We start from the raw sequence: 288,358 nt of genomic DNA, 5'->3' as shown, positions 1-288,358 counted from the left end.
TCTGCTCTTAAAGGTTTGTCAAATGTCTGTTTATCTGTGACTAGGGCAGTCATGATTTCAGATTGGTTATCATGGTCAAAAGACAACACAATAATATAATTGTAACATTGATGGACAGGTACTTCATAAACTTCACTGGTAAACTTACTTGGATTTGAATAGATGTAATCATCCATTTCTAATGATGTTCAAAGTTGGTGCTTTGTGTGCGTCACCAGCCCTGTGATAGAATCTTCTATTTCACTTCTTCTGCGTGTTATTCTGCATTACATATTCTCAGCAAACATACACTGCAAATAATTCGGCACTTGCCAAGATTTTAATTCTTAGATTGAGACATGTTAGATAAATGACCTTGTTTTTAGAGTTATTTACTTATCTTTAATCTTTGTATGTATGGTTGAATCTTAAATTGATTATGAACATGTTTTTTTTGTCTCAATTAGTCTGGGAGTCTTAAATTGAGTGAATGACTGTTAAAATAAGCTTCATCGGTTGTCTCACCTAAAGTCTCATCAAAATAAAACTGGTTTCAAGATTGAGTAACAACTTCAAGTTGCTTGATTTAAGAATAACGCATAAGACATCTATTCAAGACACAGTTCAGCTTGTATCCTTTTGATTGCTCATTTTTCTGCTGTGCAAAATGTTAATATATTTGTTTTGGTTTGGGTCTAAAAACTGTTTTAAATGTCTTAAAGTATGCATCAACCCGAACCACTATTAACAGTGTTCTTGATGTTATATGTTGTTAATCCTGACATGTATTAAATGTTGCCAGTAATCCAGCTTGCCATTTTGGTTTCTGTTGAACCATTTAAGAGGTATATTCTAAGAATAAGAACTGGATTAAATATTTTAGTTTAAAATGGATTAGGGTTTATTTCAAGATGAGCCAGCTTATATCAAGAAACAGCATAATCATAGTTTTCTAATAGTGAGTCATTTTTTACTTAAATTGGTGTTGTTTATCTTGTCCCTAGGACTTCATTTGCTCAAATTAGGTATATAAAATAAATAAATGAAATTTTCTTTGCTTATATTCAGTATATTTCACTCATAACTGTGCTGTATGAAGTTTGTTTTCAAGTAGTTTGAGATACAACAAATCTGCATATTCTACTTATTTCAAACCTTTTTAATACTTTTAAGAGCCTGCTTATTTCTAGATTTAACAATCTCCTTTAAAGATTTCTTGTCAAGTAAAATTAACTCGCTGCATGGACAGATAATTTTACTAGTTTTAACAAATGTTCACCTTGAATTATGTTTTTTTACCCTATATTTAAGCTACCATTTTTTGCAGTGTAGTCTCTTTTATAAAATCCCCAAACTCCCAAACTTTGCAAGGAAACCTTTTTGGTACCTAGCGTTCATCTGTCGTCTCCTCCGACATGATTTGCGCTGCAGCAGTAGCCACGCGCACTGCCATAAAGTTGGTTGGTGGCAACCAGCATAAAGAACCACTACCACCCCCTACTATGAACCAATTTCAATGGTTTTACTGTTTTCTTATTTGTAGCACAATATCAATATTTAATTTTCTTTAAAGACAGTTATTATATTGTGACAGTCCTACCTGTGACGTGAGGTTTACACTGGCACTGTCCCGTGTCCTGGTTGCAACTTGGATCTCCTCCTGTTGAGCTGCTGACGATGCCTATGTCACTGCAGTTACAGCGCTCGCAGCCATCTGGATTTGAGGCTTTAAGACCATACCAACCAGGCCAACACTCTGCACACCAACGACCTGTTACTGCAGCCTTACACGGACACTGACCTCCAACCTGGAGGTGAGATCATAGAGAAAGAGAGGGAGATGCCAGAAAGGATTAAAAAAGGAAAAGCATTTATTTGACTTGACAACAAATTAATGAAGTAAAATCTTTATTTCAGCTTTGAGGGTTTCCCTCCTCATCAGCAATTATCTCCTTATCTTTGTGAGTACCTGGGCACACTCCATGGAGCCGTTCACTGTTCCAGCAGTGTGACAGTTGCAAAGCTGACATACATCAACTGAAGTGGGATCAGATTCCTCCAGCCTGAAAAACCCACTTTTACAAAGCTCACAGTTCTTACCTGAAAGAGAGAGATAGAAAGAGGGAGAGAGATAGAAAAAGAAAGAGAGAGAGAGAGAGAGAGAGAGAGAGAGAGAGAGAGAGAGAGAGAGAGAGAGAGAGAGAGAGAGAGGGGGGGGGGGGGGGGGGGGAAACGATAAGAGAAACATCTGAAAGCTTATGACATCTGTTTTGTAATTGTTTCAAAGTGCTCAAATATTACTGTTGATTAAAAGTTTTTTTCAGTTCTAATAAAATGAAAATTAATAACTAAAATGATATTAGAAAACTGCTGCTAAAAGTATACCCGAGGTGTTATGCATGCAGCTGTCACACACGCCTCCTCCTCCACGATAATGCTCATACGGTTGGTCATCAGCTTCAACATCGTAATGGCAAGAAAGGGCATGGCCATGACACTGGCAAAGCCTGCAGTTCATTGGCTGAAGCTGGTCACCTGACCTGAACGGTTTGTCATTGTAGAGGGGTGCACAATGCTGGCACTGTAGAAAATAGATGTATAGTGTTAATTAATACAAATGTACATTTTTATATTGGTAAAGTAAACAAGGGATGCATGATATATTTAAATCCAATAAATTATCAGTTGATGATGGGAATATTTATCATAATTATTATTCCGATGATACAATTTCATCTGATAAAAACAACCAATAAAAGTTGCTTTCATTTATTTATTAACAGGCCTACCCATTACAACATGGTATATGATCTGCCATTACACACAAAGAAGAAGAACAAGACAGCCGCAACAAGCTGACATGGAAATAAAGATGGTTTCTGCAGTCCGTATGTTTTTCACAAGTTCAGATTGTGCCTGGCAAAATGTGCTGCAAGAAGTTTGAGAGGAGAAAAAGTCCATAGTTTATGTACAACAAATACTTTAAGTCACCTGAAAAGTCACTATAGCAATGAAGATGAATTGACGGAATAAAAATCAGCAGTAGCTAACTGAAGCATCAAAAAATGGGAAGTGCCTGTTCAACAGGCATTTGATGAACACATTTTTTTTCCAGTAGCAGAAGACCAAGGACTTCTCCAGCTAACCACATGTCTGAGACAGTGTCCTGAACAAACACTACATAAATAATGGACGTAGTATCCATCACGTCACCCATCTGTTCCTGAGCGCTGTTTTGAAGCCAATCGGTGGCGGCAGCCATATTGGAAATGCTGAACTTAACCAAACTGCTGGCGAGCTAGAGTGAGGTAAAGAGGCGGGCTTTGAGCCTCCTAGCCAACAGCTACAGTGTTCCCGCCCGTCAGTCGAGTCAGTCATGTCCTTTAATGGGCAAAGCTCGTAATCTTAATATCTCTGAACTGACGGTTAGAAAAATACACTGTGTGTGCAGAGAAATAAGCTACATAGACCAAAACTGTTTTCTGAACCAGGCTGTACACGTATTTATTTATGAAAGATGGTCCTTTTTTGTATGTGGTTTCCGGTGTTTCTGCAGTCAGCCTCAAGCAGACGCTCGATGAATTGCAGTTTGTAACACTTCGGCATGGGCTTCCTATTTTGAGAACAGAGGTTCCCGCTTGGTCCTGATTCTGAGTTTGAATTGGTAAGTATAGTATATTAATATGTATGTATATTTTCTAACTTAGACTCATCCATTCTTACCCTAAAATGTACATCAACTTTAAATCTTGAAACTGAAAGATGTGAAATATGTCAGTAATCTTATCAGTATCAGCTATCAGAAGCAGGTTATTATCGGTATAGGCTCAAAAAAATGTACATCATGCAACACCACTGCATTGTAAACCAGCATGTGGGACAAAAAATAGCATTACAACTGACATTTACTATTAGAGTTAACTCAATGACTCTGCAGCTTCATGGCATCATAGCATTTTAGTCACTGTACATAATACCGAGTTATAATATCTAAGACTAATTAATGAAAAATGCAAGATGCACTCATGAAGGACCTACACAAACCACATTCTAGTAATAATAAAAGAAACATGACCCTCTATAAGAATTCAACATGCACATAGAAATGCACTGCTGATGGAACAAAAGCATTGTTTAAGAAAAGAAATCTGATATGAACCCAATAATTCATGCTGAGACATGTCTTACAAAATATGTCAGAAATTGCTAATTTACTGAAAATAATTGCACATGCGTGCATGGAAAACCTGTCCCATGACAATGAAACACTGGTTTTAATGGAACAGAGACAATGAGTGAGACAGAAAAGAGAATAAAAGAGGAGGAAATATAACCAGACAAAAATCAGTGGTCCGTGTAAGTCTTAATCTAAAGAGAGAAGAATAATACGCATTGCTGAATAGAAAACACAGAGGTATTCTCCACTATATAATAAAGAGCCAGTACATTTACACACACACTCACAGCATAGGGAAATCAGACTGCTAATGAGGAGTGACTTGCAATAGCCAGGACTCTCACACAGGCCCACTTTCATGTCAAAATAAACAGAGCAAGGTGTGTGTCGGTTGGAGGAGGGGGAAAAAGTGATATAAAAAATGCATTTTTCTGTAGCAGCGAGCAGCAGAGGCGAGAAGCAGCAAGTACAAGCCCTTTGATTTTGTTCAGCAGTCAGTACAAATTATGGGGGACAAGGGGGGCATCAAATGGCGGGATTAAAAATGTATTAAAAAACACAGGAGTTCCTCCCATGTGTGACACATGCAGACCTGCGCTGGGCCCATTATGTATGACACACAGAGGAGGGGGGGGTGGGGGAGAGAGAGGGGGGGAGAGAGTGGATGGGGCTGGTGGGGAAAGGCTCCTATTTTTGAGGGAGGATGAGGAGGTAGGTAAAACATGCAGAAAACTGATGTGAATAGAAAAAAAAATCCCTCAGTGTTTTGAAGATTAAAACTGGAGGGACAGAAAGGACAATCCATGAGCTAATGAGCAAGAGATCTGGGGCAAAAAGGCAGGCAAAGACAGTGAGGACAATAATTCACAGATAAAAGTAATGCAAGTGTGTGAGAAAAAAGATCTGATGTGTCCAGAAGATGTGTTCTAACAAGGCATGAGAGGAGAGATGTACAAACATATACAGAACGATTAGTGGTTGCCTAGCGGTCTAAGCGCCCCACGTACAGAGGCTACAGTCCTCGTCGCAGGGGTTGCCAGTTCGATACCTGGTCGGTCTAGCATTTCCTGCATGCCTTCCCCCACTCTCTACTCCCCACATTTCCTGTCTCTCTTCAGCTGTCCTATAAAATAAAGGGAAAAAGGCCAAAAAATATAACTTAAATGAAAAAATAAGAATGATTAGATGTCACAGTTTGACTTTTTTTTTGTGAAATGTACAGTTTTGTGCTCATCCATAGGATCCAACAAGTACTTCAAGTACAGAACACAGGAAGCTTGCATTCATCTTCTTCACTGCCTTTGCTAAGACATCACTACAGTTTCCTGTATGTTTTACAAAAATTTGGGGGGCATTGTTTGTGTACTTGTGAGCGTTTTTTGTGCATCTTTATTGCTTGCAAATAAATACAAAACAAGGACCTGCTCAGTAGTTCTACTTGGATCGGAGTATCTTTATAGGCCTCTGTTGGAATTTAATTTTGGCATTACCTCACACAGTCCTAATTTCTTTATATAATTTACACTATTTCTGTGTTTTTCGGTCTTCTGTACTCCGTTGACAAACACGATTAAATTCATCGAGAAATGTTAAAATCCATGGAGCAGAGTGGACAGTCTGCTTGATTAAAAGAAAGATTCAAGAAGACAAATACACCTGCTCTCCAAACAGCAATCAATATTTAAAGGGTTTGTATGTTTGTATATTTGCATGTGTGTGAGTGTGTGTGGTGGGGGGGGGGGGTTGTGAACACGTCCAGGGCGCAAGTCCCTGTTGGGTGATTATTAACAGGATCTAATGAAGCAGCAGGAGATCCTCTGAGGACACACACACACACGCACACACGCGCACACACACACACACACACACACACGCACACACACACACAGACACACACACACACACACACACAAGAAAAAAGGATAAAGTCTGAAAGACCCACAAGCACACACACACACATACATAGGAAAGTGTCTCAGGACATGTAATTCCACAGGATTGCAGCATGTTTGCATGTTCCTGTTTGTTCTGTGAGTCTCCTGTAGTCTGTCAGTCACGCTATTTGGCTTAAAGTCTATCTGATGTTACCCCTACAGTAACTACCTGCCTCTCTGTATGTCCACACTCCCTCCTCACTCTATCCACCTGTCTCTCTGGTTCCCCGCCTGTCTGTCTGCTGCTCTGTGCCCTAAAACGTTTCACATATCAAAGGTTCTTCTCTTTCTGCACTTTGAACAGCTCTCACCACATCTCACTCTTCAACTCGTCCGCTGGGGAGGAGTTAAAAAGTGAGATGTGGTAAGTTCTCCTCTGCCATCTCTCTTCTCTGCCTCTGTGTATCCTCCATCTTCCCACCCTTACTTCCTTTTTCTATCTCCCCTCTCTCTGAAAAACAAATCACTCTGTACATCTCTGCAGGCTTCCTACCTCTCCCCTTCCTCGCCCGCTTCCCCTGTCTCTGCCGTCCCCCAACTGCTTGTTCTCATAGCCACAGCGAGTATGTGAGCGGGAAATATTACCATACCAAATGAAAGGGAGAGGATTTTTTCTTCCATCTCTTTTCTTTTCATTCAACATTGCGTTACCTTCCCTCTCTCCCAGCCTGCTAATTAGTCGAGGGACCGGTGTTTGGGAGTTAAAAGGAAACGGCACACGTTCATTCTCTTCTTCATACAAAAGGTTTTGATGGCGCTCCATCATCTGCACACAGTTCCAGCAGCTAAAGAGGACAGCACATACTATAGATTGTGTGTACATCATTTTAATTCTGTTGCTTCTTTCTGCAAACGTCCAGCCGTCTGTAATAATATAATGATTCTGAGAAAACATTAGAAAAGTAAGTTAAAATCCCTGAAGAAAAAGTACAAAGTCTTCAGTCTTGACTTTTTAAACAACTGGACATTAAGTCATCAAGTACATATACAGAAGATGTAGCAGCTATAGTGGAAACTGTTTCCACTTTGTTTTAATTCAATGAAAATTGCTAATTAATCACTGAAAAACTTTTTATATAATTTGTATACAGGTGTTACTTTGGAAGTTTGTTTCAATGCATACAACGCCTGTGTGTGTTTGAGTGTGTGTGAGCTGTTTTGCAGAGTAAAGGATTACATCTTATTTTCACTCTGAATGTTTCCACAAAATCTGCTGAGTGTGGAGGCCACTCTAATGGATATGTGGACATTCAGATGGCCTGTCACAAGCATCTGTGTGTGCATGTGTGCTTGTGTGCATGTGTGCATGTGTGCGTGTGTGTGTATGTTCTAATCTGCTGGGGAAACTCATCTTATCCTAAATGCCATGACCAATTTCACGCTCTCACTGGAAAGGTCGTGCCACTGGTGTGTGTGTGTGTGTGTGTGTGTGTGTGTGTGTGTGTGTGTGTGTGTGTGTGTGTGTGTGTGTGTGTGTGTGTGTGTGTGTGTGTGTGTGTGTGTGTTAACCCGGTTAACCCCTGCATGGGGGAAAATCTGCTGTTGAAGCAAACTTTAGCCGCACAGATCCTGGAAAACTCTACTTAATGTCACAAGCCATCAATATCTATCACACAAATAGATTTTAACACAAAAACACACAAATAAATTGACAATATATACACACGCAACACAAGTACCTGTGTGTAATTCAATCCCTTGTCTTGTTTCAATACAGGACCTAGAGCTGGGCGATATTGAAAAATTATGTTATCACAATAAAATATCTAAAATCAGTCGATATCTATAACTATCACGATAAATATCAAATCATTATCTAATTTAAATTTAAAGGTAGATTTTTGGTCCTGAGTGAAAGTTGAAGAAACCAGACGGTCTGGTAGTTTGTATCTGGATAAAGTTTTCTGATAAACTTCTTGAATCCATCATCTCTGACGGTGCTAACAGGTAGCAAGATGTGTACGTTTTCTTCTGTGTCACTGTTGCTCGTTTCAGCTGTTTACATTCCACTCCAAACGTCTTTAAGCCTGCCTAACTCTCACTCTGTGATATGATTGGCTATTCAATACCATCTTCTTCTTCTGTCTAATGTTGGGTGGCAACAAGTGTTTAATGCTCATTAGCAACCCTCCCTTTCCAGTGGTTCTGGGGTGTAATTACCATAGACTGTATATAAAATGGTCGTCATCTTGTTCAGCTCAAAGTAAAGCCGCCATAAAAACTGCTCCCCCTAGTGGCTGGCTGCAGTATTGGTCAAAAACTCTGTCTCCCCCATTCATTTGAATGGGGCTGCGGTCAAACTTTAAAAACGAAATACACGTCGTACGAATGTTTCTCACATCCGTATGCTGTGGTGATATGTAGTTATTATTTGACTGCTTTGTGTTCAAGGCCTCTTTTTTCTGAAAAGTTTCTTTTTCGTTAGTTATTAGAGGTTAAAAACTGGGTTTTACATCCGGGTTTGCTTTGATTGACAGCTGCCGTAGAGAGAAACTCCATAGGACCTTGGGATGGGCGGAGCTTGTTACCGTGGAAACACAAATTCCCTACTGCGCAGACTCTGGCTGCAGAAAATGTACAAGATGTCTGCGTTCTGGAACGGGATATTTTGGCTTCAAAAACTCACAATGGGAAAAAGGTGGAGCGACGCTGTCCATTTTACATACAGTCTATGGGAATTACAGGTTTAAATATATCAATTTTTTTATTGATACAAAGAGTGATTCAAAGATTCAGAATGCTTCACTTTGAACTGTTGTCACAGTTCATATAAGAAACGTTAAACACAAACATTTAGATTTTTCAATGGTGTCAACATTGATTCGGATGAGCCTTTTGTCTGATCAAACTATCCCACATGCCTTTGAGTGAGGAGCAAAAACACTGGCTGGCATAAAAGCAAGGTGGTGTGGACTTTTTAGCTGCTCTCAGAGATTTATTGTCTAACACTGATATTAGACAACGTCTTATCCCCGAAAATGCACCTCTATACAGTCAAGACAATGTAGAACAGAAAATGAAAGCATGTTACATGATGTACAATACAATGCATGATATAGCTTCAAACATGACTGAGTCCATCAGCTGTGGAAAGATGTAAAGAGACAGAGTGACAGAATGAGAGATCAGGTCTGACACAGAGTGCACATAAGAAAGAATCAAAAGACCGAGTGAAAAAGTGGGAGAGTGTGTGAATGTGTGTTAAAGTGTATATGTGCACGAGCTAAAATGTGTGTCTTCCGAGGCCCCCGTTGATCATCTTGACACATGTCTGAGCATTTCTGTCACTTTAATGTCACTGTGGAAATTCTGCAGATTAGTACAACATCCGTCATGGCGCTAGGCCGATCCAAGTCAACAGAACGCATGCAATATTAAACGCTAATATTCCCCACAGCCTTTTATGCTCCAATATTACAGAGACAGAAGAAAGGTCCTGAATATTCACTCAGAGAGATGACATGGACAGGTTCAAGGGAAAAGTGCACACAGGCACATCACACACTCATGCACACACACGGATGATCACACAGAATGGACTCTCCATAGACAGACAGGTATTTCACACATTCCTTCAACCACTAATATCTAAAGCTTAATGTAAAGCTCCAGTAGAGATTGATTTACATGAAACATGACACACACACATATATCTACACTGCACTTTTTTCAATGCATGCCATTAAACAATGGTACTATCATATGTATGTTTGAAAGGGAAAAAACAGATCAAATGAAAAGAACGAGAAGATGTTGAGAAAAATGGAGGAAACATGAGAAACAGAAGCTAACAGAGATGAATTAAATACTTAGAAAACGAGGCAATACAGAGTGAGGGGGAGTGGAGGGAAATGAAGCCAAAGACAAACAGAGGGAGAAAGAGAGCTGATTAGAGATGCATGCTGAGGGAATGTCATTGTTCTAGTCGATTTGAGACATTATTTAAACGGAGACCCGGGAGAGAAAGAATGTGTGTGTGTGTGTGTGTGTGTGTGTGTGTGTGTGTGTGTGTGTGTGTGTGTATGTGTGTGTGTGTGTGTGTGTGTGTGTGTGTGTGTGTGTGTGTGTGTGTGTGTGTGTGTGTGTGTGTGTGTGTGTGTGTGTGTGTGTGTGTTTGAGAGTGATCAACAAAGAGAAGTGGATGGAGGTGGGATAGGGACCTAGACAGAGAAAGAGTGTATAAAAGAAATAGAGAGGGTTAAAGGAAAGAGACGGGATGAAATAATTTTTTCCAGCACCAAACTTGAAGATATCCTAAACCTGACAATGTATTATTATTTTGAGAGGGTGTGTGTTTGTGTTTGTGTGTGAGTGTGTTTGGTCGTGGAAACGCTTTCTGTGACAACTTTTATTATTGTCTGGAGTTCATTTGAGACAAAAACTAATAAATGCAAGTGTGTGTGTAGGAGGGTGTTTGTTATTTCAGTGAGAGAGTAAGAGAGACAACCAATTGAACAGCTGCTTGTTGACAGCTGTACTTCTCCACTGATGCCCTCTGTCGCCTCTGTCTGGAACAGAGGTACACACACACAGACACACACACACACACACAGACAGACACTAATACGAAGATGCGGGTGTATGAATGATACATAAGTAGTGAATAATGCAGGCTGTTCTGTGCTTCAGTGAGGTGGAGCAGTCATACTGAACTTTTCACTGCTCAACGACTAGAGGCTTTGTTGGGGTGATGCCCACTATTACCTGGCAAGTTGTATTAGCTTTGTTGCAAGCAAAGGTCTGGTCCTGAGGCAGTGGTTAACATCAAACTACACTCAAGTCAAATCCTAAGCCAGCATTCTGCAGCACACCAGTGAGTGAATAATGGCTGTGATATTATGCTTTTGGGTTATTTGGGGCTGCCACTGGTGATGCAAGAAGGTTCAAGTGGTAAATGTGACCAGAAACAAACTAAATCTAAATGAAGAGGATGCTTTGTCTCCAAAATAACCAAGACAATCATCGAGTCTTAGCTCAAATATAAACCATCATGCACTGATAAGGCGCAGTAACTTCTTGACTCCATTAATCAACATGAATTTTCAATTCAGCCCAATGTTTTTTTTTTCCTTTTCAGTTATATCATGTTGACACAAAAAGACACAATTAGGGATGCACGATGTTATCGGCACATTATCGTCATCGGCCGATTTTGGCTTTAAAATGAACTATCCGATATCTGCCGACATAATTAACCGATAAAATAATGGGCTGCTGCACACATGTTGGACTCATGTTTTAAGTTAAATTTGAATTTAAGCAGCAGTCTGTAAGGTACATGTAGCTGACTAATTTAGGCACATTTACTGTCAAAGAGTAAAACATTTTATTTAATTTGGGTTTAATTGCTGTACAGTTGCACTTTTCACATGTTCCCTGTGAACACAGGTTAGGTTTACTTACTATGTCAATTGTGAAATTGGCCAAATGTGCCCTGGTTGTGGGTATTGCTATGATTGTCTCAGGGAAAGCATCATCCAAGTTTTAAGTAGGATGTATCTTTTTGTTTTAATTTTGTTTGAAAGCAATCGTCATAAATAAATATGCTGTTTTAAGTATTTTTCTTATTTTGCACGAGAAATGAATATTTCATAACAAATGTGATAAGTGTGTCACCATAATACTGTACGCTAATTCCAATACAGAAGAGAATTGATGATCTCTGCAATTAGGTGTGTGGAAAAAATATCGTTATCGGTATCGGTAATCGGCTAAATAAGTTGTAAAATACCGGCATATCGGCAAAAAATCCAATATCGTGCATCCCTAGACACAATTATTAGATAGTTATTTCAGACAGCTTGGTCTTGGCCTTTCAAGTACACAGATATCTTCATCCAACAAACTAAGGAAAATGTAAAAAAGAAGTGGAGACTCTTAAATCTTCAAGTGACCCACTCTAAATCTTATGTCAAATGTCTGAGATATGGATCATTCTGTGGCAGACGTTATCACATATTCAGTTGTCATAAATCACACAACCCTTACAGGAGTCCGGTGCCAACAGGACTGATGTCAGCTGTCAGGTATTTGTAACTTAAACAGAGCACAATATAGTGCTATATTTAGCAGCCAGGCTGCACTGATGCCCATCCATTAACCAAAATGTATGTTGGAACTTCGTTTGCACAACATGTTTCCAAAAGGATAGCCATTTACACCATATACTCAATGTTTCATCAAATGAGACAAAACACCAGAATAAAGCAAGACAAAAATAAGAGAGGAATATTTTACAAAGGATGGGATCTAAAAAATGAGTTTGTGTCTGGGTGTGTGCAATGATTCACAGAGAAGTCCTCTCTGTGTCATTAAGAGGGAAACTGCTTAATTAAGACCATGAGGAGATTCTCTCCAGGGACTCCTCTCAGTGCTCAGTGTGTGTGTGTGTGTGTGTGTGTGTGTGTGTGTGTGTGTGTGTGTGTGTGTGTGTGTGTGTGTGTGTGTGTGTGTGTGTAATGTTGAATATCTGGATATACTACTGATATGGACTACTAGGAATTAAAATCATCAGAGAAAGCATACTGAACCATAGACTGTAGAAAACAAGGACAAAGGTTCAGTGATGACACCGGCTGGTTTTGAAAATACTGCATTTTGTGCATTGGAAATGCTGTCTCCACTTATTTCTACATTAGGAGGATGAGTAGAGGCCAGAGACTAGCTGCCTGGCAAACAGCTACAGTGTGTCCACCAGTCAGTCAAATTAGCCATGCCCTCAATTGTCTTTAATTATCTATAGCTCTAAGTAAAATCGAATGCACTTGAACAATTGTAACGTATAACAACATAAGGTATAAACCTGAAACATTTTTTGTACAAGGCTGCAAACATGTTTAAATATTCAATGTAGAAATGAGGATTTAACATGGGACCTAATTTGGTTACTTGATTTTTAGAGCCAGCCTCAAGTGGACACACCCAAAGAACTGCTTTTTCTTGCACTTCCACATTAGCTTCATTTTCAACACCAAGGGTTGCTGCTTGGTTTGAATAAGCAGAATTTAAGTGTAGCAACTTGATTCTCTAATAACCTAAAATTTGTTTTAAATTGCACTGTATTAGATATCACATAGGGGGGTTACCACCTTCTGAATGTTCACAGGGATGACAGCATATTGGTTTAAGAAGTTTTTGTAATGAGATGTTTGTTACTTACATTGTTTCCCTCTGTGTGGCTCTCAGGCAAACACATACAGTGGTAAGGCGTCATGCTGGTATCACAGCGGTCTGCATGGCCGTGACACTCACATCTGCCCAGAGAGGAAAAAGAAAGAGATAAACTTACTGGATTTTTTACTGAAATGAAAAAAATAAAGCAAATGTGAACAAAAAGAAGAGCAAGCAACTTTACAAAGGATTTCACTCCTTTAGAGTTTCTGAACCCAATCTCCACCCTCAAACATGGACTTAAAGGAAAGCCATTAGCATGTTCCCATTCATTATTTATACACAGCATCCTAAGAAATATCAAAGCAGCATAACAGGTAGCAAACAGCTCTCGCTATCACCTTTAAAACACATACAGTGCATTTCTGCATTAAAGAGAAAGGACCATCATTCTACAGTGACTACTGTTTATGACTGCAGACTCAATCTGCAGAGTGCTGTACATTTTGAACTTGACTGAAATTCTGTTGTTGAGGGGAGTAGGGGGGTGAGGGGGTGGACTTCAAATATTTGCTATTTTTAAAATTCTCAAAAAAAATGTGTTCAGTAAGATGTGACCCTACCTGAAGAGAAATATCAAAGACATGTTCAGTACTAGGTTTTGTTTTGAAGATAAAAAACAACAACTGAGGGATCTTTGTCAAAAATGTATGCTTATGTTACGTGTTTATCTACAAACATAAATCAAATATATAGTTGTTTTTTTTGTTTTGTTTTTTAAGTTATGTTTTTGGGCTCTTTTGCCTTTATTGATAGGACAGCTGAAGAGAGACAGGAAATGTGGGGAGTAAAAAGCGGGGGAAGACATGCAGCTATGGTTGACCGGTCGGGAGTCGGGAAGTCTATTTGATTTTTCAAGTTTGTGATTCTCAAGAAACAACTTTTAACTTTAAATATTTGTATGTAAAATCTGTACATTTTATGCCATAATATCGCTCAGTATGTGATGTAAGTGAGACTTGTTCTAACATACAGGACAAACAACACTAATGAGAGATGATATACACTAAGTCCCACATACTCGAGTTATGAGTGTACTCTCTCTTGCCAACAGGCCTATTTACATGTCTTATAAAGGATGTAGAGGAGTGATAGAGAGAAGGAAGAAGTATGAAAGAGAGGGGGGAGGTGGGGAGGGATGAGGAATGCACAGATGAGATTTCAGCAGCTCTAAATCTCTGTTTCTCCTACTTCACTGTAACAAGCTACTAATTAAAACAGCTTAGAGGGAGAGGGAGGGAGAGAAAGAGTTAGAGATGATTGCCTCCTGCATAATCCTATAATTACCACAGTCATAAAAAACAGTCACTCTGTCAGTCTAATGAAGAGATGTGTTCACAATTAGTCCCAGAAAGCTCAGTTGAAACTCAACAGTCTGTGTCAAAATATTTTTCTAGATGTTGAACTGTGCTCGCACATTTTAACAAATCAGCACTGAAAGGATCAAGTGTTCCTTTAACCAATTATGCATCCTAAATAGAAATTTGACAAGTTACAAGGGTAACGGTTTAACGATAATATAAGCCTTATGAAACCCACTGTGGTTCCACTACATTGATAAATGAAGTTAGGAACAAAAAGAAATGTGGAAAACTCAAATTTGGTGGTAGTAGCAAAAATGCAAGAATATCATTCTCATTATTTTGTCAAAGCTGTTCTATTTTGTGGCATGAATGTTTATTTCTTAGCTGTTAAAAACATACCACAAATGTACTTGTACAGACGGAATCATCATGTTTCTCCTCACCTGCCACTGATGGTGATCTCATTGATGGCGTAATATCTGTGTCGCTGGTTCACCCGGGATGCTCTGGTGTGGTATTGTCCTCTGAGGTGTATCCTGACCTGTGTGGCATGGACCATCTTCTGCAGGTCCGGTGTGTTGTAAAAGTCATTATAGCCTGGCCTTAGGTTTGGCTCTGGAGTTAGTAGGCTGAATGTGATGTTACCTCCTGAATAAGGCACTTCTCTGAAACACAGGGGGGGGGGGGGAGACTATTAAATATCTGTAGCCTTTTGTATTTTTACATAAAATAAATTGAATTGGAAAAGTTCAAGTAACGATCAGATAAAAATAAATTCAGAAAAAGAAAAAAAATAAGCAAGTAAACAACAGTTCAGACTCAAAATGACCTTTGAGGAATTGTTGGTCACATTGCACCTTGTAGACCTTTCCAATCTGTGGTAACAATCAGTTGTAATAAGTGGTTCAAGATGCACCTTCAGCGGTAAATCAGCCAGTCTGTTATTCTGGCCAACAGTGTGTTGATGATAGATCCAATAGGTGTGTAGGCTTCTTTCTCACCTGCACTGCAGCACTGAACTAAGGTAAGGTAAGGTAAACATACTTTATTAATCCCTATAGGGCAATTCAGTTTTTTCAGGTGTTTTCTTTTTTGAGCATGCTACACACATAGTTTGATATACATAGAATCATGCACAAACATGCTATGGACATGCACTTAGAAGACATGTCAGAGTGAGGAGGCTGCCATCAACCAGCGCCACCTGAGCAGTTAGGGTTCAGTGCCTTGCTCAAATGGACCAGCACATCGCCCACCAGCCACCAGTCCACCACTTGCCAAACTTTGTCCATAGTGGGACTTGAACCGGCAACCCTCTGGTCCCTATGGACTGAGATACTGCCGCCCAGACTGAGCTACTGCTGCCTAGACAATAAAAGAAAGATCTGCATATAAGAACACAAATGTCTAAACCAGTTATACGTACCACTAAACCTGCTCTACTCTGCAAACACCTTTGTGCAAAATCAGTGTAATTTGGCCGATGTGTGAATGGAGAGGGTCATTGTCCAGAGAGATAGAGGACCTGTTGATGAGTTTTAAGAATAACAGTGTAGAAGTTCAATTCAACAGTAAGCATCATTTACTGTCTTACTTATGGCTGAAGAAAAACAACAAATGAGAGTCATTTTATTGCTATCCATAGACAAACTTGCATCCAAATTCATTTCCAGTGGACTTGGATTGAAAATGAATCCACTTCAAAGGCTGTGAGTAACACTGTTTCTCAAAAATTGTTGGTAACTGTGGACAGGATGCAAAGGGATCACAAACAGCCCTCCTCCAGCAGGACTGTCATTGACTGGTATAAACACACCTGAAATGACGGAGGCGAGTTTAAATTTATCTTGCCCCACACTTGAGCAGGCTCAAAGGAGGCCACCTCTCTTGCGGGATTAAATAAATCATGAGAGATAAAGCACATTAATCTTAAAAGATCAAAAGCAGCGCTGTTTTTGATAAAATTATCAACCACTTATATCACAGAGTTTATCATTATGTTGCCAGTGTGAGGTTCAATCGCTCTCATGCCAATATGACTAACGTGTATAACTGTGCCAGGAAAGGTTGTGTGTGATATAATTTGTCAGTCAAGTAAAAAATATGCAATGACTACATCATCTGTGATCTATTCATACCTGTTCTATCTAGTGCCAACCAAGGCTTTGATACAGACTGCTATGCCAAGATTTAGTGCATGAGATTGTGTGTGTATGCTCAGAGTAAGTTCCAAGTCCAGTTTTCAATGCAGTGCCAATTCAGAGCCTGTTACCGGTCATGTGCCAAGTCAGCGCTGTAGGTGTTCAGCTTTATAAACCAAGTCACTAAAAGACTGCCAGAGAGAGAGTGTGTGTGTGTGTGTGTGTGTGTGTGTGTGTGTGTGTGTGTGTGTGTGTGTGTGTGTGTGTGTGTGTGTGTGTGTGTGTGTGTGTGTGAGTGATTGCCTTTGATTTCTTTGAATTGTGTTTTTTGTATGTTGGTGCATGCATGTGAGTATGTGCACAGACACATACACACACACATGCATGCATGCTAGAATAAATGCAGACTGGGGTGTTTTATGTGTGTTCATATACTTCTTAGTCTAGTCCTGCCAGTCATTTCTGTGTGATCTTGTAGATCTAAAGAGGCCATGACCACCCACAAGCAGGCAACTGAAACATGGGATACTGCCTTGGAGAGAAGGCCACCCCAAAACAAGCGGCAACCTCAGGCCGTGAGAATTGAAGCCTTGATTGAGGAACTGTTAAAAACTGCAGTTTCTCGAAATGTCAGCTTGAGGCTTGCTCAGGAAGTATCGGGAACCACATACACACCAATTCAAAAAATAAGATCATTACGGCAAAAATAAACATGTTTACAGCCTGGTACAAAAAACGAGTGTAGTCTGGATAGCTCATTTCTCAATCGGCACACACTGTACGTGGGGGGAATTTTTTCAGAACGCTAAAATTTCGAAGATATTACGATTACAAGTTTTCCATTATGAGGGGCACAGCTGACTTGATGGGCAGGCGGGAACACTGTAGCTGTTGGCGAGGATGCTCAAAGCCCGCCTCTTTACCTCACACTTCAGCATATCCAATATGGCTCCCACCAACGATTGTCTTCAAAACAGGGCTTCAGAAACAGATGAGTGACGTCACGGATACTACGTCCATTATTTATACAGTCTATGCCCAAAACTGAAAAAACAGGCAGGATTTTATTTTCTATTGTTCTATTTTTAGATGATTGAAGGCAGCGTCAAGATGCAAGACCATGTTGGACATTTTCATTCATAGTTTTTTCCAGCCCCACAAAAGCTTTAAGCAACCTGGAAGTCTCAAAAATTGTGTCGATGCCTTTAATCCTGTGGGAGTCTGGGATGATAAATATCGTGCGCAATGGTCACGTTATGTTCTGTTGAAATCTAACATTTTCTTTCATTCAAGCTTAAAACATTCAAAAAAATAACCACAATCAAGTCACTTATTAGGGTTTTCAAAGGTTTCAAAAGTCAAACCGTAAACTATCCTTCCCCTATTTCATCTGGTACCTGTTTGACCCATATTAAATTATTATAACTGGCTCAATGCTCTTTGGTGCTTTAACATTAAACCTACCTGGGCAGCTGCAGGCAGTTGATCGAGTCTGGTCTCAGTAAACGACCGTTGTTCTTCATTTCAAAGATGCTGCAGTTGCTGGCCATATATTGCCAGTCCAACCAAGGGTGTTCTGTGCTGGTCCCACTCTCGTTTTTTGTGAGGTCAAGCCTCCGTCGTTGGATTCGTACTGACTCAGGCAAGAGGCCACTAAACTGGACTATAACATAGAATACCTAGAAGGAAGAGAGAGAGAGAAAAGTCAGACAGATTAGAAAAAACAGATTTGCAATAAATGTAAACCTGTTCAATTTAATTCAAACTAAAGTAACAGGAAAGTAATGCATCCTCACATTGTGACTGTTTTAATGTTTCTCAGCTTCAAGCCATTTTCAAGGCAAAAATAAGAGCTGTAACTGCCTAGTATCCTGTTACATTAGTATAGTTATTTTCTAGCCCAAAAAAAATAATAATTATGTTTTGACACAAATTACATTTCAACGATAGGAGCAAATTGTAAAAAAAAAAAGGCAAGCTGACAATTAGTAATTAATTTAGGGGTTGTAGTTGAGAACAGATGCTCCTCATATAACCCATAGACATTTATTCACCCACACAAAATTAAACACATATACACAGTTTCTAGGACACATGGACCATGATGTCTGTGTGTAGGTGCGGGTGTGTGTGTTAAGTGTTATCTGCCCCACTACAGTGTGGGCTGGGACACTGGGTTACACAGCAGGGAGCGCATTAAGCCACCCTGCAAACCCACACAAACCCCCAACTTCAGAAAGTGTCTTTTATCTGAGGACTTGAGTTGAGCTACCACGTCAGGACAGCTCCCAAAATCCTGCCGACACACACACACACACACACACACACACACACACACACACACACACACACACACACACACACACACACACACACACACACACACACACACACACACACACACACACACACACACACACACACACACACACACACACACACACACACACACACACACACACTTCAGAGAGAAGAGGGACAAGTCTTTTAACAGCCCCCGTGTCCACAATGCCCAGACCCAGCAATCTCTCTCTCTCTCTCTCTCTCTTTCTCTCTCTCCTCTCTTCACCCTCGAAAGAGGATAAAACTACTGTCCACTGTACAAACATGTGCAAGCCCATAAATTCTGTACAGTGTTCTTTTCAATTTTACACTCCTAAAGGACAAAAGAGACTTGACTGTCAAACCCACCACGTTTCAGGGACAAATCATGTTGAATTCTAGTTTTGCATACACCAGGTTCTCCACTAAGGATCTGCACATTTAGTTGACTAAAAAAACAATACTCATAAATTCAATTATTTTGTAGGACTAGAATGCCGGTCAAATGTGGTGTGTAAACTGTAGCGCAGCCATCTGCCACTAGCACAGGCTGTAGCTTGATGGCTACAGCGATGTAAGGAATGACGGGTGGTTAGCAGGTAGTTGTTGGAAATATAATCCCGACCCGTAGCGGTCTTGTGTGTATTTTTTTGAAGCAGAAGCAAAATGTACCAGAACTATTTTCTGCGAATTGATTTGGCATGACGTGTGATCAGTTTGCTTATGGTGTTGTGAATATTGGTGAAAGTTAACAACCATTGTTAAGGGGTTGTCAAGGGGTTTACCAATCAGCATCAAGCATCTTTCACAACACGTAGATCAGGAAGAAAGCTGGGTAATAAAATGCTATAATGCTCTACTACCCTGGTCTAAACAAGCACAGATGACAGACAGGGTCTCCTACCACCGTTGGCCATATAATGATCCAGTAAATGAAGATAAGTTATAAATAGGCTGCGACTGATTTAACTTGCATAAAACCACTTGAACATAGCAATGTGTAACCAGCACAGGCATATGAATGGTAACTTGCAAAGATGACTAAAGGCTGGGGTTGCTAGCTCTGCTAACTTCTCTGTGACCCGGGTTGAGATGTGTTAAATAAATTGTGCTCAAATGTGACTGCTTTCTTAGTGTTTTTATACCTTTTCAAACTGGCAATCTGTATATTTATTATCAATCCACCTGTTTGTAATTGTTGTGACTAGGGATGTAAACAATTAATCGATTATTGATTAATTGTTTGTTAAGAAATTCCTCAAAACATGCAATTTTGTTTTCAATTTTCCGTCACGTGGTACGGACATCATCATCACATATTACACTCAGCTATCAGGGAGGTGTTTTCTGTTTAAAGCATGTTTCGATGTGAATCAGCTGTTACGCACAGCGGAGACGCTCCGCTGGCGGCTGCGGCTGTGATTTAGGTCTCCACGCCCCCTTTTTAGAGATGCTAACAATGACACAGACACAAATGTTGACAAATTTAAACAGGACATTTCCCCACCTTTGGTTACAAAGTCAACAGACTGTTGGGAATTGCTAGTATGTTATGTTTGCAGACAGGCAACATCAGAGCCGTCTGGGCTTTTCTGCCGCTAGACTGATTATAACCCGGTTGCGCTCCCGGCTGACTCCTGACTGACTACACATGTTGTTTTTCTCAATAAGAGCGAGTAGACAGAAAACTGGACACTGAGTCTGAAGTACTTTTCTGTTAGTATTATGAGCCTTCACTTTATAAGACTATGTCCGCTGAGAATAGTTTTATGAGCCTGATCGTTGATAATCAGTGTTAAACATGTAACTGAATTCAATACCGTCAGTTATATGCATTTTGTTGCTGTAGAAAATATAACTTAGGGGGAAAAAATGTATTTGGCCTTGTTTTTGACACAAGAATAATAATGTTTTTTATTAATGATTAATCGATAATTGATCGTTAACATTTCCAAAAATTGATCACGGAAAATACTTCAAATGTACATCCCTAGTTGTGACATAATAGATTATCTGCTTCTTTGCATGTTTGTTACCTGGTATTGTCCATTAACCAAGTCCACAGAAATAGTGAGTCCCTCATCCAGTTCCTGTGTAGTCATGATCTTAGAAAGCCATGTGGTGCCCATGTCCTGATCATTGATGTAGCTGATTGGGTGGGCATTAAGGTTGAGTCTTAAAACTCTGTCATTGGTTGTGTCTTCAACGCCACTGGGGATGCAGTATCTGTGTAAAGTGAAACATTAAGACTTGAGTTAAATTACATGTGTCAAATGAAAATGCAACAGAGGACTGTTTCTCTTCAAAAAAGTAACACTAGAGGCTTAAGAATGAGGGCTTTTACTGAACCTTTCAACTAATGGATGCACTCTGGGGTGACTGGGAGGACAGCGACACTCTGACTGGGCATGGAGCTCAGGGAGGACACCTGAGTACACCTCCACAATTTCCCTGCACAAACAAGAAACAGCAGATTAGTTTCAGTTTTAAAGTGGACCTGAGGTAAAAATAATGAAATAACATGAAATGGGAAAGAGATCACATGTTATTCAGTTATATGATGTATAAATTTAAAGCTGTTTCATGAACTTTATTTGACACAGAGTTGTATAGATATACTATAAAAAAATACGAAACACATTTAAAATCCAATATAAAAATTCAAAACTGTTGTCACAGTGTGAGTTGTGCGGTGATCAGGCTGATGAAAACTGACAGTGATCAAAAGAGCCATTTAAACGACTTAATATTAAGGATAAAATCTTAAAGCACCTGTTGATGGGGATTTGACTGAACAATTGCTGCAAAGTGTAAAATCAAAGGCATAATTCAAAAACTCAATCTTTCATGTTGTCCTATCCCAATCTTGATGAGAGTAACTTGTAAGCTCCAAGTCCTCGCTGAGTGCAGTACATCACTGGTAAGCAAAACACTAATTGCCTTGTATTGAATTCTCAAGAAAATCCTCTGGAAGCAGTATGGATCTGAAGATGCAACGATTAGCCTTCCCCTTCTTTCTTCTAAACTCCTTTCTCTTTATCGCTCCATACTGCTCTTCTTCCCTGTCACTTGAATCTATACAGTATCTCTGTATATTTGTTCTCATCTTTATCCCTTCCTCAAATCATTCTATTTATCTATTGCGATCATTTGCCCTTTTTATCATGTGTCAATCACAGTTCATCTGTCATAATATTCTTTTTTTTCCCCTTATCCATTCCTTACCTGTCTCCTGCTTTACTCCACCCAAACTCACCTGTTGGTCAGAGTGGCAGGATAAAATCTAAAGTCCTGCATCCTCCCAATGAACTGATTAGACCCTTGAGAGATGAGAAGAGAGGAGAAGAGAACATAAAGAAGGCGTTAATGGGTTTGTACTGAAGGCAGTGGGTGAGAGGATTTCACAGCATTTAGTAGATTATCTTATCAGTTTCTCAATACCAGCTAAGTGAGGCTGCTCAGAGACGCTAATAATGGCCAAGTTCATGATACAAAGCTGAACAGGATCTGCCATGGCTTTCACGAGAGAGCAGGAAGGCTTATAAGGACACAATTATTATCTTGGTTTGAGGCAAGGGTTAAAACAGGTCTGTGCGGGGCTAACCAGGTAACACGTACTAGCCTCTCTGATTTGTGTGCATCTTCTTTTTACACAGAGCTGACTCTTACTTTTGTAAACACAGCTTTACTGGTACTGAGTGTTTTTGACATTATTTAGACTATTTTTTGGCATGTTTTTGTTGTAAGATAAAATTATACAACCAAACATCTGCACATTTTATATTTAAGATGCAGGAAAAATATAAGTGGGACATTTGCTAACAAAAATAAACTCTGAATCAGTGTTTAATGCTGCTACACATGGATCATACGCTAAATTTATAATTTTCTTAAAGCTTTAATGAATGCACATGTTCATCTTATAATTCAAAATGTTTGATGCAACAGAATACACAACATATATTGAATATGACAAGACCCCAAAGTCACTTTATCAAGCAAACACTGTAGTACTTAAAAACATGTTGATGGATCCAGGACTGTAAACAACACCATCCAAAACATAACTGAACACATACAGGTCCCCAACATATCTCCTCACAGTCACTGTCAATGCTGGAAAGAACATAAGAGCACAAACAGATGTTGATGCAGGTCCAAAGACAGACGAAGTCTCTTAGTGTCCAACAAACTTCTGTCTAGTTTGACAACAACTCTTAGAAGACAGATAAACGTCTCTAAACATCGACAGAACCCCTGCCATGCCTGGGGTTCTGTCAAGCTTTGTCTGTAAAAATGTGTGCGTGTGTGTGTGTCTGTGAGAGAGAGTGTGTGTTAGAGGCTTTACTGTGTGCATTCCAAAAACACCCATCCTTACTTTAGAGAAAGAGAGTGTTCGAGTGTGTGTGTATATTTGCATTTGAGAGAGGCTTTGCCATGTTTGGCTCAACTACAATGCGAGCATGTGTGTGTTGGGGTTTTGGGGGGTGGCGGGATGTATCTGTGTGTAAAACAGAGAGAGAGTGAGAGAGTGTTATGGGATATAAGTGTGTTAGAACAGTGTGTGGTTGTGCAGCCTTAGGCTTTGGCTCAGGATTTCTTTAGCGTGTGGAAATGGGATTATGGCTTCCTCTGAAAAGCACTCTTTCTATTGTTACTAGGATGATGCAAGGTATAAGCCTTAATTCTCTCTTCTCTGTGTAGGTCTCTGTCTTCTCCCTCTGTGTTTCAGTTTCTGTCATCTGTGGTTCTTAGTTTCCTCTTCAGTGTTTTTGTGTTGTGAGAACTGATGACTGTTAATACAGGCAACTTTGAGTTTTGTGTGATTCCTGTCTCGTTTTTTCTCTCTGGTCCCACCACTCTTAAAACCAAATACTTAAAAGTTAAAAACATGTAGATTTTGATCTTTATTGATTTGGTGAGGCACATTGTCATGTTTCCAGTGCAGCCTGAAATACGTTTTCTACTGTGCCATAGCCAATTGCACTTGTGTCATGTTAGACAAGTACTTCCACGTAAAAACAGGGCCAGCGAGAGAACTCACTTTTTTTTCTGCTCATAACTTCCTGCAATAAACAAAACTGCCTCACTGTCAAAAGGACGCAAACAAGAACAAGAGTTGTTTTTCCGTTTAGATTGACTACTATCAACACTAACGCTTGTGGCATTTAAACTGTTTAAGTCATAGCAGCTTCACAGCAAGAGCCACACAATGCTTTAAATGTAAAGCAGCAGTAAATTAATAGTTGTATTAGCAGTACATAAGGCATTCACATTCTTGCAAGATGGAGAGAAGTATTAGTGAGGTTTATATCAGAGATGGAATCACAGTGTCTGGATTAGGCGACGCGTTGTTTCACGTGCATTTCATCCGTAATCTGTCTGTATAGCTTTCTCCATGCTCTTTGCATTACTGCGTGCCATCCCTGTCTGGACTTCCACCAGTGAAGATGAAAGCTTGTTGTCATTCTTCTATTTTCCTAACTGCGGTGGATTTGGGGAAATTTAGGGCCGCGGCCGAGTGGCTTAAGCAGTTCCGCATATGCTCCGCTCATTTCCCCAGGACTGGTTCACTAACTATCCCCAAACATTTCAGAGTTTAGCCAAACGGCTCCATCTGACACTTTTAGCCGTGCTCCTGCACTTCAGCATCCACTACTCCGGGCATCACATGGTCTTAATGCCCAGAACATGGAGACTATGAAGTGATAAAACTAATAAATGATACGAGTTTTGATTCTGAAGTATTTTGTAATTCAGTAATCGGAGACCATTTCAAATGAATAATTTTCAGACTCTGACGTTTTTATGTCTTTAGATTCGGAGTCAGACGTCTCAAATATGCAGGCTGTGAACAAGCGTGACGTGTCAACCAAAGGCTTAAGGTATTAATGATCAGCTGATTCTACAATTCACAACTACTTTTTGGAAAACGAACCAGTGCTATGATTATCAGCCACTTTCAGTTGATGGTGAAGTGTACAGAGTAGGAATGAATGAGGAATGACATGCAGCAAAGATCCAAAGGTTGGATTTGTACTCATGCTGTCGCCTTCAAGGAATATAGCCTCTGCACATTGGACGAGAGATTTAACCACTGAGCTAAACCAGCGCTCATCATCACACACTCTTAAAGGTTGATGGTTTTTGCCCTGCTTGCGACATATTCTTCCTGAACTTATCAGCAGTGTGATTTTAAGTTCGCCGAGTCTCCTCCTAAAACAGACATTGTTGTTTATCAATACATCTGATCAGTATACACATAATCAATCCACTGATCAGAATTCTACACACAGCTTTCAGGTTCAACAACCACACACACACTTTTTCTCTCCCCCAAGCCAATCACTTGTATTGATCACCACTGTTGTGATCTTCAGCTGATCAGATGCTACCTGCCGTGAACTAGGGATCAATGCCTGATAAACGAGAAGAAAAACACTCGTTTATCACCCTCCAGATGAACGGATATCATTTTTCTCTCAATTTCTCTCCTATTGACTCTGAGACAGCTCCCAGGCACCACCAATCAATCACAGATATGTAGTTGAAGAGGGATAAAGGCTGGGAGGAGAATAAAGGTGGAGCAGTCATTTGACACCATATTTAGATATACAGACAAGATAAACTAAGAGGTCATTTTTCTCCACATGGCTGAGAAACAGATGATTGTCCCTGTTTCTGAGGAGGATTGCAAGTGATTTAGATTTTTAACATTTTCAAACCATAACTACTGATAATATATTTAAACTGAACTCTGTTCTTTTTATGCATTTCATTCCAAAATATCATTTTAATCTAGTGTGACTGAGGAATTGGAGCATAAGAACACTGGATTTAATGCTTCTCTGAAACAATTGAACCTCTCACATGTGTGATATATTCATATGTTTACCATTTGAGCTGAGTCCCACCCACATGGCACCATCCTCACTGATGTCTGAGAGCCTGGCGGTCAGAGGTTGTGTGTCAAATGGTGTCCCATCCTCCTCAAGCCCGTCCAGGAATAGACTCACACGTCTGTCATGGACCTGGAAAATCAGTCAGAGTGAGTTATAAGTCTGCACTGACAACCATAGATGCAGGCTTTGTATTCAGTGAGTGTTTTTTTTTTTCAGCTTTAAACACAAGGTAACCTTTATCACCAGAAAAAAAGAGCACAACATCCTGATTCTCATTTAAAGAGCTGCTTGAGCCTTTGATCTGAGCGAGGTAGGCTAGGGCCGACAAAAAAGAGAACAAAGATGATCAGTTCATAAAACAGCATTCACATGAAGCATCATTGGTTACCATTAACAGCACCCCACTGGAGCCTATGTAAATGGAAGAGAGCGGCCTGAGTTGCAGATGCAGCAGCAAAGGCCAAGCAGCAGGTTTCTGCTGTAACACACCAAGTCTCAGAGCGAGTGGCAGCTGCTCTGTGTGTGCTTATGTGTATCTATCTACGGACGTGTACACACACACACACACACACACACACACACACACACACACACTATTGGTCTGTTCTGCATATCCATGCATGTGTGTACGTGTGTGTGTGTGTGTGTGTGTGTGTGTGTGTGTGTGTGTGTGTGTGTGTGTGTGTGTGTGTGTGTGTGTGTGTGTGTGTGACCATGTGTGTATGTGTGAATTATACATACAGCTAATCTTCCAGCTCATTTCCCCGGTAGCAGAAAGAGCCTCAGGCTAAACTGCCTCAGCCACAAATTAGCTTTCTGTTTGACCAAAAATCTCCTCTCCACTCCTTTTCCTCTCTCCTTTCCCGATCTGCTGCATGAATATTAAAAACTGCACAGCAGACAACATAGTCAAAGCAGGAGCAGCTCGCTTTCACATCAAACCCAGGCAAAAAGAAAAATACTTCCATAAGAGGGGCTCTCCCCCCTAAAACTTTAATGTGCCCTGTCCTACCCTCTCCCTTTAGCCCATCCCTAACTCCTGTGAAACACACTGTGGGACCACTGATAAACGTGACTCTCCCTGTCTTACTACAGTCCCCTACTCTTTCTTCATCTTTCCTGTCTTTCCTCTGCTCTCGTTCACCTTGATTTGTCCTTTCTCCTCCTCACGAGGTCATCTCCTTCACCTTTTTCACTGTTTTTGAGCTTCCTCACCTCATTTTCATCTGCTTCCTCTCTCTCCCCCTATTTTTCATAACCACCTTTACTTTCTCTTTCCTCTCAGCCGACAACTTCCCCTCTCATCTCCCTTCCTGTCTCTTTCCCTCATGTTTATCTTGCCCTGTCGCTCTCACTTGTTGTCAGCTCTTTAGGGAAGTTGAAAAGGTCTGAGGAGGGAAATAAGTCCAAGTCAAAAAACGCCTTTAGGGGATGAAGGCAGGCCCAGACAAGTGTCTGCCTCTCAGAGGATAGTTAAGACGCCCAGACAGACACTTTCATGATGGCTGATTGAAGACTGGCAAGCGCATGAGAGCAGAGGAGAGAGCGCAGGAGAGAATAGGAGTGAAAAAAAGGAAAGAGGAAAAAAAAGAGACAGGAGGAAGAAAAAGAAAAGTCAGAGAGCGGCTGTAAGAGAAGGAGCTTGAAGAAGGGCCCTCTTTAGGAATCTCTAAGCCAGAGCTGTGTGGCTCTTGGGGAGATGTGAGGCAGTTGTCAGGCCTGATGTAAATGAATCCTGAAGCGCTTCATCCTCCTTAGCCGCCACGCGCCCTTTTGAAAAGCAGCCAACTCCCCTTTGTTAGCTTTCACAAACACTTATTCTCCGTTTTTTCCTCTTTCCCCGTCCATCTGTATTTTTACCTCCTCCTTTCCTTTACCTCTCTTTGTCTCTTTCAGCCGATGTAACTTCACAGTGCTCTGAGAAGGAGGAAAAATGGATAAAGAGTTTGAGATTTCTTTTGCGCTGATAGCTAGTCTCATTTGGGCTGTGTCCACTAAGTCCAGAAAAAAGGAAACGGTTACTTTAAATGTTACCAATCCTCTTCCCTTTTTCCTAGAAGGAATGCATTTTGTGATTGCTTTAATTCAAGCACGTTAAGCTTCCTTTACTGCATGCATTTTCAGATACTGACTCAAACACAGCCAAGGATTTATCACCAGCTGTGGTTTTGTTCACACAATTAACACACAGATGTTCATCTTATCTGCAGTATATACTGTAACTGTCTAACTTAGATAATTACACCAAATGTCTGTGGATTTTTTAAATCAACTGTGATAAACTTTAATTTCATGTCAATCTTGGTTACCCTTGAGGACAAGCCACTGCCACTTATCTCATTGCTGAGTTGAGTAGTGTTTCATAGCAATACATTTAATTCAGTTGTATTCTAGTAGCAGAAAATATCAACTGTAAATCTTTACTTTGAAAGGCTCTTTCAGCAGCGTGCTGTTAATCACCTGGTCTGATATCAACTCTGAGGCAGTAATAACAGTCTTGAAAGGCATCATGGTTAATCGGAGTCTGTTTCATAGCCAGCTAAAAAAAATCTCACAGGAGCTTCAAGTGTATATGCCAAATAATAAGCTTACAAGATGAGCTACAGGACAGTGATTGGATGAAGATCTATGAATGTTGTTTTTCTCCCCGTCTTCTTTCCTGCAAACTCTTTAACATTAAGACTGAAGCTGAAACTGGAAGGAGAGATGGGTTCAGCCGGGTTCAGTCCTGGACCAGCTTGGATATTGAATCTAAAGCCTGCAGCACCTCACGTCCCTGCCAACATTCACAGCTCCATTAGTACCTGGCCTGATCTCGCACTGTTTTCTCCTGCCACATTCTTACAAGGCCAAGACTTAACAATTCAACAGGCACTAACAACATTTTTTAATTTAATTATATCATTAAAGCTGGGGTTGGTAGTCAGATTTAGATACACTTTTTGTTATACTGGTTAGAATGACCTTTCTGTCCCGATGGCAATCAATACATAATTTTTCTTAAAAAAGAGTGAAAAAAAGCCACTATCTACAGCCGGAGTAAACCTGGGAAAACACCAACCAATACCTGCCTTTGGGAGCCAAATTATGAAACCAATAAAATCCTGTCCTGCTGTTCTGCCCGCCTCCTGCGCGTACATTTCATGTTTGTTTGTGTTTTTAACTTTCACTATGATAATGTTTTGGTGTTTTCTTACCACCGAGTGAGACATGAGTTGACGTAGTGCAAAAAACACAAACGATGTGCTGAGGACCGGTTTTGAATCAGTCACCATCATATGGTCGTGAATCAGCAGCACTCATGCATGTGAGCGGGGGCGTCGTTTTGGAGGAGCTCCAAGGGGAGGGGGGGAGGGGTTAGACGGAGTCCTCGGGAAATGCTACATTCAAATTCATGCTAGTTTTCCGTGACTACCAACCCTAGCTTTAATCAGGTAACAGTATTTGTGCTGTGTCATTGCCCATATCAGCCTTACAAATGAAAGAGATTGTACCCTATTTGAGCCTTATTCTCAGGAAAGTTTCATTATCATTCTTTCCTTATTAAACAGTTTTCCTCAACTTTGTTCATAAAGGCCTCCGTGCTCTTAGGGAGTTCCAGGCACCTTTTTTCCCTGCACAAAACCCACCCCACTGGCAATGTTACCACCAAAGTCTCTCTAAAAGCCTGGGGAAACCCTGAGTGGGAAAGCTTTTAGTGATCTGTAGACTGGCATTTTGACTAAAGCTCTTCTCGATTTTCACACTCCTGCCAAGCCGTGGTTCGGTACACAGTGTGGACAGCAGTGTTTCTTCCAAGCTCACTCTTGAGCTGTGGTCCACAAAAGCAAAATGAATATAAAGTAGCCAGAGTTTGCACAAATAAAACAACAATCATACAGAAATAATGCCGGCCATTGCTAAAAAAATTAATCGCACTGTCATGGAAATCAAATGTTTGCATTACTGTTTGACTGTGGCTCTCTGAAATCAATAGCTGTGTACCCATAGACAAGCAAATGACTCATTGCCTGGAGTATCAGAGTAAAACCTTTTATAAGATATGTCCTCCCTCTCTGGATTATATCAAAAATCTCCCATCCCCTGACTGACTGTATCACTAATTAAAATGACTGTATTAAGTGAACACTACACTAGGTACTACCACACTCCATCGAGACGTCATAGAATGACACTGTTAAAGGACAACTTTTGTTGGAAATGTAAAACAGAGGTTGGAACTTTCCTCCACTGTATTTGAGAGTGTTCTCTGGTTGCACCTTTCTGGGGTAAAGCTGTTTGAGTTCTGAGCAGCTGGTTTGGTTCAAGGATCCCTTTGACCCCAGAGCTATGTCTTCTAAGTGATAAATCTCAAGTAAAGAATGTTTCAAAGAATGCTTTTTCTGTTATTATGGTTGGTTTGATCACTGCATCCAGAATTATTTTAAGACTCTAGAAAACTGACATGAGCCCAAGACTGAAAGACTGGGTAGATGCAATGATAGACGGCATCTTATGAATCCATACTACACAGATTAAAAGGAAATACAGAAGGTGGGACCACCACCTGGGACTGCTTTTGGACTTACATAAAAACTGACGAGATACTGTGCAGATACCAACAGTATCAGGATCTCCTGCATAGCTATAACTATTACTATTACACTGTATTATCCCAGTCATAACATACAATGGGCTTTGTATGTTATGAATGGATGTCCTGTCTGTATATGTATCCTTTATCCTATGTTTGTGATATTCTGTCTGGCCTGTGCAATGTATTCCAGTTGTTTGTATTTCTGTTCTGTTTTTTGTTTTCATTGTTTTTTTTTGTTACATTGAAAATGTAATTAAAAAAAATAATGACAAAAAGAGAGTGGTGTACACGTCACCCTTTAGATGAGAAGATGACCTATGTCTCTTATTGTTTATTCTCATCCAGTTTCTGTCCATTATTGTGTTTCAATTTATAAAAGCAAAATACAACATTCAAAAGAAAGTGAAACAATAAATCTAGCTCCATAAAATTAAACATGGTCCAGGCAAAGTACACAACAATTGTTCAAAATAGCCAGAAGTTATCCAAACATCTGACACACTGCAGATGGTGTCAGCCTAAAAAAAAATGAATGTATTCACATACGGAGAAGAGCTATGTAAGGGGAGGGTGACAGCTTGAGGTCAAAGAACATTAGAGGGATCTTAAATATGACTTAAACTTGAAACTAATCCAAGATACATATTTACTGCTGTCAGATTATTCCATAAACTGCTTAAGTAATGCATATATATCTCTGTATGAGCAGAATGTTATAGACTTAACCTGTGTGTGTGTGTGTGTGTGTGTGTGTGTGTGTGTGTGTGTGTGTGTGTGTGTGTGTGTGTGTGTGTGTGTGTGTGTGTGTGTAGTGGAATGCATTACCCTGGTGTACACACTGTCCCTGTTTGACCTTTCCCACAGAGGATACTGTTGCACCCTGTCGTCTTTACTGCTCTTACCCACCCAGTTCATCTTTTTCTGATCCCCACCTCTGCTCTACTCTCATAGTTGTATTTTCATTTACTGGAGGGAGAACATTTCAAACTAATACAGTATATCTTACAAGTGATTTGTGTAGCTCCTTTGTCTTCAAAGAGAAGACCAAAAACAGATCTCGTCAGCACAGTGTCCTCAAGACTATTCCCTCTCACTTCCCTTATGTTCAACCTAACAAATAAAAGAAATGCAGGACGGTCTTGGACATGGGTGCTGTTGGCCAAGGGATCTAAGCGTGCGTCCCATTTACAGAGGCTATAGCCCTCAGCAGAGGTCGCAGGTTTGATTCCAGCCTCGACATGCTGCCCAAAAATATAACTTAAAAAATAAATAAAAAGGAAGGCCTTTACGGAAAATAAAAAAAAATACTGAAAAAACAAAAGAGGAAAAAGTTAAGACATGGAAAGCAAAGGTAGGAAAGGGTTGAAGAAAGAAGGAAAGGCTGAAACTGATTCAACAATCTTTAATGGTCAGCTAAACTTATTTGTTAACATTACCACTGGTTAAAGCTAGGGTTGGTAGTCACAGAAAACTAGCATGAATTTGAGTGTAGCATTTCCTCAGGACTCCGTCTAACCCCTCCCCCCCTTTCCCTCGGAGCTCCTCCAAAACGACGCCCCTGATCCCATGCACGAACGCTGCTGATTCGCGACCATATGATGGTGACTGATTCAAAACTGGTCCTCAGCACATCGTTTGTGTTTTGCACTAAGTCAACTCATGTCTCACTCAGCAGTAAGAAAACACCAAAACATTATCATAGTGAAAGTTAAAAACAAACAAAGATGGCTTTTGTTAGTACTCGCAACTGTCATGCTAGCATTATCCAGTTGTACTGGTGACACGATATCAGGAGAAAAGCTATACTACATATAATACACATTTTCTGTAGGACTTACTAAATGCTGTTAATTGTTTTGCTTGTCAGAGCCCCCGTGTTGAGAGCTTTTTAGACTCTGATCTGGACTACAGTCCTGAGCAAAGCACCTCATCAGGTCAGAGGTGACAGGCCCGAGATCGAGCGAGAGAGGCAGTAAATAGAGTCAGGGGAAACAGAGGCAGGGGACAGGGAGTGCACACCAGGGAAATGTACGCGCAGGAGGCGGGCAGAACAGCAGGACGGGATTTGATTGGTTTCATAATTTGGCTCCTGATGGCAGGGATTGGTTGGAGTTTTCCCAGGTTTACTCCGGCTGTAGATAGCAGCTTTTTTCCGCTCTTTAAGAACACATTATGTATTGATTGCCATCGGGACATTAAGATCATTTTAACCAGTATAACAAAAGTGGATCTAAATCTGACTACCAACCCCAGCTTTAAATAGAAATCACTACTTCTGCAACACAGTGAGGTTTAACAGGCAAGGAGGATTTTCAGCAAAAGTGGCTGTATGAATCAAAATGAAAAATGTCCATGAACTGAAAAAAACAGATCAGGACAATTTTTCTAGCACTTCACACCAGCAAGCGGGATGAACCCAAAAATTAATCTTGACTAAAGTGAGTGACATGGAGTGTAGTTTGACTTTATGCATCGCTCACTCTCACTTCTGCATCTTCAGGCTTATTGTCACCTTCTCTCTCTCTCTCTCTCTCTCTCCCTCTCTTCTGCTATCTCTCTTCCCGTTTTTCAGCCTCGAAGCCTCACCCATCCTCCTCACCCCTCTCTCCCCTTACACACTTGCCCTTACCCACTGTGAACTGTGAGCAGCTCTGATGTACAGCCAATATTCTCTCTATCATATTAGCACGGCTGCAGTGTGTCAAGGAAGTGATAGGAAGAGGAGGAGAGGAGGTGAAGGAATAAAGAGAGAGAGAGAGAGAGAGAGAGAGAGAGAGAGAGAGAGAGAGAGAGAGAGAGAGGATGGAGAGGAGACACATTTGTTCTACTCATCTCAGCGCTAAAAGACACAATTACCTCTCACAGCATATTATCCATGTTTTATACCAGCCCAGGGCCCCATGCCTTTGCCTTGCCGCGCTCGCCCTGTGTAAGGCCCATATTTTAACACTAGCTATGACAGTTTATTTAAGAAAAGAAAATTGTCCCCAGGGAGATGGAGAGGGAGAGAGGGAGAGCAAGAGTGTGTGTGAGGAAAATGAGAGGGAAAGAGGGAAGGGCAAAGAAGGTGGAGGGAGAGAGACAATGAGAAGGGGGAGGGAGTGAGAGATGGATGAGGCAGAAAATGAGAGAGAAGAGAGGGAGAGAGGGGGGGGTCATTTAAAAAAAAAAGAAGGGGCAAAACATAAAGAGAGAAAAAGGGAGAGATGGGACATATATAAGGTGACACACCAAGCTTTTAATAAGGACCATAAGTCTCTAACATTTTTTTCCCTCTGAGACTTTCATGAGAGGATACAAGGATGGAAGAACACATATAGTACCACACAGCAAGAGCAGAGAAGCATACAGAAGTATGATGTGGTGACAAGGCTTCAGCTCTGTTTACACAAGCAACTGATATGCATCTTGTGTAACCACATTCAGAGGTGGTCTGGGATACATATGTGCACTTTCTTAATGCAGTGAGTAATGTCATGGGCCACATTGAAAATCCCTTCATCGGATAGACAGAAAATGTTCCTGACATTCTTACACGGTACCTTTCTGCTGTGTCTTGTTTGTTTCATTAATGCATTGTCATTTTCAGCAAGTCTAAACGTTTCTACATTACAGTGGGGTCTGCATGGAAAAATGAAAGGCTTCCTATTTTGCTGGATTATGCTGAACAGGGACAAAGTAAGAGGGCAAGAGAGCATCTGGACTAGGGTTGCAAAATTCCGGGAATTTTCAAAGTTGGAAACCTTCCATGAAAATAAATGGGAATAAACCAGGAATTTACTAAATTGAAGGTTGGCTCTCAATAGGGAACTTAAATATAGTTGGGGAAAATATATTTTAGCATAATCCTGACTAAAACAACCAGATTTCATGAAAGAAGATGCATTTTTATTTGCATGTTGAATGGGACTCTTTTGGACGGAGAGGGGCTCTTTTCATTTAACATTTTGAATGGGCCTTTTTTTGATTGCATTTTTTGTTCATTTTTGAATGGATTAGGTCGGGGGGATGAGTAATATTTAACTCAACATTCATGTTTTTGTTCTTCAATGAAAGAATTGATTGTTCAATAAAATATTTTACACTTGATAAAGTTCTACTTACAAATGAATCTGTTTTAATTGCATTATTTTGGATGGACGTCTGCTTATAACAAAGCAAATATTCATGTTTGGATATGATACCTTTCCATTAAATTATCAGTGGGTTGAAAAAACTTACAAAGAGAACAGAATAATGAAACATGGAGCAATCTGTCTGCCCGCCAATCTCTCTTTCTGCTGCCAGGATGTAATAGTGTGATTAGGAGTGATCCAATGTAACTCATTTCCTTGTAAATTTGAACAGAAATTTTTATTACTTATGGTATAGTCCAAAAATAAGAAAACACTCAGTAAGCAGTCTAAATAGAGCATCATTTCTCAACACAGGATCACAAAGTCTGTGGATAAACAAGGTGGTTTAACAGATGGTTACTTGCCAGTTTAACCAGATGCAGGCTACAACTAATTTAGATCAAAACACTGCCAAACCTTGCCACACTCTCAGATGCCATCTGATATCTATGCTTGTTTACATCCAGGTAGTATATTGTTATAGCATTATGGCAGTCGACACTAACCAGATCTACAGCCCCAGCTAGTGGCAGGTGGTTGGGCTACAACTTAGACAACACTTAACTGGTATTCCAGGCCTACAGTGATAAAATATTAATGATTGGTCTCATCGTCTTTCTGATTCCATGATTCTGATGCTTGTTAGTAAGGGTGAGAACACTAAATCATTTAGTCGACTAAACTCGCACATCCCTAGTTGTGATTCACTAAATGAACTGCATATAGAGCCAAGGAGTGAAATACGTCAAATCTGTAAACCTCTGTGTTGGAATCTTTGAAGATTATTTCATCAAAGGTAATGGCATTATCGAACAAATACAACAACTGTTGGCTCTAAACAAAGAACTGGATTAATGACAATTACAAGGAACGAGTATTTAACACAGATCAGACACAACATGGCAGTACAATCCAGTTGAGACTAAAGCATCATTGTACAGGGAAGTAGAGTAGGGTAGACTTTGATAAAAGTGGATATATGAACACTTAGAGTCCATGTGTCTGTTTTGTGAGAAGAAATTGATTTCCACTTAAACATCTTGAAATTAAAAATTGTGTTAGTCCAAGTAGTTTTATGTCAGGTCTGGTCAAACAAACATGTACTGGCCATTACAATTAATAACTGTCAGGTGGGAACATTAGTTTGATGTCCATGACTGAGTATTCTATATGTATGGAATTAAATTGTATTTAATATTTTAATGTCATGCAATGTCTTTTTGTGGCTGTTTAACATTACTGCATTCCTCTCTATAAATACAGACCAGACTGCACTCTGCCGTGAAAATAAATACGCTGAATATAAGGACAATAATTCCAAACCCACCACACATACTGTACATACACATGCTTTCTCTCTCACTTTATAATTGATGCCAGTCTTGTGCCCTTTCACCTTCTGTGCCAGCAGGCAGAGGGGCTACCATAGAGGTGTCCACTTCACCCCTACAGAACAACCTTGCCTCACCTTCACACACACACACACACACACACACACACACACACACACACACACACACACACACACACACACACACACACACACACACACACACACACACACACACACACACACACACACACACACACACACACACACACACACACACACACACACACTACTGTACATTTATGTGTGTGTATGTGTGATTGTCTAAGTGCACAATCATGCACTGCAACACAAACGGTATACTGATATGCACAAAAAGTTTCACACAAACTCATTTTCTTGAGCAGAAAGGAAAGCTCCTGGATATGAAAATGAGAGGATGGAGGTAAGTTTGCATGTATGTTTGAATGTGTGCAGAGCTGGGCGATATTGAAAAAGATGCTATCACGATATCATTTTTCATATCAGTTGATATCAATAATTATCATGATAAATATCAAATCATTATTTTATTTAAATTTGAACAACATGATTGGCTCTTCAGTGCCACCTTGTTCTTCTGTCTAATGTTGGGTGGCAACTAGCGTTTAAGGCACATTAGCAACCCCTCACTTTCCAATGGTTGGGGGATTTAACTACCGGTTTAAATATATACATTTTTTATCGAACATTTGTTTATATTGAGAAAAATTATATCATGATATTTATCATTATCGAATTATCATCCAGCTCTCCATTTGTGTCTCAAAATGTTGATTTTTGCCAGAAAGCAGAAAGCAAAGATGTATTATTCCTAGCGATAGCATTGAGTCCGATTTAAAAAATGAAACCATGTCTGCAGACACTTCAGGCAGCCTGGTCAGTGTGGCTGCTGTCGAGCAAAATACTTGTTAGATTTGAATATAACTTCTGTTATGATGTATTGAATAATGCAGTTTAATATTGCTTTTAACAGAAATATCAGTCACACTGCGAGATCTATAGCATAACCCCATGTATATTGTTAGTTAATAAATACATCTGAAACAAGTTGTATAATAGATTGTAGTTTGCTTGGAATTATAGAAGTTTATTGGCCCTTAAAAAACATATTTGCCAGCCCAAAAAAAAAAAAAAAAAAAAAATCTTGATTGTACTCTATTCTTTTAAAGTAACTTCTTATGTAATCATGTTCACTCAGCCACCAGCTGTACCTTCATGACTATAATCATTCATTTTTTTAAATTAGAGTTTACAGCGAGATAAAGCATTAATGTATATATATATAAATATTACTGTGGATAAACCTGCTCTATCCTCAATAAGGGTGTCTGTAGAAATGTGTAAAGTAATACATTCAAATAAAATCAAAGAGGAGTGAGGTCAACAAAAATGGAATGATCTGGCACCAGTTGGCCCAGGGGTTTAAGGGCAGAGGCTAGTGGAGGCTGTGGTCCTGTTCGCAGCGGTCACTGTTTCGACTCCCAGCCACAACCCTTCGCTGCTCGTCTTCGCCTTCTCTCCTTTGTCTTATTTCTAGTGTCTTATAAAACTTAATAAAGCCACATTCAGCTGACACGTCTAAATAAAGATCTTATTTCTAGAAAGTATAAGCCTAAAATAAGACCCAAGTTGCTTATCAGTAAAAAAATAAAATAAAATCAGAAAATGGGACGAACAAAGTTAATTGTCAAGTTTCTTTAAATATGAATGTCTTCATTCAAGAAACTGAAGAAGTAAGTTTCTTCCGATTCCAATGGCATATTTTTTTTTACACATTACAAGAAACTGAGAAACTCATCTTTGGCTTGCAGTATCTTGAAATAAGATGTTTATGTGGACTTGTCATGTAAAATTGGCTTCTATCAAGTTGAATAAGACATTTTTAATAGAAATAAAACAAAAACAAAGTTTAGATTTTTTGCAGTTAACCTGCACATTTATATTTATTAAAAAAAGAGAGACAAAGAAGGTTGTATCAGAGCAGTCTGTCCATACACAGACATGCAAACAGGCCAGAGTTCTGCGGTTTAATTGTGCGTGAAAACATTCATTACGCTTGTTATTGCATTCAGTAAAAGTTTGAGCAGCCGAAGTGTCTAAGAGCAGAATAGTGAAGCAGATGAGCTGTCAGGATCCAGACTACGAACAAATTGCAGATAAGACAGGAACAACTTTTTCACTCCACTGAATGAGTGAATGGATGGATGGATGGATGGATGGATGGACAAATGGATTGAATGTGTGTGTAATTGTTTGTAATCTGGATTTAACCATAACTCATTAAAATCATGGTCACTCACATCTTTCCTTTCCACTTGTGTCTCCTTTCTTTTGTTGTCTTCAACAACAGGAAGGACCCTTCTAAAATAACTAAACAAGCTGTTTCTGTGAGTGTACTCCTGTGTGCAAGTGAATCAATCACTAGTGTATTAATGTGTTTTCCAGCCAGTGAAAAAAAAGAGTATAAATATATGGGCTACACCTATGTGTTAAACATTTATGCTGCCTGGTTTGGTCCCGATGTGACTGGTTGTCCCTGCAACTGCCTCATCCGATAATGCTGATTTGCTCAGGCACCAACAGACGGACCCTCTGAGGGTCCTCCAGGCACACAGTCAATCACTTGTACTCCAAAAGATTGTTCTCCAAAGCTATTTTAATCCTGAACTCCCATCCTTCTATTCACTTTGTCTTTTTCAGTCTCTCTTTGTCACGTCTTTCTCTTCACCTCTTTCTTCGTCCTTACATTCACAGCTACAAAAGTACATCTACTCAGCTTTTTACATGTTTGCAGTTTCCTTCCTTTTCATGAAAAATGCAACAGCACAAAGAAAGACATTTAAATAAAGAGTCACAGATAAAAAACTGACTCAGAGTAGACTGTCAATATTATTTAAAGGCAGCACAAGGTTGTGCAAACCAATGCAACAACTTCCCCTATCTCCCTCACTTTGGTGGTTACAGAGAGAATGCATGCAGCTCATTATTCTCCCTTCTCATCCACTGTAAAACTCCAGTCCGGACCTTGGTATTGTCCTTGAGCAACCAGGGTACTGTGAGGCTCTTCAGATAAAGAAAACAAACTAAGAGAAAAAGTTATGTTAATAATACTAGAACAGTAGCCACCAGCACCGTAGTTGCACAGCCCTCTCTCTAACCCAAAGCACAAGCATGGATCATTTCCCACATACAACAGACAACAGATTGGTAAAAAAAAAAAAATCTGTAGAAATGTAAAGGACAGTGATTCCCACAGTACACTGACTTGGTATCATCACTTAAACACACTCAGCCCCCCTCCCCATCCATACTCCTCTCTCAGTCCCTCCCTCCCCCAGGCTACTTTTTCCTCCACTACTCTCGACATCGTTACCATAATCAGATAAGACAACTACCTAGGGAGCACCAGCATCCCTACAGCACCTTGCTCCTGGCACCATGTGTGTACATGTGTGCATGTGTGTGTGTCAGTGTGTGTGAATTGCTCCTGGCACTTGGAAGCCTGTATTCCTTTTGACTGTCTTTTTTGGTGTTTTGATCTTTTCAAACAGATGACTCAAGTGTGTATGTGTGTGTGTGTGTGTGTGTGTGTGTGTGTGTGTGTGTGTGTGTGTGTGTGTGTGTGTGTGTGTGTGTGAGTGTGTGAGTGTGTGAGTGTGTGTGTGAGTGTGTGTGAGTGTGTGTGAGTGTGTGTGAGAGAGAGATAGAGAGAGAGAGAGAGAGAGAGAGAGAGAGAGAGAGAGAGAGAGAGAGAGAGAGAGAGAGAGAGAGAGAGAGTGTGTGTGTGTACTGCATGTGTGTAATAAAGGTTTAAATTACCCAGCTCCTGCATAGGGTAATGTCTGTATTGTAGCTGACAAGTCTACTACAAATTACCGCTGAACTGCGAGTGTTTGAGTGTGTTTGAGTGATAGAGCAGGTAGATAAGTGAGTGTGCATGCATGAAAATGGGAGTATGCAAACGGTGTTTGAGTGTCAAGGATGATTATGTTATTCTTGTGAATGGTCAAAGCAGATCACATCAACAAACCATTAAAGGAAAGGCATTCTGATTCACAAGAATACACAAACACACACCTCCAAGCTACACCAACGCAACACTCTTTCAGCAAAATACCTACAAGCAATTCACTTTTTCTGTCTGCATCAACATTTATAAAAAGGCAAAGATGGTGAACATAGACATATATAAAAACATGATCCCTACAGGGCATACAGGTACTATATACACGCACATGTGTGCTAGCAATAGAGCCATCAGCAACACCACATTTAGACAACAATACACTGAGGTAACTGTACCAGACATCATCAACAATCAGACAGTAAACAAAACTTGGATTTTCTGGCTTCAAGCATCATTTTCATTTGAAGCCCTGCTTCCTTATCTACCCTTCTGGCCTCTAATCAAGCTTTTTAACAAACAGTAGTTCATAAATTCACCCTTTATCAAAGTGCATTTGGTGGCTCCACTCTCTGATAAAAAACCCTAGTGTTTATAGATATTTTTTTCAAACTGTTAACCAAGCCATTAGTCTATCTCGATAGTCTAAGATCAAGTTTGCAAAAACTTAAGTGGGGCACTGCTTTTTGCCACCTGTTCATTAAAGGAACTGAGCATCCCCCTTGGAATCAGGTAGCCTTTCGGAAAAGACTTCAGTCAACCCAAGACAGGGCCTGTGCTTAACGCAACCCAGCTTCTCTCTTTAAAAATAACTGAACTGTGTAACAGTGTTTGTTTTTGTCCTGTTTTTTATTTTTATTTTTTGTCTATTTGACTAACTGATTAAAATGTCTACCTTATCATTTATAACTATTCTGTGACTGTTTGTTCTGCATGTCCATTTCCGTGTGCTTTTATGTTCTGTGATGAGTGTTATACACTGGGAGAAAAATATGTCATTGTACAACCTACCCCTTTTGTTTAATACTGTTGATTTTTAATAGAAGAGCATTAAAACAAAGAAGACTTCACGGGCCGGCCTCTGGGGTTAATATTTTGAGAATCAAAAAAAATTTGTTGACATAGGAAATAAAAAAAAGTAGGGTGTATGGCAATTGGTCAAATTCCAATGAACTGTTCCACTTAAGATATCACAACTTTCTGTATTGACTGATTGGTGTAATGAGGACTTGGGTGCTTTGGTTATGTCATGTGAGTCTCTCCTGTATTAATCTTATTAGAAAGGTATAAGGATTATGCACACACAGTAATGCCTCTGCTTCCTATGTGTTAAGTTACTGTAGTTGGTAGAAAGTCTCCAGATAAGCTCATGTTAAAAAAACTGCTTGGTCGTGAATCATCTGGGAGCGATGTGTTGTAGCACACTGCAGGTACTGGGACTGTCAGTCGTCTTGTCATTATTTTGAGGCTGCCAGGCTGCTAGTGAAGACTCATGTGTGGATGTGGATGCATATCAATGCTGCTGTTACAGATAACACTTGCGACCTGCTTCTTTCGGCAATGTCAAACTGCTGTTTGATATGAATACAACCTCTAAATAACACTTAAACATATCAGAGAATGAGATCTCTAGATCTCAAAGTCTATGTTTTTAACAGATCAGAGATTTACAACAATACGAATTATTCTTTATTTCAAAAACCTCAAACGTCGGTTTCAAATATGGCCGTGGTGCTCAGGTAGAGAATTATCATCCTTCTCAAAGTAGTGAGTAACTAGAGCATTGATAGAAATGCAGTGTAGTCAAAGTATGATATTTTTCTTTCAAATGTAGGGGAGTATACGTAGTAAGTTCCCCAAATAAATAACACTCAAGTAAACTACACATACTCAAAATATGTCCTTAAAGCTAGGTTTGGTAGTCAGGGAAAACTAGCATGAATTTGAAAGTAGCATTTCCTCAGGACTCTGTCCTTCCTACAACCATGTCACAGACACGTATTGTGATACAGCCTGCCAGAGTGATCAAATTGTCTCCCTAGTAGCTCTAGTGTTATTTCATGCTGAAAGAGAAAGATTGTCCGGTAGAGCAGTCTGTAAAATGATACTCCTCAGCAGGCCAGGAACTCACACAAAAACACAGCTACACACACTCACAAAAACAGGTACCCCTCTCCAGACTGTCTTCACTGCGCTAGATGTCATTGTAGAACGATGAAAGCTAATAAAAACATTTTTGTGTATGACAGCCTTTTTGATGCCAGAGAACATTAGTACCACTAAGGTCAGCTGGTTCTACATTGAAAAAAAGACAGAAAGCACCAAACTAAAAATTTTATATGACAAACGTGCCTTTTTCCATATTTGTGTTCACCACTCCCTCGAAGGTTCTCTATAACAATACAAAAAAAATATGCAAATGCTATATATGAAATAGTCCAGCATGACTTATGGGATATATTAAATTCTACTGAATAGGTAATAAGTAATTAATCACCCCTACATTTGATAATAAAACCGATCGTACAGAGTTTCATAAGTATTTTTTCAGCATACTATGTTCAGAGAAAAACAAGCACAACTTAAAGAAGTTAAAACAATGTTTTCTTGTGGTTTACAATAGACACCAAAGTTAATGATGGAAAAATATTCACAGGCTTCAATAGATAATATGTGTAAAATTGCAAGGGTTCCAGGGGTTCGGCATATACGACATACACGTTTTTGAAATGTTGTTGTGTGTGTGTGTGTGTGTGTGTGTGTGTGTGTGTGTGTGTGTGTGTGTGTGTGTGTGTGTGTGTGTGTGTGTGTGTGTGTGTGTGTGTGTGTGTGTGTGTGTGTGTGTGTGTTTGTGTGTGTCTGATCAAATGAGTGTGCCCCTGGCCCCAGCAGCTGTGCCCAAACAGATGTTCTTCCCTATAATTACCACCAGCTCGAAGAGAGAAAAAGATTAAGATGGACTAAAAATGAAAGAGAAACACAAACAGAGAAGAGAAGGAGACAGTTTGTCTGCGATAAAGTGACGCTCTGTTTTCACAACCCTTATGACATCTTTGAAACACAAACCTGGTGATGCTTTAAAAGGTACAGTGGTTTAATTCAATGCATATTTACACCTAGAGATCCATACAATCTCATATTTGTGTCTCTCTCAAAGTGACACCATAGCAGATATGTCATTGTCAGAATCTTACAGTGTGGTGTCTTACCTGTAGAACAAGGTGTGTCCATTTTTCTGGTGTAAGCCTCCCCTCTGTTCTGAAGCTGACAGTCAGAGGAGTCTGACTGTTGGACTGACCATACCGCAGGATGACCGCCTGCTCGGACACTATCACAGAAAAGAACAACCTCTGCCTTGAGCTCTTCTCCAGCAGCACCCTGAGTGAAAAGAAAACACATAAACAAACCCAGTGAAAAACACAATTATTTCAGCGAGCAGTCCAGACAGACCATTTGAATATTTGGCTGATACAAGTAGTTTTAACTGAACTCAGAAAACAGAAGGAAGAGTGGACTCAAAAACCCATAGAGTCTTGCACCACTACACAGTCTCTCATTCTGACATTTACACATAGAATATCAATATTTTACATGACTGTTAGCTTTCAGCTGCTACATTGGTTGCAGACACCACGTGTCATATTAACCACCATCACTGACATTTTATGGGAAATTATGGCTTTTATGAACCCGGAGCCGCGTACCCTATAAATTAGATGGATGTATGCATGAGGACAAAAAGACCATATGTATGTATGGCTGCACATGCATGCAAGTCTGTGTGTCTCTGAGAGTAAGAATAAAAGATAGACTTCCAAGAAGAAAGTAAGCTTGTAACTTACAACAACTAAGCTGTTATTTTGGGGGGAAATGCTTCTGTCATAAGTGGAAAGGTTTGATAAATAAACCTAAGAGTATTCCCTTTTGGGAGGGGGGGGGGGGTTATGAGTTAGTTGGAAAAATCATTTTGGTCAATAAAAGATCAGAAATAAGATATTACAAAGCACAAGTTTTTATATTTGAGGAGTCTATTTTGAGAAAAAAAACACCCACTAAATTTAAAAGATAGGTTTCACACTGAAAGCTTTAGCAAAAAAAATTGGATGTTTATGTTTTAAGTTATATTTTTGGGGGTTTTTTTGCCTTTATTGATAGGACAGCTGGAGAGAGACAGGAAACGTGGGGAGGAGAGAGTGGGGGAAGACATGCAGCAAATGGTCACAACAGGGAGTCAAACCGGAAATGAGGACTATAGCCTCTGTATGTGGGGCGCTTAGTAGTGTTGTAGTCAAGACCACATTAACAAAGACCAAGACATGTCCGATACCAGAGTGCATCGAGACCAAGACAAGACCAAGACATTCAGGGATCGAGACCGAGTCATGACCAAGACCAAGGCAGGGCAAGACCGAGACAAGACCAAGACCATGTATATCAATGAAAAATCATCACGAGAGTTCACAAAATAATAGACTTCTGTTTATTTAAGTTAGCTTTGAATACTATTGACAGCAACAAACAAGGTTTGGTTTTGTCTTTGTTGCCTTTCTTTTGACTCCTTAAGTTTCTTTTTTCTCTTATCACAGTAATGACAGGGACACAGAGTGCATCAATGGTGGTCTCGACCGGTCTTGATATAAAATACAGAGCCCGCCCAGTCCGAGTGAAAATGCTTTTGTTTTCGAGACAAGACCGAGACCTAAAATAAGCGGTCTTGGTAAGACCGGTCTTGAGTACTACAACACTAGCGCTTAGACCACTAGACAAGCAGCACCTCAAATAATTGGATATTTGAGGAAAATACAAGTTGGAAATCATTAAGTTTTTTTTTTTCAAATAAAGCAAAACAACAATTAAGGTGTTTAATTAATCTCTCATTAATATGACATGTTTATGCACATACTAGAGGAAAAAGTCCAGTGCATGTAACATATACTTAAAATAAAGGTGTTGTCAAAATGAGCATCCTCAAATGAATGAAAATAACTTCATAACCAATGTGTGGAAGTGAAGCCATGTTGTAGTAAAAACTACACTTTGTAGGAACAGGTGGCAGGCTCTGTTCATTGTTCAGAGGAGGAGAGGGATCTGAAATCACAGAGAGGGGGAGAGACAAAGAGAGAGGGGCGAGGAGAGATGGACAGAGGTGAGGATAGAGACCTCCTTTCATCTGGCTGCTTTGATGGCAGCCATGATCGTCTCTACAACAAAAGACTGATAGCCAACGACAGCGACAGAAAAAGGGAGAGAGAGTAGGGGGGGAAAGATATTCCATTCAGCCCTACAGGTGTCATGTTCGGCAGACCAAGACAACAAGATTTGTCTGTCATCTGAATCCCCAGACACACAACCTCACAAACAAAATCACAGGATAAAATTTAAAGGAGTGAAGTGATCTCTGTGTCGGATTCTATTTCTCAGAGTTAAAGTTGACTGACAGCAACACTTAAAGTGAACATCCACTGAGTTACTGGAATACAGCCTGTGAAGTATTGCTGGAAGTCTTCCTTTAGTCCCGTCACCGCTGCAGTCATTTGAATCTTTTCAGCACATTGTGGAATATGTGAATGCTGACAGACTTTATAACATCAAAGTCCAGCAAAATTGAGAAACAACTTATTTTATATGGGCTTGTACAACTCGCAAAGATTTTTTTCCAGCAGGCTATTCCTTTAACTCACCATGCCAACCATATTAAAACTCTGTAGTACTTCCATTACCTTATTTTTCGAGCTAAGCATTGATTTTACTCATCAAAGTCTGTATACAAGTGTTCAAGAGTACCGCTGAATGCATGAAAAAGTTGTGAAAAGTCTTCTCAAGAAGAGACTGCATGGAGTTGGCTAAATTGACAAAGTTGTCTAGGGATGTACACAATTAATCGATTAGAGATTAATTGATTGTTAAGAAATTACTCAAAACGGGGCGCTGGTGGCCTAGCAGTCTAAGCGCCCCACATATAGAGGCTACAGTCCTCGTCGTAGGGGTCGCCGGTTCGATTCCCGGCCGGTCCACCATTTCCTGCATGTCTTCCCCCACTCTCTACTCCCCACATTTCCTGTCTCTCTCCACCTGTCCTATAAAATAAAGGCAAAAGGGCCAAAAATATAACTTAAAAAAAAAAAAAAAGAAATTACTCAAAACATGCATTTTTGTTTTCAATTTTCCGCCACGTGGAACAAACATCATGTGGCCTCATTTTACGTTAACCTTTCAGGGAGGTGTTTTAAGTTTAAAGCATGTTTTCATGTGAATCAGTTAAAGGTATTGAGCACAGCGGAGACGCTCAGCTGGCAGCTGCAGATGTGCGTCTGGTCTCCATGTGCGCTTTTTAAAAGAGGATCTATACACAACTGCTGCCAACAACAACGCAAAGGTTGACAACTTCAAACAGGACATTTCCCTACCTTTGGATACAAAGCCAACAGACTGGTGGGAATTGCTAGTACGCTATGTTTGCACACCAGCAACATCAGAGCCATCTGGGCCTTTTTGCCGCTGGACTGATTATAACCCGGTTGCGAATCCAAGTGTTTATTTTTCTCAATTAGAACGAATAAGCGGAAAACTGGACACTGAGTCTGACATACTTATCTATTGGTATTATGAGCCTTTACATTATATGACTATGCCCGCGGAGAATATTTGTATGAGCCTGATCGTTGATAATCAGTGTTAAACATGTACCCGTATTCAATACCATCAGTTATCTGCATTTTGTTTCTGTAGAAAATATAAGTTAAGGGGAAAAAAAACTGTTTTTGGCATGAAAATAATAATGGTTTTTTTTTATTGATTAATCGATAATTGATCTTTAACATTTCCAAAAATGGATCACAGAAAATACTTAAAATGTAAATCCCTAGTAGTGTCATTTATTCAGACTTGGTTGGGTTTTTAAGAACTGCTAGTGCATGTCCGACAGGCAGGCTTAATTGTACAAGTTTAAATGTTTCAGTTATGGCTAAATATGCAGAACGAAAGTAATTTTCTGTAGTGTTATCCCTTTATATTTCAATGTTTATATTTGCCAGTTGTTTACCTCACTATGCCTGTTGTTATTAGCCGAGTGACAGCGATTTAGTCAACTTTTAGTTTCATGACAGAGCCCCTGATGCTGTTAGAGCGTTCCACTTTAAGTGTGCTGTAGGCCGGAGGAGATAGGGTTGCAAACACGGCCAACTGATCTGTTTCTGTGTGTGCGTATACCTTGTGTGCGCTTGTGATTGTAAACTGATACGAGAGTGTGTAACTGTGCACCATCCAATGCCTGACTGAAACACGCCAGCACACTCTCGTCCCTTGTCTCTCACACACAACATGTCTAAGTAGGACATGACAGCAGGTGGTTGGCAACTTTTCCTGATCGTGATACTGACCTGACCAGACTTGACCTGGTTGCTCCTTGTAATTAGATCCTTATCACAGGGCTTTCACTTTGTTTTCAGTGCTTAAATCATATAATGTATCACATCAGAGCGGGCGTTTGACTGTATATGAATGTAGCAATTTTGGTTTTGATACTCAAAACATGTGCTGATGAGGCACATTCAGTGTTTGCCCTAAAATGGACTAGGCTGGTGAGAGAGACCTTGAATTATATGAAAAACATGAATGAGTGTGTCCTGAGAATACCGATTTCATACGTACACCTAAGTTTATGGAAATGGGACGTCATCTTCACCGATTCTTCACCATGGCTTTTCAGAGGTACAGTATGTTTGTGATATTTTTTATGATTATTTCTCATGATACTGCAATATCCCTGTATTCGTCTCATTTGCACTTTCAATATTTTACATCATGTTACGTTTTTTCAGAATGGTTTAACATAACATGCCTGATCAGTGAGTATGCATCTTAGAGCGAATGATGCCGTCTCAAAATTTTACTCAAAGACAAAAAAATATATTGCAGCATGGAGACATGCACGGTATACTCATGAAGAGTTTGCATCAACTTAAGAGTGTATCATAGACATATTTAGGGATGCACAGAAAATTCGGCCACCAAAAATTGGCCCAAAAGTGAATTTTCAGTTTTTGGAAAATGCATGGCCTAATCCCTACTAATTGGCATAATAATGTATTTCGGTGTTTCAGTTTTAGGCCTTGGTCACCTCATTTTCGGTTTTCGGTTTTGGTCAAACATTTTCATTGCGGTGCATCCCTAGACATATTTGATTATTTGGAGAGAAAGCATTGTCATAATTGTCAAAAGTTGTTATTGTTCCAGGTATGAATGTTGTACCAGTTCTTTTCAAGACTTTTGATTATATATTTGTATTGTTTATGGGTGTCGATTGAGCATTTTTACGACAGTGTAAACAAAATGAAAGTGTTCTGTCATTGCATTGGAAAAAAGAGTGAGGAAATTTTCTATGCCTCATAGTTACCAACTACTTATCATTTTTACCAGCATTCTGGCTCTAATATGAAACAATTCAGATGGATAAATGAGTAGAAAGTTATCCTCTGCCTCAGCAATACAGTCCTTGGAGATCTAGCACAATAGCTTTTTTTTTTTACTTCTCTCCAGCACTGGCAACCAATAGCCTGGGTCCACCAGATAGCTTGGTTGGTGCTTAAACATTGCTGTTGCTTTATGGATTATATAATGCATACAATACTTTATGTATTTTAATGAGGCAGAAAATGCTCCTTATATCAAAAAGGGACACATATCTCTCGCAACACAACTGACACACTATTATAATATCAAAGAAATGCTAAAAATTGAACTTACATTTCTCCAGTAGAGCTTGGCTTTATCCACAATGCCAGGGTGAGTGAACCCATTGTCCCCAGTTTCTGTGAGGGGGGAGAGACCAGACATCCATCCTGAGCTGGTTGAAACAGCACACTACTGGATCCGCTAGAAACCCCCTCAGAAACAGAAGGGTTTCCAAACTCTGTCCCAGGATGAGTGTCATTAGTGTCTTCAGTTACACAGGTACCCCTGGTGAAATAAAGTTCAGGTTAGACCATCTTTCCTCTCAAATAACCTGTTTTTTTCAATATCCCTATCTGAGTGTTGTAGTGCTGGAGTAGAGTTGCAGAGATGCTAAAGTTACCTTACTTAACTGTGCATTACACAACTGTTAGCAACTAACGATAATGTTAGCAACTAAAATGACTCAACTACTGGGTCCAAGATGTGTAGTTAGTTGAAATTCTGATTGCTGCAGGCGTTGTTGTGTTTATTAGACACCTGCAGTGATCCCGCAAAATCAGAATCTGTAAGTGTCTCCCCATAAAGAGAGCCCTGGTGTGTACAGTGTTATAACTTGTTTGAAAAATTTGTCTCCAGACAAAACGTTGTGACAAATTATATTGCCATCTAAAATATCTTACTAACATAACCATAAGTTTGGCCTACCTATGTGCAGGCAGTAGAAGTGGAGCATAGGGGGGTATGGAGGATCTATAGGGACAACCCTGGACACAGAAGGCCTGATAACAGTTCATCAGCTCAGTCTGGGAAGTCGGTGACTGACAGTAGCTGCTGCGCTCTGGAACCCCACAGGTGGAGCGAGCCGGGGACGTAGACACAGGTTTGAAGGCAGCAATGTTCTCCATTTGTGGGAAATTTCCCTGAGAAAGAAGATGGTTGAACAAAAATTATAAGAAGAATTGTAGGTCTGTTGAGCCAATGACAACTTACTGTGTATCATTTTGGCATTTTACCATTTAAAACCAATTCAAATAAATTTGTATTTTCAAAATGTCCACTAACTTATGAAAGAAAAGGGACCAAGAAAGTCTTTTGACACATATTTCATGTGGTCATGAATTCATGTGCAGCTTCAAAAAGGCTTTTTTTGAATTGAAGACCTGTTACCATGTGACAGAGGTTAAGTCTCTAGGGTAGATAGCAAAATTAACGATAGCTGAATTTCACTTCATGGGTTCAGTCGAGGGTTCCGCTATTCTTCCTGTTAGCAGGATGCCATACACATTGCCTTTTAACATGGCTTTGAACTGCTGTGTTCAATAGCAGTCTTAAAACATGCTAGAATAGGACAGTTGCCAGCTAATCATCATGAGCATTGATAACTCAGCGTCTGCCAGCTGCTCTCTCCTCTGGAGCGCCACTCTCTCATTTGAAAATGGTAACTTCTGGCTCCAGAAAGCCAACATCATGACATTTGACAAACCTATGGGCTGACAGCACAGTGACTACGTCCATTATTTGTAGAATTTCTAAAAAACTTCTTACAGCCTAATAGTATTACTTGCCTGGTAGACAACAGACCTTTTTTACAGAAGACATATTGGATTTCTTACTATCCAATATTTTCACAGCAGCTAAGAACAGAGGTGTTAATTACAACATAAGAAACTACCTCTGTCCATTAAGATGAGCGAGATCCACCGCACTGCTTTGTGCATGCTGGCTCCCTACCATAGCTCACAGAGACACTTCATGTAGCCTGTTAGTGAAAGTACTTTCACCTGTGCTTTTCCTTCTATGACAAGTAAAAATGTCTTCTGTGTGATACTGTGAACTTCAGTAAGTATGCAGTAAGTACTGCATACTTTGTTTGAAGGTAGTATGTAGTATGACTGCTCTGTTGGATCAGTTTTGCAGTATGCTGGGTCAGGCCTCACTGGATTTCCAGTTTCGGAAAGTGGAAGTAAACAATGGACAAGCTGACAGTGAAACTGCTTCTTTAGCATCCACTTATGATTCAAAAAATTAAGAAGTGAGATTTCTGCTCGAAAAATGTTATTCATTTTTTTATTACCCCGTAATCAGAAATCCAAAAGAAGTGGGTCAAACTATTCCTGCTGGAGGGAGTGTGGAGCAGTTTCTGCTGACTTAATACATGTTTTCTGGTCTTGTCCATTCCTTCAGCCTTTCTGGAGAGGTGTGGAACACTTCATCTCGGAGACTTTAGAAATATCATTTGAATCTTCCTTCATTTTTTTGTACCTCAGGAAAATACCTGAAGGCCTCAGAAAGAGAGACACATATCTTCTGGAGAGTTTCATGGCTGCAAGTAAGAAAGTTATTTAACACAAGGCTGCCTTCAGAAGAACCCTCCCACCATTAAACTACTTAAAAACTTTATTGACTCTGCAGTATGGAAAAAATGACTTTTGCTCTTTGCCTTCAAAAGGAGAAGGGTGAGATACTCTGGGAAAAATGGGATTGCTACAACCACAAAGACTCTTAACTTTTTCTCTTAAGAGTTTCACTTTATTTTTTACTGATTGTAATGTAATGTCCTAGTCCTCACTTTATCATGTAAACAAAAATAAAAATGAAAGTTAGAAAAAAAAAAAAATTAAAGTAGTTTATATGGAATAAATAATTTTTACAGCACCTAAAAACTGAGTGCCCCCTGTCAAAAAAGAAGTAAAAGCAAAACGTTAGTGCTGTGCATTGTGGGAAACAGTACATGGGAGAGACTGGTCCGATCCATACTGAGAAATTTTCCCAAATCAGTAAAACATCCAGGTAGTTTTGGCGTACTGCAGATTTTGCTCCTAATCACATACTACATACTGCATACTGAATTATGGCCAAATCAGTATGTACTGCTAGTATAGTAGGTGGTTTCGAAAACAGCCAGTGTCATAGTTAATGCCAGTATCAACACCTGGGATTTCTCTGCTTTCTATTAAGTCGAACTATTTGCTGTGAAAAAAAAAGACCTCTTGGCTTATATGGCTGTTCCTTAGGGTGCAATTTTAAAGAAGGCCCATTTGATTTATATGACTGAAAAAGAAAAGTGATTTTAGAATTGAAATATTTGGATATATATTGTCATGAAGGTAAATTCTCACGAGATGTTTTTACGACATCCTATTATCAGTCACTTCATCTTATCAATTGATTTGAAGGTTTTTGTTCTTTTTGTTTCTTTTACTTAATACATATTTTGTTTTACAAAAAAAGATCGAAAATGTCATGTTTTTAAGATGTATTGAAAAGTGTTGTAATGACAAGATATCTCAATAAAAAGAGAATTACAAAAACAAAAAAAATGACCTGTTGAATTGTGATTGGTGAGTCACATGAAGTGCATATTGCCTGGTTACAATTGCATTACAATGTTTGAAAGAGTCATAAGAAGTGGCCCTTGACAGCCTTTCTTACCTGTGATGAGGCTGGTGTTGCACACAGGCTAAAGAGCAGGAGATATATCCAAAGGAAGATGTCATGCTGCCTCATCCCTTTCATGTTTTTTCCTGTCTTTAGTTCTCCATCAGGGATGATTTTCAGGTGAAATGGCACATGAAAAACAGGACACTTTCCCCTCTGCCTGAGCGGTTTTCCCCTGTGCTTGATTTCTTCTTCTGTTTCTGCACTTGACACAGTACCAGAGGTATCTGTGTTGATCTGGTCCTTTTCTTTCACACGTTTTATCAAAGCTATTAGGTTTTCAATTTGGCATTTATTCCTGAAGTTACACTTCTCTTCGCTTCTTCCTCTTTTCATCTTCTCGTTGCTAACTCCTCTGCCCCGTGTTTGGCTCCTTTTAACTTCCTCTTCATCTGCTTCTCCTAAATTGTCCCTCTGCTCCATCCATCTCTGGCCTCTGATCCCTCCAGATTTTTTAACAGGGGTCTCTGAGGAGTCCAGCATGGTCTGGGGTTCTGGAATCTCAGACAGGGGTTCTAGAACATTCCTGGAGGCAGGGGGATGTTCAAGAACCTGGGTTTCTCTCCAAAGCTTTCCAGCAGCGCCTGAATAAGTGATGACTGTCATGGTTTCATGGTTCCAGGGTTACAGGGCCATTTTTTACCGGCCAGTGCCCCTGGGGTGAGGCTACGAAGCTTAGCTCTCTGTTACACTGTCTCTGTCACTCACACAAAACACCCCCCCACCACACACACACACACACACACTCAAACCACAACCAAAGCCTTCACATGATAGGTAGGATTTCACAATCTAGAGAGGGAAAAGAGAGAAGGAAAGAAACGTCGTCAGACCAGAATCCAACATGAGACAAATCTGAGGAGAGTAAAATGCCATGCAGGCTATTCCCTAGCCAAAGCCTACACTATCATGTACAGCTTGATGGAGGCACAGCTCAAGTGATACAGCTACATTGCTTTCCCGCTTTTCTTCATTTTCCATTGAATTAAACATGCCCTTTTTCCTCCTGCGTCTAGCCTCCAGGTTTGTATCCAACTGGAAGGGGTTTTGTACAAGTTTGCAGGAAATTGAGGCTTAGGCTAAAGCTCTCTTCATTACAATACTTATCAGCTTCAATTTTACATTTTGATACACAAAAAGGGGCCAGCCATTCATCTCTGGTGTTGAATTAGATCATTTTACTGCCGTTTGAATAATAGGAAAGCCAACAGTGTATAGTGTATAGCCAATGTTGCAGGACAATTTTTTAAATCTATGCAGATATTGTTACATGCTAAAATATGTGGTTGCTCCTCGTGGTTACCTGCGTAGTGGAGTCCTGATACAAAGCTCTGTCCCCATCACAAGTGCAGCGTCAGGGCACATTCAACTTGTTGCTCCTCCAGCCTGAGTCGGTCAAAACAAGCTACCTGTATTTCTCCATCGACACACCTGTCCTTCAGTGATAGTAGAAGCAGCTCCAGTGAGAAAAAGAGTCCTTTCAAAGTCTGACCTGTAGGGTTTCTCCTTCGTTCTAGTCCACACTTCGACAGAAACACTGAACTTGCTCCTCTTCTTTTCTCTCAGTCGTACCTCTCATTCAGAACATGCAGCACGCGCTGTAAGGAGATTACCGCGAGCTGCCATCTGGCCAGCAGCTCTCGAGGCGGCAAGAGACTCTGCACAAAGTAACGTGACACAACGCTACACAACGTTACACAACGTTACAGTAACGAAAACTTCAGAGCCCTGGGAGCCCATATCCGTTTTGCATCTGTTTCAGGATAGTGAAGATTGTCCGTGACAGCACGGCATTAATATGCGATTAAGATATATTAATTACCCCCTGCCCGGAGGTAGACTCCAGCTTTACCCCCCTCTACGTGGGATGCGTCTGTGTTTCAGACAAGTGGCTCTCAGAGGAAAGAGGAACGCTTCTGCCGTCACTAGGCAACCGTGATGTGCTTCGTCCAGGAGCGTGTGGGCAGGAAATCATTACATGGACTATTAGTCAAATTGTTTTCATTCTTAAATACTAAATACACAGGCTATATAAAAGTTTAAACATTATGTCACTGATGGCACTTTGATTTGGACGCAAATTTTAAGATGTATGCACGCTCTCTACTTTTAAGATGAGGCTTAAAACTTTTTGATAAAGCTTATAGTTATGCTGCTATAGGCTTGGACTGCTAGGGGAACTGGTGCACTGACACACTGGGAACCTATCTCACCCCCTTACCATCACTTACTTTAAAGCTGCTGTAGGAATGGTGTAAAAGAAACTGTACTGTTTTTCTGCTGGGTTTGCAGAAAAGATCATAATAGACATTAGTACTCATCTGTAAGTGAAATAATTTGACATCATGGCGAAATCTCTGCTTTTTCCTATGCCTTTGTATCAAGCAATATTATTATTCCCTTGTTCCCGTTATCATGGACCAATCAGAGCTACTCCCCCTACTACGTCGCCCTGATTGGCTTGGAAGCCACTACTTCCTCATAGATCCGCATAACAATCTTTTGTGGGCGGGGTTACGTGAGCAGAGAGGGGAGGGGGAGGTGAGTGAGAGGAAATCTGGTGGGGAGGGGTAGTGTTGACATTCAAAATCTCTCTCCGAAATGATGTTTATATCATGACTACCAACAGCAGCTTTAACTCTGCCTGTCCCATTAAAGTGACTAACCAAAGACCTTTCTGGAGTCCCTGAGCTCCATTGGTTCCTCTGAGCTGCCCTAGACGTTCTCCTGCTGTGGACGTTCCAGACTCCAGCTGATACAAACATGCTGGACTCCAGCGGCAACAGCTTCTAATACTGGTCTCATCACTATCACCGCTCCCTCTCTCTCTTATTCTCCTCTATCTGTCTTTCCAGACCCAACTCGGTCGAGGCAGATGGCTGTCTAACATGAGTCTGGTTTTGCTCAAAGTTTCTGCCTGTTAAAAGGAAGTTTTTCCTAGCAGCTGTAACTAGCTAAATATTGCGAGGTGCAATGCTCATGTTAAGGTGGGGTAAGACTGAGTCTTACCCTGTGTTTAAGATGGGTCTCGGTTCATTATTTGACATAGAGTATAGTCTAGACCTCCCATGTTTGTAAAAGTGTCTTGAGATAACGTTTGTCGTGATTTGGTGCTATACAAATAAAGATTGATTGATTGAATTAATGTCAAATCGTTATTCTCAAATTTCTGTCACTAAAGCCACTTTGTCAACCTTCCAAAAGAGTCAAACAAAGCAATAATTTACAAAAAAATATTAAATAACTGTTTTAACTTAGAAATGAATTATCTCTACATAATTTGCAGACAAGTTGTCAGAACTGATGTGGTAGTTACGAAGCATGCCCTTCTTTGTGTAGGCCTACTTTAAATTGGACGCTTGTAACTATTTACAGTAGATTACTTATGTGTGTCTGTGGTGAAGCTTCTTGTGCAAAAGTGACTAAACGAAATTGCTGCTAAAACTGCCCACTGGGTCACTGATGACACTAAAGACATAACGGAGTGCTGAGAAGGTAAGATGTAGAATCAATAATCAGGTTCAAATGTAGAAACTGCTTTATCTCTCCCCATACACCTGATTACTAAACTAAATGGTAGATTGAACTTGTTTTTAAGGTGAGGGGTCATTTCTTAGGCTTTCAGGACTGGGACTCATGCCTCATTAGAGATCTGACTTGCCCCTACCTTTTTCTTTTACTTCAAGTGTACTAAACAAGGAGTTTGAGGCAACTGTTCTAAATTACAATGTAATACTGTTTTCCTGAAAACCTGAGCCAGTTAAAAAGGCACAAATCCTCTAGTTTGTTTCATAAAGCTGAACATCCACTAACAAGATCTAAACAATCCCTTCAACACAACCATGCACACACACAAAAACACAAAGCAGAAGCGCTAGCTCTAGTATACAGTAGTTCAGACTTTCACTGTGTGCTAAAGAGCTCTGCATTTTAATTTTGTAAACATTCCAACCTTAAAAAAGAGCCTCTCTTATATTTTTCCCTGCCGACAAGTTTTTACGTTATCATACTAATCGCGTTTGAACAGCTGCAATTTGCTGTGGCTGAACAAAGGCATTCTAACTAGGTTTTAATTAAGTGTTCCTAATGACCTTAAGGAGATTAGAGGTTCGCCTTCTAATCAATACCAGGCAGAGAGGAGCAAAGGGAGGGGAGAGGAGGAGAGGGGAGGTGGCTAGGGGCTAGGGTAGTTGTAGGGAGGAAAGGGGTGGAGGAGGAAAAACAGGAGAACACAACATAGGGATGGAGAGAAGATGAAGTAGAAGGTGCTAGGAGGGGAATAAATTGAATGGAGAGCATAAAACAGAAAGCAGAGAGAGATGACTTGATACTTAAATATTTGCAAAAAGCTAATAACACTCTCTTCTTAATAATGCTCCTAATTGTATCCTCACATGACAGAATTATAAAAGTAAGTGATTATAGCAGACTTGTGAGAAGAGGAAAAGTACCCAGAAAAGAGTGTGGATCTTTTTTAGCATTCCTCATCATATTTTACTTCTTTCTTTTCCTCTGAGACTGTGAAAATGACATCACACCGCTGTGTCAGATAGGCTATGATTATCAAGAGCTTTGTTAGCCGAGAAGAGTTTCTCTTATCCTCTCCTCATAAGACATTTGCATAGATTTGCACAGAGTGTGTCCACATGACAGAGAATCTAGTCATACATTGATTGTACTAATTTATTCAGCCAGGCGCATTCAATTCCAGAGATTGAAGTGCTATCACACAAACGGGATTAAAACTGGATGACGATCGCGCAATTAATATTGTCTCATTTTCTAAATTACTTATGTATGACTTATATTTGGGTAAATTGTGTTTGCTGGTCTAATAACATTAAGGGTAATATGGTAAATGTAGGCTGTAAATGTATTGTCTCTCGGAGTCTGCTGAGCAGCATGAATATGTATGGAGACATCCGTGGCCTTGCTGCTGATTAGGAAAAGTGGAATAAATTGATGGTCGGGCTGTGTGTGTTTTTAGCAAAATACAATATTAGGATGTCCATATGGAAATTTTACACACAAAGAGACACATTGACACTCACACAAACCTATTTTGGGCCTGATGCACTCAAGGGAAGTGTTACCTCCTGAAAGTATGATTCTGACTTGGAGCTCATCGTTTGACTGCCTATGATTTTTGATTTATTTGCAAGTTTATCCGCATATCCACACATGCATAATAATATGTAAAGTTCCATTATTTTTTGTATTTTTATGCTCTTGTTTGTGTGCATACAAAGAAGATTTAACATGTCACTTGTGAAAACGAGGAGTCAAAAAAATGCACTGGGTATACTAAGACTCACCCAAACCAATTTGTTCTGACTTTCTTTCTATGATTTGGTGAACAAAAAAGGCTGATATGACTTTCATAGACCATTTTTTGTAAGTCGTATGTCTTAATGTCCACTTGTAAAGTGCTGTTCCCAGCAAAACTTGGCCACCGCACTTACTGTATAATAAAAACAAGGGGCCAAACAATCGCCAAATCCTGAAGCCCATTTAACAGAGCTGAGGATGCAGTACTCAATCAAAAATGTTCATTCATTTTGAGAGTGGGTAAAAATGGATTTGACAGTTTCTACCATGTGTCTTTGTAGTGGTTCAGATTTAATTTACAGCAGTAAATACGCATATACACCACAGTCTGCATTTCTGCTGTTCTGACAGAAAAGTACCTTGCTGTGTTGATGCAGAGTTTATAAATGCTATCTCTTCCATATTCCTCTGTCATTTGTGTCATCCTGCTGTCTGAACTCTATTTTGGTCACTTCTTTCCTGCGCTCATGCTCCTCTCCCATACATCCTTCTCTGCACAGGCTCTACTCGTTCTTCTCTTTATTCACTCTATCCTCTTCTCCTCTCCATGCCCTCGATCTCTCTCTCTGTCCTCCATCACCCTCTTCTCTGAATGTCCTCTTCTTTCTTGTCCTTGTTTTATGCAGCATTTTCTATTAATAGATATACAGTATATATATATAACAATCCAGGTTCATCATTCATCCTCTTCTTTCTAATGAAATGCACCAGAAACTAGATATAAAAACAATTTGGCTTTTCAGATTTTATACCCTTAAGTCATAAGGTCCATATTGTGTGTTTGTGCATGCATGTGTGTGTTTGTGTGTGTATGTTTTCTGCCCCCTATTGGGGCTGAGGCCAGTGACACCCTCAGGGCTGTGCAGTCCAATCCCCTCCATGCTGCGTTTCTATAGGATTGAATTAACCTCCTGCCTCTCTTGACAATGCACATACACATAATCATGCAGTCTCTCTCAGAGACACACAAATACACGCACATATACTCACTTTGTCTATGCCAATCACCTTTCCCCTGTCAAGGCTATGTGATTAGCTCGGGGCACCTCAGCAGCTATCATTTAGATTCACCTGCGGGAATCAACCTGCAAAATGCACAGAATTTGTTTATTTATTTAGCCTTAAAAAATGGTCACTGACTCCAGACACACAAACATTAATGTCATAAAAAAAATTCTAAATTTTACTGGTAGTAAAACTTGCTGCTGCATTTATAGATTATGTACCTACTTCATTCCAAACCTATTCTCAGAAAACGTTAGCAAGCCTGTACGGCACTTTTTTTTTTTTATCATTAACAAAGACTCAACATTATACCACCATAATCAAGCACTTGGCAAAATTTGATGACAGTTGCAAGTAAGAGCAGTCATTTAACAGGCAGAAACTTTGAACGGAACCAGACTCATGAGGAACAGCCATCTGCCGAGGGAAAGTTAAATAGAGATAAACTGATTACCTCCTTAAAAACAAACTTTCAACATTGTCACTGCCTAAATAATCTTAGTCTTGTCTGCCGCAATTCTGTATAAACTTAAAAAGGTTAATCTTGAAATGTTCTACTTGCAATAATGTGAACAATTACAACATGGCAATCCCTTTAAGAAGTGAGAAAGGAACACAGATAACGTTCAAAACTATAATTTAAAGAAAATGTTTAGTTAAGTTTAAGCTTATTTAGGTCTTCATTAAAAAAAATCCACAAAAAGTGAAAAACATCACAGCCCGTCTCTTTTTTTTCACATTTTTTTGTGTAAATATCAGGTAATTTTTTTACTATTGTCGTTTTAAAAGTCTAAGGAACATGCTTACTGTTCAGTGAAATAGGGCTTTAGTGGTCAAACACTTGCAAGGAACTCTTCATATCCGTCTCTTTAGGGCCTGAGCCCCCTAAGGGTCTGATCCTGAACTCGCCCCTGAGCATGACATCATTGTCAAATTGTAATTATCATTACATATTCCTTAGTACGTCAAACTGGAAATTACATGTTTAAAGTTTCCTCAACATCACTGAATGCTATTTTCCCACATTAACAGTATGCCAGTTGAAATACAGTGTGGTTAATACAAGTTGTGTTTAAAGTAAGGGGAACAAAAAGCACTTGTTTATAGAGTAACTAAAGTAAGAAGCAGGGTTTCACTGCCTGAGAGGGCAACACTGATGTACCCGTGTCCTGTGTCCTGAATCCAACAATCTAACCACGGTGAGGTACAAAGTTTAACCAACAGAGGTCAGCAGAAGTGGATTTTTATTAGGTTTAAAATTGTTCTTGGAAGATTTGAATTGATTGCCTTTAATTTAACACCATCTCAGTTAAAAACCCCACTGAACATTCAGTAGATGTTACCAGAATTTCCACGTCTTTACTTTAAAACAACAAACTGGCTTCTTTTCATCACTGGTATGTTTTGCACTTTTGGTAAACAGAACAGGTAGATGGAATACTCCAAAACTCCCATGGATGAAATGTTTTTAGTATTAAGTAGTGCATGTTGGGAGTTGTATGTGGCTAATGTTGCTGACTCTGCAGGAGTAGATTAAAAACAAAGGTTCACATAGTTTTGCCTGTTTTGTTTCCAAAACATGATACTGTTTGTGGTACAGCACTTTACCAAATTAAAGATTATATGTAGTTTTAACTTTTTACTGAACAAAACTTTTACAGACAGACAGAAAAATGTTTTGTGCCATTTTTTCAGTCACTCACCTTTTCTTTGTGTTCTCTTCATTGTGTTCACCTAAAAGAGTCCCAAGGCTACCTGAGCCCCTATTTGAAAGTTCCGGGTGATACCATGTGGTAAATGGAGTAGGGGTGTTTGTATTCTTAAATCAGCCACTTAGTTTTTAAGAGCAGCAGACTACTAACATAAGATTAGGATGGATGTAAATATTGCGTTTCTTGTGTTTGTGTCTTCTGCTGAGTCATGAGGAGGAACAGTTTTACTTTTGTCTTTGGTAGGGGTCCAGTTTGTTGTCTGTTGTAGGCTATTTAAAGCTGACAACTTCTGTCAAAGGTTGCTGCTACAAGTCTTGACCCATGGTCTATGGATCTTCAAGTAACCTTCATAACTGCACCTGATCACTGCCTTAACTATCCTGCTTTTAGAGTCCAGCTCACACAGCCATCCCACCATGCCTTTTGGATTTAAGATGTGGGTTAATCTTTTCAACATATTAAATGTTAAGTTTCACCTAAAACAGAAATTATAATGAATTACAACCAGAATTTAATGGATTTTTATTTTGGGGCATTTTAGCCTTTATTAGATAGGATAGCTGAAGACAGACAGGAATTGTGGGGAGTAGAGAGTGGAGGAAGACACACAGCAATGGTCAAGGCCGGGATACAAACCATATGACTGTATAAATAATGGACGTAGTATCCGTGACATCACCCATCTGTTCCTGAGTACTGTTTTGAAGCCAATCGACGGCGGCAGCCATATTGGAAATGCGGAACTCAACCAGGATAGTGTGACGTAAAGGGGCGGAGTTTGAGCCCCCTAGCCAACAGCTATGTGTTACCGACTGGGAGTCAAGTCAGTCATGTCCTTATTTGGGCAAAAAATCCAAATCTTAATATCTTCTGAACTGTCGCGTTAGAAATTCACCCCCCGTACAGTGTGTGCCGATAGAGAGATTAGCTACGTAGAGCATAGCTGTTTTTTGAACCAGGCTGTAAACATGTTTATAAATACTGCTAAGATCGTCTTTTTTGAATTGGTGTCTATGTGGTTTCCGGTGTTTCTGCAGCCAGCCTCAAGCGGATTCTCGATGAATTGCAGTTTATAACACTTCCACATGGGCATCATAGTTTGAGACCGGAGGTTGCCGCTTGATACAAACAAGCTAGGTGAGGACTATATTCGCTGTATTTGGGGCACAACTTAACCACTGATCTAATGCTGCTGTTTTATTTTTTATTTTCTTCCTTTCTTTTTTACCTTACAGGTATGTGTTATTAACAAACACTTTAGACCTGGTAAACTGTAATTGTTTTTTCTGGGAAAACATGGCGGCTGCTTATCAAACCTTCCAGCTATCTATTGGCCACCAGTGGGTGATTGTAAGTGCCACTAATTCACTGTCCAGTGACACATCAGACTATTTATTAAAGTACACTAACTTAATGAATGGCCCATAGAATGGAGAGTTAAAACATTTACTGTCCTAAGAGAGAGATAGAGAGTAATAGACAGAGAGAGAGGAGGGGAAGGGGGAAAGAGAGAGAATAAATGGCTCCTCATATATGGAGTTAAGACGTTAAAAGTGCAAATAGACAGCTGACCCTCTTACAGCTCGCACATGAGGCCCAGACGCAGACGGCACCCCCTCAGCCACTTTACACCCTGTGAGATATAGAGGGATGAGGGACAGAATGAGAAGAGAGAGCGGAAAGGATGGGGGACGCGATGACAGAAAGAAAATGGAAAGAGGCAAGAGATAGAGGTGAGGCAACTGAACACGGGTGATTTATAGTTACAGTGAATAAAATTTAAAAAAAGAGAATGATGAAAAAAGAGGGAAAGATCATAGAACAAATGAGAGAGAAAGACAATGTGTACAGAAAAGAGAAAAGGAGGGGAAATTGGTAAGAACACAGAACAAGTGAATCATTGCACTAATGAAGGTCTATAAATTACAAGTAGAGTGGCCAGCTAGTTAGCATGTAAGCTAAGCAGGCCATATGTAATATGATGGAGAGGATCACTGGAGCGGACAGGACAAGGAGAGAAGAGAGGAGTGTAAAGAAAAGACAAAGACAAACAAGGAGATAAAATATCTCTCGATCCCTCTGTCATACTGTCTGTTGCCCCCTCTTTTAAAGACAGTATCTGTTACATTTACAAGGCAAAAAAAGGATGGAAATGTGAGTTTATAACAATTATTTGATTGTTTATGTATAAAGTTTTTTTTCCTGTAATGTCTGTAATGTGAATAACTTACATTTCCACTTCCATGCCTACATTTCTTCTATAATTTTCTCCATCTTCGGCCAGATTCATGCTCTAGTTTGTTACACTGTGCCCTGGTTATTCTCCTTATCTGTCTGTATGTGTGTGTGTGTGTGTGTGTGTGTGTGCGTGTGCGTGTGCGTGTGTGTGTGTGTGTGTGTGTGTGTGTGTGTGTGTGTGTGTATATGTGTGTATGTGTGTGTGTGTGTCAGGGGAGCCAGATGCTGTGAAAGGCCATTACCACCGTGAGTCCATGTCACCAGGCCTGTGAAACCCGAGGGAACCCCACCACTGATACAAGGGGATACAGGGAAAACACACACACACACAAAACACACACACACACACACACACAGACACACAGACACACACACACCAAGCTTAGATAAATATAGATGTACAAATAGGGCTTACATATGACCTAATGTGGACCAAAAAAGTAAAATTATAAATCAAACACGCCAAAGGTAACACAATACACACACACACACAAAAACACAGACATACCAACAAACACACACACACACACACACACACACACACACACACACACACATACACACACACACACACACACACACACACACACACACACACACACACACACAAGGGGGGATAAATAGCCACAAAAACAGTCATCTGAAACACCATCAGTGTGAAGCGGCCACACATTAGCACTTTACAGGTCACAGCCCCTAAAAGTCATCCTCAGAGACTGACCCTGTTTGGTGCTGTAGTAGAGATAACATCCATACTTTGACTTAAAGCCATAAAGAGTGCTGGGGATATCCTGGAATTCACTATGAGGTCTGAATCAGCCTGTTTGTGCAACTGTGCAGTTATATATTTTTTAAATATCACATTTGTATAGATACAATTACAAAACCAACCCCTGTGATAAGAAGTGTGTTGCCATTGCTTCCTCTGAAATCTCTAAGGTGCCCTAAAACCAAACCTCATATTCATGTTAATGCCTTTACTTTAACTGAAGCCTCTTCCTTTGGTCCTTGTTTTGTTGCTCCTAAGGCTCATCTTGACATCTTCCTGATTCCCTGATTTCTAAAAATGTAGTGTCCACCCCAATACTGAAAAAGTTGGGACATTGTATAAATATTGATAAAAACATGGTTGATGGTTTGCAAAAAATGTAACTGAAAAGCTTAAATTTTTATGCAAAATATATGCAAATTTATAATTTGATGCTGGTAACATGTACAAAAAAGTTTGGACAGGGAAAACAAAATGCTAAGAAAGTTAAGTAACGCTAAAAAAGTACAAGTAAGTGACATTACTGGGTTTAAAACATGCAGCAAGCTCCGGTCTGAAAATATTAGTCCAAAGCGGAAGTGCTAAAAACTGCAGGTCACCGAGGATCAGCTTGAGGCTGGCTCCAGAAGTACTGGAAACCACATACACACCAATTTAAAAAAGACTATCTTTACAGCAGAAATAAACATGTTTACAGCCTTGTACAAAAGACGAGTGTAGTCTGGATAGCTCATTTCTCGATCGGCACACACTGTACCGGGGGTGAATTTTTTTCAAACACAGCAGTTTCAAAGATATTGAGATTACGAGTCTTCCAATGAGAGGCACAGCTGACTTGATTGAAAGGCGGGAACACTGAAGCTGTTGGCGAGGAGGCTCAAAGCCCGCCTCTTTACCTCACAATCGCTCAACAGCAGCAATATGGCTGCCACTGACGATTGGCCTCAAAACAGCGCTTCAGAAACTGCGTCATGGACCCTACATTCATATTTTATACAGTCTATGGTTTAAAACAACTATTCAGAACTTCATCTGGAAAGATAACTGGACCTCTAAGCTAAGAATTTAAAACTGTACCATGCAAAGAGGAAACCGTATAATCTGGAAACACTGGTGCATAGCCCATTTGAGATGGACCAAGGCTCAATTGAAAACTGTCCTGTGGTCTGACAATTCAAAATGACATTCTTTTTGGAAATCATGGACACTGCACCCTCTGCTTTAAAGAGAACAGAGACCATCCAGCTTGTCATTAGCGCACACTTCAAAAAGCCAGCATCCATGATTGTTATCAGGATGCAGAAGTAACCATGGCATGGCTAACTTACACATCTGGGGAGGCACCATTAATGCTGAACAACATATACTTGTTTTGGAGCAACATATGCTGCCATCCAGACAGTCTATTTCTTCAGGGAAGCACATTCCATATTTCAGGTAGACAATGCCAAACCACATTTTGTTTGAATTACATAAGCATGGCTCTGTAGTAGAAAAGGGCTGGGTGCTAAACTGTACCAGCAGTCCTGACAAGTCACCTATTGAAAACATTTGGCACATCATGAAATAGTAAAAATGAAAAAGGAGATCCCAAACTGCTGTGCAGCTGAAATCCTGTATGGAAAGTCTGGCTCATCAAAATGATGAACAATGACAGATCGGGGTTACAGCCTCATTTCTTAAGCTTTAATGCTGTGTCACTCATCGGTCAGTTGTGCTTAACAAAGGAAAACAAACCTGTGCTGAGTTTTATTTTTCTTAATGAAACACAAAAACATTGAGCTTTAATACGGAAGCATGAGAGGAAAAGTGAATAAAAACAGGGAAATAAGTCTGGGAGGAGATCACGAGAGAAAAGAAGCGATAACAGAGGAAGATAAAGGAATAAAAGATGCTCAAAGAGAGAGACAGAGAGATAGAAGGAGAGGTGTAGATGGAGCCAGAAGGTGGAGGAGGAGAAGAGAGGAGTTAAGTTGGCCATTAGCGATGCAGCGTGTGGAGCCCACTCTTACACGCGTTCCACAAGGTTAACGATAAGAGCCCCTCAGCATCTGAAATGCTCAAGTAGCTTTTATCGTATCATAATAATGAATCAAAGATAAAATAAAATAAATGAACTCCAAAAGGCAAGCAAGTAAAATAAAACGTATGTGTGGGTGACCAGGCAGCAACCCAAACAGAAAGAAGAGAGGAGAAAGAGAGAGAGAGATGAGTGGTTGAAAAGGAAGAAAATCTTGCTCTATTTTCTGCTAATATCTTCTTATGTCATCTGGTTGAAAAATATTTGCCTGCAGGTCAGGGCTCCCCCTGTTAGAAAAAGGCTTCTTAAAACGCTTCACGGCTCTCCGCTACATTAAATATCTGGCCTCTGCATCCCATTTACTGCTGCTGGCTATTAGAGGAGGGAGAGATGGAGAGAGAGAGAGGAAGAAATAGGGAAGTATTTGAGGGGATAAAGAAAAGGGGGGACATATAAAGGGAAAGAATGATGCTAAAAAAAAAAGGAAAACAAAGCAGGAGTAAACTATTAAATGGACTTCGAGCCACAGCCACAAAGAGCAAAGGTTAATATTGAAAACACAGCATGTAAACAGTAAGAGAAGAAAGAGAATATATAGATATTTTAAAAATATTATATAGCAGCATGTTGTACTGCAGTATGTCTGTAAGTGTGACTGTGTGTGTTTAATGCCTTTGGCAAGAGCAGGAGATCAAGCCATTCAGAATGGACAGTAGTTAGCCTCCTACTGCAACAAGCTGTTACCACTTCCTCCTTCTCCCCTCCCCCCCCCTCTCTTCCCCTTCAGCCCACTCTTTGTCATCCTTCACTGCTTCCCTTCCTTTTTTCATATACATAAAGACAGTAGTTGAAACACAGAACAACAGTGGGACACTAGCCTGAGACTCACCTATATGCCTATGTTGAAATGCTCTAGAATAAAAGATACATTTGCATTAAGCTAATCAATAAACATGATCCACACTGAAAACCTATGTATCCCTTAGCAAACCACTAATAAAGGGATAACATAAAGTGAAGTGAGAGTAAGAATCCTGACAGGGTGAGCAGGATCTGGGTGTAAGATAGGTCGTGTTTACCCAGAAGGGATTCTAACTCCCACCACCACCAGCTCACTATAAATGCTCTCACTTATAGCTATCAACACAAGACATGAACAGGTTGACTCAAAATACTGATTTAAAGAAGATCCATTGACTTCAAAATGATTGATCTATAAAGCTAAAATGAAACAGTCCCTACGATTCCAAAGTGAGTAATGCTTCTATAACAATGGATTCTTATATAAGACAGTTGACACACCTTTGAACATACAAATGATGTTTAAGTCACAACTTTTAACATTTTTTGCTGTCATCATTACTCCTTATTGTTTATGTTTCTTAACCCTCCTGTTATGTTGCGGGTCAAATTGACGGTTTTTAAATTTGAAAAATCCCCCCAAAAATTGTTAAAAGTATTTTTTCAGTTTGAAACTCCTTCTGCTTGGCTTAACAGGTGAAATGAACATATAACATAAAAATTGTTTATTTCTAGGGTGGTGCTGAGAGCTCACAGCACTGCAACTTAAGAAAACACGTGCAAAAAAACAAAACACAAGCAAATTAAGAAAACATGTTCATCAATTTGACAACACATGTGCAGCATTTAGAAAACACGCTGCCAAGACCACAACACAACACATTAGAAAAACACGCTGCAGAGACCACAACACAACACATTAGAAAAACACGCTGCAGAGACCACAACACAACACATTAGAAAAAAATATGGTTCTTAATAAACACTTACTTTTTTATCTCATTTTCCAACACCGCTGACGGTAAGAGAACCTTAATAGCGCTGTGACTCAAAATCTGCGTCAACAACAAGCATGTCCAGACATGTGCATCACTTTTAAGTGTCCTCTGGAAACACTTCCGTTGGTCTTTGCAGCGCGTTTTTCTAATGTGTTTGCTTTTTGCTTGTGTTTTGTCTTTTTGCATGTGTTTTCTTAAGTTGCAGTGCTGTGAGCTATCAGGGCCACCATACATTTCACATATTTGCAACCCCCACCCCTGCATGTTTATATTATATAGATACTGTTTGTGGGTCAAAGTTGTGGCTAAAAGGGGTCAGAACTGTCAAATACAAATTGTTTCTTTTCAATAGGTAATTTTCAAATGGTTAGTAATGGAGTTAATAATGAGATTAAAAAATGTTTATTGGGATTTTTTGGGGGTTCTGACACTTTTGGATAATTGACCCAGAAACATTATTGCTGTTCCTGAGAAACAAAAATAACAGGAGGGTTAATGTGATTTTTTTCCTGAATCTCACCATCTGGAAACAGAAACTATAGTTCTTTTTTTTTTTTTTTTTACCACAATGCTTATTCATTTAGAATGCTAACATTTTTGCCACAGTGTCAACAGGCAGAGGTGAAGAAAATCTTGTGGCACACTTCACTTTCACTTTGCATGGATTGATTTGATATGACAAGTGTGATCAGGCTGTCCCCGGTGATGCTTCCAATGTTGACAATCAATCACTATTGTTATATTGTTTTGACTAATCAGAATTAACACAGCCAAGTAATAAAATGCAACAATAATCTGAAATGGAGTGATCAAATGTATCATATTTAGAGCAATTCTTGGTCCTCTTTATTGTGCAAACAGTTAAGAGTTTTCTTTAAATCAAGTTTGGTGTTGGCACAAAGTTATAAGTGATGTTTAAGTGTTGGGATGATTAGATATTTAGACTGTCCTGGATGAGCGTTGGGAGCCTAAACACCAGGAGGGTTACACTTGAAGAGTGAGGTTTTGTTGGGTCCTGTCTTGTGACATTTGCATTTGTTTACTGTTCTCATGTTCTCCATGTCTGATGAAGGGCAACGGCCCAAAACGTTACTTGTAGTGATATGTTTCATCAAATTCATATTGGAGCAGCTTCTGGTGTTTGGACTATCTACTTTTAATGTTTGATGTCTCTGTCCAGCAGCCAGCACTGTGAGATCTAGATGCACATTACCTCTATCCTTTCATGTTTTTACTCTTCTCCTGACTTTATTATGTTTGATGTTTTTGTCCTCAAGTTGGACTGATACAAGAAAATGTAATTCTTACTCTGACATTGTAAACTAGGTGTGCTTCATTTAACACTGAGTAAGACAACTAATGCTGGGTAATATGAGGTATCTGCAGTGTCTATGGGCACATAGTCCATAAGGTGGAGCTGCCACCTCTCTCTTGCTACTGCTCTCTTATCCATCTACAGGTGTGTTGCATTAAGGAAGTCAGTGCGTCATCATGAGTAAGGAAACAGGACTGCATTGAAACAACCCAGACTCTGTCACTTGCAAAGGATGATATGATGCAGGAGTTTTAGTTTGAATAAGAGATCAATGAGTTGTAAAGGCTTGCCAGGAGATATCAAAACAGAGGCAAGATTTTAATCTTTGGAAGGTAATTATTATTTTTTCTTCCTTCATAAAATTCATCGAGGGTGAACAAAACAAAAGGACGGATTTGATTCTTCACCTCGGAGACAGTAAGGCCAAGTCAAAGCTTTTTTGCAGTGATTTCATATCGGAATGAATCACAAACACGATCAATAAAGAGACAAAGAACAGGTGTCAAAACTGGAAGCCTGGTTTTAATTGATATTGCTCTACTGTAATAATCCTGAAAGGCATAGTCTGGAGTAACACATGTAATGTTTCAACCATAGTAGTTTAAGTTACAGAATCATAGGTCTCTCTTTTTGCATTGAACAATATATACAATGTGAAATAAATACATTTACACAAATGGACATTATTGTTGGAGCACACTTGTATGATACACGTCACAAAAATATACAGGTTATTGTTTCTTTTTTTTTTTTTCGTTTACTGATGTGAAGCACATCTAAAATCTACAGACATGTTTTAATAACACTACAGGGTCTTGTACACAACTCTTCTCCACCACACAAGGGTCCTTTCCTCTTTTAGATATCCTTTGTATCCAAATGTTGCTCTCTCCCTTCAATATTTTCTTCACATTTGCAAATTCAGACTGCAGGGGAAGCTGCAGCACGAGTGGCAGTTAACATTTGGGGAATAAATACAACTAAATGTCTAAACACTGTAGAGCTGAAGATGGACAGAGTCTGGCATTAGCAGATATTTCAGGGGGCAAATGGATGTTCCTGCTTTCCTGCTATGCCAAATAAAACTTATCCTCCTGTTACAGCTGAACTATTGCCACACAGAGTATTTGCAGCTAATTGATCTAAGTTCCAGATGAGGGCGGTAACATGGTGCCCAAAGTGCAACCAGGTCAAACTCTTTCTATCAAAGCATTTGCAAAAGAACCCCAAACAAAGTCCTTCTTTCGGTGCTCCACAGTTTGGTTTGATGACATGTATACGCTCTAAACACTAACTGCAGGGGAGCTCTGAAAGCTACAGCAGCATTTGGAAGTGACTCAACACAAACAAGTGCAACTCTTGTCTCGTCATTGTACAGTCAACAAAATATTGCTTTTGAACTAAAAAGATAAAACACTTTAGTCTTGTACATCTTAATAATATTTTGGCTATGAGCAGCAAGTTAACAAACCTCTGAAAGACTCACATAATCTCCCTCCTGATGTCAGCTGGTAGATCTGTTTTAGTCTTTTAGAATAGCAGCAGTCCTGCTGTCATGAAGAGTTAAAGCAGTGACCTGTTGCCTATCATGGTGATCATTTTCAATATGCTGATGATTTAGTATTTTGTTACAGTTAAATAAAATAACACATCACAGTATGTGCTGCTGGCAGAAATTGGTTCATGTTAAAATCATGGCTGTTAACCAAATCCAGCTCAGCCTCAATCATGTCAGGGAGTTATCTTCACTTTCCTCCACCGTGTTGCATCATTTAGAAGTACACAGGATTGACTTTCAAATAAATAAAACTACACCAAAAGAAAAATAAAAGAGTAATAAAAGAGCACCTTTCTTCAGTAAGTTGTCTGCAGATGAATGTGGATAAGAAACACCTTCTTTTGGACAAGATGGTCAAAGAGAAATCTAATCTGTCTTCGGGGAATTCTTACAAATATCGCCTGTTTATTCCCTCTGTGAAACCATCATACATTAATGATAACGCCCCGTGATGATCCCACAATCTTTGACTTTATGCTCTGTAGCGCAGAACTTTGTCTCTTTACATGTGTAGTAAGAGATATCATAAGTAAAATGACAGTTTGTCAAAAGAGGTTTCAATGTTAACTTTGTGGTTTTTAAGTCAGGGGACAACAGGAGAAACGTGAAGGGTAATGAGTGCAAACTGGAGAGAGATACAAGTGCAAAATAAATCGTCAATGTTATTTTTACCCATAAACCCACAAAAACAAGTGCTACCCTTTACCTATCGGATTCCTTTTTAGTCTTTGTTCTTAAACATGTTTTTTCCTGGAATCAAACGCAGAATCAGGAACAACAATGGGAAGAAAAAAGGGGATTTGTCTTTTTTTTTGTTACTGACTGCAGAAACAGTAAAGATAAGGACCGAGCCGAGCTGAATGGAAGGCAGGTATGTACAGCAAGTTTATCAAAAAAGAGTCACCTACAGTTCTGAAATACTCAAATGTCCTTTTCATTTAATGGTTATTTAAACCTAAAGATATACAGTATATTGTTTACTCTACAGGAAAGTTATACAAATGATCCCTTTTTAAATACTTGTATTGTGTTTCTTCATTTAGATACTAAATACTTCATTATTTACGCATAGTTTGGTAAAGATGAACACTGTAGTCTCATCTTGGTGGTCTAGTTACATTTCTAGAAGAGCTTTATAACCAGTTTGGTTCATTGGGAGAGAACCGGGTACCCAAAACCCCCGCAGACTGATCGGATAGACAGACAACATGGCCTCTACTCTACTCTGTGTTGTCTAAAGAAGAAGCACACAGCACAAGAACGGGAATCACCACAAGAAAAGTACACAGCAACGCCTCAGAGGACCCAACAGAGGAGGAGAGAAAGAAACAGAAAGAGGACAGAAAAACAAAAAAAACAGAAAAACAAAGAAACCAAGTTTTTCTTGACAGAAGAAACGGCAAACATGAAACACACATTGAAGTTGAACTACTTTTTTTTCTTTTTTTTGTTGATTTTGTTTCCAATAAAATGTCTTATGTTAGAATTATAATCTGTATAATTTACAATATACAATGTTTAAGAAGGCTGAAAAAATACCCCTTACTAATAATACTGATGTGTGATGCAGAGTGTGTGATGTTAGAGATCCACTACACTTAAACTGGAGCACCCCTTAGCAGTGACTAGTTGTCATTTTACATTAGATTACACCTTCATCTAGATTACACATTTTGGCATTCTTATTCAGCTCTAAAAATGACAATGACATAAAAAAAAAATCCCCTCGACTGTTAAAGCTGCGACCAGTCAAACCCTCGACAATCCTGCTGTCATTAACAAACAGCTTCCTGTGACCTTCCACTTCCTGCTTCCACTTTAGTTTAGACACGACAGGCAACTTCTGAGAAACGCCTGTGAATGTTCAAGTCTGATAAAAGTCTCTGTGGTTATTAGTTCATTCATATTCTGAACTGAAACTTTTGTGTGTCCACTTAAATTACTGGGTATGTTGTAGTCTTCAGGTACAACACAAACTTGTAGATAGAAGCTAAGGTATAAATAACATAATGGATTCCCCTTGAACCATTTACGTAAGTTATTTCATATTAATCATTTTACCAATTCAGCAATTTGGTTGGATTATAGGTTAATACCAGAACATTTCCTTTATAATGTTTAAATTAAATGTCCGTCAATAAGAAGTGGAATAGCAAGCTAACATGAAAGTTTCTACGCCGTGTTTCTCTTTATGCAGATGATGTTCTGTTTTTACTTTAGGTTCCAGATTAAGTTCAGTTCTTATGGTCCCCGCTCTTGGCCACACGGCTGGAGAAACGTACATGGTAATAACAAACCCATCATTGATTTTAAACAAAGAACTGTCTCATTTTATAAGATTAAAAGTGACCCAACAAAAAAGAGCCCGAGCACATCAATGGTGCAAACATCAGACCGATGTGAGACTCACAAACTGGAAGTTGATTCTTTTGTAGTTAGTTGTTTGTGCTACTTCTTCTACCCTCGCATTTTCCGTTCTTCACACAGCGTGACTTTTATGTGACGGCAGGAATAGCATCTCATCCTCATAATTCTGGTCCATATTTTTTCTGTGTAGCTATCGCTAACAAAGGAAATACTGACTGTAATCTAACAGCTTATGGCAAGTTACACAGAGGGAAAGAGAAGCTACGAAACTCTCCCTTCTCTCAGAAATTTTGAAACTGGCACGTTATGTTAATATTGCAGACTTAGTCCATATGCACAAACCCCTCCTTTTAAAACCACTATTGCTCAGTGTTTTCTAAGATAAACGCTGATTTGTTAATACATTATTACTTGTTATATTTATATATATAGATATATGATAATTGCTGAAAGTGGTCAAGCTGATAGAAAATAAAGGAAAGACATATTGATTGATTCAGTTTTAAGAAGACAGTATTAATAACAAAAACAAAGCCGTGTTATATGTCATATACAGGATGACTGTTATTTACAACCCTAATACTGGTATTATCATCGCTAAGATTATTTTCAAGATAGAAATAAAGGAGAAAAATAAGGAGTTTCAAAGCAACAATAGTTGTTCTTCAGTCAGATTTTTTCTGCACACCTTTCCTTCTGGTTTGTATTGCGATGAATGACTCAAGCTCCCTCATTACTCCCCGAATGAATCACAGAAAACATCTCAGTTCTGCCTTCAGAGATGAGCTGGAAGGTGTGAATGCAGTGGAGTAAGGAGGGAAATTCTGAAGTGCCGGTTTGCTGTTTTTGGAGTTTGGGTAATGAGCGTGGGCTGGACTATTCTTCATGGCACATTTATGGACAGAAATCTCATCTGACTTGTGTGTGGACAGCGACAAACCTGGGCAACCAGGGGGCTGAAAATGTTTCAAACAGACATCCAAACTCAAGAGAAACATTGGACTGAATAGACAGCATCACAGAGACTGTGGGCTGAGCCTTCAACAGCTGCACGAGGATAGGGTTTGTTAGCATAGATCAAGTCTCATCTCGACATCTGTTTGTTTTCATTGAACTCTCCGGTGGTTAGTATATTTGAAATCATTTTCAGCTCATTAAGTGTGCAAACACTAAAACTGTGGTAATACTGTAAGGTTTGGGAGGCCAGGGTCGCTGGTTCTTGACAAATACAACATATAGCTAAGTAGTAGTGAAAGTAGGGGGGGCATCGTTTACCAGGAACTGAATTGAGGGGAAATCACAGAGTGTTTTTCAAGCCTGGTCTCTGAGCCCTGCTGATTTTCATCAGAACCAGAAAATCTGAAATAACTGGAGGAACTAAAAACCAGCAGCTCTCTCAAGGCCCAGCACTGAAAGCCACTCGTAGATCAAAGCAGAAACTGTTTTGGGTTATGACAGTAAAGTTTGCTGGCATCCTCTGAATGGATGAACTCCATTCTTTGGCAGGGCGAATCTCCTCTTCTTTTCTTTTTGTTCTTCCTGTTCATCCGTCCATATTTCATTCTACATGTACTTTGAAAAGAAATGTCTTTAATACTTCTTTAGTGTTCTTCTTATCCCAACTTCTCTTCTTCTTTTACACTTAAAAAATTCTGTGGGGGGAAACAGGGAGGGGAAAGGAGACACGAGTGCAGTCTTAGTCTCTCACGACTAAAATGAAGCGTTCTCAGTTTCTTTTAAACGTGTCCTCATTGAAGCATTGACCTCGTAACTGTTATTAAATGCATAAGTGTTTGCCATCTTCAGTGCTCTGAGCCACTGTTGAAACTGTTTAGTGACTGTTAATAGTTTTGAAGGAAATATCATCTTCCTTCAGGATTGGGGCGTATCGTCAGCCCATCAAACTCTCCCCCATCATACATTTCAAGTTAGCACCCTCTTGTCACAGACGGAGGAGGTTTTGGGGTTCAGGTAAGAGGTTTAGGTTACTGGTTAATTCATGGAGGGATGTGTCAGCAGACAAACTTCAGGGACAAATTTCAGTGTGTGTGGCTGTGTGTGTGTAAAAGAGCAAGAGGTCATTCAAAGTGAGAGTCTAAGTTGAAGCTCAGCTGGTTCAGACTGGTGTCTAGCTGTCTTTCCATCTACTATCGCGTCCTCAGACCTTGGCTTCCAGCAGCTCCAGGAAGAGTTTGTGCATTGGGACTTTGCCATCCTGCTTAATGCTGTAGAAGTGCTGCACGGCCTTGGTGGAGGTCTGGCGGAGCAGGGGAAGGGTCATGAGAAGCTTGCCCGCCCGGCGGGGATCCTCCTGGTGCTGGGAAGCCTCGTAGTCCTGTAGGGCCTCGTGGAGCACATCCTGGAGCTTCTGCACTGCATCAACATCTTCAATGTGCATGGAGTCTGGAGGAGGATGGCAGAGAAATAAAGGAATTAACTTTAAATGTGAATGAAAAGATATATGATCAAATGTTTGTGGTTGTGCTGCATGAATTGACCCATGAACAGGGTGAAAAATGCAGTTGCTGCTCCCTCCTCAGTCTGCAAAGTGTGGATCTGTGGGTGTGATTTATGGACAGACAAAGAGACGAGTAGGCGGAGAGCAAAGAAATAGACTCGTAGAATGATGGAGAGACGCAGAAACACCTGAGAGTCTGTGTGAGTGTGTGTGCATAAGTGTTTGTCTGCACACGTGTGTGATCTCTCTCTGAGCTGGCATGTAAGGTGTGTTTCAGCATATGTGGCAGTGAGGGCTGAGAATGTCCCTCAATGATAATGCTCCATATTGCCCCTTGGGGAGGCAAAGTCTTAATGTGAGCTGGCCTTTAGCTCCCAACCTCCGATCAATGTCTCCGATCAATGACTACATGCATGTTAAATAATAATCACAAGGCAACTATTGATAGGCCATCACACCCCAACACACACCCCTACACTCACACACACAAACTAAGTCTGCCTTGGGGATTAGACCTCTGAGTGGACATTTAAAGAAAGAAATATACTGTAGACAGAAGAACACATGTGCACACACTACAACTTTCACTTTCTTTAAGGGTAACAGTGTATTCGATAAAGAAGCAACATGTGATACCAAGGCGGTGTACATTTTTAGCTGAACACTGGAAATGTTAATGGCTTCTGTGGTGATCCTGTTGATTGTGATTGGTGGATTCAACATAAGCATTTTATATGTGGTTCAATTTTGTAAAGGGTGTTTGTCTGCTGAGGCCGATCTGGCTTTTAACATGAGAAACTGTGATCCACTCAATGCTCTCCACAGAACACATGCCCGCACATATCTACATGGATGTTCAATTCAAAAACTGACAATCCTTGGAAATCAAAGTACAAACTTACACAAACAGGGTAAATGAAACATGAACTGTTCTGGAAAGACAATATAAACCCAACAATGTGAACACAACCACACACACATGTGCACACTTACACAAACACAATCAAATACCCAGTGTTGGATCTATAGAGGGTAATGCATGTATCAGTATGCAGGACCAGACCATCTCTGGGTTGGATTCTATAGAGATCAATAGAAAACTCAGCTTCCACCAGTTCTCAGATTTCTACTTTTGCTCAGTTTCAGAGGGTGTTCATAATAATTCTGCTGCTACAGAACATTTTATTGATTTGAAATAAAAACAGGGAGCGTATTTATTTAGGATAGTGGGTATGATAAAAAAATCAACTATAACATAGATCCAAGGAAAAACTTCCCCTTTAGTTATCTCCATTTTTACTTCTCTTGAATTTTCCTATATTTCAGCACTTATTGCACAGAGGTTGAGATATAACAAAAACATGCTTATTGTTCTTCATAATGAAAATAGGATTTGTTTTGTCCTTGTAATTCTTGGATAGCTAACTGTTGGTTAAAATGAAGTTTAATGAGTTTCACGTTGTTTGTGATTAATCTTGTGCGTTTACTGTTGAAGCTGGTGGACATGGCCGCTGCTTGTGCTGTGACCCACACTACACTTGCAGGTAAAACAGCAGACGTTAATGAGCACAAGCACATCGGGCTGTTAAAACACACGTTTACACAGAACCCACACTCCATGCACACATACAGATGAATGCACACACACACACACACACACACACACACACACACACACACACACACACACACACACACACACACACACACACACACACACACACACACACACACACACACGTGCCTCCTGTTTCCCATAGCTAGTTTAGCTGTCTTTACATGTGGGGCACGTTTGCTAACATTTCTTAAGGCTGGGCTTCATTAATGCAGACGATTAGCATCCTGTGAATTAATTAGTGTCAGTGCCCTTCAAAATGCTAATGCTAGCGTTCTGTTGTCTTGAAGAGCAGTTAGAGAGTCTGGGCAATGATGCAAAGTTCTTGTTGGGGCGTCAGCTGTTTCCATTTCAATCAGTTAAAAGAGTGACTATTTCAAACATGAGCTTCCTCCACTGTGAGCTTTGCTTTGATGGTTAATTATTCTCTGAATCCATTGAGATGTTTTGTGATGTGTGCGTGCGTGCCAGAGTGGGCAGAGAAATTTCAGCTCATACAAATGTATACAATACAATGTATCTAGATTTCACATCAATAAGTCATTAACTCAACCAGGTTGATGATTTGATTTATCAATTTAATTGTAAAATATTTTGATATCTGATTCATATTCAAGTTTATTTTAGGGCTGAAATACAACAAATGATTGGGTTTGAACCAAGCGGCAACCTCAGATCTCAAAATATGAAGCCCATGGGGAAGTGTTATAAACTGCAATTCATCGAGAATCCGCTTGAGGCTGGCTACAGAAACACCGTAAACCACATACACACCAATTCAAAAAAGGCGATCTTTACAGCAGAAATAAACATGTTTACAGCCTGGTTCAAAAAACAGCTTGGCTGTATGTAGAAAATCCCTCTATCGGCACACACTGTGCGAGGGGTGAATTTTTTTCTAACGCAACAGTTCAGAAGATATTAAGATTACAAGTTTTTGCCCAAATAAGGACATGACAGACTTTACTCCCAAATGGGAACACATAGCTATTGGCTAGGAGGCACAAACTCCGCCTCCTTATGTCACACTATGCCTGGTTGAGTTCTGCATTTCCAATATGGCTGCCGCCGTCGATTGGCTTCAAAACAGCGCTCAGGAACAGATGGGTGACGTTACGGATATTACGTCCATTATTTATACAGTCTATGGTTTGAACCTACAGTAGGTGACTCAGGCTTTGACAGAGCTTTGTATAAACCTTATATGTGCGTGGTTATTTTTCAGCTTGTCTCAGATTTGAAACGTTTTTTTTCACATTATGAAAAGATGTTGCTCCAATCTTTAACCCACAATTTCTTTCTCTACCAGACCCACCAGCTCATTCAGATCAATGGAGGTCATAAAAGCCAGACAGTCTATGTCAAGCCTGTTGGAGAATAATCATAATCATCATCATGCATGAAAATAGTGAATAAAGGGGTACGATTCCATAAGTTTTAACTTCTTCCTACTCCTTTTTGCACAAGTAAAATGTTTCAGTGTTTGCTAATGGAACTGATTGATTTTGTTTCTTTTGTATAACTATTTCTTCTTATTTACTTGTATGTTTTTTTCTATTTCACTTTTATATGATCAAAATAAAGACTCAAATCAAATCAATGATCATCAACACTTCTGTCCTACTGACAGAACCAACTAGCTTTCTAAAACTTTGAGTCAGACACACAAACACACTAACACACACAAATCTGCACACACAAACAGGCAGAGCCAAGAGATTGATTGTCACACATAGTGCACAGGAAGACTATAAGTCGATATGTCCTGCATGTGTATGACAGTAGGAACAGTATGTGAGTGAGTAAACACTTTTAGAATCGTGTTGGAGTGTTTGTTACCTATGAATGTGTCAGAAATAAAATGGGTTTGTTTGAGGTAAAAAAGACGAGTGTTGTGTTTGCTGATGTGTTGGGTGAATGTGCGTGTGGCGTAATCAGAACAAAAGGCTCCTCCCTCCCTATTCAAAGCTCTTCCATTGCACTCTCCCATTTAAACACATTGTATTGACAGCTCCCCCCTTGTAATTAAAGAGTACTGAAGAGCTGGCCGGCTTCCAAGACAAAGTTCAAAAGACGGGTCATGGGAGGAAGAAGGCGTGTGTGTGTGTGTGTGAGAGAGGGAGTGTGTGCGCGTGTGTCAGTCAGCTGTCGATGCAGCTGGACACATCAGAGAGGGGGCTTTATCGACAGACTTTGGGTTCTAATGATTTCACCTTATTTAACAGGCATCTGAAGAGACGACTATGCTAATTGTAAAAGGGATTGCCACTTTGTTTGGGGGTGGAAGGTGGTTGATGTTGAAGTCAAGTGTGTGTTTTTATGACAGAGAAACACATATACAATAATTGTACCTATGTGTGCTCTAACAGTGAGAGGAAGGAGATTTGAAAACTGGTGGTGTTGTTACAGTAAAAAAATATCCCTGTATCTGAAAGTATGCATTATAAACTGCAGCTGTGTGTGTCTGAGTGTGTTTGGATGCAGAGTATTGAAATCGGTCCTTTGATGGTTCAGTTTAAATGAGCCCCATGGGAGTGGAGATTCCTTGGTTTAACCCTTTCTCTACCAGTTGTGTGCTCGCAAAAAACTCAAACACAGTCACAGACGCAGACAAAAACATCAGCTGTAAAGAGAAGCATTTCAAACCTGAGTTCGCCAAAGCGATGGCTTTGAGAGTGACAAACTCTTCTTTCTCTAGTTTCATGGTCTTGTATTTCTTCACCAGCTGGAGGATGGCGTTGTTCAGGTCCAGAAGCCCAGCCAGCTTTGACTGGTCTTCATCCATTATGTAGTCTTCAGCATACACCAGCTACAGAGAAACACAGAGAGGTGAAGAGGATGCATTAAAATGTTTTTTTTTGGTCTTTACATTTCATTAAGGTGAGAAACAAACATGAGGCTGAAGACACTTACCTTGTCCTCAAAGGACAGCGAGCGGTACACGACGCGTAGGATCAAGATCTCCATCCATGCACTCTGTAGTAGACTCATCTGGTCTGCCAGAGATAGTGTAGAGAAACCTGGGGAAGATTGAGACAAAAGCAAGAGAGTGGATTGTTGATTAAAGCAAGCTTTTACTGTTGTTTGTTGTAGAGGGAAGAAGTCTGAAAATCATAGATCAGTAGTCAAAAGCTTTATTCTGTAAGTGTAAATAAAGAAAATCAAAGATGGCCTTCATGTGTTAGAGATAAACAACATATTAGCGACATCATTTCTGATATAACAACAACAAATCAGCATTTAAAGGTAAAACAAAAGAAGACAACAATGAAAAGCTCATAAAGCTTATTTTGAAGCTAAAAAGAGGGTCAAGATCAACTCTCATTCCTTCCCCCACATCCACCCTCTATCCATCTATCCAGTTGACCAGTCCTCCTTTTCCTCCTCCTCCTCTTCCTCCTCCTCCTCTCCCTCTCTCCCCCGTGCCCAGGGCTGTTCTCTGGGGAAAGGCAGGCCTTATCTCCCCCTGACACAACCGCCATGGATCAATGCTGGCCATCGCTGCTGCACCGCTCAAACACACACACTAATTGCTGCTATGGCCTCAAAACTCCTGCTTTCTCTGGTGTCAATCCATGTCCTTCTATTTGCCTACGTCTATATCTGTCTGTCTCTCCAATCGCAATCCGTGCCTTTTTATCTGTGACTGTCTGTGCACGGCCGACCATCTGTGGGCCTGATTCTAGCTTAACCTGTTTACCGTACCACTTGATACAGCGCTGCCTGTGTTTCGTGTCCTCGTGTGTTTCCCATATTTTCGTACTTTTTCAATGTTGGGTGTGTTTGTTGTCTGTCCTTACACTCTCTGTACAGTATTTGCTTTTCTGTCATCGTGTTTGAAATACTTTTCCATTTTATCTCTTTTTCCCTAACTTTCCCCAGACTCCTGCCTGTTGTCTCTCTCTCTCTCTCTCTCTCTCTCTCTCTCTCTCTCTCTCTCTCTGTCTCTTTCTTTGCGTCTATCTCTTTAATGGAACACCTGCCCGCTCACACCTTTCCTCACAGCTGTCCTCTCCTCACACACCTGTCCATTCACACCTGCCTGTCTGCATACGTGTGTATGTGTGTGTATGTGTGTGTATGTGTGCAAGCCTTCATAGCAAAGGCAAAGACAGTGGCCCACGTGAGCACACCTGTCAGACCTCACAGCAGCCCTCCGGTGTGTGTGTTTCAAAGTGTGTGTGTTTGTGTGGGTGTGTGCATGAGAGGAGCATCCTGCCAGGAGAAGCAGGCAGATGAGAAGGAAGATATTTTTTCAACAACATCTGCTGCAGTGTGCCTCCTCTGGAGCAGGTAGGTGTGTGACTGTGTGTGTGTGTTGATGTGTTTGTGTGTGTGTGTGTGTGTGTGTGTGTGTGTGCATATGTGTTAAGGGATCTTATCTCGCAGTGTGCTGATGGCTAATGGCAGGCGTCTCATTATGTTCTGGTTGCAGCCTATTGTTGTTCGTAATGTGCTCTAATTCATTCCATCTACAACTGTTAATATCTCCAACACACACACACACACACACACACACACACACACACACACACACACACACACACACACACACACACACACACACCAATAGACGTATACAGTAGACACAGTAGTTGACACTGCTGCGCACACACACATACTGTGAGTTTCATATATGCATAGACATAAATGCATAGGAACACACTGGAATGAATCCAAATTGTATGATTGATGCACATGCACATGCACACACACACACACAAACACACACACACACACACACACACACACACACACACACACACACAAGCGGCACAGTGAAGGGTGCAGTATCGTTGCCAACTGGCAGTGTCTTCTTCTACTTAATGAAATCATCAGAAGGGATTAGAGGTGAATTTCTTAAGGGGGTCTTCATGCACACACACTCCCCGCACACACACATCTCTCATTCACACACACGTGTCTTGAGGGGGTCCTTGAGATTTCGCCACTCATAGTGGGCAGGGGAAATAAGCACGGGCACGGCTAAAATTAACACACACACTTATTGAATGTGTTCGAAGCCTGGGGTCAAGTGAAGAGAAGAAGACATGAGGGGGGTTAATATCATTTAATGGTGTCACTGGTTGTGCATTTTAACTTGTCCCTCTGTGTGTGTGTGTGTGTGTGTGTAATGTATGTGTGTGTGTCAGTAATGCTTGGGCATTGGGAGCAGGGCTGGGGGTTCAATCAATTCTGGCACATCCCTATGGTAGAATTTGATCCAGGTCCAGACGGGGCATACGTGGAATAAAAAAGAGGCATACACACAAACACACACACACACACACATACACACACTTTATGAGGTACAGGAACATAAAACCAGCTGATGAACAAGTGAAATCAAAAGTAATGATCAAAAATGTGTGTAAATAAGAGGGCTTACTTTCCACAGGTTAACTTATCTCTTGTAATTTTACACATGTTCACACACATACAAACACACACACACACACACACACACACACACACACACACACACACACACACACACACACACAACACCAATAATTAAACCCCCATGATTAATTTATTGAGCTGAGGGTTCAGCTTCTCTTATTGAGGTTCATCAATGATTTTTATCAGGATGTGGTTTTCGTGTGTGTCTGTAGATTTTGTGTGAAAGCGCTTTGAATGCTCGTGTGAATGTGTGTCGGCTTTTAGTGCTTATCTGAACATAATAAAACACAAAAGTATTGTGAGTTTGCTGACTGGTTGTTTCATCAGCATGTTTGTGTTCTTTGTGTATGCATACATTCCCATACATATGTGCATCTCTATCTGTGTGTTTGTGTGTGTGTTTATGTGCGTGCCTCCCCGACCCTCTCCCCTCCCCACCAGCCTGTCTGCGCTGTTCAGCCATCCAATGCCTCTTATCTGTCTGATTAATAGGCGGCCAGCTTCAGGACAAATTAATTAACAGATAACGCCATCTCTCCCTTCTTCCCTTCCTCCCTTCCTCCCCTCCTTCTCATGAAGCGATCGATACAGCAGAAGAAAAGAAACATCAATGGGAATTTAGTGCTGATGATGGAGAGAGAGAGGTATTGATGGAGAGAGAGAGAGCACGAGAAGAAGTGAGAGGGAGGAGAAGAAAGTAAAAGGGGGGAGAGGTGGTGTTGGTGGGAGGGGTGGAGACCTTTCTTTCATACCTGTGATTTCACTTGACAAAAGAAGGTTCCTTATTTGGCTCTAATTACATTTCCTTTTTGCCCATTGTTGATAAGACATCTCATGCTATGTGTGGGAGTGGAAGTGTTCTTGCATGTGTGTGGATGTCGTTCAGCTGCTGTGCTGTTCTAAAAGGTGATGGGGTGCTGAGCTTCATGTACAGTAATAATTAGTGAACATAAAGTTCAAAGCATAAATATTTCTATGTAAACGCAGGAGGAGAAAATTGCTAAATGACACAACCTGGGAGTCACATGATCCCCTGATATCATTATGGATAGACACGTAGGTGTTTTTCAAGAACAGCCTTGAGTTAACAACCCTCAGTGTCTCAATGTTTTTGACTGTTAACTCAACATTAAGTAAGGTATACAGTATGTCTAAGCCTTGTGGTTGCTTCTAGTTCTTCTATTGACTGTCTGGATGAAATGTCCAATTCATTCTTACCCCAGTCTTCATGTAAACAGAGCATACTGTGTGGTAGAGGACGTTTTCAGGGGACATCTTTGGACAGTTTATTAACCTATCAAAAACCTCCACAGGAACTTTAAAAAAATGTTAATATATTGTCAGCAATTAAGTTGTTGACCACAGTCTGCTCAGCCGTGTTCGTCGCTCTCAAAGTGTCTGACTTAAATTTTTTGTGAAAAACATTTGTACATAGTTGCATGTATAAGAACATAAATGCGGAAATGAGTAAACATCTGCAGATAGATTGGCTGACAGATAATTTAAAGGGCCCTTGTTTGGACAAACCCCAAGAGGGTACGTAACAATTGGAATACAGTAAGTAAAGCATGAGGTTAATGACCTCAACTCTTTATTTGGTGAATATATGTGAGTTGTATTAGAACACTATAATGTAATGAAGGTACAGAGAGAGAGTGTGTGTGTATGTGTGTGTTGTACGCTGGCCTGACAGAAAGAGGCTGCAGTGCGGTCATGCAGACTTAACCTCTCCTGCTTGCTCTCGCGCTCTTTCTTCCCTTTGCTCTATCGGACACACACATAAAGACAAACACACACACACAAACACACGTCGATTCCCCAGCCACCCTGCGGCCTGTTTGTCTGCCAAATGAGTCCTGACTGCACGTTTACACCCGAGACCGCACAACAGTCTGGCACGGACACACACTAACACACACACACAAACAGGATAGCCCTCTCTCACGCCCCAGTTGCCAAACAGACACACACGAACACACATATCCAGGAGGCCTATATTTGTTTTCTTGTGGTTACAGGGCAAATGGGAACCAGTGAAGAGTGTTTGTGATGCTTATGAGTACCCGTGCACTTGTGTGTGTACAGATTGTGTTTCTTTCTTTGAAATTATTTCTAAGTGTAAATAGTGAAATAACTGATTCTTCAGAGGAGGCTATTTGGTTTGTGTGTGTGTGTTTTTATGTGCGTCTGTGCGCGTGTATTAATGTGACAGGTGTGAAAACTGGTTGCAATGCTGATCTGCTCCTTGTTATCAACACATGACTAGTCTTCACATTTTTCCACTGTGGTGACAAACAGGACCTTGTCATCTACTTTTGGCCAGCTACCAACTTAGTCCATAAGTGTGAATCTGTAGCTTGAACAGAACAGGCCAATGGCAATTTGGCACTTAGTCTTGTATCGTATGTATCCCTGAAAAGTGAAATAACACTGCAAAAAGTGAGAGAAGGTCAAGTGAGCAAAAATTTTGAAGGTGTTAAAAAGGAAAAAAAAAACACGGACCACGTGCTCTGTCCTGTTTGATCTTTGCCCCTGGACATATTTATCAGAAACTTCTCAGTCTGTCTCAACAATTCAACAGCAAACATTTACACACTTATCAAGAGTAATCTGTGTCAGAATGGTAAGAACAAGCTTCACGCATTGTCAAAGCAATGTAACACACTGCAGTAAAACTGAATTCACACTATGCACAGCTAGAGTCACTGGATTTGTACTGTGAGAGGGGCAGCTGGCCAATGGCTCATCATTACAACATGAAGTACAGAGGATGCTGTATGTTACAATGGAAGAGAGGGTAGACATTTCAAATAAAGATCGGATGTTAACTGTATATGATCCTTTAGTCTCCATTGATGTTTCCAGTTCATTGTAAGTGTGAGGAGGATAATGGATTGTCTATGAGCAGCATGTACACGTATTGTGGTCTGCAGGGGACAGATTTAAGTCTACTGGCCCACTGAGAGAGAGATTGCATTAGGACACGTGAAGTTTCCAACAGTTAACAGCACATCTCTGCACTGCATGTGTGTGTCTGGAGTGTGTGAGTGCGTGTTTGAGTGTGTGTGCTTGTTTTTCTGTATGCACACTGTGTCATATGGCTCCAGTGCTCTACCTAACACCCCTTTCTGTATATGTGTGTGTGTTTAAATTTGTGTTAGCATGCACATTGTGGCATGCTGTGTAATGCAAGTACTCCCTTGAGTGTGTGCATTTATGTGTGTGTGTGGACGTGTGTGCATGAGTGTGTGTGTGTGTACACCTCAAACTGTTTTGTACCATACGGCCAGACGCCGGCCCAAATGAACACGGACCCCCTGTGATGGCTTTGGCTAGGCTGGATCTGCACTAACACAAATAATAAGCACAGAATGAACACACTGGCAATTGCTGTCACACACACACTCTCTCTCTCTCTCTCTCTCTCTCTCTCTCTCTCTCACCAGCTGACCCAATTACACAGAGATGCGCAACGAAATGGAAACAAATCTACTCACAGAACCAGCTAATTTGGAGGGGCTTAAAGACACAATGACACAAAACCACTTACGCACTTATACACTTTTAAAGTCACTTAAATTATACAAAAACATGTTTGTCAGTTAGAAGTGAAACATTATCCAAATGCAGTTCTCTAATTAGGTTTCATCTTTTATTGACCTGAAATGTCTGTTTCTGTCAAACTCTCAGTACATCAAATTGTGTGTGTGTGTTTGTGTGTGTGTGTGTGTGTGTGTGTGTGTGTGTGTGTGTGTGTGTGTGTGTGTGTGTGTGTGTGTATATAGATCAGCATTTATTGTCTATTCCCCCCCTCTGAACATTAGCCTTAGTTTTACACCTAACACTGAAACTTGTAAATATGCATGTCTGCATTTTTCCTGCAAGTAAACTTTGTGTGTTGATGCTGCAAGTTTTTGTTATTCTCCAACGGCGTCCAACCTCAGTGATCAAAGCCGCCTCTAAAATAGTGGTAATGTTACATGGCACCTTTGTTAAGATGACCACTGCTGTAGGGGAGTTTTCTTGATTTCAAACCGCTGCATAATGTTGATACTGAAGCTAACATGTCAACCAATTCTTTGTAATTTAATATCATGTTGTTTCTATGATGCACCCAGATTTAATCTTGGTTTACAGTATGAAAAATGCCTGGTTTACTCTTGTTCCACATTGTTTTATTTGCACATACTGAGAAGAAAGACAACTGATATATGAATACATTTCATTGGTGTCCCGGCAGTTCACTTTTACAGATATTTCTCTCACAGATGTGTGCTCACCTTCACCTTCTCTCCCATCATATTGTACGTTAAAATATTTTTTCTCTTTCTTTCCCCTGCCAACCTCTCGCTCTCCTTCCCCCTCGCATCCCTCCTTGTTCTGTGTGCGGCCTCGGGGAGAGTAGAGCAGTCACAGGGTTGCAGTAGCCTCTAATCAGTGTGAACAGCCAGCTAATTACCAAACCCTCAGCCCTGGCTGACTGTTAATTGCATACATTAGACACCATCAGCAGCACTGCAAGATTAACACTTAAAATCTTCCCATTGCTGTAGTGGAGATGAGTGCTCTGTGTGTGCCGATGTGTGTGTGTGACAGAGAGAGTCAGGGGTAGAGAGACAGAGGTGGAGAGGAGGGCTGTGTGCTGGCTCTGTGTGTGTGTACATGTATGTGCGGTGTGTGCTGCTGCGTCTGTGGTTGCTAATATTTAACACTTAATTAGAACCAAAATGGAGACGCTGCAACATGGAGATGGATGTCTAGGGTTATGGCTGTTGCCGTGGTGGGGTTGGCTGGGTGGGGGCAGCCGGTCGTCTAGGGCGACCCAAAAGCCTCTATGGAGACGACAGATGGAGTGACATTAAGATCATTGCAGTAGAGGCATTTCAAATAATAAAATATCAATATTTACATTTTAATTACCCACTTCTAGCTCCACCAGGGCCATGTCAAGGAGTGTGTGGCTGTGTGTGTGTCTGTATGCGTGTCTGTATGCGTCGCTGGCATGTGCCACAGCTAGCTCCATTGGGGCAGAGTCTTCTTGACTCCACACAGAGTCAAGAGTACAGCTCAAGAGACAATCATTTGGTCTGCAAAATAATTTACTGGAGAGAAAAATATGGTGCAAAACAAACAAAAAAAAAGCCACAATGCCTGCCTCCTTATATCCTCTAACTCAGCTTCCTGTTTCTCCCTGCTCAGAAACATTGCTGATGCAGGCAGGAATGGCTGCTATAAGCGGGGAGGGTGTGTGTGTGTGTGTGTGTACGTGTGTGTGTGTGGTGTGTGTGTGTGTGTGTGTGTGTGTGTGTGTGTGTGTGTGTGTGTGTGTGTGATGGAGAGAGAGAGAAGGAGCAAGTGCACATGTCTGTCAGGGAATGAAGCACAAAAACTGGGAAGCTTGTCAGTCTGTCCCTGACAGAAGTTTTGAAGACAATAAATATCACGCTGAGAATTAAAATATAATATATGTGAGTATGGAGACTATAAAGGGAATTTCAGTATGCTTCAAATGTATTTCTTCAGATACAAGGCTGTTCCAGTTTCTACTATGTTTGGGCCATCAGGAAAAAAAACAACACTGATTGGCTACTCCAAAATGAAAAAACAGGAAAAATGAGAGAATGAATATAATCACACATAGGTTTAAAACCAAAGTTTCCATCTATCTGTCTCTCTATCTCTGTCTAGTCTGTAATTAATTTATTTTCCCAGCTTGTTCAATTATCTGGGATGTGACAGTCTATTGATCTCTTGGTGGATTAACTTTTCAGAACAATATCCTTCCATAACATATTCTACAGAAGAGAGACAATCCATAATCAAAGCAACAGCTGTGAACAGAACTATTTCAGACTGTCACAAACAGCATTTTGCAATAAAAGAGGGATCCTCAAGTCTACATGTGATATTAAAAATATAGGTACTACTCTTGTATGAATATAAACCTGCTGATTGAGGCTTTAAAACAAAACCCAATGGTCCCTGCCCGGGCCTGGTGTCTGTATATGAGATTATGAGGCTGTGTTGATTCTATCTTCCTAATCCCCCGTAGCTTTCCATAGAGAGAGGACTACCGAAACTCCACAGGGATTAATTTACCATTCACAGATTAGAGATATGGTCTCCAATATCATCATCCTGGACAAGCATTGAGAGGAAGGGCTCAATAGTGGAACCAAGAGAACGAGAGAGAGAAAGACAGAGAGACAGAGAGAGAGAGACAGAGAGAGAGAGAGAGGGAGAGAGAGAGGGGGGGGGGGGGGGGGGGGGGGGGGGCATACGCAGGCTGAGAAACAGACAGAGATGAAAACGAATGCACACATTGAGACAGCCTCCTCTGCTACAGCATCATGCCTTAATGTCCTAGCTCGAAGACAAGAACATTAGACCTCATTCCACCTCCTCATCTGGGCCTGAAAAAGCCTGGGCTGAAAATCTTAATTAATTGTCCAATAGTGCTGCGGGGTCATTATGCATTGCAATAAAGAAGCGTGTAATTATGAGATTTAACAGCCATTACCAAGGCCAGGAACTCATATGTCATCATCAGCAACCAAGCCAATGGTTTGGTACGGCTGTGTGTGAGGCTTGATAGACAGCACACACACATTCATGATACACACTTGAATATACAAGTGTTGTTCGAGTAGGTAAATAGTGTGTAGATATAAGAGAGACAAACATGTCTACTCTTTAACAGGTAAACAAACAGTTTTTGCATTAGTACACATGTGCAGGCTTAAAGTGGAACACAAACTGAGAATACTTATGGGCACGCCACACACACAGACTCGCACACAGACTCGCACACATACCCATCAGTCTGACCCAGACAATAAGGCAACCAGCTGTGATAGCAGCCTGCAGATGAAACATCCCATCAAGATTAAATAGTTACAAAAATACACACATTATTACCGATGTGTGTGTGTGTTTGAGTGTGTGGTTGTGTATGTACTGTGTGCATGTGGATGAACAGTGAACCACTGAGACCACAGACATGGTCCTTCACCAAGTAGCAGATGGGAAATGACACACTTGTATAAGGATGAAGTATAGTGTACACGTACACACACACACACACACACACACACACACACACACACACACACACACTCACACATACACACTAGCATTGAACGTCAAATGCAACAACAAAGTATGTAGTTATGATTTTGAGCATTTTGTTGGAGTATTTGTGATCATCCCTAAAAGTATGTCCAGATTTAAAATGTAGTAAATGTTTGCATTTCCTTGTCCTTGTAATTTACACCAACAAAGCAGCTCAATTGCTCTTTTGCCACACATGAAGTGCACCCACTTTCCTAAAGTTAGCTGTAGTGAGCTAAGAAGAACATTGCGCTAAGTTTTGATGCAAACCTCACCACAAACCTTCCAGTTCTGTCATTTTTTTATAGGTTCAGTTTTCAGAACCATTTTGCTCGAATGAGTCAAAAGTATGATTGCTGAGCTAAGAATATGCGGAAAAATGTATTATTATTCCACAGCCTGTATGTCTGGAAGTGTCTGCTTTCAAGAGGCTTTGGACTAACATTCATGAGCATCATCTCTGAAATTTGCTTGGAACACACTGAATGGTTACTGAAACATGTTACTCTAAAAAAGCTAAAAGGGATCTTTAAACAAACAAGGTCATGTATTGCTACAACCACTTTGACTATTGAACATACAGTTGTTTTACCACAGACAGTTTTTAAACCACCTTTCAATACTATTAAGCCATGCCCAGGTTAAGGAGCAGGCCTTTTGTTGAACAGCTGCCTATCAGCATACTTTTCTTCTTCTGAGATGTTCCTGACATTGTGTGTTTATATCCATAAAATGTATACATATATATAATTTGCCTCTGTGTGTGCACAGCCCATAAGTCGTACCCAGCTGCTGACAGGCACGCTCCAATCCTATTTTCCCACCTGCTTATTCCCTGATGGAAAGGATGAATCCTTCAGACTGTTATTTAAGAACGATAGATGGAAGATGGGGGAAGAGAGAGAGACAGAGGGAGGTAGAAAAAAGGGGAAGGGGGAGAGGAAACAGGAGAAAGGCAAGTAAAGGAGGACATTGGAAAGGAGGTGAGGAATAATGGCAGGGATGAGAGAGGGAGAAGAATGAAGTGAAGGGGTGACTGTTGGAGGGGAGAAGAGACTGAGCCTGGTGAATAAGAGAAAAGATACAGATAAAAGAGGAGAAAGAAGGAGATGAAGACAGAAACAGTAAGTAAAGGTGGTTAGATATGAAGAAATATCAAGAGAAAAGTGTGGAGAGAGAGAGGGAATAACAATTTCACGTCTGTCTGTGAACTTTGCATGAACCGACAGAAATAATGTGATGCCATGACAAGCCTGTCCCTCCTTCCACTAGATTTGCTGCATGCATAGGTGTGTGATATGTGGGTGTGGACGTCTGTGAATCCCTGCATGTGTGTGAACTCTATATATTGCTTTTGGTGTGCCTGTGTGTGTGTATGTGTGTGTAGGTGTGTGTACATGTGTGCTCCAACAGATAGAATAGGATGATGATGATTTGAAATGGAGTTTGGCCTCTGCGTAATTATGATCATCTATCTTTATGCCCCGCCAGCATATCATATCATATCACATCACATCATCTCTCTCTCTCTCTCTGTATGTCTAGGTCTCTCTTTCTCTCTCTCTCTCTGTCTCTCTCTCTCTCTATGTCCCAGGCACACACACACACACACACACACACACACACACACACACACACACACACACACACACACACACACACACACACACACAAAGACAAAAGCAAATTGAAAGTGGTAAAAGCTGACTGTTTGCTAGTGATGACTTCGATGATGATGGGCTCAGATGGTGTGCTGATTTATTTGTTACTGCTTGTCTGATGTCACATATTATAAAAGTGTGCACGTCTGTGCGCGTGTGTGTATTTGTGCACTACTGGCAGTGTGTGTTAGTGCTTTTCTGGAGGCTGGTGTATGTGTGCTTAGAGTATGTTTGTGATGTCTTTGGTGTGTTCATGATGTATGTGTTTGTGTATGCATGCTTATGTGCATGCTTACGTATGCAGCTTCCCTCTGATGTGTGTGTTCTGTGTGTGTGTTTGTGTGTGTGTCTGTGTGTGTGAGTGAAAGACTTTATTTGATGCAGATTAGTCAGTGTACTCAGATTGCAGGCTGTGTCTCAAAGGCTGATAGACAAATGAATTTGATTTGCTAATGTAATCAAACTAATAAGAAAAACAGCAATGGGCTGCTGAGCGCAAATCTCATGACTTCAATATTTGTGTTATTTTCCCTCACATTTTTATTTCAACATCTATCCAATGTATGAACTTCATGGCTTTATTTTTTAGAACTATTAAAATGATCGTCACTGAGAAGCTCATCATTAAACAGATTTTCATCAGACACCACTTTTGAAATCAGTGTATTTCTTAATAAACATATATTTCATTCAGTTATTATTAGTGATACAATTAGGAAAGCTTCACTTGTAGAATAATCTTTTCTTTATGAGCTCCTCTTCACCTTACACTCCCTCTCATCTCCAAGTCACTTCTTTGTTGTTTTTTTATATTCTGGATTCAGATCTGATTTGTTGTGACACATGTGGAAGCAGTGGCAGCAACAGCTGGTACCAAGTGTGAAGTAAGTTGTGTGTGCACGTGTGTGTGTCTCTCTTTGTGATGTGTGTCAGGTTAGCTCATCTCTCAAACATAAGGTGTGTGTCATCACAGAGGTGTGACCTGATAGAGGTAATGCCAGTGGTTGTGTGTGAATGTTTGTGTTTTTAAAGCAGGTACCTGCAGCCGTACGTGTTTGAGTGTCATCTTAGGCACATCGTCATGGAAACACTGTCAACACAGTGATGGCAAAACAAACACAGGGCCACTGGACAGACAGTAGAGTCAACACAGACTGAACGTGCCCTCAGTGACTGAATATGTAGGTATGTTATGTGTGTGTGGACCACACATATCCTCACACACAGGAAAGAAAAATATATCAGAGTTTCCAATTTCTTTTTTGTAAATATTACTGCAGATAGTCTTTGGGCACATTTTGATGCAAAGCAGCATTGACACAGCTTCACATCCAAAACGTAATGTGTATATGTTTATTTACTGTGATGAGACAGGCATGCATACTCAAGCTTTTATAAATATTTCATTAACAAAGTCTGGGTTACATTTTTGCAAACTAACTTTCATGCAAAATCCCCCAAAAACCAGATTGATTTAATCATTAATTTAATCCTATAGAGTAACCCCCAGTATCTGAAAGACTAGAATGACACAAACAGCAAATAGAGGAAGAGTAGTAAATAAGACAGAAGAAAAACAATGCACAGAAAAAGGGAAATGATTTCCTTCCTCTGTTTTCTCATATTGATGAAATGCCTCCAATACCCACAGGCTTAATCTAATAAGGAAAGCCCAACTTAATCCAAACATAAAGCTCAGATATCAAATATTCTTTTCCTAATTTGATTTAATCAATATTTGTTTTCATCTGCAAACAGGGCTGTGTTTGTTTAGATGGGCTGCAAGAGGAAACCATTGTGGTGGTGCACTGGAAAATAAAATGTCTCTAATGCACAAATGTGGACAATAAAACCGACACAAACACACAACTCACTCAACTCACACATAAACAAACACACGTTCTTTAAAGCGAGGCATCAACCTCTAAATGTGTTAGAAAGCTTCTCGAAGAAGAAATGGAAATTAAAGTGGGGAAAAAAAATCAACAGGGACCGGAAACATTTAAGAATCTGTTTTCTTGAGAGCATAAAAGAATCAAAACTGACCGAGGCAATGAACTAAATCCAATTATTGATTCCTAATCTAAACCTAAATATGATCCTTGCACATTTATATTTATAAGTTGGATCGAGTCAGTTACATTGCAAATAAAAGGTAGAGTGCTGTCAGTAAGGTTTCTTATCTTCTTCACCTGGACTGACTAGAGGAAGTTTATCACAAGAGAAACCTTGTACACATTACATTTTCTAGCATCAGCATCAGAAAAAAATATATTGATGTTTACATATCCACTGTAATGTTTTCTGCTCAGGCTAAAGAATGATCGAGCTTTGATGGTTTTACATCGAGACTTAAGCAATTCTATTAACAAAGTCTGGGTTACATTTTGCAAACTAACTTTCATGCACACAACAACTACTGTTTTTAGTATTACATATATGTATTCCTTGTCAGTTTATGTATGTTTCTGTGTTTCCTTTGTAACGGTTTGTATGTCTGCACACTTTGTGTTTGCATCTTGTGTTTGTGTGTGTCAAGAAGGAACTCTGGATGCTGTGACTGTCAAGGCCGGCCAGTTATAGACAACAGAATGAGGGCTGCTTTGAGTTTTGTAAGTCTTCATGTGAATTTCTACGTATGTGTTTTTATGAGTTCACCTGCTCATGTGAAACCTAGACCAAATATGTTTTAGCAAAAGTGAAAGTAAGACAGGCTTAAAGATGAAGGGGGCAAAGTCAAAGTAGAAAACTGTGTTTGTGTGTGTTTGTGTGATTGGTGGAGGATAAATATTTTGTCTTCTGATTTACCACTCTCTGACCCAAAGCCCAACCAGCTCTTAGCTGATTGATGGCAACACCAGACTTAATATGGAGGGCCACAGAGTGACATCACCAGTCTGGGCTTTTACATTCCTATTGCAGCAGCAACACACACACACACACACGAACACACACTGTGTGTTCACTGTTCTTCATCTCTTGAAGCCCATTGTGAAGTGTTAAAATGTGTGTCAGTGTTAATTTAGAGAGCTGCATTTCCTGAGTCAAGGATGTGTGTATCCATGTGGATATACGTGTGAATGTGTGTGTGTGTGAGTCTGTGTGTGTGTGTGCACAGAGGTTCCCCTTGGCTGCCGAGACTCAACATTTGATTTGCTAAAAGGAGCAGGACACTTCTATTAATCAATATTTGCTGACTGACTGGGTGTCTTTCTGGCTGATTGACTGGCTGTGTAGTTACTTGACTGACTGATTGCCATACTAACTGACTGACTGTCTGACAGACTAAGTTGTTCACTGGCTGAAATTTGTGTGTGAAAACGATTAAAACATGACCAAAAGAGTAAGTGCACAGCAGAGGACTCAGGAGGCCACTTTGCTTATTAATAAGAATGCTGTGGTGAACAAATGTTAGATCTAATCCATGTGTAGATACTTATACTGTCTAAAAATACAGAGATTGGACTCAATTAACAGAGATTACAGTGAGCTGTAAAGACATAAAGAACGAGAGGGATAGACAGTGACGAGAGCTGGTTGGGGGGGATGACAGAGGAGGGAAGTCTAGAGGCGTGGGAGGGGATGGGGGTTGAGAGATGAGGTTGACTTGATAATGAAGAGGTTAAGGATACCATGGAGAGAGAGAGGGTGGGAGGTCAGGTCAGACAGAGGGAGAAGAAGAGGGAGAGCCAGAGAGAGACACTAGCATAGAAAGAGAAAAAGACAGGTCACAAGAGAGGTTGAAGAGGTGGGGGATATTTAGCCATTGGGTCAGGGTAGTATTGTGTTAAAGGCTCTTTGGGAGTATCCAGGTTATAGTGGGATAATGTCAGTGACCTTCTTGCTTTTCATTTTTACCAATTTCTGCGCATCAGTCCCTTTTGCCCCTGTCAGCTTTAATCACACACACAGTAAGGGATATAATGAAATAAAACATCATTTGAGTCAGAATTATCACTATATTAACAGTATCACTATACTAACACATAAAATGAAGATAATACATTTGAAAAAATCATTTCTTACTAGGACAACAACCCAGTCATGATGATGTCTCAAGTAACCGATGCAGGGCAGGGAATAAAGAGGTTATTATGAAGTTAGAAATTATTCTATTAAAGCTTCAATAATTGAAAAAAACAAGGCATTCTATTTTCCCCAAAAAACAAAATCTAAATGGGACCTATAAATGAGCCCTGAGGAATGCCACACATCATTTGCAATAACTACCATTAAAATCATAAAAAGAGACACTGATATATTTAATACTTCATTATGGGGTATTTACATTTTCAATATATGAGGGCTAGAGGAGTTATTTTATCTCATATCACTACCACACTAAACCAGATATTTTTGCTCACCTCCCAAGCAAAAATGCATGTCACAGACACACATCCATCTGTAAATGCTGATCATTAATTCAGCTGTTGTTTAATGGGAGATGCTGTGGGAAAAGACGATGACTTGTCGCAGCAGAGATGTGCATCTGTTCGGCGAAGCTGTATAGTATGCTTAGACTAGATTAACAGGACTCAAGACTGATTATGAGCATTAATAGTTTTTATTCCTTTTCCCGGTAATGATCTTTTCTTTGCATTTAACTGCAATATTTTTAATGTTTAAAAAATAAACAGATGAACTGCTTTTGAATCATTGTTTGTGGACTGTTGACAAGAAGATATAAACTCAATTTTAGAACTTCTAGGGAACCTGTTTATCTTTTAAGAAAAGAACGCATTTAAGCTTTTTTACTATGTTTGTAGTGTTTTATTGTTTGTGGAGTACCTATTTTGTTATCTGGTTATTTCTATTCTGGATTCAAGATAAGTTTTTTGATTTCTTTGGACCTTTGTACGGCTAAAAAGGTCATATAAAGAAAATTCACATCACCAGCTTCACCCATGAAACAAGCTTCTTGGGCACAGGAAATATCAGAGTTTATGGAGTTGAGCTAACATTCACCACCACTGACATGAGACAGAGGCTACCAATCATCAAGACCTAAATCTCACTCTTGTTTTTAGCACCTCCATGGGGTCCTTCAACACCCTCACTCATTCCAAAGTCCGAACAAGAAGAAAGAGACAGGAGAAATGATAACGACAGAGTGAAGCGTGCACAACATGAAACAACAGGACTCCACACGTCACCTACTATCCCATCACCCAACACCACCCATACCCCTTCTCCCATATCTCTATAAAGGTCGATTAAATGAAAAGAAAGACAGAAACCCCCTCCACCTCTCTTCCCCCATTTTTTACAGCTCAATCATACTGCGTTACTGCCGACACATAGACCGCTTATCCTGAGTGTCAAAATTGAAAGGGGAAGGAAAGGAAGAGAGGGAGAGAGACTGCATGAAAAGAAGAGCTAGTAAGAGGAGATAGAGAAGCAAGAGAATAGTGGAGGGGAAGTGGGGGGCGGCCCAAGAGCAATTTCTTTCCTGAATAAAGAAAGAATGGGGGAGGGGTCATAAAAAAAACACTAATGGCAAGGCCCCTGGTTCTGGTAAAATAGGCTGTGTTATAGGTTCTGCCTCTCATTCATTGATTCATTCATTTGTTCGTTCCTTGCTCTTTTCGTCAAGTCAAGTGCTCGCCTGTCTGTCTTTCCCTTTTGTGTCCGCAAGTAGAGATAAGGGCTGCTGGCATGACTGCCCGGTAGTCATTTAGTTATTATGGAGAGGGAGGGAGGGAGAGAGGGAGAGGGAGAGAGAGAGAGAGAGAGAGAGAGAGAGAGAGAGAGAGAGAGAGAGAGAGAGAGAGAGAAGAGAGGATGAAAAGACTAATTCTACAGACAGATAAATGGCTCGTTTTGAATGCCCTCTTTCTTTCTTTTAATTCACTCTCTCATTCTCTCCTGTTTAAATATTTGCTGTTCTCCTCCTCCTCCTCCGCTCACCTGACCGCTCCTCATTCCTTCTCCAATGCACACATACCTGCACACTCGACTATGACACGCAGCCTAACATGCAGCTGGAGTTGCCTCTTTGAGAGCTGTTTAAGAGAGATGCCAAAGTCCTTCATTGCCTCTAAAAAAAGAATCAACCCAACATTTCCACGTTCTTAGAGTTTCCTGAGTGTTTAATTTGCTCATTGATACTTTATATTTAAAGCCTGGTACCTGTGTGTATGCATGTGGCCACTGGTGTGTGTATTTTCCACAGCTTAGAGCAGTGAATAGGCCTTCTCAAACCTGTTTATGTGTTTGCATGCATTTCATCTCTGTCTTTGAAAACAGGCGTGCATGTGTGAGATGCCTGTGCGTGTTAGGGGTCCCATTCCTGGTGGGAAAGAAGAGACACACACTGTGTCTGAAACCTCATTTTCCCCTTCTAATGACATATCAAATGTTTGCATATAGGCCATATCAGTATGGAAATGAGTGTGCACACACACATACACACTCAGCCTTAGAATAAAAGAACCAATCAAAGAGATATGTGCGTATATGTGTGTTGTCACAAGTCTCTAAGGTTGGGCGAGTCGGTGTGTCAAACATGACTTGCAACACACACACAGACACACACACGCACACTCACACACGTAGCCTAGCCTTGTTATCCGGGGGCCTGTCTTGCAGGCAGCCTCTCTAACACTGAGTGATGTTTAAATTAGTTTACAATTTAGCCTCCTCGCTATCCGCAGACGGCTCTTAACTCAGTGTGTGTATGTAATGTGGTTTTGTGTGTGTGTGTTTGTGCGTGTGTGAGCGTAACAAATTGTTGCCAGTACGGCAGACATCTAATGACTTCAAATTAGCTGCCTGGCGCTCGCCTTGACACGTTGTTACCACTGTTAGCAGCCTGTGTGTGCGTATATGTGCGTGCGTGTACGTGTGTGTGTATGCAGTGCTGCGCAGCCATATCATGAAGCATAAATTGGCTTCACCCTTCCTCTCTCTGCCTCTGTCTTTTTTCTCTTTGTTTCTCTGTCTCTCTCCATCAATTTGATTAAAAAAATTACTGTACCATGGCGAGCACAGACAGGCGTGTTCACATGTACAACCTATGAAGTTTGTAGACACACGCACACATGCACACAAACACACACACACACACACACACACACATGATTGACAAGATTTCATACAAGAAGGCTACATAAAAGGGTTAACATGTCTATTCTCGTCTTTTCCATTCAAGACTTAAGTCATTGTAGTCTCTTTATTGGTTGCCTCTGCAAGTTTGTGTGGTGTGTGTGTATGTCAATGTACTGTATGTGTGTCAGTCCGATAAAGACTGTTAAGGAGGCGTATTTCTTTCTGACAATCCTTTCCATCCTCAGTGAACGGTAGATCACTTTCTGTGTGTACATGTTTTTATGTGTGTATATTTGTGTGTCTGTGTGTGTGTTTGTAGGAAGGTGAGTATTAGATCAGTGTTCAGCGTTGTAAACAATGAGGATTTCATAAAGTGTTCACACACACACACACAAACACACACACACACACACACACACACACACACACACACAGAAGATGAAGAGTTCTATCTTTCTGTGTGAGCAGCGGATTGCCTCTCTCGTTCATCTAATCACGCTATCTTCTCTCCTCCGCCAAGCAATCGTTGTGCTTCGCTCCCTCCACACAGAAAGCAGCACACACACACACACACACACACACACACACACACACACACACACACACACACACACACACACACACACACACACACACACACACACACACACACACAGATGTACGTTACCCACCACATAACCTGGCTTACTCATCATACTCACTTGTAAAAGTCGTGAGCAAGGGAAAAATAAAGGCTTGTGCATTAAATAAACATCCTGTTTGTTTGTGTGTATGTTTGCATGGCTCTGAGGTCTCTCTCTCTGTCTCTCTCTCTCTCTCTGTGTGTGTGTGTGTGTGTGTCTGTGTGTAACATGCAGAGGATGGAAATAAAGAGAGACAGAGGGTAGGAGAGAGGGATAAATGGATTAAGAGAGAAAGCAAAAAGGAGTAAAACGCAGGTCAGGCAGATTAGAGGATAGGAGATGATATAGGAATGAGGCTATATGTTGTTTTGAAAGGAAAAAATAAATATTCAAAGAGCTATATTTGGTGTATAGATCAATATATATGTCTGCTTACAGCCCATATAGCAGCACATCGATCGATACACTAACAAGAAGCAGTGTATATTTCCATCTCTCCTTTTCTTCTTCTTGTCATCTCTTTTTCTCTCTCTTTGTTATTTTCACACTCATTGATAAGATATAAAACACATCATTGGAAGATCCTGTTATCCAACACCATTGACTTTACTGTTCTAGATTTACGCAGCATGACTGAGTGGTATTTATGCCTCTAATCTGGTGTTTCCCACTTTGCCCCCACATCCAGCGGTACTATTTGAGTATTATCAGCAGGAGGTGATTCTATTCTATTCTATTCTATTGTTGTCTATTGTATTCTCCTCCACAACCATATTTTCAGTGTAACTAATCTTTGCACTAATCTGTGTTAATCTGAGACACTGCTATTCTTTCTTCAGTGCTGTCACAGCGGGCTCCCTCACAAAACCAAAACCAGATTATAGCTTTCATCTCTGCCTCTCATACCTTTCTTTCCAAGTCGTCTGCTTTAAATTCAGATTTCACAGCCAGATAAATTTAATTTAATTTAACATACTCTATACTCCACACAATGCGTTACCCAATGTGGCTTTATATTTACTCTCATCATTTTATCTTGCTGTATATTTGTAAGACTTTTTTGTTCCTGTTAAACCAGTTCAAACACAGTTTACCAGTATAGTAAATGGTTTCAGCGGGATTTGTCATACACTGTACACAGTACAGTGACAGTAGACACACACAAACATACCCATACATACACAGGTCGAAGGTAAGGGGATTGGATTGATGGTTCAAAAGGTCAGAATTTATAAGTGTGTGTGTATTTGAGAAGGTGTTTGTGTGATGGTGTGATATAAGTGGACCATTTGGTTGGTCTGTTGGAGGAGTCAGGAGTTCAGACTGTCTAGGAGCATGGATTAGGGTGAAAGGTCACACCTTAGCACTAGGTGAACTTGTATGTATGTAAGTGGACCTGAACCTTTCTGACCTTGTACTTTCTCTGCCAATGCACAAGCATGTGTGTGTGTGTGTGTGTGTGTGTGTGTGTGTGTGTGTGTGTGTGTGTGTGTGTGCGAGAAATCTTCAATACTCTGGAACTGGGGAAAAAAGTATGTATGTCCAATCTGTATGTGTCACAACATGGAGCCAGATTAGGCTCAGTTTGAAAGTCAGGGTTCAGGGTCTTTTCTCTCCTACCTGGGATATGTTTGGCCCAGCCAATGTTGACCACCAGCTCTCTGTCGGCCAGGTCACACAGCGTAGTCAGGGCCTTGATGTCGCTGTCTGGTACTGTTGGGTCAGGCATGGCGTAAATCTTCTCTGGCTCGGCCACCAGCAGGTGAGAGACGATTTTGTTATCTGCAAGGCAGCCAAAGGCAACTGACATGACCACCAGACAAGGAGAAAGACACAGAGACAGAGAGATGGTGAATTTTTGCCGCAGTAGGCTACAGACTGTTCCACACCGAATCGGGGCATGCCTCAGAACACGGTTTACTAGATAACACATATGTCAAAAGGTTATTTCCCATGTTGGAAAAAAGCTGACTTGACCATTAGAGAAACAGAAAGTCACAGACATGTTGTATCAACAAAACACAAATCAGTTCAGAGTTATCCATGTATTTTACTCAGCACAAAAATATGATCCATATAGCATTTTATTCCTACATTTAAAGCTTCTAAATATTCAGCTTGCTTTAAAAAAAACAAAAACATTAAAAAGTATGGACGTCTTAAATAAGCTGAAAAAAAAAACAGATTTACAGTGTAATAATGTTGCATACAATGTAATGTATCATATAATTTAGCAGAATGAATAGATTGTAACCAATTATTTATATGAAAAATACAGCAAGAGTAAGCTTGTCTACTGTTTGTTGTCTACATGTTGATTTTATCAACGAGGAACCAATAGATAATTGATTTGATTCCAATTATTCAGCAGGACTACAGATGAATAAAAATGACTGAAAGGTTTCCTCTTTAGGAGATTCTTCAAGGTGTGTTTAAAGTCAATTACTACCAGTGATTCAGGCTGCACAAAATGCTGTCTTTTTGTATCACAGCCTTAAGAAGCTTTGCTGACACATACAGGAGGGAAAGATAACTCTGAAAGCCAAACAGCTCAGCTGGTAATGGTGACATGTGGTGATGAGATCTCTATGGCCCATTAGTAACAGACTGATACCCTGCTTCCAAATTAATCCACTGACTAATCAAGCATGGGAATAATAACAGAGGATAGAAGCACAAGAGGGGAGCGAGGGATGGAGAAAGAGAGGGAAAGAAATAAGTGAAGGAAAAAAAACAGGGGGAAGACAGACAGGTAGAAATAGAGTCATGGACAGATTGTTAAAGACAGACAGGAAGAGATGAGAGAGCGACAGCTAGATAGAGATAAACAGCAAGAGAGAGTGAAACAGAGTTGGGGGGATGAGTTGTGTATTGATCTAACACTGTCCACCACCAATTCTGTTACACACACACATACACACACACTTGTACATATATATTCGTTCCATCCTCTTCCCTCTAGCTCCAGCTCCAGGGTCGTTTGAGCCAAACCAATCCCAGTCACAGTGCAGTATCTGTGGGTAAATCTTATTTAATGTTTCCCTAATTAGAATCAATGGAAGCCCATTTCCAAACCCTGGGCTATTGTTCTGTTCTCACACAATCAATGGGGACGCTGAGGCTGGGGATTGGGCTACAGATAGATAGGCTGTGTGCGTGTATCTGAGAGACAGAGACAGAGGGACAGATTTGTGTGTGTGTTGACTGTATGAGAGTCTTTTTAACCCTATATATTTTATTGTTCAAGTGTAAGTTTTGTTTAAGGTCAGAGCTAGATTTTTACTTGTAAATGTATTTAATGCAAAGATGTTGATTTAAGAAAACAGCTCTTTCAAAATTGGACAAATCCTTGATAAACACTAACAGGATTTAAAAGCTAAATATCACTTAACCAGTTTATGGAAATTGGTCTATGGCACGATAGAGAAGCCATTCTGTTTGCTGGAACACACACTCTGCTCTATGCTCTATGTATGCAAACAAATACATTATAATCACACACACAGAGTGTGCATGCTTTATATTATCCCATCATTTCAATGATTAGTAGTGCAGAAGTCCTGGTAAGCTGCCGTGCAGCCATTCAGCATATTGGCCTAAAGCAGAATATGCTCCAGCTTTAAGCAAAATGGGCTTTGGGGACCAAGCTGCTAAACACTGCACTGCATGAGTGTGTGTTTGTGTGTATGGTGTGTGTGTTGTGTGTGAGCAGACGGTTAGCTAAAGAGCTAACTCTAGTTTGATGTGGTTGCCAGATTGGATTTAATCCGGATTAGGGTTCTGGCTGGTCCCCTTCCCTTCCTTCCTCTCCCTCCCTCCCTCCCTCCCTCCCTCCCTCCTCCCCTGTTCGTTCGCTCTCTCTCTCTCTGAGACATATTCCTATTTAGCTTAACTCTCTCTCTCTCTCTCTCTCTCTCTCTCTCTCTCTCTCTCTGCATCTCTCTCTCCATCTCTCTCCATCTCTCTCTTGTTCTCTCTCTTGTTCTCTCTTTCTCTGTCCACCTGTCTCTCTGTCACTCTCACTCTCTCCCTTGTTAATTTTTCAATCATCAGGTTTTGGCCATGGTCTTATTCTTTAAAAAACGCAGCCAATCCATCCGGCGCTAAATGAATACCTTTATAGTGAAATATTACACATATAAAATGTTATGACCCCAAACTGGTAGCAGTAGAGGCAGAGAGATACACTTGGTCTCAAACAGATGGGCTTCTCACTACCATGTCTATTTATGTGTGTGTGTGTGTGTGTGTGTGTGTGTGTTTGTGTGTGTCAGGGCTTGCGTTTAAATGTTTTTACTGTCCAACTGTCTCCATCAGGATCAGGACGGATGGAAAGGCAGGTCCTTATTTTTCTGGTCTCTCAACGTCAACTAATACACATTACATGAACACAACCTGCACATGACAATACGTTGTGCATGAACTTGAACATTTTCCTTTGTTCTAAGGAAGTTTTTCCTTGTGTTCAGTTGTTCCCTCTGCACAATATGCAAGATTCTGATGCGGCTGTAGCAAATGTGTCAGTGTGGAGATTTAAAGGAACAATCCACCAAGGACAGTTTACAAGATTCTGTCCTTGAGAATCACCACCCAACCTCAGGGAGAAAAGGGCCCATTACACTCACTGTTAAAAGTTACAGTTTGTGTGTGTTCTTACATGGCTTCTTGGGAGGCAGAGCCAGCTGTGGGTTCAGGTATGGACTGTTGTCAGCATCTATCCGGCGTTTATACTTTTGTCTCCCACCACGAACCCTGTCCAGACGAACACCTGAGAGAAGGAAGAAGAAGTGTTACTACGCTGTGCATGACACTTGATTCAAGCGAAAGAACACACATTTACTGAAGTGAAGATACATAAAAAGAAAGTGGAAATGGAGGGAGGAGAGAGAGAAAAATCCAGTCTGGAGGAAGACTGAACATGAGATCTGAGTGTGAAGTGGTGATAAATGTTCTGTTTCTGCAGTGCATGCATGTGTGTACACCTGTCTGACACGCAGGTACCCTCTTTTAAGTTCTTGTCAAGCTTTCTCAACCTGCGTGCCTCTTTTATTCCCCAACAAGATTAATTTATAGAGACACCATCTGAGTAAAGGGCCTAGCTCTCTCTCTCTCTCTCTCTCTCTCTCTCTCTCTCTCTCTCTCTCTCTCTCTCTCTCTCTCTCTCTCTCTCTCTCTCTCTCTCTCACACACACACATATTCTTTCTCTGGCTTTCTGACTCTTTCTCTGTCTCTTCCCCAATCTCTGTCTCCCTCTCTGTGTCTTGTTAATTAATTGACACAAAGGAGTCCTAATTTAATTAGGCCTATCTCTCAAGGGATTGGATGTTACCGTGGTTACCACTTAAAGATGGATAAGGAAGACAGAGGTGTCATGTGCCCCTGAGGAGGAGAGAAGAGGAGAGGAGGAATCCAAAAGAGCAGTCAAATTTTTCAAAATTGAATCTTAAGTATTTGTGGGGAAGATCTCAGATCGCTGTTGCAGAGGATAAAAAGAAAAAGTTGGAAACATGCCTCCTCATCTTTTCTGTTACCAACATCATCTCAATGTCAAGATTTAGAATGTAGACTGTGAAGGGATTGAGAGAGTACAGGACAGCTTCTCCAGCATACAGAGATTAAAAAAGTGCTGATCATGACCAGGACAGCACACCTCAGACATTTAACAGGAAAGAAAATATGTCAATGAGCAGGTTTGTGCATTCTTTAGTATTGATAAAATGTTCATAAGTTCACATGATTTGCTGCTGTATTTGTGTTTTGTACTTAACATGTGGCATCTTGTATGTGGCTGCAGATTCTATGACAGCATCCTAAAGTGGACTGAGCGATTCATTTTATAATGTAAATGTAGTCGTTTAGAAACCTCAAACTAGCTCTGGCAGCAGTCAGTGCAGTGAACTGAACATGGCATGCACTAAGTGTGTGTGCGTATGTGTGTGTGTGTGTGTACTTGAGACAAGAATAGGTAGACAGAAGGGCTGACAGTCCAGGTACAGTGGGGGGAGGCAGTGTCAGCAAACGGTCAAGAAACTCTTAGCACCAGGGGGTACAAATGCACTCACACACCCACTCTCTGCTTTTTCTGACACACACACGTTCACACAAAAAACACACTCTCATGTTGTGTTTGGATTTAGCTGCAACAAGCAGCTTGCTCAGTCTCTACCTGGGTCAGGGGCTGGTCAGAAGAGGAAGACAGACGGAAAGCAGAAGAGGCGGAGGGCAGAAGAAACGTGGAAAAGGTAGCTGTATGGACTTAAATCAAAATGAGTTGTAATGTGAATTATGCAGGAGGCACCAGAAGACTTCGAGATGATCAGTGGGCAAAAAGTTACGTAACTGCTGGAAGGGTTTCAGTAATGCATGCTAAGAAATTATCCTAATTTTGAAAGTGTAAAATTTATAGCAGTAAATGTTGAGATTCTGCTCAGCAATTGTTTGCTTACTGTAAATCTGCATAAAGATGAATGTATTGAATCTACATCTCTTGTGTTACATCCCTTTGCAGACACAGATTTCAACAATTACACACAAACTCTCACATGCAGACTCATTTTTTCTCTTCCTCACACCTAAAAGAACCAGCGTGTGCTGAGCTCACTTTATAAAGAGCCCTCTCTAACTACCTCATCTATTTTCCACCAAATTAACTCTCTCTCAGCACTGATTAATGATCAAATCTAAATGAATCAAATTAAAAATTGAAAATTATATTTCCAAAGCCCACAAAAAAGAGACAGGAGGAGGCTAGGGGGAGAGCGAGAGAGCTCTACCTCCTCTTAACAAATGAGCCTTCAAATCGTAAAGAATGGGCAAGAGAGGAGAGGAGGGAAGGACTGAGGAGAGGAGGGGTGAAGAGAGGGAGAAGAATCTTGGGAGAGGGGGAATTGAAGGGATAAAGAAAAGTGAGGAAAAAAAGCAGGAAAGGAGCAGAATAATTGAACAGTGGATGGGCAAGAAATGGAATAAAAAGGAGAGAAAAGAAATAAAATTTAGATAAAAATGATTAAAGCATAAAGGAAAGATTATAGTATAGAGCATAGGTTGAGAAATAAGAGCAAAGTGGAGTTGGGAAATGGGGTCTGTAATGGATGGGCTAGTAAACAAAAGAAAAAAATTGTATGGCACAGAAAAGAGGGGATGAATTGAGGGCTAATGAAAGGAAATGTGATAGAAATGGAACAATGAGAGAAAAGGAGAGATCCATGAAAAAGAGGAGATCCACAGAGGTTACACACCTTAATTATATCCTTTAATTATTATGTCAACTAACGGTGGGCCTCTACTCTGTCTACTGAATCTACTTCTACACCCCCCCACCCCTGAAACACACACACACACACACACACACACACACACACACACACACACACACACACACACTAATCAGCTGTAACATTACCACCTGCCTAATATTGTATAGCCCCCCCCCCCCCCCCCCCCTCTCATTAGGTCAGGACCAAAGTAGCTCTGACTTGAAGTGACATGGACTCTACTAGACTTCTTAAGGTGTGCTGTGGTATCTGGCACCAAGACGTAAGCAGCAGATCCTTTAAGTCCTGGACTTTGTAAGGTGGAACCTCCATGGATCAGACTTGGTTGTCCAGCACTACCCACAGATGCTCAATTGGATTGAGGTCTGGGGAATTAGGAGGCCAGGTCAACACTGATGTGCTGCGCCATTGTAGGCACTTTTGACTGTGGACAGGGGTCAGCATGAGCACTCTGACCAGTCTGCAGCTACGCAGCTCCACACACAATACATTGTGATGCACTTTGCTTTGACACCTTTCTATCAGAACCAGCTTTCACTTTTTCAGCAGTTTGAGCTCCAGGGGCCAAGTTCACCAGCTGGGTGTATGCCGGGGTGTAACACTATGTCGGATTCAGAGCTGAAAGTCACGACTGACCTAAAGTGAAGCCCCATGCACCAGTCAGATTTAAGTCCTGTTTGTGTTACACCTGGGTGTAACTTTTACGCCTAGGAAGGAGCAGAAGGTAGTCTGTAAAGTCAGACCAGTCAGTTTAACCAAGGTAATATAAGCAGAAAAACAATGGCAATGACAGTTTACAGACCTGTTTAAAAGATGATTGATGAAAATGAGTTAAGATAAGAGAGAGTAATCAGTGATCGGACCCTGCTCAGACAATGAGTTGATTTTAAGGTTTCATTTTGTCCACTGAGGCCTGTTTGAATTAATTGAAGAGCTCACTGATACACTCAGTGTAAATTCAAGTCAAAGAGTCAATTGCAGCTAAGTCTGACTTAAGACATATGACCCACTTAGTTCATGCCCAGCTGGTGCACTTGGCCCCAGTAGCTCTTCTGTTGGACCGAATCAGTGGTCATAATGTTATGACTGCCAATGGCCGATCTGTGTGTCAGAAAGGAGTCACTCTAACTCTTTCATTTCAGCATGCCCACAGTACCTTCAACGTCTGCTTCTTTTGAAAATTAAAACCAAAGTAATGCACCTGTTTTCACACACAGTTGTTACAATGTAGCTTTGATCACATGCACACACACATTCATGCACACACACACTCATGGTGACAGTGATGAAGGTGAATCTTTCCTATCGTGGGAATATTGCTACCTGTCGATAGTGCGATCTGCACTGATCACATCAGCGTAGATTTTACACGCCCATAGCGTCACTCAGTGTCAGCATATGTGTGCGTATGTGTGTGCGCGTGTGTGTGTATCTTAACAGTTGAGGGATTGCTATTGAAATGCCTTTGACACCTAAGTGCTTTTGAAGAGAGAACCTGCAATAGAGGGAGAGAAAAAGCAGAAAAAAGGGAGAGAAGACACAAAATGGATTGATTTCAGATGGTCAATGATATGATAAGAGAATGAAAAAGGGAGGGAACAGGAGTGAGGGATAGAGTGCAGAGAGAGGAGTAGGAAGACAAATGAAATGATTGATTTCTGTTGATAAAAAAGGAGAGAAGAGAGATAGCATAAAGAAAAAGAGGAAGAGGGAATTTAAAGAGGCAGAGATGTGGGAACTGAGAGAGGGAGAGAGAGTTTTATGGTAATTGAAGTTGTAACAGGGTTGAAGTCTCTCTTCCACCTCAGACCAGGTTATCACCTTATGCTTCTGAGAGTGTGTGTTTGTGAGTGTGTGTGTGTTAAACCTGCAGTGTTGATGTAATAACATGAAGGGTTTTCCTATGTGGGTTAAAGAACTGATGGGCGAGTAGATTGGGTAAGACAACAGACCCATTTAAATCTGCTGTGTGTGTTTGTGTGTGAGTGTTCCTCTTTGTGTGAGAAAGAAGGGACATCACAGTTAAGTAGTATAACACATATGTGCATATAGCTACAGGATTTTTGTGGTTAATGGTTAGGGTAACTTCTGACATCTAAGAAACAAAAACCGCATCAAGAGTTAAGTTCCTTGTTGTTTTATTTGGATATTATTTCTGCTAAAAAGTAAAGATTTGAGTCAAGAGCTTTAAGACGGAGAGCAAGAAAGCAAGCATGTGAGAGGGGTGGATTTGAGGTTAAGAGGGAAAGTGTGTGTGGTGTCATGCAGTGACGTTTGTTTAGACCAGAACAGATCAGAACAGCAGTGCCTGAGGCAGCGGGCAGGTGGCTGTCACTGGTGTGTGAATATTTGTGTATGTGTGAATGCGGGTATGTGTGTGAGAACATGTAAGCTCCCTAAAATAATGTTGTTTTTCAAAATAATGGCCCCTTTTTATTGATAAAGAAAACTCATTTATTAAAGGTTTAAGGGTGACAGATTTTGTTTTTGTTTGATTCTATAACTAACTTTCTTTGATTTGTTAAAATAAAATTTGCCATTATTGGCTGAAAATTGATGCTAAATTGTAGAAAAACACTTTGTATACTTATTTTCGCCATGATCTATTTTCATATTTCATGACAGAGCATCACATTCAACCTTGTTTGTTGTGACCATTTGTGACAGAATTTTTTGAAAGCATTGCTGTTGTAAACTTTCGACTACAGCTAAAAACAAAAGCTATGTTTGATTCAAGTCTTCTGTATGTAAATTGCTAAATTCCCAAACAGATTGCTTGCCACGTCCCTTACTTTTAAAGACAAACAGAAAGAAAGTGCATGTGAAAGAAAGCAGACCACTTAGGCAGATCACCCGTCACAGTATTTCCATTATCGCTCCTTTCTAGCCGGGATGCAACCAGATGCCACTCACACACATAAACACTCACACTCGCTCAGGACAGACGCTACAGGGCCAGATTTAGCTACAAGTGTCCCTTGGGGGAACACCAGACGCCACCAGTTGTCTGGCGCTTCCCTCCTCTGTTTCCCTCTGTCCTCTCCTCTCTCACTCATTCTGTCCTCCTTTAGTCATCCTCTACTTTAATTTGTCCCAAAACCCTGTTCTCCTAGATATCTCTCCTAGATTGAGGTGTTAATGTCTGTATGTGTGTGCAGCAATGAGATCTGATGGAAGCAGTCTGAATCATTGAGCTATGATGAGGGTTATGATGCAGACGACCAGCTGTATATCAACACCACACGCACGTACCAGAAACTCACACAGACTGAGGCCTTCCACCCGAACTCACTCATTAGGTCTTAAAGGCCATAGGGAGCATGGCCAAAGTTGGCATGAGCTTAACGTGTGTGAGAGTGAGTGTGTGTCTGTGTGTGTAAGTGTGGGGCAGTGTGCCAAGGTTTATATTTGCAGTCCGTGGTCTCTGTAGTAGTCTACCATCTGAATCCAGCTGGCCGTTTACAGCAATACAGAGACGGCGGCTTTGGTTTTGGTTTAAACACATTCTGTGTGTTTAACCATGATTCATCAGACACGCCATCATCAAAGCTGCTGTGTTGTAAGGGAGCAGGTCTGTCAATATGACCATATGTACAATATACATGCTGACTGAATATTGCTGGCTCCTGGACCGTGTGCCTCTGCCAAAGCTTTCATGTTCGAATGTCTGATCTGTGTTTTGTATTCTGTTCATGACAATTCCACGCATTACTGCTCAATTTGACTGCATTATGTCCGCCTTGCCTTGCCAGATTGGTAGAATAGAAATAACTGTGACAGCTAAAATACCTTGGCATGTTTGCAGCTGTTAAAAAAGAAGGAAATTCATTTTCTGACGTTAGGTTTGTTGAAATTGTATTGAACTTGCTAATTTTTGCTTCAATCAAATCTTTTTTCTGCTATAATGTCACTGTTCTCTTACTCTCCCTATCTCCTGGCAGATTTAAGCCCCGCCCCTGTGACCTTTTGGTCTTCAGCTGACGCATCATTATGACCTCATTAAAAATGGACAGACAGCCATTGCCAGAGGGGAAGTTCCCATAATATAGTCAGCCCCTTTAATTGCCTCGCTCCAGAAATTAGCTGCTACATATTGGTGGGTTGGTGCCCCATGTTCATTCATTCCTTCAGTTTACCCCCCTCAGTTCGCTCACTGCTCTCTTCTCATTTCGGAGAGAAACATTCAGTTTTCACATACTCTGGACTCTTTGTGTGTATTAACATGATCAGTCGTGTGTTTAAAAGAGCATGTAAAGAAAAAGCTCCGATCTGAGTTGATTTGCTAACCCTCTGGCCTCTTGTTTGTCTCTCTTTTCTCTCACACACAACCAAACACACACGCTTCCTTGCTGCCTCGCTTGCTCTTCATCTCACCCTCTCTGTCTCCCAGGGCGACAAAGCTAATTTGAGGCAGATCTTGCCCTAAGGGGTAAACTACAGCACACACACACACACACACACGCGCGCGCGCACACACACACACACACACAAACACACACACACACACACACACACACACACACACACACACACACACACACACACACACACACACACCTCCACCCCACTCACACTCCATCTTTACCACTTCATCTTCACCTTTCTCCCCTTGAGCTAGCCCCCGACTGGAAAAGTTAGCTCTATTGCTAACTGATCTAGCCTTGTACCATTACCATATATGCATTTCTGCTTCAACATGCTAACACCCAGAAAGGCAGTACAAAGTACACAGCAGGCAATGTCTTTTTATATTGTGTGCCCTAAGGAATGTTAGTAAGGGGTGATATATTAATAACCACGTCATGAATCAATTTTCTGTCAATGTGTGTGCTGCTTTCAATGAAGATGTATGTTACTCCTGATCAATTGTTGTACTTCATTAAACTTGATTTCACTAAAAATAGGCCTGGTTACAAGCAGCAAACTCTAGAGCTGAAAAATGTAGCTAATATGGAGGCACACTAAATTGCAGTTCCTTGAGTGTCCACTTGAGGCTGGCTGCAGAAGCTGAAGAGACTCTATTAGGTCCTATGTGAAAATGCCTAAACAGCAGAAATTGATGTTTACCACCTGCTTCAAAAAACGGTGAACCATAACACCAACCCCCTTTGGAATATTACATTATTTGGAATAACTGTACAGGTGGTCTTAGAACATACCCATTTTTAAAAAGGCTCATACTCATACATAGATTTGCATTAGAAGGGGCATGGCTGTGTTGATTGACAGGTCAACACAGTTGTTGCTTTTTGCTACTTAAGTTGGAGACAGCCTCAACTCCATGTCTTTATTAGTGTCTACAGCATAGACATAGAAATAAGGACGTAGTATCCGTGACATCACCCATCTGTTTCTGAAGCCCTGTTTTGAAGCCAAGCGTTGGTGGCAGCCATATTGTTGCTGTCGAGCGATTGTAACGTAAAGCGTCAACAGCTACAGTGTTCCCGCCTGTCAATTAAGTCAGCTGTGCCTCTCATTGGAAGACTTGTAATCTCAATATTTTTTTAAATTGTCGCGTTAGAAAACCCCCCCCCCCCCCACAGTGTGTGCCGATTGAGAATTGAGCTATCCAGACTGCACTTGTCTTTTGTACCAGGCTGTAAACATGTTTATTTCTGCTGTAAAGATTGTCTTATTTATTTAAATTGGTGTGTATGTGGTTTCCGGTACTTCCAGAGCCAGCCTCAAGCAGATCCTCGATAAACTGCAGTTTTTAGCACTTCCGCATTGGACTCATATTTTTAGACCAGAGGTTGCCACTTGGTCTACAGTGATGGACATAAAGTGGAGAATAATCTTTAGGCTTCATTATGCCTTGGAGTCACTGAGACTACATCCATGTTATCTACAGTCTTTTGTGGTGATATGAATATTTATTATCTCTGAGTCACCTGACCATGTTTTGTAAAAAATAAATAAATACATGTATGTTTTCAAGATGAGAACATCCACACAAGGTTTTAAACACAAAGAATGTATATCTGTTATGAAGGCTAAGTGTAAAGGTTAAAGTAAAATGCATACATAAGGCGTCTTTGTAATGGTATTGATCTTTTCAAATTTCCCAGTTCAAGAAGGGTACAAAAAGGAAAATGTAGGAAAATGAGTATATCAATTTTCCAAATGACCCTTATTCATATGTAGAGCGGGGCCTCCTGTATTAAATTCACACCCAGTACAACAAATGGGGTGGCTGTGGTCTGTCATGTTGATGTATATATATGTAACCCTAGGTATGTGTGTGCGTGGTCATGATATATGTGTGTGGAGCAGAGGAGCAGCAGCAACAAAATGCAGCCATAGTTCTGCTCTCTTATGGCTTAGAGAATAAACCACATCCTTATGAGTTACATTCACAAGCACAACTACACACCTCTTTCTCTCATTGTTAAACAAAAACATTTTTTTAAAGAACACGTTAAAGGGAAACAAGACCCAAAAATATTCTCTTCTGCATGACGGCTCTGTCTGGAGTTTATTGATAAAGCAATGTGGTGTCTGTGTCCAGAAGGAGGATGCCGTCTGAGCTGTGTGAGCTGAGAGACTGTTGGAGCTGCCAATAATACATGCACTTACACGTGTGTGTGTCTGTGTTTGTGGCCACACACACATGCACGAGACAAAACAGGAGATGAGACATGGGTTCTGCCGATGTCAGATCGACTGGGAGAACAAACGCTACGACAGCAGCTTGTTGGAAATGTGTGTGTGTGCACAAAGGTAGAGAGACAGAAGAAAAGAGAGAGGAATGGATATGCTTTGCAGTGAAGTAAAACTGTGGCTGTTGGAGGCGGTAATCATTTTTTACTTGTGCAAGAGTGTGGGTTTAAGTGTAAATTTGAAGCTCTGAGGTATATTTTATTATCAATGTATTTATACTTTCAAATTTTCATCTTTCTAATGGCACAAACACACGTTTTAGATTTCTTATCATTGACTTTACTGCAGTTTAAGACATAAAAATGTGCATGTTTTTGTTTACCTCCTGATATCAGGGGTTCACCTAACAATGTTTGAGGGGGTACAAAGCTGCAGGTTTGGATGAGTGTTGTGGTGCCAACAGGATGGAGAGAACAGCAGACTAAGAGGATAGATGAAAGAAAAGCAGAGGAAAAGCAACAGAAACCATGCACTAAAACTGAGTGGGAGAACTGGAGGAATAGATGAAGACAGGAATAGATGGAGGGAGGGCTGGCAGGCGTCGGCAGAGGCACGCTCCCTGACCACTGTAAGGAAGGGGGCGTAGGCCAGGTCTCCCATCAATTACAACCTTGACCCTCCTCTCTTCTCCTTTCTCTCTCACACACACTTTCTGCTTCATTCAACCATCCTCCCCCTGCCTCTCATCCTCCCCTGGTCCCTCTCCTCTGCTCCTATAAATCAATCTCTTTTCCCTCCCTTCCTCCTCCTAGTTTTCTCCAGCCTCCCCTCTCCTGCTCTGCCTCTCTCTCTTTATCGGCCCTCCTCTTCATCCCTCGCCACTCCTCTCCCTCCTTTCATCGTTGGAAGTGCAGTGGGAGTAGAAAGGTCAGAGGTGGGCAAACGAGAGGGAGAGAAAGAGGCAGAGGCATCAAGGGAGTGTGAAAATGAGAGAGTGAGTGTATTTAATCAGAGTGGTGTGGGGCAGATCATGTCTCTAGTGTTTTTGTACCTTCCCTCAACGCTAAACAATGGCTAAATGTGAGGATGCAACTTCTTTGCACTGGACCTTTACATGTAATCATGCCCTAGGCAATGATTGTATGTTACTTTTATAGGCAGAAGTTGAAAATGAACATAGTAGAAAAGAGAATAATACAGCAATGGTGAGATAAAGAGGCAGACAGGTGTCATGAATAAAGATAGAAAACTTGCTGTAAACATGAGGATAACCATCAGTAAAAGTGGTGATTACAGTAGACATGGATTACAACATACCAGGTTTTAAAAGGACAATTAACAATAATTTAGAAGTGTTACATGTAGCATTGCGTAATCGCTTGAAAACATGGTTCAAGTTTGATCTACTTCAGTACATTTACAGTAAACCAATGACACCATATTCATATGTAAGGCAATGATGATTCTCAGACTTTAGACCACAGTTCTTCTCAAGGATATTTGACTATATTCATTCAATTTTTTTTGAATAATTAACAAGCTTTCCAGAGCTTTTTGGAGCATTCAAAAACTTATGTTTGAAAACTATTAATTAAGGTCGATCTCTTGCAAAATAGAGCCAAAAGAGACAGCCAAAAATTGTTCCAAAAACCTAGTAAATAGGCTTTTAATGCTACATGTAGCACAGTTAACAGATAAAGATAAGGAAGAGACCTTTTCCCTTACCCTCCCTCAGCATGCCCACTGTCAGACACTTCATGAAGCGGCAGGCCTGGCACGACTTGCGTCTCCTCTTGGTGATCTCGCACTCGTTGGTGGCTGGACAGCTGTACTCAATGTTGCCTGTATGTAAACATGTTAGAGTAAAAGAGAGAAGGGGGCTCATTTTAGACGGATACATCCACAAAAAGACACACACTGCTCAACACAGTCTTTGAAATTCCACATTACAATAATGAATGGACAGATACAGAAAAATGTATAGATGTCTGTAGACACTTGAATACAACACAATAACCCTTTGTGAGTATTGAAGCAGCTACTTAGGTCTTGACCTCTGACCCCTTGACAAACTTTCATTGGCAAGGAAGCAGATCTTTAATCCCATGGTTTAAGTTTGAATGAATGAGCAGTCCTTTTATCAGTGTACAACTTGTCAGTAGATGCATCAATGATTCAAAGTGAGATGGAAAATAGACTGTATATGTATGAGCAGGTGTCACTGCTAGGAAAGCTGAGGTTGCGTGACAAGCTTGAGTACACTCAGAGTAACAATCCGGTGCAGGGCTCAGGCTCAGATTATCAGTTGATTTAAGTCCATTAACTTAACAACTCTGCCAACTAAAACAACAACACTTGAGTGTGTTAGAGGTTAATACCACTTTTACCTTGAATTGATCACTGCCTCATTGTTTCTTCCTCTTTCTTGGAAAGGACTTCTGACTTATCTACAGTGATTTATGAAACCATTGTTTTGGTCATCTCTGATCATACATGGATGTCTCTTCCTCTGTGTTCTTCAAACTTCAATATAATAAAGTTAATTGATTTTCTGATTTCCAAATGTGTTTGTTTCTATACCTCTATTTCCAATCGTTAAAAAAAGCCTGTTTTTTCCCTCCTTTTTGCCATTCCTGTTTTTCCTGCTGTTTGTTTTCTAATTTTCACCCTCCCTCTGCTCCACTTCTGCTCATTTCTTTCACTTAGTTATTTGCTTCCCACCAGCCCAGAGCCGAGCCGAGCACATTGTTTGATTCGTTCGGACATTTTTAGGCTGTTAAAGGATTGCTCTAAACACTTTATTTGTTTAGGGAGGTTTATTCAATTTCACAGAGATGTTAACCCAAAATTATAAATTGTTTCCTTCCTCCTGTGACCACCTGACAATTACAGTAACCCAGGAAGCCGATGCATCTCCCACTGAAAGAGAGTAAACAGTGATTACTATTGACTGCTGCTGTGGAGAGGATGTTTCTCATTACTGGGCTGATTAAGGGGGCTAGTTAGCTTGGAAAAAGGCTAAATGCACTAACACTCCTTAATGGCTGACAAGATGCTCATTAATGGGCCTTGTTAGTTAAAGTAAAGGCTAAACATGCTAAATGCTAGGGGGATGGCCCTTGTAGTCTAATGGACACCACTAATGGGACTAGTTAGCCGACACCCAACCTTTACATGCTGATGATACAGAAAGAGCAGATTAATTCAGCTATTAAGAGGGACACTTAGCTAGCACTGAAGCTAAATGTGCTAATGACATGGAATCTGCGTGGGTTAATGGGTGGTCAGTAAAAAGCCTTGTTAGTGCGAGGCTAAACAGGCTAAATGGATAACTGCAGTAAAGAGCCACTTATAGAGAGGGTAGCAAGAAGGCTGAATGTGTTAACGTATGCTGAGTGGTACTGAGAGAGTGGGCTGCAGTAGGCAATAATAATAACCAATCTTGTTGCTATTTTATTAAAGTGACACCTTGGACAGATATAGCAAATTTGTTAAACTTTAATTCACAGTAACTCAACCAGAAGTGTAATACACTTAGCTGGAGAATATCTGTGTTAACGGTATCAGATATAACAAGCTGTTAAAGAGAGGGTAGGTTTTGCAGGCTCATATTTCAGATCCATACAAAGGCATGTTTTTCAACTATGCAGCCTGAGTATTATCTAGCTGTATGCTCTTCAGATGCTCAGACATAAGCATACAAAAGAATTTAAAAAGGAGGGTTTATACCAAAATGGCATAGCTTTGTGTCTGTGTGTGTCTTTATTTCTGTCTTTTTATGTCTTATTGTGCAGTGGGCCGGGCTCAGAGCAGAGAAGGTCTCAGAGCTTTCTATGTATAATGTGTGAGCTTGTATATGTGTCTGTTGGTGTGTGTGAGGAGGGATATTCGAGGGCCTCAAATCCCCTGCAATCTCCTTTGAGATGTGTGTGAATGTCCACCTGCTGCATGACAATTGACCACCATTGTACAGTGTGCAATATGTTGCAACAAGGTTAATCTAGGCTGGAATGAATGGAACACCATGCATTAACACAGTTTCATTATAGCCCTGTACTTCACTAACATACCTCCAAACTGCTTCAAGGAAAAGCTCGTATTAATCTTTATTATTAAAACTGTGTGACAAATAAGGGTGTTTTTTAGGGCACTTCATGGTTTAATTCCTAAAAGGACCAATTTCACCGCATTATTGACTTATTCCCATTCATTACCTCACCATTATCTGTCTCATCTTCCTCTTTCCTGCTCATATCTCCCTTTTTTCTTCCCTCTTCCCATTTTATCTCCCTATCCCTCCCTCTCCAACACTTTACCCTCCTCCTCACTCCCCTTTATCCCTCTCTCTCAATAAGGGAGTGATAGATGCAGGTTGTCAGGTGTCGCTGGACTGACGCCACAGAAACAGCAGCTGCCAGAGCCACTTCCTCCATGCTGTGACACACACACACACACACACGTACACGCACACACATACCGCTACTTCCTTTTTAAATCCATGTGCCCAGTCCATCCTCTCCTTTCTCTCCTTTTTCTCTCATTCCTTGTTTCAACTTGTTGTGTATCTAAACCCATGTACACACCTCTTCTCAACCCCTCTCCTCTCCTCTCTTCTCCCACCCCATGCTCTCCTCCCTGTCCAGCTGGAGGTGTTTTTTTGGTGATTACCTGCGGTTTTATTGGCTAATGGGTTGAAACATACCAATATGTCTGCCGCTGCCCATCTGAGGCTGGCCCTGCTTTCCAGCCAAGATATGCACGCTAACACACACTAAAATGCACAAACACTGGCATATGTGCACAAGTACACACAAAAACTTGCACTAATTCATGTGGACGAGCAAGAGCCCACACAAATGCACACAGGGTTACACATTGCCACACTATCTGTGGATGAGTTTGGCTTGTGTGCTAGCCAAATATAATGTCATGACCCATTTGTTCCAGTGGATCCAAGACTGCTCAGCCTGGCTCCAAAAGATTTAAGCCATAGCACTGTAGCATACACATTGATGAGAAATATGGAGATTTTAATTTCTTTAAATACAAGGAATTACATTCATAGATAAAATAATGAATTTAAGTCCTAAAAATTGTAGAAACTTCATGTTAATATGAAGGGATCAAATAATGGCCGTCATTTGGCCAACTGTACCTTTAAGGCTTCTATTATACTGTTTGACTATTCAAAGGAGGCAGCTTTTTTCCCCCAATACATCCTTACGGTGGCTCTAGTTTATTAGTTGCGTCCTGTCAGTATGCTCCATCGTCACATCCTCACGTGACAACAGTCCTTGCTAGTAACTAGCTTTGTCAAAGTATTGACCCATAACCTCCAACTCTAGCCTTCCTGATCTGCAACATGTCCACTTCAGGAGAAGGGAGGATTACAAATAACGTGGAAATAGGGAGCGAAAGCGAGAGGGATAGAGTATTGCTTTAAATCTATTCAAGGTCATACCCCAAGAGTCTCTACTGTCAACATGGCATCATATCTATATGTTTGCTGGCCTCCCGTATTTAATCTGTAACTGCGGGCTCACCTATATAACCTTTAACAAGCCCTCAAAATGAAATGAGACATGTGGAACTGCTGAACTATTAGACCCTTCAGCAATGACGGATGAATTAAGGGTCAAACCTATACATAAAGTGATTACACAGTCATGTGTGCAGTTTATTCATGTGTGTTGGGGGTCCATATGTGAATGTGTTTCTATGAGTTTGCTTAGTGCGTGTGCGTGTCCCTGTCTGCCTTTATCTTGCTTTGTGTGTTCTCCAATCTCTTTGTGAGGATTGCACCATGTCCTGATCTCTCATCCCATAATAAACACATACAGGTCATCTCTAGGTAGTGGTGACCATCTAGTGGATGTAAGACTTTAACCCCCCACATTTCCCTGTCTCTCTCTCCCTCTGTCTCTCTGGGGCTTTACTGGGAAAGCTGCTTATCGGAAGCAAAAGAAAGCAGCGACAGATAGGTGGATGGATGGAAAGGCAGATAGATGAATCCTGTCTGATATGACTGACTGACTGACTGACTGACTGACTGACTGACTGACTGACTGTCTCAATAGATCGATGGCGGCCAGCTGGCTGGTAGCTTGATGACAGAGGTTTCCTGCTGACTGATGAGGCTTATTAGTTATTTCAAAAACTTAAACAAATCATCATAATCATCAGATCATGACAAACTAAATGTTCAAATGTTTATCTATTACTTACCTACCAGGTAAAAAGAACCATGGCAGCCCTAAAATTAAATCCAATGACTTTTCCCTGATGCTCCACTAAAAAGTGCTTTATGCATGGTTAATGGGTTAACATGGCTTATATATTTTATCAATTGTCTACTAAACTTATAAAGCCAATGCCAACAATAATTGGCTCTTGATAACATGTATTATGTGTGTAGCCTAAGCATAGATATTTCATGTTCTTTAGTGTCATATACTTTAATTGTGTAATCTATTTTCAAAGATGTCGTCACTTGGAGTTAATGGATTTAGGGGCTCGAAAGTCACTATCAGAGATAGGGAGAGTATCTAGAAACTATTGGTTTTGTACTTTGATGGTAATTGTTTGTCTACACAAATGTGGGGACGGCTGTGGCATAGCTGTAGAAGATGTTGTCAGCCAGTCAAAAGGTTGGCGATTGGATACCAGCTCCCACAGTCTACATGCAAAATGTTCTTGGGCAAGACACTGAACCCCAAACTGCTCTTGGTGGCACAGCCAGAAGAGTGTGAATGGGATTAGTAAATACTGATGGGCACTTTACTTAGCATCCTCTCAACACCATTAGTGTATGAGTGTGGTGTGAATGGATGAATGTGACATGTATAGTATAAAAGTGCTTTAAAAGGTCAAAAGACTAGAGAAAGCGCTATTCAAGCAAGGTCTAATCACCATCTACTATCATTAGGATTTCCCAATTTTATCCTTTGTGTACATTTCTATAATTCTAGAAGTAAACAGTTAAGGGTTAACCTTTTGGTTGGCTAACAGTAAGCAGTAGTACTGTAGGTGAAAACCATCACCAAACCAAAGAAATCCATGAATGAGATTGTTTATTTTAGTGATTGCTTTGCATTTGTGGAATTCCATTGACCATGTATTGTAGGGTTTGTTCCCTGATGCAGGGTTAGATTAAAGTAATTCTCAAATTAAGATTCCAGTGAAAGTCCAATCGTTGTATTATTTCTCAACTTGGTCAATGACCTGCTGACCTGTTCTACAGTTAATAGGTTATCTGGCCCAATCTGTTTCTTTGAAAGGATAAATGAAGGCCTTAATGATGTGAGTTGGGTATGAATTGACAATTCAGAAAACTGGAGAGCCTAAATACCTGTGCACTTCCTGGACTACTTCTGGCCCCAACAAGAGATGAGCAAAGGATTACTAAGCCTAATTCCTGGTACTCTTCTCATCATGTGGATTACTGTTCTATCCGTTCTCTCCTCTCCCCCCTAACCTGAACTACCGACCTCTAGACATAACCTCTGACCTTCTTCTGACACTAAGTTATCTCCTAGACAACAGGCTTATAGCCAACACTCGTCCTGTGAACAAAAGCAGTCAGATCCCAAAACGCAACACCACACCACATTACAATTACTCTTTGCTGTTGATGAAGAGGTCAAGGTTGAGGGTGAACAGGGGGCAGGTCCTGGAATTGGTGGGATTGCATGAATGTGATTGGCTGCTTATTTGTGTGTGTATGTGTATGTGTGTGTGTGTGTGTGTGTGTGTGTGTGTGTGTGTGTGTGTGTGTGTGTGTGTGTGTGTGCCCATATGCATGACAGAAAGATAAATGGTGAAGGACAAAGGAAAAAATAGATTGTGGTGGGTGTCCTGGTGGCTCAGTTAGCAGACAGGAGGAGACGTGTACCATATAAAAATCTGGGTTCACATCTGGCCTGAGGCTCTTTCCGTATGTCCTGGATCTACTTTAAAGCTCAGGTGGATGTACATGAGCTCAAAACTGAAAAGTGGGAGTTTTAAGTTGCTGCTGAAATATTTGGCTATTTTTGAGGGCTGTGATTAAGTCGATGTAACACACAATGACAGTATTTGGATGAAAACACAGACACCTGAATCTTTCGTTGACAAATTTGACGTAGAAGACGCTGAGGTGAAAACAGAGCTACTCAAACCGTATGAAACACAAAACAGATCGTTAAGAAACAGAATGATAAAAAAAACATGTGACTGTAGACCTGATGGAGCAAAAGACAGGCAGAGAAGTCTTAAAGAAACATGATATTAAAGACAAAAGTTAAAATGAAAGCCAACCTTGGATGGTGCGTTTGAAGAAGGCCTTGCAGGCCTCACAGGATGCCACTCCATAGTGGTACCCTGACGCGATGTCCCCGCACACCAGACACAGACGTTTGGGCATCGAATTCAACATGTATTCGCACTTGATCTGTGAGTCTTCCCCAATTGTTGATGAGCAGTCCTCATAACGCTTCGATCCGGGGCCGCCTGCAGGACCCAGGGGCCCTGCATTGGAGCCGTAGAGGCTCGGGGAGTCTAAGCCATTGGGATGACCGTTCATCGTTGATGAATAGGAGCCTGAGGCGTCGCTGGAGCCACCAGGGGAGTGATGGTTTAGGCTGTCAGTCAGGGAGGCAGGACTAGACGGCTCAGTCTTTATGTAAGAGGACGGACAGTTGGAGTCAAGGTGGCGCTCCTTACTGGACATTCTGCAGAGAAGCCTGAGGGAGTGAGACGGGAACAAACAGAGGAAGAGGAGGGAGATTGTATTACAAGAAAATGTGTAGAAAGCAGGAAAAGCTGAGCTCTACAGGAGAAGAAAAATAGTAAAGTTCAGGCACTGTTCAAGCTCAATTACAGCAATCATTTGTACTAATGCTGTTGTATTTCCTCACTGTCACTGCCTATGATGGATTTATATTTTTTCACATAGCCTGACAAGCTCTATAAATGACACAAGTGTACACACACAATCCATCCATCACATTTGTTATTCTGTTAGAGAGAGAAATGAAAGAGGAAGGTGTGCAGAGTTAAACAAAATAGGCAAGGTAAAGAAAAGAAAGAGACTAAAACTAGATATAAAATAAATAAATAAATAAATAAATAGTGGTTTATTTAGAAACCCTTGAGTAAGAAAACGTAGCAGAGAAACATCTGTAGTACCACACAGTCCCATGAAAGGCATACACATGCTTAGGGCCGATGGTCATCCGTCACTCTGCAGTCAATAGCAGCTTGTTCTACATGAAGGTAATCAGTAAGCAGCCTCTCTGCTGTTCAATCATCCCAGAGACAGCCTCACACATTCATGATACTCACCAGTACACACACACACACACACACACACACACACACACACACACACACACACACACACACACACACACACACACACACACACACAGCTTACCCAGATACACACGGTCATATTAAAGCACACAATGACGGGAACATTTTAAGAAGTTACTGGAGCGAAATCCAAAACAAAAACAAAATATTTGGGATTTTCAATTCAAGGGTTTTTAAAGATTTAGAGCATATAGTCCTCTCTCTTTTTCTCTCCTTTTGTCCATCCTGCTTCCCTTCTTTTTTCCCTCACTCCCCACCTGACTCTCTGTCTCTCTCTCCCTGAGGATGCTGGCTCGTGCCTTGTTAATGGCAGTTGTAATTAACAGCTATCTTCTCTCTGTCCATATCTCTCCATCCCTCCCTTTGTCTACCTTACTATCTATCTGCCTGTCTCCCTATCACTTCCTATTCACTGCCATCTCCTCTTCTCTCTCTTCCTCTATCTCTTCCTCTCCGCATCAACACTGTCTCCTCCTCTAACCCTGCCCTCCCTTCTCTCCCATTTCATTGTTAAAGGCAGAAAGCACAAAAGGGGTTTTTAATTAAGGCAGGATGCTGCTAAACGAGGGGCTTCTAAAGTCCAGTCGGCCTGTAAAAGATCCCTGTTCTACAGGGACCCATAAAACACAGACAGCGCATTGACGGAGAATGGAGAGACAGTCTGGTGAGGGAAGGGTGGGGGAGTGGATATAGATGGGAAAACAGGTAGGCAGACAGACAGACAGCTTTCGCAAGACACGGACAGAATGGAGAAAGAGGAGTTAGCTGCAAAGACTGATGAAAGCCAAACGACAGGCACCGATTTTACATCTAAAATGTTCACTTTTTAATCTGCTGTGAAGCTGTTTGGCGGGGCGACGCATTTCTTTTCCTATATCATATTCTACTCAGATACTGTGAGGCAAAAACACTCATTCTCCTGGTGCTTTTTTTAAGAACCATTTTTCCTTTCATAAAGTGACATGACATTTATAATGTACAATACTCTGGCCTTTCGCCCCCCGTCCTTTTTCATCATATATTTTATTCTCACCACCTCCTCTTCCCTCCGCTTCCTGCAGTTTCATCTAATTCAGTGACTCCATTAATCGTGGCTTTGTGGTATTCACCAATGTCTATAAATCCATTTATCTGATGCTAAGGTAGGTCTTCAGTTTGGAATGAAGGGGACAGTGGGAAAGATTTGGACACAAATCAAGTGGGAGGAAGTGAGGTAAAAAAAAATTGGAAGGAAGGAAGGAATTGCTGAAGGAAAGAAAAGAGAGAGACTAGAATAAAAGATGGCAAAATGAATGTAAATGTGGGACAGAGTGATGAGACGCTGAGGGATCACACAGGTTTGTCTATGTTCCAACACAGGGGGAGAGAATACAGTGGTGACAGGAAAAGAGAGTAGAGCCATTTAAGATGATGATGTGATGGTGATGATTTAATCTCTCCTTTTTCACTCTTTATGCTCTTTTATGTCCCCTCCCTTCGACCGTCAATCCCTCAGAGTACCATTAAGTGAAAGAGTTTAAGTGCAAAAAGATCTCAAGCGCTCTTTTTCTTTCTCTCCCTCAAATTCTCATCCATCTCTCTCTTTTTCCTCCCACTTCTCCCATCCTCCTCCTTCCCTCTTCTCTCTCTCTCTCTCTCTCTCTTTACCTCTATCATCTCCTTTTCTCCCACTCTGCTTATAAATGAAAAATAATGGCAGTCAAAGGGGGAGGAATAAAAGGAATAAAAAAGAAGACATGCGTTCAGAGGAGGGGGGAAGAGGGAAGAAGATTAAGAAATCACAGGCAGTGCGCTGTGCCGAGCGAGAGGTTGAATGCATTTATGTATGTATGTTATCAGTATAATTATGGAGCTATGTAACGACGGCTCAGTGCTGAAAGAGCAGTCTTATTGTGCCTGTCTGCTCTTCAGATGAGTGCCAAGAAAGAAAGAGAGGGAAGGGGCTGGGTTTCTTTTTTTTTAACAATTCTTTATGTTTTAGGCGTTTAAGGAGATTTATATAAAGTAGAAGAAGCTTGAGTGTTTGAATGATGGCTGAATGATGTAAGCAGTGTGTTATGAGATGGTTTTAAACACAAAGAAGAGCTGTAAACTCTTTTGGGATTTAAATTTCTCTCTCCTTTTTTTTTTCCTTTACCATCACGCACATTCTGACGCACTCTATTTTAACTCTGTCATAAAAAATCAAGCAGAAAGGAGAAATGTAGGCCTTTTGACTTTTGTGAACTATTTATAAAGATGGCATGACGCTTCTTTTTACACACTATATAGCAATTACTTTGTCCCTTCTTTTTTCATGAAGAAAGTGGTACATTTCAATGGTATGGTGTTTTTTCTCCAACTAGTGATGGTAACTCTACCCACAGATAAGTTAGAAAAGTAAAAGCGTAATGTTAGCTTCACTTGTGCAACATCCTACTTTGGGAAAAAGGCCATCCTGGCTAATTTGTTAAGTTGCCATTCTTTTGGACATTTATTCAAAAGCATAACTTTATTTTGCATCGCTTTTGGATCTATGTGAGTAAGGGCTAAGAGTTAATTCATCCAGTTTCATATTTTAAAATTTGTGCCCATGATAAAACCAACCACACAAACAGTGTTCGTGGCACCAGCTAGATATGACACTGTTTCCCAAACAGCCAGGGCAAAGAGATAAAAGTGGCTGTTAAGTTCCTGCAGACATCAAATATTCAGCAGGCCTATTTACCTGTCCCTTACCGAGGGAGCGCACACACATGCAGACACACACATACACACACGCACGCACACAGACACACAAAAGAAAGATTACCACTTTCCCTTGTCTCCATTTCCAGCTCGATCCCTGTCATTTTCTCTTTCTCCTCGCCCTTATTTCTTTTTTTCACTCGATTTCTAAAGACACAGTGACTCATGAAAAAGAGATAAATATGTCGGACACATGGAGAGCGGGGGCAACAATACGAAAGTAAGGAAAGAGAGGGTTTTTTTCAGCGTGTTTTGAAGGAAGGTGGGCCACTTTAGTATGACAAGCTGTCATTAGAGCGGTGGGCTGAGGCAGCGCTCTGACAACTGGCAGGGACAAACATACAATCATCGTATTAAAGCAACTACTCTGTGCCTCGCTCTGTGTCCCACTGCTGTTCACTGTGCGCTCCTTTACTCTGTGTTTCTGTGTGCACTCGCACTCTTTATTATATACAATCTTTGTACAACTGCCTTGCTAGATGGCAGCCATAAACACAAACTGATCCTCAAACAACTCCTGTTTCTGTCCTGCCCCAGGGAAGAGAAGAGAATAGAGAAAAAGGCAGAAAGGAAAGAAAAGGGAAAAAGAAAAAAAGAGACAACAGACATTATATGTTTTTGATTATTCATCCGTCACTCCAAAATCAAAGGTGTTCACGTTGCCTGCTTTGCTTGACTTTTTCTTGCTGTTGCCATGTTCATAGATCTCTGCTGTTCACAAAATGTAAAATGAGAGTTAAATAACAATGACTAAATGACAAAAAAACTGTAAAGAAGAGATACAATCGCACAAAGCTACAATTTATCTACGTATATGTAAAGGAATGAAGTCCTTCACTGCCCCGACAATATTTCTGAAACAAAATTCCCTTGGAAAAAGGGGGTAAAAAGTGTAAGAGCAGGGAGGAAAAAGAGAGAGGAAAGAGAAGAGGTAGCAGTAGAGACAGAGAAGGGAGAAGTGCTGACAATGTAGCTACAGCAGGTTGGCTAATACCTTTCCATCACACCAAGCATTGTGCTCTCGGTGCTGATAAGAACACACAGTCCAATAAGCAAAAAGAAAAAAAAGAGAGAGGGAGAAAACCTTACACAATTCTATCTAGATGATACGGGCTATGCTTTGAGAAAGAAAATACATTGAATTAAAGAATGGAGTGAGGAGGGGAAACGTGGCAAAAAAACCGCATTTACATTTCCATAGTCAAATGAATAGAACGATTTCATCAATAGGCTGAATTGCTTTTTTAGCCCTCACACTTGTCTGTTTATTATTCTTTCTTTGCTCTTTTCCTGTCTGTATTTTACCTCCTTTTCACAGCTCTCCTATCCGTGGAGGGTTGTTGAACCGATCGTCAGCTCCTCATTTCAACTCATACACTGGTGAGCGCACACAATACACAGACAAACATGTAAACTTGACTTGTTAGCTTGATATACTCGATTGAAAAATAGGGGAAGTTGTGGTTACAGGATTACAACAAAGGAGTTTTTCTTTTTTTTAAATGGCGGGCCCACAGAGCAGGAGGGGAGGAGGAAAACACAAAGCAAATGTGTGCCATTATTTGTGCGATTTTATGGACAAGCAGTAATTGAATATGTGTTTTTAACAAGTGCAGAGGCTGACGTGTGTGTAGAGTTTAAAGGCAGAGAGAGAATACAGTGTTTGTGTGAGTGTTTTGAGTTTAGCTGCGCAGTCCCACAGTGTGTGGATGATTATAGTTGTTTTCAGGGAGGAAAATGAATAAAATAAGGAATAAAAACTCACGCAGCGACAGTCAATCTAAACCACTCTCCCTCCTACTGAGCTCTCTCTCGCCCTCTCCTTCCTGCTCTCTTTGGGTCTCAATCTCTCTCTCTCTCTTTTTTTTTTTCTTCCATAGTTGCTTCTACTTCTCATACACAAACACACTCTATCATTGCTCCTCTCTTTCTCTAGCACCCACACACCACCTTACACCCCACACAAACACACACACACACACACACACACACACACACACACACACACACACACACACACACACACACACAACAGGGAGCAGATCAATTGTTACAGTGTTAGTCGGGCAGGAAACCTGTAATTCACTTCATTGGCTGCAGAATAAACCCCTGATTACATACAATCAATGTGATAATGGCTAAAACACATTCTGCCCAATGGGCTGTCGGGCCGTAAAGACCGGCAGAGGAGAGGAAATGTGTGTTTGTGTCTATATTCCTGCATGGATGTGTCTCTGTCTCTCTGTGTGTTTAGACATTATGAATCCTCCTTGGTATGAATTTTAACAAAACAAACACACCGCTTTGCAGAGCACAACTATCCTCAAACACACACAGGTGTGAAATGAATTGGGAAAGACTTACAAAGGCACACAAGAGGGGCTAAAGCTGTTATGATGCATCCTGGGGTTTATAAAGTTTACACACACACACACACACCCATGCGCGCACACATACTCTAGATGTGAATGGATAACCAGTGGGAGACAGCACCCACAGGGCAGGCTCAGCCAAACACAATTGATTAAGAATTATGTGCTATCCAAACAGCAGCCTACAAACTATACAGGAGTATCATGTTATATCAATGTTTCTTCATAGGGCCGTGTAGAAACACTTTCATATACTCTCTCTTTCTCCTCTCATAAAACTTGATTATAAGTGAAGGGAAATCCTCTTCCTCTCAAAGTCTTTCTTGAACCGTACAAAAGACGATTTCAGTTTGAGAGCCTGAGTGGAGATGTTGTTATTTCAGTAAAAAGATATGACGAGGTTGAGTGTTCAGGGCAAGCAGTGCACTGCTTACCCCATGTGTTTGTGTCTGTGTGTGTGTGTGTACCTGTGTGTGTGTGTCAGATGGGAATCTTGATGATTTAGGTCATTTTCTAGCGCAGCACTCGCTGATAAGTGTGTTGCTGCCAGGCACTATCTTTGTCACCACGTCTCCCTCTCTCTCTCTCTTTACCCCTCTCTTTGTCTCTCTCTCTCTCTCTCTCTCTCTCTGTCTCCTTTATCTGCTGTGTGTCATTGTGTTTGTAGTGGTGGGTGTCTACTGTATGAACTGTGCTTCAAGCCTCTAAAACCTGGAGAATGCTGCACACCAGGAGTACAGTAAACGGTTTGTCTGTTAACTCCATTAAGGTATTTGTTTGATTTATAATTAAATATACAGAGAATAAGATGTCTAATTCAGTTCTATTGTTGGATCTGGAAGACTAGATTGTATTCTGTGTACTTGTAGTGACTTCTTGTCTTTTTAGTGGAAAAGCTAAAGAGTGGAAAACAATGAAGGTTCCCCTTTTAAGTAAACCTCTAAAGATGATGCTGCGTGCAGCAAACATAAAATACGTAATGCTCCTTTGATTAAAAAAATGTATGAAATGAACCATATGTGCAATTACATTTGATTTACAATATGCATTAAAAATGATGCAAGCAGTATGGACATTTATTCATGCATATTAACACACTGGTAGCAGGTTATGCTTGGGGGTATTGAGGTTACACACTGTGACCTGGTCTCATAAAAAAGGGTCACAGATCAAGGTTAGAGCTACTCTCTTTTCCTCTATGTGTGTATGCATGTAGGTAGAAAAAGGCAGTGTGTTTAGATTAGCAGCGTTATCATAAAGCATGAGAGATGCAACATCACTTCTAAACACTTCCAACAACTTGACACATATGCACACACACACACACACACACACACACACACACACACACACACACACACACACACACACACACACACACACATACCAAAAGGTGCATGTTCATATTCATCCATTCTTTTACAGTGAGACGTCACACAATCTACTACACTACAGCCTCTCTCTGTCAGGCAGATAGAGACCTGGGCTAGGTGCCGGATCAAATGAAATTGTACGGGAGGAAAAAAAGTGTTTAGAAAAACAAAATATCCCTGATCGGATTAAAAACACATTTTATTAAACAGATGGTGAAAGAGGATTTCCACTCTAGTAAATATGACAGGGCTTTCAAATGTGACACAGGAGGGAGGCAGAGAGAGGGGGAGGAGGGAGGGAGGGAGGGAGAGCGAAACAGACGAGAAGGGAATGGAGAAAGAGAGAAATGAGCACAATGCTGCAAAAGAGGGAGAGAAAAAGGAAGAGTTTGTGAATTCATATGAAGGAATGAGAGGGAAAAGGGGGATAGAGGAGGTAAGAAATGTTGGAGGAGAGGAGAGGAGAGCAGAGGAGACATAAGTGAGGAGAGTGTCAAAGCTGCATTCTTTAAGCAGATCAGATTTGGGGAAATTGGGCTGTCAGAACAGGATTGTGATGATTTACACCTATCCATCACAGGAAGAGAGAGGGAGAAGCAGAGCTGAAGTATGTACAATAATGCACAGCATCAGTCAAAATTGAGAAAATCCATCCTAAACAGGCTCAGATCACAGCTCACTTTTCAATTTGGTATCCAATATTCTTCTTAACACACCTTTAGAAAAAGTAAGAATATGTTTGACACTCTGTGATTATTAGTGATACATACAGAGAACATGTTTATTGGATTACTGTATGTCTAAATTAAGTGTCAGGTATTTTTGGTCAAAATAAAGTGAATGTCTCGTTACCACTGTGAATTATGTCACAGAAATCCTTCCAATATGAGGAAATGATTAAAAGCAAGACCAATAATGAATATCGTCATATTTTACTCTTTTGAGCCGCGCTGATCTGTAACCAGCTACTGTTGACACTCGTCCTCTCTGCTTCCTCCCTGATCTCCCCCCCTCTCAGCCCCTCCATTCCTCCCCTTCTCCCTCCTCCTCCTCCTCCTCCTCTCCCTTTCCTCTCTGCTGGCTGATGCACCTTACAGCCTCGCTCTCGGACCATCTGTTAGGGAATCTAATTCACATCCAGTCATAATCAGGTTTGCTGGAGAGCCCACTGTCTCTGCCCGAGTCTGTCCCTCTTTTCTGGCCTGCGTGTTTCTTTCTGTGCGTTTTACATCCCGTGTTTGATCGTCTAAAATTCAGTTTTCTCCCTTGTTATAGTGCACGAGTCTATCTGCATCAATTCATTTGAATATTTAAGAATTTCGTAACATCCTGTGATTGATTTGCTCTCATCAAGTTCATCTGGGAGAAAAGGTGAAACAGTGCTCTAGCATCATTGTGACATTTTAGGTTGTGAATCATTTTGTTGCATTAATTTACTCACATAATGAGACTGCTTGTCTTGTTTTGCTTTCACAGTGGTTTAAACTTCATCTTAAAACAATTATTGAAGCAACAAGGCTCTAACTCCTGCTACTGCCATTTAACTGCAGAACTCAATTTAAGGGCAATTTTAACATTGCACAGCAAACCAGGGGGTGCTGCATCCACACAACAACATAAAGGAGCAAATGTGTGTGTAATTTAACAAATAGTGTATGTGTGTATAGCCCTGTTTATCCATGACGGAGAATCAGGCGAGTTGAGGTGAAGGGGGTGGAAGTTAATGAGAGGTGAGTGTCTGAAACCCTCTCTTTCTCCCTCTCGTTCTCTCTCTCTGCTCCAGCAGTAATCCTCTTCTATAAATCTGCAATCCAATCAGCGTTGTCCACACTTAACACACACACGCAGACACATGCACAAACTCACACACATACACACACAGAGCTGTTGGGAGGCCCATCTGTGTGTTAAGGCAATCTGCTTTATCATTATGATTACATTGGGCTCAGTTTACAGCAATGTGTGAGTGTGTGTGTGCATGTGTGTGCATGTGTGTGTGTGTACTGAAGTGCACCCTGGCTGCCTGACATTAATCACATTTCCATGGTTTGATGGCCTAAATAAAAATAGGAATAATATTGTTGCCGTCCAATGAAAACAGCAGTTCCCCAAAAACTAATTAAAGATTTGTAATAGAATTTTTTTATTAAAGTTTAATTTTGCAAAAATCTTCAGAAACAAACAAAATAATTCTCTTTTGATTCTCCTTTTTTAATTGAAAAAAAAAGCAAAACCTATATCAAAATAAAAAAATATCTAAGATGCATTTTGAAATAAAATATATGTAGAGGTTTAATGTGCAATGTTCAGGGATTTTTTTAATTTTCCTTAAAAGTGCATCAAGATCCTGCGTGTTTCTGTGAGTGTGTGTATATTAGAGTGTGTATGTCAATTGTGCAAATAAATCCTATCAACACAGTAAGAGGTCAGATGTCCTGGAGAGAGTGTTCATTTGATCTCACACTGAATGTCTCAGGAAAAAAAAACTGACCTCCAGCTATTCTCTCTCTGTAACCAATCATCATCACATCACAGAATAAAAAGCACAAATGTGAAGAATCGCATTAATGCTGACCCCATTTGACTCAGCTGCTTCAGTTTTATGTTCCTGCTATTGTGTAAACTAACTCAGGGTCACACTCAGTGATCAATTGTGAAAAAGGATAACTTTTCCTTCCTGTTATGCCATTATAAACTCTTGTATAGCAGTGTTTTCTAGTCAAAGTCTTGCTATTATTTTCTGTAGTTGAGAATTTTTGCAGCGTTATTTTTTTGGGTGACTAGGGACTATTGTTCAGGTCAAGCAAGTTAATTTTCATCACACATTTTAGCAACAGGGTCATTTAAAGTGCGCTGTGTGAAGTGTGCTGTCACACAAGACAGGGAAAAAGACACACAAGAAGGGATTTGAAAATGTTCAGAACAAGCAAATAAAAAAAGCCAAAAGGAGATCATTTAAATAGATAAATGGAAGCTAAAATATGAAAAGGCAGTTATAAATTTGAAGTGAGATAGTAATTTTCCGATTTGAATTTTTAATATCAGTGCCAGTTTGTTTTTAATTTGTTCAAAACGTGACAGAATGCGGCGATTTAAAAATAAAGGTCGATTTTTTTTGTCTCTGTTTTCATTGCAAATGTTTTTGTGTCTCCAAGCCATGGCGTGACTGCCCAGCCTTTGGCAAACCTTTACACCTCTCATCACCAGACTCCACTGTCTGCCAACAAACACACACTCACAATGCGCGAGTAGCTCTCCTCATGGTGATTGGCTGAGAGGCTGCGTGAGAATGGTTTGCCAGACCTCTAATTGGCTTGACCCAGACTAACCCCGAAATCCTATTGGACTAAGACTTCCCAGTCTGCATTGCATACCGCCGCTTACACACTCATAGACACGCTGACACACACACTAAAAATTAAGAGGTTATGAAAATACCCAACAATGCGCTAATCAATAGTGTTATAATAGGCTGCATTACTCTGACAGCAAAAACAGCACGTAAATAATGTTGGAGTCGTGTGAGCTCGTGAGATCATGCTGCTTGATGTTTAGATGTTAGGTTTAACATTTTTTTTTAAATCATAGAACTATGGATAAAGCTGATCTGAGCCCTTAAATGTCCAAACAGGCTGTTAATAAAACACAAGAAAACAGACCAAATGGAGCCATCAGCACACTCCTTACTTGTTTATTTTCATTTGCATATAATGGTGCAATAAGCCTGAGTTATGCTAATTATATACAAAACTCATACTCACAATTACATTATGGCAATCTGGGCATGTGGCTCTCTGTCTAATCCGGAGAGAACTTCAAATGATTAAAAGACAGAGAGAGTGTGTATCTGTGCTTCATAGTTCTGCTGTGTTTCAACTCAAAACAAGACGCATATTTATAGTTTGTGTTCTAAAAATGGACGAAGGCAGCCCTCACTTTCACCTGCCTTGAACATCAAAAACTCAGAACGGGTTTCCACTGGAGAAGTATAAAGTCGCATTTCACTTTGGTTAAAGCTTCTCATGATTTATTGTGCATGCAGATGGCATGGGGGTATTACTGTTATGGTTAAAGTGACTGTCCTTCAACCAAATGATATGATTTAAAGACTCCGTGCTGCGGCGCATTTGCACTACTGAAGTGTCCTTGAGCTGGAAGTTGAATCCTGCTCTCTCATGTAACTTCATATATAGGATAAAACTATAAAAACATTAATAGAAGTGCAGGTGACGATTTGAAAAAATTGGCTGCAGTAGTACTAACAAGAGATTGGTACAGTATTTTAAAAACATAATACTGGCCTCAGGATACTTCAGTCAGGGGTTTGAGGAATAATAAATGACAAACATAGCTCAGTCAGAATTATTAAGAAGATTAAGACAATGTTTGTTAAATGCTTCTCAAAATATAAGCCAGGTTTAGCTTAGGCCTCTCTATGGACAGCGCTCTCTCCATGTCACTGACGGGAATAACTGATCAGTGTAAAGACATGTGGCACTGAGAAGTCACTGGAGGTAATCATAACAAGTAGCTGATTTCAAAGACAGATCTAATGATCGGTACGCTGCGACGTACATCACTACAGTCAGTTTGAAAAGCTCGCTGCTGTCGATGAGGAGAAAAGAAGAGTTATCTGAGGAAATCAAAGAATCAAAGAAAATCAAACAGAAAACTCTGATATTTATTAGCTTTTTGTCACTCTCTCTCTCTCTCTCTCTCTCTCTCTCTCTCTCTCTCTCAAACACACACACATACCGACCCCTAAAACACACGCTTTTGATGTCTCAAACTTGCCTCTTCTTTCTCTTTCATCTGAGGTTTACAGGGGTCAAGTGCAGCTTTCGTGTAAAAGTGAAACACACTCATAGAGTCTTTATTTTTCATGTTTTCCTTTTTCCTCCTTCTCTCGTGTGTGTGTGTGTGTGTGTGTCTGTGGTCGTCTTTTCATTCTGTCTCACCTGGGGTTGTAGAGGGCATGTGCGTCTCTCATGTGGTTGGCCTCCAGTGGATCGTAGCTCTGGTGCATCCTCCAGGCGCCAGCGCCGCATTTACTATAGGTTGACTTGGAGTTGTCTTCGCTGCTGCTGTTCACCAATTGCCCCTTCGATAAGTTCATTCTGCAGGAAGGAGCAGAAGGAGAGAGGCCGGATGAGAATACAGCCGGTGAAACAGGCACAGAAACAGCAGGTGATCAACTTTTCAACAGAAATATGCAAGAGAGTAAATCTTAAAAAGTGAAGGAAGACAATGAACGAAATGGCGAACTAATCAATCTCATTCAATTCAAGTGACAAATAAATAGGGCATATCATAACAAACAAAACAATTATAATATTCAACATATTTTAATTTAATTGTTTTCATTTTCAACAAGGAAAACAAAATCTAAAAAAGAGGCATAGAGAATTCAACAAAGAATAAGAGTAACAAATATACAAAACTTCATTCTACATTAAAAGTAGTGTTGGGGAAGTGTTAATGTAATTAATGCTCACACAACCATGTATAAACACTTATACACCTGTTATTAGAACAGACAGACAGACAGACAGATGCACAGACGACGTTGTGACTTCAGACAAGTACACAAGACATCGGTTCTGGAATGTGTTCACAAAATTTCATGAAATACATCTGCCCGTGCTCGCGCAGCTGCCTCAGTGGCTGCGTCTGGCTGCTAATTGAAGCACACTCTGCCTGTGTTTGACGTCAGGGGAGTTTTATCAGTTATAGTTTTGGATGCGAGAGTCTTTCAGACGGAGGATGTTTTAAAAGTAAAAAAAGCACCAGAGGAGGAGGAGGGGACAGCCAGCCACCCGTCAATCAAAAACCCAGCACTGTAGTCATGGGAGGAGCTGTTGTCGAGGTTATAAGGTCACTGCAAGCTACAGAGTCAGAATCATCCGTGTGCCAAAAATAAATAAATTAAACAGCACGGCTTGAGGGGAAAAAGGGACAGTGCTATTGTGACGTCAAAGAGGAGGAGAGGAAGCGGGGGGTGTAATAAAATTTGCTGGGTGGCCTACATTAAAACTAAACTACCGAGCGAGAAAGGAGCGAGGCTGTAGGGAGGAAAGGCATTTTGTGATGGACACACAAAAAAAAGACGATTTGGAAACAGATTTTACTTCACATCCTCTAATAGACTGATCTGTTTTGAATAATGTAAAAAGAGTTGCGTGCTGGCGACATCCTGCTGGTCTTTAGACAAGTCAAAAATAAATCTTTGCTTATTCTAAAACGAGCAAAAGAGGGGGAACTCCTGTGTGACTTCAACTATAAACGTCTTTTCTGAGCAAGTCTATCAACTAAATGATATTTTTTGCGTTGCTTTCTGAAGACACTGAGAACTCAAACATCAAACCAAACCATCCAGGAGCGTCTTAAGTTGTGCACAGAAGCTTATACTCACAAAAAGGGAAACTAATTCATGTAGATTCCATTTTGCTGTATTTTCCTGTCATTACCACATTCCCCTACGTGTGCCAAATGTATCAGTAAACAGAGCAAGATGTTGGTATGTGTCACAAACTGACTGACGCATGTTTACCACACAAACACACCTCACAGACGTGTGTGTGTGTGTGGACTGTATGCGAGAGGTCCCACTGTGGGTTCCTGTTCAGGTGATGGCCACGTGGACAGACAGGTTGACGGACCAAACACCCGTCTGACAGCCGTCCCTCCCTGCATCCACAGAGCTGGGTCGGCTCAGCGAGAGAGAGGTGGAGGGCCAGTGTGTGTAATATGTAGGTTTTAGTTCCACTCTGGTGAATAGGAGGAATCGATATCTCGCTGCTGCTGCTGCTGCTTCAAACACTTATTGGCTTTGGTTGCGGTGTCACAATGCTATATAGACAGGCAACACTTAATACTGCGCTTTTTATTGAGGAGCAGTCTGGACTCACACCTGACTAAGGTACATCCAGTACCACAAAGACGCCATGTTCAGAGTTTGAATCTCTTTCCCTGCCTTTTAAGTTCTAGGTTACATAAATTGGTCTTCCTGATAGACAGAGTAAATGTACAAAAGAGGAGGAAGAAAGGGAGTTTAGGCTAGGGTCAGTAAACGTATTAAGTATTGCATTCAGGCGCGGACTCTGAACCACAAGATGCCATTTTAGAACGAACTCCAGAGTTCACCGGGCTCTGACATAAATCAAATCAGACACATTTTAAGCTTGACGACTCTTTTTGAATTTAAAGAAGCAGCTGAAACCTGTCACTTGTTCTAACCTGGACGCTTAAACTGCGAAGGATATCATGAGAGATTCCATTTAATCACATTATATTTCATGGCAAGGTAATCGGATACTTTCTAATGTTGGATTTTAGAAGATTAAACTCAGACTTAAACGCATTTTTTAAATCTGCAGACAATCATTTAAATCAGGCGTTACTAGAAGTTTGCTCCTTTTTTCAGTGTTAGGAAAAACTTGGAAAATGAAAAGCACAAAACAGAAATGGAGTTCGTACATGCAAATATGTATAACAAGGAAATTAAAATGTCATAAATGATTATAAAAGATTTAAAGATCTCTCGTCTTTAGGATTGAAAGCGTAAAAGTGCTTTCACCTAAACAAACAGAAAGGCTGAGATCATAAATATTTATAGATGCACAGAGTAAGAGAAGAGAATAAAGCGGGAGAGTATTAACCTATGTGATTCTACCTAACCTATTTCACGCTCCTGTCAGTACATGTAAGCGACACCACCACACACACACACACACACACACACACACACACACACATACACACGCACACACTAACATGAATGTAAAAAGGGTTTTCTGTTTGTGTGTGCGTGTGTGTGTGTGTGTGTGTGTGTGTGTGTGTGTGTGTGTGTGTGAGAAAGCAGGGAGATCGCGGGTGTCTTTCTGATGCTCAGTGACTCGCTCATGTGTTGCTGGCCCATCTGTGAACAGAATGACCATGACACAGTATGAGTGTGCGTATGTATGTGTGTAACTGCGTGTGTGTGTGTGTATGTGTGTGTGTGTGTGTGTGACATGGTGATGCAGTGATTGATGAGACAGTTGCCATTCTTGCTAATGCAAAACGCACCTATCCCTGAAGGGAGCAAATGCCACAACACACACACACACATACACAGACACACACACACACTCACACATACACATACACAGAGCTGCAACTGCCCTACCTAATTACCCCGGTGGTCAGGGCAGTGCCATGTCTTCCAGCCACATATGCAATAAATATCCACAAACATGGCTAAATGTAGTTTCACCTAGAAACAGCTGCAGAGGTGACCTATAAATGCTGATAAACGCCTCAGAATGAAAAAGATAAGACAACAGATACACGTGCATGATAATCACAAAAAGAAAAAAGGAACTAAGGGATTCTGAGCATCCTGGCGACTTAAGTTTAGCTTGAATACTCACTTATAGTTCTAATAAGAGTACAAAAATTATCTTTCGTTTTATAACGTTTTATTTTTTGCATTTAAGACAGAAAAAAGGGCTTTGATTTATATTTGCTGACTTCTGTAGACTCTAAGGTGGTGAAAAGAAAGCACAAAAAGTATCGAACAGTTATCGGAAACTGTTAAACTGTAAACCTAATGTTTTAATGTGCCATCCAATGATGAAGTATTTGTGAAATTCATGTGACGTTGAAGTAATCATGAGATCATTAGATAATCACAGACTTCCTATACATGTTTATAAACAAATGGGCCCGACAACGTTTCGCACCGTGTCACCGGATGCACCCGGGCAGGTGGGGTTTAGACGCAGCCCTTTGTGTGTCTGAGTAGATGTGGATGTGTGTGCGCGTTAGCGTTAGCGACGGGAGCTGTTAGCGGGGCAGGCGGCAGATGGGCTGTCGGCCTTAATAGGGACTGAGCGGGTGCAGAAAGGTGACAGCTCCACGAGGGAGGGGTGTGTGTGGAGGGAGAGGAGGAGCATATGAGAGGGGGGTGAATGGTGAGGGAAGACGGGGATAAAGGGGAAATGAATTATCTGCGGAGGTCAAGAAAAGTGCGGGTCAGCTGGGTAAAGGAACACACCTCCTGGGGGCAAAAGTGTTGACTATATCAAATTTATTAAATGAATACATTTTTATTTACATTTATTTGAAAAGTGAAGAGGTGTTGATCATGTCCTTAAAGCAAAAAATCAAACATGTCAAAAAGGCAAACCTTTGTTCTCATGATGAAGCATCATTTCTACTTCAGGCTGTTTGAAACAGATATAAAAAAAAATCAGTGTAGAGAATTTGTTCTCTTCCAACTCCTCAGGTCATTTCTTTGTTTGTATCCCTCGGAACAAAATACATGTGCGGTCCTCCTTTTCAAAACCAGACTTACACTAACATGCTGTTTTTAAACTAAATTTAAATGACTATATAAAAATGAAATATTGCTCTTTTTTTCTTAAAGTCGCAAATACAACTCAGTTGTTCTAAATCTGCGCTCGCGTAAACGCATAAACAAAAAGCACGCAGAACCACAGGCCATGCCCAAAGATAGGATTTTCTCCCATGATCACGCAAACATTGTTCCACATGTGGACAACAATGTGTGTGAACATGAGGTTGACATGTCCTCACAGATGTGCCCATTCTCTTCTCAAAGCTCAATCATTGGGTCAATTTGACATCGTTATTAAGAAAGATGAAATCAATTAGTATTTTTACATTTTTTTAGTCACAGTTTTAACAGAGGAATACATTACGAACTAGTATTTTTGCATGAGAGGGTAAGCACGTCATTTATTGAAACTGAACAAACATCTACATAATTGCAACTTTATGAATTTATTTTATGAAGCCAAAGTTAAAAAAAAATCTGTTTTACAATTACCTTTTGTGTGGACCAAGTTTGATTTGCATTTTAATCAAATATGTAATTTAAAAAATGTTTTATTCTATCTACTTCTCGTTGCTTCTTGACTTGAGTTTTTCTTTTACGCTATTAGAGTGACTTTGTTTCCTCTATTATAAAAGCTTTTTCAGTGTCACTAAATAGTTTTTGGATTCAGAAAATATTTTCATTTGCACACAATCTGTAAGTAAATCAAATATAGTTGGATAACTAGTGGATAGAAGAGTGGAAACATTGGTTAATTACACCACAGAAGAAGCTGATTGCACGAATGAGAGACAGAAGAAGAAAAGGCAGAGAGAGGGAGTCTAAAAAACCTAAAGAGAGAGCTAGGGTGGTGCGCTGGCCTGTCATTCTCTCCCCATCAGGCACACACATGAAGCATGATGGGAGGATGAGAGGAGGAATATTTCACTGTCAGAAGGAAGGCGGGATGGTCATTCATTTCTTTCTCTCTCTCAGAATCTATCCCTGTCCTTTTCGACTGTATCTTTCCCCTTTTGTCTTTTTCAGCGCCTCTCACATTACTGTTGAAACAATGACAATTTAATCATACAACACACGGCCCGAGCATGTAGAGGGGAGAACTATCCAAGCAGTCGATCTACGGGGCGCTCCCCATGGACACAGAGGGAGAGAGAGGATGGGAGAAACACGGACACGGAAAAAAGTGAAAAAGACAGACGTGATGCTTAAACCTGCAATGCTCTCCTTATCCTCTTTAACTCATGAACACACTCCTGCAGCCACACACACACACACACACACACACACACACACACACACACACACACACACACACACACACACACACACACACATACGCACGCACCATATACAGCACCTCTCCATCTAAATCTGTTCTATTGTGGCCCGGTCTCTGCTGTCTCCTCCCATTAGGAGTGAGAGGCAGCAATAGAGGCCCTGAGCACGACACGATGAGCAAACAAACATGCTAAGACACACACACACACACACACACACACACACACACACACACACGCACATACACACACACAAATACTCCTTAAGAATGCTGAAACCAAGGAAGTGACGATAAATAAAGTTTAGAGAAGTCAGTATTTTTAAAAAGATGTCAGAGACTAATCTGTCAAAGAAATTTCCCAGAAGAAAAAAAACTGCACATTTGACAGTCGCAAATGAAATCGGCACAATAGAAAAAACTCTTCTTTTATTTTTCTGCATTTCAATCAGAGAAAGTATCGATAGAAGACAAGAATGAGACGAAAGAGGAGTCTTTCTCCAATGGACATGAATGATTTGATAGATTTTAATATGGGTAATAATACATGAATGCACATTTTGACATGTATGATGGAACTTGAGGGATGAGCGGATGAGCAGTGCATAAAGACAGAAGGGGGGGTGGGGTGATGAGAAGAGATGAGTGCTCTTGTATCTCACTATATATCAGTCTCTTTCCTCTTTCAATCAGAGCTTTGGAATTCAATCACGCACGCACAAACATGTTAAGCCCCCCCCCCCCCCCCCCCCCAGTGTGGTGTAATTGCTAATTGTAGTATGCACCTGTGTGTGTTTGTGTGTGTGTGTGTGTGTGTGTGTGTGTGTGTGTGTGTGTGTGTGTGTGTGTGTGTGTGTGTGTGTGTGTGTCACAGCTGGTACAGACCCTTTTCCTGCTTTTCAACACATAAGACCGGGCCTGACTCATGACGCATAAACATGCACAAACAGCACTGATGGATTGAACATCAATCAGAGAAATTCATCTCATCAAAGGCATCTAAATGTGTGTCCAAGTGTGAGTGTGTATGATGCTTTTAATATCTGTGTGTGCTTATGTCAGTGTTTTAATGTACATTGCATTTTTGACACAATTCGTCCACTCTTAAGCTGTTAATACCTCCCAAATATGTGCGAGTGTGTGTCTGCGTGCACATTTGTCACGCAGGCATGTGTGCGCTCATGCGTACATGTGTGTCCAGCGGACCCCTAAGTGCTGGTGTCAGACAAAAGCAAACCCCCCTCCTCTCACCCCCCACCCCACCTCTCACTCTGTCTGTCTCTCTCATTGCGTCTCTCTCTCTATTCTTATACGGGACCAAATTACCGCTGGAATGCCCGGACCCTTCAGATGAGAGAGGCCACGTATGCACGAATGTGAGGAAGTGTGTATGCATGCTCATGTGCGCAAAAAGATGATAAGAAAAAAGATGCTGTAGAGATGGACAGACACACAAAAAGAGGAACAGCACCACCTCACACGGGCCATCGATAGGTCACACAGAAACAGACATGCACGGAACGTGGGCAGGAAGGCTTGAACCACCGCATGATGACAAACAGATGCAAATACACACACACACACACACACACACACACACACACACACACACACACACACACACACCCACAGAGCCAACAAATCAGTGCGGCACATATTGACATGCTTTGACAGATGAATTAAGTAAATGATTTTATAAGGAGATTAAAAGGATTTTAATTTACGCAATCTCTCTTTGGTCCCCCCGCATCCCTCCCTCCACTCAGCTTCACCTCTCCCTCTCTCTCTCTCTCTCTCTCCCTCCCTCTCTTTCTAGACTGCTTCCTCTCCCTCTTGGCCCGAGTTAAAGAGCGCACAAGAGATGAACGGAAAAAAAGGCTGAGAGAAATTTTCTGAACTAGAAACCACATTTTCTTTTCAGTGTCATTCATTTGAAATACGTTGATCTCTTTTTTACCTTTTTTTTGATTGCGCACATTTCCTCATTTTAAACTCAGCCATCCTCACAATGCTGTGTTTAAAAGGTTTTGATTAAAGTAACAGTAACAAAAAATAGACATCTGCAGCCAACAGTGTGAGAATGTTTGGCCTTTAGGTTTGAAGCATTCAGTTTAAGTTAATTTATAAATTCCACATGAAGGCTTCAGGAAGATCTGAAAACTAAAAACCGTTATTGAATTTTAAAGGTCATAGCATTCCTCCACAAATCAACTGAAACAAATTCATTTATCTCTTGTAATCGCTTTCATTGATGCCTTGACACAACAAAATGCAGCACTCCAGGAGTGGCAGGGTGGAAATTTTGCGCCAACTTGTGCACCGGATTAATCATTGAATGTGTTTAAATGGAAAATAATGATCTCAATAACTTCATCATTTTGTTTATTTCATGTAGCAATTACAAATACCATGTGCTCATTTTGAGATTTTATCCAGGGCATGTAAAGAAACTTGCGAGTCAGACTTTATAATCCTGATGAGATATTTAGATTTTCACTCTTTTTCATGCAACATTTTCATGTTGTAAAAATTAATAATCACACCCCACGCAAACAAAAATCAAGACTGAAAATTATTTAGACGGGGATCACATATGCTTCTTTTTTGTTTCTCTTGGTCTTTAAAACCCTTAGAGTGAATGATCTGCTCGGCCGCTGTGTAATTCTCACCACCCGTCTCCTTCACGCCCACTGACAAAAAACACCAAATTCACTAAAGTCACTGTAGGAAATATATCTTAATGATATGCAAATGGTATGTATACCGTGGCATGAGGGGAATGCAATTATGTTAACAGCTTAAGCGGTGCTTGTTATTATTATTATTATTATTATCATTATTATTATTATTATCATTATTAGCAGTATGATCATCATTATCCCTAATATTTTAATTAGTGTAGGAAGCCTGCCTGAGAGCAAAGGAAGGGAAGCCTGAGCAGAGGAAAAAGAGGAGTGGATGGATGGATGAAGTGGCGACTGATGCAAAGGGGACGAGAGGGTTTTCTAAAATATGTGATAGTGATCCCAGCTTACGTGCACATGCAGCAACATGCAAAGTAAAGAATCTGCTTTTCTGCTAAGTGTTAAACAAGAGTGCTTTTCAGAATACGCTTAAAACAAACCAAAGCTTCATCCCTAAAGGACCAAACCCAGGTAAAAAATGTTCACGTTTTCTCCTCTAATTCATTTTTAAAAAACAAACTTTACTTTGTGAATCCTGAATTGTTAGTGGTACCAAAATACACCTCAGTGTTGAAGTGGAAGGAAGAATCAATTTTTTTGACACTGCGTACAGCATTAAGTCCTCACAGGGGAAGATGATGTGAATTCAGACTTTGCTCTGTCACTTACAAACACAAAGCAACACACTCCATATGAAAAGTCTTTTTAAATTCTTTGTCCTGATCAAAAACCTGCATTCATCAAAACCTCATTAGAAACTTTGCCCTTATGTTTAAAAGACGGTCTTTGAAAGCCCCTTTAGAAGATCTTAGATATTTTTTGACTGGGTACATTTAGCATTTATGTCACTCTAAACATTACTGAATCTCTATTATTTGTTGCGGATCTGATAAAAAAAGAAAAAAAAGACTACAAAAATCTTTCTCAAATATGACAAAAAGGAAAAGTTTGGTGGCAAATAAATGAACTTTATACTTCTATTCTAAATGTTGCTCTTAAGACCAGGAGGTGAGAGAGACTGCATGTAAAAGACACACGCATGCAGACACACAAACAGAGATAGGAAATCTTCAAAACACACAATGAGTGTCTTTAAATGTCTTTTATATCATGATGGTGAAACACATCAGAATATCACCCTGCACTGGCCTCGACTCGATCCTTTCAGTTTTTGCACTGAGAAGACACAAGGGCTAAGGGAGTGATTCAGAGAACTTATTCTAATCTATTGACTGTAAAGTATTTACATTATAAAACTAAATCGACATATCCTTTTTCTTTTATATTTTTATAAAACAAAAGCAGCATTTATAAAAACAGTGCATTTTAACAGCATCAGAGTCTTTGTTGGATTCATACCCTCATGCATCAGTGAAGATAAATTCATAGCATGTAGTTTTTAAAAGGGCAACATGTATTGGTATATTTTGTACACTTTAATCTTGTGTTGTTTTCCCTTTTGCGTGCTTTATAAAACACACCTTGCATGTTGTGTGCACGGACACACAGACACACTTCTGTCCGTTGTGCCAATCAGTTCATCTGCATTTTGAGCAGCTTCTTCAACATGCACCTAAACGAGCAGAGCGCTGGCGAAAGGAGCAGCTCAGCGGCACCCGCTTGTTTGTGTGTGTGCATGTGTGTGTGTAAGTGTCTCTAATTCCTGTGCGGGGCCACACGCTGAGCTGCCCGTCTGAAATTCTACCTCCTCTGGCATTTAAGAGCGCAGCTCTCCCCCCTTTCCTCCTCCCTCTCCTCTCTTATGGGCCTTTCTCCTCCTGTCTCTCCGCGTTATTCCTGTAACCTCAATGCCCTGTTACCTCGCTGATTCTCTGCTTGGATGAACACACACATAAAAACTCACATGCACAGACATAAACACATGCAAAGATACAGACACACACATATACACACACACACACACACACACACACACACACACATACATACATACATACATATGTAGACACTCTGACTGAGTTGGTGTTTTGTCCTGAGAACAATTTGACTGGAAGTAAAGAATGTCTTAAAACATGAGAAAGTGAAGGAGAAAGTGAGTCATAAAGTAAGTACTGGATTAGATCAATGTGTGTGTGTGTGTGTGTGTGTGTGTGTGTGTGTGTGTGTGTGTGTGTGTGTGTGTACATGGGTGTGTGCAGGTGTGGTTGTGTGCATGTCTCAGGTGGAGGGACAGAAATTCCACTCATCTACCCACTGAGTAAGAGCTGCTGTCCGGATACTGCAGCCATACACACACACACAAACAGATACACACACACACGCAAACAGAGAGAGAGACAGTGAACGAGTGCTACCTGACAGCAGAAACAACCTTGACATGGTGCTGGCCACCTCTGCTGCATACCATCACATACACACAAACATTGAAACACACTCACACAGACACACTCTCATTTGGATACATGGTGAATGACAATGAATGACAAGTTGAGAGATGAATAAGAAGAGAGGAATAAAAGGTAAAATTTACCTACTCTTGTTCAGAGTGCATTAAAAAACACTCGGATAACGCGTGTCCTACCGAATCCATCGGCGATACCGGGTCATTGTCATGTCAACCACCTCCAGGAAAAAAAAAAAGAAAAAAATTCAGAAAAATCAAAGTTTTTATATCTCTCCTCTCTCTCCTCCTCTTCTTTCTCCGCTCTTCCTCTCTCTTGGTCCTTCCTTCCGCTTGGTGAGAGCAATACAATTACCGCGCTCTGCGCTGCCCGCACTGATCAGCTCTGCGTGTGTGTGGATGTGAGGGAGCGTGTGTGTGCGTGTGCGTGGTCTGTGGATGTGAGAGCCAGGGAGCGGGGGGCTATAGGTACACACACAGCCAACCAGCCAGGCAGTTGGGACGGAAAGCTGTGCCTCTGTCCTAATCAACGACTTAAAGCCCCGATAGCAGCTCATGAATATTAAGCAGCATTTTGCATATGCAGTCCCTCAGGCCCCAGTTCTGCTCTGATTGGTGGATGCACGACCAATGGCTGTGGGTGGGGGTGGAGTAAAGGGTGGAGACAAGGAGGGAGAGCAAGAGAGAGAGAAGAGAAGAGCAGGTGGAGAGGGAGGGATCAGACAAAGAGCGACAGAGGGAGGGAGGAAGGAAAGGAGGGAGCAGAGAGGAGAAAGACAGGTGAGGGAAGGATTTAAAGCAAAAAGAAAGACTGGAGTGTCTTGCTTTTTGCTCTTCTTCTCTCTTTTCTCTCTATTTGTTTTTTCATCAGTCAATCTTTATGTTTTTGTGTCACAGACCAAGTCTCTGGAAAAGTCTCCCTTTCCCTCGTGATGAACCTGCACAAGAAACTGCATTCTTGCAGTCTCAAAAGCAGACCATGTTGATCTGAAACTTGTCGTTCCTCGTCTGTATTAAAGGTTGAAAGAAAAAGAAATCAAAAACTTTAGAACTTCAGCTTTAAGTTTGAGTTCAGCCACATATCAATGCTTTAGTTTAGGTAGTAAATGTGGATGTGTCAGCTCGGCTGCAAAAACACAAAATGACCTCATCCAGTCTAGAAATTACAAGATCAAAGGAAATAGTTTAAGCTTGACCTACAACCCTAAGCTTAAATACTGTGTCACACTGCAAACACACACCCAAACACACCTGCACACACAGACACACACACACACACACATACAAACACAGACAAGGTACAGCAGAGCCCATCACAGCTCAGCAGTAAAATACAGGATTATGGCAATTCCGAGGCCCTTGTCCTTTCTTGTGGAATGATTTGGGAATGATTGGGATAAGGTCTTCCCCGCTGCTCGCTGTTCGTTGAGCACCCTGCCGTCGCAGAACCAGCAGGTTGTGTATTCTCAGTATTTTTGACACCTTCGAATGTGGATATTGACGATGCGAGGGGGGTTCTCCAGAAGAATAAGCTCACTCCTCCTCGGTCTCATGGAGGAGAGGAAGCAGAGAGGAGAAAAAGAAGATTGCAGAAAGGAAAAAAGGAGACTTAGATCCGCTCCTCCACGAACATGCACACACACTCTGTCTCCTCCTTTTTTTCCCCTCTTTCTTCCTAATATCCTCCCATTTTTTTTCTATCTGACTTTTTAACACTCAGGCACCCCTCAATGCTGGATGGAAGGGGAGGAGAGATGAGTGGAGGAGAGAGGGAGGTAGATAGAGAGAAAGAAATTGCAGGGGTGCAAAGGGGGGATGCAAAGATGAAAGAGAGTGGTTGTGATTAGCAGCTTTGCAAGAGAACAGATAATAAAACATTTCCTGAAACCAATCTCTGCTTTGATGTACATTTGTGTGTGTGAGAGAGAGTGTGTGTGTGCAACAGTAACTGTAATCTCTTTCTCTTTCTCTCACACACACATTCACAAACCAACTAAACACAGAGGCAAGTGTTAAACAGCCAATCTGTACGGCTTTATATCGGCAAGCTGTACATTTTTAACTTCATCAAACTTTCTTTCCACTTAAAGTGACAGTACAACGTGAATACTAAAATCTTCTGACCAAGGGAATTTAAATGACTTATAAATCACTGCTGATTCAGATAAATGTGTATCAATGACAACCTCATCATTTATTGCACATTAGAGATGTTAAGGCTATGATGAAGAGGAGAAAAGGAAAGATGAAAGGAGACACCTCCTTCTGTGAATAGACTTTACACACCAAGATAAAAATAAACATAAACAACAGAAAAATGTACACACACACACACACACACACACACACACACACACACACACACACACACACACACACACACACACACACACACACACACACACTGACACAGGCTGCTTGGTGCAAATACATGCCATTTGCACAGAAACCTATGTACTGAATCATATGTATACCTATATGCTTAAAGGTTTATGTTCACAAACAGACACGCACGCACACACACACACACACACACACACACACACACACACACACACACACACACACACACACACACACACACACACACACACACACACACAGAGTTATGATGTATCCAGGGGCTTATAAGCATCGACAAAGATGAGTGTGAATCAATGCTGCCGTCACTACTGGGCAAACAAATCCTTTACCAAAACCTATGTGTCTAACACACACATGCTCACACACACACGCACAAATAGATACAAACACACACATCTGCTACCTCCAGATCTGTGAGAATGATTAGGATACAGAAACACACATCTGCTCTGCATTGTACCTATTGAAACAATATAAAACCTCTGAAAATAATATTAATTTCCAACACAAAACTAAAATATTAATGATGACTAGAGGAGAAACGATGAGAGGAGAGAGGTGTGGTTGTTGTCTGAATTTGTAATTCACACTATGGCTGACAAACAAACCTTAAGAGAACAGCGATATGACTTCAAGAAACGTGAACGGTTCTGTCTGAGAGAAACCGAGTGTTTTCATGAAGGTGGACTTCTCTATTGTGCTAAACTTAAGAAAATATCTAATGACACTTTTTATTGCAGTTCCAAAAACGTTCAAAATTCTGCAATTTATGCATTCATGTAGTGCTGGGCGATATCGATAATTCTCACAATAAATATCGTTTTATCGCCCAGCCCTACATTTATGCAGAGTATTAGAAAGCGATCGCAGGACATTGACTGTCAATTTTAGCAAAAACAAAAAAGTGTTTGATTAAAATAGCATAAGAATAAAATCCAGTCTCCCAGGTATCCCTCTGCTAATGCTCTATGAATGACTTTCAAAAGCCTGAGGGGAAGAATCATTACGGTGACACAAAGACGTAAACACATCTGTATATCTTTATGAAGCTTCAGATTCTTCTGTTTGAAATCTATTGACACCGTCACAAAATTCAGGTATGTCTCTTTCTGCCTCGCTCCTCTCTTCCCCCCTATGACCCCATCCCCACCTTCTCCGCCCCCCCTGACTATTGACTGGTTCTCAATCTGTGTGTATGTTGACAGTGACCCCTTTAGGCCACTTCTCTCCCTCACTGAACAAAACCCGACTGCCACGCATATACCCCTGCAACACAGAAAAGCTGGAGAGACACTCTGTCTGGTTATGTGTGTGTTGTGTGAACTAAATTAATAGAAGACTAAACATAAAAACTCAAATAAAAAACACTCTATAAAGTCACAATGTTGAATCCTATCATAATCCATACCATCAGCTGTGTGTTAACGGGCTTCTGCCTTGTGCTTTTCAGTAAATGAGTGATGGAAGGCTACTCTACTCTGTCCACCTCTGAGCTCTCACTCTTGTCTTTTGTATGCTAGTGTGTGTGTGCGTGGGTGTGTGAGTTTTGACCCTGTGGTGGCGGCCTGTTGACATCTGTGGAAGAATTATCCATTGCAACTCTCACTGACATCAATCACACCACTCGATAGGTCTCAGCAAGTTCATTCAGGGCAGCGTGTGTGTGAGTTTGACTGTGTCTGAGTGTGTGTGTATGTGTGTGTGTGTGTGTGTGTGTGTGTTGGTCAAAGCAGTCTCCAACAAATTCAAGCGGTGGTCACTTAAGCAGCTGACCTCAGGCCACCCGTGGACACAAGAATGCCAGTCATATTAACACAGTAAGGTTAAATCTACACTTCTCTTCAATTAAAAACAAAAAAAGAACTTTGGTGATGAACGTTTGAGAACACTTGCAGTTTTTTCTTCCTGATATCTTAAATTAAATTACTACAGCTGCACAAACAATTAATCTTTTACTCATATATTTGACAAAGTGAATCTGAAACAAAAGAATTTGGAGTTTCACAAAGCAATACTGAATCACTCGTAAAGAGAGAGTCAGCTGCCAAAGCAGGAGAGAAAGAGAGCTGGTGAGAGTGGTTCGATGTAGTTCACTGCTGGCCAACAGAGGGAGCTATGGACTCTGGTCAGCTTCTAACCAGCTGCAGCACAGAGACCTCCTGGTTGTGTGTGCGCAGAAGTGTGTGTGTTTATATAGCGTGCAAGATTTAATCATCATAAATTAAAAGTCATACCAATAATAAAAAAAACATACATCACATCCAATCACATCAAAGAACCTCAAATACTCACACACACTCTCTCTGTCTCCCGCTCCTACACAAACACATACACACACAGTTATATTGCCAGCAGGGACTGGAGGGATGGAGCTCAGTTATCTGATAGCTCTGTCAGCAGGTACAGCACAACACAGTGTGGAAACGGCCAATTTGACCACAGACCCCCTGCCTGGCCCTCCAACCAGCCATCCATTGATCCCGGAGGGAGAGAAAGAAGAAAAAGAGGGGGAGTGAAGGGGAGGTAGAAATTGGGAGAATCTCAAAGCAGTGAGGAAAATGTGAGATGAAGAATCTGCCTCAAAAAACTCCCTGATTGATGTAATAGCAGTGAGACACTTTGCCCTCACAAGGTGTTGTTAGATAAACACTGCACTTTAGCTGCAGTTCATTTCAGGCTGTTTGTGAGTGAGTGTTTATGCAAGTGTACAAGCATGTTGCTCACTATCATTAGGGCTATATTAAGTGTAAGGAAAATATAGAAATCAATTGTCACAAGAGAACATATTTTTGTTTTGTGTCTTCTTTTAGCAACAAGATGAATCTTCATTTTAACTAGGACAGAAACTTAAGTCCTAAATATCCAGCAAAGCACGAACTAAAACGTCCTAACTTTTAAATAAGTTTACACAAAGGTAAAAACACACATTGGGTGTATATTGTATAATGTTCACATACACAAAGAATGCTACATTTGCATAGTGCAGTCAACACAAACTCAAACACTGCAGTTTTAGCACCTAAATTAAGCTTTCCAGTGTTTAATCTTCCACAGTCACAAAGATGTAACACACGCAGATGTGAGAGACCGTTGTTTTGCTTCACAGTATATGCACAGAAAGTAAATGAGAAGACACACAGGTAAAATCCATCAGATTGGTGCAATAATAGAGATTTTGGTTAGAGCTGGGCGATATTAACAATGATCTTATCGCCCTGAAATATTTCACATCAGTTGATACTGCTAATTATCACGATAAATACCAAATCATTATTTCATTTAAATTTAAAGGCAGATTTTTGGTCCTGAGTGAAAGTTGAAGAAACCAGGCAGGTTGTTAGTATGTGTCTGGATTTAGTTTCTGATAAACTTCTTGAATCCATCATTTCTGACGGTGCTAACAGGAGACAGATATTTTGTGTAAGATGAAATTTTTGTGAAGTTTTAGTTTGTAGATTCTTATTTTTCTCAGGCTGAGGTTATTTGCATAATTTGATTTAAATTTACAACAAATATATTAAACTGTATTCTGTGTATAAGTTTAATAGAGTATTTTTTGAGTTGTGCTCTCCCCTTTAAGATTACTGAGGGTTACTGGCAGAGTGGTGTTGTTTCCCACAGTGCAGTGAATGCATCACGTTTATTCAGTGTTCAGTTGTCTTACAGTCGCGGTGAACAGCAAACATGTTGGAAATAAACAGCAGAAGTTGTCTCCATGCTCTTCCTTTACCTACATCCTGAAAGTATATTTAATGAAGTGTATTAAGTTATAGTTACCGCTGAGTCAGCAGTGTCAGAGTAACGACTCTGATTTGAGCTGGTAGGTTTTGATTTTTCTTCCGTGTTGCTCCTTTCAGCTGTGTTTACATTCCGCTACAAATTTCTTTAAGCCCCGCCTACCTCTCACCCTGCGACATGGTTGGCTGTTGAATGTAGTCTTCTTCTTCTGTCTAATGTTGGGTGTCTAAGGCTCATTAGCGCCCCCTCACTGTCCAGTGGTTGGGGGGTGTAATAACAGGTTTATTTATATGAAATATTTATCAAACATTTGTTATATTTATATTGAGAAAAATAATATCACGATAATTATCCTTATTGAATTATCGCCCAGCCCTAATTTGGATTGGTTTTAAACTGTTAAAGGAACAACTTCAGGATTAATCACTCAAATTTACCTGTCACACTGGACAGCATTTGAAACATCATGGTTGTGTATACTTGGCCTACTTAATGTGTGTGTATGTGCGGACAAGTTGCGTGTGAGTGTGTGTGCAAACCCAGGTACCTCCTGGGAAGGAAAGGGGCAGTGATGGTGATCAAGGCCAAGGAGAGAACACCAGCTGCTGGAAAAAGCTGCTGGGTTTAGGGGGCTTTCTGGAGCCTGTCACCAAAACTCTGTCTGGGTAACCTTTAGAGGAGGGTACATGGAAGTCACACACACAGACACACACACAAACACAATCTAAAGTGTATGCAATCACATCGTATAACCACATCTCAATCCGAGCCGCACAGTTCTGGGTGAGAGATCTGTGTGGTGCTGTGAGTGTATTCCTAAACATAGTTTAAGAAATTTTGAGAACATTTAGGCATTGACCACAAGAACCTTACACACTCTTAAAAAGCTCACATGCTCTTACACACACGCTTATAATCTTAGGGGATATATGTTGCGATTTCTTTGGAACAGCGAGACATGTGACAGCCCTGTTATTCCATACAAAGGTCAGGTGGGATTCACAGCTAAGAAGACAGCAGTCTGTGGAGGAAGGAGAAAGATACTATAAAGAGACACAGAGAGGGAGAGGTGTGTGTTATAAGGGGACACAAAGAGGGTGAGAAAGACAGTCGTAAAGAGAGTGACCTTGGTGTATATAAAAAGGGAGCATGAAGCTTTAAACTGTCACATGGTTTCACTTTTCATAATTAGAAATGAAGGCATTCAGATGTAGTCAAAAGAACACACATGCATTCACATCACACACCTTTGTTTCAGGTGTCTTCTCGGGTAACCTTCATGCATGTTTATGTTTTCTTTTTGGTGTTAAAGTTCAAACGTGTTAATTTCTGATGGTAAAGAAGCAAAGTGTTCCACATTAGACTTAATGTGGGAGAGAACATATAAACACCCACACTCCCCCACACACACACACCAGGTCAGCTGTGGTCAGCGTCCTGTCAGTGGTCAGATTGAAGGTTGGCTGGACCGTACCTCGTCAAAGAGTGAAGGAAGTGACCTCATCATGCAGGGACAGAGAAAGGGGGCAGGCTTTGGTCTGGACTGGGGCTTTAACCTCGTCAAAACGTGGACAGACAGGGCAGACATGATAGATGTCAACACTGAAGATGTGTGTTAGTGTGTCTGTTTGTGCGGTTGTGCACATCATTTCCATTCTGTCTGTGTACATGGAGTCTACTGCAGACACACAGTGTGTGTCCTCCTGACTTCAAGAGCAGTTTCAACTCTTCATCTTTAGGGCTGAACAAACACACCAGAGGCATTAAGGGTCCTTTAAGGAGAAAAAAGTTCTACATTGTTGGAAAAATTGCTGAAAAAGTTGCAAGATTCATAACAAGACGCTAAATAAAGGGGTCAGACATATGGATAGACAGAAAGACAAAAAGATAGTGTGATGGTTATCTAAAAATAAACACTACTACTTTAATCATTCCATGAACAGAGAAGTATTTTCTTACTTTCTTTTGACCTCATGATTTCTCTAAACCTCGCTCCTACCTCTGCATGCTCTTTCCCGTCTTCCCTCCCTGCCTCTCATCCTCAGGTTTCGATATATTCCCAGGGATAAATTAGAGCCGGGATGTAATTATATGCAGAGTGAGTTTTGCCTCGGTAGGAAAGCAATAGATGTGCATGTGTGTGTGCGGGGTGCGTCTCCCCGCCTGTGTGTCTGTATAAAGCAGTGTTTTGTATTGAAATAGGTGACTTCGGAGAGGTGCGCTCCTTTAATTACGCCGGTCTCAAACAGAACATGAGTGGGCTATTCCACTGGGATTAGTCGTCTCTCGATGCTGTCTCTTTGTTAACGCAACACACATAACACACAGGCGTACTCAGACACAAATGTATGCCTGCCAAAAAAGCCCCCTTCTCTCCAATAGTTCAACACTCAATTTATTCAAACTGAGGTGCAAGCCAAGTGAATAATTCCACTACTAATAAAGACGGTAAGAGAGAGCGTGCGTACCGAGAGGATGAAGTGGGAAAAGGGATGAAACAGCAAAGAAAAGAAAGAGGAGGGGTAACTGGTTAAGAGCAAGAGTACATTAAAAAAAGATTTCAAGGACAACAAAAATATGAGATCTAACCTCAATATCGGCTGTCACTTCCAAACGGAGTAATGTGGGTATTTGATTGGTACCAGTTGCACATGTGTGCGTGGGTCACGAATATAAATTAAACCGTCAGGAGACCAAATTAAAAAAATCAATTAAACAATTCATATTGGTCAAACAGAAGTGCTTTTTAAGATAGGCTTTAAGTATCTGTTCAAGATAAGGCGTTTTTTGACCGTAGGAACTTTACCCCTGAACTACATGTGTTTTGACCGGAGGAACCAGGGTCTAAATTTAGTTCAGGGGTAGTTAATTTTCCCCTGAAAAGCCCCTGCTTTGACTTTTCAAAGGTCCTGGGACTTTCATCTGAACGTAACGGTGTTTGTGTAGTTTACACAGTTGTTAAAACACAGAGGGAGTTCCTGGGAATGCATACTAGTTTAGTTATTTATTAAGATTTCAAAATATCATTAAATCTAAGTTTTTTTTTCTCCATATGTCACTGGCCTGATTTGCACAATCCACCTGGGACTTCAGCAAGCGGTCAAAACGCAGACAACAGGAACCTTTTATTTCCGGGGAAAGTAGAAGACACCGGAACGCTTGGTTGAAATGCACCTATAGTTCTCCAGCCCAAAAACGTATTCAAAAACAATTTACACATTTATGATTATTATAGAAGAAGAATTAACATAAGGGTATATGGCTATAAACCAAAAATATTAATTCAGCCTCAATCGATAATAGCAGAAGGGTGGGTGTATTTATTTGAATGAGAAATATGTGTCAACATTGTTGACGGTTAGGTTTATGAGTTGCTTCCAAAGCATGCCTCGAACTATCACGATCACAAGTAAGCAACAAGCGGCACTGGACAGACAGCCTAGAGCTGGGTGATATTGAAAACGATTTTATTACGATTAAATATTTCATACAAGTTGATATCGATAACTATCACGATAAATATCAAATCTATATTTGATTTAAGATTTTTGGTCCTGGGTGAAAGTTGAGGGAACCAGTCAGTCTGTTAGCTTCTATCTGGATTTAGTTCTCGGATAAGCTTCTTGAATCCATCATTTTTGATGTTGCTAACAGGAAGCGGTCTTTTGTGTAAGATTACATTTTTAAAGTTATATTTTGGGGCTTTTTGCCTTTATTTGATAGAACAGCTGAAGACAGTAAATGCAGGGAGAGAGCGGGGGGAATACATGCAGGAAATGGTCACGGACGGGAATCGAACCAGCAACTCCTGCAACGAAGACTGTAGCCTCTGTGTGTGGGGCACTTAGACCGCTAGGCCACCAGCGCTCCGTAAGATTACATTTTTATGGAACATTTGTGATATTTATATTGAGAAAAATTATATCACAATAATTATTGTTATTGAATAATCACCCAGCCCTCCAACAGCCTCACATTAAAATTGACTCACAAACTTAAATTTGTGAGGAATAAGATGAGGGAAGCATCTGATGACAAAACAATAACTACAAATCTTGTCCTCCAAATAACAGAAGCCTCCAAACTGTGATATTAAATATTTCTTTTACATAGATTTACAGTTAATGGATGTTAAAACTGGTTGGACTTCACTCTGGTGGGCCATTGAGTAAACGAGAGGGTAAAGGGCAATGCAGTCTTTGAATATTCGAGTCAGAGCAGTGTTTATTTTGGCGGCTATTTTAGATTTAGTCTTAGTCTTAGTCTTTAGATGAAAATGCCTGTTAATCTTAGTCACATTTTGGTCTTTTCAGCCCTTTATAGTTTAAGTCTAGTTTTAGTCGACGAAAACTCAAACTCTTTGATTTTTGCTGAAACATCTTCACTCTTTAAATAATGAATTTAGTCGATCAGATATTGGTAACAGGGTTATACCAATTGTTAAAATCGTCAACATTTCACTCCTTTAACACTTTTGCTCATGTAAATCTTAAGTTAAATAATTCCGCCTGGCCCTGCTAAAAAGTCAAAAGAAAACATTCTTGATGTGATCACTGTGACTGTATTTTGATTCTCTTGATTCACAGAAAAATGCCATGAACACAATATAGGGCTGTATTGCACATTTAGGACGGTTTCTGAATGCACCTGCAGTGACAGGCGCACTGGGCAGATGTTCATGGCACTCTGAAATGCATCTACATCTTTCAACAAGGAGTTTATCAAAACTTACTAAATGTATCTGATGTATCACCAAACTGGAATAAATCAAGCTCTACACGTGAGCTTTTTACGGTGATAGCAACAACAACATCAAATATTAAACAGACGTCCCCCGGGTGTGTCTTTGTCACTAACGCACACCGGAGGTAAAAATCCTCAATGAAGATAAGACAGATGCATGGAGGTGAGGAGAGCTGGTTCATAAAGCACACCTGCTGCAGGTAGAGACCAAGCTAACACTTAGTCCCTCAGATAATAACTCAGCCTGTCACCGGAACGCATCACTTTTATCTTTAAAGACGCACAGCGGGGGAAAACATGGATTCTGAATGTCTGACAGTCCCCCACTAATGTTTTCGTTTCATCATTGTCTTGTCAATGAAATCAAAACACATTTTTGTCAGAGTTTTTATTATCAGGGAGGACTTTAGCTCGTCATAGTCTTGTTTTCGTCATGAAAAAATGAGTTGTTGATGAACATTTATCGTCATAATTTTGTTGACAATATTAACACAGAGTCAGAGTAGTGAGATGTGCAAAGAGAGTGCAAAGTCAAAGGCCAAACAATTTCCAAGGTTGCCTTGTTCTCTGAAACTATGCCTCCATCCTTTTTCCCCACTCTATTCATTGTCAGCTGTTGCCACCATTGTTCCCTTTTCAAAGTTGAGGAATATCTTTGTAATTGTGTGTTGTGCCTGGTGCTACTTGTATGTCTTCCTGTGCTGTAAGACTGTGGAAATGACTTCATTTGTTTTACTGGATGGATGATGTTATTGAAATCAAGGAGTAAAAGGGGCTCCAATAGTCCACACGGCAAGATACACAGAACATAAACACACTCCACTTCATCTGTGTCTGTGTCTAATGACGTGTGTGAGTAATTACTTTAAAGCCAATGTGTGCGGGTGCTTAAGTGTCTGTGCTCATGTATGTTTTTATCTGGGCCTTTGTCAGTGTCTGTGCCTGCAATGAGTGTGTTTAATGGTGTGTGTGGAAATAATCACTTAATCGTCGCGCTGCCTCTGTTTGAGATTTGTGTGTGTATGTGTGGGGTGTCTGGGTGCTTCATTTTTACTGTAAAATGAGCTGAAAGATGCAGACATAAGTGGAAACAACTGGAGGAAGAAAGAGAGTTAAATCGTGGAAATGATTGACAAGAGTATGGGAAGAAGGGATTAAAGTGAATGAAAAGAGGAAGGAGAAGAGAAAACAAGGGGCAAGGTAGTACATAAGCTGTAAGAAAGACCACTTGCCTTTATCTCTCCTTCTAATTCTCCACAATAACCCTTCCTTCCAGTGTTGCTCTACGAACCGTCGACCTGTGAATTTATAGTTGGCCCAATGATTGCTTCTCGGGCCATGATGGCTGTAAATTGCTTTGCCATTTGGTAAATGTTGGCAGTTAGAAGGTATACAAGTAATTATTTCCGCTTGTGCTGATTGAGACATAATTCCATGACGAGGCCCTGGAAAAATGACAGCATTTCGAAACAACTCTGTTTTAATTTCCCAGCATTCCTAATTAGAATCTGTATGAACACTGGGAGTTTTTTATGTGGTTTCCTCCAATGGGGCCAGAAATAATTAAACTGTCAAGGGGAAATAAATACGTATAAACAAGGCATAATTTTTACAGCGTGCAGCACCTTGTCAGGCCATGACTTTTTGTGAAGAAAAACAATGGGGGGAACAATGCAGGGGCATAGAGGACACACTGAAAACACACACACAGTCCTGCACAGCAAAATACAGAGTGTACATAAATACCAACGCTAGTATAAAAAGGAGGACATCAAAAAGACTTTGAGGAAGCCTCCTTCAGTCATGTTTTTACTATTAAGATCATACACTCCTCAAACTAATCCATTAATGCTGAGGTCATCATATCTTGCAGGAAAAACTGAACATCATCGATCAAAATGAATAGCAGGGCCATTTGTTGTTAAAACCATCTACTTGCATGGTCATGCAATAGTTGAAAACACTCAAATCTGTGACATGCATCAATGAACTTCTAATTGTAGTTAGCCAGAGCTTTGACATTACAGAATTAACCAATGAGTGTGTCTGTGTTTTCCAATTCTTCTGTTTTTTTGGTCACTTCAGTGCATTACTTATTTAAGCCCTACCCTAACACTCCTTCTTGCACTTAGATTTGTCGCATACTTGCTCTCAGATACATTGTTACCTTCAGTATTCCTTTGCTTCAGCCTCAGCCTTCATCTTGAGCTCAGGCCTCTTTTGTGATCTTGTGAAATATATGATCTGAGATTTTCGCTCTGCTCTTGGATTCTGTTAATGGTCTTTCCACTTTGTGCTTTCCACACCAACGTAACTGAAATATAGTCCAACACTAACCTTCCAAGCTTACACTGGACATATAGTACACCTGCTCAGTAGTGCTTTATTCAGTAGTGTTTAGCCTAACTACACTGTAAAAATGAAAACTTAAAATTGTTGGCCTGAAAATGTTTTTTTTTTGGTTAAGTAATTAAAGCGGCGTAATTAAAGTTTGGTCAATTGTTGATGAGTTGATTACCGGTTAATGTAACTTAAATTTGTTTAGTTGGTTAGTTTAATAAGGCATGGTCATTGCCAATAGTTAGCCGCCTTGAACATTAGCTAGCTACCTTGCGAGTAGGAAAACAGTGCAGTAATGTGCAGTAACAAAGGTAGATTTTCTGAACAAAAAATATTAAGTTGGCATAACTTTCACTTCTTAGTATGTACAACTCAAACTGTAGATACACTACATATGAATGATAAGTTATCTCAACAAAAACTAATCAGTTGGCTCAGATGTAAGATTTCTAGTCAGCCTCAAAACTTAAAAATCTAGTGCAGACAGTTTCCTCGAAATTTTGAGTTTTCACAGCTTTTTCGTTTCTAACAGTGTTAGGACAGTGCTTAGGACAACCTGCACCATCAACTATAACTTTCCCATCTGATTGCCATCACTGTTCAAAGACATGGGGCTTACTGTTGACTAACAGACAGGCTGCCTGAAGGTGAACAGCAGTGTGGTTTGAATGTAGGCTTGTCATTTGCACAAGAAGGTCCAGACTGAGGACAAGAGAAGGATCAGGCTTAATATTGGTGCAAGGATTTTGTAAGAGCTGTTGCCCAAAATATCCAAAATCAGGCCAGGAGTTTAGGAGCTGAAGTTTCAGAGGAGCACAGCAGCAACAGCAAGGTGAAATGTTGAAGCTTGAGCACAAGAAATCTTGCAAGAATCGATAAACCTGAGTGCAAGCATTTAGTGTGAGAAGAAGCAGAGAAGGAGTGCAAAGGCAAGGAAAATCAACAAGTCTTGATGTCAGACTGAAAGACCAAAACACTGGCATGGCATAAATCCAAGCAGATTTTAAAATATGTAGTACATGTCAGATGTATGTCATCCAAGCATCATAAAGAGAAGGTCAGCATGGGAGGGCGACTGATTGAATTCATGGATGGGAAGTTTTCTTCTTACAATTAACATGTCATTAATTGCTACACTAACATGGCCCTTAAAATTACAAACAAAACAATCATTATCATTTTGCTGTTCTTTTAAAATGTGGTTTGCTAAAAGAAAAAAGAATGTTTATAATCCCTGCTGTTTGCCAACTTGTTGGAAGTTCGGCCAAGCTATAGACAAATTAAACAATCCTTCACCAACATGCTATGGCACTACAGTAAATCTGGATCAGCATACAAAATCAACATTTAAAAGAAAGCAAACCTGTATTGTTCAGAAACATGTCTAGAACAGGAAAACAGTTGAACTATGGTTTTGAGTCACCCTGCCAACCCGTGAGAGTTAGCAACACTGGGTGGATTAGAGGCGGTGCATCTCCTCTACTCAGAGTGAGCTCTCACTGATAGGGAGAGCTAATGGAGATGCATTCGAACTAGAGTTACTCAATTACAATCTGACATCAGCTCCTAAACCCCAGCATTGCCTGACACACACACACACACACACACACACACACACACACACACACACACACACACACACACACACACACACACACACACACACACACACACAAAGCAGTTACCACACTCCAGCCTAAATGAATCTCGTAACCCAGCAGATATCACAGGCTTCATCAGGCTCTCAGTGAAAGTGGTATCAGATTGAAAGTGTATATTCTGGTGTGAACTGGTAATTCCATTTACTACCAACCGTTTAGCTGACATTTTTATCTAGTGTGGGAAACAATAAATTGTTTAAATTGCTGAAAACACTTTGCCAGGACTCAGGCAACCAGCTAAAAGAGCTCAAATAAAGGACCCTGCACCAGCAGTGGTATGGTGGCTTGCAGGAAGGTCCGGATTTATCTGGCCTTGTTGTAGCTCTATGCAGTCCTTTAACTCTCACCAGCTAAACATGAATACTAGAAAGGATTTGATAATGTAAGCAGGTTGGTATTACAAGGCCACAGTATTCTAGTCATGCTGCTGTGGTCACAGCTGTGGTATGAATTGATGTTGCTGCTACTTACACAGTAACATCCACTGTCACAAGTTGTGAGAGTGGGGGCTTGAGAGTACAGACGCACATACATATGTACTCTACATATCTCAGCAGAATAAGGTTAATAGTGCGCTCAGATACAAATGATTCTCATCTAATATTAATAGGATATGTTAAACGGTTACACAGGGGCAGCATTGAACAGAACAGAGCAGTATTTCTGAGTGAGCATGTGTGTGTGTGTGTGTGTATGCATTTTCCTGCCATGCACAAAGACCATAGACTGTAAAAAATATGGACGTAGTATCCGTGACGTCACCCATCTGTTTCAGAACGCTGTTTTGAAGCCAATCGGCAGCAGCAGCCATAGTGCTGCTGTTGAGCCAGTGTGATGTAAAGAGGCGGACTTTGAGCCTCCTAGCCAACAGCTGCAGTGTTCCCACAGGCAGCTGTGCCTCTCATTGGACGACTAGTAATCTCAATATCTTCGAAATTGCTGCGTTAGAAAAAAATTCACCCCCCTCACAGTGAGAGGACATCGAGAAATTAGCTATTCAGGCTACACTCGTCTTTTGAACCAGGCTGTAAGAATGTTTATTTCTGCTGTAAAGATCGTCTTTTTCCCATTCATGTGTATGTGACTTTCCGGTACTTCCGGAGCCAGCCTCAAGCGGATCCTCGATGAACTGCAGCTTTTAACACTTCCGCATTGAGTCATATTTTTAGACCGGAGGTTGCCGCTTGACAAAGACGAATACTGCAGGAACTGGATTAAAAGTCAGGAACTTCCACAGGACTTCCACCAGATCCATGTCTGGTCTGTCTCTGATCCGCTGCGGTCCGTGCTCTCTCGTCCGTCAACACTCACTGACAGCTGGAGTTATAGGACCGAGGTTTTCCCACGGTCATCATTAAATCAACGATTATCTGACTCCTCTCTTCATCTTTACTGTCTTTATTGGCCTCTGAAAAACCTCTGACCTGTTGACTCCAGGCCTGGTTCCGCTCATCATGACGGTTTGATGTTTTACTTAAGTGAAATACGATCTGGTGATAACGGTGTTTTATTCTGAAAAAAAAACAGATGTTAAAATTTTTTTTTGGTGCCTTTCTGTCTTGCTCAATCTGCTCTGTGCACATTGATGTATCGTGCTACGGCATCCGGCAAAAATAGAAGACTTGTATATTTGATCTGGCTTCGACCTGCCAGATCAGAGACGAAGCCAGAATGCAACGGTGCGGATCCAGTGGAAGTTAACACATAGACTAGAATAGAAACCTATCAGATCCGGGGCCGTGACAGATCAGAGACAGGCTGGACACGGATCTGGTGGAATTTGGCTGTAAGAACTCACTTTGGAAACACTGTGGAACAATAAAAGTGTTTTATTATTTTGGGGAGATAAGGTACTCCTTTTAGAAACAATTCAGCAAACCAATAAAAGCATTGTCATCACCAGAGAACAACATTATTGGTTGTCTTATTGAAGACTTCAAACAGCCTTAAAGTCTAAACAAAGTAAATTGAAGGGTTTATGATGTCCTGGCAGCATCTTGTGGCTAAAAAAACAGCTAGAAGAAGGTCAGGGTGGAAGATTAGTTTTACTTTGATAGCTGAGCCCAGTGCCCAAAGATTCATAGCAATAGTTTTTTAAGGTGACGGTCTAATGAGTTTTGAAAGCAATGGAAAAAAAACTGTCAATATATCTGCTTCTGTCAATTGATCTCTTTGTCAGTGTTTTCAGGACTTGAAGTGAGTACTTTAAACTTTGTATGCTGTTATCATAGACTGTATTAAATATGGACGTAGTATCCGTGACGTCACCCATCGGTTTCTGAAGAGCTGTTTTGAGGCCAATCGTCGACCGCCATATTGCTGCAGTTGAGCCAGTTTGACGTAAAGAGGCAGGCTTTGAGCCTCCAAGCCAACAGCTACAGTGTTCCCGCCTGTCAGACAAGTCAGCTGTGCCTCTCATTGGAAGATCTTAATATCTTTGAAATTGCTGCGTTTTAAAAAAATATCACCCCCTGTACAGTGTGAGCCGATCAAGAAATGAGCAGACTACACTCGTCTTTTGTACCAGGCTGTAAACATGTTTATTTCTGCTGTAAAGATCGTCTTTTTCCCATTCATGTGCATGTGACTTCCGGTACTTCCGGAGCCAGCCTCAAGCGGATCCTTGATGAACTGCAGTTTTTAGCACTTCCGCATTGGACTCTTGGTTGCCGCTTGTCTATTATGAAAAATTAAAGGAATATCATCCTCATGCTCATTTTTCCAGGGAGAACTTTTTCTGTCTGATTCCGTCAAAGAGAATTTCCTCAGCCTCCTTTTCAGAACGAACTGGATCAAAACTGACAAACCTGTGGAAAGGTTAGATACCCCATGACTTGTCTACGTTTCACTTTCTTACTTTTCTTCACTTTTCTCAAGGTTTTCTGACTCACTGTCACAGCTAACTCTTTAGGCATGCAAAACAGTATTAAAGTGTTAGCTAGGTAAGTGTACATGTGCCTCCTCTCTTGCCTGCCTTGTTCTATGAGTTTGTGTGTGTGTGCTTGTAGATGTGTGTAAGTTATGGTGGTGGGGGTGTATGTGTGAAACAGTCACCCGTTCCTTGAAACAAAAACAACCACTTAGGCATGAACAGCAGCGCTTGGGAGACATCAATATTTCAGTCAGGTGTGTCGAGAAAAAGAGAGAGAGATAGAGAGAAACATGAAAGCTCGAACGAGGGGGACCCTTGCCATTCTACGGCATTCCCATGACTGACGGAGAGAGTAAGCCAGTGTGTGCGTGTGTACATGTGTGTGCCTTTCCCCCCATCCTCACCCCACCTCTGCACTCACCATTGTGTGTACCACCTCTGTCACCTTTCCTCTAATCAGGAGTTTAAATCAATGACGTTGTCCAAAACTATAATTGCCACTCCTTAAACTGCTTCTCTCGCAATATGCTTTCACCAAGAAACCACTCGGCAGCAGAAATACGCCTCTGCACGTGTCGGTGTGTGTATGTGTGAGCTGGATTAAGAGTATTTTCTCATTACGGCAGTGTCTGAACGAGTAGAAAGTGCTTCTCACATTGTTTTACAGCATCCTGAAACCTCAAAGCTCAGCACTAAGCAGCATAATATCCTGTGGTCTCTCACTGATGCCTGAGACTGGAATTCTGTCGTCACGGATTGTTCATGAGCGCGACTCGTTGGATGTCATTATCAAACTTCTTACGACTGAATCATTCTGAGTAATGGCAGCTACAAAAGGGGTTTTGAGAGACTGATGTTGGAACATTGTACATCATATCAGAAATGGGTTTGGTCTTTGAGTTTTCAGAGTCTCAGAGACTCAACACAGGGTCCTTCATTGTGTGTTTCTGATGATCCAGCTCCTGAATTAGGGTACAGGTAGCTCTCTATGCAGAGGTGTCAAGTAACAAAGTACAAATACTTTGTTACCTTACTTAAGTAGAAATTTTGGGTATCTATACATTACGGTAGTAATTATTTTTCAGCTGTTAAAATCGTAAAAAAACCCACATTTATATACATTGACATTCCAATAAAGGCTATGGATAACATGCCTGTGAAGTTTGACTTTTTGCACCATTAAAATACTTAGAGGCAACGAGTCATCATATCTTCCGCTCCATGAAACATGTTAATGCTCAGCAGTACACATATATGGTTCTTTAGTGTATTTGCATTGTACTAAAATGCATTCATTTTCAATGGCCTTAAATGCGTCTGAAACAGGTGCAACCAAAATATTTCAACATAAACATATTAATATAATATTATGGGCATTATGGCCTTCAGAAACATATTTTTTGGGGGGGAGGTGGGGTAGTGCACTATAGGCCTCTGTGGCGCAGCCTAAGCTTTTGTCCTTAATGGCATTTTTTCCCCCTTACATTACTTTTACTTTTATACTTTAAGTAGTTTTGAAAACAGTACTTTTACACTTTTACTTGAGTAAAAAACTTGAGTTGATACTTAAACTTCTACAGAAGTCTTTTTAAACCCTAGTAACTATACTTCGACCTGAGTATCGAATGTGAATACTTTTGACACCTCTGTCTCTAAGGCATATCATAGATGCTAAATGACCCTTATCCAGTGCCATTCACCATACAAAACCCTTGCATTGTCATTAGGAGCAGCTGAGTTGAAGTATCTTGCTTGTAGACTGTTTAACATGTGAGCTGAAGGAACCAGGGACTGAACCACCTACCCCTCTAATCCATACCTGTCAAGTCTCCCGTTTTGGCCGGGAAACTACCGTATTTTACCCCTCTTTCCCGCCGTCCTCCCGTATTACTATTTTCCCGTAATTCTCCCGTATTAAGAAAAAAACATTCCTCTGCCTCTGCTCCCGTCACTAGCCTCGCGAGAACTGCCACATGCAGTCGCCTGGGTGGCAGTTGTCGCGAGGTTAGTGACGACAGCGGGTCGAGCGGGAACAACAAACCCGGGACAACAGAGGAGAGAGATGAATGAGATGATGGATGAAAGTGAGGAGAGAGAAGGCATTCCTGCCAAAAAAACAAAGAAGTCATGTAAATATCTAGAAAAATGGGACAGCGAATTTACATTCCTAAAGAGGAGCAGGATGGGGCACAGCCACGCGTTCTGCAAGATTTGTAATTGCGACTTCAGTGTGGAAAATAGGATGTCATTAGACAACAGCACTGTTTGTGCTTTACTGTCATGTAAAATAAACCACTCCGGCCCAGCCCACAAATACACTCCTTCCAAAAAAGTGTTAAAGGATGCAAAGTCTGCAACAAATCTGTACAATATGTCATTAGTGAATGCCAGAGAGCTACTTGAGTAAACATAATGAAATGTAGGAAATGTAAATGAATGAAAATAAAATGTAGCCTACATGTTAAGCTTAAAGACAAGCAATGTGAAATAAGCAGTAAATATGTAATGTGTTGACTTGTGAATGAACTGAAAATATGTAAAATAAATAAATGTGCTTCATATACTCTTTTGTGTTTTCATTTAGGCTTTATTTTAATGTAGGAATGTTCACAGCATTTCAATGTCGACAAAGGTAGGCCTATCAGATTCTGATCACCTAACTAATTAGTAAGCTGTTGACAAGTTGTTTTTTTAGATATCTTGTACTCCTGTCTTAAAATGTAAGGGATACTGGAGCTTGGTTGGGGTGGTGGGACAGCTCACAGCAAGCGCTGGAAAATTTCCCTTATTTTCAAATCCAAAACTTGACAGGTATGCTCTAATCAATGGATGTTCATCTTCACTGTGTCCCATGGTGTTTTAGAATTGGAGAGCTTCTGTAGCACAGCCCTTGTTCCAGATTATGTACTCTACATTGTAGGGATGGGAATTTACCGTAATCCTTGTAATTGATTACTCAAATTTCCTAATGAATGATTACTCGAGTACTCGCAATTATTATTATTTCTTAACCATAAACAAAATTAAATAAATAAAAGTCTGTCGGACACGGACCTACCAGACCAGAATTGTAGTAAGTTCTGCTGCCTGTTTTTCATACATCTTTTCCACTCTCGTAGTTGTTGTTCTCTGTGATGGTAGCTCGTACTCCGGCTCGACTAACGCGATCAGCTCTTTGAAGCCTTCTCCTTCCACAGAACTCAATGGGAGCATATCTCCAGTTACCATTTTGGTTATTATCAGGCTAATCTTCTCCGCTCCGTTTTCATCAAAACGACGTGTGATAACAGGGCGAGCAAAAGACGTGATGCGAGACTACCTGTTATCCGTCTCCGCTGTTTTCTCCTTGTGCTTTAAGCGTATGTGGTTAAGCATCAAACTAATATTTCTATGGTATGTAAGTTTAACACCACATATCTTGCACTGAACATTAACTTCATCGTTTTTTCAAAGTACTTTCAGACATCACTATTTTTAGCTGACATGTCGCAGGGGTCGCAGACGTGTCTGTATTTGTTGTGCTTTCGCTTTCGGTTGAATAACGTGTTCCGTTAATTATTTTCCTACCTAGTATAATCAGTTAGGCGAAAACAAAAAGCACATGGTCACACATGTAACGCTGTTAAGTTCAAGTTATCTTGCCAGGTGCGTGAGTAACAACATGCTATTCGAATAATGGGCTCAACGGTGAGTACTCGAGTGATCGTACCCATCCCTACTACATTGTGCTCGTTCTCGCTCTCTCTCTCTCTCTCTCTCTCTCTCTCTCTTTCTCTCTCTCTCTCTCCAACCCTAACTCAGTCAAGGCAGTTGGTTGTCTAACATGAGTCTGGTTCTGCTCGAGGTTTCTGCCTGTTAATGGAAGTTTTTCCTCGCCGCTGTAGCTAGCTAAATATTGCAAGGTACAAAGGTCATGGTAGATTAAGATGGGGTAAGACTGAGTCTTATCCTGTCTTGAGTTGGGTCTTTGTTAATAATTTAACAAAGTATGTCTAGACCTACTATGGTTTGTATACGCGTTTGTATATTGATTGATTGATTGGTCTCAACATTTTTTAATACTTTCTCCCTCTTTCGGTCACAATCATGCATTCAAAGAGATGAATTGTATACAATGAAGTACACAATTAATTGTTGAGCGCTGGCTTGATCGAAAAGACTCTTCAATACGAGACAACAAGCGACCAACGCAGGGGGGCTGGCGCGAGTCTCAGCTAATTGGTCAGCGTCAAGGGTCCCCCCTTATCTCACAACTGCCAACACTTCTATTTGTGTTGTTTTGTGTGCTTGTTGTGTGTTGTAACCTGTTTTGCGCTGCTGTCTTGGCCAGGTCACTCTTGAAAAAAGAGTTTTTAAATCTCAATGAGTCTTTTACCTGGTTAAATGAATAAATAAAGAAATAAAGAAAGAAAGAAAGAAAGAAAGAAAGAAAGACTACCATAGGCTGTGCAGGTTGGTGGGCAGCCTTATATTCTGTTTTTTTACAGCAACTAACAGATTAGTAGCAAAATAAAATTGTAAAATGAACCAGTATAACGATGTGTCTGTTTCTGCATTTACCTCTGAGATCCACAGATGACACTAAAGTAATGTTATTGTTGCTGCTTTGTAACCTGACAACCAGATCTGCTCCAGGGATTTTGATACTGGCAGCCACCCTGTGTGTGTGTGTGTGTGTGTGTGTGTGCGTGCGTGCGTGCGTGCGTGCGTGCGTGCGTGCGTGCGTGTTTGATCAGACTTTGGCTGCCAGTCTGTGTTAACCTTGGTTGATGTTCCATTAACCAGAGGCAGGGGTTTCCTTAACCTGACAATGCACTGACAGGAAAACACAAACACACGCATACTCACACATATCTATGAGGACACTCCTCTGTTACATGCACAGACACAAATTATTCATCAAGTAAATAAAAAGGACTGATTCTTACACCTCTGAAAATACAGACACTGAAAGACTGATAGACAGAAAGATGGAGGTAGAGAAAAAGGTGATTATGCCAATGGCCTTTGCAATACTATAGCACAATACAGTTGTCTGTCTTGCACTTAGAGGGACAGCTAGAAAGAGCTAGGCCATGAGAAAGAGAGAGAGGGAGAGCGAGAAAGGTGGAAAGAAAGATGGAAATAGAGATGGAAAGAGAGATGTCTGGTTAACAAGGTGCTGAGCACGACAAGCCCTGGGGAGTCCACGCTCCCTTACCCTCTAAGATTAGACATCTTTCTCTCTGTCGATCCCACTCTCTCTCTTGTAGCGACACGAGGGGAACATGCCACTATCACAGGGGGACGCCCCAGGAACCTCACTGCCCCCCTCTCTCTGTCTCCCCTGTCTCTGTCTCCCGTCTGATCAGGAATCACTGTTTTTCTCCTCAATTTCCATCACTCCCTCGTATTTCTTTAAAATCATGTACCTTGGGTGAGATTGTGTTGTTTTCTGTATTGATTGTAAATTATTTTGAGGGAAAAGAAAAGCGTTATCATAAAAACATGTATTGTTTCTCGTTGGTTTTCTGAGGTAAATTCAGAATGAAAGCAAAATTGTAACCAACACAACGTACTCACAGTGTGGAAGAATATTTTCCTTCCACATCTCTTCCCTTTTCTGCCTTCCTTTTCTTGTTCGTTTCTTTCTCGTATATGCTCTCTGTCGTCTTTCCCCACAAACCTCTCTCTCACTTTCCCTCTTTTAGTTGTTTGACACCTCTCTCCCACCTGAGCATCTCTATGTGTCAGGACAAATTGGCCAGGACTCACATCTCTTTCTTCCCCCTCTGTCTGCTTACCACTCAACCGTGGAGAGAGAGAAAGAGAGAGAGAGAATGAAAGAAAGAGATTGATAATGTGTGGAGAGTGGGGGAGGAGTCGCATGAAGCAATTGAAGAAAGACAACCACGGTGTGGAAGAATGTTCAGAAGAAAATGTTATGACAAAAGAAGAAAGGATAGTAGGGAAAAGAGAGATAAAGAAAAAACTACCTTGGTCATTACTGACCAGTTAACCCACTTCACCATGGAGGAGGTTTCAGAGTGCTAGCTACTGAATAAAAGGGCCAGAAATATTGTTTTAAGAAAACTGTTGAGAATGTTAATGTTGAAAAAGTTTCATGGACTGTTGACCAAAGGAGTTATTATCTTATGTCTACACTTGGTATAAGTAAAATATTAAACAATAAGAACTTTTCATGTAAGAACCACATTTTAGAAAACTTCAGGATTTTTTTAGTATGCTCATATAGGTTCTTTTGAAGACTCAACCAGTCATTTCAGTCCAGTGCCGACTTTCTCAAGCCATTCCATCGTTGTATCGTGTCGTGTTGTGTCGTGTCGTATTCTGTGGTATCGCGTCGTGTGGTATCGTATCGTGTGGTATCGCGTTGTGTCGTGTTGTATAGTGTGGTATCGTGTCGTGTGGTATCGTGTCGTGTGGTATCATATCGTATCGTGTCGTGTTGTTGTATCATGTCGTGCCGTGTCGTATCGTGTTGTTGTATCATGTCATGTCATGTCGTGTCGTATCGTGTCGTGTCGTGTCATGTCTATCGTGTTGTGTTGTGTCGTATCTTGTCATGCCGTGTAGTGTCATGTCTATCGTGCCATGTGGCATCGTGTGGTATCGTATCATGTCGTGTTGTGCCGTGTCGTATCATGTCATCTCGTGTCGTGTTGTCTCGTATCTTGTCATGTCGTATAGTGTCTATCGTGTTGTGTGGCATTGTGTCGTATCGTTTCATCTCCAAATCCCACTCCTAGTATACAATACCTACAAACACCTGGCAGCCCCTCACTCAAACAACTAATGATTTTCTAATTAAAACGTAAGTCCAAATGTTTTTCAAGAAAAGCTTCAAGACATTTAGTTGAATAGAAAAATTCACCTTGACTTGTTTTGCTATTCACATCATAGACTGTATAAATAATTGGCGTAGTATCCGTGACGTCACCAATCTGTTTCTGAAGCGCTGTTTTGAGGCCAATCATCAGCGGGAGCCATATTGGAAATGCTGAACTCAACCTAACTGCTGTCGAGCTAGTGTGACGTAAAGAGGCAGGCTTTGAACCTCCTTGCCAACAGCTAAAGTGTTCCCGCCTGTCAGTCAAGTCAGCTGTGCTTCTCATAATCTGGTCTGCAATCCCCACTCCTCGTTTCCACCATAGACTGCATAAATAATGGACGTAGTAGCCGTGACGTCACCTATCTGTTCCTGAGCGCTGTTGTGAAGCCAATCGACGGCGGAAATGCGGAACTCAACCAGGCTCAGTGTGACGTAAAGAGGCGGAGTTTGAGCCTCCTAGCCAACAGCTATGTGTTCCTGTCCGGGAGTCAAGTCAGTCATAATCTTAATATCCTCTGAACCGTCGCGTTAGAAAAAAATTCACCCCCCGTACAGTGTGTCGATAGAGACATTAGCTGTTTTTTGAACCAGGCTGTAAACATGTTTATTAATGCTGCAAAGATCGTCCTTTTTGAATTGGTGTATGTGGTTTCCGGTGTTTCTGCAGCCAGCCACAAGCAGATTCTCGATGAATTGCAGTTTATAACACTTCCACATGGGCTTCATAGTTTGAGACCGGAGGTTGCCGCTTGGTTTACACATACCTACATACACCTGGCAGTTTCCATATGGGAAATCTGTTCAGCATGCTGTTTTACCTTTTAATGAAAATGTAAATATTTTAAATTGGCTATTGTATCGCACGAATCAGGATGACGATATCTTGCTGGGTGGATATTTTGTTTCACCCCAGTACCAAAGTGTGAGAAAGGCTATGTACATGTTTTCTGCATCCACTATTTGGTAAATGTAACAATATGACAATATGCTGATGATGTTTCACTTCGGACAAGGAAAAGTTTACTTCATAGTTTAAAGTCTATCATTCAGTCAAACTTTAGAACTCCATTGAAACACACACACATAAACAAACAGTACAACAGACACACTCTTATCATTCTAGTCAAATTAATTTTGCCTGTGCATCTGTTGGCAAATACTTTCACATACACAAACACTAACAAACATACAGACAACATACAGGCAAAGGCATTCTGTTTGTCGCAGACCTGCACTCTATCCATCATATTTTGTAACACACACACACACACACACACAAGTACACACACAGAGGCCTATAGCAATGCGACAAAGAGATCAGAGAAACGGGCAGAAAATAATAGAATCTTCATCCCAGTAATCCATATTCATTCTTCTCATCCCTCCTCGCCTCATCCCTCCCTCCATGCACGCCACGCTTCCCTGTATCTGACATTCAAATGAGTTGTCTTTTCTTCCTTGTTAGACACACACGCACACTCTCTCTCTCACACACACACACACACACACATGCATAAACATTCACTCACCGTCTCTCTCTCACACACACACATATGCACGCACACACTCATCCTCTTTCTTGGATACTTTCTGCCCCGTTGCACCCGTGATGGCAAATTGAGCGCCTCCCGTCTCTCTCTTTCCCTCACTCACCCCCTCTCTGTTGACTCCTCTCATCTTTCCTCCATCTTCTCCCCTCCTCTGCCCCCCCACCCCACTCCAAACCCCTCCAGACTCTCCCCCCTTCCTCCCCATCCCTCTCCTCCTCTTCTTCTTCTTCTTCTTCTTCTTCAACATTTCCACCCTTAGTCTCTCGCTCTCTGATTTGACTACGGTGGCAGGTAGGGCTGGATCACAAACCAATGAAAGGAGGGAGAAAGCCTTTATGTGGTGAATGGGTGCGTGTCTGACACACACTTAAGACATCTCACTCACAGTGCAATACATTATCAGAGGAACACCAACTACAGATGGGGGAGTTCTCTGAGGGGAAATCCTAAAGGGAAATTTAATATGACAAAGATGGGAATGTTTTCCTCTTTATCAAGTACCTGCTGAGTTTAAATATTTGTAAATCTTTCTTTCTGTTTTGGTTGTCACAATTTAATAAGACTTTAGATTTTAAAAATCTCATGAAGCAGTTCAAGGAGAGGCTTTTCATTTAGCATGGATAGTTGTTACCATTAAAGTCAGGAAAGTTGAAAGGGATTTTAAAGTTTTCATTGGCATCTAAAGACCTCCAACATTGATTTAACCACATTCCAATAATATGTTTTTTGCAAGCGGCAACCTCTGGTCTAAAAATATGAGTCCAATGCAGAAGTGCTAAAAACTGCAGTACATTGAGGATCCGCTTGAGGCTGGCTCCGGAAGTACCGGAAACCACATACACACCAATTCAAAAAGCCGATCTTTACAGCAGAAATAAACATGTTTACAGCCTGGTACAAAAAAGGAATGTAGTCTGGATAGCTCATTTCTCGATCAGCTCACACTGTAGGGGGGTGAATTTTTCTCTAACACGGCAATTTCGAAGACATTGAGATTACGAGTCTTCCAATGAGAGGCACAGCTGACTTGATTGAGAGGTGGGAACACTGTAGCTGTTGGCTAGGAGGCTTAAAGCCCGCCTCTTAACATCACAATCGCTTGACAGAAGCAATATGGCTGCCGATGACGATTGGCCTCAAAACAGTGCTTCAGAAACAGATGGGTAACGTCACGGATACTACATCCATATTTTATACAGTCTATGGTTTTTTGTCATGGATCTGATCATTGGAAAAAACATAGGCAGGGTATTGCCATAAAGGTGTAAACAGTGTGAGATTAAAAAATGAAATATTTGAGTGTCTGCTTTTAACTTGAAAGCCATGATCCCATTCAGTTTTCAATGTACAATTTTTCTTTAGTTCCAACAGAGAGACCAGTGAATGCATGGATCCCAGTTAGGGCTGGGCAATAATAAGGATATTTACTTGGATATAATTTTTCTCAATATAAATATATGAAACTAGCGACAGCAACAACGAAGCAAACTCAAAACCTAACAACTCAAAGCAGAGTCGTAGCTGACACTGTGCTGACTCTGCGTTAACTATTAACTGTATACGCTTAGTTAAATATAATTCAAGGATGGAGGTAAAGGAACAGCACAGAGTCTACTTCTGCTGTGCATTTCTAACACGTGCACTGCACAACAATGTAGTTCAACTGAACACTAAATTACCATGATGCATTCACTCACTCATCACAAAAATCTCATCTTACACAAAAGACCTGCTTCCTGTTAACACTGTCCAAAAGGGGGGTTTCAAGAAGCTTATCAAATAACTAAATCCAGATACAAGCTAACAAACCGTCTGGTTTCTTCAACTTTCACGAGGGAACAAAAATCTGCCTTTAAATTTAATTAAATAATGTGATTGGATATTTATTGTGATAATTATCAATATTGACTGATTTGAAATATTTTATTGTGACAACATCATTCTCAATATTGCCCAGCTTTAATCCTAGTACCCTTCTCCATCCACAGTCCTGTCTTTAAATAAAGGAATAAACATCCCAAAAAAACTAAAGAAAACAAAGAAATCTAGGTATTCAAATTCAGTTTAGAAAAGGCCTTAAGGCTGTGAGGTGTTTTCACAGTAAAATAGAGGTGTGACGGCACATACATCCAAATCCTCAAGTGCTGGGTGCAGGACAGAAGCAGCAAACGTAAAAAAAAATAAGATAGAGTCTGCACACCACAAGCTGCTGCAAGTGAAATGAAGTAGCAACTATCACTACAAGTAATGTTTTGGGCTGTTATCCTTCATAAGACTTGAATCAGTAAGGAGACAAACCTCCATACATATACGCCCTAAGTCGCCTTATAGGTCATGTGAGTGCAATCATAGTGACTTATATAAATTGAATGTACATTTGAAGGAGTTTTATGAATTAGTCAGTGTTAATACCAACAAGAAGAATTTTGTCTGCACACTTATTGGAAATAAGTGTATGGTTACGGTTGAGTTGTAACTGTTTGTGTTGGTTCTGTGTTTCTTTTACCTTTAGCCCTTTATGGTTGGGGGATGGTAACTCCATCTCATCCAAATTGTCATTTAAGGAGCAGACTTTCCTGGTGTATTTGCATGAGTCAGAGCCTTTAGCCAAATATTCAGCCAACAGATTGTTGTTCATGGGTGCTCCCAAATTTTAAGAGCAGTAGTTTTTCTTCTAGGTTATGCAGGCAGAACATAAGACTCAATGAGAATAAACTTATTATTATTTACTAAATGTTTACTTTGCTTTTAACTGTTTATTTGAGAGGGTGTAAACATATGCAGTCTGAATATTCCACTGTGAAGTTTTGATTGAAGCCCCAAAGTTTAACACCTAAAATACAAAGATGAAATATGACTTGTTAAAGAAGTTAAAAGGGGTACTAGCTAAATGCTGTGTTCTGCGTAATGACACATTTTCTTCATAAAAAGGTAACTTTTGCAAACACTGTAAGATCTGTACAGAATCTATCTATCTATCTATCTATCTATCTATCTATCTATCTATCTATCTATCTATCTATCTATCTATCTATCTATCTATCTATCTATCTATCTATCTATCTTCTGCTCTCAGTCTGTCTGTCATTGTCCTATTAGTGGAAGATAGAGGTGTGATCATGGCTACTGTGTGCTAACAGGGAGCATGCTGCCAGGGATGACAAATATTTTACACAGACACACGCATACGCACACACACACACACACACACACACACACACACACACACACACACACACACACAGAGAGAGAGAGGCAGCCATGCAGGGAGAAAACACTTGGTAGATTTCATCACTGCTCGTAATTATGATCCTGTCAAGTCCACAACGTGGCAATCCATAACGACACACGCACATGTGCACCCAAACACACACACACACACACACACACACACACACACACACACACACACTCACACAGAAACACATAACCGTTGGATGTATTTATTCATACGCTCAACACCAATCTCACAAATATAAGGTATACGACACACTCTCAAAATTTCTGGGATACACACACCTTGTTTAACCACACACACTTGGACAAACAGAAGCTGGCACTACATGCACAAAAACAGAAACCTAAAGATTCACATGACAGCTTGAAGAAATGAGGTGCCTGACTTACTTACTAACAGAGAGGGAGCAGACCTGGGACGGTGTGATATACAAGAAACTAAAGAATGAAATGTAAACAAGTTATTATTACAAGACCTGTGTTGTTTGTGCAGTGTGATGACATTTTCCACTCTTGTCAATCTGTTGTTGTGTCTGTTTTTTGCATGAAATTAAATCTAGACAAAAGAACACAAAATGTGTGCGTTTGTGGTTTTTAAAGTGCGTGAGCATGTGAGTGCGTGAGCATGTGTGTGCCAGCCAGAGTGTGTGTGTGCGTGATGACATCTCTGTCTCCAGTGTTGACACCTCATGTGTCAGGGGAACCTATTAGAGACCCTCACAGCCTAACCCCACACCTGACCCCCACCCTGATGTGTGTGTGTGAGTGTGTATTTGTGTGTTTGTGTATTGTGAGTGTTTTCCTGGGGCCATCTTATTTTTTGTTTTTATTTCTTTTTATTAAATATCACCCATCACTCAAATTTATTTTAGTGAGCATTCAAAGAATTAAGAAGCAACATCATTTCCAGTCAGTTATAGAACAGAGATGTGTGTTAACTTGTGTGAGAGTATGTGTGTGTATGCGTGCCCCAGAACTCCCAAACAAACCAGGGGGTCAGACCTCTGGTTACCCCTGGATATCTGACCCCATGACCCCATTGCCCCATATAAACCCACTGGGCCTTGCTGTGTGTCTTTTAGTGTGTGTGAGCTTTGTGTGTCTCTCTGTTTTTGAGAGAGACACATGGAGAGAAAGAAAGGGAGTCCTCGATCTCTTCTCTCTAAAATTCCTTTCTTTTTCTGTCTATGTGCTGCTGATATCTTGTCTTCACATAACTTGTCCATTCTGCACTTACAGTAGAAGTCTGACTTAAGTAACAGGCCTTCATTCATTTAAAAGTTTCTCTCGCCATTCTGTGTTATCAGATGAGCTTCACTTCGGGAAGGACGTCATTTATGATGTATCAGAACTAAGAGTGCAAAATAATGATGACAGCATTGTCCGCAAGTTCATGTTTAGCATGAGATGTCGCACTGCAAGGCTCAAAAGCCCGCCTCTTTACGTCACAATCGCCAACAGCAGAAATATGGCTGCCACCGCCGACTGGCCTCAATACAGGGCTTCAGAAACAGATGGGAAACGTCACGCATACTACGTCAATTTTTTATACAGTCTATGGTCAACACGCACTGGTTGCGCTTTCGGAACGCAGCAGGACCACCGGCCAGCTGGAGTCATGTGACTGAGGTTTTCCTACGGAAATCACTGAATCAAGGATTCTCCTCCTCCTCCTCTCCTCATCCATGTTGTCTTCACTGTCCTCTGAATACCTCTGACCTGTTGACTCCAGGCCTGGTTCCGCCCATCATGACGGTTTGTTGTCGTTGTCGTCAAGTGAAGAACGATCTGGTGATAACACGGAGTGTTTTATTCTGAAAATGAACCAGATGTTTTAATTTGTTTTGGTGCCTGACTTCCTGTCCCGCTCCATCTGCTCTGTACTTGTGATGCGTTGTGCTTCGGCATCCGGCAAAAATAGAAGTCTTGCGTATCTGATCCGAAGAGATCTGGTGGAATTTGGCCGTTAGCCATATAGCCTACATACGCAACTCACGAATGTGTGAAACGGGTGTGGAGCAAGGGCGCGGTATTTAATCAATAACTAATTGCAATTGCAAATTTACTTTAGAGCTACCTAAGTATCATCTACTGTATATATGGGAGACACAGGGCTTATTACCTGTATCTCTTTGCAGCTAACAGGAGAATAGGCAGGACTTAAACAAATATGTAGAGCTTAATGTGTTGAATGTCAGTGTATATCAGTCGGAAAGTCTTGTGCTTTGCTCTGCTCTACAGTCAACACTGACTTTAACCCCAAGATGACATTGAGCATAACAACACACAAACAAACACGCACTCTTTTACACTGAAGAACAATACACAAAGGGATCATTTGAACTTCAGAGCGCTTTCTCTGGCATGAAAGAGAGCAGAGAAAGCAAATCATATGTGTTGATAACTTAATACAGATATGATTACAAAAGGTCGGTTTTTCAACATACCAGCTGAACTATCAAAGGTAGAAATAAAATACTTTTGAAACAGGGTTTGTTATTTAACAAGACTTTTTAAGAAACTAAAGAAACAAGTGTTATCAGAGTATGTGTCTCTGTCATCTAAAACTGTGTGATTACTGAGTCCCTCCGCGTCACAACACAAGAACTGGGAACAAGTTTACACTGAGCACTACTACAGTTTTCTTAAATGGTTTTAGATTTTACAATTTCAGCTATGAGTTAAATAACGGCTGTAAATCACGTCTTAAACTGCATTCAGTGAAAGTGATTTAACAGGAGCAATACAGTCATTAAGCCTGGAGGGAATGACTTCTACAAAAACGCCTAAGCAAGCTTTCTAAAGCGACACTTTAGCTCTGCCATTGATATGACGGTTTTCTCTATATAATTTGCTGAAAGGTAAAAACAACCATGAAGGAAAGAAGCCGTCTCTTCTAGTAGGTCTTTCTGTTGATGGATGAATTAAATCACAACTTCTGTCTGAAATTTTGTTGCTCCGAAACTTTCTAGCTCATTGCGTCTCTCACGTGGATGCTCCTTCCCTCTCCTCTGAACCCTCCTCCTCTTACCCTGTCCCTCTCACTCCAAATTTGCTTGTTTACTCACTCCTTCCCTTGCTAACCCTGATTTCCTCTCTTCAACTCCATCACTCCAAACCTCTCTCTCCCTCCTGTCCCTGCTGTCTCTCCTCACTCTCTCTCTCTCTCACACACACCAACACACACACGCAGACAGACAGAAACACACACACACACACACACGCACGCACTGACTCCCCTCTCTTGTCTCTCCAAACTCGCTCAAGCACATCTAAGCCGGGGGTTTGAGTCCCAATGAGAGCGGTTAGGGCAATCAGTGCTTTTCACACCCTCTGATGTTCTTAAAAGGTGGAGGGATCAGACGCCCCTGCTGTACTGCCGCTCTTCATGGACACACCACACGCATACACACACACACACACACACACACACACCGCTTTTCAGACACACAAAAACTCACTCAGAGGAACCAACTCACATATACAAATGATTGCACGCTTACACACACACTCAAACGTGGTCATACTCACTTGAAAGCCCTCGTCTTTACATGCTCCCTCACACACACACACACACACACACACACGCACACACGCACACGCACACACACACACACACGTTTGCACACACAGTTTCAGGAAGACATCCCCTGTTGCTCCAAAATGAGACGGTTATTATAGTCAAAGCTACCATGCTGCCAAAGAGGAGAGACATGCCACTACAAATCAGCCCCAAATTACACCGGATCCTGTCAACTTCCAGTGTAATTTCAATTTATGTTCCATAACGGAGAACACAGCTGAAGCAAGAGTCAAAATCAATTAATCCATGACAGTTTCATTTTACTAACAACTGTTAATTTAAACATTGGATGATGAGCAAATATAAGAAAAACCTTTGGTCTTTTATGGTGTCCCTTCAGTTGTTACAAATATTGCTGAATGAACTCAGTTTCCCTTCACAGCAATGTTAAAAAGAGGACTTTCTGCAAAACACTGAGGAGACATGTGATTCTTTGTATTCACTGTAGGGCTGGGCGATAATTCCACAACGATTATTATCATGATATAATTTTTTACAATATAAATAGAACAAATGTTCAATACAAATTTGATATAAATGGAACTGTAATTACACCCCCAACCACTGGAAAGGGAGGGTGCGCTAATGAGCCTTAAACGCTAGTTACCTCCCAACATTAGACGGAAGAAGAAGGCGGCATTGAACAGCCAATCATGTCGCGGGGTGAAAGGTAATCGGGGCTTAAAGACGTTTGTAGAGGAACGTAAACACAGCTGATACGAGTGACAGCGACACTGAAGCAATATCAGACTCAGCTGACTCAGCATTAACTATTAATTTGATACACTTAGTTTAATATACTTCCTGGATGTGGGTAAAGGAAGAACACGGAGACAACTTCTGCTGTGCATTTCTAACACATTAAATGTTCACTGCGACCGTAGTACAACTGAACACTGAATAACCGGGATGCATTCACAGCACTGTGGGAAACAATATCACTCTGCACGTAACCCTTAGTAACCTTAAAGGGGACTGCACATAGACTGCATATAAAATGGATGTCACCTCGCTTGGCTCGAAGTGAGCCTGCCACAAAATCTGCTCCCCCTAGTGGCTGGCTGCAGTATAGGTCAAAAACTCTGTCTCCCCCATTCATTTGAATGGGGCTGCGGTCAAACTTTAAAAAATAAATACACATCGTAGGAATGTTTCTCACATCCGAATGCTGTGGTGATATGTAGTTATTATTTGACTGTTTTGTGTTCAAGGCCTCTTTTTTCTGAAAAGTTTCTTTTTCGTTAGCTTTGATTGACAGCTGCCATAGAGAGAAACTCCGTAGGACCTCGAGACAGTACGCTGTAGGGCGGAGCTTGTTACAGTGGAAACACACAAATTCCCTACTGCTCAGACTGGCTGCAGAAAATGTAAAAGATGTCTGCGTTCTGGAACGGGATATTTTGGCTTCAAAACCGTACAATGGGAAAAGGCGGAGTGATGCTGTCCATTATATATACAGTCTATGGGACTGCACTGCTCAAAACAATACTCTACTAAACTGATACACAGTATACGCTTTGATATATCTTTGTTGTAAATTTAAATCAAATTATGCAAATAATCTCAACCTGAGAAAAATAAGAATCTACAAACTAAAACTAAAGAAGTTCATCAGAAAACTTAATCCAGACACAAGCCAACAAACTGTCTGGTTTCTTCAACTTTCTGTTAGGACCAAAAATCTGCCTTTAAATTTTAAAGAAATAATGATTTGATATTTGTCGTGATAATTATCGATATCGCATGATAAGTAATATTTTTGCAATATACCCAGCTCTAATTCACTGATCATAAAATACGAATGTGTCTGACTTTGGTCAGTGGAATCTGGCATCTCATATAAATAGAAGTAGAAAAGCTGATGTCAAACTTTACCATAACTCTATGGTGCTACTGTAAAAATCATTGAAATCTGCTCAGTAAGGTTAAAAGAGGGTTAAACCTCTGTATCTGTGTTATACAATAGAAGAAATGCAACTAATGTACAGTGCACAGAGGAAGCAAGTGCGTGTATGTTACCGGGAGGGTTTCAGGTTCAAATGCTTAGAAACAGTCCTTGCTGGTGCATCATTCAGGTCTGTGTGGGGATCAGGTGAGCATGATGGTGTGATATAGAATGCATTTCGGAAACTGAATGTACAGCTCCACGCTCCCCGTAATGCGGCAAAAATCAGTGACGCTATCATTTTACACCGTAACGGACAACACAGTCACTTTGCACCAAAGTGAAAGACACACACATACACACACACACACACACACACACTGAGCACAGTGCACAGGCACAAAGTTCAGGGGGATTAATTCACTGCATCATGTCATCAATCCTACCTTACCCCCTACCGTCACAACGGAAGGAGAAAAACTCGTGCAAAAAACGGAGAGAGGAAAACTGAAGCACACTGTCCTTATTATTGTGCTAATATCTCCACATTCATCCCCTCATCCCTTCACTCTTCTGCTATCCCTCTCTTTTCTGCTTTTATTTTGACTCAATTTTCTCCCCTTTTCCCTCTCTTCTACATTCCCATGCTCTCTTCATCAATCTATCCTCTCCTGCAGCCTCAGCCAGGCCGCCTTGATGAGCAGAGGCTCTTAGTCACATTGAGGTCAGTCTGAACACACACACACACACACACACACACACACACACACACACACACACACACACACACACACACAGGGAAGGGGTCATCCTGACAGGGTTACGCTGCACAAAGTCAGCTTCCCATAATGTGGCTGCTGTTGCCTGCATCACACCCTCATGATCCAATTAGGAGCCTCAATTCCTCCAATCAGCTGCTGTGGCAACCAACGGGTAGACGAGCAGGCGGTGGCAGGCGGGCAGCGCCAATCTCGTAAGTGCTTTTAAGGGATTAGAAGGTGGGTGGATAGCAGGAGAGGAGGGGCACACCTCTCTCCCTACATCCTTGGCGCTTTCATTTTTGTTGCCTATACCACAACACTGAAACGCATCTTAATAGAGCTCACGGATTTTCGCAGCACATCCAAATATAAATGGGAGACGTACTCGAGGAATGATGGAGGGAGAGAGGAAAACTGGATGAAAGATGCTACAAGTTTGGGAAAGAGAGGAAGAAAGTAGGGGGGGGAAGAGGAATATAGATGATATAGATGATTTCTCCAGGTCTCAGTATGTAGTACAAAACAGAAAGCAGAGAGAGAGAGAGAGAGAGAGAGAGAGAGAGAGAGAGAGAGAGAGAGAGAGAGAGAGAGAGAGAGAGAGATCTTGATAAAGTTCAGACAGCTGACTGTGGAGAGAACCTGTTATCAGAACTGGCAAAGGTCAGAGAACACAGGAAACCACAAACACTAAATATTACAGGCACTCTATCTGCTCTATATTTGCTTTTGATTTAATATTAGACTCATAAAGACAAATCAAATCATAATTGTAAAAAACATGCAGAATAACGCACGCACGCACGCACGCACGCACGCACGCACGCACGCACGCACGCACGCACGCACGCACGCACGCACGCACGCACGCACGCACGCACGCATCAGTGGGAGAGTGTAGAAAAAGCGACACGTGTGTACTAAAAAAATTATAAGGAGAAAAAACCTCAAGGCTTGTGCTTTTGGTGATAGGGGATACTCTTTTATACTACTGGTCAAAAGTTTGGACACACCTTCTTATTCCATGTTTTTTATTTATTTCAATTATTTTCTACATTGTAGATTAACACTGAAGACATCAAAACTATGACATAATATGGTTTTGCCATAATCTGGATTACAACAGTAGTCAAATAGGGCTATCCACTGTGTACTAACCCTACCTCTGAACAACACAACTGATGGTCTCGAACACATTAAGTAGGCAAGTCATTCTACAAGTTAACTCTTGGCAAGGCTCGTGTTAATTAGAAACCATTCCTGGAGACCACTTCATGAAGCAGACTGAGAGAATACCAAGAGTGTGCAAAGCTGTCATGAAGGAGAGAGGGGGCTACTTTACAGAATCTAAAATATAAAACATATTCTGTTTTTTTAACACTTTTTTGTTCATTAAATAATTTCACATGTTCGTTCATAGTTTTGATGTCTTTGGTATTAATCCACAGTGTTTCAAATAATTAAAATAAATACAAACCCATGAATAAGAAGGTGTTTCCAAACTTTTGAATGGTAGTGTATATATATCTATTCAGACTGTTGAAAATTTGATATTATTTTTCTTAACTATCATCTCTATTGAGATTCATCAACAACTGTTATGGTAACTCTTGCTGTTGTTTATTGTTGTTCCCCTGTTGTTTCTCATTAGTGTTACAGAAATTACCACAACATTTTGGTGTCACAAGAGGGATTCATAAGATATGTGATTGTCTTTAAAGGGATGTCCTTACATGAAACAACAATGGGATTGGCGCGGATGGGTACAGTCAGTGCATGTCACAGATCTCCTGGTGGAGGTGTGTGGCCTAGTAGGTTGAGACATGGTGGACCCACCGCAGGGCCTTTTTTTGTTGTTGTTTATGATTTGAAGGATCTCATTCCCCAGCAATGGGCAAACACATTCACATCAGGTGTGCCTACACCATACAAATCCCTACTAAACCCTGAGGTATGAAGTTGAACCTGACTGAGTCACATTTCATTGATGAGAGAGGAGGGATGCTGTCCAAAGTAAACTTCAAAAGATCTGCATTAGGGCTGGGGAATAATTCGATAACGATAATTATCAGGATAGAATTTTTCTCAATATAAATATAACAGATATTCAATACAAAATGTATATATTTAAACCTGTAATTACTCCCCCCAAACATTGTAAAGAGAAGGGGCGCTAATGTGCCTTAAACACAGTTTTCCACCCAACTTTAGACAGAAGAAGACGGCATTGAACAATCATGTTGCAGGGTAAGAGGTAGGCGGGGCTTGAAGACTATGGAGCAGAATGTAAACACATCTGAATCGTTTGACATAAAGAAAACTGAAAACCTAGCAGCTCAAATCTTGATAATTATCAATATCTGATATGAAAAATGTTATCGTGATGACATCTTTTGAAACATCGCCCAGCTCTAGTTTGCACAAAGTTGATGTTGATGATACTAAATGTAAGGGACAACCTGAACAAATTCCTCTTCCGCAGCATTGTAAGTCTCCAAAGTTAGCGGACTGTAGATCTTATTATATGTAAACCTTAGAGCTAGGGGATTACATTATCCTCACCTAAATAACAACTAACGCATTAATAATGTTTCCCTGGTGAGCAAGTAAAACGGCAAACTGTTTCAGTACTGACTGCCTGATAGTCAACTTTTATTTATGTAGATTTTAAGGTCAACATTGTTGTCTTGGTTTGTGTGTGTGTGTGTGTGTGTGTGAGTGTGTGAGTGTGTGTGTACATAAGTTTGTGTTTATCCACCACTGTGCAGGTTTTATCTTTCTCCTAAGCATTTTGCCTGAGGCGTCAGGACCTCAATTAAAGAGAACTGCTTGTAGCAGTCATGAGCTTGACACACAAATTTGCACTTGCGCGCACACACACACACACACACACACACACACACACACACACACACACACACACACACACACACACACAGAGTACCTCTAAAGTATGAATATTTCACTATATCTAAGTCCTTTTACCTTGGAATGACCTGATTGTCCCACCGTGTGTAGGTGTGTATGTGTGTGTCACTTCATTTCCATAGAGGTATGTGGAAGTGCATTCAATCTACTGCTCGAGCAAAGACATGGACACTAATACAGGCACAGAGGACTTGGTCCAATGACACAGAATATTCAGCACATTAATGCCCTTTTTGTGGGTTTTTACATCTAGGTGGCTTAGCGATGTAGTGTCCTTCATACATCACAACTTTCAGACATTAATCATACCATATTTCCTCCTAAACAACCTGTATGTTCTATGTTGTTTGATTTAAAAATACATACAGTATATAAGATGTAATACATACCTGTGGATAAATTGCAACCATCCTGTGAGACCTCTCTATGTGAAAATCAGTCCCATCTACAATAATAATCCTGTTACTCTGTACTTTTCTTTAAAAATAGCAACAAATATCCTTATTGACTTCAACCTTATACAAAGTTTAAATCATGCTTGTGTCTTTACACTCTTATACATCTGTCGCCTCCTTCAATGGCTTTGATGGGGCAGGCTGCACACACAGCAGACACACACACACACACACACACGCAGAGCAATAGGGGAATTGCCTTCTCACTCTTTCTCCATGGTCGTTTAAGAGGCCCAGTTAAAAGTGTCACAGGAAAAATGCCACACACAATCTGTGTGCATTAATCACCCGCAGCAGCCTCACTCTTAGTTCTCAGCCCAGCACCAATTAGCAGGCTTTTTACACAAATTCACCTAACAGAAGTGAGTCACCACACACATTAAAGACGCAGGCAGACCGTAAGGGAACATAAAGAGGAGAATCAAACAGTGTATTTGTTCCAAGATTTCTTCATCTTTTAAAAAAGAAGGACGATCCTCCATGATGAGGGTATTGTGGCTGTTTGCTCCTTCTGTCAAAGGCATGTTATGTTATCAGGTGTGTTTTTGAGCATCAGGAAAAGGTTAAAGTGAGAGATAAGGTCAGACTGGTCAAGCTGAGAGTTATGCCCAGTAAAGCCCCCAACAACTTTAAATTCTACTGATCCTACACCGAGGGACAACATGCAGAAGAGAGAAAGGAAAGAGACTAAATGTCACTCACAGCACGTGGCACTCATTTTCAAAGAACAAAGAATGAAGGGTACATTGCTTGGCTAAACCTTACCACTCATTCTTTGACCCCGTTTCCCCTCCTATGCTTTCTCTTTTAATGCTTCTTCTTTTTTAATGAGTCCTCTTTAAACCCTCTCTTCTCTCTCTCTTTCCCCTGTGTTTGCCAAACATTGACAGAGAGTACAAGAAACAGGACAGACAGTACATGTGGACTAATGTGGGCTAGGCTTCAATAAGCATTAAGCTTCTGCCTAGGCCCTTTCAGTCATCACTTGATACATTACTGGTCCTTTATTAAATGTGTCTGTAGTGTGTTACACAAATTGTTGCGTTATGCATGATGACTGAATATAAATACTTCTACTACTAAATACTATATGTGCCTGACAGACTACTTTGAATAATCCCCAATATTAGCGAGGTCAGACTACACGTATTATGCATGACTATAGCCCAATCCAGCAGACTTACACAGGACTTCCACCAGATCTGTGTTTGGTCCGTCTCTGATCCGCTACGTTCCTGCTCCGTGCTCTCTTGTCAGTCAACACCCACCGGTTGCGTTTTTGGATCGCAGCACAGAGCAGGACCACCAAACGGCTGGAGTCTTGTGACCAAGGTTTTCCCGTGGTAATCATTGAATCCACGATTATCCTCCTCCTCTCCTCATCCATGTTGTCTTTATTTGACTCTGAAATCCTCTGCCCTGTTGACTCCAGGCCTGGCTCCGCTCATCATGACGGTTTGTCGCCATAGTTAAGGTTAAAGCAATCTTACGATAACACAGGGTCTTTTATTCTGAAAATTAACCGGATGTTTTAATTTTGTTTTGGTGCCTGACTTCCTGTTCCGCTCCATCTGCTCTGTGCATAATGATGTGTCTTGCTCCGGCATCCGGCAAAAATCGAAGTCTTGCGTATCTGATCCGTTGTGTTCCGGCCAAGCGGCAACCTCCGGTCTAAAATTATGAGTCCAATGCGGAAGTGCTAAAACTGCAGTTCATCGATGATCAGCTTGAGGCTGGTTCCAGAAGTACCGGAAACCACATACACACCAATTTAAAAAAGACGATCTTTACAGCAGAAATAAACATGTTTACAGCCTGGTACAAAAGACGAGTAGTCAGGATAGCTCATTTCTCGATCAGCACACACTGTAGGGGGGTGATTTTTTTTCTAATGTGGCAATTTCGAAGATATTGAGATTATGAGTCTTCCAATGAGAGGCACAGCTGACTTGATTAAGAGGCGGGAACACTGTAGCTGTTGGCTTGGAGGTTCAAAGCCTGCCTCTTTACCTCACAATCCCTCGAAAGCAGCAATATGGCTGCTGCCGACAATTGGCCTCAAAACAGCTCTTCAGAAACAGAAGGGTGACGTCACAGATACTACGTCCATATTTTATACAGTCTATGGTTCTGGCGTGCCGGATAAGAAACGCAGCCAGAATGCAACGGAGCGGATCCAGTGGAAGTTAACACATTGAGTAGAATAGAAACCTATCAGATCCGGTGCGTGATGGATCGGAGACGGACCGGACATAGATCTGCTGGAATTAGGCTGTAAGGGTGTCAGAAACCATTGGCTCTGAAAATGTTACATTGCTACATTGTACAATTTTACATCAGTGACGTTGACCAATGAGAGCACAAAAGTCAAAAGCACAAACAAACGTATAAGCCAAAAGCAAAAGAAGAAAGATGAAGCTGATGCTGCAAAATGGAACTATGAGACAGAGTAAAAGTTTGTCAAGCTCTGGCAACAACATCCCCTGCCTGTATAATGTGCCCTCAAGAGACTCCCAGGACAGACTGAAAAAAGAGAAATGTTGGCGAGAAACAGCAGACGCACTTCAGCATCTCAGTGAGTTACTGCTGTTAACATTCCCGGCTGTCATCTTGCCCGGCCCCTCTTCCTTCCAACACCATCACGTCAGTAGTGATGATTGGTCAGGCTGTCATGTCCGTCGTTGAACTAATTTATGGCTCCGTATACGAGTTTCTGTCTGTTTTAGAATCATTGGCATCGCAGGTAGTTTATTCCAGTAACAACACAAAAAGCTTGTAGTATTTATGGCACTGAACAGTGACCCCCATGTCTCTTATTAGAGTCTGACTGGACACCCTTGTTGCATGTGATCTCCATTCCTCTCTTCTCTTGTTTCCCACGATCTCTCCAATGAGAGCATGAAACTAACTCAAAAAAGTCTATATTAATGAAATGAATGGTTAAGTTAGTGAATGAACAGATAAATGAATGAGCAAAGAGTTCCCCTTTTACCAGAGTAATCCAGCCATTGATTGAGTCAGCTTTTCTCATACAATTGACCATTTCTTATAGATTATCAATACCTGGGCCACTTAGGCCGTTTCAGGGTGACTAGGCAGCAAGAGATCTGTTGCTACTAATGAGCATTGAATTGAGTCACATTTAGTGCAAGGTCCATTTGAGTGTATGTGTGAGGGAGTTTTTCATCTGTTGCAATCGTGTTTTTATGGCAGATAAAAAGTGATCACAGTGATTTAGGTGCTTTTTTGTCTTGTTTTGGCTTTAATTGCGACAGGAAGTTAGTATATTTATGTGGTTTGAATGCCAGAGCACATTTCATAATTCATAAAGTGTGACTTACAGAGAGGGAAAGAAAATAAAAGAGGTTAGCCTGTTTGCACACACCCACACACAAACACACACAGAGAGTGGTGGGAAGGAAAGGGAAACCCGAGCTGGACCTGGAGTGGGATAACAGAGGTCCAGGAATAGTGGCAATCGATGGATGGATAGATGGGTAGATAGATGGATAGAGGAGGGAGAGAGGGAGAGACAAGTGGGGAGAGTTGAAGGGAGAGATGAGTGGTCTCCTGGGTGGTGTGGTGATAGTCTTGCTGAGTGTCTGTGAGACCAAATCCCTTCCAAACTGAGGGGAGACAGTCGGAGATACAGAGGAAGAACAGAAAAGAAAGGAGAGGAAAAGAGAGAGGCAGGGGAGCTGAAAGAGGAGTGAAGAGGAGAGAAATAAAAACCAAACATGTTAAAAAAAAAACAGGGGGGAGAAACTGAGAGGAAGTGTAGAGGAATGCACAGGGAGAAGGCATGGGAGGTGGGGATAAGAGGTTCGAGGCTAGAAGAGTTCCTTGTTGTATGAGGTTCAGTTTTTCAAACAAAGGCCATCTACTATCTGAAAACATTGTTTTCGTGATATTCAAATGTAGCAAGTCTTATCCTCTTAACCCCAAAACAAGTTATTAATGGTTTACTAGGTGTTTTCACTAATTAATATTTATGCAATTTTAGGCTTGAAATGCCGGTCATATGCTGTGTCTGACCCATAGACTGTATAATAAATGGACGCAGTATCTGTGACGTCACCCCTCTGTTTCTGAAATGTGTTTTGAAGCCAATCGTTGGTAGGAGTCATATTGGAAATGCTGAACTTAACCTAACTGCTGTCGAGCTAGTGTGAGGTAAAGAGGCAGGCTTTGAGCCTCCTTGGCAACAGCTACAGTGTTCCCGCCTGTCAATCAAATCAGCTGTGCCTCTCATAATGGAAAACTTGTAATCTTAATATCTTCAAAATTGTTGCGTTATAATAAAATTCAGCCCCCTGTATAGTGTGTGCAGATTGAGAAATGAGCTATCCAGACTACACTCGTTTTTTTAACCAGGCTGTAAACATGTTTATTATTGCTGTAAATATCGGCATTTTTGAATTCGTGTGTATGTGGTTTCCGGAGCCAGCCTCAAGCGGACACTCGAGAAACTGCAGTTTTTAACACTTCCGCATTGGCTTCAATTCTCACAGCCGGAGGTTGCTGCTTGATCTGGCCTGTTGCCCAGCCACCTGTCACTAGCTGGGGCTGTATAGCTTCGGTTAATGGAATAGTGCTATAATCCCTTGATGTTGTAATGCTCTACGACCTGGATGTAAACAAGCACAGATGCAGCAGGTGTGCCCCCCCGTGAGTTAGTGACAAAGACACAACCGGGGGACGTCTGTTTAATATTTGATGTTTGATGTTTGCCGTTTTTGCTGTTATAACCGTAATAAGCTCTGCACCTACAGCGTGATTTGTTCAAGTTTGGTGATGCATCAGACACATTTAGTAAGTTTGGATCAACCACTTGTCATCAAAGATACAGATGCATTTCAGAGTGCCGTGAACTGACTGTCTGTCCAGTGCGCCTGTGACTGCAGGTACATTCAAGGACCGTCGGAAATGTGCAAGACAGCCCTTTAATGGCATTTTTCTGTGAATCAAGAGAATCAAAATACAGTCGCACTGGTCACATCAAGAATGTTTTCTTTTAAATTTTTTGTAGGGACAGGTTGAGTTATTGAACTTAAGATTTACACAAGCAAAAGTGTTAAAAGAGTGAAATGTTGATGATTTTAACAATTGGTATAACCCTGTTACCAATATCTGATCGACTACATTCATTATTTAAAGAGTGAAGATGTTTCAGCAAAAATCAAAGACTAAAATGTTTTGAGTTTCCGCTGACTAAAACTAGACTAAAACTATAAAGGGCAGAAAAGACTAAAATGTGACTAAAACTAACAGGTATTTTCGTCTAAAGACTAAGACTAAGACTCTAAAATAGCCGCCAAAATTAACACTGACTTCAAGGTGGTGCTAGCTCTGCTATTGTTAGTCACACTCAGCAAACCAATTTAACATTGTTTATTTGCAGACTCTGGGATCCTGTGTTTAGCTGTGTTACATAAATTGTGCTCAGTTCTAACTGTGGTGAGAGTTTTCTTTGGACTGATCAATAAGTCAGAGTTTAAATTTCCATTAAAACGACGACAAAATTAGTAGCATCGGAGCATCCCCAGTTATAGCACATCACGTGTTTTCCTCATAATGTGCAGGACTATCACAAACAAACACACACTGCCACAAAAACAAACACACCCGAACACACGGCCACACAACACCACAAACCAACACAGCAGCACAAACTCACACTCACACACACAGCTCTAGAATAGCTGTAAAAACAGGTATTGACGAGAAGGCCCAGTCAATGACCATCAGAGGAAAACAGAGACCGCCATTAGCTAGTCAGTCAATGGCTAGAGCATTCTGGGTAATTCTAGCACACATACACCCAGACAGAGGGATACACACATCGACAGCAAGAGGACACCCTCAGGGGCGTCTTAACCACATTCACAAGCGCCTCCACATTCACACAAAAGTGGAGGAAGGAGTGTGTTCACTTTATCACTGTGTTCATTATTACTTATATCATTACGCTTTGTCCTTACCTTTTTCTATCTCCTCTTTTTTTCTTTTCATGATGTCTTTATTTGATTTATTCAAGCCCTCCTTCTTAGCTCTAATTCACTTCTACTCACTCACTCTCTCTCACCCTCCATCTCTCTGAGGGGTAAAGTGGCGGTGGGCTGTTCCTAGGGGGTCTTAACCAACTCTCATTAGTGCAGAGCAGTAACGTGTCCATGTGTGCCTCTGTGTGTGTGTGTGTGTGTGTGTGTGTGTGTGTGTGTGTGTGTGTGTGTGTGTGTGTGTGTGTGTGTGTGTGTGTGTGTGTGTGTGCTAGTGGTGGGGATGATTGTGCATTAGCAAGCCAGCTAATCAATGGGAAAAACCACTGAGCCTGGGCCCCTGCTTATGTTACCATCAGTGCTATTTATAGAGAAACACACGTCTACACACTCAAAAAAAAAAAATCACAAATAGACTCACACAATAACACACACACACACTTACACACACACACACACACACACACACACACACACACACACACACACACACACACACATACACACATACACACACTCACACTGCTGATACCAGGAGTTCCATTTAGGTCAATGAACTAAAACCAAACTCAATTCCAATTCTAATAAAATTGATGAATCAACACAAAGATGACAACAATAAAAGGTCACTTAAATATTTGAATATATCAAATCAACTATGTTAAAGGAAACCATGGCATTCAATACAACATAATACACTATGTGTTGACTAACAGCCTTCTCTCAAATCAAACAATGAACAAATTAACTTAGCTAAAACTGACCCAAACCGTGTCCTGTTAATTCTTTATTTAGTCATTAATTCAGCTTTGCGTTAGGTCATGCAGGACACTCATACTCCTCAGCTGCTATCAGCTTGAAACTTTATCTCCAATCCCACATTATCAACCACAGCTCATTCTAAAAACAAGGCGGTTTATCTAAAACAAGCGGCAACCTCTGGTCTCAAAATATGAAGCTGATGTAGTAGTGTTATAAACTGCAGTTTCACCAGTGTCTGCTTGAGGCTGGCTGCAGAAACACCGGAGACCAATTCAAAAGAGACGATCTTTGTAGCATAAATAAACATGTCTACAGCCAGGTTAAAAAAAAACGCTTCGTTCTGAATAGCTAATTTCTTTATCAGCACACATTGTACGGGGGGTGAATTTTTTTCTAACGCGACAGTTCAGAAGATATTAAGATTAAGAGTTTTGCCCATTTAAGGATATGACTGACTTGACTGACAGGCGGGAACACATAAATGTTGGCTAGGAGGCTCAAACTCCGCCTCTTTACCTCGCACTAAGTTTGGTTGAGTTCAGCATTACCAGTATGGCTCCCGCCGATGATTGGCTTCAAAACAGCGCTCAGGAACATATGGGTGACGAAATGGTTACTATTAAGGCTGAACGATATATCGTTATCGTATCGATATCGGGATATGAACATTCCAGATATTAATTTTTGCAAAATCAACGATATCAACGAGATTTTCTCGCCCTGCATGTATGCTTGCCCTAACATGTACAGCTAAGGCCAGCCAACCACAAACCTCATTTCATGTTTGCAGTTGATTGACAGCTGAAGCCAGCCAATGACAAACATCAGAGGGAGGGCGCAAGGGAGACTGAGACACACACTCACACATACGCTACACACAGCTGGTAAACAGAAAGTGAAACTTAAGAAACATTTTTCAGAAAATGGTTCGAACGCTGGACAAACGTTACAAAATACCACCCGAACATATTTTAATCAAGTGGCTATTCCCAAACTCTACAATGTAAAATTAAAGTTTAATCCGAGCTACGTGACATTGATCGTTTTGCCACAACCACGGACCTGTGGTCGAGCTGGACGACCGAACCTTACATCAGTGTAACGGTCCATTTTATTACAACAACTTCTTACTCAAGACCCGATGTTTGTAGACGTCCTTCTTCCCTGGGGAGCATACTGGGGATAATATAGCACCTGAGACGAGAGGTGCATTAGCGCACTGGGATGCATGGCCGTGGGAAGTACGGGTGTTGAGGGTGCTGTTTTTTCTGGATGCATAAATAAGTTGAAACAAATACATTAATTAACACAATAAATCAGTTTTTTTTTTCATTGTATTATTTTCTGAAAATGTAATGCCTGAGGAAGATTTGAGAAATAATTATAGCAATTTTAAATAATTATTCATTTTAAAATAACCAGTGTGTGTGCCTGCTTAAAGACTAAACGTATTTGGATAAGTTCTGTTCAATACGCTTTACTGCCCTTTGGGCCTGTTTTGCCAGGTTTGGCTTGTTTGCTGCTCTTTGCTGATCAACGGGGTATGGAAGTTGCAATTTGTGAATTTATAATGAAAAGTTTTCTTGAAAGCTTGTATTCAAACCAGATATATAAAAATAAAATGAATGTGTGCTAAAGCCTATCAGTTGCATAAGTAACCTAAATGCAAAAAGAAAAAAAATTGCACCTCTTACTACAGCACCCCCAACTTAAAGCCACTTCAGGGATGTGAAGGAGGACCAACAGGTTTGTGTGACCACCGATAACGCATCCAACATGATAAAGGCTTTCGAGGTGAATGGCTGGACACGGCTTCAGTGCTTTGGAGACAGGCTGCACCTGGCGATAGGTAGGTTCAACTATGTTTATTTTAATAACTTTGTTTAGAAGAGGGAGCGAGAGAGAGACAGTGTGTGTGTGTGTGTGTGTCTGTGTGTGTGTGTGTGTGTGTGTGTCTGTGTGTGTGTGAGAGAGAGAGAGAGAGAGAGAGAGAGAGAGAGAGAGAGAGAGAGCGAGAGAGAACAATCTGCATTAATATGTGGTTATTTAGCCGTGTAAAATATTATATATACTTGTAATATATTTATGTATTATTTTGTTGAGTTCTCATCAATAAAACTGTTGTTTTCACATCCTTTTGTATTATGTTTTTTATTCTTCTGAAAAATGCTTAGTTTTCACTGAACCCATAGTCGTATCGTATCGTATCGATATCAAGATATCTGGCATGAATAATGAGATATGAAATTTTGCCCATATCGTTCAGCCCTATTGTAGAGGTCTCATCTATCAAATATATGATACACTTGACGTTACAGGGTTAAATAAAACACTCCTCTCTATTTCAGAATTTCTCTTATCAATTGAAAATAAAAAATTTCAATTGATATGTAAGGAAGCCCTAAAACAACACAATTAAATACAGTGGTCTTCTCTGGAGCCCTTTCAAAGGAAAATGCATGAAAAAGTGCCCTCTGGATGCCCATGTAGTTCATTATGTTATGTTATTTAAATTATGTACTATAATCAAAAATGTAGAAATCTAGAACTTGTTTATTTTTTTCCTTTTTCATAATTCAATTTCCACCACAATTGGTCAGATAAATATTCACCATGATGCAGGAATGAAGTGTTAGCTGCTCAAAATGTTCTGGGGGACGAACCCTGACCCCCTTCTTGTTAACGCTGCCTCAATACATTTAAATTCACCCTAAACTGTGAGCACCAGGGGTCTGAAAGGAGATGTGCTTTTTATTTTTCACCCCTGGCATCTCGAACAACCTGAGTATGCCACTGTTTTTACCACAGTGTCAACAGGCAGAGGTAGAATGTGCTGGACTCCTCTCACTGATTGGTTTGATGCGTATAATCAGGTTGACCCCGGGGTCTCTTGACCAATCAGAATCAAGAATTGTCAGGTAAAAACTGGTGAAGATGATATTTCTGCTTTTCAAGAGAACATGTAAATGTGCAAACTCAAATAATACTCTGAAGACTGATGATAAAAACTGAGTCTGGAGCAGCAGATATTAATATGCAGACAGCAGACATTTTGTTCTCTTTTTCTTTTAAATGATAAAACACTGTAATGAATGTGACTCTTTGAAAAACCTCATTTGTTTGTTTAGTTTTATTTTAATTGTTTTAGTTTTAGTAATTGCATCTATGTGTGGGAACCGGAGTTACCCGGAGTAAACCCACACAGGGAGGGAAGGGTTATGGGGGGCGATGGGAGTGAGGAGTTGATGTAGTCTCCTGCTCCTTCTTCTTCCAGGACGTTGGCTTCCTCAAACCCAGAAAATGTTGCTGTCTCACTGACTGGAGTCTCTGTCTCAGTGGTTGGAGTCTCTGTCTCAGTGGCTGGAGTCGCTGTCTCAGTGGCTGGAGTCTCTGTCTCACTGACTGGAGTCTCTGTCTCAGTGGCTGGAGTCGCTGTCTCACTGACTGGAGTCTCTGTCTCAGTGGCTGGAGTCTCTGTCTCAGTGGCTGGAGTCGCTGTCTCACTGACTGGAGTCTCTGTCTCAGTGGCTGGTGTCGCTGTCTCACCGACTGGAGTCTCTGTCTCACTGACTGGAGTCTCTGTCTCAGTGGCTGGAGTCTCTGTCTCACTGACTGGAGTCTCTGTCTCAGTGGCTGGAGTCGCTGTCTCCCCGACTGGAGTCTCTGTCTCACTGACTGGAGTCTCTGTCTCAGTGGCTGGAGTCTCTGTCTCATCGACTGGAGTCTCTCTCACTGACTGGAGTCACTGCTTCAGGCTCTTCCTGGGGTGTTAGGGTCGTTGCGGTCTCAGTACTGTTGATCTCTGAGTCCTCAGGCTCATCCCGGACTTGGATGGTTGGTCCCTGCTGACTGACCTCTTCAGCCCACTGTTGGAGAGTAATGATCACGGCTTCATATTTTTTACTGAGCTCTATGTACGACTCTCCGAGACTCTCATGATCCTCTTGGAGAAGCACATTTTTTTGTTTTTCCAGCTGAAGCTCAGCGTTGAACTCCTCCTGTCTGATATTGTGTTCCTCTTTCAGGTCGTCGTATTTTTCTCGAATTTCTCTCAGAGAGTTGAGCTGATTGCTCAATCTTAAAGAAGTATTTTTTCTGGGAGATGATGGTCGCTGTTGTTTTTCCTCGGAGGGCTTTCAGGTCAGTTTTTAACTTCCTGATGAGCCACTGGTCTTCCCTCTTCCTGTTTGCATTTGACTGGACTTGCTTCTTCAGCTGGTTTTGAACGTTTACAGCCTGATTTCTAACAGTGACGACCTGTGTTTGGTACGTCTCACCGAGCTTCTGGTATGCGACTCTTAGAGCGTTATAGTGCTGTTGGAGGAGGATGTTGTTCTGTTTTGCAAGCTGGAGCTCAGTGTTGAACTCTTCCTGGCTGGTTTTGATCTTCTCTTTCAGCTCCTCGTTCTCCTGGTCAAGACATTTCTTGCGGCTGAGTTCATGTTTCAGCTCCTCATTCTCCTCGTCAAGACATTTCTTGATGCCGAGTTCATGTTTCAGCTCCTCATTCTCCTGGTCAAGACATTTCTTGATGCCGAGTTCATGTTTCAGCTCCTCGTTCTCCTGGTCAAGACATTTCTTGAGGCTGAGTTCATGTTTCAGTTCCTCATTCTCCTGGTCAAGACATTTTTTGAGGCTGAGTTCATGTTTCAGCTCCTCGTTCTCCTCCAAGAGATCCTCCTGCTTCTTGATGGCCTCTTCTTTCAGGGTGTTGATATCTGCCACCTCTTGTGTGAGGGTGTCCCGTTCAGCCGTCAGGTTGGTGATAACACGCTGGTCGTTCAGCACCCTGTCTTCCAGAGACTTTAATTTCTCATCAGTTTCAGGGTTTAGGAAAGCAGCCTGTTGTTGCTGAGCAGGGACCTCTGACTCACTCTCCTGGAAGTCAGTGTTTGAAGCTTTCTTCTTCTCCAGCTCTTCTTGGAGAAGTTCGCTCTTTGTCCTCTCCTTCTGAAGTTTTTTCTTCAGCTTATCTTCGGTGGTCATGTAGTCCTCCCTCAGCTGCAGATACTCCTTTAGAAGAAGCCTTTTTGACAGTTGCTTGATGGTCTCCATAGACTCAGCTTATTCGGCAGGAGTTTTATCAGCAGTGGGATTAAGCAGCTTCTTCTGATTTTCTTGGTCCTGTGACTTTTGGTCAGCCAACTCCATTTCTCTATCCTCTTGCAAGTGGCTGAATCTATTCTTTTTACGAGTGTTTCCCCTCTCTGCATTCCAGACTTCATCAGGTGTTTTTAAGTCCTTAGGAAGTTTGGAAAAATCGATCGGGTCCTCCTGACATTTGCTTCTGCCTTTGCCGGCCTTGGCCACTTTCTGCGTTTGTTTGGGCATTTTGAATGATTGTTGAGTGTGGACGCCTCTCTGATACTCACCTACAACAGATTCAAAATGATCCTTCTGATGGAGAGAGCTTCTGTAGTTTATACTCTCCCTGCTGGAACCAGTCCTGTTATGATGTCAAAGGTTGAATATCATGTCCCAGAGTCCATGTTTTTTTAGAACACACACACACACACACACACACACACACACACACACACACACACACACACACACACACACACACACATACACACACACACTTTGCTATGGACATGCACTGATGGAGAGATGTCAGAGTGAGGAGAGAGAAAGAGATAGAGATAGAGAGAGAGAGAGAGAGAGAGAGAGAGAGAGAGAGAGAGAGAGAGAGAGAGAGAGAGAGAGAGAGAGAGGGAGAGCAATCTGCATTAATATGTGGTTATTTAGCTGTGTTGTAATATATTTATGTAATATTTTGTACATCTATTTTCTCTAGAAAATGCAGTGAAAGGTGACCTTAAGAAGTTGGTGTGCCACTTCTCACACAGCTGGAAAAAGAGAGTGGCACTTGAGCAAACCCAGAAGCGCCTCAATTGTTAAAGCAGAGCTGCAGTAAAGTGTTTGATTTCTTCATATTTATTGGTGAAATTATGTTAATGTTGATGACTGATAGAGTTCTCATCAATAAAACAGTTGTTTTCACATCCTTTTGTATTATAATGTTTTTATTCTTTTGAAAAATGCTTAGTTTTCACTGAAACCATAGTTGTATCGTATCGTATCGATATCAATATCGAGATATCTGGCATGAATATTGAGATATGAAATTTTGTTCACATCGTTCAGCCCTAGTTACTATGTCCATTATTTGAACAGTCTATGTTTTTTACACTTTTGTGGGATTTTGTAATGCACACCCCGGAAAGCCAAAGCAAGCTGCTTGGGGAGCATTAAAGCAGAGCCCATAGGGCCAAGCATAACTCTATTTGCATTTGGCAATAAATGGTTTCTTTACTTTAGCAGTGACCTGTAGATTGTTTACCAAGTGACTTGACTGAATTCACTGTTTTTACATCTGATGTTCATAACACACTGTCATAGACTGACTGTTCATTGAAATGTAAGCACATTTCTGGACTATGCTTCTATCCATACATGTTGCATGTAGTGTTAACCAAACAAACCCTCTGGATCCAGTGGATGTGAATGTTTCTGTTTTCTTATTCATTAACTTAAAACCACAAAAAGGTTTTCATCTAATTCCAAATGATCAAAACAACGTCACTTTTTCCTTGTGACTCCCCCCCCTCCTCTGTCCCACCCACCCCCTGCCGCTCCCTCTGTCTCCCCCTTATCTGTCTTTTCTAGTGGGAGAGAGACAGATTAACGTTAACGCTGGTTTTACTTATCGTACTGTAGCCAGCACAACCCTGCAAGGGATAGAGTGAAGTGCATCACCAGTCAACACAGGGCATAAACACAGCACTACTACAACTACACTAAACACACATACATACTGTATGTGCATAAACACATGGAGTGGCACATTACATTAATGAAGTGCATGTTGAAGTAGTTGTAAATACCGAGAGCAACTGAGAAAAGCAAAGTGTAAATTTAACTTGAGAGTCTTTTCTCAGTCTGAAGGCTTCAGTTAACTCAGAGCAGTTATTGTTCATCACTACTTTATAACAACTTACTATAAGTTATCTGTCCACCAATATTATAATGGAATATCTAACCCTTAATAGCTAAGTTTATCATATATAGAAAAAGATTTTCAGAATACTCACATTCATATTTCTGTTTTTATGTCAAAATAATTTCCAGTATTTTCATGTATGTTTTATTTGCATGAGTAAATTTGTTGTTTGCAATTGTTTGGTTAGTAAACAACCCCACCCACCCTCCCCAAATACAGGTGTATTTGAATTTGTGTGCACCTATCTTTTGTGTATTACTAAGAGACCCCCCCGCCCCTCATACACAAACACACAAACATTCACACACAAACAGTTAGAGCTTAATGAAGCAGAACTCAGCCTGGTGCCCATTAGCCTGATAATTAATAATTTCTCCCTGCCTCCTAACACACTTATCAACTTGCAGAGGAGGTTGTGTGTGTATATGTGTATGTGTGTGCATGCATGTGAGCACTTGTGAGTAGGGTATGCAAGTCTGTTTATGCCCACCAGTGCTTGTGCACTTTGACAGATAAGGGATGTGGTTCATCATGGTATACATGTATGTGTTCATGTTTGCAAAGGCTTTGACAGGATGTCACTTTTGTGTGAGCACATCAAAGTCAATTTAAAATGCACTCTGCTGCCAGTGTGCCTAATTAAACAAATATCTTCATTTGTGGTGCCTTGTTCTATTCAACGTTGATTATTGAAGGTAGGCTCCATATGTAATGCAATGCAATTCAATAGCACCACAAACTGCCTTCTAAATAGTCAAGCCAGAGCCTCTCTGGAACAATTCTTGTTTACATCGTCGGTCTCCAGTTCTGTTGCTTTGTCACAAACTAATGTGTTTCTTTCAGACCCATGATGCATTGTTTTTCTGTCTCATACTGATTCACACGCTGGTATTTATTGCGTGCCATATAGATTCACATTCTATATGGTTCAGCATCCAAAGTCCTTAATAAAGTAAAATAAGAATTAGGGTTGCAAAATTCCGGGAATTTTCAAAGTTGAAAACTTTCTATGGGTATTAACGGGAATAAACGGGAATAAATGGGAATAAATGGGAATAAACCAGGAATTTACTAAATTAAAGGTTGGCTCTTAATATGGAACTTAAATATAGTTGGGGAAAATATATTTTAGCATAATCCTGACTAAAACAACCAGATTTCATGCAAGTACAGGTGAATATCTATGCTATTCCTCAATCACATGCACATAGCACTGTGCTTACTGCAGGGCTATTGAGACCACGCCCCCTACATGCACTGTGCATTCCTCCATCACATGCACAGATGATTTTTAGAATCCTGCAGAGGCTTGAAAAGCTTGAGGGAAGATGCTTTTTTATTTGCATGTTGAATAGGACTTTTTTGGAGGGAGAGCGGCTCTTTTTATTTAACATGTTGAATGGGACTTTGTTGGGATTGCATTTTTGTTAATTTTTGAATGGGTTGGGTCGGGGGGATAACAAAACAAATATTTATGCTTGGATATGATACCTTTCCATTAAATTACCCTCAATTCCCAGTTAATTCCCATAATTCCCATGGAAAGTTTCCAATTTGGAATATTTCCAAAATTCCCCAGCTTAACTTCCCATGGAAATTTACCGGAAATGTTCCACCCCTTTGCAACCCTAATAAGAATTCAGCTACTCGTCTGCTCACTCCCTCCTGCTCCCTTGACCACAACACCCCTGTCCTCCAGAACCTACACTTGCTTTCCATTTTCCAACACATTCACATCTCCAAACTTTCAAAGTCTCCATAACCTGGCCCCTCCCTATCTAACTCACTTGTTTAACCCCCCAGTCTCTGCACCTCTGAAGCCAACCTTTTATCCCCCACCTCAGATGACCAAGCACTGAACCTGAAACTGAAAGGCTTTCTGGGAAAAAAAGGGGTTATAATAAACTCCTTGAATGTGAGTTGTACTGGTGTACCAGACTGCAATAGTGTACCTTTTAAAATTGGTCATTTACAGCAATAAAGAGTTTACCATAGCTAGAAGAAAGTGGTTGTTCTAGGAATTCAAGGTTTTCACCAGACAGTGTTGCGCTGGGAGAAGGAAGCAAGGCAGCAAATTCCAATCAATGCATCAGCACCAATGGCAGCTCTGACATGAACATGATCACACAACATATACTGACAATACTGTTCATTAGAAGCCCCTACTAGGGTGCGGACTTAGCCTAATGGTTAATATGCACGCCCACATAGCGGGCTTGTTTGAATCCAGTCTGCGGCCTCTTTCCTGCATGTCATTCCCCCACCCTTTCCTAGTGTCCAACTATCCACTGTCCTCTCCTCTATAAATAAAGGTGTAAAAGCCCCAAAAATATACATATAGATAAAAAAAAGGAAACCTCACTAATCTCGTGTTCTTAAGTGTCAGTGTTTCAAGTGATGGAGGGGAACAGACACCTCAATATTGCAAAATATATATCGTGATGTCAAGGACAGTGATCCATCTTGTCTCCTTCTCCTCTTTCTCCACTTTCGTCTCTCAGCCACTTATTTGTACAGCTATGATCTAGATATTGTTAGAAACAAAACAAAAAAACAGAGAGCAAGAAGGACGGAAGGAAAAAGAGATGTACAGAGACAAAGACAGGGAGGGAAAAAGGCGTTAGGGAAAAGAGAAAAGGAAAAAAGGTTAGAGAAAAGCTTTATACTTCAGTAAAGAAATTACTCTTTTCTCATTCAGCCAACTTTATTCCTTCCTTTCTCTTCCTTTTTTAATTTCTTATGTTCTCCCTTAACACCCCCATCTGTACTCCCTCTACCTCCATCCCCTCCTTCACCTCCCTTCTCTCTTTCTCTGTGAATAGAACATCAAAAGCCTCTGAGTTAGATGGGGAGTGACAGTGTTTGCTATTGGTATGCAGGCAGACATGTCTGCTCCAAAGTGTTAGTCTGAAGGCCTCGGCTAAGTGTTTGTCAAGACTTAAAGCCATTGTTCTCGTCTCCTCTTCCTCAGATCTCAGACCTCTCCCTCTCTCTTCCTCTGTCTCCCTCTCTTACACCACTTTTGTACTTTGATGGAGCATTTTACTGCTGTGTGTGTGTGTGTGTGCATGTGTGTTCATGAGGAGACCATTTTGATACTATGTGTGTGTATGAGAGGTTGAGCCCATACAGAAGTGTTTATTTGTGTGAATATTTTAACAATTAACTCCACCCACTTGTTGCAAATGATGAAGATTGAATACTAACAAAAAGAAAACCAATTTCAAACGAAATTTAAGTTGTTTTTGTGAATTATATACATGAAAGGGATTGCAATAAATGGCCTATGGTACTGTATCAATGCCGTCCAAGGCCCTGAACTGAGTCAAATCAAAACTCGTAATGGCAGATATTGCAAAATCAATATCTGCTTGTACAGAGATGGTCAAAACATAGACCTTACCTGGAAAAAAAAACTAGAAAAGTTCATCAGACCCAACATTTTCTATGTTTTCATGGTTCGTGAAAAGGTCCAAAATAGTGTTTATATGACAAGAGTATGTTTTTTAATGTGGAGGAGAAATTAAATAAGACATTTCTTTATTTTCATCTATATCCCATGTGGTATTTCCAGATGAAGTGATGGTCTAGTTTCAAAGTAAAGTTGGAGAAAAATCTTAAAGGACTCATCACCTGATGTTCAGCAAATCTCTAAAAATCTACAAAGTGGCTGTTAGGGCCCTATGAAATCTGTTTTATTCTTCTCCAAATTCCATTTTTTCAATTTAAAAACATATCATTGCACAATTTCACCCAGTATTTCATAGCTATGTATCAATAAGTGCTATAAGTACAAAGTGCTTATAATTTTACATGGTTTCAAGTAAAATAAATAACTGAATGTAGACACAAGTCCATTTCAGTTGTTTTGTTTGAAAAAGAAAACACAAAGTGTTCAATAAGCTTTTTGTTTCTGTGAACACAGACTGTGAACACAACACTTCATTTAGCCGGTGTTTCTGGTGGCCGCTGGTGGCCGCTTCGACCTGTTGTTTATTTCGTGAGGGGGCGGGTGAGTGTTTGTGAGGAGATCATAGACTGTACAAAATATGGACGTAATATCCGTGACGTCACCCATCTGTTCCTGAGAGCTGTTTTGAAGCCAATCGACGGCGGCAGCCATATTGGAAATGTGGAATTTAACCAGGTATATTGTGACGTAGTGTGAGCCTTTGAGCCAACAGCTATGTGTTCCCAACCGGGAATCAAGTCAGTCATGTCCTTATTTGGGCAAAAACTCGTAATCTTAATATCTTCTGCACCGTCATGTTAGAAAAAAATTCACCCCCCCCCATACAGTGTGTGCCGATAGAGAGATCAGCTTCTTAGGGCCAAGCCATTTTTTGAACCAGGCTGTAAACATGTTTTTTAATGCTGCAAAGATCGTCTTTTTTGAATTGGTTTCTATGTGGTTTCCAGTGTTTCTGCAGCCAGCCTCAGGCAGATTCTCGATAAATTGCAGTTTATAACACGTCCGCATGGGCTTCATCGTTTGAGACCGGAGGTTGCCGCTTGGAGGAGATGCATGGGTGGTGCCACGAATGAGTGGTTCCCGGAAACATTTCCCTAGACAAACGTTCCCTCTCCTCATGACAGCATTTCAGTCACATTTCGTCAATTTCTGCGATGTTACACTTTTAAAAATAGATTCCGTTTTTATTCCGCGATTTCGTCCGCGATTCCGTGAACCCGGAAATCATAGGGCCCTAGGCTCTTGTCTATTAGTGCCATTCATTTTTCAATGTAATGTATGACTTCCAGTCTCTGTTAATTCCATGTGAATGTAGTGTTAAACATAGCTGTGTTGCTTTTATACCAAGCTGAGAACCTGTTGGTTATTGTGTGACAACGATAGTCTCTGGGAGTGGCAGCCAAAATGTCTGTACTTCTGGTGTAGCCTGCAGTTAGCGACACAGGACTTCCAGCTTTAACTTAATTTCGTTGTTTACAATCCTACTAGCAGCTTTATTGGCTACACTTGTCAGGGCCCGAATTTTGTTGATCAATATGGGTGAAATTTCCCTCCTAAGTCCTTCACATAGGGGGAAATTGTTATAGTTATTATCATTATTATTGTTATTATTATCATCATTATTATTTGTGTGTGTGTGTGTGTGTGTGTGTGTGTGTGTGGGTGGGGGGGGGGGGGGGGGGGGGGGGGATTTATCACAGTGTGTTCATAGACATCAATTGAAGTGATCTTTTTTTGTGAAGCTCATCCCTTCATATTTTACCTTCCGTCATTCTCTTTTGACTCTCACCCTCACTCTCCTTCTTTCAATCTTTCCCATCTTCCTGTGCATGCTTCCCCCCTGCCTCTCGCTGTTTAACTTGGAGCAGTGTGTGTTTCTATGAGCGTGTGTGATCGGCGTCTGTGTTTTTGTGTGTATAAACACTACGTTCCTAACAGGGTTACACTCGAGGCCTGGAAACAAAAAGCAGCTCTTTGAAGTCCGACCCCATGTTCTATAGGGTGGAACTGTTAATCACTGATAACCCTGCAGCATCTCATCGCTCCCTCTTTCTCTCTGTGTCTCACCCCACTCTTTTTATTGCCCCCCCAGCCCCCTTCTTTTTACCTCATACCTCTCTCTCTTACTTATTGTTTTACCGAAATATGTCTTCTCTCGGTCTCTTTCTCCCTCTCTCTTTTATTCAGACAGTTCTCACTAGAGAGTTAGAATCTTGTCGTGGTGTTTGGCTTATTTTCACTGGTGTCTGTAGTGTGTGTTTGGTTGGTAGGTACTGTCAGTGGTGTGGCTGTGAGCGTAGTGGTGCCAATAAAGCAGATTATGAGTTGATTTTGGCGAAGGAGGCTGGTAATTCCTTTAAAGCAACAAAGCTGTCCCATTAGCCCCCTGCTGGTTTCCTGAAAACAAACACTATAATGCTCCCAAAACACAAGCCAGATCACGACGAAACACACTCACTCAGACAGTACTGTCTCAGATAAATGCAAGTAAGCAGATGTGTTTCTGTGGCATGAAATCATGCTCAATGTCTACCTGCTTTAACTGTGTTCACATACAGGGTCAGAAATCCTCACCTTTCCACCAACATGGACACATTTTTAACACACTTTATCTTTGAACATCTTTAGAAATGGATGATGACATGTCAGTAAGAGTACTGGGTTAAGGCAAGTCAAGTTTATTTAAGAAAGAAAAGAAAGAAAGAAAGAAAGAAAGAAAGAAAGAAAGAAAGAAAGAAAGAAAGAAAGAAGGAAAGATAGAGGAAATAGACAGAAAGAAAGAAAAAAGATAGAGACAGACAGACAGATCGAAAGAAAGAAAAAAGGAAAAGACAGAAAAACCAAAAGAAAGAAAAAGAAGAATGACATAAAGACCAAAAGACTGAAATAAAGGTAGAAAGGTAGAAAAAAAGAAGAAAGAGATATAAAGAAAGACAGAAAAAAGAAAGAAGCAAAAAGACAAATGACAAAGACTGAAAGACTGAAAGAAAGGTAGAAAGAAAGAAGGATAGAGACAGACAGACAGACAGACAGACAGACATACAGACAGAGAGACAGACAGACAGAAAGAAAGAAGATAGAGACAGGCAGACTGAAAGAAAGAAAAACAAAAAAAGAAAGAAAGACTGAAAGAAAAGTAGAATGGTAGAAAGAAAAATACAGACAGACAGACCGAAAGAAAGAAAGAAGGAAAGAAAGAAAGAAAGAAAGAAAGAAAGAAAGAAAGAAAGAAAGAAAGAAAGATAACATGAAGAAAGATAAGAATTCAGAATATTAAAAATCAATATTAGTTTATTACATAAGTTGATATAGTAACTTGTCGCTGTGTCCTTTTCTTCTATAATTCTACAATTTAATTTAGCAGACGCTTTTGTCCAAAGCGACGTACAACGCAAGCAAGAATTTAGACTGGAGGGAAAAACCTTTCTTGACCTTTTTTATTTGACTATTCTTTATCTCCTCCTTAGTTTTCCATAAATTTGCAATAATATCCTTATATTCCTTGTAATGACCTTGTTTCCAAAGTAAAATCTATAATTGAGTGATACATTCCAACATTTAAAGACAGAAGGATGAGATTAAAAAAAGAAAAAAAAACACTGCTTTCACATATAAAATACAAAGTCAGCTATGAGAGAAGAGGTTTGCAAACAGGAGGCACCAAAATCCAAACATGCCGGAAGTTCCTATCAGGACCTTTATAGTATGGTTTCAGATGGACAGAAATAGAAACAATGAGCCTTAAAAGAAAATTATACAAACTTCCATCTTATTGACTGAGGGGGAGACAAATAAGCAGACAGTAGATTTGGGCTCTATGACCTGCTGCTGAGGGATACACACACACAGATACACACACAAACACACTTAACACACCAGTTGGGATATCCAGACCTGCCACTGAACAGGATTACCTCTGTCATGGGAGGAGCGGTATCCCCTCATCAGCGCGCATACACACACACACACACACACACACACACACACACACACACACACACACACACACACACAAAACATCATAATGGTTCACTGGGCAAGCTGATAAGAAGCTGATGTGTGTGAATGTGTGTTCGTGTTTGTGTGTGTGTATGTGTTGAGAAGTCTCTGATGGCAAGGATTAGGGACTCTTGACTCTCTCAGTCTCTCAGCGAAGAACCAAGCAGCACAAAAACATGCTCAGACACACACATCCCCACACACAAACAAAAGCAGCCAACAACTGTACAGCACAGAGTGCTGTTATGGATTTCACTTTTGTGCTTGCTCCAGCACAAATTTGACTCAACAAAGTATTATATACAGACAAATCCAGTTCATTTGTTGAGGGCTGCAGGACTCATCTGTTTGTCTTTCTTTGTGGAGCAAATATATTTTTGAGAACAAGATCAGTGTTCAGACCTCTATATATTTCGTTTTGATTTGCATTATGCACTACTTTACACAAAACAGCAGTTTTGAAGTTTTGAAGACGGTTTGAAAAACCGCAATATATTATAGTTCTTTGATAAGCTGGTGCAAAATGTTAATATTTTAGTTGAAAAAGTACATCGCTCCTAAAGATTTCTCTGCTAAGCAAAAAAATGTAAACAGTTTTCAAAAGACACGAGTTGGTCATGTCTAAAATATGTATTTATTTTTCAAGAAACGTGTGATTTTTTTTCCACACTAGTTTCATTTTTTGTAAGAGGTATTCTGTATGCTAACAAGCAAGGGCGATTCTAGGATGGGATGTTTAGGGGTGCTGAGCACTCAGAGAGCTGCCCGGCCGGGCAAGATAAATTTCATTGTTTTGTACATTATAACGCAATTTCATTCCCACATTTGTGAAAGAAAAGTACAACACTTTTTGGGAAAGTCTGTGACTAAACCATCAAATCTGATAAAGTTCATTTAAATGCTGAGCCACAGCAAAAGAGAAATGGATTGGAATCATTAAAGAAACATATGGTAACCCTAATTTCTGGGGAAAGACAACTCATTTTGATACAGCAGCTCCTCAACTCCTCAACATACACATAAACAGTATGAATGTTTCTGGAGTACACCAGCCCCCCATAGTGAGTACCAAAAATACCAAAAATTAAATTGGAGTTCTTTTTTGGACTTTCATTTGAAATGCAATGCACAACATGTAAAACACATCAACAGAAATTTACTTTTGCAACGTTTTTCTCAGCTTTTTTCCTTCTTGCCTGTATACTATAATTTGATAAGTTTTGTGTGCCACTATTCTGTTTGTTTTCTTACTGGGTTCTTCCTGATCTTGCACTTTCTCCTCTCCTTCCCCTTTCCCATCTCTCCCTCTTTGGACTGACAATCATACACAAATAGATTGTATTCAACTCGATGAAAAATTACATACATATTAAAAAATATTAGTAATAAACCATAATACTAATAAATAAAGTCCTCTCTCTGCCCCCCCCCCTCTCTCTCTTTGAACTGTCAACCAAAACGCAAATAACCAAACAATTCGTTTAATATCTAATAAGAGATATAAACTCATACATCGATCCGGGCGGTTGAGCTGCTGAATTTTTTTTGTTAAAATATTACGTTTCAAACAAGTACGGTATGGTTTTGAAACTTTTCTAGCTTGTTAAAAAGGACATACAGTAAAAAGAACAAAAAAACTCTCAAATTTTAGGGGTGCTGGGATTCAATTTAGGGGTGCTTCAGTACCCCCAAAAATGGTCTAGAAACGCCTATGCTAAAATGAATCAGATATTGTGACGTATAGGGATGTAAAGGTATCATCCAATTTCAAAATCTTGCGTGAGCAAAAGTGTCTTGATACTGGCATGGACCTATGACAGTATGAAACGATAGATCCTCTGGGAAAATTGTGTAGCTTGTGTGGAATTGTGGAGCAGCGTGGAAGGAAGTGGGAACTACAGAGACCATAATCTCATATGTGCCCATCATCCTTTGCACTCAGATCTACTGTGGCAAATATGGTGGAGACCGAGGGAGAACAGAGAGACGATTTTGAAGCTGTGGATGCTCCAGCAGCTTTTCAATCTGACAGTGACAGACAAACAAAAATATAGTATGCAGATAATGCCAAACAGCTGTAATGAGCTATTCAGACCAAAATAGTTTTTTGAACACAGCTGTAAACATGTTTATTTTTGCTGTGAAGATTGGCGTTTTTGAATGAGTGTTTATGGGGTTTCTGGTGCTTTTGCAGCCAGCCTCAAGTGGACACATGAGAAACTGCAGTCTTTAGCACTTTGGCATTAGCGTTTTTCAAGACCAGAGGTTGCCGCCTCTATCTAGCATATAAGTTTGAAATAGGAATAATTTATTGGAAACTTAACAGGTTATTGTACTCTTCAGTTTTCCATCAATATTGCTCAATATTACGCCAAATTTACCATAAGCAAAAAATGAACAGTTTTAGAGACAGGTATAGATACAATTCTACATTGGACGTAAACTCTTTTAGAAAATGTCTCCTACATGTACAAAAATACAACGAGTGGTATACATCTGGATTCTAGGGGACAACCCTCACCACAGATATGGAAAATGAGAAAAGGCAATGGTTGGAAATATAGAAATGGGAATAGCATGTCAAATTGAGGGAGAGAGGGGACAAGATGAATGTTAGAGAAAGAGAGAAGGAGCACTTAACCCCTGGTTAGTGGGGTCAGATCCCTGTGGTAGGGGGAGAAGAAGGTCTCTGCACACACAAGCGCACACACACACACAGAGACACACACACACACAGAGAAACAGAGACGTACATGCATACAAAAAATCCTTTTCACTCAAACTGTGCATCTATGCTGATACTTTTCTGTGGTTTCAATTCTTGAGGGAGACATTGGGACCAAAAAGATCCATCACCCTAAAACCTTTCAGTTTCCCTCTCTCTCTCTCTCTCTCTCTCTCTCTCTCTCTCTCTCTCTCTCTCTCTTTCACACAAACTCACAGAGAGACACATAGGGCTATGCACAGGCACAAAAGGTATTTAGCTCTGCAAAAACCTCAGGTAAATGATTTTACACCACCTACATCTACAAAACGGGTGACTTTTCTTTTGAAATGTACAAACTTTACAGGCTGTGTGTGTGTGTAAGTCCATAAAATGTACAGAGAACACACAAGGATTCACAAGAAAAAGTGAGGACGAAAGATGGGCAGAATAAAACAAAAATAGAGATGGACAGAAAAAGCAGAGAGAAAAAAATGAACCAGACGAAAAAGAAAAAGAGAACAGACGGATACACAAAAGCAGAAAAGAGAGCAAGTGAGTGCAACTCAGAGAGAGAGAGAGAAAGCATCAATTATTTAGTGAAGGTAACGTGAAGCTTCCTTGGATCAGGCAAACTGCTGGCTCTTCCCCAGAGAAAAGAGAGAATGAATTAGAGTGAATTTATTAGAGACCATGTGTGTGTATGTGTATGAATGTGTGTGTCAGTGCAGTCCACCCTGGTTGCTGCTGTTGTGAGTGCATAACCAAACACACACACACACACACACACACACACACACACACACACACACACACACACACACACACACACACACACACACACACACAAACAGATCCTGAGAATCCCAAGCCTGTTTCCAGGTTCATTAATAAAACAGCAGCTCTTTATATGTGCTCTTCCCCTCGCTGTCTTGCCTTTCATCCTCTGTTTGTTCACACACACAGTGGGATTTTACTGGGTGTATGTGTGCGTGTGCGTGTGCGTGTGTGCGTGTGTGTGTGTGTGTGTGTGTGTGTGTTTTTGTAAACTCCAACTGGGATTAGGGGATGGCCCGACTGTTTGTTCATCAGTCAGACAATAGTCGACCCCACTGTGGTACATATCAAAATCTGATCTCTCTTTCATCACGAGTAAAGGAGAACACAGCTGAATTCAAGATCTTCCAGGCTTTCTTAGTAATTTCTTCCTGTTGATTCATTCCTCTGATTCAGTGCCTTAGCTTAATGGATAAAATAATTTCAAATTCAAAAGAAAATGTCTAAAATAATGTCTAGAAAAAAGAGAAAGAAAGCCGTTGTATTACAAAAGTGTAGGGAAATTTCAGGCACTGAGTTGTACTTATTCATGGTAGGGCTGGGCGATAATTCGATAACGATAATTATCGTAATATAATTTTTCTTAATATAAATATAACAAATGTTCGATAAAAATGTGATAAATATAACCTGTAATTACACCCTCCAACCACTGGAAAAGGAGGGGGGCTAATGAGCTTGAAAGGCTAGTTACCACCATAGACTGTATCAAATGAGGAGGTAATATCTGTGACGTCACCCATCTGTTCCTGAGCGCTGTTTTGAAGCCAATCGACGGCGGCAGCCATATTGGAAATGCAGAACTCAACCAGGCATAGTGTGAGGTAAAGGGGCGGAGTTTGAGCCTCCTAGCCAACAGTTATGTGTTCCTGTCCAGGGGTCAAGTCAGTCATGTCCTTATTTGGGCAAAAACTTGTAATCTTAATTAGAGGTGACCCCAAATAGTCGAATATTCGACGATTCGTTCTAACGAGCCTTAGTCGACTGCCAATCTCATAGTCGAATATTTGCATATGAAACATGGATCATTCCATTCAAACCATGGGGGTGCTCAATGTCTAATTTTACATTATTTTCCTTTTTCCCGTAAAAATAGTGTCTCATATAGCCTATTTTCATATAAATATAGACTTATTAAATGTAATTCTGAGAACAGCTCTTGAAATGTTAAATCTCCTTAAAGTGGTAATTAAATCTCCCCTGGTAATTAATGATGGACCATTTAGCGGGGACCTGTGGAGCAGATGTACCTCAGCTGGCCTTTAAATCTTTCTATGTTCATGGCAGCTCAAAATGTCAGGAAATAAAACTTCAGTTGATCCTAAAAAATAGTAATGAAGATGAGGAGCAGCTTCATGAAGAGGGATGTGAGATCAAGGATTACGAGACCACACAAAAACTGTACGGGGCCAAAAGAACGAGCAGGAATACCCAAAGCTGTCCGAAGCCTCAAAAACAATCCACAGCATCCCATCCACCTCCACGCCATCAGAGAGGATATTCTCTATGACAGGATTTACAGTTAACAAAGCAAGGAGCGCACTTCTGCCCGTAAACACGATGGTTTTCCTCACGTAAAATGTGAAAAGACTCGAGCGGACAAAGACGCGATGAAAGACTGTTTTAAAAGGTTCTGTTAGGAGATTTAAAAACCCTCTAGCTGGTTCAGGTTTGATTTTGAACATTATACAAATATTTAGCCTTAAGTTGGACAAACTACCCTCCGCAGCGCTGCTCTCCGCCGTGCGAACACTGTTTAAATATCTCCTGATTCCTTATTCTATAACGGCGCGTTGTTCCATGTTTAACGGATGGTGGCCTTATTTGAGTTTTCTCTCCTCCATCACCTCGTTGTTTTCGAATATAGATTTAAAACATCTATGTTTTATACTTATAATATTCTGTTGTCCCTTTTACTGTAAGCTATGAGCCTCTTAATTGTAAATGGTTATGCGTAATATTGTCATGCGGTCACCATCATGCAGACTTTGGGTCAATAAGGAAAAACCACAAACCTTCGACTATTCGTCGACTATGGGCAAAATCTGATGTAGTCGGGCTCACCCCTAATCTTAATATCTTCTGAACCGTCACGTTAGAAAAAATCACCCCTTGTACAGTGTGTGCCGATAGAGATTATCTACGTAGAGCCAAGCTGTTTTTTGAACCAGGCTGTAAACATGTTTATTAATGCTGCTAAGATTGTCTTTTTTGAATTGGGGTCTAGATGGTTTCCGGTGTTTCTGCAGCCAGCCTCAAGCGGATTCTAGATGAATTGCAGTTTATAACACTTCCACATGGGCTTCATATTTTGAGACCGGAGGTTGCTGCTTGGTTACCACCCAACATTAGACAGTAGAAGAAGCCGGCATTGAACAACCAATCATGTTGCAGAATGAGAGGTTGGCAGGGCTTAAAGACGTTTGGATCGGAATGTAAACACAGTTAAACTGTTCAGTAGTTTTGAAGCACTTTTCTTATGAGGGAGACGCTGAATATGAAGAGATATAATAAGCAAGGAATGAGGGGAGCACAGTTTAGTGTAGGCAATGTGATTTCTTTAAAGAGTTTTAGAAGCCTGGGTTTCAGATTAAGGACAAATCGTAAATGCAGGCCTCAGCCTTATACTCTGCTCCATGCACTCGTTGTAATTAATACTAATTAGAGGCACCTTATAGGAGGTTACCTTTTGGGATTTATATTTTCCAAATTTCAAAAAGATTCTCGAGGGACATCTTGTATTAGCCTGGGGGCTTTACTTTGAAAATCTTTAACCCTTAGCTTCCTGGTTGGTTTATTATCTTGGGGCTTTCATTTAGTGAAAGAAGCATCCTCTAGTCTGCGACCCCTTGCATGCTGCTATTTTCATTTGGGGTATTTATTATTCTTTGACGATCTTGGATTCCTATATAGGAAAATTGGAAACTTAAGGTCTACAGTATATTTTGAAATTGAAGTTTCAAAAGTTTGAAGCTTAAGATAAGATATCCAATACTTTTAAATCAGGACAGGAGGGTCAGCCAGGGACAAGCAGCAACCTCTGGCCACGAGAATTGAAGCCAATGAGGAAGTGTTAAAAACTGCAGTCTCTCAAGTGTCAGCTTAAGGCTGGCTCCAGGAGAACCATAAACCAAATACACACCAATTCAAAAAAGGTTGATCTTTACAGCAGAAATAAACATATTTACAGCCTGGTACAAAAACACGAGTGTAGTCTGAACAGCTCATTTCAGGATCGGCACACACTGTACAGGGGAAGGGGGGATTTTTTCGTAACACAGATTATGAGTTTTTGCCCAAATAAGGACATGACTGACTTGACTCCTGGACAGGAACACTGTAGCTGTTGGCTAGGAGGCTCAAACCCTGCCTCTTTACCTCACACTAGCTCAACAGAAGTTAGGTTGTGTTCAGCATTTCCAATATGGCTCCCGACGACGATTGGGATCAAAACAGTGCTCCAGACACAGATGGGTGAAGTCATGGATACTACGTCCGTTATTATACAGTCTATGGTCAGGAGTGAAAAAGTTGAAAAGGTCAGTTATTGGCTGTCTTTGAAGCAGGGTTGGAGTACCTGAATCCATGACTCTGACACAAGTCTGAACTGAGTGCTGATTCTCAGGACTCCAGACTCGACTTGGACTCGGGCATTTATTTAAGGGCCTAATCATTTATTCAGTTCTGAACAAGGACTGGCACAACCTGCTTGCATTCTTATGTGCTGTCTTGTTCAGCAACAGTTCCTGCAAGGGTGCCTAAAGAGGTGCCATGAATCATGAGTTTAGCTTTCTAAGATTCTACAACAAATCTAAGCAAGAGCAATGCAAGATGTTCATTAGGTTAAAACATTATGTTAAAAACAGGCAGTGTTGAACATGATCTTTAACACTCATATACCTGTAGGTCCCTAAAAAAAGGTCTTAGGCATGATTTTAGCATGTTTAAGAAAATTCAGACAGGAGCCCCGAGAATATTAATTAAATTGTTGTGTGTTTGCAGATGAATGAGATGCAGAGGTCCAGTTTCCAACAGGTACTTGAGTGCTTCCACAGAAATAACACAAAAAGAGAAAACAAATTATTCTCCCCTAAAACCATCTGCATTTCTACCCGTTTATTTTTCTCTGCATCTCTGCCTTTCTCATACACAGAGTCACACACAAACACACTACGTAAACAGTTTAGCTCCGGACTTGAGAGGGATCACTCCGGTTTACTGAGATGGAAAATGTGAATCACAGCAACATCTTCCTGGGTATTCACCTTCTGTCTACATCTCTGTCTAACTGTCAAGCTGTCAGCCTCTCTGTCTCCCCTTCTTGCTCTTCTCTGACACAACTTTACTCTTGCATCATAGCTCTATCTTTGTGTTACACTATCTGGATGTCTCACTCTTTGCCAATCCCTATTTCATATTCTTTAATATCATTCTCATATTACAGAAGCCTCAGAGTTACAAATTCTTGAGTTTTGTCTTTTTCCACTTTATTATGTAATTTATTAGACTGCCACAGTGGAGCTGAATACTGATAATTTGGTGAGGCAGGGGTTTTGGAGCCTGAAATTTAAGAGAGAGGGACTGCTGTTTCACATCAATAAAATCATTCAGCATTAAAAATCCTGTTAATGATTTCTAATTAAATCATGTGGGGTGGGGAGACCTTAACACTATACTCTCAGCATGCAGACATGCCTCATGCATTATGATCATATACTTTACCATTTTTACAAAGACAGTACAACTTATTAAAAAATATTTTTTTAAAATAGATAATTCAAACATTTATACCGAGGCCAAAATATTCACTAAACGTGCCTTCTTACTCATTTTGTTTCTTGTTGTAGTGAAAACAAATTGTGAATTTGAACAAGTATATTTTGATTTATCCTAAAAGATTCAAGATAAGAAGATCTAAATGTTGCCACTCTGTTGCATTACTTTTTAAAGTGAAAACAAAAAATAATCAGCAACTTTGGATACTCTTGTTGTACAAACAACTGTGAGGTACAAAGGGTATTTATCATGTGTGCAAATCATTGACTGTAAAAATAATGGACGTAGTATCCGTGACGTCACCCATCCGTTCTGAAGCGCTGTTTTGAAGCCAATCGTCAGCGGGAGCCATATTGGAAATGCTGAAGTCAACCTAACGTCTGTTGAGCTAGTGTGAGGTAAAGAGACGGGCTTTGAGCCTCTTAGCCGACAGCTACAGTGTTCCGGTGTTTCTGCAGCCAGCCTCAACGCTTGATGAACTACAGTTTATAACACTTTCGCATGGGCTTCATAGTTTGAGACTGGAGGTTGCCACTTGGTGCAAATTTACTTGTTGCCACTAGTGCCCCAGTTTGGCCAACCCAGTCATAAAAGTCTGGCTTTTTTAACTTAGAACTTTAACTTCAAATGTGTGTTCTAGCAACAAAATGTATAAAACATGAACACAGTCTCAGTGACGTCATACACTGGTTTCTGTCATGAAGCCAAAACAATGGTGGCCACCATGATGGAAATGCTGTCTCAACATTGCTTTCAGTCAATTAAGCAATTTTAGTTTTGATAGTCTATTTTTATCCTCCTATTGGCATCTATACCTCTTTCTTTTTCTGTCTTATCATTAAAACCCTCTTCTACCCACAAAGCATGTGACTGTTCCTGTCCATTTATTCTCTCCCTGTCTTTTTGACCATGTATAAATACATTTGGAGCATCAGCTGAATGGTAAATATCAAACTGTAAGTGAGGTAAGTAAGCCTCATGTTGGATAGAGTATGTTTGTGTGTTCTTTTGTGTAAGTGTGAATTAGCAATTGTCTTAAGTCTGTGAATACATATGGCTGACTCAGTGATTCTGTCTACATCACAGCAGCTGCATCTTATCTGCACCGCTGTGACGTGTATATTTGTGTGTGTGTGTGTGTGTGTGTGTGTGTGTGTGTGTGTGTGTGTGTGTGTGTGTGTGTGTGTGTGTGTGTGTGTGTATGTGTGTGTACGCATGGTATCTGGAATAGGAATCTTAACAGTTTTCCACATTAGAGAAGAGGAAACGTCAGAATGCTATTGTAAGAGATACACTTCCTGTCTGATAAGCAAAAATCTTTCTCTCTTCCTCTCAGTGTCTTGCACTCACCCAGCCAACCACACACACACACACACACACACACACACACAGACAAACACACAAACAGAAATCCTGACACGCAAAATTTGCTTTCTATTTTTTCCCCCATTCTCCCTCTTTCTGTCTTTTCGCCTCCACTCTTCATCAGCTTCTGTTTCTCTCTCTTTCCCCAATAAGCAGAGATTTGCTGTTTAGGGCAGAAGGCAGTGAGGATGAAAGACAAAAGTAGGCAGGCCGTCAGAGAGAGAAGAAGAGTTAGAAAGAAATCAGTAAGTGCATGAGAATTGCAAACATATTGCTTATGCTGTGAATGAAAGCTGAGAAGTACTGTACATCGTCAATGGTTCTTGCATTGAAGTTATAAAAACTCAATTATAGTTTAAGCAACCGTTGAGCCATGAAATGAAATGAGACGTAGTTTCGACAACAGTAAAGACTCTCATAGTTCACCTACAAGCCTGCATAAGGTAACAGACTAATTCTTTCAGTGCAATGCTTTTGGTGGTCTTGAACGCAGATAAAGTAAAGAGGGGGCACTGGTAAGGTGAACAGAGTGGTGGAAAGGGAAACATTTCACAGTAGTTCTTATAAGAACTTATAAACCAAACCACACCTCCCTGCGGGAAGGTGCTAGATTTAGTTTGTCTCCAGCTGATGTCGTGTTTCTTCCTGCCTGCTGTGTCTCTTGCCCTCCATCACATCCACTACACTACTCAATCTCCTTATCGATGTCTGTTGGATCCTTTAACATCCAAAAAAGGCACACATGTTATGTTTATGTTTGTTGCAGACAGATCAGAGCTGTCAAAAGAGAGACAGCGAAATCTCTGGCTCCTTCTATATTTTCTACAAGTCCTGAACTGTGGACTCTGACAGGGAGCATCACAGTACTGAGAGATGGCTGAAGCTCAAAAAGTTACCATATTAGTAATAAAACTAGAAAACACAGAGAGAGCACATTCTGTGGATACAAGCAGCAAAAACTAGGGCTGGGTGATAATTCGATAACGATAATTATTATGATATCATTTTTCTCAATATAAAAAAAAAAAATGTTCGCAAAAAATTTGATATAAATAAACCTGTACTAACCCCCCAACCACTGGGCAGGGAGGGGCGCTCATGAGCCTTAAACGCTAGTTGCCACCCAACATTGGACAGAAGAAGAAGATGGCATTGAATAGCCAATCATGTCTCAGGTTGAGAGGTAGGCGGGGCTTAAAGACATTCTGATCAGTATTTGAACACTACTGAAACAGACAACAGCCACAGAGGAAAATTCAAAACCCACCGGCTCAAAGCAGAGACGTTAGTCTGACACTGTGCTGACTCTGCAGTAACTTCTAACTTAATACACTTCATTAAATATAATTTCAGGATGTGGGTAAAGGAAGAGCACAGAGACAACTTCTGCTGTGCATTTCTTACACTTTACATGTCGACCGCAACCGTAGTACAACTGAAAACTGAAAAACCATGATGCATTCACTGCACTGTGGGAAACAATATTACTCTGCTCGAAACCCTTAGTAATCTTAAAGGGGAGTGCACAACTCAAAATAATACTCTATAAACTGATACGCAGAATACTTTTGATATATCTTTGTTGTAAATTTAAATCAAATTATGCAAATGATCTCAACATGAGAAAAATCATAATCTACAAGACTTCACAAAAATCACATCATACACAAATGACCTGCTTCCTGTTAGCACTGTCAAACGTGAGGGATTCAAGAAACTGATCAAAGAACTAAATCCAGATACAAGCTAACAAACTGTCTGGTTTGTTTAACTTTCAATTAGGACCAACAATCTGCCTTTAAATTTAAATTAAATAATGATTTCATATTTATTTTGATCATCATCGATGTCGACTGATATGAAATATGCTATCGTGATAACATTCTTTTCAATATCGCCCAGCTCTACCACAAACCTCTTCTGGGTAATCAATGATAAGTAGAGGGAAATGTTTTCTGGGTACACATTATTTTAGGAAGTTCAGATGATCAATCACAGATGAAAATAATCAAAGGAGAACACAAGAAAGGTGCAAGAGATTATCAGTAGATACCAATGGTAAGCACTTCAGCTGACCTGAGGTTGCTGTGGAAACAAACAACAACTTAAGACAGGGTTTGTTAGTGTTTCTCTATAGGTTGTCATCAGTCAGTATTGCCATCAATTAATTGCTCTAGATACAATTGATGTAAACAACACAAAGATTAGCACTCATAACTACATGACTACACACTTTGTACATTAATCAGTTTCTGACGGCTGAGATATGTTTGTCCTTTGCCTGATCAATTGATACATACGGATGAGAAAAATATTATCAAACAACTGAAAAGAAAGACATACATTCATTTGAAAAGACCCATATTCAACTACAAGACTGTGCTCATATCCATCTGATTCACTCTTCTATTTCCCCCTTTTCCCTCCATTATTTCTTCCTTCCATCTCCGCTCTTATCCTTATAACTCAATTCTTGTCTCTTCTTTTCTGCTGTGCTTTTACACTATTATATCTTCTATTCATGGTCCTCTTCCTCCACCCTCTTCTCACTATGACCCTGTCCTCTCTGCCTGTCCCATTTTTCTAGTCACTCCATCCATCTTACTCTTTTCCCACCCACTTTCTTCTTTTCCTCCTGCTGTACTCACTGTCCACTCCTAAAATTCACTTTCCACTGAAGACTCCTCATTTTAATTTTATCCATCCCTCCTCTTTCTCCAGTTGACCTGCGCTGACCCTTTGTGATAATCGTTGTGGTGACTGTGTGAACTATGTTTTCCCCTGAGGGTCCATCAACTATTGGTGTGTGTCTGCAGTCCACACAAATTGCCCCAGCATGACACCCACTACTTTTCTCTTCCACGTCTCTGGAGTAAAGACCAGAGGCTCTAGTTGCACGGTGTTAAACTGGCAGAACAGGCCACCTCGGTATGTTTTCACAAAGGTAAGTAAAATGTGATTTCAGGACCCTACATACAGTCCATGTCCCGCATAAGTCTGTGAGCACCATCTGTATAAAAAGAAAAACTTGTCTGTCAGCATGTGAATGAAATGGTCACCACTCGAAAAAAAAAGGTGCCATGCAAGAGAACTGTGCTACTAGAGGAGACAAATTGTAAACTAATAAATGACTACTAGCTGCTGGTTCATTATGTGGGCATATCTACTCTAGCTATAAACATGTTTAAAATATATGTCTATCTTTAAGTTACAAATCCTAAAAGAAGCATTCAGCTAACATGCTTAATAAGGCTGTGAATAAATGTTGAGGGCTTGAAAATCTGTCTGCGTGCATGTGTGTGTGTGTGTGTGTGTGTGTGTGTGTGTATTTGTGTAGGTGTGTGTTTGCCTGTGGGTCTCAGTAGGCCCATCTGTTGTAAGGCAAACTGAATCAAACACACAGCTAGAAAATCTTTCCTGGGAACCTGACCTCACTGTACCCCTTTCTCTCTGTCTCTTATTTCCACGACACAAGAAGTTAGAAGTAGAGCTGGACGATATTAAAAAAAGATGTTATCACGACAACATTTTTCATATCAGTCGATATCGTTTAACATGATAAATATCAAGTCATTACTTCATTGAAATTTAAAGGAAGGTATTTGGTCCTGGCTCTGATAAACTTTTTGAATCTCTAACCTAGGAGGTAGCAGGTCTTTTGTGTAAAGAAGAGATTTTTGTAAAGTTTTAGTTTGTAGATTCTGTTTTCCTCAGGCTGAGATCAATTGCATAAATTGATTGAAATTTACAACAAAGATATATCAAATTGTATTTTGTGTATCAGATAAGTAGAGGGCTATTGTTTCCCACAGTGCTGTGAATGCATCACGGTTATTCAGTGTTCAGTTGTACTACGATCGTGGTTGACATTAAACGTGTCTGAAATTAAAGCAGAAGTTGTCTTCATGCTCCTCCTTTACCCACATCCTAAGAGTACATTTAATTAAGTTAATAGTTAACGCAGAGTCAGCGCAGTGTCAGACTAACGACTCTACTTTGGTAGGTTTTCAGTTTTCTTCTGTGTCGCTCGTTTCAGCTGAATTTACATTCCCCTCCAAACATCTTTAAGCCCTGCCTACCTCTAACCCTGCGACATGATTGGCTGTTCAATGAAGTCTTCTTCTGTCTAATGTTGTGTGGCAACTAGCGTTTAAGGCTCATTGGCGCCCCCTCCCTTTCCAGTGGTTGGGGGGTGTAATTACAGGATTATTTATAACACATTTTTATCGAACATTTGTTTTTTTATATTGATAAAAACAATATCACGCTAATTAACGATATCGAACTATCGCCCAGCCTTATTTGTGTCCCTTATTATGATCGGTATTCGAGCCAGCCGTAACACCATGAAGCTATTAGTCTACTTTGGGTCATTGTTTAACCACCTTCAAAGCATTTTGGAAAAGATTAAAAACTTCAACTTTCTTCTCTTTATTTTTCACTAACTTCTGTCTATTTCTCTCTAGTGGTGTGGCAGAAGTAAGCGTGCCTTCCTTTTTTCTGCAAAGTTCAATCATCTTAGAACAAAGTGAGCCGGATTTAGAGGAGAGAGGATTAAACATCAGAAAAGGGAGGTATGTGCACTGTTTTCTGTCTGTTTGTGCTCTATATTCTGAATAGGAAAAAGTTATGAATATGCATAAAGCAAAGCGCTACACGCAGGTGACATGCTTGACTTGTGTTACGGCTGCGAACAACTGCACCAGACAAATGTTTTTCTCTTCCTCCTTCTCTTACGAACAAGGGAATGAGGGAAGGAAGAGCGGTAATCTCATGGGAACGCTTCTTTTATTTTTTATGCTCTGTGGATGAAAACTAACGCACTAATGATGCAGACACACATGCAAAAAAGCAGAAAAACCATGTTAGCTCATACACAAGCAGCCACAAGGAGATACAAATATATACCCGCAACAGCAAACACAAAAGAAAAATCCACATCTTAAAACTGTATGCAAACACTTCTCTTTTCAAGGTGTATTCCAAAGGAATATTCTGCCCTCTTTTACATTTCATTTAGAGTTTAACGATCATTGGCTGAAGGCTAGGCAGATAGAGAGACATTAGAGGAGAGATCCATTCCTAAACTGGATTTAAATATGTGAGTCTTATTATCTGGGACAGCTCTAGATCTGCAGACAGAAACAAGTTATTTCTTGAGTTAGAAGTCAGAAAACTGAAGCTCTAATCTCCCTTGTAAGACTTTTTCGGAGACAGATCAGTCAACTCATACGCTATTCAAGAAAAATGATAACACCCAAGACCATTAGTCAATCAAAGCATCTGCTGATAAAGAGGATAATGAGACATTTGACATAAAACCCAATTTTCAGCACTTCAGTACAGTGAAAAGGAGCCTGAATATAATTTTAACAAAGGAGGAACGACGGAGCAGACAGGGTGTCCCTCGAGGGAAAAGCAAAGAATCCAGGTTTACAATGAAAAATATCTTCAGACGATGACAGGAAAAAATAAACACATTTCTGGGTTAGTTTGACGTCTCTTTTTGTATCTAAATACCTCTATTGTGGAAAGTTTAAATCCCTCCACATCAACATCATACCAATAAAATGAATGACAAGAAGCAGAGAAAGAAACAGACGGTTTCAGAAAGCTGCTATGACATACTTTTGAGGCACGTCAGTGTATGTGGAGTTTATATTTATGTTTTTACAAAGATTTTTCTAAACAAATATCAACATTTATCAACCATCTTTAGGGTAAATGAAGTGATAAACTTTTCCTGAATTAAGTGCCTGTCTCGTCTTTGTCTGTTGAGTATGAGGATGAAACGAATACAGGAGAATTTGGATGGAAGCTGCACCAGTATATAAGATGTGGCCTGTTTTTTTCGGGAGGCCCCAGAGGGGTAAAGGTTTTAACTGTTTTGCTGCGTTAACACTTCCTTTGCATTCAGCAACACACAGTTTCTATGAGGGCATGTCAAGCCAAAATACTATTCAATAATCATTAGCACCTATTCGACAATTATTCGAAATAATCACACACGCACACAAACACACACATGCTCACACACACACCAGTCCTGTCACCAGTCCATTTGTGTGGCAGTCCTGTTAACCAGCAGCAGGACGAGATGCTGCTAGTAGCAGGCACTGACAGCGTCCGTCTCGATCTTTACACCGGTGTTTCTGTGACGCGGCGTGGCGCGTTTACATTTTACTGGAAATACGTATGTAGTAGTGTGAGATTCAAAAATGGAGAAAATTGCAGCGATTGCCATTTAATGCAGTTAGCATTCCTTTTCTCTTGTTAATTAATGCAGCTAGCAAGCAGCTTTAAGACGCTCTATGGCCACAGTATGGCAGGAATAGCGCATTACAATCAGGCACTGGTGAAAACGATGAAAAATTGTACTTTTAAAATGATTAAATATTCCCATTAAGTCTTTCATTTTTACTTTGTGAGCGCATATTCGAAAATCATGTCCAATCCCTAGTTTCTATGCAGCTGTGTAGCTCTTGGTAGAACCATCTGTTGTTGCTACCATGCAAGCTAGCCCAACAGTGCGATAGCATAAATAGTTGTAAAAATATCGGAGCGCGGGTGGCCTAGAGGTCGAAGCGCTATGTCTAAAAATATGAGTCCAATGCGGAAGTGTTAAAAACTGCAGTACATTGAGGATCCACTTGAGGCTGGCTCCAGAAGTACCGGAAACCACATACACACCAATTCAAAAAAGATGATCTTTACAACAGAAATAAACATGTTTACAGCCTGGTACAAAAGACCAGTGTAGTCTGGATAGCTCATTTCTCGATCAGCACACACTGTACAGGGGGTGAATATTTTTTGTAACGCAGCATTTACGAAGATATTGAGATTACGAGTCTTCCAATGAGAGGCACAGCTAACTTGATTGACAGGCAGGAACACTGTAACTGTTGGCTTGGAGGCTCAAAGCCCGCCTCTTTACGTCACAATCGCTCGACAGCAGCAATATGGCTGCAGCCGACGATTGGCCTCAAAACAGCACTTCAGAAACAGATCGGTGACGTCACAGATACTACGTCCATATTTTATACAGTCCATGGGTTGGACCCACTGCCTGCAACCAATTTTCTGAAATTGAGCTCCAACTTCAGTAGTCACTTGTTGTCTTAAACTGAAAAGTATTTTCAAACAAACCAGCACTCCACAAAGTGATAATAACCTAATGAGCGATAAAAGCATTGAAAAGTGGTGCTGCTAGACCAGTCCACCTTGCTATGTAACCAACATGCTCTGTGCAACAAGGAGGCCACTTTCTTCTTTGAATATAATCTTTCATCTTCTGGGAAAAATACTCTCACATAATCAAATACCTCCCACGCTGTATTTTATGCTGGTGTCGGTTGCGCTGGTGTGTAAGATGCAGCCAACTTTGTATTAACAAAAGGGTGTTAAAAGTGTTTCTTACACACTGAATTTTATGGTCACTGTAATGACAAAAGAGCTCGAAACAGCACTTTGTTGTGGTAGAATATGATATTCAAGAAGAGGACAGGGGCCATGAAGACAAAACAATGTTGAGAGATTTGGCCGAGGGGAGAAAAAAGAAAAGAGAACAGAAGGAGGTACAAAGGGGATTTAGGGAGAGAGGGATATGGTGGACGGGGTGAGGGAAGACGAGGGAGGTGAGGGGGGTCAGACAGCGGGAGGGAGCTAATGTCTTTATTTCCTGGTGGGGTGGGACCTTGCATTTACCCCTGAGGTCAGTGGTCATGGACAGGGTCACATGGGGTGCAGCGAGGGGAGGGGGGGGGATCTCAAAACAGAGGAAGAGAAAGAATATCTATGTAAGAAAAAGAAGAGGATGGAACAAGAGTGAAAGGCAGAGGACTGGGAGAAAGGAAGAAGAGGGAGACCTAGTTTCAGTCAGGAGGGGAATGTGCAGGGGTGGAAAGGTTGAGACAGGTGGAGAGGTGAGAGACTCAAGGGAGAGAGAAGGGACACACACACACACACACACACGCACACAAAATAACAGTCACTATAGAGAAATGATATGTACCCAGTCTTCGTGTTTATCACACAGTATGTATGTGTGACTTTCACACTGCATTCATCTTCTGTTTGTGAGCTTCCCTATGTATCAAAGAGCAGCTGTTTATGTGTGCATGGGTATTTCCTTCTCTCTGGAGGCTCCGCCACCACAGCACACAGATAAATACAAGCTGATTGAATGTATGACTCTTTCTCTGGAGTATTGTTACGAGTTATCCTCTTGAACTGCTTGACTTGCTGCTTTTTATTGATGTAAATCGCATTTGTCAAATACAATGGGATAAATATTCGCTCTTAACCAGCCTCTGTGGCTTTCTGGCTTTTATTCCAACATGCAATTGCATAACAGCAATCACATGTAACTTTGACAAATATGGTTGGATAAAAGAGAGATTAAATCTTTATTGTTCCTCGAGGGTGTTGTTACTGCATCGTGTCGTATTAACTTACTCAGCTTAGTGCTTTTCATCAGCGCATTTACATTATTTATGAATCTGAATAATATCAGAAATATATTTATGAATTAAATGGATTTATTGCTCTTTCAAGCAGCACTGTTTGTTGCATATACAGGTCCTATTTAAAGTGATGGGTGTGCAAGCATTACCCTGGACGTTTTGCTGTTTGTGCAATTGTATACTTGCTGATCATGTTTCCCCTTATTCCGAGCTAAATTGTGGAGTCCCTCAGGGGTCAATATTAGGACCACTTTTATTCTCCTTACATATGCTACCCCTTGGCCAAATCATACAAACATACAATATTGCATTCCACTGTTGCGCTGACAACACACAACTATATCTCCCTGTAACACCTAACACCATCACAAACCTCTCTTTCCTCAAGGACTGTCTGATAGATATTAAACTATGGATGTCAGCACACAAACATTTTAGTTAAGTACTGCAAGCAAAATTATTAGAGATGTCCCAATCAGTTTTTTTTGGCCCCCAATCCAGGTCTGATTTTTTATGTTGAATATTTGCAGATACCGAGTACCGATCCGATACTTGTGTTTGCCTAGACAATAGTGGCACAAGAGACAAGAGAGTTCAGGTGCACACTGTTTTTTTTCCTTCGACAAAAATAAGTATTTAAAACAATTACTAAAATATTTCTTATGTTTATTCCATTCAACTTAAATCAGCTAGTATTGTTTTAAAACTCTGCTGTATGAGACCCACAAAACTGGTGTACATGCCTTACAGCACGCTTAAATCCGAGGCTGCTCTGAATGCAACTCTCGCGAGACAGTGCGTGATTCACAAGGGCACCATCCGGCTGCAGAACGTAAATATTGGGAGTGACAGCAAGATCAAAACATGCCTGGTTGCATGTCGCTAGTTAAGGAGTGACTTGCCGGTACAGAGAACCGCAGCTGCCGCTAGTTTAGCAGCGATCACATTAGCCACAAGGTTGCTAATGTGACAGACTGTCCTGTGTTTGGTTATTGTTTTCGCCTTTTTGAAACATATGTCCCTGGAGAGTTACTGTAGGGTGCGTAGAGCTATGCTTTTTTTGGTAATGTTTTTGGCAGTGCACATGTCAGTTCTACAATAGAATTTAAATCATGGCTCGAGTTCTACATCAATGTCCCATTTATTATTTTCTCATCATGTATACACAGTTAAGCAAACTCAGAATGCTCAATTACACTTGCGCCTTCAGCTGCGAATTGCGTTCAGTGACAGTGGACGTAAATGATCGGATGAGATCATCGGCTCAAATGCCGATCACCGATCAATTAAAAAATGTCCAGATCGGCTCCAATCCGATAGTTGAGATCGGTATCGGGACATCCATAAAAATGATTACACATTATAGAAGAGGTGTTTGTTTGAATAAACGCTGTGGTAAAAAGCACAAAAACATTTCATTGTGACTTGATCTCGTGTCTAAGTTCTCAAGCACTGTTTTTTGTGAGTGTGTTTGTCAATGTTTCAGAGTGTGAGAAAAAATAATTGCACATCATCAGTGATTTATAACAATGCGGAATGTGAAAATGAGAACAGTCTGTTTCCCATAAGTACTTCATCTACCAGAACAGTGAGCAATGCAAACACACTGACACTATTTAATAAAAATGAAATACATTTCCTGATCCCAAAATGTAATATGGTCATGAAGATATATTGCATATGTTCCTCTCCTCTAGCTGTCTTTTTACCAATGTTCTGACGGTTTAAAATGGGCGTACTATAAGTATGACAGCAAATGACCCAGGACCCTATAAATAGCCCCTCACAGGCCGTGTTTACTTTTAGACCCTCTATTGCTGTCCAGTTCTAGTTATTCCTGTCGTACCTCTGGATGACTGTGATGTAGCAGGTTAAAAATACAACCTCTATGAAGCCAAGCTGTGACTGATGGTGGCACCTTGAGAACGACACAGCCTCTTCAGACATTTGCAGAACTCCAAGCTGAACATGGCCCATGTACACCATAACTCATGTTCATACAAATTAGCACCCTCTGTGGCTGAACCAATCTGAGAACTACATTTCTTTACCCTATAAGCACTACGATTGGTCCTTTGAGAATAACAGTTTAGATATTTAACCATATTTCCTTCAGTCTTTGGTTGCAACTCTACAAGGCCTGAATGACTGAGTGATAAAGCAGACCATCATGGTTGTTTTGTGTACTTCCTGAACCATATTCAGGCTTTGTTATGGGGTCCTTTTCTGTCTTTTAGTTGTGGTGTTATCTGTATCAATGGTTGACACAGCTGGCTATGAATATAGCTCTGGTCTGACTTTTTCTGTATAACCACACATCTATCTTGTTCTGGAGTTATTCTTGTCCCTGGTCTGAGTATTGGACATCTGTATGACAGAATGTGATTCAGTCAGCTATAAATATGAATGGCCTTTCTGCTCGGCCAGCCACGCGGATTAGCAACCCTTCCTGCTTTTCCACTAGGCTCCAAACACACAGCAGCACCCTGCGCTCTCTCCAAAACACACACGCACACAAATGACACACTCACATTCCCACTTGCGAAAGCACACTAGCCTGCACACAGAGACACACTGGGAGAGAGATGCTGAGTGTGAGAATGGTGAGATGCAGCAGAGAATAGCATGTCTATGGCATACTAAAAGACACTGATATACTTTTTCTAATCTCTCTGTTCCTGTGTTTTAACATATTTTGTTTCTCACCATGGAGATGAGTCTGTGCTAGACAGAGGGAATGAGGTTTTCTTAAGACAAACTGTCAGTGCCAAAAAGTGTATACTGTCTCAAGTCCAGTCCCTTTAGTTATATAGCATATTTGAATTCCCCATAAGAGCTTAAAAGTGGATGTAGACAGTTAAGAATCCACATGATGAATAAAAGTGCAACTTATTGTACTAAAACCAGCAATAACTTGTAACAATAACTTTTATAATAAAATCAGAAAGAGGGTAATAGAACAGGTAGTAGGGGGTAATAAAATAAAACCAAAAACAGAGTTAAAAGCACTTTGAGAAAGCACTTTTACCGAGTGGTCCACCTGAATTTTTAAAAAGTGGCAGAAAGTACGACTTCGTATGACTAGCTTCCAGAGCTTACAACACGACTACATGCTAGACAAACCAGCACTGTACACCGCTTTCCTTTTCACTACAGGTAGCTTTGGTGTATTTGGTTTAATGAATGATGGTTGTACATGGGGAAGAGACTTTGGATTGAGAACGGATTATTAGGCAGCATCTTGCTTAGGTCACAACTGTTTGTTTTACACAAGCGGCAACCTCCAGTCTCAAAATATGAAACCCATGCGGAGGTGTTATAAACTGCAGTTCCTTGAGCGTCCGCTTGAGGCTGACTGCAGAAACACCGGAAACCACATACACACCAATTCAAAAAAGACGATTTTTGCAGCAGAAATAAATATGCTTACAGCCTGGTTCAAAAAATGGTTTGGGTCTGAAGAGCTCATTTCTCTATCAGGGGTACATTTATTTTTTAAGCAAAGGTTCAGAAGATATTAAGACTACCAGTTTTGCCCATTTAAGGACATGACTGACTTGACTGACAGGCAGGAACACTAGCTGTTGGCTAGGAGGCTCAAAACCCACCTCATTACTTCACACTAGCTTGACAGACATTAGGTTGAGTTCAGCATTTCCAGTATGTCTCCCGCCGATGATTGGATTCAAAACAGCGCTCAGGAACAGATGAGTGACATCACGGATACTGCGTCCATTATTTATACAATCTATGGTTTTACATCACTGACTTGTGAGTAAACAACAAACTACCCTGCCCTCCTGCACTTTAGCCTCTGCCTTTCTAGGCATCACACGTCCCTGATGTCCTGAACGTAGCGACTGCGTAGTAATAAAAGTAATAAATGATATTAGTATTTTGTAACTCAGCACTCAGAGACCATTTGAAATTAGTCATTTTCAGATACTGATGTGTCATCATCCTCTGGTTCAGAGTCAAACAACTCAAACATGTAGGGTTGGACTGCACTCTCTCTGGTATGTCAATCAAAAATGTTGACATGCACAGATTGCAGAATATTCTGTAATAGTCATGGATATCTATTTTCACTAAGAGTTTTGTTGATTCTTGATGACACAGTGTTTGGCTAAAGACAAACATAAAACAAATCCAAGCTGAAAAACATCAGAAAAACATCACCTTTTCCCATGGGTGGTACTGAAATACCAAATGATCTTACTCAGTGCTTCTCAGTTTTATTCACAGCACCAGATACAACATATTGTCATGATTGTGAGTCCGGTCTTTCTAGTCAGCGCCTCCTCTCCCTGTTTCAGTGACATCAATATTCATAAGAACGTGCATAAGAAGACACATCAGCCTTTTCCGGGTAAGGTGGGCGCCTGTTGCTTTGTTTCTTTTCTTTCAATGTATGATTTACATTATCATTATTTTATTTACTTATTTTTCTTTAAAGTTTACTGTGGGTAATTTTTATTATCCTAATTACTATCTATAAAATTATTTATTTTTATGTATTAATTTCACTTACTTTTTATAAATGTATCCATTTTAATATTATTATTATTTTGTATGAATGTATTAACTTATCTTTACTTTTATAGGATCTATTTATTTATTTTTACCTTCAGACTATGGACTAGGTGTTTTCAAAAATCTTGTTTTTCTTTTTACCTCTGAATTTAATGGCTGCATTGTTGTTCTGTGACATGTTGGCTGAGTCTAATAAAAACATAAAAAAAAAAATAAAAAAGAAGATACATCATCATCTTAAGTTCTCGCTCCATTACAGCCGGTAGAAATAGTTGTATGGAAAAAAGCCTGATCCTCATTAGTGCTGTCTACAGTCTCCTGTGGGTGTCACTTGCAGAGTCAGAGTAGGCACCTGCTTATAAAATGTCCTTCAGTACACCTGAGATGGCTATGTGATAATGTGCTAAAGCTCTGTCAAAGGTTGGGAGAAATTATACATCATAATGACATTACAGTTATTAAACCAGAGGACATCTGCTGCAAGTTTAAACATAATGAGTGCAACACCTTTCTGAGTCCCAAGTCCAGAATCCATTCTTAACATTTGTTAAGATTTAATGTTTGGATTCTAAAGTGAACATGGAAATGTTTTATTTTTGCATGTTGAACTCACTATCTTCATTCCCATTTAGGTTATGTGATCTCTACTTGTAAGTCGATACATGTGATTGGTAGGTATGATCTGGTTTCAATAAAAATACTGTCTGGTACATGATATCCATTGAAGGAAAATAGCCGCATGTGACCATCAGTGCCTTGGATCACCATGTACACACTGCTACCCAAACACATCTGAAGACATAAGAGACAGCCTCTGCAGTCCAAGAGACATTCAAGGGGGGGGTCTGATTGAATTAAGGTACTCATGCCTTCTTATCACCAGATAGAGGGTATCAATGTATTTGTATTCACTGGTGTTATTAATAGCACCCCAGAGGCAACTGGACGCCTTCAAGTGAGGTGACAAACAGATCCAAGGGCTATTAATAGTAGGAGATGGAAAAAGTATGATCAACAGGCTGAGCCAGAGACAGAATTAGAGATGAAAATCCAGACACCAACCTGAAGGGTCAAGACCAAGATGAGGGAAGAAAAGAGGGCAGAGGGGGAGGCAGAGGGGCTGTCAATATTTTCATATGGTGTTAAACAAAAAGTGAGGACTGTGGCAAAAATTACCAAAGGAAAAGAAGACAAAGCAAGATGAAATGCATGGACAAGTGCGTGTCAAAGTTTTTATGCACAAATGTGTTGATAAATGTTACATTACTCTTATCATGTCAGTCGATAGCAGCTTGGGAAAGTCTTGATTCCTAGTTTTGCTATATTTATTTCCTAAAAAGTAAAGCCTCTGGACCTGTTAGAAAAAAATCTTATTTTTTAAAATAAGATTACTAAGGGTTACGGGCAGAGTGATGGTGTTGCCAACAGTGCAGTGAATGCATCACGGTTATTCAGTGCTCAGTCGCGGTGTACATTTAACTTGTTAGTAATGCACAGCAGAAGTTGTCTCCATGCTCTTCCTTTACCTACATCCTAAAACTATATCGGAAGAAGTGTATGAAGTTAAAAGTGTTAAACTAACGACTCTGCTTTTAGCTGGTAGGATTTGAGTTTTCTTCTGTGTTGCTGTCACTCATTTCAGCTGTGTTTACATTCCACTCTGGATGTCTTTAAGCTCCGCCTACCTGTCACCCTGCAACATGATTGGCTGTTCAATGTCTTCTTCATCTGTCTAATGTTGGGTGGCAACTAGTGTTTGATGCTCATTAGCGCCCCCTCCCTTTCCAGTGGTTGGGGGGTTAATTACAGGTTTATTTATATTTAATTTTTATCGAATATTTGTTATGAGAAAAATTATATCACGATAATTAACTGTCACAGTTCAGGAAGGACCCAAGAGCAGAATTAGGGAAGATAGTGGATTTATTCACAGCAGGCAAAGCAGAGTATAGTCCGTTCCAAAGTTCAAAAAACCAAAAGCAGTCCAACCAGGCAGAAGTACAAAGTCGGCAGGCAAATCCAAAAACAGGTTAACAGGCAGTGGTCGAATTCCAAGGAGACAAAAGAACATATAGCAGGCCGAGATACAAACAGGCAGGAGCACACAAGACAATCTGGCAACCAGCAAAGGAACAGACTGGCTTAAATACCAGGGAGTGATTACCAACAGGTTGCAGGTGTGTGAGCAGGAGAAAGCAGAGGGGGTGGGGCTAGGAGGAGCAGGCTGCTCCAGCAGTATCCATGACAATTATCGTTATCAAATTATCGCCCAACCCTACAACACACAGCCTGCAAAGCCCTTCTTGTAGGCTACTGAAACATTGGTTCCAGTGACTTTTTAAACAAATCACTTCAAAGCATGCAGAGTTATATTTCTGTTTTACCTGTAATCATTTTAGTGCTGTGAACTGTAACAGTAGTCATTGGTGTGTGTGTGTGTGTGTGTGTGTGTGTGTGTGTGTGTGTGTGTGTGTGTGTGTGTGTGTGTGTGTGTGTGTGTGTGTGTGTGTGTGTGTGTGTGTGTGTGTGTGTGTGTGTCTGTTACAGTGAGGAGTGATAGAGGCCAAGCGAAGACCAGTCATCTCTCTGGAAAAAATGACTTATCAAACCTCTCATGGGTTTATAGAAAACAAAACTTAAAAAAAAAATGTTCTTTATTGGTACACACAGAGGGTTACATTTTTGTATAACTCAGTAGTTTAGAGGATATTATGATTAAAAGTTTTGCATAATTAGTGGCACAGTTGACTTGACTGACAGGCTGGCACACTGTAGCTGTTAGCGAAGAGGCTTAGAGCCTGACTCAATGCCTCTTTGCCTCATACTAGGTCAATCAAGTTAGGCTGAGTCAGCACTTGCAATGTGGCAAACGCAAACGACAGGCTTCAAAACTCTGCTACAAAAACATCACGAAAACTACATCCATATAGTTTACAATCTACGGTTCTACCCAAGTATGGCTGTGAAATATACTCACCATATCAATGCAAACATTCACTGCTCTGTAATGAAGGGTTTGACAGTTTGATATACTTTACTTGTTATCATTTCTGTTTCATTAAGAGGCAGGTTGTCTGCTAGATGACAGTAAAGGAAAGGACCAGATCAGCACTAGAGAGCAAACAGTCCCACCTCTCTCTCTCACTCTCCTCTATTTTTCCATCCCATTACTACCGACCATCCGTGACCTCTGACCTGTGCACTTTGTGCCTGCATTAACTTCATCCAGCTCACCTACTGCTTATGCTGAGGAGGCAAGTGTCAGCTCTGCTGGAAGTGCTTGGTCACAACCTGCCAAGAAGCACCCCTCTTTGTCATGGCTCCCTCTAAATAATTACGTGCTAATAATGAGTGTGTCCACATGGAAACCTATTCCCAATCATTATTCAGGAAACACGCTTATCCTTAATGGTGTAATGGACTGGATGACATGTTGGTATGAAAGTGTTACATTATGAGTGTCACGGTGTTCAGAGATAGGAGGTGTTCAGCCGAGCTAGAAAGGACTGAATGAAATAATGGATGACTAGAGTCCTCCTGAAAACCAAAGCAGCCTGTGCTAACAGGGCAAAGGGTTTTTCTTATAGAGATATACTGACTTGGACTGTTTTACACAAGTAGTCCTAAACAATAGCTGATTAATCTCATATGCCGGAGACAAGGTGTGCTGATTTTCTTCATCAGAGTGCCCTTTACATTAACCTTTGACCCCTTTTTGTTGTGGTCATTCAAGTCCACCTGCCCTGCAGTGATTTCTAAATACCACAAAGAAAACAAGCTGATCTCCGTCTGGCTCTAAAGACATTGCCAATCACCATTACACAGAGGAAAATGAAATGAATAATAACGTAAGAGAAGGCCAAAAACATTCACACTGCATGCTGTTTGAGCTAACACAGGCTTTGTGCTGGAATGGCTTTTCCTGGTTTTACTTCAGCCCAGATTTGCATCTCCATTCAAACAGGTCTACTTTCTCTAAAGTGCTTAAACTAATGACCTCCACAAGACTTTCACCAGATCTGTGTCAGGTTCCTCTCCGATCTGCTGCGGTCCAGCTTCGTGCTCTCTCATCTGTCAACACCCACCTGTTGCGTTTCCAGAACGCAGCATGAAGCAGGACCGCCGGACAGCTGGAGTCTTATGTCCAAGATTTTCCCGTTGTAAAAACTAAATAAATTATCATCCGACTCCTCTCCTCATCCATGTTGTCTTTGTTGGCCTCTGAAAACCTCTGATCTGTTGACTCCAGGCCTGGCTCCGCTCAACTCACAACAGTTTGTTGTTGTAGTTAAGTTAAAAACAATCTGGCGATAACACTGTGTTTTATTCTGAAAATTAAACACATGTTTTAATACTGTTTTGGTGCCTGACTTCCTGTCCCGCTCCATCTGCTCTGTGCAGATGTATGCGTCGTGCTTCGACATCCGGCAAAAATAGAAGTCTTGCATATCTGATCCGGAGGGCTCCAACCTACCAGTTCAGAGACTAGGGGTGGGAATTGATAAGATTTATCAATGTCAATGCCATTGTAGATTCTGCTTATCATCCAATGCCTTATCAATTCTCCTAACGATTCCTGAGTATTTTTGAGGGGGAAAAAGTAGTTCTACATAGTCTTCCGCACCAAAAGGAACCATTTCATTTTTTCCAAAATTATGTCTGCACAAGACTGAACATGTTCATATTCAACTTGAACATACTGAACAATAGGTTGACCTCATTCTTGGACATGGCCCCTTGAACCTGGATGAAAAGACTTGGAATTTGGAGAAGAAAAACGCTTTTCCTCTGAGGGTCATCGAGGAGGTATTTAATTCTCTGTGCCTCTTTTTTGGCAGCGTGGGTCCGGACGTGGCCCCTGGAGCCTGGAGGAAATTACTTTGAATTTGGAAAAACGCTTTTCCTCTCCATGTTTCCTTGTGGTTGAAGGAGATCTGCATCGCAGAGTGTGTGACGTAATGCAACGTACTGCGACCCGACGTGACGTTGTACTGGGAAATTAACCGTTAAGAAGAATTGATAACATTTGAGGTGTACAATTCCGATGGAATTAATCAATTGGAACTGGTTCTAAGTCGGATCAGGTTTTCGATTCCCACCCCTATCAGAGACGCAGCTGGAACGCAACGGAGTGGATCAAGTGGTAGTCAACCCATCAACTAGAATAGTACCCTATCAGATCCGGTGCCGTGACTGATTGGAGACGGGCCGTACACGGATCTGGTGGAATTTGGCCTTACAACAGAAATTAAACTAAGCAACTATTTGACTTCATTTGAAATGTAAAATGTTAGGAGGAAGACAGTATGGACGGTCAAGCTGAGGCTCCATGCAGGTCACTTACGCACTTGTGACATATAAAACAAGCCTTGATGCAAGTTTTATCACCAAAATCGAACAACAATATCAGCCTAAATCTAAGCAGAATCTTTTAACTTTTATACTTCAAAACGCACATTGAAACCAAAAACAGACAAACAAAAGTGAACAAGGGATTGCAAAATACTGCCAATGAGGCTGCACATGAATCTGAAGTTGTGTAATATAGAAGCCACAGATTGGAAAGATTAGTTGTTTTAGGCCTTCATAATGTCTCTCTGGGTTTAAGTTTACAAACCAGGTTCACTCAACCGCACATCTTGGTTTTTAAGACTTTTCAGACATCACTGGTTCTAATCATAAAAGCATGATCATTCTGTGCAAAGCTTTTGACAAAAAAGATAGGATCATAAGACAAAAAGAGCTATCTATTTGCACTAATTCTATCTAAGTATCTAACACCAGGCAATGTCCTATCTATCTTTAGTAATTCCATGAACACAGTGCTGAGGGGCAAAACATGCTGTCCTCCTGCTAATGAAGCTTCAGCCCTGCGCCACAACCACACAATGACAGCTGGCAGGGGAGGGGCAGGAACTACACGCCATGAAATAAGAGGGGGTAAAATTGATTAGCAATTTTCATTTGCGCTAAGCTAAACAAAAGAAGGCTGCTGCCCTACTATGCATATCATCATGGGGTGGGAGAGGAGGAGGGTTGTTAGTGTTGATGGTGTTGGGGGGGATGGGATGTGATCTTTCAGAGCTCAAGGCATCTATTGTTTAGTTTGAGAGGATGTGGGTGTGGGGAGCAGAGAGGGATTTGGGACATAGAGAGAAGAGGATGAGGGATGGGGAATGAGTGACAAGAAGGGAGAAAGAAGGGATGTTAAGGACAGAAGACGGGCAGAAAATACAGGAAAGTACAGGGGGGAAAAGGAAGGGGTTGGGATAAGTGGGCAGATGGGGGAGGAGGTAGTTGGGTATGGGAGAGTAAAAGAGAGGGGTGGTAGAAGGACAGGTAGGGGAAGAATACGTGTTGGTGATGTGATAAAGGTGAGGCTTAAAGGAACAAGGTTTACAATGAAAGACGGAAAATTGGAGAAGGGAAATAGGGAATGTGGCAAATGCAAAGAGCAAAAGGTGAAAAAAGACTACAAAGGGTTAAAGAAGGAATATTTTCTTAACATGATGTTAATAACAATCGGTCAGGATAAACAAAGTATGACGTGAGCCTAAATTTGGATTCATAACTGACATCTTTGGTGGGGGCTACGGGTCATATGCAATTGGACGATGAGGAAAAAATAAAGAGGAAAAAAGGCGATTGGTTGGCAGATATTCTGGAACAGAAGAGAGAAAATCACAGGGAGAGCAGAAAGAGTCTGGTGGCCAGGAGTTCATGACCAATCAGAAAATTAAAGTTGGATTGGGAACGAGTGGCAGCACTCTTTCAAAAACAATAGCAAGCTTTAAGTTATTAAACCAGTGAATATGAAGGCTCTGGAGAAATTTGCCAACACTGAGATAAAAAAAACTGCTGTACGTGTGCAGTACTGTGGCCAAGCCATGTTGTTGTATGGGCAGTTTTCTTGAAGGGTTTTTTGGCAGGACTGCATGATGGCTTATCAGCAGTGACACCAATGCACCTCTGTGTGTGTTTATGTGCGTGTGTTGTTTCAGCAGGTTGTCATTAATTTTTAGCTACTTAAACATGTGCACACATGCACATACACACGCAGTAATAAATGCGAAAAAGGCGAGAAAAACAGCAGCTGGTAAGTGAGTGAAAGGGGGAAAAAAATCAACAACTTTTAACCAAAACACTGTACACAACTCTAAATTTATTTTCTGCAAGATTAAGCACAATAATGACTAGCTTTATAAAAACCCATAACTAATGGCTTCCAATGAGCCAATCTATAGGCATTGATCGGCTCAGTATCTCATAGACTGCACCGTAAAGACTATAAGTGAAAGAGGCGGATAGAGAAAGAAAAAAGGAGAAGAGAGGAGGGCTGTATGGGAAATTAAAAGTAGGAGGAGAGAAGAGAGGAAGCCAAGGATTAGAGACAGATAGAAAGAAAGAAAGAAAGAAAGAAAGAAAGAAAGAAAGAAAGCATGAAAGAAGAAAGAAAGAAAGAAAGAAAAGAAGAAAGAAAGAAAGAAAGAAAGAAAAGAAAGAAGAAAAAGAAAGAAAGAAAGAAAGAAGGGGGCAGACACACACATATATATATAGATAGAGATAGATAGATATATATATATATATATAGAGAGAGAGAGAGAGAGAGAGAGAGAGAGAGAGAGAGAGAAGAGAGAGATAGATAGATAGGATAGATATAGATAGATAGATAGATATATAGATAGATATATAGATAGATAGGATATATAGATAGATGAGAGATAGATAGGTAGATAGATAGATAGATAGAGAGAGAGAGAGAGAGAGAGAGAGATGTAATATATGGTTGATATGTATGTGATGAATATAATATGTAATGAATATGTGTGTGATTAATGTATATATGGTGAGTGTAATGTGTTGTGAATATATATAATGTACTGTATGAATTTATGTGCTTTGGCATAATATCTCGTTGTTCATGCCAATAAAGCAAATTTGAATTTGAATTTGAATTTGAGAGGAGAGAGAGAGAGAGAGAGGGGGGGGAGTAGAGAGAAAGGGAAAGAGGAGGATAGAGGAGGGCTGTATTGAAAAAAGAAGTAGGAAAAGATAGAGAGACAGAAACCAAGGGTGAAAGAAAGAAAGAAAGAAAGATGAGAGAGAGACAAAGAGAAGTGCAGAAAAGGAAGGTTGAAGATGGAGGAGACAGCTGTGAGGTACAAGAGGGCTGGAAATTACAGAGAAAGTGGAAAGAAAGGAAAGGAGGGCAAAAAGAGTTGCAGTCTTTCTGTGGAAGGCAGTAAGAACCTAAAGTGCCTGAGTTTGTTTTGACAATTACGCTTTGTCATACTAACAACATGAATACAACCTACATAGCCTGTGTTCAATTAACAGATATTAAGACTCACAAGAGGGGACTAGTTGACAAATAAAGGGGGACTTCAACTGTTTTAATACATTGTGCCAAGACTTGTGCAAATCTTCAATGGCTCTGGATGAAGCTGTTCATGCTGGTTATACAGTGTAAATGTTGGATGCACTGTTTCAAGTTTGACCCTTAATACAGACTTTAAAAACTGATATCTAGTACAAAGTGTTCTACTTTTGTACTATATATTGAGCCCAACTCAAATTACAGTGCTGAACTGCATGGAAACCCCTTCAGTGTTCAGCAGTGTTCATTTCGTAACGAAAATAATGACGATAAATTGTTCATCAACAACTCTTTTTTTCGTGACGAAAAACGAGACAATGAGAAGCTAAAGGGATCACTGCTAATAAAAACTCTGACAAACGTATGTTTTTTTTTGTAACGAGACAATGCCGAGTGTCTCTAAGTAACATAGATGGTTTTGTTATTAGCTTATCAACAGTGCGCAGGCCACCTGAGGACTTTGTTGATTTTCAGGTAGACCTACCGTTACTCGTTTATTCAGAGAAGAATCTTCTTTTCACCTGAAATGCAATACGCTTCAGTAAAATATGACTTAGACTAGCCCAATAATGTTTTGAGTTTCGTTGTCTTAAACTAGACTAAAAATTAAAGAACTGAAAAGACTAAAATGTGACTTAAACTAACAGCCATTTCTGTCTAAAGACTAAGACCTCAGACTATGACTAAATCTAAAATAGCTGCCAAAATTAACACTGGGTGTCAGCATGCTTTAATCTCGTTTCCGGGGTCAGGATTTATAACTTTTTTAACAACAAAAAATCATGGTGTCCTGAACAACTCTTACAATAATCTGGCGTCCAGAAGTAGCAAGTATGAGGGGTTCACCACAAATGAATCCAACAAGAAGCAGCAGAAAAGTGTGCTAATATACTGATTTAATATAATTGTACTAAATCGTTCCACTAACTCATCAAAAGTGATTTCTTTTTTGCATCAGCCATCCTTATTTATCAGTTCATATTTTGTGCCTATTATTGGATTATACCTTTGTTGTAACCAATACATAGTCAAGTGTTGACTAATGCTCAGCACAATGCTGTATAATCACTGCAATATGTCACGGTTATTCAAGTTAACATGATCATCATCGGTCTAGTGTCCGCACTAATCCTGTAACAACAGCAGTGTCTTTTTGTGTAGTGAGCATAATGGCAAAACTACCGACCCAGCTGGAATAAAAACAAGTGACAACGAAAACCATCATATATTTCTTAAGGTTTTTTATGGCAATTAGCCTTCTAGTGGTATCTCTATTGCTAATCCTACACTTGACAGCTCTTTAGAGGCTCACTGGCGAAGAACTAAAGGTGGTGGCATGTGGAGGAGGAGTAGGTGGAGGGGGAGGAGGAGGTGGGTAAAATGAAACAATCCTCTGCTGAGAACGCACAGAAGCTTAAATCCGGAGAGGGCTGCTTGCGTTAATCCCCATGGATTAAGCTTCTAAATACTCCTATCCAGAGCCAATTAATTCATGCATATATCTGTCTCCAGCTCTTTTCATGTCATTTAAGATGATGGAGGGTGACTTCATGGGAAATCAGGAGATGGCTGGTTATGTATGTACATTAATGCACACAGGGCTCTCTCTTCAGGACCATGCGGTGACATACAGCCTTGTGCACAGCATACACCACACACACTTACATTAAAGAAGTATACATTGAGAGTTTAAAGGGGAAGTGATGGTGGGAGGGTGAGGATTGAGAGGGGCCTCCAAAAGTTGACTGACATATTCTGACAGCGAATACTAATCTGAGATCAACCTCTGGCTAAATCTACAGGATCTCACTGGGGCTTCTGGCTGGGAGAAGCAGGAAAAGGATTAGCAGTAATACAGAAGGCTTATACAGAACAGAGAGACACCAGTGGACCAGACTCACATCTTGAAACAAAAGGGGAAAGGAAGAAGAAACCGTGGATGCTAAAGATATAAAGAGGAGTCCACATTGACAGAGGGAAGTGCGGTAACTGAAAGTTAAGAAAATAATTTTATGGGGATTCCGAAGAATGATGAAAAGATCAAGCACCCATTCAAAGAAAGAAAGAAAGAAGAAGAAAGAAAAGAAAGACAGAAAGTTGTATACAAGTTAATTAGAGTTTGCCTTCATGTGAGGATGACATGGAAAAGGAAAGAAAGAAAGACAGAAAGGCAAAAAGAGAGTAAGAAAGGAGGAAAAGACAGACAGACAGTAGGGATGGGTACTCGCCACCCGCCATTATCTGAGTAGCATTTTGTTACTTGCGCACCGGGCAACATAACTTGAACTCATACAGCGTTACATGTGTGACCATGTGCTTTTTGTTTTCGCCTAACTGAATACACTAGGTAGGAAATAATTAGAGGGATATAAACGTATGACTTCTCCAGCCGCGGCTTCAGCTTTAGTACACACAGAGCCAGATTTCAGCAAAAACAACTGTTGTATGGCAGCTACAGCAACTCTCTAGGAACATATTAATCCGCCGAAAGAAAGGCACAACAAATACAGAACCGTCTGCGACACCTGAGACATGTCAGTTAAAAAAAGTGATGTCTGGAAGTATTACGAAAAAAACGATGAAGTTAATGTTCAGTGCAAGATATGTGGCGTTAAACTTATATACCATAGAAATATTAGTTCCATGCTTAACCACATTTGCTTAAAGCACAAGGGGAAAAACAGCGGAGAAGGATAACAGGCAGACTAGCATCACGTCTTTTGCTTGCCCTGTTAGCACACGTCGTTGTGATGAAACCAGAGCGGAGAAGATTAGCCTGATAATACCAAAATGGTAACTGGAGATATGCTCCCATTAAGTTTTTTTTCGGAAGGAGAAGGCTTCAAAGAACTGATCGTGTTTGTTGAGTCGGAGTACAAGCTACCATCACAGAGAACAAACAACTACGATAGTGGAAAATCTGTATGAAGAAAAGGCAGCAGGAGTTGATTGCAACGTGTAGACAAAGTGGCTGGTCCGTGTCCGACTGACTTTTATTTATTTATTCATTTTTAACTGTCAAAAAAATTTAATTTGCGAGTACTCAGTAGTCGTTCATTAGGTAATTCGAGGAATCGAGTACAAGGATTACTGTAAATTTCCATCCCTGACAGACAGACAGACAGACAGACAGACAGACAGACAGACAGACAGACAGACAGACAGACAGACAGAGAAAGAAAGAAAAAGAAAGAAGAGAAAAAGAAGAAAGAAAGAAAGAAAGAAAGAAAGATGCTATAGCTAGTTCTTATTCCTGGTATGCCTCTACATGTACTCATTTCCTGTTTGCTGTGATGTCACATATAATATACTGTCCCTCATGACATCATCAGGGCTTGAAGTGGACTGCAGTCTGTAGTGTTTCAGAAGCCTTAAGTTCTCTGGTTACCAGTCTGGCTGTGTGTGTGTGTTGTGTGTGTGTGTGTGTGGTGTGTGTGGTGTGTGTGTGTTGTGTGTGTGTTGTGTGTGTGGTGTGTGTGTGTGTCTGAACAAGCACGCTGGAAGGCAGCAACCGCTGCATAGTATAATTAGGAACTCACATCACACATCACCCAGAAAGGCCTCTGGATAAATAAGGGCTCACATCAGGCCCACATCTACGATCAGATAACATCTTCCAGACCATATACAAGGCTGGTGTAATGGTTAGAAGCCAACTGACAGAAAAAAATGATAAATTAAGAAGGATGTGAAAAGTGTCATCAAATCAAACATTGGTCTACATAGACTAAAGCTAAGCTACTGTAGCACATGTGGCTCAAAGTGCATCAGTAACCAAGCTATTAGTTAGGAGGCCAATCAAAGAGGCTCAAACACATGGAATTAATAAGATGGGTCATTGGCGTCCTACTGACAGCTGATATTACTGTGGGGAAAATTACTGTGAGTCTATCGGACTGTTCCACTTCCTGAAACCAAAACTGAAAGAGCTGCAGAATCAGCACCTCAGAGCATTTGAGTGCAGTACCAACAAACCTGTATTATCAAAGAAGGCACGGTGCTATCAGCTTCCAGTGTTCAGGGTCAACCTAGCCCTGATCCATTGCTTAGTTAGCACATGAATAACAGGTGAGTTAGATGGTGAGTCCAGAAAAAAACACAGAGAAGTGTTTCACTTAGTGACATTTGATTGTGACATTTGCTGCAGGAAATGCATGTTTCTTGAAGGCTGCATATTAAGGAGTGGTTGTCATATAGATATTGTAAAAGTAATAAACACTTTTATGAAGGTGAAATGACAAAACATGACAAGATAGCCCTTATTTTTAACATTCTGCTAATGACAGACTGGAACGAAGGGGATGAAGTGCATGAAAACAAAACTTTGTGTGCTTTTTGGAGGACGCATCAATACAAGCGGTGGGCATCTGGAACTTTAGGTTTATGTTTCTTGGGTCTGGCCCTCAGGCAGCAGGTTTGAAAGGAGAGGTTGAGACAACAGCAACTCACACCACACTTCACTGTGCGCACTGCAGGTGAACACAATGAAAGTAAATACTACACTGGACTCGGTCCTGTGAATGGTCTGTTTGAATGGAAGTAATGTTAACCAGCACCGGTCAAGACAACGCTGGTAGAGGGCACCAAGAGTGTCAGTCTCCACTTTGTATCAGTGTTTGTGACGCTTCTTCTATTATCTAATGCGGATAGCAAGCAGCTCTTAGGTGCACTACAGTCACTGTCTGGGAGGTGTACAGCCTTACAACCAGGCACCATTAAATTAAAGATCTAGACATGATTTCTAAGGCAAGCCTACAAATGAACCACATTTACCTACCACATTTTCCTATGACAAGAGGATTGCAACTGCTTTTCTGTGATGCAGTTTAGAGGTGTGAGCTCACAGAACCTGCTCATCTTACCTGTTTTTCTCAGCTCAGTTAACTTTGGTGTGTTCAGGCCTCAGATTCTGTACAAGGTGAGAAACAAATGATTTAGCTAGAGCACTCGTCATATTGATAGTGCAACAATTAAAGAAATGGGACATTAACAGCAGTACACATATGAGACTGACACACAGCTAGGGCTGGGCTATAATTCGATAGCCATTATTATCGTTTTTCTTAATATAAATATAATGTTCGATAAAAACAAATCGTTATATTTAAACCTGTAATTATACCCCCCCAACCACTGGAAAAGGAGGGGGGCGCTAATGTGTCTTGAACGCTAGTGCAACCCAACATTGGACAGAGAAGAAGCTGACATTGAACAGCCAATCATGTCGCAGGGTATGGGGTAGGCAGGCTTAAAGCTGTTTGGAGCAGAATGTACACACAGCTAAAACGAGTGAAAGCGACACAGAAGAAAACACAGAACCTACCAGCTCAAAGCATAGTCTCTAGTCTGACACTGTGCTGACTCTGCGTTAACTATTGACTTAATACACTCTTCATTAAATATACTTCCTGGACGTTGGTAAAGGAAGAGCACAGAAACAACTTCTGCTGTGCATTTCCTACACGTTTAATGTTCACTGCAACCATAGTACAACTGAACACTAAATACCATGATGCTTCACTGCACAGTGGGAAAGAACATCATTCCACCAGTAACCCTTGGTAACCTTAAGGGGGAGGGCACAACTCAAAACAATACTCTATAAGCTGACACACAGTGTACAGTTGAATATCTTTCTTGTAAATTTAAATCAAATTATGCAAATTACCTCAACCTGAAAAAAATAAGAATCTACAAACTAAAACTTCACAAAAATCTCCTCTTACACAAAAGACCTGCTTCCTGTCAGCACCGTCAAAAATGATGGATTCAAGAAGTTCATCAGAAAATAAATTCAGATACAAGCTAACAAACCGTCTGGTTTCTTCAACTTTCACTCAGACCAAAAATCTGCCTTTAAATTTAGATGAAATAACAATTTGATTTTTATCATAATTATTGATATTGACTGGTATGATAAAATCATTGTGATAACAGTTTTTTTAATATCGCCCAGCTCTACACACAGCATCTGAGAGAGTGTAGACCTTGAGTATGTCTGAAGATCCCTCATATGAATGGAAAACATCAGACTCTAAACTTACATCCCTTTAACTGCCAGCCCAGGCTCTACCTCTCCTCATCCTCCCATTCTCTATTTGTACAAACAGTCTGTCTCACTCTCTTTAACTCTGACCTGACATCGCTCCCTCTGAGTGGATGACCCAGCTCAAGCACTGACCAGTGACACGCTTTAATTATTGAGCAGCTGACCTCAATTGGTTAGTTTGGATCAGCCTAAAACACATTGCACCACACACAAACACGGTGCTTGCCATTCACACTCAAGCATTTGCACATCCTGCTAGCACAGTCTCATTACATACTGCACACTTACATGTTCACCCTGAGGACAGTCTCTTAAGTCTAAATATATGTACTGTGAACATCATCAACTCTGCTGGTTACTCCTCGCAGCTCATTGATTCTATCAGCAGTACTCGTGATGACAAGCATGCAGTAAAAAACTTTTTTCTTACAGTGGGCTGAAATGCTTAAGGAGTGATATACATCCAGTTTCTTTCAGCATGATTAGTCTTCAAATGATGCTTTTGTTATAAGTATGAATTTAAGGCAACTGAGAAGCAGGGCTTACGTTTCATGGTACCAATGAGAACTATGAGGAAACCTTTCTCGTCCGCACAAGAAACTTTCTTGTGAGCACGTAATAATTCGAAAAGGTATTACGTGCGCTCGTGAAATAAACTGCATATCCCATTGGCAAAACACACTTCAGTGAGGCAGAATGTAGTTTTAGGGGCCGTTCTGAGACAATAAAGCGACAACGATGTGCAAGCAAATCCTTTCTAATGAAGCCCAAGGTTGAAATAAAGCTGGGTCGCTTGTATTTTCTTTGATCACTGTTATCACTTAATCATCAGTTTTGCGCACTTTATCATGAGTTGATTCCCTTTTTTCGTTAATAAAAGGTTCAACTTATTTCTTGGATCAGTGCCTTTTTGCTTTAGCGTGTCAGACCACTTTGCCTTGGCCCAACCTCTGCCTCTCAGCAGCTTATGCCCGGACCTCCTTGGTCGCACCTCCTTCCAGTTTTCCGCTGCAAACGACTGGAATCACCTGCAACAATCCCTAAAGCTGACCTCTCTCATTCCACTCGCCACTTTCAAAACTTATTATACCACACAACTCATTATCACTGCACTTGCTTTAAGTTGTTCTCTCCTGTCATATGTTTGTATTGTATTGTTCTGTTTCTAGGTTTCTCTGTATGTCCTCTCTGTTTTTTGTTTTGTTTTTAGTTATTGTCATGCCGCCTGTGTTGCCTTTTCGCCCAGGTCGTTATTGTAAATGAGAATTGGTTCGCAATTGACCTACCTGGTTAAATAAAGGTTAAATTATGGCTCTCGTAGTCACTACAACTTATATTGATAGACATTTTGATGGTAAAAAATGGAGGATCATTCTTCATCATGCATCACAGGAGCTTCTTGTCCTCAAAGGCCACCCGCCCCTTCACTGACGGGAGGGCGTGAGCAAGGGAGCATTTCAGTCTAGAATCTGACTGCTACATATCCCTAAATACTGTACCTGATGATGATGCTTTAAAAGTAGATGATACTTAATAAGTAATAATGATGATAGACAGCAGATCATAGAGGCAGTTGAGTATCAAACACAATCAATATCACAGTTCAATTGATAGGTACAAGTAAAACTAGTTCATATAAATGCATCATGTCTTGCAATAGTCTGCTTTGAAGGTACAGTGAGTTGAAATATGATTATATTGTAAAGAAGTACACTGATGTCGATTTGATACATAAATCCTGTGACATGCTTTTCATAACTGGAGATGTAAGATAGAGAGATGATATGCGTGCTTTGGTATGTCATCTATGCCCTTAGTATGCTTAAATTTAATATCTAAATATATCCAGGAGAGTATGATCTCTGTCACACTTGTCTCCTTACAAATGATCAAACAGAGTATATGATACTGGACATGTGATATGCACATTGCTACATAAGACATGATGAAACCAGGGCATTTTTAGATTAGGGTGTGATACTATCCTACCTCAAATATCAAATGCATTTCTCCTGGATGTACTTCATAGTTCATGTTAGAGGGGGAGTTTTTTTCACCTGCCTGCCAGTGCCAAGTTCATGATGTCATCCGTTTGATACTTAATTCCATAAAATGGCACACGTCTTCAGTAATGTCATGTATCTTGAGAACGCATGATACGACAGATGCATTGACTCTCATTATATTTTGATGAGCGTAACCCAACTGGGCTCCGTGGCATGCTGTGTGGCTTGTGGCCTATGATTAGTTACAAATAGTTCAATGGGTCACACCGCTTGGCACTGAGCGGAGACCTCACAGTCTGTTTGAACATAACATGCCCCAAACCACAAAGTACAGCAGCTGAATACAAATAAGTGAGGCCGGTCCACGCTGTTTTCCAAAGTATTAAATTGTCTTTACACTGTTAAACTACCAGTTATGACTTCATTTGTACGCTGGTAACTTTCTAAAGTGGCATCTGTTTTAACTTCTAATAAAAATGATGGTAAGTGTCAGGTTGTTAAAGTTATAGGGCACAGTGCAGGACCTTTTCTGCTTGTTATGAGTGGTTTAAGTGCAATGGCAAGATGTAGCAGCTTAGTAGATGAGTCATTTTTAACTACTGCTCCTGAAAGAAATAGCTCAAGAGTTGAATCTTACATATACTACAGACAACTTGACTGAATACATATGCATGCTAGCATTACCATGCACACACACTCACAAACACACACGAAAACAAGTCCACGCATACAGGGCTCTCGACATGGAGCCTCGTGCATGCGTGCGTGTGTCTATGAAGTTTGGCACTGTGGCTCTTTGGTCCATACGGCGTTTTGTATTTGCCATAATCCCCTGTCAGCAACACTTAGGCAGGCACACAATAGTGGAGAAGATCGGCAGCCAAACCCCCTTCACTGTAAGCTTGGCAGGTCACTGTGCAAGCAGCAGGTTACACACACACACACACAAACACACACACACAAACACACTCAGACACACACAAACAAACAGCACTGCACATGTACAACCCTCCAACATAAACACACATGTCCTGCTGAGATGCACGCTACTCACACTGTCTCCCGGCCCTCTTCAAAGAGTTGTGGTGCAGTTCTCAAGGACACGGCAGTCTGACATCTCCTCTCTTTCTCTCTCCTCTCACTCTCTCTGTCTCTCTCCCACTCTCTCATTTGCTTCTCGCTCGCAGGACGCTGCCACAACAGATGCAAGTGTGGTCGCTGCCTCTCTGCTCTCCTCCTTGTTCCTTCCTTTTTCACTCTCTCTCTCCTTCTCCCTCCTCTCCTCTTGCCTCTCGGTCTGCCAGCTGAGAGGCAGAGCTCATTCTCTAAGCCATGAAGCGGGGATTCTCTCTTTTTTTTTTCTTCAAATGCCGGGTAGTATGAGAACGAGGAAGTGAGAGAAGAGGAAGGGAGGGAGAAGAAGGAGGGAAAAAAAAGAGCGCAAGGTGAAGTGACCAAAACTGATGTGCCACTCCAGGACATCAGCATCCTGCGGACAGTCAGCTGGAGTCAGACTGCAGGACAAACAAACAGCTTTTCTGGGAACCAGCTGAAGATGTAAAAGCATCACGAAGAGACGGATGGAAAGAACAACAATGAGTTAGTAAACCAGGAGGCTAACATGACATAACATATTTGCCGGTTTGAGAGTTATGACTGTCAAAGAAAACTTGAAAATATGAGACTGAATTCAAAAACTGTCAGCTGTCAGTGTGAACAAAAATGTACAAAGTACTGTACATTTTGTTCAGAAAACCGAGGGGGTAGGATGATATAGGCTCAAAAACATGTTGATGAGAGAGGAGAGGAGAGGAGAGGAGAGGAGAGGAGAGGAGAGGAGAGGAGAGGAGAGGAGAGGAGAGGAGAGGAGAGGAGAGGAGAGGAGAGGAGAGGAGAGGAGAGGAGAGGAGAGGAGAGGAGCATGTCTTCAAAAGAAGAGAGGGGGAGAGATGGAGGAGAGGGTAGAAAAGAGGAAGTCTAAGTATTCCCCACAGTCTTGCTGTCTTTTCTGAAAAATGGTCCCTGCAGGCCCGATCCAGAAAGAGGGCAACACAAACAAACCCAGAGAGCAGAAACAAACATCTATTTATGGAGGAGGGGGGTCCAGTTTCCAAGCCACATTGTGAACAGCTTTTTTGACAATGTTACCAATTCAGCAATTTAAGAGTAACAACTAGAGGACAGGGGAGGAGAGAGAGGAGACGAGATGAGAGAACAGGGAAGGAGAAACATATAGTGGCTAAGTTAAATCCATCAACCGTGAATCTAAGTAAGTTAAATATAACAGCTCTCACGTCGCCCATGGACCAAAAATAAAGAGCAAGTAAAAATGTTCACATGTGGATCATCACTTACTCTACAATAAAACAGCTTTGGAAAGTGTAACTTTACATAAATGATGCATCACAGAAGTAGGTCAGTGCACACTGGTCTATATCCTGGCAGTCTCACTCTGCTGATCCCTCTCTCTGAACGCACACACACAACAGGTTAATAAGAGCAGCCTATAAGTTGACTCTATGCACTGTATGGAGTATTGAGTATATACTTTTGTGACTATGCATGCGTCTTAACTCAGAACAAACCCGATTAAGAATAAACTGGTTTCATTTGTTAAGTTAAATAAAATCCCATAACACTGGAAACCCAAACGAAAGAAAAGTGAACGCAAGTCTGACTGAAAAAGTCATGAGTCTTATTCTACCCAAAAGTGTGCAGCCCTCCAGGGTGAGAGAAAGGCTATGCTGCTAATGCACAAATAAAGACGCAGTAATTGATTAGCTTTAAAAATGCACCACACCAGCTGTGGCTTATCCTCCGTGGGATCAATCAGGATCGTTTTAGTTGAAAAGAAACCACTGTGCTGGAGGATTTTCAGACACTATCCATCAAAATCTAAATATGTCACAGTACTTTTTCCAAACTATAATCAACAGAAGTTTCCTGGCATGCTCGCCTGAGTCAGGGCTGTTTCTAGTCACAACACATCTTTGATGGTGTGTAAATACAATTTCAGAGAAGTCAGCAAACAGTAACCACTTTATCAAGGAAGGTTGGGTTTAATTGAGGTTCCTAATTGCAATTGTGCGTGATATGCTGCCCGCCTGCTCGACAAAGTGCTCATCCAGTTTTTTCTCTAATGTTGTTGTTTGCCTTTCAGCGTGCTGAATGACAGACATGTTGGTATTGACTAGGGATGTGCACATTTGGTCAACTAGATCAGGGGTTCTCAAACTTATTTAAATAATTAGGGGAAATTACATGAATAAATATATGCATGTGGTTTTACTGTGTCATAATAACATTGAAATGAAAGATGACACAAATTCCATACCTTTGTAGTGCAATATTTTCCAGAAATACTTAAAGATTGAGGCAGCTTGTACCTTTGATTGCCCAAGGAGCACACTGATTTATTTCTGTCAAACAAGAAGCATTTCAACCACCTGTCCATTGTTATCCTCCTGGCCGCGCTTTTATTAGCATGCAAATGTACGTGATCGCTCGCTGAACAATTCAAGTCAACAGACGGAGGCCGTCTGGTCCAAGCGGCTATGCAAATAATATATTTTATGATTGAATATGCTCAATTTGGAAATAGTGCCCTATTTGATGTTACATTGAAAAAAAAATTGAATGATGTTGATAAAGTTGTTTTAAACCAGATTTTTTTTTTAAATTTGTTGTGATTTTTTTGTTTTGACATTTGTCAGCTACAACTGGACACAACCGACAAAGGCAACTCAAATTTCCGCTTGAGACCTTTTTTGAAATAAACAGTATTGGTATATTAATATTTTTTTTGATTTTTCGATTATTTTTGACAAATTCAGATACGTACACAACTAAATTCAGAGGTGAAAAAACTTTGTTTACATACGTTTTTGATAATTATATGGATCAGAGAGGAATATCAGAATGTATTAACCAAGTTTTCAACAGAGCTTTCCTTTACTGGATAATATTTCCAGAGGTGGGGGGATAATTGGATAATGATAATTATCGTGATTTTATTTTTCTCAATATAAATATAACAAATGTTTGATATAAATTCGCAACAACGCTAGTTACAATGTTACAATGTTACAATGTCATTTAGCAGACGCTTTTATCCAAAGCAACGTACATACGAGAACAAGAACAACACAAGCAAAGATCTAGACAAGAGGAAACAAGATCAGTAAGAGTAACAAAGTGCTTCAAGTCAATTTGGGTGCAGGTACTGCCAAGCAGTGTAAAGGCAATGCACAAAAATAAGTAAGGATTTTTTTTTTTTTTTCCCCGAAAGTTTTAGTTGCCACCAAACATTAGACAAAAGAAGAAGACTGCATTGAACAGCCAATCGTATCACAGGTTGAGAGGTAGGCGGGCTTAAAGACATTTGGAGCAGAATGAAACAGCGGACACGAGCGACGGCGACACAGAAGAAAACGCATAAAACCTACCAGCTCAAAGCAGAGTCATTAGTCCGACAGTGTCGACTCAGCAATAACTATCAATTTAATACACTTCATTAAATACACTTTCAGGTTGTGGGTAAAAGAAGAGCACGGAGACAAACTTCTGCTGTGAATTTCTAACACGTTTAATGTCCATAGGACAACTGAACACTAACCGTGATGCCTTCACTGCACTGTGGGAAACAATATTACTCCACTAGTAACCCTTAGTAACCTTATAGGGGAGTGCACAATACTAATACTAAAAACAATACTCTATAAACTGATACACAGAATACAATTTGATATATCTTTGCTGCAAATTTGAATCAAATTATGAAAATAACCTCAACCTGAGAAGAATCATAATCTACAAACTAAAACTTCACAAAAATCTCATCTTACACAAAATACCTGCTTCCTGTTAGCACCGTCAGAAATGATGGATTCAAGAAGTTCATCAGAAAATAAATCCAGATACAAGCTAACAAACCATCTGGTTTCTTCAACTTTTACTCAGGACTTAAAATCTGCCTTTAAATTTAAATAAAATAATGGTTTTATATTTATTGTGATAATTATCGATATCAACTGATCTGAAACAATGTATTGTGATAACATCTTTTATATATCACCGAGCTCTAGACATGTACATACATATCAGAAGAGTTGAGTTGAGTGGAGTTATCCTTTATAATAATAACTGGTAAAAGGTTCATTTATAATTCTTCAACAAATAAGTGAAACGTCTGGAACGTACTGCACCTAACAGGTGTTGCACTGCTCCATCAAAATTTGACATCTTGTCTTCAGGGCAATCAATAACTACTCTTTTCAAACCAAGATTATACATTACCAGGTGTGATTGTAGTACTTATTAACTAAGCAGGGGATAAAAGGAGTGTAAAGATAGCCAGAGAGTAGTGTGAGTAGAGTATTCAAAGAATACGCTGATGGAGGCCTTGCAATGCAACAAGGCTAGAATCAAGAATCAAGACAAAGGTAATGTGAAAGAGAGAAACACGATTAGAAAGGGTGGAGATGAGGAGTGAAAAATGAAGGAGAAGAACAGGTAAAGAAAAGACATGGACATGGAGAAAGATGATAAAAGCAGGGACACAGAGGAGGAGAACAGGGTGGAGGGCAAGGACAGGGGTGAAGGGTGTAACTCACTCCTGTCCCCATCACCAGCGCCCAGTCCTAATTTACCCAGAACAATCAATCAGATCAGGAGGCAGACACTGATAGAGGACTACTATGCAACAGGATCCACCACGTACACACAAGCGCATACACACACACACACACACCCACACACACACACACACACACACACACACACACACACACACACTCGGTGAGAGAGATGGAGGACTCGCATGCAACAGGATCTATTCTCACACACATACTTTTATGCTGACTAGAGGGAAAAAAGTTTGCAGCTCATATCTGTAGCCTCTAGGCTGACTTCTACCAACTAGAATGTACTGTGTACCAAAGTCACCGTCGCTCTGTGGGGTCACATGGAGGGGTCAGGGCCCAGGAGACAGAGCGCGCACAGAGGGAACAGGACAGGAGTGAGAGAGCAAGAGGGTGAGGGAGAAAGGAGGGGGACGGAGGAGGACAATGGCCAACAATAGGAAAATGGAGAGAGACAAAAAAAAAAAATAGAGTACAGTGCAAAAAATCATAGGCCAGAAACAGCAATGAACAAGAGGACAAAGTGATCGCACCCTGCAATGCTCTTCCAGAAAGATGAATGTACCAACATGGAGAGAAAGAATAAATGAGCGGGGAAAAGTAGAAGTTTGTCAACAGCTCAGGTACAGAGAACGCCAGTGTTGGAACACAAATGACCTCTCAATGGAAAATCAGGGACATAAGTGTCAATAAGAGCTGGGCCATGTTGAAAATTATGTTATCACTGTAAAATATTTCATATCAGTTGATATAGATAATTATCACGATAAATATCAAATCATTATTTTATTTAAATTTAAATGCAGATTTTTGCCCCTGAGTGAAAGTTGAAGAAACTAGTTTAGTTTGTATCTGGATTTATTTTCTGATAAGCTTCTTGAATCCATCATTTCTGACAGTGCTAACAGGAAGCAGGTCTTTTGTGTAAGATGATATTTTTGTGAAGTTTTAGTTTGTAGATTCTTATTTTTCTCAGGTTGAGGATATTTGCATGATTTGATTTAAATTTGCAGCAAAGATATATCAAATTGTGTACTGTGTATCAGTTTAGTAGAGTACTGTTTTGAGTTGTGCACTCCCCTTTTTTACTAGGGGTTACGGGCAGAGTGATGTTTTTCCCACAGTGCAGTGAAGGCATCAGGGTTACTTAGTGTTCAGTTGTACTCAAGTGGCAACCTCCAGTCTCAAACTATGAAGGCCATGCAGAAGTGTTATAAACTGCAATTCATCGGGAATCTGCTTGAGGCTGGCTGCAGAAACACCGGAAACCACATAGACATGAATGGGAAAAGACGACCTTTACAGCATTAATAAACATGTTTACAGCCTGGTTCAATAAATGGCTTGGCTTTACGTAGCTAATTTCTCTTTCGGCACACACAGTAAGGGGGGTGAATTTTTTTGTATCGCAACGGTTCAGAAGCTTTTAAAATTACGGCTTTTTTTGTCCAAATAAGGACTTGACTGATTTGACTCCCGGACGGGAACACATAGCTCTTGGCTAGGAGGCTCAAACTCTGTCTCTTTACGTCACACTATTCCTGGTTAAGTTCCGTATTTCCAATATGGCTGCCGCCGTTGATTGGCTTCGAAACAGCTTAGGAACAGATGGCTGACGTTACGGATACTACGTCCATATTTTATACAGTCAATGGTTGTACTACAGGCGCGGTGGACATGCACAGCAGAAGTTGTTTCTGTGCTCTTCCTTTACCCACATCCTGAACGTATATTTAATGAAGTGGATTAACTTAAAAGTTAATGCAGAGTCAGCACAGCAATGACTAACGACTCTGCTTTGAGCTGGTGGGTTTTGAGTTTTCTTCTGTCGTCTTAAAGCCCCATCTACCTCTCACCCTGCGACATCATTGGCTGTTCAAATGCAGTCTTCTTCTTCTGTCTAATGTTGGGTGGCAACTAGCGTATAAGGTTCATTAGCAACCCCCTCCCTCTAGTGGGTGGGGGGATGTAATTACAGGTTTAATTATACAACATTTGTACCGGACATTTGTTGTATTTATATCGAGAAAATTTATATCGCCATAATTTTCTTTGTTGTATTATCAGCTGCACTCAGGGTTACAGTTGAGCTTTACACATACATTAAATCTCACAAACACCAAAATGATTTGCAATAGACTGGACTGTTTTTCCTCATAGTGAAGTGTTCTTGTACAAGACATCTGGCCCCAAATAACGACAATGGGTATGTAACGCGAAGGACAAGAATGTCACTTGTGGAGAAAAGTGTCTTGAATATGTCTGAAAGGTAAAAGGCAAGACTCATGTTGTATTGAGCCTGTACCCACACACAAACATTTGGATAAATTACCGGTTCATCCCTCATTATATTTATATTTTGGGTTTTCAGATTTTGTCAGGTAGGAATTTGTTGGATTCATGTTTATTATCGGGAAACATGTTTACCGAGTTGCCTTAGCAAGATCAAATCATCACAAATCAAAGATTTCCCCCGAGCCTGTGATACAAGAGTCTCTTACAACTAGGCCACACTGTGACATTAATAGCAGTTCATTAAGCGAGCTCTTTCTGGGTAGAGGACTAATGAATTACTCCAAAATATTATTTTGAATATGAAAAAAGGAGAGTTATTTACAATTTCTCGTGGGTTTGCCTAGACATGCGGCACATCATATTTACTCTCAAACACGAATGGCAGAAGAGTATATATCTTCTGTGGAAAACATCATGAATCTCAAGCACATAAAATTGAGCTGATTGAATTTATGACTAATTTATTTGACTTAAGACTAATTGGAGCAATGCTTTATTTATCCTGTAAATTATCCCGAAGGGCCTCCCTGTTTGTGTGCTGCTTACATAATACAAACAGAGAGAGAGAGAGAGAGAGAGAGAGAGAGAGAGAGAGAGAGAGAGAGAGAGAGAGAGAGAGAGAGAGAGAGAGAGAGAGAGAGCATGTGAGATCCACACTATCTATTTTAAATGATGACACTTTTAATTTAGGCCCTGCAAAAGAAATTAAAAAGCATTGCTGTTATTAATGAAGATGGAGCATAATGAGAGTAGGATACACACACACACATGAAGAGACACACATACACACACACACACATGAAGAAACACACACACACACACACACGCACACAACCTAGAGGATTTTTCCCCACACTGAAAAGTGTCGCACTTGTCTTCCAACAGTGTGGTGTTTCCATCTCTCAGATAACTGGGAGTTAATTGTAAGGCAATTTTAAAAATCATAGGCTTTAAGCATTAAATGTTATAAAGGTCAGTAAGTGCTTTGAGTGAAAATCTTGCCTGAGCATGTCGTCAGGTTTTCAGATCCTCTCTAATGCTTATCTCATCTGTCTTTAGCACTGACCAGTTTCCTTCGGTTTAAAGATGCTCTGTGTCAAATATATGAACTGGGAGGCCAGCATGACTAGTGTGGACGAACAAAGTTTCACCAGCACAAGAGATCTTTACTGATCCAAATAGCTATGATTTAAAGTTTTCTCAGGGCATGAGAGAGGTTTAAATTCACAGGAATAAAAGCTGGAAGTACAAGGTGTCAATGTGGCAGAGACTCAAAGTCATGTTTCTCTCTGCACTGTTGAAGTCACTGAGGTTGTAAATTGACTGAACAGGAAAACGGGCTGTGGTCTTAGTCTTCCCTTAATTTCGTACAGGTTTGCCAATCTCATGCCATTAAATGTATAGCCTGCATAGCACTTCTATTGATTAACAAATGACAACGGCGTCAATGTGTCGCAATGTGCACTTGAGGTCAGGGACTTATTGCCTTCATTCAATTCTTTCCTTTCCACCTTTCGCTCTCTCTCTCTCTCTCTTCCTCAAACTCTCTCTCGTCCATTCCTCCTCTCTATCGTTCCCTTGCATTCTTCCCTCCCACTCTCTAAATAGATATTGAAGTTTTCTATTTAAGGCAGATGCTGTTTAACTTCCTTGGGTAGGGAAGTGAAAGGCAGGCAGAGGGCCATCCATCTCGCTATCCACCTGCTGACATCTTTAAACGCTATCGACACCCGCTGCCAGCATTAACATGCAAAACCGCACTGCACGTTTGATTTCATTAGCTCATTGTGCGCAGGGTTTTCTCTTGCCCTGTCGGTAGATTCTGGCTGCAATTATTGGACTGGATGCAAAATTGGCAAATTTTCTGACTTTTCTGAAAGGCTGTCTGTGCATTGCACTTCATAAGTTTTTTAAGATTTAATCATAATACATCCAACACAGATGTCTTCTTGGTTTCAAGCACAGCACATTGCCTGTGATAAACAACCAATTAGTTATCTCTGTGCTGGAAAGCTTTACATCAGAGGTGAGCCAGCTATGAGTTATTTAAGGCAAATAGTTACAGACTAGTTAACTGCAAGCTAAGTGACATATAATAATGATCATAGCAGCATAATGTTACCAAATAAAAACCTTTAACCACACTGTAATGTTACCCAATCCAATGATTCATCAATTTGTGCAAGAAATGCAAGAAAAATAATGTCTTTGTTTAAAGAGACACTTTGTCCAGTATGCAAATTTCATCTTGGCCTATTGAGAACAAAGTTCAACCCTCCCCCCTTTTTTTTTTTTTAACTACTTTTCATTTTCCTTGTTTTTAAGGGTCTTTGTTGGACCACTGGTCCCCAGGATCTTCTACTGGTTCACTAAAGCCTGTCTATTGCTAAATATTTTACATGGAACTAAAACTGTTTTGAGATTAGGGAACTTACCTTGGGTTATATTGGGTACACACCAAGGGCCAGGCATTTGCATATTTTGTGACTTTTAATATTTGATTGAGATGCACTGATCAGAGCTGATATTAATGTTCTAAATACAAATTAAACCTAAGTCTAATTCTGATACTGATGTTTTTTGCATTGCTGCTTTGTAATTCTTGTCTTTTTTCTAATGAGCTTTGAGATTTCGTTTTTTAAATTGTTGCTATTGGCTCCTCCTCTTCAAATGTCACTGTTCCTTCTCAGAGAAATTCTCCCACACTGCCGGTTAGAGATGTTCTGAAGCAATTTATGTCCTTGTCATGCAAATGGAAATGTAGCCGACTGTAAAGATCAGAAATACTCAGAAAACAGACAAAAATGAGCACAATTTACCAGACACAGCTTAACATGGGTTGGGTCTCAAAGTCTGAGGGGTACCAATGTCAAATTGGTTTGCTGAGTGTGGCTAACGTAAGCAGTACTAGCAAGACTAACACAGGACTTCCACCAGATCCGTGTCTGGTCAGTCTCCGATCTGCTGCGGTCCGTCTCCATGCTCTCTCTTGTTCGTCAACACCCACTGGTTGCGTTTTCGGAATGCAGCACAGAGCTGGACCGCCTGACAGCTGGAGTCAAGTGACTGAGGTTTTCCCACGGTAATCACTGAATCAACGTTTATCCGACTTCTCTCTTTATCCATGTTGTCTTTATTGGCCTCTGAAAACCTCTGACCTGATGACTCAAAACCTGGCTCCACTCCAAATTACATTTTGTTGTCGTAGTTAAGTTAAAAATGATCTAGCGATAACACGGAGTGTTTTATTCTGAAAATTAGCCACGTTTTAATTTTGTTTTGGTGCCTGACTTCCTGTCCCACTCCATCTGCTCTGTGCAGATTGATGCATTGTGCTCCGGCATCTGGCAAAAATAGAAGTCTTGCGTAACTGATAGCGAGGGCTCCGGCGTGCCAGATCAGAGATAGCCGGAACACAACGGAGTGGATCCAGTCTGGGTTAACACATTGACTAGAATAGAAACCTATCAGATCCAGTGTCGTGACGGATCAGAGACAGACCAGACACGGATCTGGTGGAATTTAGCCATAAGCCACTCAGTCCTCTTTGTAGGTAAATGTTCACATGCCTGTGCTTGTTGCATATTGCGAGTGGCTGTATGACTGTTTAACCAGAACAGCCTATACAACGTTATGTTTACCAATAATAATGAACCTCTTTCTGAATCAGCGGTTAGGTATCAGAGCTTGATACAACACAACAGTTAAACGTTGGCTACTGACATCAGCGCATGCCTCATTATTTGGAAATGGGCCAATGTCTATCCACAGGGTGAATACTTGCTGATACTTTTATTCAACCAATACCATTTAAGTATGGGAAAGAGAGAAGCCCATAAAGTATATCACTAAAAAACTGTAGCAAGTGACTTTCGTATGGTGTTTCTTGGTGCTTATTTTAACACCTGAATTGAATCTTATCTGACCTCCTGTGAAACTTTACTTTCTTACTATTAAGGTAAAAGTCCCATGAAAGTAGTAGTATGACCTGCTGTACAAACACTGAGCTTTAACAAATGTTCATTATTCAATTGTCCTTATATCAGAAAAAAATCCTTATTAAAACATATATTATGTAAGGTTTCATTGTTTGGTACTAAGACAATATTTTTATAGTTTGCATGTTCTAACAAAGATTCAAACAATCAGCTTCTCTCTGTTTTCCTCTGTAACTTTCTTTCAAAGATACATTTACACACACACACACACACACACACACACACACACACACACACACACACACACACACACACACACACACACACACACAGTCATACACTCCACCCAGAGAAAGCCACCGTAGGCTAGGAGGCAGAGTACTGTATCTTTGCTGCCACCTAATGCAGATATCACACACGCCCTCTCTCAGCACCAGAAGGCTTTACTCTTACTTTGTCTCCAGCTCAGGCTTTGGGTTCTTTAATCCTGCCGTGTGGGGTTTCAAACACACTCACAGGTCCCGGGCACTTCAGCACTGTGGCAGGCCTTAGGTGGCCTGGGATTTTGTTTTCTAGGGATGGAAGTGTGCGAGGCTTTTCTGATATGCTAATTTAATCATGTCTGTCCAATCCCTACTGTCCGTCTTTCAATTTTGGACCTATCAATCTAATCACTTCATCGGGATTCCTGGAGCAGGTGGAGAGAGAGACAGAGAGAGACAGAGAGACAGAGAGACAGAGAGAGACAGAGAGAGAGAGAGAGACAGATATATATATATATATATATATATATATATAGAGAGAGAGAGAGAGAGAGAGAGAGAGAGAGATAGAGACACAAATAGATAGGCAGAGGAACGGAGACTCTGGCTGCAATAATATCACAACAGCAGCCCTTTCATCTATGAACGCATGTGGCCTCCATCCACCTCCCCCCTCCCCAGTGCTTTTAATTTTGGTGATGGTTCACTTTAATTATTATGAAAATTAAATCAAATGTAATCGGCGGATTAATGCAACCGATGAGATAATTCAGCCGCATGGTGATGAGAGCAGGGTGGATTGTCTATAAATCTCCACGAAAACGCTCAGGACGAGACAGTCAGGGGGCTTCAAGCTTCACAAGCAGGGATGCAGTCGCGCATAAAGTCAGGTTACACTCTTATCTTGTTTACAGATCACTGCTGAGCTGTTTCTCATTGGTTGACAGAAAGCGTTTTCACACAGATGAGGAGGAACTGGTAAGTTAGTTAGCGTTCTTCAGTGCCTTTTAGATAAGAGGGAAATACACAACTGCAAATGGTTTATCAAATAATTATGAAACATACGTCAAGGATGTAAACTTACTCCACTTTACATTTCAGAAATTATACTCGATTCATGTTAAAGCCTTTGGATCATTGACCTGGGTTGTCAAGGAAACATTTACCATTGTAGTTCATGATTAAAACACATTTTAATTCAGTTCCTGATAAGCAAACACGACACTAACTGTAGCAGACAAAGGGTAACAGGGCCTGCTGTGTTGAACTGACGGATGTGCATGCAGAGCCTGTGTTTAACCTGACTGTGAACATACATGCAACACAGCTGCCATCTCAGATTACAGTTTTTCTCAGTCGCTTTGGTACATTTCTCAGATCAGAATTGAAATTCTCAAAACTACTTGTTCAATCTTCACATCACTGCGTCACTTGTGCACATCAAAGAAGCAGTTTCTCATTTCTTTGAACAAGTTGCAAATGCTTTGGTACATCAATGCAAATGATTATGTACAATACTCTGCTGTTTCCTACATTATCAAGTGGTTATGTCATGTTGATCAACATGTATTATAATGGGTCTCTGTTGAATAGTCTCACCCTCCACAACATTCAGTTCATAACTGGTGTAATAAGGTGTAACTTACAATTTACAATAACTGTCATCAAAACTTTAGCCATAGTTTACATCAGAGTGACCCTCCAGAGTACACTGTTATATTGACAACATGACTAAGCAATTTGACAGTCTTATCCGTACACAATGACACAAGGACTTGTCACTCTGATGGCACTGACATGTTCACTGACACAGATATTTACTTTTGAGAGATGAACTAAGGATTCTGAGCAAGATACCGGCTTTTGCAGGTAATCCATGGTGTTCTGTTATTTGTACGAATTGTTTTGAGAAATGCACTTACTGTTTTGCAAATGTCAAGGATGATTCGAGAAATGTACCAAAGCGACTGAGAAAACCGGAATGTAGACTGCATGATGGGAAGACAGAGTTACGAAAGGCAGGTTTTCAGTGAGTGTATTTCTGCTATCAGCTGCACCTCATACATGTGCTGGTTAAACTTTGGCTTCATATGCAGGCCTTCAACGAGACAAATTTGCCAAATGTGTGTACTACTAGATGCTACACCAGCAGCGCACAAGGAGCACAGCGTTGTGGAACTTGCCAGGTAGTGGGAGACGGTGAGCTGAGAGGGAAGTATGATTGCTGCTTACTTTACATATGTTCATACAAACACAGCAAAATACTTTGGAGTCTAAATATGTAACACAGAAAGAAAGGTTATCATTTTAGTTTTTCCTATTGTGCAGTAGGACTGGGCGATAATTTGATAAAGATAATTATCATGATATCATTTTTCTCAATGTAAATATAACAAATGTTTGATAAAATTTTGATATATTTAAACCTGTAATTACACCCCTCAACCACTGGAAAGGGAGCGGGCGCTAATGTGCCTTAAATGCTGGTTGTCAACCAACAGTAAAGAAAAATCTACAAACAAAACCTTCACTACAATCTCTTTTTAGACAAAAGACCTGCTTCCTGTCAGCACTGTCAAAACATTTGGGATTCAAGAAGCCCATCAGAGAACTAAATCCAAGACACAAGCCAACAAACCATCTGGTTTCTTTAAATTTCACTCAGGGGCAAAAATCTGCCTTTAAGTTTAAATGAAATAGTGATTAGATATCTATTCTGATAATTATTGATATCGACTGATATGAAACATTTCATCATGATACCATCTTTTTCAATATTGCCCAGCTCTACTGTGCAGTCCCTCAAAGTCTATTTTATTAAGGAAAAGAAGAGTCAGTTAGTTATGCTAAACAAACTTGTTTTAGAAATTTTCAAGAAATTATTGGAACTGAGGACATTATAAAGAAAAACAAAAGTTGTAGTTTAGATTGAAGGCTTTAGAACAAATATCTGCTAATAACTCTAAGTCCCCAACAACTGATCCTAAACTTACAGCAAAGAAACAAAGCAAAACAAATGAAGTGTGTGTGATTGCTGCCAACACAGGATCAATCATTATTTGGGAAATGGAGAGAAGTAATTAAAAATGTGTGGACTTCCAACAATAAAAGACCTTAGCCAGAGATTTTCCTGCATATCAAAGCCAGAGGCGGCTGCCGTAGTCAAAGTTTTGTACCTCCTTTTGTCATTTTTAGTTGCAGTTACAGCATTACACCAATGTAGTGGCAGAGCTATTTCATATTCAGTCCAGTGCAGTGGAACATTTGCCGCTAAAACTGCCTTCAAGAAAGTTTTTCACCCACTGTGTGGTGGAGTGTTCGTGAGGGTGTCCCTACCAAATAAATGGGTCCAAAAATAAAAATATAATACGTAGGAACGCACTTACATTCATTAGTTTGTCCATCACATCCTCTCTCTCTCTCTCTCTCTCTCTCTCTCTCTCTCTCTCTCTCTCTCTCTCTCTCTCTCTGGCACCATCCAAGTGCAACCCGGTACCTGTAATGATTAGTTTAATTAATACTGAGCGCCCTCACGTCTTGGTTACAGCATGTTAGTGTGAAATTAAGGAAATCCTACATTCAAAAGTATTGTAGAAGAACACGTACTGGTAATGAAAGGATAATCATAAACTAAAAACGTGTCATTGCCATAAATATCTACCATAGAGAGAGAGAGAGAGAGAGAGAGAGAGAGAGAGAGAGAGAGAGAGAGAGAGAGAGAGAGAGAGAGAGAGAGAGACAGAGAGAGAGAGAGAGAGAGAGAGAGAAGAGTTCATAATACTGGTAGCCTCATAGACTATAGTCAGGACAAGTAAACAGCTCGACTTAACAATAATTGTATTGCAGACCTGGGAGTAGAGCTGGGCGATTAACCAAATTAATTTGATTAATTCGATTTTATTTTTTCAATCGATATGAAAAAAATTAAATCTCAACATCCAGTTTAATGTTTCCCTGGTTCTCCGCTATTTTGACCCGGTGCGCATAATACACACAGTCACCACACCAGGAGGACTGACGCTGTATCATACAAAGACTGCGGTCAACATTCGTCATTCGCATGACTGATAGACGAAACACACAACAAACTCAGGATACACATGTGGGATGGAGACAGCAAAAGTCACGGAAATTGAGGACGATATCGTTCCAATAAAGGGAACTGTGACTTCAGTGGTGTGGACATGGTTTGGATACGCGAGGTCGGACACCGAACAGACCAATGTGTTGTGCAAAATTTGTCGAAAGACGGTGAAAACGAAGGGAAGTAGCACAACAAATCTCTTCCAGCACATCAAGCAAAGGCACCCGGCAGAGTGGGAGCAATGTGTGAGGCGTCGCCTCACAAACACTGACGCTAGCTCCATGAACAAAACTACGCCAAAATCACAGCAAAGTGTAGCTGCAGCGTTTTCCAAAGCTACGCCGTACGACAAGTCAGGACAGAGATGGAAGGACATTACCAACGCGGTGGCCTTTTACATAGGTAAAGACATGTTACCCATCTACTCAGTTGAAAAACTTGGCTTTAAAAAGCTGCTGAAAACAATTGACCCCAAGGCTAAGTAAGTTGGCAAGGAAATACCTCTCCATTCCTGCATCAAGTGCCCCCTCTGAGAGGGTTTTCAGTACTGGGGGGAACATTGTGACATGCCATAGAGCATGTTTCAAGCTAGAGTCTGTTGATAGACTTGTTTTCTTGGCAAGACATTTGACACTGTAATCCAGTTGGAGGAGAGGCAGGTTGATGCATAGGTGTTAAAAAAATTTCATTTTTGTTTGGGTACATTATTGAGAGAGTTATATTAGTGACAAGGTTTCATGCTTACCTTTTGTAATGCAGTGATTGCATTTTTTTCCTGTTTTGTAAATTTAAATGCAGTGCACATAATGCAAATGTCCACCTAAAAGGAACATTACTAAATGATGTTCAAAGTAAAATCAAGTAAAGTAATACCTCTGCAGAAGTTATATTTTTTCCTGTTAGTAAGCATGAGAGGGGAAAAAAATGTCTCTAATTTTGACACTTATGTGCATCTAGCACAACCTTAGACCGTCCCTACATCACAAAAGCATTATGTTGGTCATGTAATGGTGCTGTTCTTGTTCTTCTGCTCTATGCTGGCACTTTAATGTTGAAGAATGTTCATTTAACCATTTTGTGAGTTTTTTTTTTTTCATTTGTAGTCATGCATTCAATGCATTTTTCTTTCTCAGTACTGTTTTATTTAATTTATTAAAAATGTTTCAGTGCAGTGCACTGTGCACATGATGCAAGTTTTCTTTTTGAGTAAAAAGACCTCTGCAGAAGCACAAAGTTGGTCATGTAATGGTGCTGTTCTTGTTATTCTCTGTGGCACTTTCATGGTGAATAATTCACATTTTGTTTTCATTTGTTGTAATGCATTAATTGCACTTTTTTCTCCAGTCATACAGTACTGTTTTATTTATTATTTCATTATTTTCTTATAAACATTTATTTATTTCAATACAGTGCCCATGCAAGTGTTGTTAAAATGACCTCAGCAAAAGTTGTATTGCCTGTACAGTTATATGCTGATGTTTTTGCATCCAATAAAAAAATCTATTTTTTGAATTATGTTTAATTGTGTTTATTTACACAGAAAAAATCGATTAAAATCGTGTATCGGATTTTGAGCTGAAAAAAATCAAGATTTAACTCTTTGGCCAAATCGCCCAGCCCTACCTGGGAGTGTCGTTGAAAAGGGCCTAAGTCTGTTGTGCATCAACAAACCAACAAAAGTTGTAGAAGGTGAGGTCATGACCAGCTATAACCAGAAAAAAGTTGTTTTTGATGAATTTGTTGTACTGATCACTACTTTATTGCTGATTTGCTAAAATAAAGTTTGAGTGAAGATGTTTCTCCTTGAGGGTTGTATTTTCGCCTCATATTTCTCCGATGTTTTAAAATCATTCTTACCTTTTCTTTTCTCATTGTCCCCAACTTTATGTTTTTCCCCTTTCATTCTTCCCATCTCTTGTCATTCCTCTCTTTCCTTTCAACACTAACTAGCTACTTCCCCTGTTTCCCTTTCTTTTCACCTCCATCTCTCCCTCCCTTAATCACAAAGTGTGAGGGAATTGATAACCGTCTATTACCATATGTTGCGCCATGATTAATGTTCTCCGGTCCTTCTCGTTGTTTCTCATTCATAGCTCATGTCATGGCCCATAAACTAATACCTAAAAGAGATCTGCCAGATGATTCCCACTCTAAAAAAAAGGAGGGCAGGAGGAAGAGACACTCAGAGGAAAAGGAACTGATACTTAAGAGTAGTAAAGGGCACAAGGAGAGAGGCTGTTAGCGGCTCTGTAGGAAAGTCAAAGATGAAAAAAGGAAAAAGAAAGAGCTCTTCGTGCTGTGGCACTGATTGAAATATTTAGTTCCATTTTGTCTGGCAGAGCAGGTGTCAGCGTTATGCCAAATGGAGTTATTAAGGGCATAAATCTGAGGCAAGAGCTGATTTGTGGCACCCATCATGGCATATTTATTAGGTAGCACCATTCTGTTATGAATCCATTGATAACAAGTGACAGTATTGTGATGTAGGGATGAGGAAGATGCGTCCATCATGTAGCGCTACATGGAGAGGTCCATGCCATCGTGAGTGTGATGTTACATTTATGTAATTAAATGTTTGTTGTTAATTATCATTTTCACACCCAATATAAGAACAGTCTCATAAATTAGTTTGACCATTTACTGGCTGTTACTTTACTTAAGTCTGAGCCTTCCTGAAAAAACTCTCAGCATTTTTTGTTTGTAAGAAATCAAAACACTGTTGTTAAAATATAACAAACTAAACCAAAGTCAAATCTGTGTTTTAGTTACAATTTTTGGGGGGTTTGTTAAAAATGTAGCCTGAGAGGTGCACTGGTGGTCAAACGGTCTAAGCGCCCCACATACAGAGGCTATAGTCCTTGTCCCAGAGGTCCCTGGTTTGATTCCTGGCTGTGACCATTTGCTGCATGTCTTCCCCCACTCTCTACTCCCCACATTTCCTGACTATCTGAAGCTGTCCTATCAATAAAGGCAAAAACGCCCAAAAATATAACTTAAAAAAAAATAAAAAATGTAGCCTGAGAGTTATTTTTCTCTGTAAAATGAAAAAATACTTCATTAACTCTGACGTATTTCATAATGGCAAATACATTTACTGTTTATGTACGAGGCATCAAAGGGACTGTGTATTTTAGCTTTGTAAATCCTGGCATGCTCAGATCAGAGTCCAGATGGCACACACTTTAACAAATGAACACACACACACACACACACACACACACACACACACGCACACACACACACACACACACACACACACACACACACACACAAACACACACACACACACACACACACACACACACACACACACACACACACACACACACACACACACACAGCCAACCAAAAAAGGTAGAGATAGGAAAAACTGTGGGTCTTGACCCAGATTTGGCAAACAAAGATATGGGTAGCACTATGGTGATGCAAAACACTGACTTCAGATTATGGGTCTAATCATAGCTACTATGATTCAAAGAATCTACATTTGACATTTTGTAGTCTCCTTAGATTCAGAAAGCTAAGATCGATCAAACTTTAAACACATAAACGGACTCTCTGCCTATTTGGCTTTTTTTATGCTATGGCCCCTATACTCTGTTCATTGTTATCGGTGCCTTGTTGTCTTGTTTTGTCATTATCCTCATGCAATAAGACATCTACAGATACACAAAGGCAACTTTATTTAAAGGTATACTTTATTGCAGGAATATGGAAGCCCGCATTTATAATACAGGAAAATCCTGCTAACATTAACAATTATGCTAAAAATTGTCTGGTATGGCACACTGAAATCATTTACATTAGGGCTGTCCAATAAATATTTTTTCTAAATCTCAGAACTCATGAGTGAATTGCAGTTAATCACACTTCTAATCCCTTGTTTCAAATTCAACTGTTATGCATTTCAAAACAGTTTTAAGTCCATTGTAACAATTTCAAGTAATTCTTAACGGTGTCCTGTTTTTGGAATCAAACAATTGAATGAAATGTACTTGATCTTGACTTTTAGATGTATTATTCAAATAGAAGCTGTACTGCTACACCAGTGAAACCATGACTTAAAGGTAGGACACAGCGTCAGAGTGCTTAACTCTATTGCTGTAAAGGACAACATTGTCGTCAGATTAAGAAATGTAAAAGAGTGCACGTCTGAAATGTACAATCAGCCTCAGCATGCTGTGCGGTTATTCTACGATACATTTTATTACTGATGTCCAATGATGCCCAGGTCATGTGACAGTACATTTTTCAGGAGTTCCAGTTAAACAGGAGGACTATTGTTACCCATGACTGTAAGGAATATGAATGGTCAGAACAGTCAACTTCTTTATTTTGGTTTCATCATCAAGTCTTTGAATCTCTAGTTTATAAAATGCACAAGCTAATTGGACACTGATAAAATATATGCTAGGGATGCACCGAAATTAAAATTCTTGGCCGAAACCGAAAACCGGAAATTAGGAAACCAAGGCCGAAAACCGAAACACAGAAAGACATTTTTATGCCAATTATTAGACTGGGGACAGTTGTAGCATTTCACTCCTTTATTTTCAGATTAAGCCATGCATTTTCTGTTTCTATTCCACAGACATTTTCTGAGCCATTTATTAGTAGACACTTGAAGCTAGTTTGTATAGCAGTTTGAACACACTGGGTTAAAAGAGCTCAAAGTTATAGACAGAAATGTCAAAAATGTTTCCACTGTCCCCGGTCTCCCCTACCATTGCATTTATGGCTCTGACTGTAGAATAACCTCATTAGAATCAAGGATCTCATTGAACATATCAGACAACGAGGATGCATGCCCCTCATCTGGTTCAGGGAAACAAGCCTTTTTTTCTGCGCTGTGTTCTCCTTCTCCTTCCTGTGCGGTCGGACTCCAAGAGTATACTTTTCATTGTTTTCACTCTTTGGTCAGTCTCAACCTCTTTGCTTAGAAGACGCTTTAGTGCTGCAATTAAAGGAAGAACGGATGAGGACATGTTGGCTCTTATCCAGAGAAGCAAATACTGGCTGCATTTTTTGCGTCACCACAACATTCTGTTTCGGCCGTGTTGTTTTGGTGATAAAAGTCTGTCAGATGAAAACTGAAAATGCACTTTTCGTCCATTTTCGGCTAAACATTTTCGGTGGCCGAACTTTCGGTGCATCCCTAATACATGCTTTATTTACCTTTCTCAAATGTTAAAAAGTCTCTGTCACTTTTGGAGTGCTTAACATTCAGATTGCCATGTCATTGTGTGGTGGAGTCATCTGATAGGTTGTCTTCATATTTTCTCAGATTCTTTAATCAAAACTGCCCATGGGACATCTATAGGTTTCAAATAGAGCAGTTTCTCACAATGACATTGTTTCATTAACTAGGCGTGCTTCATTGTTTTCTCCTCCAACACATTTTAGGCTTAAATTATATGTCACATTACACTCTGGTTTTCAGTTTATACCGAGTGAATGAATTTCCCCACTGAGCTTCTTTCCTCTTGTGGGTTCCCAGAGGGTTAAACTGCAATTCAATCACTGAAGACAATCGAGGTGTAATTAAACTAGTTTTAATTTAACCGTCGGTCAGGAAATTAAAACAATATTAGCCTTTACTTAAAACAGAACTCAATTAAAAAGGGAAGACAGGCACTGGCATTAGCTAGCTATGAAACGTATGAGGGATAGGCCAGCTTGTAAGTAAAACAAAGACACAAATTGAGCAGGAAAATGTGCAGTAACAGTAAACAGAGAAAAAAAGGAGCAAAAGCATGAAAGTGAGAGTAGGGGGAAATAAGTGAGTGCATAACAATGTGCACAGCACTCAAGTGTATATTTAAATGGTGCGACTGAGCTGCTTGTTGAAACACACGCAGTTGAGTTGACTAGCTAGTCTGTATGTACCAGCGAGAGGCCATGCATACATTATCCCAGAGTTGAGATAATTTGTTGACAATTAGCCAGAACAGGCTACAGTGAGAGGCTGATTAGCATGTTGGTACAATTCAGCCACAGAAACAGAGACACAGGGGCTTTGAAACTGACATGAATTCGACATTGCACATACTCTGTCATATTTTCTTTTCTTCATTCATTGTCTTCCTTTTTTCTACACTCATCTTTAAGGCTGAATTAATATTCATGCAGAGGCAAATGATGAATATGGATGTGCAGACAGACTGACATGTTTCGGTGACGATAACAAGAAAAAAAAAAAGGGAACACAGAACACAGTCCCTTGAGGAACAACGTGTGTGGATTTTATTTCAGGGTTTGCAGTTTTTTTTTAATGCAGGGGAGCCCACCATGTGGATTTCCCACTGTGTACCCTCTTTCTCCTAAAAACACATCAGAGAGCACGTTGGGTTTTTAAATCTCCAACTTAATTTTAATACCAGAGAGAGTTCATTGAGTTATGTTTAAGGCATGTGTAGTGCATTGTTTGCAGTATGTCAAAGAGTGGCTTTCCACAAGATCAAATATCAAATGTGTATTTTTTCTGTTTAGCTGATTTTGGGGGGGCAAAGGGTTAAACATTTTGGAAATTCAGATTAGATATTAAAGATTGTCCTTAGCCAAGATCTTAGGCCTCTGTGTAACACAAGAAACTGATTAAAGATCAGTATTTGCAGTATTTGATGGCCATACTTCAGTACTTCAGAGACAAATTAAAAATATACTGCAAATAAATAAATCAATAAATAGTACAAACCAAACATAATGTGTTCATAGATTTAAGAAGTAAGCAAACAAGGTCTTTCAAGATGATGTAACCGTCTACTGTTCTGCAGAAGTTACATCAACTGCAGTAGCTTTCCCGACAATTAAAACATAATACACTAATCTCTGAGTGTACGTTCAACCTACAGAGGGATCCTTAATAAGAGATAACTAGACTCCAGATTGCATTGGATTTCTGACACTTTCAGAATGTAATACAGAGAAACATCAGACTCCATGATCAAATGTCCAGTCTAGGGATGTACACAAATAATCGATTATCGATGAATTCATTGTTAAGAAATTCCTCGAAACACGCATTTTTGTTTTCAATTTTCCGTCACGTGGAACAAACATCATGTGGTCTCATATTACACTCAGCTATCAGGGAGGTTTTTTATGTTTAAAGCATGTTTCGATGTGATTCAGCTGCGGCTGTGTGTCAGGTCTCCATGTGTGCTTTTAAAAGAGGATCAATACGCAACTGCTGCCTACAACGACACGGACACCAAGGTTGACAACTTTAAACATGACATTTCCCCACCTTTGGTTCCAAAGCCAACAGACTGCTGGTAATCGCTAGTACACTATGTTTGCAAAGCAGCAACATCAGAGTCGTTGGACTGATTATGACCCGGTTGCGCTCCCGGCTGACTCCTGACCGAATACACATGTTTATTTTTCTCAATAAGAACGAGAAGACAGAAAACTGGACACTGTGAGTCTGAAGTACTTTTCTGTTAGTATTATGAGCCTTCACTTTATAAGACTGTCTGGAGAATATTTGTATGAGCCTGATCGTTGATAATCAGTGTTAAACATGTACCCGTATTCAATAACGAAAGCATTTTGCATTATAGGCATTTTGGTTGCTGTAGAAAATATAATTTAAGGGAAAAACACGTATTTGGCCTTGTTTTTTACTTGAGAATAATAATGTTTATTTTTTTTATTGATTAATCGATAATTGATCGTTAACATTTCCAAAGATCGATCATGGAAAATACTTGAAATTTACATCCCTAGTTTCTACTGTGCTCAATGTGTTTTGATGGGTTGCTTTGCTAGCATTAAAAAAAAAACAATATACCAAACAGCTACATCTTCCCTCCGGTCAGACAAACTTTCAGCTCCAGTGTGGAACTTTTGGTTTGCGTTGACTTTAGTGTCCTCTGTGGACAACGCTGTTTTTGCCAGTTTTGTCCTTCATATGTGTGATGAGTGTTTCTGAACTGATTATAGTTTCTCTGTTTCAACTAAATGCTGACATCAATTAAAAAACAGTTTGGGCTTAAATCTAATAAATCCCGAACCTTGCACTCTTTATTAAAATCTTGCACATTCTTAATTATCCAGCCCATGTTTGCTCCCTGCTATTCAATATTATATATTTGACACAGTTGTTTTCTAAGTGTAATGTATTATAAACAAGTATTGTGAGTCATTTTATAATTCAAGTGCAATCTACTGACCGGCCAACAAAAGCTTAAAAAAGAAATTCTCTTCAAATCAACACAGCATTTTCTCACAGTACATATCAAACAGTCAAACTGACAGTTTGTCATTTATACACAAATCTGGTCCAGGATATTCAATTCTCCTGATCCAGCGATCACACATTTCTGGTTTGGTTTCAGCAGAAAAGATATAACACCAATGTGAAGGCAAACCTCCAGAGAAAAACAATCCCATCTATCCCACCAAGCATCTCTTCACCTTTCCAGCTTCTCTTTGGACGGCAGGCAGCGTTTGAAGCCTTATCTGGTTCTCTGCTATTTCATGTCCGCCAGATGAAGGCTTTTAATGTCGGAGCAAAAGGTAGCATCTGAATAATTACCAGGGCGCCAAGCTGAGAACGCAAATTACTCCACACAGCAACAGATGTGTGACATACACACACATAAGCAGAGCTGCACAAACACGACACACATGCAAACAAACCAACCAACCATTCACGCTTCACGCACACACACACATACACACACATACATACACACACAATCATGTAATCATGAACAGCTAGGCAAGTCAATCTTTGTCTCTGTCAGCCATTCAGCCAGTGCAACACACACACACACACACACACACACACACACACACACACACACACACACACACACACACACATACACACACACACACACACACACACATGCTAGAAGCTAAAAGTCGTTACAGGTTGGTATGGGTCCCCTCTTGTGGGAGCTCAGATGGTGACATCTCAACAAACCCTGTTATCCTCTCATGTTCTTGGCATGGTAGATACTATCATTGCTGTCTTAATTTTTATAATATGTATACTTGCTCAGAGACCTAACTGTTGAGTGGATCTCTATCCATTGCCAGTTCACTTTAAATAACTCTGTTTTGACATGCTTCACTACCTCTTAAGATTCTGCTCTAATGGTGGGTGGTGTCCAGCTGTGATGGGGTTTCCCATCACCACTGAATAATTAAATTGTTTCTCACTGCACAGTGTATATTAATGGGTTTTTTCTCTTCATGTAAATTGATTATTATGGACACCAAATTAGATTACAACATGATGATGGATATAAAGATGAAAAGAGAAATGTTTCCATATTTTACTCACTTAAATCCATTTCTTACATCCAAACTAATTTAAAACATTTTTTTTAATGTAGAACAATACATCTTTGATACAGACTTTAAATTCCTCATTAACCCTCCTGTTATGTTACAGGGCAAATGGACCGTTTTTATAGTTCAAAAATCTAAAAAAAAATTAAAAAGTATTTTTTGGGATGAAACGTCTTTGCTTTGCTTAATAGGTTAAATCAACATGTAAAATTAAAATGGTTCATTTCACAATATAGGCAATATATGCCTTACAAACCAGCTAAAAACAGCCTAAAAATCTGGGCAGCATCTGACAGAAGAGGTGGCATGTGTTAATTTATCAACATCACTTCATAAAAATAAAAAAAAAGAATCGAAATTCAAAATAAAATGAAACAAAATCTGTCATGTAAAACTATTGTATTTATATTTAGGTCTTTCCAATGTACATTTAATAACGTTTTAACGTGAATTTTCCTTAAAAACGAGTGAGTTATCCTCATTGAACCATGATCTATGAGAATTAAAGAACACTATTGCACCAAATATTGATTTGAATTAAAAAAGAAATAGATTAAAACAAACGTTTATTGGGATTTTTTAGGGTTCTGACACTTTGGATAATTAAATATGCCCCAAGTCAAATTGACCCAGGAACATTATTGCTGTTCCAGAGAAACGAACATAACAGGAGGGTTAACATGTAAATGTGTGAAGAATCTGATGACGGGCAAACCACTACTGCTTTGATTCTTTGATTAGGTCAACAGCGCGCGGTCTTACAGGAACCAGTTAATTTCGACACCAGTTTCATCATTACACTTTACATTAAAAAAACGTGTATAAAACGCATACAACATCATTTCTCAAAAAATCCCCTAATTCAGATTACAGTTACTTCAGAAAACATCTCTGGAATCACAAAATACCTGAGCTTAAAGCAAACTTCTCTGCAGCACTGACAGAAACGAACAAACAGCAGATTCACTGTGAAGTGAAACAGTAATTCAAAGCTCATGCTAGCTGTTCACAGCCGGAGTCAGTTTAGCTAAAGTTAGCCCAAGGGACTGAAAATGACAAACGAACTTTACTCACTCAGAAGTTGAAGACGCTCACTTACAGTATGCAGCTTGTCCAAACAGTGCGTTTCCCCGTCGTCCTCTCTATCGTCCATTCTTGGTAATGTCTTCCCCATGTTAGCAGTCAGCTGTTAGCTTGCTTGTTTGCTGGAATTAGCCGTCCATCTTCCACATCTTCAACACGCCCTCCATATCATCCTGTCAGCTTACACAGACTATTATTTTTGTTGCATTTTTTGTCACTGCTTAAAAAGTTACAACTGTCCCACAGTGATAGAAAACTTGAGATTATACTGGCAGCATGACATGAATCAGTGATTCTCAAATGGGGGTATGCGTACCCCTAGGGGCACGTGGGAGTACTGCAAGGGGTACGTGACAAATGTAATTAAAAACAAAATTTAAAAAAGTTGCATCACAAACACACTTTTAAAAAATGATTAAAAACAACTTTATCAACAGCATTTAATTTGTATTTCAATGCAACATCAAACAGGGCACTATTTCCAAATTGAGAATAATCGTTCATAAAATATATTATTTGCAAAGCAGCATGGACCACACGGCCTCCATCTGTTGAGTGAGCGATCACGTGCATTGCATGCTAATAAAAGCACTGTACAGGTGGTTGAAATGCTTCTTGTTTGACAGAAATAAATCGGTGTGCTCCTTGGGCAATCAAAGGTTCTAGCTGCCTCAATCTTGAAGTATTTCTGAAAAATATTGCACTACAAAAGCATAGAATTTGTGTCATCTTTCATTTCAATGTTATTATGACACTGTAAAACCACACGCATACATTTATTCATGTTATTTTCCCATATCCTGAAATTTGTTCTCGGCCATACAAGGGGGTACACAAGCCAAACAAGGTTTGAGAACCCCTGACGCAAATTATCCATAAACAGTCTGTATGATCTCAAGGTCTTGAAACATTTTCATCATGTACTCTTGGGGTAAACAAAAGAGAGATTGAGACTTTTTAAAGGGGAGTGTAAAAAAGAGCAAGCCCCTCCTCCCCCTCCAACTTCAAAAATAATTGAAATATCGTAAAATAACACTGTTTAATTTAAAAAAAATGTAAAAGACTTACGAGGACTGTTTGCAATTAGCTAAATATAATATTGGGAAATTCAACATGCCAGTTTTAAAAGATAAAAACGTTAATGATTGTCCCCTTAGCCTTGTTTCCCATCAGTATTTACAATTGACTAAATGCCAAGTTTATTAAGAATTTCATTTATGTTTCAAGCATGCAAATGTTAACTATTGCCCAACATCAGTATTCAGAAGAAGTTGTTTTAGGCATTTGGGTGCCATTTTGAGATCATCTGTAGGTTTTGGGTTTTTTTTCAAAATCATAATTGAGGAGAATGTCTCAATGTGTTTGTCTAGATCTTAAAGGTATAGATTGGAAAACTGAATTGTCAGAACTAAAAGTTTGGTTAAGGATAAGACAAACCAATACCAAATGTTAAATCTTGTGTTGCATAGCATAATTCACAGCAATGGGCAAAACCAGTGAATCAGAATCAGAATCAGAATCTGAAATACTTTATTTATCCCGGGGAGTGAAATTCGGTCATTACGGACTCTTATATACAGTATGTAAGAAAGTCAAAATATGAATAGAAGAAGTAATAAAATAAGATATAAATACGAAAAAAGTAAAATAAAATAAAGATAAAATAAAATAGAATAAAATAAAATAATAACGAAGTATGTACAGAAGCATAGAATTCTTAGAATTAGCTATGCAAAATAATTAGCTATGCAAAAATGCATGGAAAGAGGGATGTAAACATAAAGCCAGACATCCCACCAAATGTTGACTCCTGAACTATTCAGAAATCAATATAACTTTACTTAAAGTTCTCTAAGTAATACAAATATAACATTAGTGTTATATCATTGAAAAATATGTAAGAACTTGTTTTTTTCTTTGCACGATTTCAGTATAGTAGAAACCAGAGCTATTATTATTCTTATGGCAGAGTCAGAGAAAAATATAATGCAAAGGTGTCATATCTTCTATCTGGAGCCATAACAAGGAAACTCTGACAGTGTTAGACTAGTACTGATCCAGTCAGAATAACTTGCCTCCAAACTAAATGCAATGCTGACACTTAGCAGTATGATTGAGGTGGTGTGCTCATTTGTAAAGGGGGAAGAATGGTGTTTAATGTTATAAACATTGATATTTCTCAGTGACTACAGTTGTGATCAACATTATGCCAGAGAAAACTAAATCACACAAAAATTCAAACTCCTTGAGAAGAAGACAGCCATTTATTTTTTTATTGACAGGGTCATTGTTTTGAAAACAGATTTTCTGTTCTATCAAAATTCTATATTGGGTATGACCCTGTGTGTGTATGTCTGTCAGCTACAGTACTATCCATGGTGGTACCTTTAATCACAGTGACAGACAGACAACGAGCCTTGCTGCCGTTTAGCTAAGAGGCCGCTAACTCATCTGCCAGGTGCCTCTCAGTCTACCTCACATATTCACACTCTCATTCTGTCTCCCTCATTCTCTGAGTGTCAATTTATCTTTCCCTCTCTCTTTATCCATCCAGGTTGTCTCCCTCCCCCTCCACCACTTTCCCCCGCACTGAGCACCGTTCCCTCCTGCCCTCCACTCATTGTGCTGTTGCCAGTGCAGTTAAGGTGATGGCTTGACAGACAGCGCTTTAGGGTGACGCCTGTTTGCCTTGTGTTTTATGGCATCAGTATTGTGAAGCAGGCATTAAGCATCTGTCGCCGTCATTAGCCGGCCAGCACACTCAGTCTGTTATGAGATGCAGATGAATGACTTGAAGGAAATCCAAATGTTCACATTCTGTCATTCCCTCCTCGGAGCGTTTTATTGCATTTAGTAAGTACGCTCCATCATTTTGTTTTCTATTGGTTTCTGTCTCTTGATGCCGACCAGCTGTTGAAATCTTTAAGCCTGAATTTAACTCTAAGGATTATTAACACTTCTACTATTAGATTGTTTTACTTTAATTTCCAAAGAATTTAGAGGTTAGTAATGTTACCCTTTGATTCACTACACCATTATTCAAACAACTCTATGGTAATCAACTTAAGTTTTCTCTGTAGATCGCTCTTTAACGTCTTTAGGGTGAAATGCCTTGCTAAAAGGCACCCTAGAAGTGATGCTTGTCATAGAGTTGCCAATTCATGAAGGCTAATCTTTGCTGTTTCAGATGATGAGAAAGTGTTAGATACTCAACAGCACCTTTCTTTTTATTTTTTATAAACATTTTTATTGAGAAATATGGCAAATGTACAGTGACAGATCAAGATTGGGTGACTATAATGACAGAATACTGTGCATCCCAAGTATTCTGGTAAAATAAATAAATAACATAAGCCATAATTTCCTTTTTCAATTTTACAGTAGAACATAGAAAAAAAAGTTATGACATATCTCCCTAAAAATATCTATATAATAATAATAATAATAATAATAACAACAATAATAATAGTAACAATAATAATAATAATAATAATAATAATAATAATAATAATAATAATAATAATAATAATAATAATAACACTTTAATATTAATAATGTTAACAGTTATAAATATAACAATATATTAATAAAAATGAATTAATAATCGAAAAAAAATAAAAAATGAAAAAATAAAAAATAAATGTAAATACATTTAAAAGTAAGAAGGAAACAGACAAACAGACATGGGGGGTGGGGGCTCAATAATCAGGAGGCAAAAACTTTAGAGTGTTGAAGAAGGATAGAAAGGATTGCCACCTATCATAAAACTTTCCAGAGTTTCCTATTAGTGAGTATCTTATCTTCTCAAGTTTTAGAAAAGACAAGACATCCTTGAGACATTGATTGCTGGATGGAGCTTTGTTGGACTTCCAGTGAAAAAGAAGACAGCGTCTTGCCAATAAGGAAGTGAAAGCTATAACATTTAACCCCTTTGAGGTGTATCAGTGGTAGTCTACAGGACATCCAAATATGGCAACATGGGGGGAACATTTCTATTTACTGAGAGTATTTTGGACATAGTGCAAAAGTAGCTTGGCCAAAAGCTAGATAATAATGAGCAAGAGTAAAAAATATGAGTTAGGTTACAGCAACTGTGCCTTTCTGTCCTTAAATACTATAATACTATCATATCTGTCCTATGTTTTATCTGTGAGTCTCAGGAAAACTAGAAAAGTAATGAAATCCTAAGAGTGCCTTCTCAATTTGAATTAGACATCATCACGATCTTGTTTTCAGCTAGATTTTAAGTTTTAGAAATGTTATTGATTTATTTTTTATTGATTGAGAAAATATGTTTCCATTTTTTTCACAAAATGATTTCTTTGTTTTACTTTAAGCCAAGGTAGCATTTCCGTGTTCCTGGTCTTATTGTATGATGTGAATGCAAATATGCACTATGGGCACTATGGGCTTCAATCATGCATTGGATGGCTGCTCTTCGTTTGTTTGTTTATTTATATTGTATCCATCTCTAACAAATAAATAATCAGTAACAAATAAATAAAATTAGTTTTTTTCAGTTGCATTTTGCCGGCAAAAGTGCAACAAGCTCATTTCTCAAACATTGAGGTCAACACTGCTTCCATTTTTATTTGAGTCACATTATTGTGAAAAAGGCTCACTGTGGTTTCAGTCCTTTTTCTATAGTTGTTGTCATCTGGGTTTTTGGATGAACACAGAAAATCTCAAGGTGGATTGTTTTCGTAATTCTGCTGAATTTTCAAATGTAACTGTATCAGACCTGTGTGTATGTGTTTGTGTGTTTGTGTGTTTGTGTGTGTCTTCTAGCTGTCCAAGCCAAGTGTTTTCTAGTGCATCTGTCTCTGCGTGTGTGTGCCTAATGCAATGCCCCAAGCCAGGCCCCCACTGGGACATCATGGTCAGACAGACTTATTCAACAACACAAATAAAAATCAATAAACAATCTGAAGTTTTCACCCTAAACATTGCTTCTTTTTTTAAGCCCTGTTTTTTCAATGAATATACAACGTGGCCAGCTCCTCAGTGGCGTAGACAGGTACTGTCCCTGGGAGAGATTAGATAGTGTCTCTGAAACAAGAGCAAAATTGAGGGAGAAGGAGAAGAGCAGGGGAGAGAGGAGGTTCTGTGGAAGTAGAGCGGTGACACTGGGGGTCAAATCTAATGAATACAGTGAGGAGTTGAAAAAAATGAGCACAAATATGTTTTGAGCTGGATAGACTGCTTTTTGTAGAGTCTAAGCAATTCATTATCTAACAAAGGTTGCTTATGTGATCACTTGGCAGAAAAGGGGGGGGGGTGGTGCTGTATGAATCAGGTAGAAAACATAAGAAGGTAAATGTGGTCAGTAAGAAATAGAATACAAAAAGAAATGTTAAACTTTCAACAGAATAAAGGGAAAATGATTCACCTGCCACACTACCTCATTGTGTTTTCTCACATACGTTCTGTATTCATGCTGCAGAAACGTAAAAAAAAAAAGGTTTACTATATGCAGCCAATTTGTGTGCACAACACACACACACACACACACACACACACACACACACACACACACACACACACACACACACACACAAAATTACACCCTCAAGACATGTGTTTGTGAATGTGTGTGTTCATGCATGTGAGTCTACGTGTGAGTGTGTTTGGGAAGAGCCACTTTGCCAAGAGCACTAATTAGAGGTCAGTTCAGTTTGGGTAGATTCTGCCAGGTCACAACTAGGCTCCAACCCTTCGCCTTGCATGTGTGTATGTGTGTGTATGTGTGTGAGCTGAGCGTGCACGCCTCTAAGCTCATGTGTGGCAGAGAGAGAGGTGAGGGATGTTGGGTCTTGAGGCCAGGCCAGGCAGCCAGTCGACCCAGTGAGGAGGCCTCTGTTGTGGGATGAGGCCTTTGGCTGGCCTGTCGCTCTGGCCTGAATCTTTGAATCCGTGTCTGCAGGCCCTACAGGTCATGGGCGTATACGTCTGTAAGGCTACTGTCACATCACATAATAGCAGAGTATCTTGGGTTTTTTTTGTGCCTGTATCATACTCTGTGTAGCTCAATTACTCCCTCCTCTGTGAGAGGATTTGTATATTTCTTACAATGATAGTAAATAAATCCTTTCCAAAAAAAATAGAAGATAGATCCTACCTAAAATGAACCGCAAAATATTGAACTGTTTTGTGTTGTTCTAATTATTAGAGCTTCTCTGAAATTAACACATTTTAGTGCATAAGCATGTAAAACAAGCTCTTTAAGAATTTGACAAAGTTGACGCATTAAAAACTCTTATTTGGACTAGACATAGACATAGTAGACTTATCAGGAATGCTTTATCTTTTCTCACTTGGAGGACTTTTTTGGTGTACACTGTATATATTGATTTTAAGCCTGTCTTGTGTTGTTATAAGTAAAGAAACAAAAACAAAAACACATCTTGAGAGCACATGATACTCAAGAAACAAGTATCCACAGAGTGCAGTTCAGTGAAGTGTACCTCTACACTACAGTATGTAAAGATTCATTTCTGCCCGTGTCACTACGTGAAAGACAGCCGCCAAACATGACAGGAGGGAGGAGAAGAGAGAAAAGAGCAGGGAGTGTTGCCAGGGGGGCTGTCAGACATACTGTACGTGTATGAGTGTTCTTGTGTGAGTGTGTGTTGGTGCTTGAGGTTTATAGAATAGAAGTGATAACACATATGGGCACAGCAATGGAAGAAAAGAAGAAGATGACAACAGGAGGGTGAAGTAAAGGAGCTGGAAGCTGGGGGCTAATGGTAAAAGTGAGAGTGTGTGTGTCTGTGTGTGTGTATGTGTGTAAGGGGAATGCCAGAGTACATCAGCTTATCTGATGATATTAGATTTTATAAAATGTAGATGTCAATGAGTGTATTGGTTGCTGATGAAAGGATGTACACAAAGATTGAGAACCATACTGACATACAGAGACACATATATAAGTTCTCATTCAGTGAATGTTTCTTGTTTCTCTTACCTGAAAAAAGGGATATCTGTACACACCTTTTCCCTTTATATCACGGTCCTGACTGAGGACTTATAGGGCTTACAGCCTGCTATACAGTATACATATATATCAAGCAGGCAACTGGTTATGGGTACATGTGGTAGGACCGGGTAATATAAGGTTAAATTGGGCAATGTAATTAAAACATGACAGGTTGTATTGTTCTGAAGCACCTGTGATTATTCACAGAGCAGCCTTTACTAATACTATACTAATGTAAAGGCAGTGTTGAAATAAAATCCACAACTTAAAACGACTGAACTTTCCATGAACCATCATGTTTAAAAGTTATAAAATAATGAGTCAAGTTTTTACAATATGGGTTTTTGATTTGTTCTTAGTGTATAATTCAAGTATTGTTGTGTTTTATAGACAGAACAAACAAAGAAAGCAAATGAACTAATGGGCTTTCTGAACATTCTGAATATATAAGTAAAGCTAATTTTTGCTTAATTGTTTTGCTTCATCCTACAGAGCCCCTGAAATCACAAAAGACACATTTTTTTTTTGCATATTGTGTGCTCAAAATAAAAATGTATGCACACTCAATTGGGAACAAGTTATTTTGTAGTTGTTATTTTGTATGCACCATATACTTTTTTGGTGTACACACGATAAAATGTTGTACTTTTTACAACACTGTATCATTTACATTACCAAATTCAAAATTTTGATATGGCTTTTAATTTTGAGGAGGTTCCAATATAGCACTACAGATGGCATTGCTTCCTTTTTTAGTTTTTTTTGTATTTTTAAGGTCAATACTATGTACCTAATAAGTTTCATTATGGAGTCACATACCTGGTCAATAAAACTGTTTCTGATTCTTTTAAAACTTGAAAATTTCTTAGGTCCGAACATACACATGAGTCCACAGTGAGCCAAATGTCTGATTTCACTCTCTCTCGCTTTCTTTTTCTATCTCTCTCATTACCTTCTGTCCATCAGAGCAACCCAAGCCTCCTTTAGCCATGCTGGGTCACTGAAAGAACTGAAATCCACACTAAAAAACCGGATGGACCACAGACGCGAGTGTGCACACACACATACACTAAGAAGACGATAGTTATTCATGGCATCTTCTGACAGAGAGAGACAGACACGGAATCGGAGATGGAGGACAGAGGGAGAGCGAGACAAAGGGAAAGACATAAACAAGCAGCGGAAAGAGAAGAAAAGAAGTGAGAGATAAAGAGAGAGCAAGAGGAGGCTGCAGGTTCACCGTCCCAGAATAGAGCAGACTGACAGGATTCGACCGCAAGACTGGTGCAGGGTTACCATAGCAATTTATGACTGAGTGCTACTGAGATATTACTTGTGTCACTTCCACTTCCACGGACACACACACACACACACACACACACACACACACACACACACACACACACACACACACACACACAAACATACACACACACACACACACACACACACACAAACATAGAAAAACACACATGTAAGATATGATCACAGCTTTCACACTCATAACGCTCTCCCAGCATGTTTAAAAATGTTGCATGGTATATTGCGCAGGGTCAAAGGTCATGAGGTGTACTGACTGACCGCTCCTAAATGTAGCAGGTATGCTTATATAGGGCCTCGCTCAAACCACTCCCTACTCCCTGTATCTAACCACTAACCACATTGTTTGTGCCCTTGTGTAGGAGCCCAGGCACATGAAGTGTTGTCCAAAACCTCTGAAAGTGGAGTGGGAGTGGGGTGGTACACTAAATCCAACAGCATGTCTGCATTGACTCTTCCTCTCTAGACTATAGCTCAGATATCTGCAGGCTGCTGCTATGTTTACTGCCACTGCTGAGGTATAAATCTCATTCATGTATGGGATGTTGTCTGTCCTGCAGACACTACCAGGAGCCATATATCAGAGGCACAGAATGAGGCCACTGTCAAATAGTTCACTAACAAAGTCCTCTTAACCATAAGTTCTAAAAACAGTACAAGCTTGTATAACTTGTTTCAACATCTTTAATCTACAAACGTCTCTGTGAAAACACAGGAGACTGACATTTTGGTCTCTCTTTCTTTCTTGCTTTCTTTGTTTTTGTCTTTCTTTCTTTCTTTCTTTCTTTCTTTCTTTCTTTCTTTCTTTCTTTCTTTCTTTCTTTCTTTCTTTCTTTCTTTCTTTCTTTCTTTCTTTCTTTCTCTCTGTCTTTATTTGTCTTTCTTCCTTCTTTCTTTCCTTCTTTCTTTCTTTTCTTTTCATTTCTTCTTCTTCTCTTTCCTCCCTTCTGCCTTTCTTTTCATTCTTTCTTTCTCACTTCCTTTCCTTCTGTCTTTTTTTTCTTTCATTCTTTCTCATTTTTATTCCTGCCTTCTGTCTTTCTTTTCTTTCCTTCTTTTTCTCTTTCCCCCTTCTGTCTTTCTTTTATTTCCTTTTTTCTCACTTACCTTCCCTCTGTCATTCTTTTCTTTCCTTTCTTCTTTCTTTCCTTTTCTCTGTGTTCTAATAACTTGTTGTAATTGGGCCCACATTGGAACCATCATTAAAGTCCATCATTTCAGGAAACACATCAGCAATGTTGATACTTAATTCTTGGCTTGTATTATTATTATTATCACTGAATCAAGAATCAAGGATCAAGGATCAAGAAAGCTTTATTGCCAAGTGTGCACGCACACACAAGGAATTTGACGTGTTGATTGGAACACCGGTACTTGACAACAAGACAGTAAGGACGATGAATATAGAAACCTATAATCTAATCAATAAATTCTAAATAAAAATAAAAATACTATCTGTACAAAGAACAGTAGAGAAGTACTTTTAAATACATAAATAAATCAAATTAGCCTAAGAGTGAACATTTTAGCAGACAGTGACACTGTTGTCAGTTGGAGAGTATGCACACATTAGTTGTCTGTTTCTTTGGACACAAAATGCTTTTTATTGAGCCCCCTGATCTCAGAAAATTAAATTTTACGAACAGTCTAAGACAATGGCTATCGGCAACTTTGTTTTATTTGGACACAATGATAGGCGGGTGAGCTCTGTTGTTAATGATATGTGGTGGTTTAACACTTATCTGCCTTCATAAAGTGAGGAAACAGTTTGCTTTATTAATACAGTATTTTTCCTGTATCATGATTTTGGATTAGTTAAAATCAAAATTTGGCTATCGTGTTTTCTTTATACCTTGTGTGTGTGTGTGTGTGTGTGTGTGTGTGTGGGTGTGTGTTTGTGTGTGTGTGTGTGTGTGTGGGGGGGGGGGGGGGTGTGTGTGTGTGTCTGTGTGTGTGTGTGTGTGTGTGTGGGTGTGTGTGTGTGTGTGGGTGTGTGGGTGTCTGTGTGTTTGTATGAGTGCATGCGTGTGCGAGAGAGAGAGAGAGAGAGAGAGAGAGAGAGAGAGAGAGAGAGAGAGAGAGAGAGAGAGAGAGAGAGAGAGAGAGAGAGTGATCCTTTGTGACGGATGGTCTTGTGAGGAAACGTAATGACACACTCCAGTGGTCCAGAGAAGGGCAGAAGCATGCTCTCATTGATAACTGGATAATTATCTACTCTATCATCATGTTATTGTGTGCATGCATCTACATTTTATTTTGTGAGTATGCTTGCATAACTTTTGTGCATTATCAGAGTACCCTGTTTCACATCTGTCTTTAATAGCATGTGTGTAGCATGTGCTAATTAGCAGGTATACTGTCTGTATTTGACCTTTGTGTGCAGACCTGTATGTAGTCAGATGTAATTCTGATATATTTGCACACACACACACACACATGCACACACTCTCTGTGTAGCACGCTTTTATTCTGAACCTCCTGTAGCCTGCATGATTGTGTATGACAGCAGTGAAGTGGGACGTTAAATTGCTGTATTATGTCAGTACACCATGTAACATACACACACCTACTCTCCTTCTGCCACACAAACACATTACTCCACGTAGACATACACACAGAAGGGGTGTGTATTATCGGAACCTCTTTACAGTGAAAAGGCATGACATCAATTTCATCTCAAATGGCTGTTGTCATCATCCGTTTTTCATCTGTACCTCTATCATGTCGCCTCTATACCTGGCTCACACATTAGGATTTATCCACACACACATATGCACATGAATACATATTATCACTTGTACTGATACTGAAAACAAATGTCTAGCAGATGCACACACAAATGACACAACCCTACACATCCACTCCAGGCCTCCACCCTGCTGTAGAGCTAAGCCCTCAGCGTGTCCCACACTCCCAGTGAGAATGTTTTGGACTTCTGCTGTTATGTGGATTTCTCAGTGATGTGGGTTTCTGTCTTATTTCTTCCCCGGTGAGTCGAGGGGATGGGAGCTGAAGGAGGCCGCCCGATTGGGCTGTCACTAATCCCTTAACAATACGGCTGACTGTGATTGGTCATGACCGTACAGCGAGGGAAGGAGTCAGCAGGTGGTCAGGGGGATGATTGAATGGTTGGAGATGCGGTAAAGTCTCTCCGATTTAAGAGATGTTTGCGTGAAATGATCAAAACTGAATTCTCCACTGACCTCAAAAACCACTCACAACATGATACAACCTACTCTATTGAAATACTCTCTGATTTGGATCAAGAAATATGAATGTAAGATAAAAATTCTACTCTACTATTGCATTGCAAAGGGACTGATTATAGCAGCTGCAACGCATACAACATGTAGCAGACTCATTAAAGGGCAGAGGCAGGTTTAAAAGGGTTTTAAAAAGAGAACTCTTTGGGCATAAAAAGCAACAAAATATCCTGGTATAAAAAGGAACTTAACTTTTCTCCGTTTTAAATTGTCTTTTTAACTTCCTGCACACTTTCATTTACAGCCCTGTTTGTGTATTCTGTCAGCTTTTTGCTGTTGTTTGTGTCTGCCCTGGTATTATGTAAATGTTTTAGATGTTTGATTTCCTCTGCTTAGATGTGTTTAGCGTGTGACTGGGCCTGTTTAAACTGATCATGAGACCACTACTAATGAAGCTCTGCACAAGTTCAAGCAGGAAGACTGTTCATACTCATTCCTTCATTTATTCATTCAGTCATCCTTCATTCATGTCACTCTCTCTCTGTCTCTCTATTCTTGCTTTTTAGATCAGCTGATAATGAGAATTTTCTCCTTAAGTACAAGACCAACAAGCTTTTGCCACAACCTCTATTGTCCAATCAACTTGCTGCTGTCAGATGGTAACATCTGCTCTCTCTTTATTTTACTTTCAGTTGTCGTTTCCATCCAATCGCTGTGACCCCTCTCCTCCCATTCACCTCCATTCCACTTTGTATGTGTTCAAGTCCAGCTCCTCAGCCCATCCTGCATCCTTCCTTCACCACCACCACTATCCCGACTATCAACCCTAACACCAACCCAAACACTAACCCTTACTAAGGTGGCCCTGAAGTGCTAAACACAAAATTTCACAAAACGGAAAGGGTAAAGAGGAAATGGAAATAATAGAGGAATATTTCGACAAAGGATACACATGTAATGTAGCCTAATACTCCTATGGTGTGTGTATGGCTGTGCTTTTAAACCACTACAACATAATGGTGGTATGAAAACAAAAAAAACAGAGCACGCCGTGCCAAGCAGCTCCGTGGTGTGGTGGACCAAGTCGCTGCCTTTCAGTCTTATGGTTCTAGGTTGAAGTCCAGTGTATAGAGAAAGTATAAGGATGAGGCAAGGACAAAACAAGGTTGAAGCAGGAAAAGTGGAAAAAGACGGCGGAAGTGACACGAGGAGGAAGGTATAAGGTAGTCATTTTTCTACACTTGAAAAATTCTGAATTGTTCACTCGCAATGAAGTCTCCCCAGATTGAACTGATCATGTGACTGTTGCAATACTTTTCAGGAAGTAACTTGTTGACCATCTGTTATGATTTCAACTAGATAGTGGACCCAGGAGCAACACTCTAAACACAAGACATGGTTTGTAACAATTTAGTTTCAAATAGGGCAGAAGTAGAAATTGAGGGAACTGGCAGGGGAGGTGGTGGCAGGCAGGCAAGCAGGAGGGTGATGGTGCAAGATTGGACAAAAGAAACACAAAATTAGTTAACAGAAATTCAATTTTGTCAAACCAGCACAAAAAAATCCTGTCTTAGGCCAACTCTGAAATAAAAAATGATTGTAAATGGAAGACAGGTGTGTAGCAAGGAGGAGGGAGTGGAGAGACTTGACCAGGCAATGAGGAGGCGGAACTGGGAAATCATGAGCAACGCCTGCCACAAACAACAAAGAGAGACGGACAGAGAGAACAGACAGAAACAAGAGGGATGGGGAAACACAGGAAAACACAGGTTGAGGTTCAAATGAGGTTGAAGCCAAGGCTTTAAACATGTTCCAACAGAAGGTTACATACAACACCATTTTCAAAGTTGTTTCACCTGGTTCCTGTTAATTTGAGGATATTGTGGGCCCTCTGTGACCCCACATTACTGAGCAAAATTACAGGGACAAATTTCAAATCACTAACCTACTAATTTTTGAGTTAGTTGGTCTTTAGCTTTAGTAAAAGTCTACCAATAAGTCTGAGGTCTCTGGACTCTGTGCACCCTTTCAAAAGCCATCTGATCAGACAAGAAATTAGATTAAGAGCATGACACTAAGTTTTAAATTGTGTAATATGTCTGGTCCTCTTGTAAATTGTATCTGTTGCTTTATCTTTGTAGATGTGTTATTTTTAAATGATTTTTAAAACCAATTTTAATTTTTCTATATGACTATAAATAATATGGGTGCCTTTGAATGTGCTGTATAATGAATCTTTGTTTGCTTGCTACTTTATCATAAATGGACTCATTAGAAGTAAATCATCAAATATGTCTCCATATAACTGTAGCAGCTCCATATCTGTGGATGTGTTTCTGTGTTTAAATCAAGGAGTGTGTGTTTGTGTGTGTGCTAATGGCCACAGGCCTGATTGTCCTCTGTTTCTGTGAGGATGAAACCTTAATTAGAGGAAGCGTACTGCAGGCCCTCTCTTGCTCTCAGTCTAATTCTCTCTCGCTTTACTCCCTCTCTTGCCTAAAGACCTTCTTGTCATTTTGGGCAAAGGTAGTCGCTCTCTGCTATTCTAAAATCTCTTCTGAAAGCACCGCTCTGATATCGGCTGCTCATATGCTGTTCGGCTGGCCTGAAGACAGAACAAACACACACACTGACCCCATATACTCAACATCACCAAAGTAAGTGTGTTCATGAGCACACACAAGAAGGAGACAAAAAACACACACACATTTTCTCAAAACAATGATTTCATTTCAGGGACACTGTAACATGAATCAATGATGGCTCCTACTCTTTCTGCAAGGCAAGGCAAGGCAACTTTATTTGTATAGCGCATTTCATACACAAGGGCAACTCAATGCGATTTACATTAACACATTAAAAGTGTGACAGGACTTACTGTTGTCATGGGTTGCTTTTGTTTAGTTTTGAGTCCTTCTTGTTTTAATTTTTAGTGTAATTCAGTGATCATTTCTTGTGTTGTAATGTCATTCTCTACCCTTGTGTTATTTTACTCCTTTGTGTGTACTCCTTTTTTACCTGGAAGTATTGTCCTTGTGTGTCACGTCTAGTTTTATTTCCTGAGTTGTCCCTCTTCGGTGATTGTGTGCCCCACCCTGATTAGTTTCACCTGTGTCTTGTGTCAAACCTGTTCTTGATTACCCTTTGTGTATTTATTCTGTGTTTCCTTTTTTCTGTGTCTGTTCGTTGGGTCTCTCCAGTGTTTCTCCAGTGACTTTTTCAGTGTGTCTAGTTTGGATTTTGACTTTTGTGTTATTTTCCTCAGTTGGACCTTGTGGATTTTGTTGGATTTTCAGTTTGACTGAAGTTTTAATTATTCTCTTTTATACATCCCCTTTTATTTTGTCTGCATTTGGGTCCTCCTTTTTTGCTTTCAATTCTGACAACTGTATACTATGTGTGTATAAATCTAAAAATCAAATTCTGTACAGCATTTGTTCAAACAGAGGTTCCTTATGGAGCTCAATATGATCAAGCACTATTTAGTTTTCAGGGGGGAAAGAGGTGATAATTTGTGGGTATAGCTCTCCAAGCTAACAGCACATCACGCATTGGTTGCAAAGATCAGAAAACATGCAAGTTTTTCCTGAAGGGTAGTAAACTTCACTTTTCCTCCTCAGATACTAGACTCAGATCACATGGTGCTGCTCACCCTGCTGCTTCATACAGCAGGCCTTTGTTTCCTCTCTTTTGTTTAAATCTGTGATACCTGAGACAGTATGTTCTTTTGAGATACAATAATAATAATTAAAGATTTTCAGTGTAAATTTATATGATTACAGATCAGTTTCATAAAAGCTGGGAAACTGCAAAATGTTGATAAACACTCCCAACTTTTCTGAAGATGTTTCTGGCATCAAACTTGAAATGAACATATTTTTTGTAAAACTATGAAATATTTCAGTTGAAACACTTGATACATTTTCTTTGAACCATGTTGAATTAAATATAGGGTTTGAATGATTTGCAAACCATCAGAATCGGTTTTATAAACATTTTACATAGTGTTCCAGCTTTTGGAATTGCAGTTTTTAAAAAAAGTTTTTATATTTGGGGCATTTTTGCTTTTAATGGAGAGGACAGCTAAAGAGAGACAGGAAATGCAGAGAGCAGAGGTTGGGAAAAGAAATGCAGCAAATGGCCTAGGTCTGGTGTCAAATCAGTGATTGCTGTGACGAGGACCACGGCCTCTGCACCAATGGTGCCCCGGAATTGCAGTTTTATTTAAGATTTTATATTATCTAATTATCTAAAGTTTTATCCCTTAACAATAAAAAACAAAAGTAAATCATAAGAAAATGTCTAAAGAAAAAAACCCAAAGTGTATTGTGTAAACTTTCCATTTTTTAACCAAGAGCATGGGATGCTTTATGGAAGCAAATAGTTCTTCCACAGTGTATAAGATCATACTCAGAAATACTTTGAGAAAGACCTTCTAGATCTTTACTTCAAAGAATAGAGAGAAACTTTTTGAGAAACTTATGCAGCTTCCGCTAGATCTTTTTAAAATGCTGTTTTTTGCTTTTAAAGTTATTTGTTAGAAATTTTGAGTCTTACTTGTGTTTTTTTATTATTCTGTTGATCCTTTGTGAGATGACAAAAAGACTGTGCCCCTGTACAGACAAATTCAGTGACAACATTATTGAAATTCTACAGCGGCCATCCCAGCCGCTCCGGAGGCATTAGCATGATCCAGCAGGAAGTGCCCTTTCTATCCATAGAGGCTGCGTGCATGGGTCACATCACAGATAGAGTTGTGGCTCCATCCATCATGTGGGTTATAGTTAGCCGCCTATGCTAATGTCTGACCCAATGAAAAGTTTACTGAGAGACGGACAAGGACATTGGGGTGGACTCTTGTCACCGTGTGCCGTAAACATACACACAGACACACACACACACACACACACACACACACACACACACACACACACACACACACACACACTCTCTCTCCTGCTCTCTCTCTCTTTTTCTGTCTAACCTACACACACACATACGGCAGTTCAGCACTGTGGGGCTGTCATATTTCACAGTACCCGGTAGCGTGGGGTGAGTTATGGCTGTGTCACAGTATAGAGGTAGTGTGTGTGGTGTGTGTGTGTTTGTGTTTTCACGTTGTGTGTATGTGTTTACACTGTGTGTGTGTGTCACAGGTCCACTCCTTGTACGTTTATTTATAAAACGCCCCCTCACTCCAAATCAGTGGTGTCCAGAATGCCGCTGCATGTGTAAATGACAAAATGATTTATAGAAATATTCCCAAAATAAAGTCCTGCACACACACACACACACACACACACACACACGCACGCACGCACACACACACACACACACACACACACACACACACACACACACACACACACACACACACACACACACACACACACACACACACACACACACACACACACACACACACACACACACACACACACACACACTTACAAGGTAGGGGATGGAATACCCCCAACAGCATGGGGAGACACACAATAAATGCATGTATACACAAATACCCTCATAGAGGCACACTGAGAGGCGCGGTGTGGCCCGTGCAGGGACAGAGAGGACGGCGCTGTGGTAAAACAGCTCTGTAGATTTATGACCTGTAAACTATAAGATGGACAGATGGATGGATGGAAGGATGGATCAATGGAAGGGCAAAATAAAAAAATGAATGGATTAAGACAGAGGAGAAAGATAGAAGGACAGGAGGACAAACAGATGATGGATGCACAGAGGGATAGATGGAGGGAGAAGACAGCGGAGAGGACAGCGCTTGGATAAAACTGTTTTAGGGATTTATGGCCCGTAAAACGCTCAGACAGACAAAGGGATGGACAGAGAGAGACATTTTAAGGAAATGAGGACAAATATGTTGGAAAAAAAGAAGAAGAAAATAAATGGCCGGATGGACAGATGGATGGAGAGTTGTCCGGGACAAAGGAAGGCCAGAGCGGCGATAGAAAGAGAGGAATGGGAATGAAAAGAGAAGAAGAAAAGAGAAGAAGAGTCCTGAACTCTTTTTCACACAGTCGTAGGAATATTCACAAATCCTGAAGTGGTCTTTGCTTCTTTGTGTGCCATGATTCCTGGAGGAATTGTCAAAGCATGAAATGAGTCTTACGCTGGGAATTGTCTCATTCTGACTGGAAATGGTGTTATCGTTCTGTGCTGGTAATTATGCTCTCTGAGGGAGCTGTGCAGACAGAAAGAGACAGAATGAGCGGGAGAGAAAGACACACTTTGATCTTTTGTGAACATGACGGGATGAGCTCAAAGAAATGTGAATAAGTGCATGTGTGTGCATGAGTATGAGGGGCTACTGTACATGCCATGCAGTCTTGTGGACTAAAGGTTACTTGATATTAAGTGCTTTGAAATTTTACATGATGTTCTTCAAATACTGACATTATTAGTCTGGTACATTGGAGCCACATTTTCCAAGAAATCCTTAAAAGTTTTACAAAAATTTAAAGAAGTCAAATAAATTGATAAAATATGTCATCTGAGAATTAAACCTTTGTTCCTCTTACACAAAGTCAGATCAATCAATCAACATTATTTAATTGAATGGCAGCAAATCTCAAAGTTATCCCATGAAACTTTTCCACTTCTAATATTGTATGATGGTTTGCACTGATGTCACTTTTCCCACCAGCCCATTAATACGTAGCTGATTTCAAAGCTGGGGAAATAAACAAAGTAAAGCCTGAAGATGTACAAGAACTCAGGTCCAATCAGTTGTTGAGGTGAAACTCGATAAACCTGGCACAAACTGGGTGCTGGTTTAGATCAGTTGGTAGAGCAGGTGCCCCATGTTCAGAGACTACAGTCCTTGTCGCACTGGTTGAAGGTTAAAATTTGGTTCCTGTCGGTATTTGGTGTATGTCACCCCCCCCTCCAAAAAATCTCCAAAACAAGCAAAAAAGAGTAACACAGATAAACAAACACAAAGCTTATATCCAGGGTGAGGGGACCCAGTTGCTTCTCTGAACTGTACAGATCCATTTTGTAACTTTTTTTGTTAACCCAGGCCTTTTGCTTCAGGCTCCTCTTGTATCAACATACAAGAGGAGGTTTGATAATAAACTACTACTGTACTTCTTCTTCTTCTTCTTCTTGAAAAAACAAATATAACATTTGCTGTTTTCGCCTCCATCAGTCAGCCTGATAAAATAACAGGTCAGGATGAATCCATACAAAAATCACCTCTAGTGGTGCAAGGCTGCAAATGCCTTAAAGGAAGAGATGCTAAAGGAAATTTGTAAAGTAAGATATAGATTTTACAACCTGATAAATTGTCATGTCTCCTGTTCACTCCATCACTAACTGAAGGGGGGCTCTGTGGTGTGATGCATACACTATGTGTAACAGCTCTTGAACATATCATGCTCAGTGGATGTAAATGCAGCGATTCCCCCTACAGTGACTTCACATGCATAAACTGTAGAGCAGATCTAAATCCTGGTTCATACTTCTGCGTTAAGTCGATTCCATATGTCTGCATAGCTCTTTTTCAACCCAGAAGTCTACACATGTAGCCTGACGTGCACTTCCTCC

At 40.4% G+C, this 288,358-nt stretch overlaps 3 protein-coding genes and 2 long non-coding RNA genes across 7 annotated transcripts in view; 1 reads left to right on the top strand and 4 right to left on the bottom strand.

The window, feature by feature from the left end:
* The window catches only part of ush2a (Usher syndrome 2A (autosomal recessive, mild)), a 224,815-nt gene extending 170,888 nt beyond the window's left edge, over nt 1-53,927 (bottom strand). Inside the window, 15 exon segments of the mRNA XM_034679779.1 lie at nt 1,580-1,787; nt 1,949-2,079; nt 2,365-2,560; nt 13,250-13,343; nt 15,008-15,229; nt 18,170-18,384; nt 21,064-21,253; nt 21,377-21,478; nt 22,284-22,347; nt 25,923-26,058; nt 43,106-43,274; nt 48,642-48,854; nt 49,275-49,489; nt 52,002-52,799; nt 53,311-53,927. Of these exon segments, the coding sequence (XP_034535670.1) occupies nt 1,580-1,787; nt 1,949-2,079; nt 2,365-2,560; nt 13,250-13,343; nt 15,008-15,229; nt 18,170-18,384; nt 21,064-21,253; nt 21,377-21,478; nt 22,284-22,347; nt 25,923-26,058; nt 43,106-43,274; nt 48,642-48,854; nt 49,275-49,489; nt 52,002-52,613 (2,767 nt within the window). The 5' untranslated portion in view covers nt 52,614-52,799; nt 53,311-53,927.
* Nucleotides 53,928-57,605: 3,678 nt separating this feature from the next.
* LOC117810143 lies at nt 57,606-66,955 on the bottom strand. 2 transcript variants are annotated; one of them, XR_004630722.1, is made up of 3 exons: nt 66,871-66,955; nt 58,326-58,420; nt 57,606-57,967 (listed from the first exon to the last, which is right to left on the bottom strand). It is a non-coding gene; the product is annotated as an uncharacterized LOC117810143 (long non-coding RNA). The 2 variants fall into 2 exon arrangements; XR_004630721.1 differs by lacking the exon at nt 66,871-66,955 and adding an exon at nt 60,044-60,069.
* Nucleotides 66,956-72,581: 5,626 nt separating this feature from the next.
* Nucleotides 72,582-269,598, bottom strand: esrrga (estrogen-related receptor gamma a). Of its 2 annotated transcripts, XM_034679776.1 has the most exons (11): nt 269,285-269,598; nt 239,496-239,542; nt 143,529-143,616; nt 132,692-132,850; nt 120,206-120,630; nt 113,636-113,752; nt 102,693-102,803; nt 99,656-99,838; nt 79,105-79,211; nt 78,838-79,000; nt 72,582-74,521 (listed from the first exon to the last, which is right to left on the bottom strand). In XM_034679776.1, the coding sequence occupies exons 3-11, from the start codon at nt 143,582-143,584 to the stop codon at nt 74,277-74,279; spliced, it is 1,566 nt and encodes a 521-aa protein (XP_034535667.1). In that variant the 5' UTR covers nt 143,585-143,616; nt 239,496-239,542; nt 269,285-269,598; the 3' UTR covers nt 72,582-74,276. The 2 variants fall into 2 exon arrangements, with proteins under 2 accessions (XP_034535667.1, XP_034535669.1); XM_034679778.1 differs by lacking the exons at nt 143,529-143,616; nt 239,496-239,542 and having other exon boundaries at nt 72,608-74,521; nt 269,310-269,587.
* Nucleotides 91,456-95,475, top strand: LOC117810144. The gene is made up of 3 exons (XR_004630723.1): nt 91,456-91,546; nt 92,905-92,977; nt 95,393-95,475. It is a non-coding gene; the product is annotated as an uncharacterized LOC117810144 (long non-coding RNA).
* On the bottom strand, nt 192,215-194,157 carry LOC117810485 (rho-associated protein kinase 1-like). Its single transcript, XM_034680345.1, has 2 exons — nt 193,736-194,157; nt 192,215-193,531 (listed from the first exon to the last, which is right to left on the bottom strand). Exons 1-2 carry the CDS (start codon nt 194,155-194,157, stop codon nt 193,084-193,086), a joined length of 870 nt encoding a protein of 289 aa, XP_034536236.1. The 3' UTR covers nt 192,215-193,083.
* Nucleotides 269,599-288,358: the final 18,760 nt, after the last annotated feature.

The sequence above is a fragment of the Notolabrus celidotus genome, chromosome 3, assembly GCF_009762535.1.
Source record: "Notolabrus celidotus isolate fNotCel1 chromosome 3, fNotCel1.pri, whole genome shotgun sequence".
NCBI lineage: Eukaryota > Metazoa > Chordata > Actinopteri > Labriformes > Labridae > Notolabrus > Notolabrus celidotus.
This window is presented reverse-complemented; position numbering and strand designations above follow the sequence as displayed.

Excerpts from the sequence above, each read along its gene's own strand:
- esrrga (XM_034679776.1), bottom strand. The coding sequence starts at position 143,584 with ATGGATTCGGTAGGACACGCGTTATCCGAGTGTTTTTTAATGCACTCT. Across the intron at positions 113,753-120,205 it reads CTTCAAACGCACCATCCAAG|GCAACATTGAGTACAGCTGT; the intron begins GTTGGCTTTCAT and ends GTTTACATACAG. Across the intron at positions 79,001-79,104 it reads CGCTGTCCTTTGAGGACAAG|CTGGTGTATGCTGAAGACTA; the intron begins GTAAGTGTCTTC and ends GTTTCTCTGTAG.
- LOC117810485 (XM_034680345.1), bottom strand. The coding sequence starts at position 194,157 with ATGGAGACCATCAAGCAACTGTCAAAAAGGCTTCTTCTAAAGGAGTAT. Across the intron at positions 193,532-193,735 it reads CTGAAACATGAACTCAGCCT|CAAGAAATGTCTTGACCAGG; the intron begins CAAAAAATGTCT and ends TGAACTCAGCCG.